Source organism: Malaclemys terrapin, chromosome 1 (genome assembly GCF_027887155.1).
Source record: "Malaclemys terrapin pileata isolate rMalTer1 chromosome 1, rMalTer1.hap1, whole genome shotgun sequence".
NCBI lineage: Eukaryota > Metazoa > Chordata > Testudines > Emydidae > Malaclemys > Malaclemys terrapin.
In genome coordinates, this window is record NC_071505.1 from 46,221,129 (window position 1) to 46,509,486 (window position 288,358).

The following is a 288,358-nucleotide window of genomic DNA, read 5'->3' on the forward strand; positions in this document are numbered from 1 at the left end:
AGTTCTCAGTGCAGTCACAGGCTGCACTATCTCCTTTGAGCTTTATGTGTCTCTGATCTTATCTTGCAGTATTTGTAATTCTCCTGTCTTGACTGAATCTCTTAGCTGCGGTGGTGTATTTGTTTAGCTCCCTCAGTTATAATCTTATGTCAGGTCCAACTTTCAAAATGATTTAACCCACACTTCTCTGACTTTGGATTATCCTGATACAAAGCTGACAGTTCTTGTTCTTCATTGGAGAAACTGGAGTTCATGGAGGGAGATGAGGCACTGGAAAGGTTTCTGGCCTTTTTGGTGTTTGTGCTTAATGTGTACCTCCTTTTTGATCTAGTCTTATAGATATAGATATAGATATATATAGTTTCATACTCCGTTTTCCAAAACTGTATGTTTCACCAGGACTATGTGTGCGTTTCCACATCAGAGCCTTAGCCTAGCGCTCCCCCTCCTCCACCACCCTGGTAAAAAACCCCTATTTCAAACTGGTAATTTGGATAAGAATGATTATTTTAGGATTAAACTTTCTATGCTTGATCTCTGGGAGCAAATGGTTTCTCTTTCCCTCCCAATTAAAGCTTGGAGAACTGAAGTTTGAGTTATTATCATACATGAAAGCAGTTTTAAGTAGGTAGTGCTGCACTGTGCACATGTGGGGAACAGGGAAGATAGGTCCCAGCTGGTGATACTCCTTCCCTCTCCAGGGCCCATCTGACCCAGCGCAATGCAGGGAGACCTCCCTTCTGGCGACCTGATCAAACCTTCGGACCACTACCCCTTCGTGCTTCTCCACGTGGGCACCAATGATACTGCCAAGAATGACCTTGAGCGGGTCACTGCAGACTATGTGGCGCTGGAAAGAAGGATAAAGAAGTTTGAGGTGCAAGTCATGTTCTCGTCCATCCTCCCTGTTGAAGGAAAAAGCCCACGTAGGGACCAGTGAATTGTGGAGGTAAATGCGTGGTTATGCAGGAAGTGTCAGAGACAGGGCTTTGGATTCTTCGACCATGGGATGTTGTTCCAGGAAGGATTGCTAGGAAGAGATGGGATCCACCTAACGAAGAGAGGGAAGAGCATCTTTGTAGGCAAGCTTGCTAACTTAGTGAGGAGGGCATTAAACTAGGTTCGCTGGGGGATGGAGACCTAAGCCCTGAGGTAAGTGGGGAAGTGGGATACCGGGAGGAAACACAAGGAGGAGGGTGAAACGGGAGGCCTCCTGATTGATACTGAGAAAGTAGGTCAATCGGCTAGTTATCTTAGGTTCCTGTACACGAACGAAAGAAGCCCGGGAAACAAGCAGGAAGAATTGGAGGTCCTGTCACAGTCAAGGAACTATGATGTGATAGGAATAACAGAGACTTGGTGGGGTAACTCACATGACTGGGGCACTGTCATGGCTGGGTATAAACTGTTCAGTAAGGACAGGTGGGGGAGAAAAGGTAGAGGAGTTGCACTGTATGTAAGAGAGCAGTATGATTGTTCCGAGCTCCAGTATGAAACTGGAAAAAAGCCTGTTTAGAGACTTTGGGTTAAGTTTAGAGGCTAGAGCAACAAGGGTGGTGTTGTGGTGGGCATCTGCTATAGACCACCAGACGAGGAGGATGAGGTCAAGGAGGCTTTCTTCGGACAACCAGCAGAAGTTTCCAGATCACAGCCCCTGGTTCTCATGGGGGACTTCAATCACCCTGACATCTAGGGCTGGCCTTACCTCAAGTGCCAGACTATGGGCGGGCACCATTAGGCCCAGAGTTTCAAAGTTTTGGCCCAAGCAAGGGAGCATGGGGGCATCATTTGAGCTTCCCGCCTCAGGTGCCAAAATATTGTGGACTGGCCCTGCTGACATCTGCTGGGAGAGCAATACAGCAGTGCACAGACAATCCAGGAAGTTTTTGGAGAGTGTTGGGGACAACTTCTTGGTACAAGTGCTGGAGGAACTAACACAAACAAAATTGGTAGGGGAAGAAGAAGTGGGTGGCAACCTGGGCAGCACTGACCATGAGATGGTTGAGTTCAGGATCCGGACAAAAGGAATAAAGGCGAGCAGCAGAATACAGACCCTGGACTTCAGAAAAGCAGACTTTGACTCCCTCAGGGAACTGACAGGCAGGATCCCCTGGGTGGCTAATATGAGGGTGGGATGGGATCCCCACCCCAGGGTGCAGCTTGGGACCGGGATGCAGCCTAGGACTGTGCCTCCTGAACTCTCCCCAGCCTGGGCTGTCTATCACAATGCCTTGCTAGTGACCAGCAGCAACCTCTCTAGGAACTGTGATCACTCAGCACAATTGCATGTGGAGTCCCACACCCAGCATGAATGCTCCCAGAGCCACTCATGAATCAGACAGAGAAAGGCATCAGCCAAATCTCCCCAGTTCCCAGCACTGTACCCCAGGAATATGTCATCTTGCACTGCTCAAAATGGGAAGTGCAAATGTATTAATTGGTTCACCACTTCATCAATGGAAAGTGGACATACACCAGCCTTTGCACACCTGAACAGATTTGCCACAAACTCACTGGTACAGATAAACAATTAAACAAATTTATTGACTATAAAAGATAGATTTTAAGTGATATTAAGTGATAGGCAACAAGTCAGATTTAGTTACCAAAATAAAATAAAATATAAGCACGCAGTCTAAACTCTCAACCCTATTAGACTGGGCAACATCTAAATTAAGCAGTTTTTCTCACCCCACTCGATATTGCAGTCCTTAATATACAGGTTTGTTCCTTAAACCTGGGCCAATCTCCTCTGTTGGAGTCTTGTCATCTTCTCAGTGTCTAAGGGCTTGTCTACACTTACATTTTATAGCGCTCTAACTTGCTGGCTCAGGGGTCTGAAAAATCACCCCCCTGAGTGCAACAAGTCTGAGCGCTTTAAAACACTAGTGTAAACAGGCTCCCAGTGCTCGGAGCTAATCCCCTCGTGGAGGTGGATTACCAGGAGCACTGGGAGAGCTCTCTCCCATCACTCATGCGTGCCCACACTCGCACTTCAAAGCGCTGCTGCGGGAGTATTCCCACAACAACGCTTTGATGTTTCCACTGCAGCCATGCTCTTCATTGCTTGCAGTGAAGGTGGGGGCAAGAGAAGGGCCCAGTATGTGTCTACTGTTTTATACCCTCAGTCCATGTGCTTGGGGAGCACAAGTCCGGTCATGTCTGGGGGGCATTGCTGAGTCTCTCCAAGCAAAGTTGAGCAATTTCCCTGGTGTGGCCTCATGCAGGTGAGTCATTGCACTCCCAAGTAGCTCCCTTGCTGGACAATGGCTGTTGATGGGTTGTTTGACACCCCGCCCAGGCATTGGTTACTTTCCTTGCTGTTGCCTCTGGGGAGCTATCATCTGGTTGATTCCCCAATTTACAGCATGTTTTAGTGACCACCATACAACACAATTCTCTTAACTTCATATGCATTAATGATACACATATATGGATAGAGAAATGACTTTTAGCAGATCATAACCTTTCCCCTGATACCTTACAAGGCATGCTTTATATGTTATATATATTATATGAAAATGAGGAATATGGGGGTTACAGTATGTTTCCCCAAGGTATAGAATGTCACAGAGGAGGAAAGGAGAGCTGGCTTTATTTTATTGAGGGCGCAGGAACAAACCATCCCAATGTGCAGAAAGAATAGCAAATAAGGCAGGCGACCAACTTGGCTTAACAGTTAAATCTTCAGTGAGCTTAAACACAAAAAGGAAGCTTACAAGAAGTGGAAACTTGGACAGATGACTAGGGAGGAGTATAAAAATATTGCTCAAGCATGCAGGGGTGTAATCAAGAAGACCAAAGCACAATTGGAGTTGCAGCTAGCAAGAGATGTAAAGGGTAACAAGAAGGGTTTCTACAGGTATGATAGCAACAAGAAGTCCAGGTTAAGGACTATTTAGAAAAGCTGGAGATGCACAAGTTCATGGGGCCAGATGCAATGCATCCAAGAGTGCTGAGAGAGTTGGCTGATGTGTTTGCAGAGCCATTGGCCATTATCTTTGAAAACTTGTGGCAATCGGGGGAGGTCGCAGACAACTGAAAAAAGGCAAATATAGTGCCCATATTTTAAAAAGGGAAGAAGGAGAATCCGGGTCAGCCTCAGTTCTGTCCCCGGAAAAATCATGGAGCAGGTCCTCAAGGAATCAATTTTGAAGCACTTGGAGGAGAGGAAGGTGATAAGGAACAGTCAGCTTGGATTCACCAAGGGCAAGTCATGCCTGACCAACCTGATTGCCTTCTATGAGATAACTGGCTCTGTGGATATGGGGAAAGCAGTGAATGTGTGATATACCTTGACTTTAGCAAACCTTTTGATACAATCGCCCAAAGTATTCTTACCAGCAAGTTAAAGAAGTATGGATTGGATGAATGGACTATAAAGTGGATAGAAAGCTGGCAAATCGTCGGGCTCAACGGGTAGTGATCAATGGCTCGATGTCTAGTTGGCAGCCAGTATCAAGCAGAGTGCCCCAGGGGTTGGTCCTGGGGCCGGTTTTGTTCAACAACTTCATTAATGATCTGGATGCTGGGATGGATTGCACCCTCAGCAAGTTCGCGGATGACACTAAGCTGTGGGGAGAGGGAGATGTGCTGGAGGGTAGGGATAGGGTCCAGAGTGACCTAGACAAATTGGAGGATTGGGTCAAAAGAAATCTGAGGAGGTTCAACAAGGACAAGTGCAGAATCCTGCACTTAAGACAGAAGAATCCCATGCACTGCTAAAATACTTTTGTCAGACTGCTTCAGGAAGCTGGGCTCTGATCTGGGCAGGGCAGAACCCCCTGGAAAAGTTTCACCTCAGTTGTGAAGTGCTCCCGTGGGCACCTGTGCTCCAGTCTAGCTTCAGATTCTGATAGGACTGTCAAAGCCAAGTCCTCAGACAAAAAGGAGCATCACTGATCTGTGAACAGCAGGGGAAGATCCCACTGGGGATTCCCGGTAAAAAGAGGTCCAAGTATCCTCACCACTCCTGACTGAAGGAGACTCTTAAGAGCCAAGCTGGACACCACAGGAGTTCTGAAGGAACATGGTACTGGGACACCAGCAGCACAGTCTCAGGATTCAAATCAGCTGCCTCTGGTGCTGAAGCCAGAGCATCGGGGCTACCTCTGTATTAAGTGCTTCAATGCCAGCTATTATCGTACCACTTCCATCAGTTCTAATCTCTTCAATGCTGCTCATTTGATGGCGAGTGTGTCAGTACCAGGCATGTCAGCACCACTGACCTGGATCCTTTCTACTTTCACATCAAGATTCATGGCACCATCCCTATTTGCTTTCAATGTTCCAGCGTGGCCCTATTGGAAACCCTAAGGTCACACTTCCAGACTGGCTTGTGGCTCTCGGTCTACAAGCTGCATACTTCCATATCTACTTCCTGTTTGTTGTGTGGATGGATCTAAGATTTCAGGTGGGGCAGAACAACTATCAACACGGAGTCCTGGCTTTTGGTCTCTCTACAGCTCTGAGGGTGTCCACCAATGTTCTAGCAGTTGTTGCTAGAGCTGGGCAAGAAACAGTTTTTCTGTCCCATGAAAATTTTTGAGATTGACATTTTTCCCCATCCTGAATTGGGATGAAAAGTTGAAATCTTAAAAATTTTTGCAAACCAACCCCCCCACCCCCAAAGCATAAGCATCAAGGTCTGATGCCGCTTTTGGCAGAGCTGTGCTGCAATCTTTGTTTAAGTAGACTCCATGCACCTACCCTTGTTACAGGTCACTGCTTGTTAGTCACCAAGTGTGGACTGTATATGGACAAGCACTCAAATAAGAAAGAAAAATTACTTACCTTACAGTAGCTGGAGTTCTTTGAGGTGTGCTGTCTGTGTGTATTCCATGATCCACCCTCCTATTCACTACTATGGGGTCCTACAACATCTGGATTCTGCTGTGATGAAGGAACTGAATAGCGATTGGGCCTGTTCCATCCTTTATGCCCTCATTACTGGAGCATGCGGAGACTCCCTGTGCATGCCTGGCTCCAAGAAGCACTGACAAACTGTGATCTCTAGCACATGGGGTGCAAGTGCACCAAGAACGGAATATATGTGGACAACATGTCTCAAAGAACCAGTAAGGTAAGTAACTCCCCCCCCACCCCATTCTGTCCTTATGGAAATCTCTCCTAATCCAGTGTATTTTAATTGAGTCAAAAGGTCTCTCTCTAAATGTTGGTAAATTATACAGCTGAATCAGAGGTTTGTATCTGGACACAGTCAACAAATTTAGTGGCAGGAGCATTCTAAGATTTTTGCTTTTGACTGAAAGAAGGACACCCTTACAGATGTAGCTCTAAAAGAGAGAGAGAGCATATCTCAGTGAGCAATTCCAACATCTGCAATTGTGTTTCTTTAGTTCAGCTGATTATAATTTAAGCAGTGAGCTCAGTGTTCTGTGTTCATTCTGTCTGTGTATATACCTCCTTCTTCAGCCTCAATCTCTGGATGAGGGTAATTTATAAACTCTGAATGTAAATGAAGAGATGTTCAGCTAGTGATGCCAACTGGCTGTTACCATCCCCTTAAAAATGCTCTTTCTAGTTCTCTTGCTGGAGTTTCCATTGTTTCTTCTATTCCCAAATAGCACAAAAATGCCCAAATTCCCTTATTTTTAAGTTAATGTAAAAGTTTAAAGACAGGACTCAAATTGTAACAATTATAGCTTAGCATGCCATATAAAACCTTTAGATCACAAAAAGAATCATAAACCTTCACAAATGATTACAGTTTGATTAAACTAAAGCACAACTGCTCTGCAGCACCATCTGGTGACACTGAGAGGTACATTTAGAACCAAGCATTCAAAATTTAAAGCTATGCAAATAACTGATTTTTCAGTTCCTTTGTAATACCAAAAACTCAGGGAAAAAATAGTTTTGGGTCCACCCAAAATGAAAGTTAAAAATTTTTGGCAAACCAAAAAGTTGAAAACATTAATTTGATCTGAAACAAAACATTTTGTTTTCATTTAAACATTTTTCAAAACAAAATTGTTTAGATTTTTGTTTGTTTGACCAAAACAGTTACGTGAAATCAACTGTTTTCATGAATTGTTTTGGTTGACCTGTATCTGCATTTTTTTTTTGGGAGGGGGGGGGAAGTTTTGGCCAAAAAATTTCACCCAGCTCTAGTCACAGTAACTATTGGCAGTCCAAAAGAATATTTAAAAAAGGATTTTGTGTCCAGGGAAAACTAGAAATGTTGTTAATAAACTTTTGAAGGGTATGAGTTGGGATACACAACACTTCCCTTAGTGGTGATATAGGGATTGTTCTTTTTGCCCTTATCAGAGAGAACATCTTCATTTAAAAGGGCTTGGAAAGTTCAACACCGTTTTCAGAGACATTTTTATACATCTACATTTAGCTTAGCAACCATAAGATATAAAACCCACAAGGAAATAGACAGTAGAATTGTCTTTTTAACAAACCAAACAAAGCCAGATAGTGGAATTGTACACAGTCTTAATTTTATTGACATGCTGTACATCATGTTGTCTACTTTGGTAATAAATAGAATAAAAAATTTAATGCATTTTGTTTGGTAGGCAGTGTTCACTTAGTAGAAGCAGCAGAACATTTCTGTTGCAACTATCATGACTTGTTACATAAGCAGTTTGAGTTAAGAGAGTTTTTATTTAAATAGAAGCTTAACATACTTGTCTTGCCAGAACCCTTCCATGCATCCCAATAAAGGTAACTTTGGATGCTAGTGGAGATGTCTCTGGGATACTGTCATTTTTTTTCCAGTTTTACTATAACATGCAATAAAAAGGACTAGTGGCATAAAAAGGAGATGTTTCAAATATAAAAATTCTTTTTATACAAATATATTTTTCTTTATAGTGCATAATCACTCTTAAAATACGGCATTCTCATAATAAATGTTTGCAACAATATTAAAATAAATAAAATATTCTAGAGAAAAGTTCGGTTGCATCTGAAAACTGCAAAACAGAAGCATATAAAAACTGATTCCATTATTAAAGTCTACTTCAAGGTTTTTGTTCTTTATACAAACTATGATAAAAAGCATGTAAAGGTGTCTGACCTAAACACACAGAATATTACTCTTCAGCTGTTGGAAGTCTTGCCATTTACTACAAGGGGACTGCCCATATTAACATGGACTCCACCCAATTAGTGTTTGCAAGGCTGGGCCAATAGTCTCCTAGATTCTAAAAGGAAATATTAACTCCCATGATCATCTTTTAACTGCTGAGAAATGAGCAGCTTGCAAGTCAACATCCCCTTTTTCCTTCATTCTCACCTGATGCTTGGAGCTGTGCAGTGTTATGAAAGGGCATTTGCCTTTTCTGCAGTGCTGAGATAGAGTAAGTGCCTGAAGAATGAGTAGGAGGAAATATTCTGAGTGGGTCACTGGTGCTTTCTCAACCCCTTTTCAGGGAGTAAGTGAACCTAAAACTATCATTGTACATTTTTGATTTTAGTGTTTTCCATTCAAGCTTGATTTTTTTTTAAACATTCTTCCTCTGCCACCTTCCCCTCCTCCCAAACACACGTCAGCAAAAGTTTTGAAAATTTGATGAAATGATTAAGTTGGTCTAAACGGGTTCCTACCTCTGCCCATCATCTACTTTTGTTCCACAGTAAAGCAGCTTTTACAAGGAAGCCCGCTTACCAGAACAAGTGGTAAATCTTCAATGCCTCACACACAATTTGACCATTGAAAGGCAGCCATTTCCATAAATGTCATTTAATGCCTCCTGAAAGTTTGAATCTGTGCTTGTTCCTGCATTTTCAGTGGTGTTGGTCACGCTTCTCCCGTTTTTGAGGTACAGTACTGTATTCCCCCAAACTCCACCAGTTAACTCCTAAGAGGAAGCGTTTCCACCCATTCTCACAGCCTGGTCTCTTGCACTTCTTCCTCTGTCTCTTCCTGCAAGGCACTGATTTTGGGTCTAGACTTGCGCTTGCTTGAATTCCTGCGGTGTAGTGGGAATATCTTCAGGCGATCGGAGTAGCTGATAGCCTGCCTGAAGGAATTCTTTTCATTTAGCAGCTTCTGGATCGACTCGTATTGCCGCACTTTATTCTCTTCTATTACCTAATGAAACATGTTCAATCAATTAGACCTATATCAATAGTGCTGATAGAATTCAGTTAACTAAATAAACTAGCGGGGTAGCACAGACTGATAGGAGGGAAAACTTCAAGGACTTACATTGGGAAAAGAGCAAAAAAGCTGTCTTTACATAGTTTGAAATGTGAAATGACTGACAAATTTTCATTACAAACCAAAAGAGGAGTTTTAAAATTATGGTGTTTAGGAAATGTTCCTGGTGCTCAGTTTCAAAAATGGTCCTTTTTTCTCTCTATCTCTTTAGCTCATCTTAACTATGAAAGGTTTGACCTTAATCTCCCAATATGTTTTGTTTTATTGGCATTGCTGAAAGGTGTCTTCTTGTATTTTGGAGGGGGCTGGAGGAATCCAGGTGCAGTTCATGAGGGAATTACAAAGAGTTATATTATAAAGAGCTTCATAATATAATAAATCCACTCCAAGGTAGGCAAGGAAGGGGTTAACCAGGGGCTTATTAAAGCAGGGATATATAAAAAAGCACTGAAAGGTTGGTGGAAGGGAACCAAGGGGGAGGGCTTTCCTGCCTCAAACTCAAGTTGCGTTTACACTCCGGAGACTATACCGGAATAGCTATGTCAGTGTAGCTATGTCAGCATAACCTTTAGTATAGACACAGCCTATACCCATGGAAGGAGTTTTTCCATCAGTATAGGAACACCATCTCCCCAAATGAAGTTAGCTGTGTCGATGCACCCATTCTTTTGTTGACATAGCTGTGTGTACACCGGTGTTAGGCTGCATCTTTCACACCCCTGACCAATGTAGCTATATCAATCTCACTTTCAGATGTAGATCAAGCCTCAGGCTAGGAAGCAAGCAGGAACTGACCCTCTTGCTATGCTGTTTAAAAGAAACTATGTAAGTTAAGGATTGTTTGCCATTCTCCTATCCTTTGTTTGCTTTTTTTTCTGGGGTATTTTGGACTTGCCTGAAGAAAGCTCCAGTCCCTTTATGGGCTTGTCTACGCATAAGCCACTACAGTGACACACCAGCATGTTCTCCTGTTGGCAAAGGTACTCCTAGGTCGAAAAGAGAATTCTCCCATTGAGTAGCACTGTCTACACTGGGGCTTAGGTTGGTTTAACTGCATCACATGATGGGTGGATTTTTCACACCTCTGAGCAACCAGTCTAATTTCCTGCCATTGTCACCCCAATGAGGGGCAGGACACTGGGATGAAGTGCATGGGGGTGTTAGCACAGCACAGAGTCAGGGCCAGCCCCTATGTGAGAGTGTGTTTAATGCTCCCAATTGCTTTAATCCAGCCCCAGAGGTGGGAAGAGGGAAAATGTGAACAGGCATGTAGCTGGGAGCAGACTGGTGTTAGGCCTGGGTCTAGGGGGCAAAGAGCTCTGCTACCTGATCTTGCAATGGAGAGCTTTGGGGGAAGGAAGGAAGAGGGGTACATGGAGACTTGCAAGGAGTGATGAAGGGAAGGTACAGCAGACTGAGGGGACCTGGAATATACCTGGGTTATCAGGAGTATGGAGGGGGATAGGGAAAAGCACCACATTTTACCCATGTTGTGCTTTAAAAGGTTAAAAACATCCAATTATAAAACTTTGAGCCTAAACATACTTTGTGTGGATAAAACCTCTCTCTCTCCTCTGTCCAATATCCCATCTTCTCCCACCCCGCTTGTATGGACTTGATAGAGTATATTTCCATTACAGGGCAAGACCAGGGGGAAAAGATATGGCTAGGTATATGGTGTACATTGCATGGGTGATAGTGGTACTTGGGGAATTGACTGGATCCCTTATCTTTTCATTTCCAGACATTCTCATTTTTTAAATTAAATAGTTCTTAAATGTTTGGAAAGAATGTATATTTTCTGGGTGTTAGCAGAACTCCACTGAAATACACTTTAACTGTGTGTTAGAAGATTTTTGTCTGTGAATTAAAATGTATAACTAGAAAGGACCTTAATGAATCAGGCTCCACGATGGTCTATGCAAAGAACTCCATATTTTACATGACTGTACAGTCCAGTATACAGTATAACAATAGTGGTTCAAAAGGGGTATATTTCATGTATTGCATAGTCCACTTCCATTTCAGATTATACTCTTGCTATCCAACTGCATAGTAATGCAACTCTCAAACTGCTTTACATTAAAGAGAAAGCCATGCACTTGACAAAATGTATATGGAGGAAAACATTATGAGATATATTGTAGCAAAAGAAATATTAAAGCATCCCTTTTCTCAGAGAGCCAGGAAAGTATACAGGAAAATATCTGATTTTAAGAGCCACTTCTCAGCTTTCACACACAGTTCATCCCGTTTTCTTTACTAGCCATTGTTATCTACTGAAAAACATAACTACAATCAATACTGGCATTTCCTTAACAAATGATTAAGAGTTTTTAACACAGAAAGGAAATTTCAGGTTGTTGCTAGAGAGAAACACAACAGTCTAACCATCTTAGGCAGGATACTTCTGTTGCAGTTCTCTAGTTACTCTTCTGCTATATGTCCTCAGATTAATTAAAAACAGATACAGACACCTGCATATTTGTTGTAATAATGTACAATAAGATGACAATTCTTAGGCACTTCCAGCCAATTAGAATAAAGAAGGCACCAGGTATTTGAACTGACCCCGGGCAGCAGATATGGCTAATCTAACCATAGAAGAGTTACCTAAAATACTGTGCAAAGCCCATATCTGTCAATTATAAGGAAATCACTTTAAAAAGATACAGCACTCACCAAAAATTGCTGACATTCCAACATTGCTTCTAGCCTGTGTTCTGAGAGTATTACTGTACAGTTTGCAAATGCATGCTTGAGTGTTTTTCTAATCACCTGGAAGGTTCTGAAAGATAAAACAGGTTTGGCATGTAGAATGTTATACAGAAATTGGCACATTTTAGGAAGTTATCAACTTACAGCCTTTTAATACTGAGCTGCACAATGTAAAGATTTCCGAATGACACACACATAAAGTTACACTCCTGCTACAGTAAATTGCAATTATAAAATTTAAGTTGTAATTAAAATTATTTGACACATTTTTATAATTCTACACTGTATATAGAAATTTATGATGTCCCTTTTAGTAAATGTGCTATCCAGTATTATCATTATTTTGGGGTAATTCCCCTATTTCTCTGGTTTGGCTAGAGATGAATTGAACTAGTTCATATTCTACCAAACACAGCAGTGGAGTTTAGTTAGGCTGTGATTTTCACCATTCAGTGTATTAACAAGTGTGTATCTTGTGCTATCATAAAGTGCCACACTCAGGATATGTCTCCACTGCCATACGTCTGGCCCATGCCAACTAACTCAGGCTTGCGCAGCTCGAGCTGCAGGTTGTTTAATTGCAGTGTAGATGTCCGCTTGGGCTGGAATCCAGTGTCTAGGGCCCTGTGAGGTGGGAGGGTCCTAGAGCGTGGGCTAAAATAATAAGAGTGGTGGTGTTAGCTCTAAACATTGTTTGTATTCACACACGCTGACAATTACTGACTTATTTGAGGCTCTGGCACCTTGAAAAGGCATCAGAATTAACAAATGTCTTCCAGTCTGTAATCTTTCAATGGCCTGCGGTTTTTCTCATTCCATATTGTCCAGTGGACAATAGCTAAGGTATTACTATCTCTACAAGGTGCGGTCTCTCAGACTTGCAGTTCCTAAGAATTACATCCAAAAATGAGTGCCATTATAGGAGACACTACCAGGGAGAGGCACTAGCAATTGAGAAATGGTTTCAAAACAACTGAAACAATTGGTACTTGATTAAATATATTACAAGAAAGAAGTATTTTGCACATGCAGTCGCTGCTTTTTATAGGCTGAAAATATTTTTATTTCAAACCAGTAAAAGACACTGTTATAGCAGTCAAGTGGCTGTACAGTGAATGAATTCATCATAGGAATTCTCTCTCTCTTTTTTTTTTTTTTTATCCCTCGCACTAGCCTCAGTGAAAAATTAACCAAATATTACAGTTTTTGCTCTGGTAGGGAGATTGTTTAAAAAGTTTCAGACAAAAGATAGTGTTTTTATTGCTGAGTTATAAAGCTCTAAAATAAGAGTTCGTTCCAGGCAACTGTCTCATTTCCTTGTGCTCCCTCTAAGCTGTTCGTTAGATCCACCTCTTCACTACAGCCTTACACTTATATTGTGAACTCTCTGGGGCAGAGATTGTCTTTGTTATATGTTGGTAGAGTAACTAGCTTAATGGGGCCTTGCCCTCCTGGTGCTACTGTACTGGAAATAATAATTAGTAATCATAATAACATGCTCTTGTGTATTGAGCACAGGGCTAACAGCCCGGAATTCCTGGGTTTCTAATCCTAGTTCTGACTAGCTTTGTGGCCTCAGTCAATTCCCTTAACCCCTTTGGGTCAAACTGAGACTTCATATAGTTAATGAAGTTGTAGTCATGCATTAGGGATGAATTTGGCCCTCTGTGTTAGTTTCCCCACACATAACATAAGTACCTACCTCCCAGATGTGGTGTTTGTTTGAAGTAAGTTGTAAATATTTTTACTAAGGGGTAAATTGTGACTTGAATTGTACACCCACACAAGGGAGTAAGAACCCAGGGGAGTACCTAGACCCTCTGACTGTGTAGGAGTAAGTGGGGATACTTGCCTGCTTACTCTCTCCTGGGAACAGCTAGGCAGAGAAAAGTAGGGAATGGCACTCTTCTTTCTACCATGCACACTCTGGCAGAGTAGCTGAGCCCAATGCAGGGGTAGTAATGTACCACTGGTACAGCTCACCTGTAAATTACTAATCTTCCTGGACCAAAGAGAAAGCAGGGGCAGGACCATGTGTAAGGCACAATGATTCCCAAGGTAGCTACTGGGATGGTACAGTTTATGTACCATCCCTTGCTCAGGGCTGTACCTTAAGTTGCAATCTAGCCCTAAAATGAACTAGAAATATGACAAAATAACTTTCTCTGCTGTTCTGCCTCACTGACTTCCCTACCTCACACTGGAATATAGTAAAAAATCAGAAAAACTTACATAGGATCAAGATGAGCACTTGGTTCATCAAGCAGCAGGATTTTAGCTTTACTGAGAACTGATCTGGCGAGACACATCAATTGTTTGTGCCCATGGCTGAGGACATAACCACCATCTAGAAGAACAAAATCAAGCTGGCCTGGAAAATGCTCTATTACAGACTTCAGTCCAACCTGCAGGAGATAAAAATCAAAGGAGAAAGCTGTATGACAGAAATTGGTACTGCTGGTTCTTTGTTACAGCAACCCATCCTTTTAACCCCTCTGCTTTTTGATTCTGAGACTGAGCAGAAAATGTGAATTGAAGGAATGAGAATCTTTGGTATAAAATTATTCAAAACAAAGAGTTGGAAGAAGTGAAAGATCATGCATTTTTGATTCAGACTGAACAGTGGGGTGTGTGTCAGAACATTGAGTGTTAAAGTTGTTTGCTTATAAGACATAATGAGATTTGGTGTTTTGACCAAAACATTCTGCGTCTAAAAGGAAAGCAATTCATGTTATTCAGTGGTGATGTGCGTCACCAGTAATGCTGAGGGAAGATGTTTCCAAAAGCAGCCGGGGCTCCTTAGTTACTAGGAGTAGAAATCTCACACAGCGCACTACACCAGCAGAGAAAATAACACAGGTCTCCAAAGCAGTTGTAACCATGGCTTTGAGACTATTTTCATCCACTTCTTCCTTTGTCTGAAAGATGACAAGAACACCACACACTTTAGCATGTTTCCCCAAAATGCCTAGACTCACTACAATCTTTGGCCTGCACAATCTTTCACTGGCATCGTCAGAGAAACTTTTACCTTACCAACTGCTTTTGTGAATTTCAAAACTCAGAAATATGCATTATTGTATTGCTATAAGTTATGCAACAACTTAACTTACAGTAAAACTGAAAATAGTAGTTATAAAGGGCAAAACTGGTTTTGTAATTTTGCAACTCATTTTCATTCTGTATCATAAGGCAGGAAGAATTCCAAATCCACTTCCTTTTCATCTAATACAGGAGCTCTAGCAAAGAAGAATTCCTGAGCCTAGATGATGAAGTTCTGAAGAATTCAGTTTGGTTTTTGGTTTGATTTGGTTTTTTTCAGCAGCATACCAGCTGTGTGCAGGTCACTGCTCACTTCTTCACTCCTCAGCTATCTGCTCATTCACTGAGCCAACTGATACAAGTAGAAAGGATGCTTTCATTCTAAAACAATGTCTGTGCTGGTCACGGGGCCAAATTCTGTTCTGATGTACATTCTTTGCAACCCTTCTGATTCTGACTGAGAGCAAAATTTGGCCTAGGGAGTCTACATGTCACTATAACATGATGATGCTGAAATATTGTGCCAGCATAGTCCACACACCACCTGGGTGTGGTGTAGTGTCACTGAGACCACTTAGAGATTAATGAGTCTGCTACAGCCTTAGCAAACAAACAAGTGGCTTTTAGTTTATGCAGTAGAGGCTCATGCATTTAGCTCCAAAGATCCCAGGTTCAATCCCGCCCACAGACAACCAGAGTCTATTGGTGTTACATCAGCACCACAATAAAATGTTCAATATAGTCATTCCATACTTTGACCTTGAACCACAAAAGTACTTACGCCCCTAAATCCAGGTTTATGTGCCTAAATGTCAGTTTCAGGCTTCAGTGCAATTCACAAAAATCCAGCTGAACCCAGGGGGTGCCTACGTTTTTGCAGTATAGTTCCTAGACAAATATATTTCTGCCTCTGGGCATGCGCACTACTGCCTCCCTCTAGGCATCTGAGCATTTTTCTCCTGCCTAAACCACAGAGTAATTTACAAACCAGGGGAAGATAGGTGCTTGGCCGTCTTACTCACAGGCAGAGCCAGAGCTGCTAGGTGTGCTCGGAGGCTGGCTACTGCATCAGGTCCTCAGGTGAGTTCACACAAAACAGCTTGGGGGTGGGTGAAGGTTGCAGCAGGGGGACTTGATCCTGGTCACCTACATCCTGGGTTAATGCTCTAAAAGCCAGGCTGTGGAGTCATTCTCATGCTTGTGTGCTCTCTCTCTCTCTCTCTCTCTCTCTGGCTGAAATGACTCTAATTATTTATCCAGAATGCAACAGCTTCAACAGGAGAGATTGAGGGAGACCTACATCAAAATATCCCATAGGCTGATGACTAAGCCATGCACCTGAGAAGTGGCACATCCAGTTCAAATCCCTTCTCCTCATCAGATGAAGGGGGGGCCTTGAACTTAGGGTCTCCTACAACCAAGATCAGTACCCTAGCCACTGGGCTAAAAGTTATGAGGAAACTTTCCATCCCAACTTCTTGGGGCAATGCCTTAGATGCCTAATACTAAAGAGGGTTCACAGCTGAGAATTGCTAGCCAATTTAGTACCTCCATGCAACCTAGACTTAGATGACTATCTCTGAGACAGGGGCAGGGTTTAGCACACATCTCCCAATTGCTAGCTTAATTGGCTCCCCACTTGCATGCTGGGTTTTGTGGATTTCATTCTAAAGTGCCTCTCTCTCCTCCTGTACTGTATAGGGAGCCGAGGCACTTAACTCAGGCTTTGCAAATTGCAGTGAGTTCTAGTGGCAAAAGTTAAGCATTGCAACACTCAGCATCACAACGCCAAAGTACCACTGTGAATCTAGGCCCTTGATCTTAAACCTGAGTTGCAAAGAAAGTTTAAAAGTGATGTTGACTTCAGCAGTAGCTGCTGAATGTCCTCACTGCACCCTGCAGCAGCTAAAGTGGAGCAGAAGCATTTAACACAGGAACAAGTAAAAATTAACTTTCTTTTTATGTTGTCCTCTCCAAGTCACATCAGCTGTTTGTAGCATTCTCTAACAAACCAGCTTTCAAGAGAGCACAGAGTCCATACGCAATCAGATCAGGCCTATTTTTTAAAAATGCATAGGATGATTCTGTAACATTTCTGTTTCACTGCTCTTCGTTTTACATTTTTCAGTTTATTATTTTATATGCTAAAAAACTGAGAAGGGCAGGTTTTTTTTTTTCTTAAAGGGAATTTCCTGACTCCTTGTGTTATGTCCCAGAATGGCCGCTGCTCCCTAACAATGCACTTTCAAATAAAAATTCTTCTTGGTGTTGTAAATAAGACCTAGCTCTTTAAAAATCTCCTTTTTAGTTTATACCTGGAGAGGAAATTCCCAACCAAAAAACACCACTAGAATTTGCTTGTCTATTCAGCAGTGGGAGCAGTGTCCCATGCCTGGGACTCGCAGGCTCCTAGAAGACTAAGTGAGGAGAGCCCAGATCGCTCTTCCCTCTCAGCTACGCCTGTTTGAAAATGTTATGTCAAATTTTAGTGACTGGAAAATTGTTTTTTGACCAAACTAACATTTTCACAGAAAGTGTCTGCATGTTTCAATAAATATATAAAATAATTTTTAAACGTGTCTTTTTCCATTTGGAAACCAAAATTTTCACTCAAAAATAAATATTAGTTTTTGGATAAAAATTCAATTTTTCTATTGAAAGGTTTGACATAAGTGAGACCCTCCCCCATCATTTTAGTCAAAATTTTCCACAGGGAGATAAAATAATTCTGATCAGCTCTAGTCTGAACCTGCAGCCACTAACCAACTCCCACTTCTCATCCCTGAAACTTCCACCACAGTCTGTCTAGGGGGATGGGAGAGAACAATTATGGTGCTCTCTTCCCTGGAATGTAAAGAAAGAACCTCCTGCTGTGGACTCTGTGAGCAGGGAGAGAGATCCAGCCAAGCCCTGGATGCAGGAAGCAGACTGTGCCCCACTACCCAAGTTGCCAGAAGTCCAGGAGACAAAAAGGGGAAGAGAATTTTTCTGGTGCTGGTTGGCTGTCTCTCTTGTCCATTCCATGGGGTGAGTGGTGCAGGGGAGACAGTGGCCAGGTGGGGTGTTTGAAGGAGGTCATGATTGAGCAGAGCTGACTGGGAAGAAACAAAATGGGGACTGATAATGAATGGGGAAGAAGGTAGCAAGAGCCAGAGGCAGGGATAAACTGTTGGAAAGGGGTATGTAATGGGGTGTACAAAATCTTCAGGGCTTTACAGGAGCACTCCCTTGGACACAAGGCTCTCCGCCCCCAATTGTTTAGCATGGAAAGAAACCCCAGAGAAGGCATAGGAACAGATTAATGCCCTGGATCTGAACTGAGGAAGCTTTGGGAATAAAGGCCCCATTTGTGAGCCCCAGAGTCTGATCAGGACTAGCAGATAAATGGAGCTCCTGAAAAGTGAACTAGCAGAAGTTCATTGCTGAATCTGCACTAATGGGAACAGGTGATACTCATCACTTGATCAGGAGCTCATGGGAAGAGCTGGCTTTCTCTTTGAAGGGGAGATAGTGAGAGCCAGGACCTAACTCTTCACTGCCTTGTATCCTGTCATCACTAAGGTTAAGATTTTGTCATGGGGTGTTTTTATTAAAAGTCACAGACAGGTCCTGGCCAATAAACAAATCACCAAAGCCTGAAGCCCTGCTGTGAGGTGGCTGACAGCCCGAGCCCTGCCGGGGGAGAGGGCTGAAGTCATGGAGGCTCATCTAAACGCACAAAATCCGTGACCTCCGTGACGGTCTCATAGCCTTAGTCATCACTTATACCTGTGCAAAGTGAAGTGTGAAGTGCTATCAGAGCTATCTTACAACCACTCTGAATAGCATTAAATGACACCTAAGCAGGACTGTGGGGAAGCAGGTTCAAAAATCTCATCAGAGAAGGACCTCCTTATGTTCCAAAAGTGATTGGTGTGTGTCCAGCTTATTTCTGGGCTGTATGTTCCTTTGGGTTTGTAGGTAATTATGCTGCTGGTTACACAAAAGTTGAGAATGACCAGAGAGGTTGGCGACTATTGCCTGGATCCTGAAGCTGGCACCTTTTGAACTAAATCTACACAATGATGTGTGGCCCTCCTCAAGAGAGAGACTCCTAATGTTTGACACAGACTCTTGGAGGTTGCCATGGAAACAAGGGAAGGAGAGACTAGTGGTGATAAAGGTGGAAAAAGACTGTTGGGATTGCCAATGCTGTACCATAAATTAATTATCCAGTCAGATATTCAGATACCAGACAGTGAAAGGTAAGTGCAAAGGTTGTGGTTTGTTTTGTTTTTTGTTCTATCGTCTTGAAATATTGGCACTCCTTACCATGATCTGTACATTATTTATATTTTTATATTTTAATAACAGTTGGCTCTGAGCATATTTTGATTTCTATAGTACTGTTATTTTTGCCCATAAATAAAACTATAGTCATCTGGGGTCCAATCCTGCAAGAATTTATGCATGAACACAAATACAAGCACTGTTCATATGCATATATTTAAACATGTACAAGTGTTTTCAGGATAGAGTCTCTGGTTTGCATAGTACAAGCTTATCTTTAGTTGAGGAAACTTTGTACTAACTTTTCCATTAAAAACATGGGTTTATGTATCCTGGGGAGCTTGAAGGAACATTACCAAATCATCAATGTAGCAAGAAAACCATCAATTTCTACCGGTTTGGTAAAATCGAATCTAAAGCTCCACTATGTTTTCTCCATTCCCATGGGACTTCTGGGTTTGTTAATCCTATCCCAGAATGCATCTTTCCATGATATAAGTTGCTGCATGTGTTGGAAGGAGTGATGGCACAAAATGCTGCATTCTGAGTTGTCTTTAGTAAGCCAAGAAGTGCTAGGGAATTGCAATTGCTGAAAAACATTTTTGATAAATGTAAGGACTGGGAATGGCTGAGCCATTACAAACATTGAATCTATCTCCCCTTGTAAGTATTCTCACACTTCTTATCAAACTGTCTGTACTGGGCTTGCTTGATTATCACTTCAAAAGTTTTTTTTCTCTTACTTAATTGGCCTCTCAGAGTTGGTAAGACAACTCCCATCTGTTCATGCTCTCTGTATGTGTGTATATATATATATCTCCTCGATATATATTCCACTCTATATGCATCCGAAGAAGTGGGCTGTAGTCCACGAAAGCTTATGCTCTAATAAATTTGTTAGTCTCTAAGGTGCCACAAGTACTCCTGTTCTTTTTGATAAAGATTAATTAAAACATATTACTGTGCTGAATGCCCGTCTTGGCTTCTTATCCCCAAAGAAGCCCTGCTAGTTGGGATATGAGGCACCTATTAGGTTGCTTTTCATTTCAACTTTATAGTTCATCTTTAAAGATTCTGATTGAAAATTATGTCTTCTAGTGACATTTTCATATGACCAGAAAAACACCCGAATGATAAATGGTGCAATGAATGTTCTAAACAAACTTCCTCATCTGTGTTTCTTGCTGGGTCATCCAGCAGAGCCATATCCTGAAACCTCACCTATGCTAAATAATAGATCAGAGCACTCAGACTGTGTTCCATGCAAGTTTTATTAATGTTTTCCTCTACTTGGCTCTGCCAAAAGCAGATTTGTTGGGTAATAAGCAAGGTATTAACCTTTCTCTGTTTTGTTTCTAAGACACTATGTAATGTAACACAATACAACCACTTGAGCTACATTTTGTTTAATTACAGTTGTGGTTGAGTCAGACACTGAACAGTAACAGGTAGACTTAATGCCCACAGACAGTTCTGAACTGCATACAGACAGTCCCAAGTCTGAGTATTTTTAGGGGGTTGGGAGGACAAAATAAGAGATTTGGATTATAATGAAAAAATCATAAAATATCAGGGTTGGACAGGACCTCAGGAGGTCATCTAGTCCAACCCCCTGCTCAAAGCAGGACCAATTCCCAACTAAATCATCCCAGGCAGGGCTTTGTCAAGCCTGACCTTAAAAACCTCTAAGGAAGGAGATTCCACCACCTCCCGAGGTAACCCATTCCAGTGCTTTGAGAGAAGCATTGGAGAAGGTGAGTGAGTGAAAAACCCAAAATCTGTTTAGCATCTCCTTACTGGGGCTGAGCTTTGAAGAATCGAGCATTGCTGAGGGTATAGGCAATTTACACTTTGGCTGCAGCTGACTTTCTAGGGGATGTGGTCACTGTTAAAAAGATACATCACCTGCTCAGTACTTAAATTCCAGTTTACAAAGGGTGGGCTATATGGTGTCAATTATCTGCCTACAATATGTCTGTGCAAAGAACTTCCTTTGAAGTCCACAGACTGATGGCAGGCTATGGCCTGGTGATGTAAAGCTGGTGGTTTAAGGAACAAGAAGCAAGGGTTATTATATAAATTTCTAAATCTCTCTTCAATCTGGCAGTGAAAGAACAATTATTAGAAAGACCATCTGCAAAACTGTCTTAGGCCTGGTCTACATATAAAATTTAGATCAACCTAGCTGCATTGCTCAAAGGTGTGAAAAATTCATGCCCCTGAATACCATAGTTAAGCCAATCTAACTCATGGTATAGATGCAGTTAGGTCGATAGAAGAATTATTCTATCCTCCTAGCTATCACCACTTGGAGAGATGGATTAACTATAGTGATTGGGGGGAAAAAAATTCCGTCACTGTAGGAAGCATCTACGCTGTAGCACTTCGGTGGTATAACTGTGCTGCGATACTACCCATAGTGTAGACATGGCCTTGATAAGACCTGTCAAATAGAAGCACCTAATACTTGCCATTTAAACCTGTAATTGTTTGGTTTATACTTATCCCATTTAGACTGTAAACTCTTCTGGGCAGGGACAATGTTTTTTGTTTGAGCACCGTGTTATGTATGATGCTACATAAATAATAATTGTATAGTTATTGAGCCAAATTCCTTCCTACTATAACTCCCTTTATTACAAGGGAGTTACACAAATAGTATTGATGAACAACACAAATAATATTGAACAGCTTTACCTCATCTGCAACTTTCCATAATTCTTCATCACTCCATTGTCCATAAGGATCCAAGTTTTTCCGAAAAGACCCAGAAAATATAAACACTTTCTGTGGGAGAACAAAATAAATAAGAAATCATTTTAAAACTGCATAGCATACCAAAAGTGTAGATGGTGGGGAAAAAATTGTCAGAAAATGCTGTTTTCATTAAACCAATTTTTTTTCACAAAATGGTTTTGACAAATTCATTTTGGAAAGAAAAAAGTTTTGAAAATGTCAAAATATCCCATTTTGACATTTTTTGAACAAAACATTTTTTCATTTCAAAATGACTTTGTATTTTGAAATTGACTTCATTATATATTTTAAAACATTACTTAAAATGCTTCTTCAAGTCCAGATCAATTCAAAATATTCTTTTTCAGAATTTAAGTGCCCCCCAAAATTCAATGTCCAGATTTTCGATAATTTTTTTTTCAAAATCTTGAGTTTTCCTATGAAACAGAAAATCCATTTACTGACCAGCTGTAACCAAAAGTTACCCAAGCTTCATAACACTTCCTTATGTATCACCGCAATCCAGTGTAACCTTAACAGCAGTTCTGGGCCTCAGTTTAGTTCCAGTGATACTCAGCACATAGCAAAGTCTGAGTCATGAGAGGAATAGCAATAATCCATTTATACAGGAGTCTTGCACAACTGACGCTTTCTTCTGCTCTTTTGTGTGCCTGTCAGGGAGGGGTGTGTAGAGAGGCTAGAGATTTCTTAATCTTGAGAATGATCTTTCTCCCACTGAAGTCTGTAGGAGTTTTGCCTTTAACGTCAATGTGATCAGAAGCAGTTCCCTTTCTTATTTTTACAGGTATAAGTGAACATCTCTTAGGCCAGGTCTACACCCAAAAGTCAAGCTGACGCAGTTACATTGCTCAAGGGTGTGAAAAGTCCACCACCAGTGTAGACAGCGCTAGTCAATAGAAAAATTCTTCTGCCGACTTATCTACTGCCTCTCAGGGAGGTGGATTAATTATGCTGATGGGAGAACCACTTCCATCACTGTAGTGACGCTATAGTACAGTTTGTAGTTTGGAAAGTGATGGCACAGCTGAAATTAAATATTTGCTTAATCTCTTTTTACATTATAAGGGTGTATTAGATTCTGACAGAAATCAAATACTGTATTTCAAATGGCACTGAGATTGCACAACTATTCCTAATGAGATGAAACTAATGTGACACCTGCTGTGTCACTTGATACACCTTATTGCCTATAGCAGACAGAATTCACTGTCTATGAATGTCACAGTATCTTAGTGGGAAATATTATAATGGTTGTGCCTCCTTTCCCTGTGCACACTGAACAAATATTAGTTGTAGATAAAGCTGAGAGCCAATTATTGTCTCTTCATCCCTTTTGTCTTCCTATTGGAAATGTTTATTTAAAAGAAACATATTTTGAAATGAAAGTGATTACAACTGTTTAATTTCTTGCAGAAACTGACTTTTAGCCTTAGTGTGTCTTTTGATGCTTCTAAAAGTGGGACACTGATAACATTAGCTAAAAGCAGGTCTGGCTAGGGGAATACACAGGATTCCCCACATAGTTTGACCAAACAAGCACAATCATAACCTGAGGTGTACCTGGGATTCCAGTCCTCGGGATACCCTAGAAATGAATTGCTATATGATGCCTTTGGTCAAATTCCAAAGTGGTTTTGATATGTGTTCAAATAGCCTTAATTCAAAGAGTTCAGATATAAATTGGTGCTATTCAGGGCTCCAGAAATGAGAAGCCGGTGCTGAGTCCCACTCTGGTCTCACTAGAGATGCTTAAATGAGGTTCCTGCACTGCTGGTCAGTGCAAAAGAGGATTCTGTCTGGAGGGCAAAGAGTATAAATGTGCTCCCCAAGTCCCTGGGTAAGCTGGTAGAACAATGTCCTCCAACTGAGCTGGGCTTCCAGTTCCCTCTTGCTCAGCTAAAGTGATGCCCCCTTTACCTCTCCCTCATAACTCCAGGCAGCAGGGACCCGTAAAGGGGTCACAGTTCTTGGTGGTGATGAGCATATTTGCATCAGGATTAGATTCTTATGACTATTGGGCACTGTGGAGCTAATAGCAGTGAGAAAACTGTGTCTGGTATGGCTTCAGACACCCTTCATTTGCCATATAGTTAACTACTAAAGTAGCTATTTTAGTCCTGCAGCAGTGAAGAAAAGTTAACTGAACAAACCAGTTTTTAGAAAAGGTTCATAACACCTAACTAGCATTCCTTCCCAAGTGCAACACACACAAAGTACAGTATCTTCTTGTTCGGAAACTGCTGCTTTTCCTGTTAATGCTGCTTTCAAAAAATCTTTGCCTTAAAGTATGGCACCTAAAAAAGTGCATTTTATTCCCAAACAAGGTGCGGCAGCTTCCTGCACAGTTCAGCAAGACGTTTCCGTCTTTCTAGCTCCTTCATATCTATACAGGGCTCACTTGTGTAAATATTGTGCAGTGCGGAGTCCAATTACAAAGAAGCCACTGTAAATGTTAGATGTTTCAAGGGAACAAATGGCTAGTGAAATATAGGGAGTTGTGTGCTGGTTATGAGTGCACCAAAAAAACCTGGCAAATGGGGAACTGGATGTCTCGGGGGATTGGTAATAGATATGAAACCTTCTGCATCTTGAGAGCAGTTCAAAATCACCCTAGATGAACACTGACAAGGTGATGATATGATCTACAGTTTATAGTCAGAACTGGCATCCTACAATAGGCAAGTGTCAAGGTAAAATAGTGCAGAAATACAGTAGTAAGTAGGTGTGGTGGTAATTGCCACCAAATACTGTAACTGACCCCTCAAAAGAACATCACTGAGTGCTATCATACGAAAGTCCCCTCTAGATGTCTGGTAGTGTGCTAGGGGTACCACAGATTTGGAGTTGAATGCTGTGTAGGAGACAGAAGTGCTAGGCCCTTCAGAGGCTACCCACAGATGTGAGTAATTATTTTTGCAGGACTGCTGGAAACTAAAAGGTGCAAATACCCTAGCTATGGTTACTTAATGACAGCAGTTCCTAAAGCAGACTCTAGCGGCAGGCCAGTTCAAGGTATAAGGGTAAGAGTCTTGTTGGAATCCCAGCAGCACGATTCCCCAAGGTGTCCCATGAGCAGCTGCCCCCACACCACCTGTTTGCAGGCCACTGTGCTGTGGCAACATGCTGCTTCTCTGCCCAGCTCTCTGCTTTCAGTCCCAGCTCTTAAGCTGCCTTCTGCCTGCCCTTAGTTCTGCTGCCAACTCCCAAGCTCTCACACAGTCTGTCTCTCAGCCCAGCCTGGTCCCTTCTGACTCCAGAATACTTTCTTCTCTGTACTCTGGGGATTAGATTCTGGCTGGATATTGACTTGGCTAACACAGCTCCTTACACTGGCTAAATCCTTTCTCCCTAGCTCAGTAATGAACCAGTGGGTTCATTACAATGTGAAATTTGAAAATGGGAGGCAATTAAATAGGCATTTGTGTACATAGCTACCATTATTACCCATGCAGTTACATGTAGAAATATAGACCTATAACTGCATGTATGTTTTCTAGCAGGAATCTCATGTCACCCAGCCAGAAAGTGTGCTCCTTAGTTAGTAATTACATGTAGTGCAAAATGGAGTTTACACCTAAAACCTCTTGCATAACAATTTCCTATACATGATAGACAGGAGCAACCCTCCTCCTTCATCTACACTCTGTTCTAGAATATGGAGGGGGAAATACTGTCTATAAGGGATCTCAGGCTCTTTCCAAGTTTCCCACATATCCCAACAAAGGCAGACAGATTGGTTTGATTGGCCCAATGAGGGGAACCATTTGTTATAGGAGAGAATCAAAGCACCCTGCACAGCTCTTGGAATCCTGATTTTGAGACCTTAAAAATGTCCCTTTTGGACTGGGACATGAATGGGTTTAACAAGTTCTGCCATGTTTCCCTCAACCTATTTCCTTCCCGCAAGTGACACTGTCCCTTGTCACAGGCCAGCCAATAAGTTTGTGCTGGCCTAGATGATGTTCACTAAATTTATTTCATTAATAAGTGGTAAGAGTCAAGTACTTGCATGTATATTTGCATTCATGAAGAGTTATAATCAGAATATAAATTGTATTCTTGTATCTTCTGAGTTTTAACTTTGAGACTGGGAAAGAAAAGAGATTTTTTCCCTGTAAAGTTTGGCATTATTGTGCATATTGATATTACATGAAATACTAAGTTGGGGAAATATCTCCTAGCATAAAGAATGAAACTTTAAAAATTCCTGATATATCCACCACCAATACCTGAAAAAAAATTAGGTCAGGAATTAGCTGTCGGAATCAATTACCTGACAAACCATACTTGCACTGCCATTAAGATTCTGGAAAATAGTGTCCTGGTATAAATAACGTGTGTAAAATATTGCAAGGCCTAGTGAATGTTTGACCTAGTAATCTCGAGTTTGGTACATTATTCTTCTGGTTATTTATTGGGGCACTGACAATTTGAATTCATTTAAATTCACTCTTCTGATATAGTATCCTTTAAATTGTGTACTCTGGTGTGTGTGTGTGTGTGTGTTTTTTCTTTTACCCTTAAAGATATTTATAAGGATATTTCTGCCAATGTGTAGGTGAGCCAAGAAGAATACCTCTAAACTTCTTCAGGCCCACCACTCCTCCACCCTGCCCTTTCTCTCTGTACATGCTCTAGCCAACTGCCTCTTCAGTAGAGCTGGTCAGAACATTTTTGCCAAAATCAAATTGTGGGAAAATGTTTCTTCCGAGCATACTGATATTGACAAAACTTTCATCAGGTAGGCTGACCGCTAGACTCCCTGGTGGTTAGGTACTGGCCTAGAATGGGGAAGACCCAGGTTCCAGGACCTGCTCTTCATGATTTTGAGTGATCTGGGATGGAAATCCTGCTCTGAATCAAGCAAAGCAGGGACTTGAAGATGGGACTACCCCAGGCCAGGGCCCTCTATCTACACATATGCACACCCTTTGTGAAAACATTTGAAGGATTTAGTTTTCATTCCAACGTGGAACGAAAACTAACTTTGAAAGTTGCTGCGCAATGGAATCGTAAGCTCTACTCATCCATTCTGCTTCCAGCTTTGCTGCTGCTCCTGGCAAACTCTCTCACACTCTCACAGGTTTTGGAATTGAGGAAGAGCATGCTTCATTGTAAAACAGTGACAGTGACTACACATAAAGTGCAGTCACTGGAAGAAAGTAAGCAAACTGAAAGAGAAATGTTTTTCTCTTTCAATCATCTTCGAGGTTATCATCATGGGAGCAGGTAAAACATTTTCAGATGGAAATGTGATTTTTTCAAATTGACGGTGTCCCTTTAATCTCCATATGAAAAGGTTTAAATGTTCTGGTTTCACAGGCATCTGTGAATGCTTTCATCAGTTTTAAAATATTTACAACAGAGAATTGGAAGATAAAAGCACTGAAAACTGTAGGGCTTTCTGCAAGCTTTTCAGGACCTAGTCCTGCAAGGTGCTGAGCAACCCCTGAAGATACTAACTGCCCTCATCTCCCATGGATCTCATCAGGAATTGAAGGTGCTAAGTACCTTGCAAGATTGAACCCTCAGAGCAGGAAACAATCTCTATGCTGCCTTCAGTAAGCATGTGGAGCCTTTCCTGATCTCTATAGGAGTTCTGCACATGGATCTAAGGCAGCAGATGGCCCACTGTATTGTAATGCTGATTTCCCTGGATCCACTGCAAGATTTCAGACTTTGCAAAACCCTTGCTATGGGGATCTATGGGGAGTTGCACTTTTCAGCTTTCTGCATTTTACAGAGGCTACTTGGAACCCTGTATAACAGCCCTGCCTATGAACTCTGAAAGGAAATGGTCTCAGGAATATAAAGAGAGATACGGAAGGAAGTAGGTTGAATAGTATAAAGTCAAACCACCATTTGAGCTGGAAACTGGTAAACGTCACTTTTCCTTCTTAACTCCTATAAAATGAAGTGGGGGGCGGGGATGTAAGAACAAAAGGTATCATCACTTTTCATTAGCTTGCAGTCCCAGAGAGTATATTTAACCTATTCTCCATGTCTGATTTCTTTTAATATATATTGGGCATTTAAATCTGTAAAATTGTATGTGATATACTGTACCACACTGCCAAAAGGCCTGAAATAGGACATCATGATCACATTTGATGTGATCAAGGAAATATCAGAATAAGAGCCTCACTCTCTACATATCATTCAGTGATGCCCTTCCCTTGCCTATATTCCTTCATTTTGTTCTCAGGCTCCTCTTCATTTTATTCTAATGAGAAACAGGCCCCAACCTCACAGTACGCTCAGATCCAAACTGGCTCAATTTCTGAGGCCATTTCTTAATTTAACTTCATCATATACCTTGAGGTGTAACTTCTATGAATGACAGTGCACAAGCTAACTTACTTACATCGAGACTGGACCTGGCTGCCCACTCTTGTTGAATGCACAGGCCTGTAAATCATTGGGATGTAACTGTTGCTGGAGGTGGGCTAGTAAGCCTGCCCTGAATAATGAGGTGGGTCTCTGTATCTGGGACCAGATATCCCAAGTTACTGCTTCACATTAAAGTTTTCAAACAATATTCTAGAAGGGTATAAACGCCCAGGGCAAAAGCCAACTAATAACTGATGAGGGATAAGAAGAAACTTCCCCTCTGGGCAGCTATTCCATCCTGTCCCCTGTTTGGTTTCTTGCGTCTTCCACTGTAGCATCTACACCTCTACCCCGATATAACGCTGTCCTCGGGAGCAAAAAAAATCTTAATGTGTTATAGGTGAAACTGTGTTACATTGAACTTGCTTTGATCCACCAGAGTGCTGCTTTACTGCGTTATTTCTGAATTTGTGTTATATTGGGTTGCATTATATTGGGGTAGAGGTGTATTATTAGCCACTGTTAGAGAGGGGGAGCCTGATTAGATGGATCACTAGTGTGATTCACTGCAGGAACCCTCATCTGTAGAAAGGGCAACCATTGGCAATCATCTGTAGAAAGGCATGCCACAGGGCAACTGAGGCCTTCCATTATCATAGAATATCAAGGTTGGAAGGAACTTCAGGAGGTTATCTAGTCCAACCCCCTGCTCAAAGCAGGACCAATCCCCAACTAAATCCCCAAATTGCCCCCTCAGGAATTGAACTCACAACCCTGTTGTTTAGCAGGCCAATGCGCAAACCACTGAGCTATCCCTCCCCCCAATTTTAAGAAATGGCAAAGATGGGGGATGGTAGGAAAAGGGAAGGTTGTCATGGGGTGATTGGTAGTGTAGAAAAAATCAGCCCTTCCAATGTTCTTACATTGTTCAAACAGCCCTCTCTAGGACTTTGAATATCTGTGGGTTGTTGTAGGCCAGATTCCAGGAAGGGGATAAACAACCCCCTGAGATGAAGGATAGAGAACAAAAGTCTCTTTATTCTCTTGGTGGAAGAGGCTGCGTGGTATATGTAATGTTTTTCCCCCTACAGGGAGGGTGCTGGTGGAGAGCTAATCTCACTCTGTAGTTGGGCATTTCTGAGGATTAATGTGCAGTTTTATAGCAAGTGCTCAGTGTTTGACTGTGGGGCTTGAGGACAGGAGCCCCAAGTGCAGTACAGACCTGGTAGGGGCCTGGCAGCCCGGCCCACAGGCCATGCAACTTTATTTAAGAGGTTAAAGATAATGTTTTTTTGGCACTGGGTTCTCTTTAAATGTCCACATTAAAAGCACTTTAAAACTGGACTACATGCATAACTTTTAACAACTAGCCCATGTTTTTGGCTAGTGGAGGAGCAGGTTATACAACTAATGGCATCTCAGTCTATTGTATTTTGCTAACAGCTGCAGAATCAAGTTTGTTTTTACATTAGTGCTTCTATTATTTATTTGGGTATTTGGCTACTGTCACTGAAAGGCTTTTATTAATAATACTTTGCACTGTGATTACCATAACCACCGAGGCTACTTAAGTGTACCCACCTTCACTATTACCTTGTCCCCTACCTCTGTGTGTCTTTAGCCATATGTTATGTCTTGTGCGCTCTCTGGAGCAGGGAATGTCTGTTTTACTTGTTTGTACAGTGCCTAGCACAATGAACGCCTGATACCTGCTTGGAGCCTGTAAGTGCTACCAAAAGATATGGATAATAATAATAGTCCCTTTCATCCACAGATCTTGTGCCCTTTTACGGAGGAATAAACATTATTATTGTATTTGACAGATGGAGAAACAATGGAACTCAGAGGTTATGTTCCTTGCACAAGCTTATATAGTTGGAGCAAAGCTGGAAGTAGGATCCAGGCCTCCTGATGCTAAATTCTTTGTCCTACCCCCTAAAGAATACTGCACTCCTTTACCTTTCGGTGGGGATGGGAGTGAGGTTTGGGGTGGGTGATAGGGATTTTTTTAGGGAGGGGATTTTCGGGTGGGTGATAAAGATTTTTTTGGGGGAAAGCATGAAATAAACTGCCATTTACTCAGTTTCTAACACCTTCCTTTGGTTCATCTTTATCTGTTGCCAATTTAGACATGCTACCTCAGAGCTGGTGTATTTTTTGTTATAAATTTGCATACCCTTGACTGACCCTGTGCTTCACTAGGAGCATATGAGCAGAACTCCTCTGGTTGGCATTCACTTTTTTACTTTTTTCATTTTTTTTTTTTACTTGTTTCACCTATTTCCACTAGAAAGGATTTGTTGGTATAGTTATATTGGCAAACTGTTCTAGGGGAGATGCAGCTTACAGTAGCAAATGAATTTTTGCTGGTAAAGCTTATACTATCTCCTAAATGAAAGACATTTTATGCTGGTATAACTGCATCTACACTAGGGCATTTGCTGGCATAGTTGTATTGGTTAGATATTTGATTCTTCCTCCCCACCCTCCCACTCCTAACTAACATAGCTATGTTGGTAAACCGTTAAAATGGAGACTAGGCCGGAGACAAGGGAAAATAAGGGAGCTTACAAGATGAAACAGTCAAACAAGGGGAGGTGAAGAAACAAAGCGATGAAGGGGGGAGAGAACAGGAGATAAGTCAGCTAACCAGAGGGCAGCTTACCAGCAGAGTCTGGGATCAGTAGGCAGAGTATGACCAACCAGGCTGTCAACAAAGCACAGACAGGAAAAGAATCTGACTAGGAAGTTATGCATAAGAACATAAGAACATAAGAAAGGCCGTACCGGGTCAGACCAACGGTCCATCTAGCCCAGTATCCTGTCTACTGACAGTGGCCAATGCCAGGTGCCCCAGAGGGAGTGAACCTAACAGGCAGGGCTGGCTCTAGGATTTTTGCCGCCCAAAGCAAAAACAATTTTGGCCACCTGGTTCTTTAATTACCCCAGCCCCACCTCAACTCCGCCCCTTCCCCAAATCCCCAGCCCTGCCTCCTCCCCCCAGGCTCTCAAGCCTAGGTGGGGGGGGGGAGAAGCGGCGCCGCGGCCACTCGGAGTCTCCCCCTCCCTCCCAGGTTTGAGAGCCTGGGAGGGAGGGGGAGACTCCGAGTGGCCGCAGTGCGGGCGCCGCTTCTCCCCCTCCCTCCCAGGCTCTCAGCTGGGAGGGGGAGCAGCGGCGCGCAAAACGGCCGCTCAGGATCTCCCCCTCCCTCCCAGGTTTGAGAGCCTGGGAGGGAGGGGGAGACCCCGAGCCGCCGCGGTGCGCGAAATAGCTGATTCACGCGCCGCTGCTCCCCCTCCCTCCCAGGTTTGAGAGCCTGGGAGGGAGGGCGAGTAGCGGCGCACGAATCAGCTGTTTCGCGCGCCGTGGCAGCAGCAGCGGAGGTGAGCTAGGGTGGCCCGGGCACATTTTTAGGGGCGGCATTCTGGCGCCAGCCATGCCGCCCCTAAAAATGTGCCGCCCCAAGCACCAGCTTGTTTTGCTGGTGCCTAGAGCCGGCCCTGCTAACAGGCAATGATCAAGTAATGTCTCTCCTGCCATCCATCTCCATCCTCTGACAGACAGAGGCTAGGGACACCATTCCTTACCCGTCCTGGCTAATAGCCATTAATGGACTTAACCACCATGAATTTATCCAGTTCTCTTTTAAACTCTGTTATAGTCCTAACCTTCACAACCTTCTCAGGTAAGGAGTTCCACAGGTTGACTGTGCGCTGCGTGAAGAAGAACTTCCTTTTATTTGTTTTAAACCTGCTGCCTATTAATTTCATTTGATGACCCCTAGTTCTTGTATTATGGGAATAAGTAAATAACTTTTCCTTATCCACTTTCTCCACGTCACTCATGATTTTATATACCTCTATCATATCCCCCCTTAGTCTCCTCTTTTCCAAGCTGAAAAGTCCTAGTCTCTTTAATCTCTCCTTGTATGGGACCCGTTCCAAACCCTTAATCATTTTAGTTGCCCTTTTCTGAACCTTTTACAGTGCCAGTATATCTTTTTTGAGACAAGGAGACCACATCTGTACTCAGTATTCGAGATGAGGGCGTACCATCGATTTATATAAGGGCAATAATATATTCTCAGTCTTATTCTCTATCCCCTTTTTAATGATTCCTAACATCCTGTTTGCTTTTTTGACTGCCTCTGCACACTGCGTGGACATTTTCAGAGAATGCAATGCAATATGGTTCTTGGTTCCATCTGGGGAAGGGTGTAGCTTAGCAGCAGGAAAAGGCTACTTTGTATTTTTCTTAAAGAAAAGTATGAACTCTAATGCTGAAATATTTATATTGGGAGGGGGAGCAGAATCACAAAGAATGTCAGAATCTGAAAAAAGACGAGAAGTAGAAAAAAATGTTGTGCCTCCATTTTGTGTTGGCAAAATCTAAGCCATTCCTGATGCTCACCAGAATGAGCATTTCAGCTATTTTTTCCCCATAACCACAGAGAAGACAATGCTACATATGCTCAGCACTCATTAGCAACCCATCAACAGGAGTCAAATTCTTCTCTCTGTTATACTGAGGCAAATCGGGAGTCATTCCACTCACTTGAATGCAATTAGTCCAGTTTTATTTCAGTGTAATGGAGAGCAGATTTTGGCCCATGTACCCAAATGAAGAAAGGAAATAAAGTTAGAGCCCTGGGTTGTATTAGTCTAAATAGCCAGGAATGAACTCCTTATTTTAAAAATGAGTAACCTGACAGAGTCCTTTTTAATGAAAGAGTTTGTGAAGATCCCTCAATCTTTACAGCTATTTGAAAGTATTTCACCTGTTCACTTGCTAACCAGCAAATGCTGATGTAATACTATGGCTATGTCTACACTGCATACCACTTGCGGTGGCATGTAGGGTACGTGTAGCTACACACCACAGTGAAAAGCCAGCTGCATCCATACTGCGATGTGTAGCTACATGTGTCAGGGAAAGACTTTGGTAGCAGGGAAAAGCTCCAACAGCAGGGATCTGCTAGAACCTTTCCCGCTGCCTCCCTCCTGCCAGAGCTTTTCCCTACTGCCAGAGCCTTTCTCTGTGATGGGGAAAGGCTCTGGCAGTAGGGAGGCAGCAGGACACTACACTTCCAAAAATAGCAGTGTATATCGGGGAGGCACTGCTGGGTGTGTAATGCGTCATGTAGGGTACATACACTGAAGTTTTGGCATGTCTTTACTCTACTCATCTAAGCTGAGCCTCACCATCTACACTGCTATTTATACCGGTGCTAGGGAGGCATGCAGCGTATGCATTCTACACACTGCCATAAAGAGTGTTCAGTGTAGACATACCCTAAGTCTCTGCGATAGTCACAGCCTGTCACTTGAGTGGCAGAAATACTGGTCCACAATGGGGTCCAGCTTACTCTAGTGGTTAATGCTGGTGGTGGAAAGTCTGCTAGGGGACAAGGCTGTGGTGGTAGGAAGCTGCTGCAACCTCTCTGTGCTGGGGAGAAATAATGGCCCAGTGAAGGCTAAAGAGTGGGTGGTGCTGGCTAAAAAGTGAACCAAACTGGTTGGCTAAGGACTGCACTGATTCAGTATCTGGAGGCAGTGAAGCTCCTATGGAGTCCTCAGGAAGAATTATAGCTTCCCCATCATGGACGTGCGTGATATTGAAAACACTACCTATCCTCCACTCAGTGAATCCCCCTTCTGGTGTAGAAGGCTTAGCTGTAACTTGGCCTATTGTAGTTCTCTGCCTTCTGATATTGTGTATATCTATCTACTGGTAAGATTGTAGTCTATTGCTAATTTAATTATACTGCGTCACTCAAATGATTGGCTAAGGATTGAAGATAAATCCTGTATGTAAGTGAAAACTCATGCAGCATAAAGCTTTCAAAACACATAAAAATGCCAATACAAGAAGTTCTGAGTCAACATTTTTGGAGAGGGCTAACAATTTTCATCAATAAACTAAAAAGCATGATGTTGAATCTGTCATAGTTCTCTCTCCTCCTGTTACAATGGCCAACCACTACACTTTATTTTTAGTTCTACTACATAATATTTTACTTACTCTAGATAACTTACTCCAAATAATGTTCATTTCCCAGTCATGTAGCATACTAATATAACCAGAGAGGAAGGATGGTGCTAGCCTGAGACTCAGGAGACACAGGTTCAATTCCTTGCTCCTCCACAGACTTGCTGTGTGACCTTGGGCAGGTTGCTTAGGCCCAGATTCTCAAAGGTATTTAGGCTCCTAACTTCAATTGATTTCAGTAAAAGTTAGGAGCCTAAATACCTTTGGGAATCTAGGTCCTAGTATCTCTTTGCCCCAGTTCCCCATCTGTAAAGTGTTAGTACTTTCTATCTCACACGGATGTTGTGAGGATAAATGCATTATGATAGTCGAGGGCTCAGATAGTATGAGAATTGCTGCTATATAAGTACCATAGATCAGTAGTTCTCAACCAGGGGTACGCAGAGGTCTTCCAGCCAGTACATCAACTCATCTAGATATTTGCCTAGTTTTACAACAGGCTACATAAAAAGCACTAGTGAAGTCAGTACAAACTAAAATTTCATACAGACAATGACTTGTTTATACTGCTTTATATGCCATATACTGAAATGTAAGTACAATAGTTGTATGTCAATTGATTTACTTTATAAGTATATGGTAAAAATGAGAACTTAAGCAATTTTTCAGTAATAATGTGCTGTGACACTTTTGTATTTTTATGTCTGATTTGTAAGCAAGTAATTTTTAAATGAGGTGAATCTTGGGGTACGCAAGACGAATCAGACTCCTGCAAGGGGTACAGTAGTCTGGAAAGGTTGAGAACCACTGCTATAGATGGATATAAGCCAGCCCTCAATCTAACAATCAACTGAGCCCAGGCCACTAAAGTGAGAAGAAAGTTAATGGCAGTATGGCTACCAATTTGTAAAGGGAAATGTGCAAGAACTATAATTCAAATTCATTAAAATGTAATATAGAGGCTTTAAAAGACAATAGGTGACATCACCATGTCTAGGGTTACCATACGTTCGGATTTTCCTGGACATGTCCAGCTTTTTGGTCCTCAAATCCCCATCCGGGAGGAATTTCCAAAAAGCCGGACATGTCCAGGAAAATAGGGAGGCATGGTAAAGGGACCGCCTCCTCCCCAGGCTCCAACTTTCCGGGACCAGGCGGCGGCTGTTCATTCTCCCCACCTGGGCAGCCGGACTCGGGCGCAGCCGCTGCTGCAGCTCCCACTGCCGCAGCTCCCACTGCCACGGGTGGAAGCGGCCAAGCATGTGGCACTCGGCGGCTGCGGCTCTGGCGCCCAGGGCGTGAACCCCCTGAGCCCGGGCCTGCTGCGGGGACCCAGCTGGTGCAATCCCGTGGGCGGCCCCAGAGTGGGGGCAGCAGGCCCCAGCCCCCCGTCCTGCTCGGGTCCCACAGGGGAACAAACGGGGCTGCCGATGCCTCCGCCCCAGGGCCGCCCTCAGGATTGCACCAGCTGGGCAGCCAGCCCAGATGCAACTGGCCAGAGGCTGGGCGCAGCGTGCGCGCTGCTGGGTCCTGTCCCCACAGCAGGCCCGGGCTCAGGGGGTTCACGCCCCGGGCGCCAGAGCCGCAACCGCCAAGCAGCACGTGCTTGGCCGCTTCCTCCCCCCACAGGAGTGGGAGCTGCAGCAGCGGCTGCTCCCAAGTCCGGCTGCCCAGGTGGGGAGAATGAACAGCCGCCGCCTGGCCCCGCGGGCCTCCCCCCTACTATCCCTCCAGGTACCGCGCCCGAGTCCTGCCTGCTTGGGGCCAGGCCGGACTCACACTCACCCTGGCCCCGCGCTCCCCTGCATCTCCCGGGCCTCCTTCCAGCGCTTGCAGAGGGAGGAGGAATGGTGGTGGGGGGTTGTTAGTTTTTTTTGCTCTGCCGCCATTTTTTTTTTTTTTTTTGCTCTGCACCCTTCCCCCCCCCATTTTTCCCCCCCCCCCGATATTTGACCTGAGTGATCTGGTCACCCTAGAGGGCAGAGTTGGGGTGGGGACTTTGGGGAAGGGGTGGAGTTGGGGCGGCGAAGGGGCGGGGCTGGGGCCCTGTGGAGTGTCCTCTTTTTGCAGTATTGAAATATGGTAACCCTAACCATGTCAAATCAGATGGTTTCCCTTTTCTACAAGTGGCACTAATGCATTTTGGAACAATGAGGGGCTTAAGCAGGCAGTGAAGCTGTGATGCTTTGTGTTTCCTGCATGTACTCTACTTTTCCCTTTGTAAGAATTGCAATAAGAGTTGCAGCAAGCTGTTGGTGAAAGGCAGAGCCCTGTTACAGAAGAGAGCTACACATTGCTCTTTCACGGAATCTACACTTTTGTTCTTGGTTTTGATTTTCAGTTAAAAACAACTAACGCTAGGCTCAACATATCTGTTTGCTGTTTGCATATGGAAAAATAACCAGGTAAGACACTGGGGAAAATCTTACTTAAAACCTTGTCACTTCATTGGTCATTACCTGTGGTATAACTCCAAATGCCTTTCTCCACTGCTGCACAGTGATTGTGTTCCAAGAGACGCCATCAATTTGCATATCTCCTTCTGTATTCAGCAGCCTTAAAAAGGCAAAGAGCAAAGTGCTTTTCCCCGACCCAGTTCTTCCCAAAAGACCCACCTGCAATGTTAAATAATTCAAAGTGAATGGAGACTCCTTGCTTAATATTGTACATGCATTAACCACAAAGCAAGGATACAGCACAACTGAAGGACTATCCCATACAGAACTTAGAAGGATAGGATGTGTATTACCATTGTTTTTGGGAAAGGTAAAGGACCTCAGCAGAGATATGAAACACTGAGACAGATTCTGCTCTTACTTTTGTGTAACCTCATTTAGCTACCCAAGGAGAGAATCTGCCCTCCTGCGTTTAGCCAAAGAGCACAAATGTACTTATCCATTACCCTTATTTATTACCCATCCTCCCTACAGCCCTCCTCCTTCCATTTTGTAGTGGATCCCCCTTCAGAAAAGACCTTAAAATTCAAACAAATGAAAACAAGCATGTATTGTATTTCAGCAATGTTGTTAAGATGGGCCTAACTCTGATCTTACACTGGGGTAACTTGATTGACTTTGATGACTTTGCTCCTCATTGATCAGTGAGATCAGACTGGCACTATGTTACAGTTGCAATACGTGTTCTGGTTTCTCCATAACTTAGCAGGGCTGACAAAATACTGCAGATGACACAACATCAATTAAAGAAGGAACTTCTAAATGCATGACCATCAGACTTGTGCAAAACAATCTCTTCCTTATTAAGGCTGGATTCTGCAGGAAGGGCCACAACGAGGCCCTCATTTTCTTTAAACCGGGTGCACTTCTTTCTGTGACATTATGCCACAGCAGAAGGATCTGATACTTCCTAAAAACAGTGCATTTCCCACACAGTGGAATTGAAGATTACCTCTTCTTATCCCCTATACTTAGAATAGGCAATACCTGTGGGAACAGTTGGCAAATGTTGACACACTAATGGCTTTTACTGTAGTGTATTTTCTCACAGCGAATGCTGTGCAATCTGAGCCTGGGCTGTTTTGGCAGATGGGAACAAGACAATTTTGGAAGTGAAGTGGTGGAAATTTCCTGCTGTTCAGGGCCCTCCCTGTAAAGTGAACAACACAGCATCAGACCTGACTCTGAGGGAGGAGTGAGGGCTAAGGACCCGCTGCTACCATCGAGTTAAAAAGCATGGTAGATACTTGGCCTCTCTTATCTTCTATCTCTCATGCTTGTTTCTATTATCCTCAATAGGGGGATCTTACAAGGATCTAGCTGCAAGGTAAAATACTGTGGTGCACTTAAAGCTCATTCTGCTTCTAGAGACATTACCAGTTCTAGTGGTAGTCACCATTTCAAGTAAAGGGAAACCTCTGAAACTGGAATAAACTTCTTAGGCGCACTGCTGTAAAAGGGATCCTTGTTTTAATTGCAATGCAGCTTTATGCCCGTCTCTCTACTGCACATACAAAATCTTTCCTTTTCATTATCCTTTGGCATCAATCATTTTCCAGGTAGTAAGTGAAGTGAAATTTAATCCACCACCCATACTTTAGGTATCATACAGAGCACATCTTATCCAGAGGGAGAGTGGTTTAGAGGACGACACTAAAGTAAGTCAGACTCCTGAGTTCCAATCTTTGGCTCCTCTACATGCTCAATTGGTGTAAATCAGTATAGTTCCATTAAAGTCAATGGAGCTATGGCAGCTTACAGCAGGTAGAGATCTGTCTCACTGTGTGGTCTTAGGAACATCATTTAACCTCTCTGTTTCTGTTTCCTCAGCTATGAAATAGGGCTAAACCTGCCTACATCTTCCTCACTGGGGCCTTGATTCAGGAAAGTACTTACTGGACTTCAATGGGACTTTCCTGAAAAGGGATGCTTTCCTGAATCTGGGCTCAGTGGGCTGTGAAGGTGAGTTAATGTTTGTACGGCCCTTTGAAGACAGCTTTACACATCAGATGAGTGGTTCGGAGCTCACATTCCTCTGAATTCTAGAGCTAGTGATGCATTACTGTTGGCACATCATCCTGTATTCTTCTGTGCTTTATGTGGGTCAGTCTGCCCCCAAAATCTCTCTTTATTAGCAAACTTCCCTCCAGCCAGGGAGAAGCACAAACAGAGAAAGCAGCCAAATTCGTGTGCAGGAATAGAACTTGGTGAACTATTACTTAGGTATGTAATCAATACTCTCTACTTTCACACCCCAAAAAAGTCCTTACCTTCACTGAGCTGTAACCACTCTTAGGATTTCTAGCAGCTCTGAGCTATTTTGTCCCCTCTATTTTCTACCTATATCTAATAACTTCACAGTTAAGTTCTTATTAAAAACAAATGGAAACCTCATTCCTTTTTTAGGTGATTTAGATAATTACCCTGTGTTGGTGCAGCTATTTCCTGTTTTTGTTTATTAGAAATTTACCAGAGTCAGCCAACAATTTAGTAATTCAATTGTCTCATAAAGGGACTTTTGGGGATAAACTTAACTGAAGTCAGTTCAAACAAGACAAAACAATATCTCACCCTCTGTCCAGGATTTATTGAAAAAGAAATGTTTTCTAATACAGCAGCTCCTCCATCAATATACTTCGCTGTGAGATTCTTGACAGTCATTTGGCCTCCGGATGGCCAGGGCTTCTCTTCCTTTGCATGCTTGTTTTCAATTATGAGGACCCCTGTAAGCTGGTCATCCTTTGGTGGCTTAGTGTTTTTTGTTTCTTCTTTTGGCATGTCAATGAATTTAAATATTCGGCTTACAGACCGCATCTGGGAACAATAGCAACAAAAAAACAGCACTGAGGTTGTTCTGAATACCTCAGCCGAACAGTAATTCCCATAATAAAGCTTGGGTTTTTTGTGGTAGGATATAACGTGAATTAATGTTTAAAGCAAGGGGACCTTTTGTGGAGAGCCCTGGTTCTGCTCCTGATTGTGCTTGTGGCACTGGCCAAATCTCATGACATGTCCATGCTTCAGTTTCCTCAACTGTAACTTGGGTAAAGTAATACTTTGTACCTTTTCTAAAGATTCTGAGAATCCTGGATGAGAATCTACATGTAAGAACAGAGTATAATTACTGACACAGTAATTTCGGAGTCTTAAACTCCCGCCTCTCCTGCGGGGGGGCTCTTGACCTGACGAGTGACTTCGCTTGACTAATGCTGGATCACCTAACAATGAGACACCTTTTCCTACAGAATGTGGGGAATTTTAAAGCTCCACAACTCTAACATCAGGTACAACAGAAAGTTCATTAGACATTTACATTTATTAAAAATCTTTGAGCATTTATATGTATTTGAGAAACTGTCCATACCTTTGTACAACTATACATTGTACAAATTGGGTGGGAAGTTTTACGGCACTTAATTTTATGCCTGTATCTGTACATACTATGCTTCCCTATAGATGGGGGCAAATCTCATGGTTCAGGGAGCTTAGACAAGGCTGAATTATGCTGGCTGTCAGTGGCTTGTTGAGCTAGCACTCCCTTCCTGCATCACAATACAGCATTAAATTTAAAAATAAATAAATCTTCAGTCCTTATGGTTGCAAAGAGAACCTTCAGAAAGTTAACTGATGAAGAGCTATTTACCTAACTCTGCAAGCTGCTTGAAACAATTACTCTGACAGAAATGTTTTTAAGAGGATGTGAACACTGAAAGCTACTGACAACAATTTACATGTCACTCCTGTGATTTATTTCACTGCTGGTCAAAGCATGCAAGAAGGAGAGGGATGATCATATTTAAAAGATTTGCACAAACCATGAGTGGCATTTCATTTTGGTGATGCACGTGGGCAGAGATTGGGAGAGAACCATCATGAACTTCCTCCAGTCTGACCTTGTCTTCAGGAAGAGCCCTTCTTATGCACTTGACACTACTGTTTGATTAGGTGTACGGCAGTAAAAGTGCTACAGCCTGATGAAGGATGTTGGAACTAGATTCATTACACTGATCTAGAGAACCTTATGTTCTTACTCCACTGCAGTTTTCCTTTAAATGTCCTTTAAATACTTCAGTTGTTATCCAAATATTTACTTAAATATAACTCATTATGTTATAGCAGATGCTGCTAGTGCCTGATGTATTAAGGTTAGAATTCCAGCTTCTATTGTAATCTCTCTTTTTTTCACTTGCTTGTAATTTTCTTTCATACATTTTGAGACTGAAATAATCCAGCTGACCTCAGCTCTAAGGTGTGTCTCTTTTTTTAAGGTTAAAATCAAATATGTTGAGTCATGTGTGTATGCCTGACAATAATACTTTCCTTGTAGACTGGGAGCTGAAATTCTGTGCTTTGATTAAATGAGAAACTGAAGCTAGAAAAATCAGTCTTGGCTATCTTGTTTATATCTCATTGAGGTTCAAAATACAAGCCAAGTTTAAAGGAAGTTTGTTCAGTAGCTTTAATGTTATGTGTGTTTAAAGTTGGCATTTTACTTTTGCATGTTAAGATACGGCACATTTTTAAAATGTATTATGCCTTTGTTAAAGCCACCTGAAGCAGAGCATGTAAGCTGCAGACAGCTGTAGAATTCCAGTTGGAAGAATTTACAAGCTTTGAGGATGAATTCAATGCATCTTGTTACTCCACAGGGCAAAGAGCTTCACATCAGGGAACACCCCATACAATGAGTGAAGCACTGCTGAATTAACAGTGTTTTCTGTTAGGACCAGGTGTTTGGAAGCCTACGGATTTAGCATAAAGAGCTCTTGAAAAATTGAGGTCTGGATCCTAGTTTAAACACCACCATTCTCATGGTGACATGAAAGGGAGAATAGGAAGAATTTGATTCTTTACCAAAATTCTTTGTATCTTCTCACAAATCCAATCCCTCCTGTCATGCCAGTGGCACCAACTCTGATAATTCTGGAACGGGGGCAAATTCTTGTCCCCACCCCATGTTTTTCCCAGAGGTACCCTGAGTCTCCCTCAGCCAGGGACACTCCCCTCTCTCTTACCAACCAGGGCTGGCCTTACTATGAGGCGAACTGAGGTGGCCGCCTCAGGTGCCAGACTGTGGGGGGGCACCACTAGGACCCAGAGTGTAGAAAACTGTGTCTGCTGCTGGTGCATATGTATTCTCTCTGCTCTAGATGCCTGGAGATGGTGGAGTGCTGTGCTGGAGGAAGGAGGGAACAAGAGACATAACAGGCAGGCAGGAGAAAAGGTGAGAGGGAATAACAGAAAGCAGCAGGAGCTGCAGGGAGAGAGAGGAGGAGGAGCCTCTGATGTACCTCTCTAGCACCCCCAGGAGCCTGGACTGATTAACATCAGCTTCTCAGGGAGCTTCCTGTTTCCTGCTGCTTCCCTGAACCCACTTGAGGAGAACAGGCAGTCAACTGAAGTACTAGGAGCCAGTTGGGCCCTTAAGATGCTGATATTTTCCCTCACTCCGGCCCTGCTATCAGCCTGCTTATTTGTCCCCTTCAGTTGAGTGTTCAGAGCCACTATAGCTGGCACAGAACAGCAGTCATGAGTGAAAGAAGAAAACACCTCTCTGGGGCAGCATTCAGAAAAAGAAAGAAAGCAAAGGAAGCTTTTCTATCTAAGCAGGAAGGAGCTCTCCTGAGATACATAAACACAAATGTTCACAGTGAGCCTTCTAGCCCCAGTGAGGATGTGAGTGATGAGGAGATGCCTGATCTTCCAATTAGTCAGGGTGCAGGTGATCTGGTAGCTACTGCAGCATCCATATCTCCATCTCAAATGGATGTAACCAGGAACATTCCTGAAGAAAAGTGTAGATCTGAGAAGAGTGTGGTGGAGGCGCAAGAAACAGCTGCTGCTGAGGTTAGTTCCTTAAGTCTAGATGATCCAGGACGGTGGACCCACTTGAGCAGTAGCCTGAGGGACTTCCTTGTACTGCATGGGCCACAGCAAGTGAAATACTTCATGTTCCCCAAAGACAATGAAAATAGAAGTTTCCATCCAACACATTACTGGCGTGAAATCCCCAATGGTGACAAAGTGGAGAGGCCATGGCTTATGTACTCAAAAACCCAGAATGCTACACACTATTTTTGTTGCAAACTCTTCCAGTCTAATGTTCCAGCCACATTGGGTTCTACAGGAACAAAGAACTGGAAAAATCTGGCTAGAAATCTGGCATGCCATGAGAAGGCAGCAAATCACCAGAGAGCATTCCATAGGTGGAACGAGCTTGAAATGAGACTAAAAGTTAAAGGCCACCATAGCTGATCAGCATCAAGAGAAGATAGCATCAGAGCCTCTTTACTGGCAAAATATTCTGAAAAGGCTCGTTGCCATTGTGAGAATGCTTGCTACCCAAAACCTAGCACTGTGTGGCACTTCAGATCAGCTGTATGTGCCAAACAATGGAAACTTCCTTAAAATTGTGGAGCTGATGGCTGAGTTTGATGCTGTACTCCAGGAGCATCTAAGAAGAGTCACCACTCAAGAAATGTACACAAACCACTACCTTGGAAAAACAATTCAAAATTAGATCATACAGTTACTGGCAACAAAAGTCAAACAGAAGATTGTGGCAGATCTGAAGTCAGCAAGATATTACTCTGTTATTCTGGACTGCACACCTGACATCAGCCATACGGAACAAATGATTTTAATGGTCCGTTTTGTAACAACAACAGAACCTAATGAAAATGTCCCTGCAATGGTGACTGTCAGAGAGCATTTTCTAGAATTTATTGACATTGATGACACTACAGGAGGTGGTATGACAAATGTGCTTTTTAAAAAGCTGAAAGATACAGGAATTGCAATAGCTGACATGAGAGGTCAGGGCTACGATAATGGTGCCCACCTGAGAGGAAACCACAGAGGAGTGCAGACATGGATCCGAGAGTTAAACCTTCGAGCTTTTTTTGGCCCATGCAGGGCCGGCTCCAGGGTTTCTGCCACCCCAAGTGGCAAAAACAAACTAACACACAAACAAACAAACAAAACGCCAATTGGCAGCAGCTCAATCGCGCCATTCCATTCTTCGGCAGAAGTTTGGCGGCGGGTTCTTCACTCCCTCTCTTCCTCTTCGGCAACACTTCGGCGGCAGCTCAAAGAGGAAGAGAGGGACTGAGGGAATTCCCACCGAAGACCCGGACGGGCCACCCCAATAGCAGACGGAGTGCCACCCCTTTGTATTGGCCGCCCCAAGCATCTGTTTCCTTAGCTGGTGCCTGGAGCCAGCCCTGGTCCTATGCAGTTCTCATTCATTGAACTTGGTGGTCAGTGGTGCAGCATCAGCTTCTAGTGAGGCTGCTGAATTTTTTAATGTAATTCAAAGCATCTATGTATTTTTCTCTGCATCAACTCATCGATGGCAAATTTTGAAGCAACATCTGGGAACATCCTCTCTGACACTGAAACCACTGAGTGCCACACGATGGGAAAGTTGAGTGGAGGTGATAAAGCCTATCAAACATCAAATTGGGAAGATAGATGATACCATAGTTGCCATTATGGAGGATAATGCTATGACAGGAATTGTTCGTGGGAGAACAGTGGAAGAGGGAAATGGAATCACCAGAAACATACATACCTTCAAATTTTTGTGTGGCTTAGTGTTGTGGCATGACATACTGTTTGAAATAAATGCTGTAAGCAAGAGACACCAAGGTGTTGACCTTGATATATCTGGAGCAATGGAACAACTGGACAAAGCAAAGTCATACCTACAGTCTTACCGGTCAGATGAGGGATTTCAAAATGTTCTGAAGAATGCACAGAAGTTGGCAGAGGAACTTCACACTGAAGCTATTTTCCCACCCATTCAAGAATACAAGAAGACATTTTGATTACGAGGCATGGGAAAATCCCATAAGAGACCCTAAACAACAATTCAAAGTTGAATTCTTTAACCAGGTGCTAGATTGTGCAATACAGTCAGTTGAAGAACGTTTCATGCAGCTCAAGGAACACAGCAGTATATTTGGGATGTTGTATGATATTTCAAAACTCCTCACTATACCTGAAGAAGACCTACACCAGCAATGCAGGGCACTAGAGACAGTGTTAACACATGATTACATGAGCTATATTGATGCGAGTGATTTAGGTGATGAACTGAAAGCCCTTTCAAGATACATTTCAGCAGGATCAACTCCAAAGGCTGTTCTGGAATATATGTGCACAAATAAGATGACCACCCTCTTTCCAACTGCTTCTGTTGCTCTGCGCATACTTCTAACACTTCCTGTAACAGTTGTCAGTGGGCAATGCAGCTTCTCCAAGCGGAAGTTAATAAAAACACATCTACGCTCCGTCTCAATAGCGCATGAGCTGGCCCAGACTGTGGACCTTTAGGAAGAAGGCACAATTGAGACCTTTCAAAGTTTTGGCCCAAGCGAGGGGGCATAGGGGCATCATTTGAGCTCCCCGCTTCAGGTGCCAAAATGTTGTGGGCCGGCCTTGTTACGAACACAGTGTTTCAGCTGGTGCTGTCAGGAGTCAAGTTCTCAGTGGACTCCCCTGTGCTCCTCTGTATAGGAACAGACTCTCCATATGCCAGGTCGAGCCACCATTGAGTCAGCGAGCCCTCCATCTGGACAGAGGGGCAGCGAGGCCCAATTTGCGTGGCACTGCAACGATGCAGCTGGAGTGATGCTCCAAACTGCTACAACAGCAGCCAGACTGATTTTAGTATGGGACCACTTTTTATAAGTGGTTGGCCAGGTCCTTCTCCTCCTTCCCCCAGCTCTGTAGCCTATGGAACTTTGTGCAGTACAAATTCCTCCCCACCAATGGACACCGCTGTAGAGTTCCCAGCCACAACATTATCATGAAACAAATTTTAAGGGTGATAAATGTATTAAGCCATCGCTTAATTAAAAAGAGACATTCTCAGATACCATTGTACAACAAGATATGCTATATATCAGCTGGATACTGTTGGTAAGGCATTCTGACCACACACAGAAATCATGCAAGTGCCAGGGCCACCCAGAGGGGGGGCAAGTGGGGCAATTTGTCCTGGGCCCCGCAGGGGCCCACGAGCCCTGAGCCAGTGGCAGTCTGGATCTTCGGCATTTTTCGGCAGCGGGGGGTCCTTCAGTGCTGCCGAGGACGCAGAGCGACTGAAGGGCCCCCCACTGCCAAAATGCCCCGCAAGCCCTGGCCCAGTGGTAGTCCGGGTCTTCGGCAGCATTTCAGCGGCGGGTTTTTCAGTGCTGCCGAAGACACGGAGCGACTGAAGGGCACCCCCCCCCCCCCCCCCCCGCTGCTGAAATGCCGCCGGGTGACTACAAGTGCTGCAGCTCCCCCACTTTGCCCCAGGCCCCCTGAATCCTCTGGGCGGCCCTGGCAAGTGCAAATTACTGTTACATATCACAGGCTGAATAGATAATCAATGTAGTGCTCCAAATTCATTTACTGAAAGAAAAAACTGAAGAGACCTACTAGGTAACATTCTGAAATCTACTTTGTGCTTGAAATAAAGGCACCTGGGTTAGATCTTCTAGGTCCCATGCATGCTGGGCAGTCTCTTTTTCTCTACATTTGTCAACCAAAGTTGTTTGTACAACTGAGAAAAGTGAATGAATTGAATTTGACATTCAATTTACTGATCATTCATAGCTCTTCTCTCTGAAGCGAAACTACACTAATTTAGATTGATATCAAAAGATATAATTCCTTCTAATCTGTCAACCTGAGAGAGACAGACAAAAGTTGCAAATCTGAGAGAAAGATGTCAATACGATGCCCATAAAAGGAGGTCCCTGGCACTTATTGTAAGTGTGATGTGAGGGAATCAATCTATAAACTTGCCCATAAGAACTGAGTCCCCATAACTATCCAGGAGATAGTGGCTAAGCCATCCTACTGTCACATACTAATGAAAATCTGCTGGAAAGCCTAAAGAGAGATAATTTCATCTCTCTGAGACTCTTACTGGAAGATTTATCATCTACACCATATGTGCAGATATTTTACACAATTTAATATTTTAAAAATATTCAGAATATGGCTTGGCTGTGTCTGTCACTTGTATTATGATTTAAACCTGGACACACTGGTGTATAAATATCAATAACATTTTACAAAAATAATCATCCTTCCTTTTCATCCAGAAGCTTTACCTCAATCATTATGAGTGACTGAATGTGTGTAGCAGCAGGCTCCTTGTCTGTAATCTCAGTCAGCAATTTGCCTGCTGTTTTTGAATTCCCAAACTTTTGCTTCAGAAAAATACAGTACATTTAATTCTTAATGCTAAAAAAATATTCAGAGCATAATATGCTATTTTTAGTCTTGCCTGATTGATTTTTTTTATTGAGATTTTAATAACATTTACTCTTTCATTCTCTCTCTAATTTAGCTTGGCTCTCTGAAACTCTTCTTAATGTCAGAATTAATAATACTTGTGTACTGTCAACTCCCAGAAAATGGAAAGACTAATTGATAAAAGAATTAATCTCAAAATGCCTATATGCTTTCCTGCTAGGAAGAGGGACGATACCCAGCCCGAAGCAGAAATGCATGGTATTCAGTCGTGATGTTGCAATGTATCATCCCCTGGAAAACATGCTGTCTGAGGTCATATGGAGTGTGACCAGGAAACACAATGAAACATTGGTTCAACAGCTTAATACTGTGCAGAAAAACCCATTGAACTTCTTCAGTCAGGGTGTGGGTAGCTAGGCACAATAACTTTTCTCAGGTTTCAAACCCTTTGCTGTCCTTAAATCTTGTGGGCACCAAAGGGATAGTTGCTTAGGTTTCCAGTGTGTGTCTGGAGCCACTGGTAATGCTTTTAATTGCAGGAATGGAATGTTTCAGACTAGTTAATGCTGAACTTGGACTTAAACATGTGCTCCTTCTCATACAGGGTTGTAAAGGAAAAATGTCAAGCTTGACAGATATTCCCTGATTCTGTCCCCTTTTATAGTGCCCCCACTTATTACTTGTGCACCCTGATGCATATGTGGCACAAAGAGTCCTGATGGCACTTGGACTGTGGTATGATGGGATGCATCTTAGTACATAAGCTCATGAGAGGTATTGACTTGGCAATCCTGTTAAATCAAGTTGCCTGTTTACTCCAGAGTAGTAGCAGGGCAAGCATCAACCCTGCTATGGGACGGGACGGGGAAACTTGCTCTAACAACAACAGGTCTATTTCTTTCTTTGTGTCCCATGAATCTCTGGGCAGCTCTGAGTCTGCCAATTAGGTGAGCTTATGAGGTGTGAACTGGAACTCAGACACACCCAAAATCCATTAAGTGGGAGCAACTTTTGAATCCAGACCAGCTCAGTAAGGATTAACCTGGCGACCTACAGGATAAAGAATCTAATAGCTCACAAGCAATGTGGTAGTAAATGCTAATGTAATACCTTCAAGAATGAGGCTCCTTTTCTAGAAAGATACATTAATACATTAAGTTTCAGCCTTTTGGTGTCTAAAAGGCAGGGTCTTCTACTTTCTGGATCTCCCTCATACTCAAAATCTCCCTCATACTGCTCTGTCTCTTCAAACACACTCTACAATTAAATGCCCCACACAGTTCTTAGATCTCCCTTCTTTTCATCCTGGAGCATCATTACAGACATGGGGAGCAGTTCAGTGTCATCATTTATTTCTGTCCATGGTTTGTTCCTCCATTAAGCCCAGCCTGGACATGTCCCTGCGTAAGTTGTCCTGCCATCTAGTCAGTAGTCAGCCTGTAGGTCAGATGGATTGTGGTTGTGTTTACATTATTTTCCTTAGCATCTGTCTTGTCTTCTGCAATGCCCAACCATTGTAATCTGCATTGTAAGCAGCTGAGCTGCTAAAAGCTGGTGGAACAAGTGCTATCAAAGCATTAGGAAAAAATATACAAGTAGGTATGGGAGTAAGAGGAGGTACCAGATGACTGGCTAAAGGCAACAGTTGTACCAATCCTGAAGAAAGGAGATCTTGCTGGTGTGACTAATTACAGAGATATATGCTTATTGCAAGTACCAGGGGGGCAGGGAGACATGACAAAAGCAATTGTCCATAGATTAAGGCCAGTTTCAGAGGGAGTTGTAGGTGAGGCACAGTGTGGCTGTAGGCCAGGCCAAAGCTGCATTGATCAGATATCTATGCTCTGACAGTTGATTAAGGTAGTGGGAGGAGTAGCAAGAAGGAAATTAATGATGCATGCTGTTTTCAGTGACTTCTTGAAAGTATTTGATTCGGTTTGGAATGAAGCATTATTAAAAGGAGCAAAATCATATGGAGTTCCAGAAAAGATAACTGCAATTATAAAAGCAATGTGTGAAGACTCCTGCAATATAGTCAAAATTGGTGGAAAATTAAGCAACTGGTTCAAATCAAAGTTTGGTGTAAGACAAGATGGCATAGAATCACTGTTTTTCATCATGTTCTTAAACTGGACATTAAGAACAATAGATGGGTTGGAGAGTGTGACACTGGATGATGTATAGGTAAACTCCTTTGGTTACACAGATGACATTGTACAACTGGTGGACACATTTGAATTAATGATGATACTCTTCAGTACCTTGGACAAGTGGTGTAGTTGACTTGGACTTACAATAAATGCCAAGAAGATGAAGTGGTTGCATCTTGAAAAAAGTAGCTTAAAGCATTGAAATGCAGCAGTGAATTCAGAATCTTATGTGCATCGAGGAAGCTTAATCAGTGCCAATGGTTCCAGCAAGGATGAGGTTAAAAGGAGATGTGCCTTAGCCACAAGTGCTGCACAGAAATTAACAAAATTATGGACTGATAAAAACATAATGTTTGGCACCAAAGTGAAAATTTATCAAACTAGTGTACTAATAGTATTACTTTCTATGGTCTGGAAGCAGCTGCATTCAATGAAACAGACATCAGAAGGCTGGAGGCAGCAGAGATGAGCGTTCTTTGAAAGACAACAGGTGTAAAGTGGATTTTAAGACAAATGAAGTTAGGAGAGTAGGATGTGATGTCAAGGCATGGGATTGGCGACAATCAAAAATTATTCCCATTAACAGAAATATAATAAAACATCCAAATTTAAATACAAAATTTTGCAACAGAAAAAATCATTAGCAGGATCCTCACACTAACTTAAGAAGGGTTTACATATATATTTTCATCCATATGGATTTTCATGAGAACTCACACCAACACCTCTCACATACACAGCACAGTCCTCTTCCATTTCAGTTATAGGAGTAACTGGTGGTGGAAGGCATCTGCTATCCTCTATGTGATCCGCCCAGAAAGGGAGGTAGGAGATGTTTTCCAGTGTGTCACACAATGATTTGTTTCAGGATTCCTGGTTCAGAAAACAGAGTGTGATCTTCTTGAATGAAACCTGGCTCTGTCTTTCATAGTGCTGGATGGAATTTTTCAGCCAAAACTCTTTTTGGCAAAATATGCAGATTTGGCAACACCAAAACATTCTGCAAATTTGTGTTGATTTCACCAGACTGTTCATTGTGGGAGGGCAAGAATCAGAAGAAACCAAAATATTTAGTTCTGACATTTTGAGTTATTCTGGGTTGGCTGATGGCATATTGGGCTGCATTAGTAGGAGCATTGCCAGCTGATCAAGGGACATGATTATTCCCCTCTATTCGGCACTCGTGGAGTATTGCATCCAGTTTTGGGCCCTCTGCCTCTACAGAAGGGATGTGGACAAATTGGAGAGAGTCCAGCGGAGGGCAAGGAAAATGATTGGGGGCTTGGGCACATGACTTTCAAGGAGAGGTTGAGGGAACTGGGGTTATTTAGTCTGCAGAAGAGAAGAATGAGGGGGGATTTGATAGCAGCCTTCAACTACCTGAAGAGGGGTTCCAAAGAGGATGGAACCCCCCCTTTGGGCTGTTCTCTGTGGTGGCAGAACAAGGAGCAATGGTCTCAAGTTGCAGTGGGGGAGGTCTTGGGTATTAGGAAAAACTATTTCACTAGGAGGGTGGTGAAGCACTGGAATGGGTTCACTAGGGAGGTGGTGGAATCTCCATCCTTAGAGGTTTTTAAGGCCCGGCTTGACAAAGTCCTGGCTGGGATGATTTAGTTGGGGATTGGTCCTGCTTTGAGCAGGGGGTTGGACTAGATGACCTCCTGAGGTCTCTTCCAACCCTAATCATCTATGATTCTATGAAACAAATTTTAGTTTTAAAATCTCCTTGAATTTTATTTCAAATAAATCCAAAATGTTTACAAATGGTCCAAATTAAAATGAAAGGTTTTAATTTTGTTGAAATGAAACACTTCATTAGACCCCAAACCATTTTTTTAAATGTGTTGATTCACCAAAAATTTCAAATAACTTTATGGTCCAACCTGAAATGGATTTTTTTTTTTTCATTTTTCAAAATTTTCCAATAAACCACTAAATCCATTATACAGATATCTCCAGTCTTGGGTACTATGTCTCGCTCTTCCTTGTGCAACTTCAGTGTTACCTAATCTGTGAAATAGGTGAGTTATAGTTGCCTTCCTCTGCTAATGCATATGAAGGCTTGGATAATAAGGGTTGTGATATGCACAGAAATATTAACAGCAATCAGTGGAAAAGCTGGTTATGGTCTCCTGCCTTATACTTTAGTGAATATTGCCCTACTTCAGAAGGGTGGAGTGGTGGGAGGAGGGGAGAGGTGGAGTAGTTTTCCCTTTCCCTCAGAGGTGGGAAGATGCAATGCAGCCTGCCAAAAGCCATTGATGTGATACACATGACACTTGGCAGACCTGAGTCTAGAGCAGTGGTGGGCAACCTGCGGCCTGCACCCTGTCAGGGTAATCTGCTGGCAGGCCGCCAGACAGTTTGTTTACATTTGCAAAGCTGCCTGCAGCTCGGTGACCGTGGTTTGCCGTTCCCAGCCAATGGGAGCTGCAGGAAGCAGCAGCCGGAACGCTTATAGTGAGAGATTGAGCGGCTTGAGTCTATTTAGCTTAACAAAGAGAAGGTTAACGGCTGATTTGATTTCAGTCTATAAAATCTACATGAGGAACAAATATTTGATAATGGGCTCTTCATTCTAGCACAGAGAGGTATAACATGATTCAATGACTAGAAGCTGAAGATAGAGAAATTCAGACTGAAAATAAGGCATACATTTTTAATAGCAAGGGTGATTAACCATGGGAACAATTTACCAAGTCATGTGGTGGATTTGCCATCAATGACAATTTTACAATCAAAATTGGATATTTTTAAAGGATATGCTCTAGTTTAAAAGGAATTATTTTGGGGAAGTTCTATGGCCTGTGTTATCCGGGAAGTCAGACTAGATGATCACAGTGATCCCTTCTGGCCTTGGAATCTGTGAGGAAGATGATTTATAATCTCTTACTTTAATCATTCCTTGATGTACAGGGTGGAGCAACATGACACTTTGCAAGTGGGTTATTAGTATCTCCCTTGGGGGTGTTTTAATATTTCCTTAGGAAAGTGATCTTGGCATGCAATAGTGAATGCATGACAAATTATTGTTTCTAATAAAAGGAACTGCCACTTTCCAGTTCAAGCACTGCTACTACAAGATACACATAAATGAAGGAGGAGGTTGTAAAGCATTAAAACATTCCTCTGGGACTAGCTCAGGCCTTATCTGCAAAGGCAGCACTCAGTGGAAAACAGATTTTCTGTTTCCTTGTGGAGGAAAAAACAAAAATCAGCTCAGTTAAAAATATCACAGGAGTGGCTAGTAGGGTAAGAAAAAGAGCCAAAATCCAGTAAAAAGATACTGACAGAAATGTCCAAAGTCTGCAGAGAAACCTAATTAACTGATATTAATAAATGAAACAATAGAAGACTATTAGGTTGACCAAATGTTATAAAAAGTGGTAAAGCAGATAAAGCCTTGAGACAGCGTAAAGAGAATTGTAAAGACCATTAAGGTCATTAGCAGCTGAAGCCAAGCAAGGTGACCTGGAACTTACGATCTTTTATTGGAATGGCTGGGGAAACACCCCCATGAGAAATATTAAAAATCTGCTATGAAACCCTCAATTTGGCCCAGCTTAGATATTAGTGTTGCCAAAGGATTAAAGGAGACTGCGGAAAAGCAGATGACAACATCAGTTCAAATTCTAGCCAATGGATACCATAGATTCCAGCAGATATATACAAGCTAGGGTATTAATGGATATTAACCATGTCCTTACTAGAGCTTTACTGACTGATTATACCCTCTTGTTCTAATTATTCAGAATATGAATTGCCTAAAGAGGAAAGACCTATAGTGTTGTCAGCTGTACCTAATCTGTGGACAGTCTAATATTTAATAAGCTGTTAAGCAGCAAAGAACAAACAGGTAAATTCCATGGGCATTCCCAAGAAAGTTCTGATGAGAGGCAAAAGTGTCTGGAGTCTGAAAGAAGACCATAAGTTGAGGGATATCAAGTAGCAATGTATCAAGGAAAAGAATGAAGAAATCCAACATGATCGCATATGAAAGTTATGCAATGTGTCCTGCCCTACATAAGGGCTACATTTTTATCTAGAGCAAACTCTTCCTTTCTGGAAGAGAAGGTACAGAGACTTGAACAGTAGTTGCTGCAAAAGATAATGGATCAGAGAGTTACATGGGAGAAAAAGGGGAGGAACTGTGCACTGAGAAAATATATTAAGAATGGAAGGGAAACATTATGGGAGAGATTCAGTTTAACAAGAGATATTCTGCTCTTGAGGAAGAGAAGGGACCAGAGTGGACTGATAATTGGCCAAAAGAGGATAACAGACCTGATCAAGCAGCACGCATTGAAAAGAGCGGCCAGAAAGAAAAAGAAAATAAATCTTTATCAATTGTTAGGACCCTGGGCTGAGACATCTGTGCTCTAGATAAGAGAGAGAGGTTGGTATGCTGCTTCTTGTGTGCTAAGACTAATACAATCATAATAAGGGTGCTAAATAATCTGAATAATGGTGTCAGATCAATGGTCTATCTAGCGCAATATCCTGTCTTCAGTGGCCAGTAACAGATCAGTCAAAAGAAGTGAACAGAACAGGTAATTTTGAGTGATTCATCCCTTGTTTGTCCAGTCCCAGCTTCTGGCAGTTGAAGATGTATGGACACTGGACATAGGGTTGTGTCCCTGACTATCTTGACGATAGCCATTGATGGACCTGTCCTCCATGAACTTATTTAATTTTTTTAACTCAATTATACTTTTGGCCTTCACAACATCCCCTGGCAATGAATTCCACAGGTTACTGAAAATTCAATTTTTCAATGGGGGAGGGAACAACTTATTTGTGACCTGCTCTATCTAGTTCACTTGTTGACTGTCGCATTTCCATAGGAAAAATCCAAAGATCTGAAGTTAAGAATGATTTTTTTAAAAAGAAAATGAAAAATCAGACTCCACTCTAACACTGACACTGTTTTTGCTTTTAAAATTTGACCCAAGTTTAGGTGTACGACATGTATTTTTCCTATGGAACTTCCCTAATTCTTCACAATTGTATGCACTGTTCAATCAATGCATACACATGCTCATATGACTTTTTCCCTGTTCTCCCACCCATCTGTTTGTTTCATCCACCATGGTGGCCAGGATGGTGCTTTCAGGAAGAACACCAACGCATTGTAGTTTCCTCAGGAAGTCGGTGGTGTCTCGAAGATAGCTGGGAGTGCTGGTAGCGTAGGGTCCATCCTGGCCACCATGGATGTAGAAGCACTTTACACCAATATTCCACATGAGGATGGACTACAAGCCGTCAGGAACAGTATCCCTGATGAGGCCACAGCACGTCTGGTGGCTGAGCTTTGTGACTTTGTCCTCACCCATAACCACTTCAGATCTGGGGACAACTTATACCTTCAAGTCAGTGGCACTGCTATGGGTACCCGCATGGCCCCACAGAATGCCAACATTTTTATGGCTGACTTAGAACAATGCTTCCTCAGCTCTCATCCCCTAGTGCCCCTCCTCTACTTGCGCTACATTGATGACATCTTCATCATATGGGCCCACGGAAAGGAGGCCCTTGAAGAATTCCACCTGGACTTCAACAATTTCCACCCGACCATCAACCTCAGCCTGGACCAGTCCACACAAGAGATCCACTTCCTGGACACTACAGTGCAAATAAGTGATGGTCACATAAACACCACCCTATACCGGAAACCTACTGACCGCTATACGTACCTACATGCCTCGAGCTTCCATCCAAGACACATCACACGATCCATTGTCTACAGCCAAGCCCTAAGATACAACTGAATTTGCTCCAACCCCTCAGACAGAGACAAACACCTACAAGATCTTTATCAAGCATTCGTAAAACTACAATACCCACCTGGAGAAGTGAGGAAACAGATTGACAGAGCAAGACGGGTACCCAGAAATCACCTACTACAGGACAGGCCCAACAAAGACAATAACAGAACACCATTGGCCATCATATACAGCCCCCAGCTAAAACCTCTCCAGCGCATTATCCACGATCTGCAACCTATCCTGGAAAATGATCCTTCACTCTCACAAACCTTGGGAGGCAGGCCAGTCCTCGCTTACAGAGAACCCCCCAACCTGAAGCAAATACTCACCAACAACTACACACCACACCACAGAAACACCAACCCAGGAACCAATCCCTGTAGCAAACCTCGTTGCCTACTCTGTCCCCATATCTACTCTGGCGACATCATCAGAGGACCCAACCACAGCAGCCACACCATCAAGGGCTCATTCACCTGCACATCCACTAATGTTATATATGCCATCATGTGCCAGCAATGCCCCTCTGCCATGTACATTGGCCAAACTGGAGAGTCCCTCCGCAAAAGAATAAATGGACACAAATCGGACATCAGGAATGGTAACATACATAAGCCAGTAAGTGAACAGTTCAATCTCCCTGGTCATTCTATTACAGATTTAAAAGTCACTATCATTGAACAAAAAAACTTCAGAAACAGACTTCAAAGAGAAATAGCAGAACTAAAATTCATTTGCAAATTTAACACCATTAATCTGGGCTTGAATAGGGACTGGGAGTGGCTGGCTCATTACAGAAGCAGCTTTTCCTCTCCTGGAATTGACACCTCCTCATCTATTATTGGGAGTGGACTACATCCACCCTGATTGAATTGGCCCTGTCAACACCGGTTCTCCACTTGTGAAGTAACTCCCTGCTCTCCATGTGTCAGTATATAATGCCTGCATCTGTAACTTTCACTCTATGCATCTGAAGAAGTGAGGTTTTTACCCACGAAAGCTTATGCCCAAATAAATCAGTTAGTCTTTAAGGTGCCACCAGACTCCTTGTTGTTTTTACTGAAAGGTGTAGTGTGTGAAGAGGACTTTTGTGCAGATTTTTTTTCTGCATAGAAGAGCCTCACTGTGTCTCCTGGAGTTAAGAAGAAGTTTACAAATAGGACAGGGGATGAATACAATAGAAATATTTTTGAGAGATTGCTGCTACCACATTCATGCCTTAACATAAAACAAGGGGATGTTTTGGTGAACACCAGCCCAGCCCAAAAAGTTGCCTTTTTATGTATCTTACTGTTATGGTAAACAAGCTGTTGTCATAGAGGTTGTATCAATATTTTTAAGAGTTTTGAAGGTGGCGGTATTGTTACTTTTACTGGTTTCACAAGGTTCTTGTGCAATAAGAATACATACCTTTCAAGGAGACATGCTGGTCTGATGTAGTAGAGAGCAGAATTACCATAAAGTCATTGGTGGATGGGGAGAAATATACACTTCTTCAAGTACATTATGTTTCTAGATGACCACAAGTCATCAATGTTGCAGAGGGACTATATGTTGTAGATGGTTAATTCCTAGCTTTTTGGCTCTTAAGGGCTAGCTTCAGAATGGGGGTGGCTGAACTGACTTGTTAAAAATAACAAACTGGCAAATCTTTATCCCCAACACCAACCATTCCCATCCTTTATAACAAACAACTGAATGCAAATGAACCAAGATTTGGTGACCTAGAAATCTAGTCAGGACCCACCTGTTTCCCACGCTCCTGCTGAAATGGTTTTAACTGATCAAAGGGTTGGAGAAAGTGGGACTAGGTTATGTTGCTCGCAGGCTTTATTTAATAAGATACTATTGGTGTAATTGTTGTTTAGGTGCCTAGGATGTTGTTGTTAAAGTAGGATGTTTTAAAATCATGTAGTGCACATGGTTCAAGGTAGATGCAATTAACACAGTTTTAAATTAAACAGTGAAAGAGTCTGATAACTTCCCTACCTCCTTTTCACTCTTCTAAGTTTCTAGTCAGAAGTGAAAAGGCTGGAAATTGCATGAGCAAACGTACTCTTTTAGGAGTTTTCAACCTACTTTGTCATCTTCAAAAATTTATTCCCAGTATGAATTGCCCACTTCACCTTGAATGGTCTCTTACAACTTGTATTAACTCCTTCATGCTAAACAATCTGTTTCACCTTGTATTGAGCTGGGACACTCTGACTACTGTTCCCAGACCTGAAGAAGAGCTCTGTGTAAGCTCGAAAGCTTGTTTCTCTCACCAACAGAAGTTGGTCCAGTAAAAAATATTACTTCTCCCACCTTGTCTCTCAAAAAGTTTAGGTAGTTGTGAGTGAACATTGCGTCAAACATTCTACTCCCCATAAAAAACCCCACAAGTGACCCTAAATAAATAAATTAAAAATAACAATTACTCTGAAACAAATCAACCTTTAAAAGAGGTAAATTAATGGAAGTCAAAAACAAACCCCCTACCGCGGTCTTCAGTGTTTATGTAGCAAAAAGGAAGAAGTGCCAAACACTCCAGGAAGTTCACTAGGGCCTTCACAATTGCTATTAATTTTTTTGGAAGTTGCTTGGATGCCCCACCGATGGGTGGCAGTATAGCTTCCTAAAATAGACTGAGCATTAAGCATTGGATAACCCCTGGTCCTTGCAAAACAAATCCAATCCTTTTTGACATTCTCCCCTCACTACTTCAAATCTATCTGGCTTTGGTTTTTAAAGTCCCACGTGAAATTATTTGCTGTCCCCATATATAATTCCAGTGGACTTTTTATCTCAGAATCACCACACAAATTTGTCTCTGTAGTGAAAAAGTGTGACTGTTACTGGCAGAGCTGTGAGTGGAGGTTTTTGGTGTATCTGCCTTGCAGCCACAATTCAAAAACAAACTAGTAAACAATAAAACAAGACAATTCTTCAGACAAGTAGTAATAATAATAATAATCATAATAAAAACAAGCTGCTTTCTATACTTACCAGACTGTCCACATCTATGCTTGAGTTTACTGCCCATTGTAAGGTGCCCATGATATTCATGGCTAAAGTTAGAATAATGCCAGCTTTGCTTTGCCCTTCACCTGCAGGCGGGGGGAAAAAACTGTCTATAAATATGATTACATGCAAATAAAAAGCCAATGGCTAGAAGAGAAAATGGGTATGTATATCTTAAAATGTGAATGTCCAGTAAAAGTGTGTGTGGTTTTTTTTTTTTTTCTGCTGCTGCTGCTGCTGTTCAAAGAGGAAGCATATTTTAGCAATTAAAGCAAAGGACTGGGAGTTGGGATTCTGAGTTCTACTCCTGACATTGATACTAGGCTTGCTGTTTGTCAGAAGCTGGGAATGGGCGGCAGGGGATGGGATCACTTGATGATTACCTGTTCTGTTCATTCCCTCTGGGTCACCTGGCATTGGCCACTGTCAGAAGACAGGATACTGGGCTAGACGGACCTTTGGTCTGACCCAGTATGGCCATTCTTATATTCTTATGGATCTGCTCTTGTTTTGATGGATGTTAATGGGGAATTTTAGCACTGAATTAAATTGGGAACAGGTTCAGGCCCTATGTGACCTTAATTACTTGCCCTCAAGTTTTTCATTCTAGACTCTATGAATCTATAAAATGCCTCATCTGTCAAATCTAGATGTCAAAAGAATTAATTATGGAGAGATTTGTGACTAGAGTTCCATTTTAATGCTACCACCACCAAGATAATTCAATCTGCTTAGTCCACAGGCTGAAGATTGGGTTTTCATCTGTTGGCCAAATTTAGAACGAATTTTTCTTACTATTTACTGAGAGTTGGTGGTATGACTTTTTGTGGATTGCTTGTTTGATTGCCTTTAATATCAATAGGGTTTAGCTGCCTCTCAGCAAATTCACAGAGACTGTCATATAGTACATATAGTCATATAGTATAGAGTACTATAATCCCTCCATGGTTCTGTTTTGAATCTGACATGCCATTGTATACAGGGCTTAAGATGTCAAATTGGATAAAAGTTTTTGGTTATACTACAGCTACCTTCCTCTGGTTTATCCATTGCTTCAAAAAACAACCTCCTGTACATTTTTTTATAGACTCCTTCCCTTTATCAAAGTAATTATAAATCTGAAGAATAAAAAGGAACATGGTCCTTTTGAAATCTGACCACTTTCAGAAAACAAATTCAAAGTAGTTTCAGGTACTGCACCTGCCATTCTGTCTGCCTGCCCATATCTCTATATATATACACATAATCAAACTTTCATATTTATTAAAATTGTGTTTGTTTTCCTGAGTAATATGAACTTGACTATATACAAAGTGCTTACACAAGATAAACAAACAAGGGGGAAGAGTGAAGATTGCTTCCCCATGATTTTTCCCTGTAACTTTTCAGTTAGTCCCTTGAAATATTAGTTTCAAGTAAAGTGGGTAAACATTTTCAGACAGTGATTCTTTTTTAAGTTGATAATGTCATTTTAAAGGTGTAAAAGGAGGTAGAACATTATGATACAAATCTGTGTAACTTCTAAGAGAAAAACAGATAAAATGAAAAAAAAAATCTGGGCAGATGAAATTTGGATATCTGAACTCTGCCTTTGCTGAATGTATTAATGCAGCTAAATTAGCACAATGTTATTGAATTTGAGAATTAAATTATTCAAATACACAACTGCAAAACTTCATCCAAATCCAAATGTGTTGGCTGAAATCCAGCTGCACACTAATGATTATAGATGGTGCAAAGTGGTGGTCTGGGGTTAACTCCACCTTAATGACGTTTGTTGTCTTGGAGTTGATGATCATAAAGTGCTTTGAGCTCCTTAGCTGAAAAGGGCAATGTTTAAGTGCAAAGTATAGTTTGTGCCAAACTATCTGAAAGTAGTCTGCTGTAGACTTCTGCAGAACGCTGCCACATTAGTGCAAAAATGATTCTTCTAAATTCCTTCTCTCCTGAGTTTGTGTCAAGCTTCTAGTAATCACAGTGCTAGAAAACTGTACATGTAATATACAATACTTGGCAGTAGAACTTCAAATAAATTTACAAAGAGAGACTTCCTGTCTGACACAGCTCATAACCTTGGCACTCCCCATTCTGGATAGTCTGGATCAATTTAAAACTCTATATCTAGAAGAATATTTAATTAATGTTTTTAGTCTCTAATGTTTTGTTTTTCTCAATTTTAAAATATAACAAATACTGAAATATAATGGTACAGGTAGTTGAGGGCCTATCTTGCTGTCATTTGATGTCAGTGGAAGTATTGCCATTGACCCCAATAAGAATGGGATTAGGCATCAAACATTTCATATCTTGTGTTGTCCTAGAGAAAAAAATGTGGCCACATACTGTGGATAACATTTTGCTAATTTAGGTCAGAGTGTAACACTTTTTGCAGTATAGCATCACAATGAAATTGTCCATGTACTTTGGTCACCTTTAAAGTTAACATCTTCCAAGAATTACTGTGCAATGGTATCTGTAATATCAGGGTTTTCCCTTATTTTCAGAATAGGAAATGCCACCTGATTTTGCATCTCACAGGTGGCATTCTGCACCCCATAAGACAGGACCCTAACTGTGATATCTCTTACTGTTACCACTATTGTGGGAACAGCTGCTGGTAAATCTTGACTCTTTAATGGTAACCTCTGTGTAAATGATTATAGTCAAAGAAATTAAATGGACTGACGGTGTTGATTTTCCCTCTCCCAATATTTATTAATGTTATTTTGAAAGCATTTGGACAAGTAAAAATCAAGCAACAATTGCCTTGCAAATTATTGGGTTCTTACAAATGTGTTAATTAGCACAATGTGGATGTTATTAACTAAATGAGAAATCCAGCTAAATACTCAATCAATTCTATACTCAGTATTTAGGACCATTCTGTTTGTTATTTTTAAACTATACCTTTCATGAAAATTCTCAATACAAAATGCAGAATAGAGAACTGAGGAGTATTCTTGGAGTGAATGTAAGGCTATAGTTCTGTGGAAGGGCTCTGCAAATAGCCACCATAAGAGGCACGTATTTTTTCATGCCCTTTTTTATGTTAACTGTTTAAAAAAAATCACAGTTTCAACCTGGAGAAGGGTCTATCCCTTCTCTCCAATCCATGCACACATTTGGTTCCCATGCTAAAGTCCTGAAATCTATTGTGGCAAAGGATGCATTAGCATTCTAAGCACATCTTTTGTCTGAAAGCTGTTGCTGATTCAGTAGAATTAGAGCTATGCAATGCAATTGTTTGGGAGTTTTTTTTATGGTTTTCTCCCTAAAATCCGGTAAAACTCATGCTTTCATGTGCAATCTGCTTTGATTTTTCTGACTTGAATTCAAAGATCAATGTAAAATTTGGGAGAGGGGGACAAATGCACGTGAACAAGAACCAAAATATACATATAACAATAACAGCATATTACATATATTAAAAACTCCTGTGTTTTACACAGGGCTCAGTAATTTTAACATGCAAAGAGAGACCAAAGCAGACGGGGTTTGAGACATTCTGTTTCTGAAGAAATACATTATATTTAACTAAGATTTTTGCTATGGCTTCATTTAGATGTTTGCTTTCCATCTTGAACTGTACAGGTACTATGCTGGTCAACGGCCGCCAACTTCTATCCAACAGTGGGAGCATTTCAGCAATGAGTGAGATGGTGAGAGCATATACCATACATAGTTTTATAATTAGTTTAAGTTGTGAGCATTTCAGGGATTCTGGATGGCAGGTGCTAAACTGTACTCTGAGTAGATTGAGCACTAGGCTGAGAGTCAGGAAACATGGGTTCTGTTTCTGACTTGCTGGGTGACCTTATCCAGTTCACCGAATCTTTCTGTTTCTCATATGGGAACAGTAATGTTACCTAGTTATGCTAAAGGTATGAGCTCTACAGTTGAAGAGCACCATGTAAGTGTACATTTATTGGTATGGGGGTGCACAGTTGCATTAACATAGAGAATTTTTTTAATAGTTACAGTACTGAGTAGGACATTTTTGGTTCACTTTAACATGTTTTTTCCTCACTGGATATTACTTTCAAATTAACTCTTTCAGCCAATTCTGTAAAACATGAGATTTTAGATAATATTAATTACCTCATTTCTAGTTTAACTGATAACTCACAATATTTTGATAGAATAACAATAAATTTGCTATTTTAATGCTTTGTTTTCAGCCTATACAATCCTGCAATAGTTTCTAAATCTGGCCCCTAAAACAGAAGCAAAGCTTTCATTTTAATCTCTCAGTAAAGTTACTGTACCTGTAGTCACAATAGAGATGAATGTCACAGCAATGAAGAAGATGACAAAAATAAGCTCTATTCTCATCTGGAACCAGCGCAGTGTGGACAGGTATAGGAACCAGTTCGCTGTGTGTAAGTTCAGTGCTTTGTGAAATAAGGTTTCAAAATATGGCTGTCGCCCAAAAGCTCTTAGTGTCCATAGCCCCTTTAAGCTTGTAACAAGATGTGTGAAAATTGGACTCCGGGCTGCAAAATATTTAGATGAAAAACACTATAAACACTCATCCTTCAGTACCTTTCAGAACAGAAATGAGCAAAAAGCCCAACCCCACTCAACAATATAACTATCTTCATTTGTTTAAATTATATGTATCTTATTTTTCTTTCACAAATACCATCAACATACTCCTAGGACATGATATATGGTAACAGTGGTCTATAAATGTGATGAAATTCCATTCAATGTATAAGCTATGAGCGAACATTTTATTTGTTTGCAGCTAGTATAATTACTTGTAGAAACCCCTGCTATTGTGAGATATCACATGGAGGAAACCCAACAAAAATTAATTCCTTAATGTTCTGAGAACTAAGCAAGGCAAGGTTTTTAACAAATAGAAAAGGCCTCATCACTCTGAATTGCAGAGTATTGACAAACCTTTAATAGAAGTTTTGCAACACATCAAAAGTATAATGATCCCTTTGAAATTCACAACTCGGGCCTGTCTCTAACCAAAAGCAAAGGTAATCATCAATATCTGACATTCATGACTGAGATGCTAAGGAGTTGAAGGTCTGTCCTGAAGCCACAGCATTGTCTGAATAAATGATCAAGCAAACCCTTGCTTCTAAAATAGAGTTGTCATTACATGTTCTAAATATGTTTCCGCATAAAGAGCCTATCCCTGAGAAGTGCTGAGCACCGACAAAGCCAGATCTCAAATTTTCAAGTGCATCTAATCTTTTTAAAACACTATTTCAGGTCATTATTTATTTTCAGCTTCACTGGTGATGCCCAACTTTAAATCTGTTTTCTTCGTTACTCTTTGGCAGGAGGGAACTCCTTATTTGCTGGCTGAGTAATAGCATTGGCTTTCAGGGGAGATGAATGTTCTGCTCCTGCAGACAATGGAATCTTGTACCAGAGAAGGCAAAGAAAAGGTGAAAGGGTAAATTGCTTCTCCATTTATTTGTTGTGGGTTTCAGTACCTACAAATTTGGCTGCTTGTACAGTGACCCAAGAATCTGTTAATGCCAGCTAGCAAAGGGGCACACACGGGGTGCAAGGAGATTACAGGTGTCTCCTGAGTCTGGTATGAACATTCTAGTTCACCAAAGAGTGTCATGTAAGGTCTCTAATAAAAGCTTATGTCATACTCATCTTCATAATCATTGCAAAATGTTTGTATGGATGATATTTAAGGAGTTATGTGTCTGTACCAGAAATGAGTGTCCTTAAAGTCTGTGTCACCAATAGAGGTGAAGAAACAAGTTTTCTCTAACACAAGAAATGTTTCTCTCTCCGTTTCTGATGTAACCTAATAAAATAGATATTCCATTTACACACAAAGTCAAATATTAATGAAGAGATGTGAAATCAACAGGGGAGGGGCACACAGGGGGAAAAAACAAGCCACAGAGGGTTATCTTGAGTAAGGACAAGGACATTTGTGGGTATTTCTAGGAGGCAAGGCAGACACTCCTGTACTGTTTTACTGAGGGGACAAGCTATGAGAATGGCTTGTGTCTTGGGGGGAAAAGATCTCAACAATCCTTGCTGAAAAATGCTGACTTTGGGATAAGCTCGAATTATCAAGACAAGGAAATAATTTTAGTTTAGTCTAAGATTTAGGTTGTGTGTTATGGTTTTATTTGATATGTAACCAATTGTTTCCAATACCTTGTCTTGCTAACACTTTGAATCTCTGTTATTTAATAATAAACTTACTCTTGTTTTAACTATAAATATATTGATATGCTATGGCATAAATCAAAGTGTTGGCCCTGAGTTGAATCTAACAAGCTTGTGTGTTCTGTTCCTTTGGGGACAGCACATCTGGTATTTCTGTGAGTAGCCAGTGACAGGGGGATACTTGGAAGGGTCTCAGGAGCTGGGGTGCATCTGTTATCTACCTACAGAACAAAGGCAAGGCTGGTGTAACCCAGATGAGAATACTTGCGGGGATAACAGGCTGGTTGTGATGAGGAGCTATTGCTCAGCTGTCGCAAGCAAGTTTCTCTAGCTCTAGAGGCAACAAGGTGACTCACGGCACTGGGTACCCCAAGAAGCATCACACATACCTTCAGATTCCAGTTGTTTCAGCTGCTGAGAAGTGTGAAGAAAATATGCCCTTAACATAATAAAGGCTCCTATCACAGGCACTGATGCCAGGAAGATGTAGGGCTGTAAAATTGAGACTACTATTATGGCGCCAGTCACAATCAGTATTAACTGTAGGATGAAAGAAAAAATAGTATTGATGAAATACATTTTCATTTTACAGATTAGAGATTGGTGATGAGTCACCCCTTGAGGCCTATGTACCATTCAACTTCATTACTTCAATCAAGTAAATCCGTGGCCTCTAGATACTGCAAGAGCTGCTTTGCAAAAAAGGTGATAACTTTCACCTCTAAATCACTGGTTGAATCCAGGCCCCCTCAGTAAGTGACTGAAAACTGTTGAGTTTTGAAATAGTAGTCTCAAATCATTTTCTAGCAGACAAATATTCATACCACCATAAAAACCTCCTGACAACTGGCAATCTTAGCAGAAGGTGAGGATTGAATGGCCATGGACACTGAATTAACTTTCACACTGGAAAGAAACTTGCACAGTTGCTGCTCTTGGTGTCTGTGACTATAAGAGAGGACTTCAGTTTCCAATGATCTCAGTCTGGTGTCTTTCACAAACACTATATTAACATACATTTTTCTAAGGAAAAATTTCCTATCCTTCACTTTTTTTTTATTTTAGCATTCATTTTAAAAAATCGTCATCTGGAATCTAAGCAATGTAATAGGAGCACTAAGGTTTATGGACAAACACCTACTATAGCAGCTGCAATGGTAAACAATGAGATACTTCACTGTATTTTACATTTGTTTTAAGAGGTGAATCTTTGGGCTGATGCAGCATGGGTTATAATTTTGCAGGCTGTGTTGCACTGGTTTGTGGTAATGCAAGAGTGGGTTTGTGTTTGCTCATCATTTCATAATGCAGAATGTAACAACCATTGTAACCTTAAGAGGATAATGAATCATTTATCTGAAATTCAGTCAAATTATGTAACTCCCAAATTAAAGACTCCACATGGAATCATAGTCCTGTGATGACCCTGCTTTAACACAGGTTCCTATCATTCTCTTGAATTCTGCAGAGGTTACAAATCTGTGCTACAGTGTCCTTACTGTTGCTGTGCCATTTTTGTATCTGATCTTGCCTGCATGAGTAATAGAAGTAGAAATGAGAGACACGCCTAGATCCTCAAAGGTATTTAGCTGCCTAACTCCCACTGGGAGTTGCTTTTCAGGATCTGAGCCACAGTCCCCAGAGGAAATGGCTTCATGGATCATAGTCGTTGAAGCAAATTGTTAATGGAAAATGGAAAACTAAGAAGAAAACTAAAAGGGGACTTTTAGGCATACAATGGGAAAAGTAATGTCCAAGAACAAACAGTGTGAAATCACAACTCTGCTCGGGATATCTTGTTTGCAGCCTCTGAGAGAGGAGCACCCTCTTAGTCTGAACATGTGTGCTTCCTGCCTGAAACATCCTAATGTATAAAATGGAGTTGTATATCTAAGTGGAACTTCCACAGTGAGCCATATCACACATAGCTTAATAAGTCCCCTTGTATTTTCATAAGTTCAATTCTTAATAGTGCAGATCTAGAAGTATAATTTTAAAAATGTACATGCTTTCAAGTAGTTTTGTGAAGTCATTATAATTCATAGATTCATAGATTCATAGATTATAGGACTGGAAGGGACCTCGAGAGGTCATCGAGTCCAGTCCCCTGCCCGCATGGCAGGACCAAATACTGCCTAGACCATCCCTAATAGACATTTATCTAACCTACTCTTAAATATCTCCAGAGACGGAGATTCCACAACCTCCCTAGGCAATTTGTTCCAGTGTTTAACCACGCTGACAGTTAGGAACTTTTTCCTAATGTCCAATCTAGACCTCCCTTGCTGCAGTTTAAACCCATTGTTTCTGGTTCTATCCTTAGAGGCTAAGGTGAACAAGTTCTCTCCCTCCTCCTTATGACACCCTTTTATATACCTGAAAACTGCTATCATGTCCCCTCTCAGTCTTCTCTTTTCCAAACTATGAATGAAAATGAATAACATTATACTAAAGCCTAATCCCTACTATGTTATACACATGTAAAGAGGTTTGCTATTTGAAATCCTAATACTGCTTATCTGGTTTGATCTTGGACTGACTGCTTCAGCAAGAGATATAAGTTACATTTCATAACTGACTCTTTAGTTATGAGAACCTCCTTTGAGTGCTCTGTGTAGGTGCTTCTTTTCCCTTCTAACTAGCCATTTCTTGTCTAGAATATAAGCAGGGTTTCCCCTTCACAGACTGTAATTCAACCTCTCTTTAACCTATAATTTAAACTCAGAAAACGGAATTTCTGTCCCATGGAAAATTTCAAGGTTTCAAGAAAGTTTGTATCTCAATATGGGATGAAAAGTAAAAACCACATTTTTATAGGACAGAAATTCTGAAAAATTCTATTTCAGGAGAAATGGAATTTTTCTGCTTCCTGGCTGCCTGCCTGGAAAGCTCTTGTCAATTTCATTTTCTGCCTACAGTATATTGATTTTTATTTTTTCAAAATTGAAACTGTCCCATGGAAAACTGTTGATTTTTGTGAAAAGGGCATTTTCCACTGGAAAAGCATTCCGATGGAAATTTCCCAACCAGTTCTACTAGGTACATGAATTGAATTAACCAGAACATTTAAGACAGTAAACCGGTCTCCTTATCAAAATCGAAGCCTCGCCATTATACATCAGAGCTTCAATGGCCTGAGCATGAACCCTTAGATTGCTTCTAAAGTCAAGTATCCAAAGTTGTAATACACAACTCCTGGGCTACATCAAAATCTGGCTGCATATTTCTCTCATTTCAATATAGTTTTTAATAGTGTTGCTTCTTGACTTGTCAAAATACTATAATTCAAGAAGTTTCATATATTCTTACTGAACATAAGCCTTGCCATACTGGATCTGCCCAATGGTCTATCCGGTCCAGTATCCTGTCTCTGACAGTCCCTAGTACCAGTTGCTTCAGAGGAAGTAGCCTTGTAGTATGCAGTTATGGAACAACCTCGCCACAGGCAATGTTTCCACCAAATCCACAATAATTAGCAGATGGCTTGTGCCCTGAAGCATGAGGAATTTATATCCTTTCCAAAACCATTTTTAAAAAGTATTTACTACCATAGCTCTAGAGATATTTATCCATCTAAATGTCCAATTGTTTCCTGAATCCTGCTAAGATCATGGCCTACAGCTAAATAGAAGGGGGGGGGGGGAATCTAAGAAGCTAAATGTATGTTGAATTCTAATTTTTTGCTTAGTTCTTTTTATTTAATATGATATGTTATCCATGCTGTGTGACTGCAGGGGAAGACTAAATAAACAAATATATCTAGAACTCTGATTTTACAAACCTGAATGAAGTCAAATATTGTAAGTGGCAGTAGGTCATCCAGTATGGCTGTATCTTTAGAGAATCTGTTAAGTATTCCACCTACAGATAGAAAAACAGAAATAAAGCAACAGGTAAAGGGCTCATTGTTACATGAATATGTTCTACAGATGTCAGCTTTAACTAACGCAATAGGTTTTCTGCATATGGAATATGTTAACTGAGATGATGTTTTTAAAGTTTTTGCGCTAAACTCAGCCTTGGTCTAAGTGCTATTCCATTTTTGTTAATGGAGTTACATCTGCTTACACCAGGACTGAATTTAGCCCTACAGCTTTTATTTTAGTTAGTGAAGTCCCAGGAAAATGCAGAATAGGCTAGTGCAATAGAAGATGCATGCTTAGATGGGATGGGGGAAGAGAGACAAAGGCAGACAGGCTGTACCACTCATGCAATAGATTTTACAATAGATATGGATAGTCTGTGCATTAGCATGGTATTTGATTTCAAAATATCAGCTTCCTGACTTCCAAGAAGACTTAATGTGCATAAAGATATCAGAAAGTAAGAAGAGAATTAGTAATAAGAAGGACTTATATGAAATGGAGACTCATTTTGGTGCATTTCTATTTACTAGTGTCTCCTGCTATCTACTCTTAAGTATAGTCTAGTAAATGAGGATAGGACAGGAATTTCATACACAGATGACAGTGGCACTTACTGCATTAGTTATGTAACAAAATCTCCAGCAACTTTAGGGACAGATTTTGATACCCTTACTCATGCTGAGTAGCATCTTATTCCATCTACTTCAGTGGGACTACCTTGAGTAAGGCATTACTTAGTGTGAGTAAGGGTATCTGAATCTGACCTTCAGTGACTTACTGTAGAGCTGACTGTGTATCTTATACTAGGTTTCAGAGTAGCAGCCGTGTTAGTCTGTATCCGCAAAAAGAACAGGAGTACTTGTGGTACCTTAGAGACTAACAAATTTATTAGAGCATAAGCTTTCGTGGGCTTATGCTCTAATAAATTTGTTAGTCTCTAAGGTGCCACAAGTACTCCTGTTCTTTTATCTTATACTACAGTTGTATCCAAAGTGAACTCAGCTCTGGTCTGTTTTTCTGTCTTTTTTACACTGTTATAAAACCTGAAGGAGATATTTCAAAACCAAAGCAGATATCTAAAATGTGTGGTACTTTAAATGCAGTCAAGATTTTCTACAAGATTCATACATTACTTTTGACGTAGCAACATTTAAAATTGAACTGAGGTGGTAGAGAAAACAATGGTGCCCTTTAAACAGAATGAAGCACTCTTTAATTAAAATCAAAGGCATAAATCATTGTCAATCAGTTTCTATCTTGACTACCTGCTTTCAAAGAGTTGACGACTGACATAGGTGCCTGAAGAACTGCGTGCAGCATCTTCTGATGAAGACTTTTAGAAACTGTTATAAGAGTGTGCACCAGGGGTAAACCTCTGAAGAGTCCCAAGGCAAGCAGGGTATCTGCCACTCCCACGTAAATATAAAAGACATAGTAGTTGCTAGTGTCGGTGACAATCACTGTAGCGCTGTTGGACACATCAGAGCTGGCATTTTTTGGCTGTGTTATATTTGCCGCATTTGCAGCACTTCTATGAAATGCAATTAAAAAAAATACAGTAAGTTCAAAAGCATCTTAGTTCCTTTTACTATCACTATTACACGAGTAGTATCTACAAGCTCCATTTGTCCTAAATCCATATGGGTGATTTTTCTTTCTTGAACATCAACCTGCATGTACAAAACACAACTAATTTGTGACTCCATAGGCTATTGAGCCTAAATTCTCATCCCTGTATTCAGCTAACAATGTGCTAAATGGCTTATTTATCACTTCTCAGATACTGTAGCTTTTGATAAGCACTCATGTATCTTCTAAAATCTGTTTCATGCACATGCACTGTAGATGATTTGATAAGGAAATAGGAACTAAGCCATTAATACACCTCTACCCCGATACAACGCGACCCAATATAACACGAATTCGGATATAACGCGGTAAAGCAGTGCTCCGGGGGGCGGAGCTGCGCACTCCGATGGATCAAAGCAAGTTCACTATAACGCAGTTTCACCTATAACGCAGTAAGATTTTTTGGCTCCCGAGGACAGCGTTATATCGAGGTAGAGGTGTATATGCTTAGGAGCCCTCTTCTTTGATTTCCCCTCTATATTATTATGAAAAACTGATTATATTGGTAATATCTTCTGAACAAGGTACCTTATTAGGAGTTATTTAATAAAAACTAATCTACCCAATTAGTAGTAAATTCATCCTTTTCTAAAAACAAAAAATCTTTTAATTGAGAATTGAGCCAAACTAAATTACTAAACAAAGAAAATGATTCATCTGTATCATAACCACATAGGGTGAGGCCAAAAGCACTTCAGTGAATTAGTATAAGAGTAACCTTATTAAACAGAATGTTGGGAATTATTAGGAAAGGGATCGATAATAAGACAGAAAATATCATATTGCCTCTATATAAATCCATGGTACACCCATACCTTGAATACTGCGTACAGATGTGGTCACCCCATCTTAAAAAAGATATATAGGAATTGGCAAAGGTTCAGAAAAGGGAAACAATTATTAGGGGTATGGAATGGCTGCCATATGAGGAGCGATTAATAAGATTGGGACTTTTCAGCTTGGAAAAGAGACAACTAAGGAGCGGATATAATAGAGGTCTATAAAATCATGACTGGTGTGGAGAAAATAAATAAGGAAGTGTTATTAACTCCTTGTAACACAAGAACTAGGTGTCACCAAATGAAATTAATAAGCAGCAGGTTTAAAACAAACAAAAGGAAGTATTTCTTCACACAACGCACAGTCAACCTGTGGAACTCTTTGCCAGAGGATGTTGTGAAGGCCAAGACTATAACAATGTTCAAAAAAGAACTAGATAAATTCATGGAGGATAGGTTCATCAATGGCTATTAGCTAGGATGGGCAGGGGTGGTGTCCCTAGCCTCTGTTTGCTAGAGACTGGTAATAAGCGACAGGGGATGGATCACTTGATGATTACCTGTTCTGTTCATTCCCTCTGGGGCACTTTGCATTGGCCACTATTGGAAGACAGGATAATGGGCTAGATGGACCTTTGGTCTGACCCAGTATGGCTGTTCTTATATGTTTTTGACTAGCCTTAGGATCTTCATGAACAGATATCAAGAGTCTTTTTTATTTTTTTTACAAAAAGCAGCAGCAGAGAGAGAATCCCCAAGCCCATAATAATGCAGTCAATACTTACTCTTTGAGAAACCACAACCCAAATAAAGAAGCCGCCATCTGCAATCAATGAACATACGGTTATTTTTTTCTGTTACATTATGTTCTTTTACTCCCTTTTCTTCTTTCCATAACTATGGTAATTGTTTATTGCACCATTCTTTGTACAGAGAACATTATAAATGGATGAAATTCAAACTTCCTTGAAGCAAACACCTTGCCACTTCTCTTCCTCCTTCCACAGGGAACCCTTCAGTGCACCTCCCAAGGAGAACTACATTTATACATACACTTTATAAGCATTCAAGTACCAAAGCACCTTTTACATTTGTTGGCATTGTAGGATTAACACCGATTTGCTAAAATGCATTCTTGGTGACAAGGGACACTTACTGTATGTTTGGAAGTTTATTTTGTTTTAAATATTATTACATTTTGTTAACAACTGAAACAATGAGACTGCTTCCCAGTAGATATGAAATATGTGTCAAGACTTAAAGTGACAGTAAAGAATTCAACACATCACTAATTTTATTTAACTCCTTTGTCTGACACTGTTACTTTTCAGGAATATACCCCTTGAGCTCAATCCGTCCCTCTTCCTCCAGTTCAGTTCAGCTGTAATTTCTGTCCAATCCTTTGCTACCAGAATTACTGTAGTATTGTCATTCTCTCTGACCAATCTCTTTGTCTGATCTGAGTGTTCCTCAGCACGTCTCCTATCCTTCAGCTGCTAGTTTTAAATAACGCTTCAACACACTGTTAATTTGCTGTGCCAGCAATCAAGTTCCACTTTGTTTAAAATGGAACTCAACCCTTCTGTATAGGCTCTCCTGGCCCCATGACATCCCTCAGTGTCTAATAAATATAAAGCTTCCTCTTTATACCGAATTCTTATCTATCCACTGCGACCCAGCGAAGCCTCCTGTTGAGTTAATCTGATGATACTGGAAGCATTTCAGAAAAAACTACTGGATAGATCTTATACTTAAACCTTATTCCTAGTAAGATCCTAGGTCATCTCTCTTATATCTCCCCACATCACTGCTATCAAGATATTCCTTACCACAGATTGCACACCAATACTTATTAGAAATTTGTTTTAGATGTCTCATGAGATCTGCCATCTTTGCACCAGCTAGATAAATTACCGAAGAGCTGTCACAGTAACCTAGTAATCAAAATCTCCCCCTGTCCTCCTATGTCTCACAGCCCGTCTCCACCTTGGGTGCCTCCCAGTACATGACCAGTGTTCTCATCTGAGGGATGCAGACAGCCAATTCTGAGGTGGGCCTGCTTTACAGAATCCTTACATGCTGTTTCTGTGAGTATCCACTTCTTCCTCTGCATGCTCTACCAGTTCACCAACTCTGGCCTCAAGATACTGTAGTTGGGCATTAAGGACCATGAGCTTCTTGCAAATGTGCACACATACAACACTTGGCCACAAGGTAAGTTCTTGTACATTTTCCTTGTAATAATGCCCTGGCTGGGTCATGAATCTGGTACCTCTAGATCTAGAATAGCTCATTCTACTAGGTTTAAGGCAGCATCTATAGCAGTGGTGGGCGGCCTGCGGGCTGCATGCAGCCCGTCAGGGTAATCTGCTGGCAGGCCGCAATTGTTTACATTGACCGTCCGCAGTCACAGCTGCCTGCAGCTTCCAGTGGCCACGGTTCCCCGTTCCCGGTCAATGGGAGCTGCGGTAAGCGGTGTGGTCTGCAGCTGAGCAGGGGTTGGAGGGTCTCGGGTGTGTTGGACTTGAGTTCCAAATTCCTTGTGTGAATTGGGATTATGGACTCTTCTACAGCCTTGCACTAACTCATTGTCTTTGATAAACAATAGTAAACCAAAAAAGTAATATCCCAACACCACTCATCAGCAATTAAGCCAGCAGCCAACAAAAATGCATATGCAAAAATGTTGACACTAAATACTTCTATATTTGAAACAAAAAAATGCTCAATCTGAACAAACATAACATGATTTTACAAGCAGAATAGTCTTACCTCAATTAAAAAGATTACTACACACAAAATTAGCACAAAAGTCAAGCTTTTGTGGGTGGTCATGTATCTGTAATATGTATTCCAAGTAGTAACAGCACTCATGCTTTCTGCATCATCAATAAAACATTCCTGCCAAGATAATAAATAAGAACATGGTTAGAATGACCACCTCTACCCATAAGAACTATTGATATGTGATAACAATCCCTCCTGCACTGATTCATTTTAAGTGACAGAAATGCAGCATTCAGCTTGACTGGAGAAGAGGGATGGTAATTGTGGGCAGGAGTGACATTTTTCAGGTGAAACCTTTTACTGAAAAATGAATATTCAGGTTAACCAAAACATTTCACAAATTCATACAGAATTTGCTGAATTGTTTCTGCTGAAAAAGAAGAAGAAAAAATAAAGAAAATTCTAAATTTTTCATTTTGACTTTCCCATTTGAAATCCATTTAGAATGTTATATCCATATTGATTTTTTTTAAAGGTTAAAAAAAATCAAAAGAAACAAAACATTTTGTTTGACCTGAAACAATTTAATTTTTTTTTTTTTTTTTTTTTTTTTTTTTTTTTTTAGTTTGGTCACCAAACCAAAAATCAGTTATTCACACAGTGCAAAATAATTGTTGAGTTACCTCTTGCATAAAGACACCACTTAAAAATCACTTGAGCTGTTGATACAGCCTGATAATAACAATGCTCAGATCAACACACCATTGCTAAAAACATAGCTTAATTATGTCTTAATTTCTTCAAACATTACCTACACATGAGCTTTCAAAGAAATTCAACAATACAGAAACTTTGAGGAACCTCTGTTCTACTAAGATCACTCAGGCAAAAGAAAAGGTGAGAAATGCTAAATTTTAAATAATAACGAGCTTTAAGCATTTCTTCATTGTATACAGCACATAGCTGTATCCATGAGTAGGGCTCCTAGGCACTATGGTAACAATAATAATAATAAAAGTACAAAATTTTCATTCAGAAAGTGACCTAGAAAACATCAGTTGTCCTCCAAAGAACAACTTTGCCAAACTTGGAAATGAAATTCATTCATTAAAAAGTGAAATAGAGATATTTTAGACCTGTTTTAAGTGCAAATCTCATCGTGTTTTAACTACAAAGTTATTACCAGAAACTCCATTATACTATAACTAATCCAGCATAATCTTCTCTCCAGTGTCTGCATCACCATGTGAAATTTGTTCATTTTTTTTTATAAATCAAACACTATCAACTTGTAGCCTAATCAGCTGCAATATTGAATAGCTACATTCAATGTGTGTAACTATTCCAGTTGGTTTAATTTATTCCATGAGTTAATGTTTCAAATGTCTATTCTTGATTCTTAGTTTAAAAACCACACAAACTTTAGTTTCAAATTTGATTTCCACATAATTACTCTTACAAGTCGGTAACTGTAAGGGAATAGATGGTTTTCAAAAATTGTACATGACTTGTTATAAAATCTGAAAAGTAGACAGGAGCTATTCTTGAGGGTCTGATGCAGTGATATTGCAATAAAAGAGTCCTCCTAGAGTCAGTCTTTCAGATTATATATAAGTTCTTTAACTAAATTTCAAACTGGTATTTGAGACAGAAAAATAAAGGACACTCTACAGAGCAGTACCACATAATTCATTACAAGGAAGGTGGAAAACATAGAAGGACTGTAGTGCTCAATGCTATCAGCAAAGTATTCCATCTAAAAAGAAGGGCAATACAAATCAGCACATACCTTCAGATCTTCTTCATTAATCTCATCACTTATGTCCAAGACGCTGTCTTTAGACAAGCGCCTAGCATAGATGTCTCTCTCGGGAGACAGGTTAGACTGGGGGACCATCGACATTTTACGTACAGATGTACTCCCCTTTTTGTAAAAGCTTTGTCCCTGGCTAATTGAGGTACGGGTCATCAAGTTCAGCACAGACTGCCTCCTCTGTCCATGGAACATGGGCCCTGTGGTCAGTAAATTGCTCCGAGGCAGAATGGCCTCACCCTGTTCAGAATCGGGCACCAGAGACAACCTTCTTTCTGGTGGCTCACTATAACCTTCTTCTATCCCATTGGCCTGTGCTGGGGCTTTCTGTATTATCGAAAACTTTCTGCTAGCATTAAGTGGATTAATAATGATGGAGTTCTTTCTTTTTTCATTGAAATCAGTAGTTTGTTTAAAAGATTGCTTCTTGGATTCATTTCGGGAACCCACTCCATCTCCATCAATGGAAAACCGTCGGAGAGCTTCATTCAGAATTGAGTTTCTTCTCTCTGGACTGAACTGATCAAAAGAATCAAATCCCATCAGCTTTGAGCTGAAGTCAGGCCGCTGAGCCTGAAGTTCAGAAAATGTTCCATAGAAATAGCTGGTCCCTTCATGTAAAATTAATATTTTGTCAGCTGTCCTTAAATGTTCCAGTTTTGAAGTCACCAGGATTCTAGTTTTATTTGCCATCAACTTGCAAACACAGCTACAAAAAACAAAAGAATTATATACATTTTAAAACCAGGGCAATTATTCAATATTTCCTCTCCGTGCTTTCATATTACTTTCATCACTTCCATTCTTATTCCATTTGCTTTTATAGGGCAGAGAAGTGTGTGGAACACACAATTAGTGTTCGTCTGGGTTACCAGGGGGGTGAGCAGAAGAATGGACGCTGGCCTCTAGTTAGGCTGGCACAGCTGAGCTGCTTGTAAGTTCCCCACTTGCAGCCATGCAAAACTTTCATACACCACACAGATGTAACTGGGAAACTTCATGGAGAGCAGGGGATTATTGTATAATTGACCTATGGGGGGGGTCCTTTAGGTACATATGTGCTTGCCCAGTCTGCTGTCAATCTCACCTTTCCAGATAGTCAGTGGGTCCTTTTGTGTGACCAGCCTGTTGGGGTTTACACAAAAAAGGACAAAATACTATTTTCTATGAACATCAACACCCATGAAACAGTTGATAACTATTTAAACTATTAAAGATAATATGCCACGAGCACTTGTCATGTGTGCACACACTCACTATTATATTGTATGTGTAATTTGAGAGAGAGAGAGAGAGAGAGAGAGAATATATAACTGTATCTGGGGATGAATAAGCTATAGGAGTTACAATATGTCCAATTACTGTATGGGCAGGTTTAATGAGTATACGATGCCTGCTAGCCAAAAGGTGATATATTGTCACATGGCTTTGGATTCAGCATCCAAAATGATTCCTAAAAACTATGTATCATTTTGACCACTTCTATATTTTGGTCATATTTATATAAATTCTGTGACAAATAGATGAGGGAGTGTTTTCTTTCTTGGATTTGTGCTTTGCATTGTGCTGCTTGACAGAACATCCAGAAACAAACCTTGGAAAAAATACAGTACCTTTCAAATATTTCTTTTTCTGTTAAAATATCTAAATAGCCAAAAGGAGAATCCAGGAGATACAAATCAGCATCTTTGTACACTGCTCTAAACAGAGGAAATGGAAATGAAATTAGCTTTCATTACTATCTACCAGTTCAATTTAAGTTTAATTTATAACGCATGCTTTTAAAATTGAATCTCATAAGAGCTGTAATTAATAGACATAAGAATCTAGACTGCTTATTTACAGGGAATCAGTGTTCAGAATTAAATAGGTTTATAATTCACCTTTTAATAAAGCCTTTCTTTATAGCAGGGTAGTTTGCACAGTAAAGTAATTTTCATGGAATTTCATGTAATCAAAAGAAACTGCACAACCACCTTTACTGTGTCTTTTACTTTGGGTCTTTTAAAGACCTGTTTAAGGCCTACTCTTGCAAGCGCTGTGCGTGTAGGATGCTTGCTCAGTTTAACAGGAATTATGGACCTGTTCCAAAGTCCACTGATATCAAGCTCTTTCTCTGTAGAAGGCTTACAGAATTATGGGACCATAGGGCTCAATCTTGTAAAGTGCTTTATAGTAAATGGACTGCAAGGTCCAGTATGAGAATCTTAGGTCCCAATCCTGCAAACAGCAGCTTAACATCAGTAGGACTACTCACATGCTTGATCTTCACCAGTGCCTAAGTATTTGCAGGGTCAGAATCTTAGACTGTAATGATCCTGAGCTGGACACTGGAGCCCAACCCTGCCCCCACTAAAGTGAACAAGAGTTTTGCCATTGACGTCAATGGGAGCAGGAGCAGGCCCTTTGTCTTATTGTGTGATTGTAAAACATGATGCTATAAATTAGTACAAAGAAATAATTAAGAAAACCCTGAAAATTGGATTTTACTTCCATTTAAAGTACTTAAAAATCTTTTAACATTTGTTTCTAAACAGTTATCTTGAACAAACATAATATGAAAAACATATAGCCACTAAAAACATGAATAGTATATTCTGCCAATAGTATAGGTAATTTTACTGAAAGACCTTCTATTATGATTGAATTCACTTATTGTACATTTTGATGTAGTGACTGCACAGTAATCATATTTTCTTGACATTTTCAACTGTTGGCAAGTTTATAACTTACTTCCTACGTTAATGGTAGAGTTCAGCTCAGCGCTATATATTGGATGTTGCCTATACTGTCTTTGTGACTTTTTTAATTTTAAAAATATAATTATACAGCTGAAGACTAATGCCTATTGGCAAGCTGATCACACAACAGTAGATTGATAAAGTCAATCATATGACATTCCAGGAATTGACCAGAGTTCCTTTGGACGTTTATAAACATGGCTGTACACAAAGTTTGGGAAGGTATTTAATCAGTCTGATAGTTTTTATGGAAATCTGAATGGTTTATACTTCAGTTCAGCATTCCGCAAACTTTCGAAAGATGAGGCATGCTCCCTTCAGGAAAGTTGAATTAGCCATGCCCTCTGCCTACTTGCAACTCTGCCAAGTGTTCTAAAGGCCTCCACGTCTTAATATATGTATCTTTCACCTCACCCGCACTGGAGCATGCCCAGTGTTTGAGAAATGCTGGTCTATGTCTTCATAATATGATCTTACTTCTGCCTTGTGTGTTTTGAGCATTGGTATACTTTAAATTTCAACATTGTTACCTGATTGTTAACCAATCATCACTGACACCCACTGAAATGAATGGGGCAGTTCACATGTCAAAACTATTGTTTCAGGCTCTGCAAACCCAGGCAGACATCACTGCATTTGGTTACACTGCTTCATATTTTGAAGGTGTTTTTCTTCACAACTACACCAGCTAGAGACTTCTTTTAAGAAAAGCTCAGATTCCGGAGAATAATTGAGAGAATTCAGTCTGCTTCCCCTTCCCCTGTATGCAGTGTTGTTGTAGCCATGTTGGTTCCAGGATATTAGAGAGACAAGGTGGGTGAGGTAATTAGTTGGTCCAATAAAATATATTACCTCACCCACCTTGTAGCCCCATCCCCTGGTTATTCCTTTGCAGCTTCCCCCAAGGGTGCATTGACTAGTTTGGGTGGTTTAATTCTTTTATACCAAATATGATATTTCTTTGAGCTTAATCCTTAATTGTTATTTAATAGATGTCCATCTTAAATAAGGGGGGAAATAAGCAAACCATACGTATCTTTAAAAACAAAATTCTTCCTCAACAATTTTATTGGGAGGGTTGTCTCTCGATTGAATAAATGTTTAGAACACAGCCCTAGGGACAGCATGAGAGACACTGAAGTCCTAGGAAGCACAGCCACTGTGCAACACCTTATGAGGGATCACTCTGCTGGCTTGTGTGGAGAGGAGGTAAGGTCTTTGCTTTGTCTCCTTTGAAGTGGTTTGCATCGCAGAGCCACTTCCAGGGATCAGGCCTTGTGCTCTGAGTGCTGAGAATGCAATTGTGGCTATCCCTCTTATGCACACATGCAAACGCCAGCCACAATTCAGTACAAAATCATAGCTTTGTGGAAAACTGTCTAGCAGATTTTCCTAAAATATTATTGAACTCTTACGTGCCAGGTGGTTTCAGACCAAAACCTCAGATCGAACCATTTTGGAGAAATGTGGGTCTAGATCCAGATCTGGAGATGAACATCTCTGACTCAGGCTCTTCTCTAACTGTTTGCTACCTTTTTAAGTATTATATTGTGCTGTTTTGCTCTGTTAGGTTTCAGTGACATGGCTTTTATTACATTGATTCTAAATAACTGTTTAAGTCTGACTGTTTTTAACCTGTCTCCCTCTCCCTTCTGAGAGCCTTTTACAGTACAGTACCTAGCCTGAAGCTAGAAGGTTAATGAAGAGCTGCTTTGAAGAAAATGCTAATTTTGCGTTCTAAATCAGCTATCATATTACTGAATAGACCATGTACATCCTCTCCTAGAAAGCAAATACTCCTCTTCTGACACACCCCGGTCTGCTTGGGAGTGGGAGCTTTTATCACAATCCCAGATGATATAGCCATGTGGTGGTATCATGCCACTAGAACAGTCCAATTCCCTGGTTATTTATTTTGTAATGCTCATGCATTTTTAGCAGCTGGCCTTTAACCGTTTGTTTGATTTGTTTCCTTCCTGATGAAATAACTTAATTGATTTAAAGAATGATTAAAGTAAACTTATGACTTAACTCATATGACTGAATTTGAGTCTACTGCTGTGTGATCAGCTTGCCTGTGTCCATTAGTCTGCTGCTATAGTATATATATATAAGTATATATATATATATATATATATACATACTTTTGAAAGTATCCACTAATTTTGAATGGCCAAACTGAGAAACGTAGGGCCTGTTTAATCAGAAGTTCTGGCCACCCACAGCTCTCATTAACTTTAACTAGACTTTTGGGTGCTCAGCAGCTCTGAACATTAGGCCTTGCACCTGTGATAAAATTCACCCAACCCAGGCATCTAAAATCATTCACCATTGTTTTGACAATGTGTGCTTTAACCATTCAGTGCCTCAGTTTCCCTCTTTGGAAAATGGAGACAATATCTGACCACCAGGGCCGGCTCTGGCTTTTTTGCCCAGCTGGCTTCTCCCAGCGCGGCAGGGGAGGGCGCCGAGCAATCCGCTAGGGGGAGAGCGGCAAGCCCGCCGCGGCTCTGCTCTCCCCGCCGGCCAGAGCGCCGGGAGGAGGGCGGAGAGCCCCCAGCGGCCAGAGCTCCGGGAGCAGGGCAGAGAGCCCGGCTGGGGCTCTCCGCTCTCCCCAGCGGCCAGAGCACCGGGAGGAGGGCGGAGAGCCCGGCTGGGGCTCTCCTCTCTCCCCGGCGGCCAGAGCGCCGGGGGGAAGCCGGAGAGCCCCCGGCGGCCAGAGTGCCGGGAGAAGGGCGGGGAGCCCAGCCAAGGCTCTCCGCTCTCCCCGGCGGCCAGAGCACTGGGGGGAAGGTGGCGAGCCCGGCCGGGGCTCTCCGCTCTCCCCGGCGGCCAGAGTGCCGGGAGCAGGGCGGAGAGCCCGCCGCGGCTCTCTGCTCTCCCCGGCGACCAGAGTGCCAAGGGGAGGGCGGAGAGCCCCCGGCGGCAGGAGCGCCGCGGGGAGGGCGGCGAGCCCAGTCGCGGCCCCGCTCTCGGGCCGGAGCACCCCGCCGCGCCGCCCCCCTCCAGGCACCGCCCCAAGCATATGCTTGGTGGGCTGGTACCTGGAGCCGGCCCTGCTGACAACCTCTGAGAGCATTATGATTCTCAATTATTTAATGTGTAAAGCTCTTTGCAACCCTCTGGTGACAGTTGCTGAAATATTTCGTATTTCTATTTGCACATGACAAGCATTTCTCTGGTGCTCAGACAATCAACATTTCATGCTGTGAACTTTAAACTGGCAGTTTCAGTTAGCTATGGAAACTTTCATCTTTTGCTGAACTTCTGGGTATTTCTGAACTAAATTAATGAACATATAGATGTATCTTAAATGCCTGTATTTTCACAGGACAAAAATCTGATCTCTGGTGTTAAAATGCAGCTCTCACTGGAGTTATGCACATATATCTGTATGGCAGAATTAGGTCCACATTTCATTAAACTGTTCATACTGTGTTTCCCAAATGTGACATGTCAGCCATTCAGATGATAAAATATTCACCTAGCTAGTGAGATTCTTGCCCGTTGACCTCCACTCAGGGTGATTCCGCCTTCCCCTAATACTGTATAGTCTTTCTCAGGAAACTTTGAAATCTCCTGTTAAAAGATTTTAAAAATTAGATGTGTATTTTCCATATTCAAATGACACAAGTTGCAAATTAACCAAAAGCAAATGCATATAGAGAGTTTAGATGGAGATAACTGTAAAATCACACAAATTTGTTTGCTTATTTCATTGTTTCCTTATTCAGAAATGAGTAATTAAAATGTAAACATTTATTTATCTCAGGGCTCACCAAAAGCTGATCAAGTCTTATGAACAAATATTCGTCTTAAACATTAGTTCCCAGAAGTAAAGAATGGACCTTTTACATACTCTAATTCTAAACCTCTAACCACTTATGTACATTTCCTACCTGAGAGAAGAGTGACAAATGTGTGTTTGCAGTTATAGTTAGAGAGGATCATGAACCAAACTTTGGATCTGAATACCACAAAATTCAGGGAAGTCCATACCCACAGTGGTTCCAATACCCTAGATCCACAAAGCCCTTGTCTTTGGGGAGGTTGCAATGGGTTTGGGATCCAAACTTTACAGCTTGGGCCATCTCTTATTTAAGTGAATTGATGAATGGTCAGTGGTAAAAACACAAAATCAACAAATATAAAACGGGATTAATTCCCTCTCATGATTGGCAGGGATGAGGGAAGGAGTAGAGATCTATTTGTGTCTCCCTGATCCTATGCTGTCCGGCTCAAGAGTTGGAGCAGTTGAGAAGCCTAACACTGGGGAGAACCCTGCACCCATCAGTAGTTGATGCCACCTCCATTAGCTTTACACCACTGGAAAGTTCTCCTCTGCAAGGGGAATTCTCCACTGGCCACCTATGGCCAGAATCTTGAGTGGAACACATGGGAGAATCTGGACACAGGAGACTGCTTTTTCTTTAGTACAAAACTGAAACCTTTGTGCGGCATTTTCTTTCTGTTTTATGCCATTATTATTTCTGAACCATGAAAGCTGATGAGTATTGCATTCTGAATGAGTGGGACTAGGGTGGTGGTTGTGGTTGTTGTTGTTTTAAAGTTTTTCTTCATTCAGAAACTTGGCTTGACCTTTTCCTTATGAGGACAATGAGGGGGAGGAGAAGGTGAAAGATTAAGTCTTATTGTGGTACCCGCCTGAATATTTATTATATTGACTGATTAAATCAACCAGCATGTGACTTCTTACTTCAGCAATGGGATCAACTAGGGAAAATCAATCTCCAGTTCATACACTTGCAACCCAAAAACTATCCCTTGTTAAGAGAGACTGGGTTACTCCCCAAAATTCAGACCTGGATTTCAAAAACCCCAGATTTCAGGGTTGTTTAGATCCAGTGTTCTGGCTTAAGCCCACCTCTAGATATTAATTTTGTGCCAGGAGTTTCAGCTCTCCCTTTACAATGTGCCTTTGATCACCTTACCTGTGATTGTGACCATTCATCATTCTACTCTGAACAATTTCTAACATTCCAAACCGCTGAGACATCTCCAACAGGCATGAAAATAAATAAATAAAATAACAAGCCAGGAAAGTATTTCCTTCTTCCTCCCTTGCAAATTAACACCGGCCCGGGGATAGAATGAACAATACTGTTCAGTCCTGGTTCAGGGACAGATTAAATGCCCTGCATCTCACAGCCTAGAAATTGGGTGTCTGGTACCTCAGGAAAGGGGAGACTCCCAGTTTTTCAATTCAATAATAGCCTTCCCTTCCCACCATAGAAGTTTTGGAAATATCTGACCTTAAAAATCAAGATACTTATATATAGAAAAAGCTATTTTGGGTAATAGAATGTTCTGAAGTTGAGGCAGTGCAGCCTAGTGGATAGAGCTGGACTGGGACTCAGGAGACCTGGATTCTATCCCTAGCTCTACTGTTGCCCTCTTGGGCGACCTTGGGCAAGTCACTTCACCTCCCTGTGCCTCCTTCCCCCATCTGTAAAATGGGGATAGTGATACTGACCACCTCCTGGGAAGCACTCTGAGATCTGCTGATGAAAAGCACTATACAAGAGAGAGGTATTATTATTTCCCTCCCTCATGGAGACTTGTACCGTCAAACTCCTGTAAACAATATGGATGCTTGAGTTTACAGGCAGAGAGATGTGAAAAATAGCACCACCATCTTTTAAGAACGTTTCCAAACTTGTCAAAAATAGTATATCTGTAATGTATGAGGTATTTAGGGTGCCATGATATACAGGTTTTATAGGCACTCATTTGGGATGACCTGCATAGCTCAACCAGGGCTTCACTGGCCATGCATGAATACTGCATCCATCCCTTGCTCTTACAGATAAAACCTTTGTCTCTCCACTATGCCATTAGATATTTGTGTATTTATATATCTAGATATTTGAGCTGATTTCCCGCCCCCCCCCACCAGTTCCTACTGGTTCCATTCGAAAATACAGTTACTGGAGACCAGCCAGAGAACTGTGGCATCTATTGGAACTTCCATTACACACTATGGGTGAAAGTCTGGCCCCACTGCATTGTAAACCCGGGTCCGTGAGACCCAGGCTTGTGGACTCAAGATACATCCACACTGGGTCATCTGACTCGGGGTCATGGGCTCATGCAGCGAGGTTAAAAATTGCAGTGTAGATGTCCAGGCTTGCGCTGAAACCTGGGCTCTGCTGGGAGGACAGGGGGGTGTTAGAGCCTGAGATTCATCCCAAGCCTCAACTCCACCCTGCTATTTTTAGCCTCACTGTCCAAGAACCATGAGCCTTCCCTCAAGTCCCCACCCTCGCCCTGCCTCTTCCCACCCCTGCTCCGCCTCTACCCCACGCCCATTCCACCCCCTTCCCCAACTCCCCATCCCACCTCTTCCTCGCCTCCTCCCATGAACGCGCTGTGTCCCCGCTCCTCCCCCCCTCCTGGAACACCGCCAAACAGCTGTTTGGTGGTGGGCAGAAGTGCTGGGAGGGAGGGAGAGGAGCAGGAACATGGCACGCTCAAGGGAGGAAGCGGGGAAGAGGCGGGGTGAGCTTGGCTGCCGGTGGGTGCAGAGCACCCACTAATTTTTCCCCGTGGGTGTTCCAGCCCCGGAGCACCCATGCAGTCGGCGCCTATGTCCACATTGCATTGTAAACACGGGCTTACAATTGCTAAACTTGGGTCTCACAGCTGTGCTAACACATCCAATCGTCACTACGCAGACCTTCTAACTCAGGTGTGCATCTTGAGCTGTGTGCACGCTGCAAAATGACAGTGCTGGGACCAGAGTCTCAGGGGGACTTGGGCTCTGACCCAGCCCACCAGCATATCCTAGGACCAGAGTCCAGAGTGCTCGCTGATGCAACTCAGACGGATTTGTGTAGGGACAGAAGGCAGGCTTGGGCTCAAACCTGAATCAAAGCCCAAACTCAGTGTGCAGTGTAGACATACCCACTGAAGTTAATGGCAAAACTACCATTGACTTAAATGGTGTCAGGATTTCATACTGTTTGTGCATAAAATATGGTACCATTTTGTGCCATTGCCAAAATATTTTGTGCCATTAGAGATTTTCTGACAGACACCTATTGTGTTACACTGTCAAAGAAATCTTCCCTTCAATTCAGCACAGAAGATTATAGCACAGAGTAGACAGGGGGCTCTACTCTGGGAGTGTCACAGATAACAAGTGTTTTATTAATTTGATTCCAAAGGAGTCAGCAGAATATTTCATGTTTTGTCTAAATCGATCCTAGTTACTCAACTTTTCCATTTAGAGGTAGCTACCAATGGCAAATACAAACCAAAAAATCAAAATAAATGTGACACACATTAATTGTTTGGAACATGCATTAGCCACTGCAAAAACATATAGTATTGGGCCATATTCATCCTTGGGTGTAACTTTACTGAAGAAAGTGGAGTCAAATCAGGGGTGAATTTAACCTGTTGATGCTGAACAACATATAAATGTATAATAATTATGGAGCATCCACTTCTACTGGATACATTCATTTTTGGATGTTCAAATTGATAAACCTGCAGCCTGATCATTCAGAAGTACAGAGCCCCTACAGTTCCCAGTGACTTCAGTTACATCTGTGGGTGATTAAGGGAGGAGAGGAGAATGGTCTGCACTTTGGGTTGCCAACTTTCGGACCCCCTAAAATAAAACAACCGTGCAAATGATAGAACAGAGCAGAGATCTCAGCCATCCACACTGTCTGCTCTTTGTAGTTCATCCTCACTTCCTTCTTCTCTCTCTAATACTCTTGACTTCCTTCTTCTCTGCTCCTTTCACTCTCCCCTTCTCTACACCCCCCACCCCCAGATCTCTTCACTTTCTCTTCTCTCTTGCCCTTGCTCTCTCTTTATTCTCACTAATACCCCATACTCTCACTTCTCTATCCACTCTCCCCAATTTCCTTTGTGTTCTCTTCTCCACACTCTGCCTTCCCTCTCCCCCGCCCCCACCCAATTCTCCTTCTCTTCTTCCCCCTCCTTCCTCTTGGAAGTGGTCTTCCTCTCTCTCTCTCTCTCTCTCTCTGCCATCTGTTTTCTGCACAGCAAGCCTCAAGAGCATTCCCAACAACTACAAAGATCATAGTGCAGGTCCCATTGTGTGAAAAGCCCTAGGGAATCTGTAAGTACATTTGAGCTGAAACAGAAGCAAAGGATTTCAAGAAGGAGCTGGAACACCATTCCACTCAATTTAATCATTTTCCTCTTTAGTTATAAGCAAAATACACTCCCTTGCCTGTTTGCTCACTCACATGATGACTTCTGTATTTCCAGCAAGAACATAAACCTTTCATATCTCACAGAAATAGAGATGTGGCCCAAACAAACTCCTAGATTTAATACCCCTTACTTTTGTATCTCCGTTGGAACTGAGCAACTGAAGCCCATCTCTAAGCAGATGGACTTGCAGTGGATTTGAAACTATAATGACACTTCTTATTAGGCAGAGAATATACACAATAGGCCAAATCCTCCACTGTGGCCAAGGACTGCTCAGCACAACTCAGCAGGATCTATCCACCGGTGGATGTGAAGGAGTAAGGGATAACATTCCTCTGGGGTCAGAGCCCTGGAGCTGGCCTGGCTGCCTGATTAGTTCACCCCCTGTATCTGAGGAAAGAGATGGAATTACTTAGCTGCCCTTATAAAAGAGGGCAGCAACAATGAGGGGGAGGGGAGGGACTGTGGAAGTGCCTGGGTGCTGTGTCCAGTGTACTGACAGTGGCACGACTACTGAAAGGAACTGCTTCAGAAAACCAGATAGACAAGAGGGGAGACTACTGGGGAGCCATGGAGGGCTGAGGCAAGAGCCAGGTAAACTTGCTGTGGGAATTAGTGGTATGAGAGGTTGGGGACGGGACTGCTGCGCTCACACAGACTTTGTACATTTGAACACAGACTTTGAAGTAAGAGTCTGAGGGAGGTGGGACTGTGTTTGTTAAGAGGCTCAGTTAAAGAAACTGCTCCAGCTGAAAATGGTTTCCCTGGATTCCTTGAGAAACATAGACAAGGGGTAGTGCAGGGAGTGAGCTGACTCAGTAGAGTAAAGCTCGGTCCAACAGGAGGAGGGTGCTATAAAATAGGCCTAATCTATTCCAGTGAGTTTAAGACACGTTTGCAGTCTTTCAAGCCTGGGTCATTCTGCACCAGTCTGCTTCCCTGGTGTAAATTGGCTACTCTAACTTGAACTGCATGCCAATGGCCTGAAGGTCCCGGAAGGTCAGTGGAGGATCCCCTTATGCAGGTGAGCTCTCTATGGGTTGGATCCACTGGGCTGAGGATAGCTTTGTACTAGTGGCGTGGCAGAAAGCTGCTCCAACACAGGGGAGGATCTTGTTTCGTAAGTGTGGGTGAGGAGAAACACTGACTCAAAAGACAGGAATATACCCAGTTCGTAAAGTTTATCTCAAGGTTGTGATAACCTATGAAAGTTTGAGCATAAAACACTTGCTTAGCAATAAAATAAATCTGAGAGCTCCACTTTGTAGTATTCCATGCTGATATTATTTGGTTAAATGCTTTTTGTACTTTAGTCAGTCTTCCCCACCCTCCTTCCTTGTGTAAGGTACGAGTTTCTGAGCAGACTATCTTGGATGCTGTCCTATCTTCTCTGTCACTTCTTGAATCAGACTTAATTCCCTTAACCTGACTGTACTGTCTATAAATTGAACATACCCACCATTTCTTGCTTTAAAAATCTTCTGCCAAAGGAAAAGTTCATTAGGGAATGGGTGAGTTTTGCCAGCATTTGCTTGAGTTTTGGGTGGACCTGAAACTCCAACTAAATGTCATGAACTCTTGTGAAACAGAACACCTGCGTTTGGATTGTGAACTTTCTGTGAATGATTTTATACCAATCTAATGAGCCACAGCAGCAGGACTTCGGGAGCACAAGAGGCTTTTTTATTTGAATAAGAGAGCAATTTTTTTAAGTGACTGGTGACTTTGGGTGCCCAATTTGAGACACCTTAAAAGGACCTGATTTTCACTAGGGAAATGCTCAGGACTTTCTAAAAATCAGGCCCCTTTAACATGTCCCAAGTTGGACACACACAAATTTGAAGCATTCAAAATTATTAGTTACTAAGTTTATAGCAGAAATGCTGAGAAGCTGACATTAGCCTGAATGGTGAGGTTTCATTCTAGAATTGAACAGCCCCAAAATTTGGGGTTTGTTCAGATCCATTTAATTTTAAAGACTGCTTATAATTTAATGACCAGGGGAAAAGTGCAGTTTTGTGCTTTCTGCAAAATCAACAAGCTGTAATTGCAAATGTATATAACAAGGCTGAAATAAAATAAAATGGGGGAAGGGAGTGGAAGAAGTTAAAAGTTAACAGATTTTAAGGTCAGAAGGGTCATAAAATCTCACCCAGTAAATTCTATATCAAGCTTAAAACTTGTTTGAGCTAGAGCATTTATTTTTAGAAGGATATTCAGTCTTGATTTAAAGACACCAAGTGAAGGAGAATCCACCACACCTATAGATGGCTTGTTCCAATTGTTAATTATCCTCACTGTTAAAATATGTGCCTTATTTCTATCCTGAATTTGTCTAGCTTCATCTTCCAACTACTGTATCATCTTATGCCTTTTTGTTTGCTTGTTTTGCTAGATTAAAGAGCCATCTACTATTAGAAATCTCTTCCCCATGTAGATACTTGTAGATTGTGAACAAACCACTTCTTCATCTTCTCTTGGTTTATCTAAACCAGTGGTCCCCAAATGTTTTATGTTGCACCCCCGCCTTACCTGTAATGTAATCTTTCTGGGCCCCACTGGGGCTGGGAAGAGGGCCAGAGACTGGGAGCAGCAGCTGGGGCCACAGCTGGGAGTGGGGCCACAGCTGGGAGCGGCCCAGGGAAGGGAGGCTGGCCTGGGCCCCACCGCACCCTCCCAAAAGTTCCTCTGTGCCCCCATAAGGGAGCATATCCCACAGTTTGGGGACCACTGATCTAAATAGATAGTTTCTTAACTCTCTCATTGTAAGGCATGTCTTCCAGACTTTGAATAATTCTTGTAGCCCTCTTCTGAACCCTTTCCAGCTTATGAACATCCTTTTTGAAGTATGCACACCAGAACTGGACACACTAATGCAGAGTACAGAGGTAATACCAGCCTCCCAACTCCTACTCAGTAGTCTTCTGTTGATATTCCAGGTACATATTTTATTTATTTATGTATTTTAATGTTCTGTGCACTAATATTCTGCCATGGGTAATCTTAACTGTTCAGAATATGCAGCATATGACCCACTTGTAGATTATTTATATTCAAGGAAAATTCTGCAAGATGAAGCAGAAATTCTGGTAGATGTGTCCTCTGCTGCAAGAATTCTGCCAACCTCAAGATGAAGGAGGATATGTGATCGGATGCATTTTGCTGTTCCTCTAAAATTTGAACTTGCAGCCCTCTATAGCACATCCTACTCACTGCAGCATATGAACTAGCCAACTAGTGGCTGAATCTTAACCCTAGTCAGCGGATCCCATACCCTTAGGAATGTGGTGCACAGGCTAGCATGTTTGTTTGCGCTCTCTCCTAGCATTTCTTTAAGCTCCAAGGAACAAAACATGCCGATTGCACATGAGGAATGGAGAAGATGCTCCTTATGCAAGTGTGCTGACTAGATGATCACAACAATCCCTTCTGGCTTGGAAACTGACTCTGATACCCTATCAGCCTCCATCCTCTGTGACCCAATCCAATGAAAGGTAGGATCTGTCTTTCTATTATTTGATTTCACATGAAACACAATCTTCGTTTGTATGCACTGTTAAACATTATCTTTGTGGCCAGCTAAGTGCTCTCAAACCAGGTAGTTTATTTACTTTAAGGGTGTCAGCCTCTTAGGAGCTAAGAAGGTTGCAATTTGTGATTATGGCTTTGGGTGACGCATTCACCACCTGTGCGGAGACAGAGTGGATTGACATCATGGCAAAAAAAATATCTTCATTCTCTTTCAAATAGTTTAAAACTAAAAATTGAAGAGTGATGGTAAGACCAGTATGGGCTCCGGAATTGATGAGTTATTACACTCTCTTTTTAAAAGTGATAAGTTGATTGTTGGTTTTTTAACAGGGAAAATGACAGGTGACATTCCTACTGTCTTGACTCTGAGAACTCCATCTCTTTCTCAGGTTCATTTTATTTTTCTTACCAAAGTAAGAACTAATGAACTTTAAATGTAGGGACTCTCACTTCAAAGGTCCTAAGGCTTTAACTCTACCAGTTTAACATGTGTTAAAAGCACACCGCCTTGTCTACCCTAGGCTGTTAACATTTGTTATCTAAGACTTCCACATCCTACAAGGCCCAACTGTTCCTTGATGAGCCTTCATTAGAACTAGTGAACTTCATCTGGCCACCTGTGTCATGGCTGGTTAGCTGGTGAGCTCTGAAAGGATCACAAATAATTTTAAATCTCTAAGTAACTGGTAATCATTTATCATTGTTTCATTAGTTAAAGGAAAACATTCTTTTGAGCCCCTGTAGGAAGCTACTAGTTACAGTTATACTCATTTCACAGAAGAACTATTCTGCACTAGCATTGCCCCGATGCTGTCCTCCCTAAAGTGGAAGGGGAAATACTGAGGTAATCGGCATATCCTCCCTCACTTGAGATATGCTGGTGTAGGGGAGAGCATACTTCAGGGCCTACTCTTGCTTGGAAGGATTAGATTTTTATCAGTAAATGTGGTTAAAAGTCGATTTCACTGTACACACACAAACCCACCAAAAAAAATATTTCCATCAAGGATAATCAAAGTTTACAGACAGGGAAAGTAAGAAAAATGCTGACTGAGAACTTATTAGAGTTTGATTTAAGGATATTTACTTTGTATATTTTGACATGGGATATTGACAGTTTGTGTTTTAATGCTTACAAAGCTTTAACTTTTTGAATCTCAACATTTACTGTCATTAAATAATTGTCTGATCCTGCCCCATAATTTCCTGCAACTGTGAAAATTTAAATAGATAAAAATACAAACTTAAAAATAAACATCTACATTATCAGTTGAAATTATTTAAAAAAAAAAATGTGCCAAGCCTAAATAAATGGCATTTTCTCCACTGAATTAGCACCGAGCATAGAATTATCGAGCATTGTGCTGCCAGAGATGTCACCAGTCCCTGCACCTGTAAAGGTGTAGGGCTGTGGCAGCTGTGATCCGTTCCATAAATCCCCCAGCACACTACTAGGGATGTGCTGTGAGGAGTCGGGGCCAGCCTGCACTAGAAACCAGACCCCTATTGAGGAGGGACAATGCTAGCTGGAAAAGCTTTCTTCTTGATTGACTCAAACTTCCACGGCCCAAAGGCATTACTTTTTATTTAAGGTCATTTAGAAATCAGGCCATAGGAAGCATTTGGAACTCCCAGTTTAAAAGCTGAACTGAGGTTTGGGTTTTTGTATTTTAATAGGCTTCAAAAAACCCCAAGTACCCCAGTCAGGTGGAAGTCAAGCCCCTGGCAACTGGTCCCATGAGCAACTGACACATCCCACTATTAAATATAAAAATCACATACTTTCGTTCTAATTCCATGAATGGTGGTGCTTTGAACTACCTTAATCTTATCAAACAATCCCCAAACTACTACAAATAACTTTAAGACATAAGCATACAAAAGTAAAGCAAATATCTTAGGAATACTGATAGGCAATGCCCCTTGCACAGTTTTCTTAAGCTCCGCTAGCCCTAGTTTATGCACCAATTTTATCACAAAATTATCTTAATCTGTACAGAACCAGCCTAAATAAATGTTGGCCTGTATTTTGCATGATTCTGCAATAGTGTAATTCCTACCCAACTTCTTTATTTATTTTATTTGTACAATGGTAGCACCTGGGGGCCTCATTCACGGACCAGTATCCTGTATGCTAGAGGCTATACAAACATACATTGCCAAATTATCAGGCCAGTCTATTCAGTCAGAGTTCTTTAGAATAGATAGTCTACTTTTCTAGGGTTCTGGATTCTTATGGCCTTATAGGAGCTCACTGGAAAAAATAAAGTCAAGTCACTTTTTTCTCATTGCTTTTCTATAACTTTAATTGAAAGCTTTCCAAGAGTTTTAGAGTAGGGGCTATGTTTTATGATAGATGTGTACTCTTTGGGAACACAAACAGCAAATAATAAAGTAGCAGGAATACTTTTTTTTTTTTTTTTTTAAGAAACAATCTAAATACTCATTTGTTCTATCAAGAAACACTCTTGTGCAACAGGTACTACCAGATGGAACGTCTTTTACTTCATAAGCACTAATTCAGAATCTAACAAACAAAATGCTATCCTATACAGTGAACATTTTATTCTTGGACAGGCTAAAATATTGGAAAGCTATGTGAACTATTTGCTTGCATTTTCCATCTATGCATAATTACTTTCGAGATAAAGTTACCGCACACGTTTTCAGTAATTCCTCAAATGGTTGTAAACGATAAATTCTTAGAAAACAGGTTAAATGCCAGTCAAAAGAGATATGAAGAGTAAATGTAGTACTGGCTTTTTCTTAAAATGTTCATGCTCAGAGATTTTTTACTTTAATTTTGATCTGTCCTAATAATTAGGGTCAATATTTTTTAAATCTTTTTTAAAATAAGATAAAATAATGCCAAAGCAATTTCTGTTGTTCTATGAAAAATCAAACCTATGTTTTTAAAACAAAGACCTGAATCCAACAAGGTGCTGAGCACCTTGTGTTCCCATTGAAATCATTAAGTGCCATGCACTAGCAGGTGCCAAGGGCCAAATTTTGCACTTACAATACTATTTACTTAAATGAAATGATCTGAGACATAAATTAGTGCATGTTTAGGTGATGGGGGCGAGGAGAGAGAAGAAAAAGGACTCTATTTAGCAGTCACTTCACTTTCCTTTTGGAACAAGCTGGTGTGGATCTTAAATGTGCACTCCATCATGCTACTTTCTTTAGAGGTCTGGACATGATGGAGAAAGGAGAGGGATCATTCCACCGCTACATTGCTTGTTGGAGCTGGAACAAGTTGTACTGTTCCAGTCTTCTGGATCAAATACAGGAAATGGCTTTTTTCCTCAAGAGTGTTGTGTCAATGAGAACATGAATTTGGGGTAAAATCTCATTTATCTGTAATTGAGGGCTAGATTTGGGGCTTGTCTACATGGCAAGTTAGCGAGCACTCCAGAGTGTGAATTTACAGCACACCAGTAACTTACTCACCGTGTGGACACTGCTACAGTGCTTTGAAAATCCTGGTGTATGGCTTAGCATACTGATGCTTCAAAGTACAGTATGCTAAGCTGCAGTCTGGGACTTTCACTGCGCTGTGGCAGTGTCCACACAGTGAGTTAGTGCATGGACAGCAGGTGTGCTGTAGATTCACACCCTGCCTTGCTGTATGCTATCTTCCCATGCAGACAAGCCTTCAGACTGGCCCTTCTGCAGATGTGCAGCGAGGAGATGAGTTTTCCTCCACCACCACCTCCAACCCCTTTTGCATAGCCTATGTAACAGCCAGAAACAATTGCAGCCCTTTCCCTCAGTCAGATGGACTATTTAGTCATTCATTTTTAATTTTCTCTACAGTGTTTCCTCAGAAACTTTATAGAAACTAGAAAGACTGAAGAGGTGATTGATGAGACTAGGACACTGTGTGAGGGAATAGTTCTTGCTGGATTTCTCCCTGGTCATAGTGTAATGCTAGTTTGTTCAGAGTCCACATGGTCCCAAAGCTTCCTCCTGCCATTATGAAAATATCTGTTCATTCTTTTTTACTCTCAAGGCAGTGTCTTGAACTACTGACAGGAACTATTTAATAACACCTTTTCTAATGCTAGCTGGCTGCTCACCTTACTGGCACTAGCGCCAGAGGCTTAAAGACCTAAAAGATATGGGTTAGATTCAACAGTTGGCACCCATGGGATGGAGAGCAGTCAACAATCATGAGGCTGACCAGTATTGTTAACCTTCCCATCATTCTATGAATTTCCTGTCTTATTGCAGGGGATGCACAGCATGACCCTTAGAGCGAAAACAAAATTTGGAATGGCTGCAACAGGTTGGTTCTTGGATCTGTGTTGTTGACAACAGCTATAAGGCTGGACTCATGCAGCAGTCTGTGGCAGAAGGCCAAGCATGGAACAAAGCCAGGACCTCTTCTTCAGAAAGTCTTAATAAATTTCCTGTCAAACTGCTAATCAAAACTCAGGCTGTTCTTTGAGTATCCGTGGCATATACAGTAAGGCCTTAAACATATTTAAAAAATTACTTTATTATTTAATTGTACCCTGCATAGAGATAAAGTACAGTAACCTCCTTTTATCTTAAAACAAACCATCTATTGTTTTCTTGCTTGACTGGATCTAAAAGAAAATAACTTTCACTGTATGACCTAAAGAAAGACTTTGCTAAGCTAGTTTAAATATCTGTTGTCTTCAATATATAGATCAAAACAAGAGCCCTGTCTTGTGACAAGGCTGGGTGAGTGAGAAGATCTTAGAAGCTGGGTGGAATAAATACAGACAAGTTCTAGTGCAATACATCTTTACAAAATACACTTTTGTGTTTCACTGTGTGATAAAAACACTTGTCTGGAACCATGATCTGACAGCAGCAAGAAACATACAGTGCACATGGAGCCCACCTCAATGCATCAATTACGAACTGGATGTTAAATAGGAGCTTGATCCTGCGTAGTTTACACTGAATACTGAGCTTTTTTGAAAATCTGGCCACGAGTGTCAAGAAGAGTCCTGGGTGCTGAGGCCTTTAAAATCTGGCCCACAACTCTCCATTGAAATCAATGGCAGTTTTGGTGTGGAAAAATAGCAAAACTGAGCACTTCATGCAGACATTTTTCCCAATAAATAGTTTTATAAGAGTTAAAAAAAATAGTAAAGCTGATTTTTAAAAATGTTGTTGTTTAAAAATTTTGATGAACATAATTTTTTGCCAAAACAAAAATTGGATCTAACTTTTTCAGGTTTTTTGCTTAAATATTTTCTATTTTCAGCTGAGGAAAAAATAGTTTTTATGGTTTGGGTTTTTTCAATTAAATCCCCATTTATTATTTCTTTTATTTATTTATTTTGAGGAAAATGTCAATTTTTCATGGAGATTTCTGTTTCTATGAAAACTTTTCACTGAAAAAAGATTTTTGAATGAAAATTTTTGACCATCTCTAAACAGCGCTGGGAGAACTCACCTGAGCCAACCTTGCTGGGTCCTGTTTGTGTAGGTTATGCGTACCAGAACCTGCAAAGGCTGGTCACAGGGACTCCACAGTTGGTTTGCTTGGTGTTTCACAAAACTCATGTGGTGTCCCTCCCCGGAAACTCCCTGCTAATAGACTAAGCCCATAAGTAGCAGTATCACTCTTTCTAATTTTGAGTAGCTCTGAGATTCTAGACCTTTCCTGGGATCTTTCATACAGTTGAAGAGGCTCGCCTATTACCATACTCATCATCCTGAAGCATTTTTTCTCATTCAATAAACAGCTGTCCTGGAATTTCTGGCTATCCCTAATCATATGTAAAGGTTGTTAATTCCATTTTCTATAAAGACATTTTGGTAATTAGATCTATTCTGAAAAAATAAACAAATTTAAAATATGATTTTAACCACCAAAGTAGGTAGAAACTTTGGTAAGAAGCATCAGACCTTACTGTGAATGTTTTTATAACAGGCTTACTCTGTGGGCTTACAGTTTCATATGCAGCCGGGGAAATGATTCACAAATATTTTTTTCAAATTCAAATAGCTTCTCATATTTTCCCCTTTCTGTTTGCTTCTATTAATGCAAACACATTCACATGAATGTTTCAGAATGGTTATTCTTAGTCTGAAAGCAAGGATTCGTGTGTTAAGGACCTGATCCAGTGCCACTGAAGTCAATAGGAAGCACTGGTTGAAGGAATCAGGCCTAATAAAGTGATTTGCTTTTCATGCCAAAAGTGCTTTCACTGCTTATAAAGTTTGTCATCCAGTCAAGGAACAGAAATATTTCTATCTCAAATCACGAGCAGCAAATTAGACTAAGATATAGTTGAAGTAAATATTTTCCTCCTCCCTTCTCAGGAATTAGTGTCACATTGCTACCACCATCATCCTTTCTGAGAGGATGAAAAACCATGAAGAACACTCTTCTCTGGATATGCTGTCCTTCCCTACATCACCCTTCCCTGAACAATAGTCTGTGCCACATCCCCTGTTCTCAGAAGGGCTCCCTAACCTGAGTCACAATATGCAAAGAGACTGCATTTTCTGAGCAACAGATCACCAGAGTCTGCCTCTAGCAAAGGACTGGGTTGTGATGACGAAGCTACACCATTAGTGCCCATGGTAGAGCTGGCTCCTGGTATCTGCATAGGCCCTGAACAGTACACATGATGACTCCTTTGCTTTGATAGTTATTACTTCATTTGTAATTCCCTTTACAGGTCATTAGTTTCCTTGGTCATTGTGTGCACTAACACAACAACCTTGGCACAGAGGCTGTTATGGGCTTGTGCACATGCAACTGCCCACAATTACTAGTTTTGTCTGTGCAATAACTGTTGTGAATGCCAACTGGTGACAGAAAACGGGGGACTGGCACAGGGTTCATGAATACTTATACTAATAGAGCTGAAATTTCTTCCCCCTGGGGGAAAAAAACTTAGTTTTCATTGAAATCTTGCACAGGAAATTTTGATGTTTCCTGCTGAAAATGAGAGTTATAGTACCTCACAGGAATTGTAGTTTGATCCTTGTGTCCTCATTCTCCTCTGTGGACAAGTACCCCAGCTGCACAACATCTCCCATAATACAACAGAGAGTCTCCCCTTTTTGGTGAGGGGAAACTATGCAACTTGGAGTTTCTGACTGTGTTGCTCTGTGGGAGATGTTGTCCAGCTGGGGATCCTGGCACATAGGGGAGAATGGGGAAACAAAGAGCAAACTACAATTCCCATTGTTGGCCACAATTTTTTGTTTTTTGGAAAATATTTAGACAAAAAATTTATTTTCCATAGAAAGCAGATACTTTTTGCCAAAAAAAAGTCATCTAGCCTAAAACTCACTTTTCTGTCAAAGAATATTTTGATGGAAAATTTGCAACCAGGCCTTCACATAAACCCTTTGTGTGAATGTGGCAAGAGAAAACTAAACTGAAGTCTGAACTCACTCTATCAAACTATATAGTGGCCTAACTTTTCTAGCAGTGATGTCTCAAGGAAGGCCAGACTCAATTGCCAAAAAGGGCAAGGTTTAAAACAGGAGGGGAACCTTTTCTCTATCAGGCACCACTAGCCCACAGAAAAAAATCAGTTGCGGGCCACACACAGACCTGCAGAGGGGCGTGGAGGGTCAGGGCTTCCCCCTGCAGCAGGGCAGCCAACACTCACGGCTCCAGCCCCACGGGGGGGAGGGGGTGCGGAGGCTTGGAGTTTCCCCTGGGCTCCAGAGTGAGGCCAGAAATAAGGGATTCAGGGTGCGGGAGGGGACTCCGGGTTGGGGCAGGGGGTTGGAGTGTGGAAGGAGATGAGGACTCCAGTGTGGGCTCTGGGATGGGTCTGGGAATGATGGGATTAGGGTGCAGGAAGGGGCTCCAGGCTGGAGCCAAGGGGTTTGGAGTGCAGAGGGGGGGACTGGGGCAGGGGGTTGGGGTGAGGGAGGGGGTTCTGACCTGGGGCAGGAGATGCAGGCTCCCACTAGGTGGCACTTACCTCAGGCGGCTCCCAGTCGGTGGCACAGTGGGGCTAAGGCAGGCTCCATGCCTGCTCTGGCTCCATGCTGCTCCCAGAAGCAACTGCCATGTCCGGCCCCTAGGCCAGAGGGCTCTGCACTGTGCCCCTGTAGCTCCCATTGGTCATGGCTGGGGGCAGGGCCAGCGCACGGAACTTCCCTCAGTTCCCTGATTGCCGCTTCGCCTAGGGGCCACACGGACATGCCAGCCGCTTCTGGGAGCTGCGTGGAGCCGACCAGACTTTTAACGTCTTGGCAACCCCAGCTTCCCCTGCAGCGCTCCACGGCTCCAGCCCTATGGGGAGCACCCAGGCTCAGGGCTTCCAGCCCGTGGCGTGTAGACTTGCCATGGGCCAGATGAAATGAAGCAGCGAGTAGGATCCGGCCTGCAGGTTCCCCATCCCCTGGTTTAAACAGGGCTGGCTCCAGGCACCAGTGGAGGAAGCACGTGCCTGGAGCAGCATTCCGTCCATTCTTGGGGCAGCGCAGTCCGGGCAGCTTTTTTTTTTTGCTTGGGATGGCAAAAATGGTAGAGCCAGTCCTGCGTTTAAAATATCCTAAAATTCTCTAATCCTGGTGGCTTAGCTCCTCCTAACTCCAACGCTAGTCCCACCCTCTCCAACAGAACCCAAGGCCCCGTGTCTTTAATCATAATCACTCCTTTGGCATTGTAATTTCACAATTTAGCTGGAATAAAAACAATACCATGTGACTAGAGAACCCAATGGTTAAATTTGTCTGCATGATGAGTTATCTGAGCAATTACAAATAACTTACAAACATAAAGCTAAAAAACTGACCTCTTCTAGCTGACAGCAAGTAATTTGTGAGAGTCATTGGCTAAATTGATCACAATAAATAGTACATTCAGTTGCAGTCATTTGAGAGGGCTGGGCAGAGATCATTTGAAGGCATCTTCCCCTTTTTCTCCCCTTTCTATTTGCCCTGGAGGGGGTCTCTGCTCCAGTAATCCCATTTGCCTTTGGTATGCTAGAAACAGCAACTTAATTGTGATTCTTGTGACATGACAATGGTGCTTGTGACAGCAGTGAGAGAGAGCGCCTGTGTGAGAGGATGTGTACCTCCCATCCACTGACTAGCTAAAGAAGGGTTAATTCCTGCTCTCCAAGTAATGCAACTTTCCACCTTCTGTGAAGAGACTGCCTTGAGTGAAGCCATGAGGGGAGAGCAGTTGGCTCAACTGGAGGGAACTGTCCTATCCAAAGGTGTAAAAAGAGGAGTCAGTGATGCATTAACCTATGAGGTACCTCCTCTTCTTGAACAAAGGCACACCCTGACTGTAAGAAGCCCTTGCTGAGTTTTCTGAATTGACCATGGCTGCAGGATATCTTGCTTAGTTCAACTCCATACTCTGGATTGTTGGGTCCCCCACCTGGTTTGAGTCATGTGACCTATCATAGATCATAAGAGAATTTTTATTTTAAGACTGACCTCTTCTAGCTGACAGGCCTTGATGACACTCTTATATCTGTATTCATCATAGGACACACCAAAGATGATGTTTTCTTTGATTGTTCCAGGCATGATCCAGGAAACTTGTGGAGAAAAGGAAATCCTTCCACTGTGCTTGATTTTACCTTCTGAAGGCTCCAACTCTCCCATTATCAACATCAAGAGAGAAGTCTGAAAATAATTAACAGTTAATGTATCAGAACAGATCTACACAACTGTAACAGATGCTCAGCATATGTGAGTCATCTTAATAAATAGCTTGTACTCTATTATGATGTATTCATCTTGTGCAGAGGGTCCATATAAGCACCTATCCAGCACCAAAGCTGTATTTAGTGGAGGCTTTGGTGGTGCATAGGCAGGGCCGGCTCTAGGATTTTTGCCGCCCAAAGCAAAAACAATTTTGGCCGCCCCCCTCCCCTTTATTTAATTACCCCACCCCGGCCCCACCTCAACGCCGCCCCTTCCCCAAATCCCCAGCCCAGCCTCCTCACCCCAAGCTCTCAAGCCTAGGAGAGAGGGAGGAGGAGAAGCGGCGCCCGCGCCACGGCCACTCGGAGTCTCCCCCCCCCTCCCAGGTTTGAGAGTCTGGGAGGGAGGGGGAGACCCCGAGCCGCTGCGGCGCGCGAAACAGCTGATTCGCGCGCCGCTGCTCCCCCTCCCTCCCAGGCTTGAGAGCCTGGGAGGGAGGGCGAGTAGCGGCGCACGAATCAGCTGTTTCGCGTGCCGTGGCAGCAGCAGCGGAGGTGAGCTAGGGCGGCCGGGGCACATTTTTAGGGGCGGCATTCTGGCGCCGGCCATGCCGCCCCTAAAAATGTGCCGCCCCAAGCACCAGCTTGTTTTGCTGGTGCCTAGAGCCGGCCCTGTGCATAGGGCCCTGTAAAGGCTTCTAAACTGGGATGAATTTCATTCTCAGTAAATGAGGACAGTAGTGTATAATGCCGTGTAGGTATTCTAGGGTAGCAGCTGGGAATTCTGCATTCTGATCAGCTGGCAAACTGAACTGAGCAGATATTCTGGCTAAGAAACAAAGATCAAAACAGCTTAGACCAGTGCAGTAAAACTAACGGTGTCATATAAGAGAGGCATTTTTTTCATATTTACTTTACCAGTGAGACAGTTTCATTTGGGCATACACATAACAGTTTGCACGAGCAATTGAGGTAGCTGCTTGATGTCTTGCTTAGTTAAGCTCCACATCCTGTGTTGTTGGGTCCCTCACCAGACTTGAGTCAAGTGATGGTCGCACAGGCACATTTTAGATTCAGGCCTGCAGTGATTTAAATAAATGAATATGTGGGGTGTGTGTGTCTGTCTGTCTGTCTGAGAGAGAGAGGGAGGAGGTTATTATTCAATTTTGACATCACCAGTTATTTTGTTTAATTTTTTCCTCTATCCCACAACACAATGCAAAATGTGTTGCTTTTCATTGGTGGTGGCTGTCACATGCAGGCTCAGAAATCTTTCTATCTATGTAGCCTTGAAAAGTGTAACTTCTTTGTGCATGTTTAATTATTCACATAGGCAACTCAGTTTGATCTGACTTTTCCTCTGTAACTGTTAACTCAGCCACATGAATTCGTGACATAAGTATGGCTAGTGTTTCGTATTTCTCTTCATAAAATAATTGATTGTAATTTCAATACTGACATGTTATAATTTCAAAGTTAATCAGTAGCTAGTAGTAACCTTGCCTACACTGTGTTGGCTACCTGATCAAAGAACAGAATTGAGAAATACAAGGAAATATATGTTACAAGAGGCACTCTAATGGTATTCTTATCACTAATAAATAATCAGCATAGCTGGGACTTGGTGGCCAAAAACTCCATAAATCTTCTTAAGTCACAATTTTATGGCGTGAAGTTCAGAGGAAGTTTGACAGACAGTAAAATATTCCTGGAGAATCTTGTGTGGTATATCATTCCCCTGTCCCAGAGGCTCAGTTCTCCAAATGCCTGCTTCACCAGGTTAAACACTAGGTCCAGTATTTTATAGGATTAAGCATTTAGTGTGTTTCACACATCTAGCATCTACCTGTTTGCTTTATTCCTATGTCTCTAATATAACTTTTAATTTGCTCAAACTAAAGTGTCTGCTGGTAAAACACTCCTAAAAAGTTGTCATGCTTCTGCGGTTTTCCAAGTCCAGAAAAATGCCTTTTGCAGATACCAATTATAAACAAAAATAACATCGTATATTCTATTTCTGTGGTTCGTGGGTTTTGGTTATACATTGATGAGCCAATAATAACTTTAGCCAAAAGAAGGACAATAAGGATTAAATGTTTTGGGGGGAAAAGCTTTCCTTTTCCTAAATTCTTGTATATTAGATTATTGTTTTAAGTAACTCAAGGAAATGGATTCTCCAGATGAACACTATCATTGAGGGTAATTATCCACTGGAACAATTTACTAAGGGTTGTGGCAGATTCTTCATCAGTAGTAATTTTTAAATCAAGATTGAATGTTTTTTTCGAAAAGATATATATTCTAGTTCAAACAGGGATTATTTCAGGAAAGTTCTATCACCTGTGTTATGCAGGAGGTAAGACTAGATGATCACAGTGATCCCTTCTGGCCTCAGAATCTATGAAACCATATTTTATTTAAATTGTTAGTTTAAGATTATAAATACTGGATCAAGGGGAATAACCACATTAGGCTAAAAGTGACTGGAATAACATGTCAAAATTGTTCTTCTGTTAGTTTCTGATTAAAATGTTGTGTCCCTGCTTCACATACAGTCAAAAACATTAGCAGTAACTTTTTCATACTTGTATCTTATTATGCCCAGTCTACAATGCAATTCCCACTGGTATCAATACTTAAAAATAATGCTTGAGATTGAAGCTGATGGGAATTTTTCCATTGACTTCAATGGACCAAGTGAATATAATAAAACCAGTGAATATAATAAAAGAAAATCAAGATTGGATCAAAAACAATTAGCTAACCAGCTTCTGACTTAGGAACACAATATTTGAGGTTGTATTTACTTGTATACGGCCTATATATACTCTAGTATATTGCCCTAGCACTAAAAATACAATAGAAGTCCTTTGGCCGTTCCATTCAAACTAGAGGCTTTGACATAGCTTAGGCAGAAGGCATAGCATGGGAAGAAGATAATCAGGTATATTGCAGTAAATTAATACCATATTATAGTAAAAACAACAACAATTTAACCATATTATAAAACACTTTTGCCAAACAATATTTTATATTTTATCACTGAGGTAGAAATTGGAATACCTTGCCTGCCCCAGTAGATCCAGAAACAGTTAACAGCTCTCCTTTCTCAATTTTAAAGTTGATATCTTTAAGAACAGGAGTGCCATGAAGTGGAAAGTTACTAAAGAGGAGATTATTATCATTGCTGGAAACTTTTCTGCTCCCCTGCTTTGCTTTTACAAATATCTCCCCAATTCCCTGCAAAAACATTAGACAGGCAATAAACAGAAGACAGACATATGCAGATACATATACAATACTGTCGAGCTGTATTTTTTTTTTAATCCAGGTAAGAAAAGTATGCACTTACTCTAACATTTGTTTTCTTAGATCTACATGATTTCATTATTACATTTTTAAAATAATAAATTTATTAATGATCTTTACAATAAACTTGGCTTTTTACTAAAGTTGGGGGATAAGTGCAGGCACCTTTAACTTTGCTGTTTTTCCAGCGTCAATACAGCTTTGGAGACTGATTCTGCTCCCATGATGGTGTCAATTGGGAATAACCAGTGAGATGCTGCCAAAATGCAAACAAAGTGCTTCCTCCAAAATGTCCATCTTGGCGTAATTTGACATTTAAATGTGATTTTCCCAAGGTAGTGCACTTTCTCACCCATCACATGCCCCAGAAAGCAGTCTTCCCTAATGAGTGTGGGCAGCCAATGGAGAGAGCAAGTTTTCCCTAACTAAGGGATTGGTCATCAGACAATCCTAAACTAGGGCAGGGGCCCTGGGATTAGAACAGATGATCCAGAAAAAGGTTGTGGGGGGTTATTTTTGTTTTGTTTTATCCCAGGGGTAGGCAACCTATGGCACGCGTGCCAAAGGCGGCACACAAGCTGATTTTCAGTGGCACTTATGCTGCCCGGGTCCTGGCCACCGGTCTGGGGGGCTTTGCATTTTAATTTAATTTTAAATGAAGCTTCTTAAACATTTTAAAAATCTTATTTACTTTACATACAACAATAGTTTAGTTATATATTATAGACTTATAGAAAAAGACCTTCTAAAAACATTAAAATGTATTACTGGCACGCGAAACCTTAAATTAGAGTGAATAAATGAAGACTCGGCACACCACTTCTGAAAGGTTGCCGACCCCTGTAATTTATTTTATGTAATTAATGGGAAAAAAATCTGAAATTAAAAAATATTTCTAGTAATTTTATTTTGTTTGGTTTAAGTTCTAACCTCATCCCAGAAGGCTGTTACTTTTTCCAGCTCAACACCAGTTGTTGTTAAATTATACTCCAGAGTTTTATATTCTTCTTTTTGCAAGAAATCCTGTAAATGCAATGACAATAGATTACAGCAAAGAGCATTAGACTAAACCATCACACACAAACAGATAATACGCAGCACAGTTAACCAGTGCATTTATATCAACTTCAGCAGCATTAGCTGGTATTCAGTCTTATCATTGTATTTTTGTGTTCTAGTGCAAGGGAGATGAATATGTTTTGTGTGTAGTGTGTTTCCTTATCTGTTGGAAGCACAAAGAAGTTGCTTGTGAAGATGGAGATTCTGTCACCACCAGTGGAAACGTACTGTATGGGCATCAGAATCTGATTAAGAGTGATTATAAAAACTTGGTATATCCTTGGTTTTAAGGGCTTACATTGGGCAATGTCATGCAACCAGTCAAAATCCTTGTTAAACAAATAGTTAGAAATATTGGTAAGCAAAGAAACAAACCACTTATCTGTTCTTTCTCTCTTACCCCATGACCGCAAAAAAATTGAGTTAATTAGCAAGGTATACCAACAAGGAAAGTTATATAACAGATCTTTGCTACTGCAGCTTTATGGTTCTATAATTAAAATGGTAGAAGTCAGAGAAGGCAAAAATTAAGGCTTCTTCAGCAGCATTGCACTAATATTATTTTATGGCATACACTTAACAGACAAAATAGGAATAGAAATAGTGCATGTGTGTAATTTGGTTAAGCTAATGTTGCTGTAGGAAAATTAACTTTTGCATTCCCTGGCTTTACTAAAGAATTATTAAAATTGTAAAGTTCATATAATACAGTTATTCTATTTAAGTTCCATTTTCCTTTTTTAAAGGGGAGAGCTAAAGGCTCCTCTACCCCCCAATGCCTTCTTTAAGGTCCTGGGGCCAAATTTTGCCAGCTTAGGCTCTGATCGAGTATGGTATTTAAGCACATACAGAATGAGACAACACATATGCATGAAGTTACTCACATGAGTGAGTATTTGTGGGACTAGAGTCTTAGGCACCTACATTTATTCTTTAGGTAGTACCTATATGGTGATTTAGGCAAGGACAGCTTCACTCCCTGTCAGCCAGACAGATAGGGTTGCCAACTGTCTAATCACACAAACCCAAACACCCTTGCCGCACCCCCTGCCCTGCTTCTGTCCAGAGGCCCCATCCCTGCCCCCCTTCTCTGAGGCCCCGCCCCACTCGCTCAATCCCCCCTCCCTCCGTCGCTCGGTCTCCTCCACCCTCACTCATTTTCATCGGGCTATGGCAGGGGGTTGGAGTGCAGGAGGGGGTGCAGACTCTGGGCTGAGGGGTGGGGCCGAGGGATTCGGAGTGTGGGAGGGGGCTCTGAGCTGAGCCTGGTGCAGGGGGTTGGGGTTCAGGAGGAGGTGCAGCATGCAAGCTCTGGGAGGGAGTTTGGGTGCTCGAGCGGGCTCAAGGCTGGGGCAAGGGATTGGGGTGCAGGATCTGGGAGGGAGTTTGGGTGAAGGAGGGGGCTGGGATAGGGGGTTGGAGTGAAGGAGGGTGCAGGCTCCAGTCGGGAGGTGCTTACCTCAGGCGGCTCCCAGGCAGCGGCACAGTGGAGCTAAGGTGGGCTCCCTACCAGCACTTGCCCCACGCCGGTCCCAGAAGTGGCTGGCATGTCCCTACGGCCCCTGGGGGGGAGCTCTGCACGCTGCCCGCGCCCACAAATGCTGCCCCCACAGCTCCCATTGGCCACAGTTTGCAGCCAATGAGAGCTGCAGAGTCGGAGCTGGGGATGGGGGCAGCACACGGGGCTGCCTGTCCCCTCCCCCCCTCCCCCAAGGGGCCACAGGGATGTGCCAGCCACTTTCTGGAGCAGCATGGAGTCAGGGCAGGCAGGGAGCCTGCCTTAGCCCCACTGTGCCACCAGACTTTCATCGCCTAAAATCTCCAAGTTTGGCTTCAGGAGCCTCCGGGAGATAGGGCCTGATTCCAGGGGGCAACCCTACAGACAGACCTTTAAACCCTTCCTGCCCTGGTCAAGTATGGAGTTTGTTCTTCCTGTCATAGATCTGGATCTCAAACACTCCAGTTTAGATTTGACCCTTTGCAAAGTGCAGAGATCAGACCACCATGAAATCCAGATCAGAATCTCTCCTGTCCAACCCTCTTTTGTCCCTGGTCCTCTCTTTCTCCCATTCCCCTGCTCAACCCAAACAAACAAAAAAGCCAGTTTAGGACTGTTCTAATTCCATATTATGATTCAGGTCTATCTATAAGTACTAGCTCACATTCTTATCACATTAATTATAAAAATGTATTGTATTAAATAACTTTAACAAAAAAAATTGAGAGAGCTGATGAGATTTGGACAAAAAACAATATAAGAATTCCAAGAGAGATCAGAAACTGCATTTTAAAATGATCCATCCCATAAGACCCCATCTTGAATTCACTGCATACATCCAAAATTATTGTTGAAATCAGTGGGTGTTTGAGGTATGCAACAATCGTAGGACTGCCCTTTGTCATGTTTAAATTCTGCTGAAAGATTTATTCAATAGGCAAGAGGCAATAACTTGGAAGTGCTTCCCGTTTAAACAGTGTGGTTCTGAGTGTGGTTCTGAGGTGACTTTAGATCAGAAAATCTTTTTTTATATATTGACTGGGGAACTATATGCAAAATGCTAAGACTTACAACATTTAATGAAGTGCCATAAAAGCAATTCATGTTATATGATGAAAGTACATCAATGCTGTGTGCTTTTGATGATGGACTGACAAAATAAGGTACTATAAAGGATTAGGTTTTGTATCTGGAAGGATATTCGTTTATGTACCGTACCTGTATTTTATTGATTGCTCCAAGAGAGTCATACCATGTTTGCACAGCCCAGGGGAATTGCCTGGTGATTGTCATTCGAAGAACAATGCAGAATGAGATGGTGGTAAATATTTGTCGGAGGATAATTCCATGCTCCAGCGCATAGGGAAGCACAGCCAAAAACACCACAAAAAAACCTGAGAAGAAGAAGGCTGAACTGTTGAAATATCTCACATATGCAGCTTTTCGGGTCAGTTTCAGTTCAGCTCTGTCAAAAAAAAAAAAAAAAAGAAGTGTAAAGATTCATTGCTCATAGTGACAGAAAGGTGGGTGAAAAATTTAGTGATTTCTTTCCAAGACTACTGAAGAAGTGACCCAGTTCCTACTATTAGTGTGAAAGCTTAAGGGAAGGGAAGTAGATACACTTGTGCAACTCCCACTGGCATTTCTCAGGGCATAATTTTGCCGACTAAGTCTATATTCTGTCTTCATATAAAATACTCTAACATCTAGCATAACAGAGTTTAAAATGGACAGGGCATATAAATTTTTTTTCTGGGGATGTGGGTATATTCAAATGTATCTTTCTGTAACTCAGAAACAGGATTCTCCTGTTGCCCTGATCTATTAGTAACTGTTGGAACCATACCGAATGCTGCAGATTAATTAATACTGAGTGGTAGGTGTGTCTCACTAGACTATGCCCTGAATATAAAGAGGTGAAGTAGTCCTCTGGTAGAATGAGCGCGTGAGATGGACAGGTCCTGGCAGAAAAAATCCTAAAGCAGCAAGCCAAGGCTAGGAGTCATGTAGTGTTATTTTGGCATTACCTTTTTGTTAATAAAACTAGACTGTGGGAAAGGTGAGGTAAGCTAGAAACAAGTGTATATCTTTTTTTTGGAGATGGATAGGGACTCAAGCCCTTCACTCCCAGTGATGCTTGCTATTTCTATAAACACTTTCTCTCTGGCAATGATATACCATGCAAATAACCATGTCTGTCCATCAGAAATTTATGTTCAGAAAATCTCCTGTTCTTGCAACTGCACCTTTACCATTTCTACTTCTTTCCAGGATATCTCAACCCAAGTATGTGTGCTCTCAAATACTTCCAGAGAAAAGAAGCCTGCATGTTAATCAACTGCCGTGTCCAAAGTTTGATGTACAAGCATTATAGGAAAAATGTAAATATGTTTTCATTGAAAACATGGCAGTAGGATTCAGAAAACATTTCAAGAAACCAGCATCTGATTAAGAAGTCAATGGACGTGTCACAAGAGAAGTGAGTGCAATGTAGGCAAATGAGAGCCGTGTTGTAGATGAGCGATCTGCAGTGCCGGCTGGACAGGAGATTTTTTTCTGGAAATGTATGCTTTCCGAGTAATTGATCTATTATGAGAAGCTGGTGTTGGATATTTAAGCATAAAGCAAGTCTGCAAATCTTAGCAAAATATTTGCTTGTGGTGTTTTTAACACAAGCCTGGTCAAAGTCATAGGTGAATACAGACAAAAAGTTGGATATTGAACCCAACAATACAAACTACTCTCTTTTGTCTTGGGCCTAGCTCTGAAATCTTTACTGAGTTAGATCACGCTTGCTGCTTTGGGAATGCAGGTAAACTCACAAAAATAGGCTCAATTCCTTTCCCTCTGACAACATGTGGACCAAACAGCACCATCCCCTGTTCCCTCAGACTCCTAAAATCATGTACAGCTATGGTTAGATTCACAAAGAAACATGGGAATACTCAGCGTTATCATGCCTAACTTTTAGGCGCCTAAAAAATCACCGGAATTCACAAAGCTGGGATTAGATGCCTAGACTCCCTATACAATGAACAGGGAGAGACAGGTGCCTTAGAATGGGATTCACAAAAGCCAGCATTCCAGGCACCTCCCTGCCTAAACTAGCCAATGGAGGTGCCAAACTAAGAGGTGTGTGCTAAGCCCCACTCATCTCTTGGAGGAGACTGCTGCAGGAAGGCACCTCCCTCTGCTTGGGATTCTCAGCTGCCAGCCCTCTCTTGGCATTAGGTGCCTATGCTGTTTTTGCAAGAAGCAGTGTGGCGGGGAGGGCGGATCTCTCATAACTTTTAGCCAGTGGTTAGAGTTCTCATCTGTGATGTGGGAGACCCGCAGTTCAAGCCCCTCCTCCACCTGGGGGGAGAAGAATTTGAACAGGGATCTGTCACCTCTCAGGTGAGTTCACTGGGCTATGGGATATTCTGATGCTGGTCTCCCTCACTCTCTCCTGTTGAAGGGTGCACTGTGGCTCAATAATGAGAGAGAGAAAGGAAGAATGCTCTCAGGGCAAGGCTACAGAGTCACTCACGTGGAAGGGGTAAGAGACACAGGGCCAGTCCTAATCACTGTACTAAAAGTTATGCGGGAGGTTTGGTAGGCGAGCTCTCAGCTCACTTACTGGATCAGGTCCCACAGGCAAGTTAAGCAAAGAAGCACCTATCTTCCCCTAGTTTCTGCATCATTCTGGGGCTTATGTGTCCAGACGCCTGGCCTGGGGCTGCAGTGTGCATGCTCACAGGCAGAAACATAGGATCCTATGGAAATTTTACTGCAAAAATGTAGGCACTGAGTGAGTTTAGGTGCCTACAGGGTTCAGCAGCATCTGAGAGGGGATTATGAATCCCAGTGGAGCCTGATTCTGAGATTTAGGCACCTAAAATAGAAGTTGGGCACCAAAATCATTTTGTGACTTTAGCCCCTAATCTCTACAAATTAGGAGCCTGCAGTTTTGAGCAGCGTGGCTGGGCAGGGATAGAGAGTGGCTGAAATAAGTCACTTACCAAGGTGTTATCCCCTACAAAGCCACAAGATTATTCCCACAAAGATAGTTGTCAGAAATCTCTCACGTGGCATCTTACTCCCCTGTCAAATTTGCCCCGAGGGGGCCTTGGGCCAGGCATGCTTGAGAAATCAAAAGAAGCATAACTCTTAAAGGAGTCATGTTACCACAGTTGATGGGCAGGGAGGTCCAAAACCTAATAGAGAGGGGCTCGGTCCCTGAGCTAATGTTCTGAAAAGGGTAGGGTTTCTCTACAACTCGTTGCCAGCAAGGAGCATCATACCCCTATCTGCTCTGAAGTGGGAAAAGCTTGACCAGGATGATTTGGAGGAAATTCAGGGACTTTCCCAGTCTTCCAGCCTTTCTCTGGCAGGAGAGTGGGATTTGGCCCTCTGTCTTTATTGAGATAAAATTCTTACTGAGGACAGGGATTGGGCCCATTATCTTCATGTGGATTTAACAGCAACAGGGAGCTGAGGCTACTCCCTTCTAGATAAGTTAGGTTTTGTACATCTTTCTTAGTCATGGCATCCATAGAAAATGGAAAATTTAGATCAACTGATATGCTGCTTTAGAGAACTGCCAGCAGAAGAGACCCTTTTATAAAAGTTTTTAGCAAACATAAGTTTGTCAAGTACAGCAACAATACAGAGAGTCAAAGAATTGAGAGGAAAAGAGGGAAGGGGGAGGGAGAGAAGAGAAGCACCAGGGATTAAAGTTAAAAGAAGGAAACTAAATCCCTAGGAAAAACCTGAATTTGGAGGTGGGATGCGGGAAGGAAGTGTATAACACAAAAAGCACTGCTTTGTTGGTGTGTAGAAAAAAAACCCACTAGGACTATGTGAAACACATTAGAGAACAACAGTTTCTTATCTCCTTGTGCTAAACTGCAAGGAGCTTTCTGATAGCAGTGCCATAAAATGATAGAAATAGGCACCCTTTATCCCACTATTTCAACCTTAGATGTCTGAGTTTAATCATTCAGTGAATATACGTCATCAGATGTTTCTCGTCACTGGAGCTCCCAGGATGTTTAGTAATAGGAATTCTGTGTCTCTAGAAGCTCACTAACCTTTTAAAATCCAAAATGGTTTGGAACAAGCTTGCCTGGGAGACTGTGTTTTCACATCCTATTGAAACAGTTGTAAACAGCGTAGATGCCCAAATTGCCTTGTTTTAAATGAGAGAGGACTGCTCAAAAGATGGTGGTGATGATTTTTTTTTTTCCTATGAGGGCACCTGAATTTTTGGAATTCACTTCCTCTCTTGCTCTGCCAGACCCCAGATTTTTTTTTTTTTTAAGTTGTCTGGACATCTTGATTTGTTACAGAGGCTGTGCCACTTCTCTGGCATTTCAGGGATGTGTAGAGGTGTTGGTCAGATGCCTGTTGTGGAGGGGATTTACCATTAGTATGAGCTCATCTGTGCCTTTAAGGCACAGCCTGTGTTGGTGGCAGTGAAGAGCCATATCATTCTGGCAGAGTGTGCCTGCGCTACACACTTTCAGGGTAGCTAGCACTGTTGGCTGGTGTGTAGATGAACAGGGTCAAGGCCCCATTTGCTGCTCTGTGGGGTGGCCCAAGAGGGAAGAAAGTGTATGTGAGGTAAGATGATTTCATGACATTTCTGCCATTTCTTCTTAAAGAAATGTCATACATAACTTAACACGAGTTATTAAACCAACAGGGTTCTACAGATTTGTGCAACATTCAGTTGTAGGGATATAGGTCTCTGTTCATTTCTTTAGTACTTACAAGGTTTGGCCCAAATCTCACAAGAACAACTCATGAGTTTTTGGCTCTATGAGATCTAAGACCTAGCCTTGATTCAGCCTGGAATCTGAACCTCAGCCAACCCTAATTCAGATCTGGATCCAAACTCAGCCTCTCAGCCCATATTAAATCAAATAGATTACAGGTACCATCATTTTCAAGGACTTCTCTGCACTGAAAGAAACAAGCACTGCACTTTTTATGGGTTACCTTTTAAAAGGCAAAACATAAGCAGCTGAACAATAAGGACATGTTTGGGTAATAATATTATTTCATTCCCTTTATTTACATGAAATAGGGTCCTTACATTTCTTCTGTTCTTTTTTGTTATTTTCCCAGCCACACACCTGAAGCTTAATTCCTATTCTTTCTGTGGGACTAGATGCACTACTCTGATAGGTTTGATGCAAGAGTAAGCCACTGGACTGCATGTGTTATGTCCCTTCCTCCTCCCCATGCCCGATCTGTGCTGGTTATGAATCTGTTACAGCTCTCCTGTAGGGAGCCTGGCTCTGTGGTTCAAACTGTAGTGATTTATACTTTCAGCTCTGGAAGTTAAAATGGGCAGCACAAAGATTTCCCAGATTATCACACTTATAAATTCAGTATGGCCATGTAAAGCAGGAGTACTTCTAATTCTTGAACATGACATGACCCCAACAGCCTTGTATTACAAGATTTGAAGGGGTCTTTAATGAAGTCCATGCAAAATAGATACAGAGGATTCATACCTCTGCTTCAGAACTGGAAGAAAGCCCTGAATAATCATAAACACACACACACACACACCATTTTTTTTGTAGGGTGAGGAATAGGTTAGCTAGAAACAAATACAGATGCTAGGATTGTCTTTACCTGTACCTGTTAAATTGTAATATTGAATGTCAGAGTTACAAATAGCTAAGCAGTTGGGTCTTCTGATTATTTTTCCACAACCATCAAAGTTTTAGAGATGAAAAAAAAGTTGTTTCCAAGCCCAGAAAGGGAGTTTTTATCTGCATTCCTTTTATAATACATGAAACACCGCTAGTTGCTTTATACAGCAAGATGGAAATAACAGACCAATGGACCATCTCCACTCATGCCCTGTCATTAAGGGTTGCTTATATCAAATGCTTTGGAGAAAGCAAAAAACAGGTCACAAAACTTCCATAACACACTTGATAAATTGGGGAAAAATGAAACCACAATGAGGGAATGTTCCTCCCACTCCCTGCTGATGGCCCGTTTATGAAGGATGAATATTTATGTGTCTTGTTTCCTAACTAATGTAACCACGGATGCTATTCATAGGCATCTAAGAATTTTAATCTTTTTTTAACCTTATAGAAATGAGACTGACAAATGAATACACTTACTCTCGAAGGCTTTCAATCATTTTTTCCATTGCATCTTCCCAACAATAAGCTTTAACTGACTGTATATTCTCAGTGATTTCTGAGGTGATCACAAGTCTCTCATTTGTCTTTCCTGCCCTCCTGTCTCTGTAAAATAATAAGGCATTAAATAATAATAGTGAACAATACTGTGCATTAAAAGACTAATAATGCATTATGAAGAAAACAAACTCTAGGAAGTATGACTCACATAATTGATAGTGAGTCTTTTAATATTTTATAAAATTTCTCACTACTTTCCTCATATTAAAAACTTAATTTTTAATATTTACACATTCAATGTTAATAAATAAGACCCTGACCCTACATTCTTTGTACCCTCCAAATTCTGATTAAGAGGCAAGTGATGTTCACAAGGAATGCAGGGTCATGCCTTTTCTGCCATTTTATGGGGCAAATTGTGCTCATTTTACTCATATGTGACATATCAGTGGGAATTCCAGTGTAAGGTGAGTAAGGTTTGGCTTTGTTTATGTTCACAATAGTATCTCTTTATCTTTAGAATTCGATTTTATTTTTAAACATTTTCATTAAGAAAAAGGGACTAAATTCAGCCCTGGATGAACTCCACTGTCTTCAAGGAGGAACCTCCATTGACTTTGGGGATGAATTTTGGCGCAACAAACTTTACTAAAGTCATTTTTGTATCTTATGTTCTGTATTCTGGTGTGTGTCCCCGCTCTCCCACTCTCCAGTTTGCTTTTTAATCTGTTTTCCTTCTATTATTTCCCTCTGACTTCCTCTATTTTTCTTTCAATTTTATTTATTTCATGAAGAGGCAAAAAAAAGTTGAGATCTTGCTTTGCAAGGCGATGGCTATAAACACAGTTGCAAAGCAACCAACCAAAACCTATATAAATACCGAGATTTGGAAACAGGACCAGATTTTTTGCTTATTTACTCACCATGGAGCCCCATTGATTTCAGTCAGTAATATTCCCCATATGTGAAATAATCTTACAAATGAATTGTAAGACTACCAATTAATTATTAATGTATTAGTCAATTAAAGAAACACATCAGCATTAGCCCAATAATATTTTTCTACTTTTCTCCAAGTGCTTCTATTGTGTTTTCTTTACTTCAGATATCTTTTTTTGTAATCCTGTCCTCAGAAGAGCAGACTCTAATGGAGTAACATTTTTAAGTGAGGACCATAAATCTCATAAAGCAATATGCCTTGTGAAAACATACAATTATTTAGAACATCTTTAAAATTTTGTCACCTGTACTTCATCATCATTCGTCCTAACCAGGCTTGGGAAAGGGCCACGATTATCAGAAAGCCAAATCCACAAAATGCTGAGGGCCCTAACATCTCCAACAGCAGTCCCATCAGTAGCACCACTTGTAAAGGTGCAATCCATACAAAATGAGCCAGTGCTAGCCCCTGCAAAAATCCACAGCAAAAATACTCAGACAATATGAAAGAGAGAGGAGCTATTGAGGTGATACTCTGAACAATTTTCACAAAGAATAGGAAAAGAATTTCCAGTAGTAAAACCAGTTTAGAGAGGAGATTTTGTGGTTCTGAGCACATAGCAATGTGGGTGTTAATTACACTGAGGACATACCAATGCATATATACATTCCACACATGAGCTTTGTTTTTTTCAAGGGACAAAGTTCAGTCCACAATTCTCCTCGAAGCTATATAAATACAAGGTGAAATCCTGGCCCCATATAGGCCTGTAGGAGTTTTGCCATTGACTTCAAAGGGACCAGGATTCCTCCCTGCTCCCTCCCCTGTATGTTTTCAATCACTGCCAGATGAGACAAGATATATGAAAGAACCTATGAATAATTATTTAAATTATTATGGAAAGTAATTTATTTTGTTGAAAGAGTGACCAAGACTGTATATGCAATTAATTCAAAACAACCTGCTCCCTATATGGTCATCTCCCTCATTTGTTTTTCCTGGGATGGATTTAGGGCCAACTCCTGTAGTCCTGAGAGCCAAATAATGTCACAGATAATGCACACCCTAAGAAACCAAAAACCTCACAAGCGTTAGGCAATAATGGCTGGTACATGCAGAGAGGGAGTAAGGGAGATGTACAAGCAGTGTAGAATTCCCCTTTGTGGGTTGGCAGCTCTATGATTTTGGGAGCAGGGGCATGCGGGTGGGAGCAGTTGACAGGGGGGAGATGGCTGATGCCTGAAGCATTCTAGCCCTAGAGACTAATAGCTATTTGCCATCCAAGATGTATGGTGAGGGTAAAAGTCAGTATCATACTAGCATTTGTATGACAACATAGGTCCTGAGGGATCCATGCTAGCTATCAAGGGGTTTGAAGAGGGATGCACAAGGTAATATTTGTACAAGTACAAGTACAAACAAAGGGTTTGTACTTGTATCCATAACCACAATAGCTGATTGTCTCCTGAGTATCACATGAGTAGTTCTACTCTTCCTGTCTTCCTCACAGCTCAGCCTTATGCTAGCTGCTGGTGGAAGTGGCATGTCTCTCCTCCCAATAGGATGGTCAAACAGACACTCTGTGACTTGAAATTCATGTATTTTCTAGGGCCTTCCATCAACTGAGCAACATACAGTACTGTACAATCCACATGCAACTCCTAGCTCCTTAGTTTTCCAGGTTTACGCTGCTATCTCGCTGTCTTGGGTACAGGAGATGGGCAAAGATGTGGTCTGAATCAGCCTCTCCCTGACTACACACCCACACATCATGTAAGTGGGAATGCAGTTTGGGATTTTCTTAAGATGAGCACAGCTCACCAGAGTTGGCCATTTATTGCCATTGCTTGACTGCAGCCATGGCGATGCTAACGCTTCTAGAACTGTTTTAAGTTTTGCCGTCACTCACTTTTGTTTCTGTGATACAACAAATACAGGAGCTTAAACAAGCAGTGACATACCTCATCAAATTTGTTCAGATTGTTGGAAAGGAGACTAATGAGTTGTCCAGTGCTTATTTTATCTAGGACTCTGCTTGATAGTTTTAATGTCTGCAAAATAATACAAAACAGTAGATGAATTGCCTTGTAACTTACTTGAATAAAAGAGAACAAATAGAAATAAAAATACTAGTAATTAACAGCCAGTGAAACAGTAATACAATGTTTCATTTGTTATCTTTGTTACAAAGAAAAACACTTATTAAATCCCTTTTGTTTATGTCACTAAAGTTTAATGTATTCATTATATTACTTTGCAAATATTGACTTTTTTTTAACCTAGCTTTTACTTTATTGCATATTTCTATATGTAAGGCAAGACTAAATTACACATGCATGCTGAGTGTTTCTGTGTATGGTCCCAAATCCTCTACAGTGAACATCTTCACAAGAATTTCTTGACAGACATGGTGAAATTTGCAGGAGCAGTAGCAACTCCATAGTTAAAGTTGGGTTCTATTTTGCACTTAACATGGGATTTCAACTTCTTTGTTTGTATATAAAATCCACACCTGACCTGTCCCAAAATTTCAGCACAAAATCTCTGAGTAAAGCTTGAAACTTCTGAGTATTTTCCCATAAATCTATTAATAGGTTTCTAATTTATAATTAGTTAACAATTAATATTTTAAAGTTCATATTCTGAGTCTTATGGTTTTTCAGCCCCATGTAGCTTAAAAATAACAACTGTAGAAAGTCAAAAAGGGGTGTGGGGGTGTGTGTGAGGTAAGAATGTGGGAATTGGTCTGGAGTTATATAATTGCTTTAACTACAAGAAGAAAACAATTATTACCACTATTCATCACATAACTACATCTTTATGCTAAACAGTTAGCTAATGGAGAACAAGATTTACTTAGCTACTTCTTCTCTTTGACAAGGTATGCAGAAGGCTTTTTGAATAGTTTAGGGGAGGAATATAACACACCTTTTGATATATGGCCCCAGTAATGTTCCTGGAATCCAAAACTGATGATTGACAGTTGATGCATGAGTAATGGCTTTTACTAGTCCAAGAGCTTTTGTATTGCATCAGAGAAGAAGATTTTCAACAAAATAGCAGCTATTTTGTTGAAGAGCAAGATTTCCATTGTTCAGGAGATTTGCTCAACAGTTTCACAAAGCAAAAACTACTGTGCTGAAGATTCTGTTCTTCATTAAACCAGTGGCCCACTTTGGCTAGCAGATCAAGTGTATGAGTATGTTTGGGGACCCTGGAAGCATAGAGCCTAAGACTATGTCTACACTGGCACTTCTGTCAGTAAAACTTATGTTGCTCAGAGGTGTGAAAAAAACACCCCTCTGCGTGACATAAGTTACACCGACAAAAGAACCGGTGTGGACAGTGCCAAGTCAGCAGGAGACAACTTTCCTGTTGACATAGCTACCGCCATTCATTGGGAGTAGTTTAATTATGTTGATGGCAGAGCGGTCTCCTATCGGCATAGAGTGGCTACACGAGCGATCTTACAGCGGCACAGCTGCATAGGTACAACTGTGTTGCTGTAACCTCGATAGTGTAGACGTGGCCTAAGACTACCACTGGATGTGATCTGAAAAGTATATCCTCGCAGCTTGTTTTGATAGTTTTTTATCTAGGGATAATTGTTTCTGCACTGATTTGATCATAATGGGGGATGTGGTCTTTTGTTATGTAAGTACATTATCATACAGCTGTCAAATTGTGACTGTGCACAAGATATTCTTGGCTGAAGGTAATTTTGAATAGGTAAGGAGAATCATCAGGATTTTACAACAGGAATGAGCTAGGATCTAAAAACTATTCCAGCACAATCCCTCTTCCACACACATACATTTCCATCAGCAATGCGCTGTATTAGCTCAAAATCTGCCTGTTTTCAGTATGTAGCATATGAATAACTCATGCATTTGGCTAAATATAGCTGTGTTTGGTAAAAATCACAGTCCTTTTGAGATTTTCACATTTTCAAAACACAGAGCACATGAACATCTGTTACTAGACACTTTTCAGAGGAAGGAAGACTCTTGGTAGACCAATCATTTTAGAGCACCAGCTTCTAGATAATATAATGCATATATGGGCACCATAAAAAAATCAGCATTTGCCAACCATTATTACATATCACTATCTGAGAAATCACAGGGGATTTCCCCATATTTAATATATAACATAACAGTGATGAGTGTGTGATATCTGTTGGCAAATATTTACTTTTTAATGGTAACCACTGAATGCTTCCAATTCTGTAGATCAAGAGTATCAATTTGAGGGCAGATTTGAGCCATTTAAAAGGAAACCTTCAAAATGACAGCCAATAAATAACTGGGATGCATACTGTAGGGTAGCTTTTCCTTGTGCTTTATGTTCACTTTATTACTCAAACCCAATCCCTCCTATAGTTTGTTGCCTAAATCTTCCCCTCTTCTAACCCTCTTCTGAAAATGTTCTTGTGCCAGCAACATACACTAAATGCAATAATTTTGCTTTCTTATTCATTCAAGTAAAAGTGAAAAAGCTACCTTTTTGTAAATTAAACTAAACATGGCTATTCTCATTTGCATTCCTATATGATGAAGGCCAAATATAGCAGGGTGCAGAAGCAGAGTCCTCACAATGAAGAGAAGGCACAAGCCTATGCCCAGATAGTAAGCTATGGATCGCTCATGAGAGTTGGTAGGATCATAGGAGGCTATTATTCTTCCCAGTAAAAGAGGTTGCACAGCTTTGGTGACTTCCTGCAGGAGAAGACAAGAGAAAGCATTTGTAGTTAATTTCTTTTTTCAGAACAGACAACTTTTTAATTTCAAGCTGTATCAACCATTCATGCTTGCTCGCTTCACAGTGCAAATTAAAAGAAGATACAATAGCCATAAAGTGCTTGATTCACCATGGCTTTACTCCAGTTTTATGAGTTTTATGTTCTTGTAACTCCACTGAAGTCAATGGAGTTATGTCAACATAAAATTGTATTAATGCAATAGTGCAGGGGTTCTCAAACTGGGGGTTGGGACCCCTCAGGGGGTCGGGAGGTTATTACATGGGGGGTCACGAGCTGTCAGCCTCCACCCCAAACCCCGCTTTGCTGCCAGCATTTATAATGGTGTTAAATATATAAAACCGTGTTTTTAATTTATAAGGGGGGTCACACTCAGCAGCTTGCTATGTGAAAGGGGTCACCAGTACAAAAGTTTGAGAACCACTGCAATAGTGAAACCAGTCCATAGACTTTAAGAATATCTACTGCTCTTGAGAGATGTAGATGTTATAGTGCTTAAATTAGCAATAGGTTTCTAGATTTACTTTTCAAACTCATAGTGGAAAGATTTTATTCTCAAAATGTGTCTTCCTCATAAAGAGAAGAAAAACTGAAGAGAAACAATATAGCAATTAGTCCATTCAGCCTTTCCTGTGTGTGCTAGGTAAATTTAGCTCAGTCATGCCTGTGCTGGGTTTTTTGTTTGTTTGTTTTGTTTTGTTTTGTTTTTGAGGCCCTAATTTTAGCCTTCTGAACAACTGAGTTAATGACTCAGCACATTTGAATCCAGAACCACTTTAGATGCTGGTTCTTCACTCTAACCATTGGGCACCAATCTACCTTGTGTATCACTGGACCAAATAAGGCACAGCCAGATTCAGAATATGTCCTAAAGCAAATGTTAGCAGCAGAAATAGGATGAAACATAAGGGAAAGGATAGGAAATAATGAAAAGAGCATGAAATACAAATACTCTGGTATACCTATGTGGATATTCAGCGACCACTATATTTATCTTGGGCCTGAGATTACCTTTGCCTCTCATCTCTCCTTATCCCCCATTACTGCTGTCATTAAATCCTGCTGGTGTTTGCTCTGTGCCATCAGACTAGGTCTGTTTTCCCCCATTTCCTCTGTCCAGGTGTTGCTCAGTTTCTCGTTTTTGACCACTACGACCTCTTCCTCTCCACACACTCTACCTCTCACCCCACCCAAAATACAGATGCAAAAATCACCTGAGTTCCTTGATATGACTTTCTCCTTTATATTCTGTGTAAACCACAGAAGGGTTATGAAATATGAATGAGCTCAGTTGTTTGTTTAATTGTTAGTGCTAAGAACTTTGTGTGTGTGTGTGTCCCCTTCTCTCTTCCTGTCGTGTTTGTTTCTCTCCCAGCAAAGAGAGTGAGAGTGTCAAATACTAAACAAATAGAGAGTTCCAAAACTCTCTTTGTATAGATGTGTGATACACTGTAAATGTTCCTAAGTGGTGCCCCCAAGCTACTGAGTGCTAGGGATAGTCACCATGCAGAAAGAGAGGAAGACATAAGCTACCGGAGCTCAGTTGTAACTCAGGGTTTTCAGTGATAAATAGGTCAGGACTTTCCCCTTTGCTTTTTCTTTTCCTCGCTACACTCTTTAAATTATTTTTGGTTATCAAGATAACAGCATTAACTGCTTTTACATCATGTGCTACAATCTCATCTGAATAGAAAACGTAGTTGACTATTTCAACACAGGAAATGAAAGTTTATACCCTGAATAGACCACCTTTGTTAAGTACTACCTTTGCTGGATTAAATATAATTGTGTCAACACAAATACTGTAAACTTGAGTCCTGGTTTGACAAAGACAATAGTGTTCTTAGTAGGCAGAAGGAGGAGTGTTTACAAAACACACACACACAACATTAGGCAGCTGTGTTAAGACCATCTGCATCTATGAGCAGCAAATCACAACTTCATACATCTCATAAAAATGTAAAACAAGGACATGGGCAGTGCTTTCAAGGACATGGGCAGTGCTTTGTTTCACATTCCCTGAGATTCCAAGGTAAGTTTTATACAACTGTCTTAAGTATCATGTGCTCTGGTATTTATAATTTATTCCATTTATGCGTCAGCGGAAATACCATGCTCTGCTACTTTGTTTGTTGTCTATATAGAGATATCAAATACATTTTCAGCTAATTGAAGCAAGGTGATTTACCGGTTTACAGGAACATACAAAGAATAATGACTGGCAATGTGCCACATTATTTGCTATATCATGTTGGCAGGGGAGGTGGGAAGAAATTATTATTGTTTTCCAAGAGAGATCATATATGTGAGAGACTTATATTTAATACACACAGAGAAAGGCAAATTTAGGTATTTTTCATATTGTTCTGTCTTGTAATTCTGACAAGTTAACAGGTAACAAACATTAATATAACTTTAAACTAACTAGAATGTCATGCCTATCTGGTATGAGATATGTGAACCTGTGTGGGAACCAATAGGACTATTTAAAAAGAATATTCACCTACTGAGTCACTCTGAATTCTGCAGACATTAATCATAGAAATGTAGTGCTGGAGGCAACCTGGATATTTCATCAAGTCCAGCCCACTAAAGTTTAGGCAGAACCATGTCAACCTAGACCATCTCTGACAGGTGTTTATCCAAACTGTTCTTAAAAGCCTCCAATGATGGGGATTCCAAAACCTTCCTTGGAAGCCTATTCCAGAACTTCACTGCCCTTATAGTTAAAAGCTTTTCCTAATATCTGATCTAAACTTCCCTTCCTGCAAATTAAGCCAATTCTTTCTTGTCCTACCTTCAGTGGACATGGAGAATAATTGACCATGGTCCTCTTTATAACAGCCGTTAGCATATTTGTAGACTGTCAGGTCCCACCTCAGTCTTCTTTTCTCAAGAACAAACATGCCTTGTGTTTTTAAACTTTCCTCATAACCAGGTTTTCTAAACTTTTTATCATTTTTCTTGCTCTCTTTTGGATTATCTCCAATTTGTCCACATCTTTCCTAAAGTGTGGCACCCAGAATTGGACACAGTACTCCAGCAAAGGCTAGAATTCTAATCCTGCCCTTCAAAGTGCTTGCAACCCCTCCATGTTTGGTGTCATCTGCAAATTTTATAAGCATACTCTCCATTCCATTATTCAGGTAATTAATGAAAATATTGAATAGTACTGAACCCAAGACTGATCCCTAGGCACACACTGGATACTCCCTCCCAGCTTGACAGAGAACCATTGAGAACTACTCTTTGAGTATGGTCTTTCAACAAGCTGTGCACCCACTTTATAGTAATTTAACCTAGACAACATTTCCCTAGTTTGTTTATGAGCATGTCATATGCGACTATATCAAAAGCCATACTAAAAATCAAGATATATCATGGCTACTGCTTCCCCCTCTATTCACTAGGCCAGTAATCCTGTCAAAAAAGAAAATTAGGTTGGTTTGGCATGATTTGTTGTTTACAAATCCCTGCTGACTATTCCTTATTATCCTATTAGGTGCTTACTTGTTATAGTATCTTTCCAGGTATTAAAGTTAGTCTGACTGGTATATAATTTCCTGGGTCATCTTTGTTCTTTTTAAAGGTCAGTACAATGTTTGCCATTCTCCATTCCACAGGAACTTCACCTGTCCTCCATAAGTTCTCAAAGATAACTGGTATGGTTCTGAGATTGCTTCAACTCGTTTCTTAAGTACATTAGGAGGAATTTCATCAGGCCCTGCTGATTTGAATATATCCAACTTACCTAAATATTCTTTAGTATGTTCTTTCCAGATTTTGCCTTACATTCCTTCCCCCTAGTTGTTAATATTAATTGCGTTGAATATCTGGTAACCATTAACCTTTTTAGTGAAGACTGAAGCAAAATAGGTATTGAACACCTCAGCCTTCTTGAGTAGCACCCAACCCCATTTTTGCATGTTTCCATAGAGTAGCTCAGCAGTGGACACACAAATGGTCAGCTATAAAATTACACAACAGGAGAATTTCAGGAATATTCATTCTGTTACCTACATTTTAAGTGTTATAGTGTAAATGACAGCAGTAACAATTACCCAGGTATGGCTATATTGATTTATATTGCACCAAACTGCATTAGAAGTTAAAAAACCCAAACAAGTACTTTGAGAGCAAGGAGGGGGAAAGTTAAAACTGTTTCTGCATTTGTTTTACAGTTAATTTGCCTGAATGGACACTAACCAATATACTGTTATGCAAGTATGCTTGAAAGAGAGTATTGTACAGAGGTATTACAACTATGCGCACAACTAAGTGGTTAACTGGCTAGTAAATTGCTTGCAAGAAGTGTGGGGTTTTTTTTCTTTAAAGAGACGTCTAATGGTGGAGGAATATGAATGTTTAGGGCAGCAGGGAAGCAGATACACTGAACAAACTAGGAACAGTTTGATGCGCCTAACACAACAATTTTTGAAAGTGAATTATAGCATCCTAGGATGCCAGAATGCAAGTGTCTGCCCTTCAGTAACATCATTACCTAAGGTGCATGAGGTGTGTGTGTGTGAGAGAGAGAAATTATTAGATCTACTGAGAGCAGAACTGTGGTGCTGGTTGCAACAGGTGCTATACGAATAGCAGGAATTCAAAAGGAAAGCAAAGGTAAAACCCATATTCAGAGAGAGGCTGCAGAAGGGTATGGGACTGAATAAGATTTCTAATGGTGACCAACAAGTGCAACATGAAGGCACACACCCACATGCACCATTGGCTTAAGGCTCTGTTCCCACTTAAATCAATGGCAAAGCTCCCAGTGGGAGCAGGGCTTGAAAAGAAAATGTACAGCTTTGACAGAGGGATTTTCTCTTAGTGTTTGCCATAAAAACCAAGAGCTTTATCTCTTTGTCGGGTACTTGTCGTGAAAGGTACAGAATTTGCCTCCAGTGTGCTATGTTTCACACACATCCTTAATCTGATGGTCAGTGATTTCTTAAGCAAACAAGAATGTGGAGAATATGTACGATCAAGCTGTGAGTCAGCTTTGAAAGCCCACTGTTGTTCTGCCCACATCTACTTTCAAATTCTGCTTCATTGAATATGTTTCCATGGGGAAATTACCTTTCACATAAACACAGTCCCACCACCCCTCCACACACACAAATACAGGTACTTGCTCTTTCCAATTCTAAAGTCTGAGACACCCCCGCCCCCACCTCAATGCCACCAAATATCTAATAATGCACACACAACTAATTGAATCAGATTTGTTTTCCTGAAGCTTAACTTCAGTGGACACTGGGCTACACATCTGCAGCCACCTAGTCATCTGTCATTTGGAAGAAGAATTAAATATGAGACGTTGTCTAATTTTGTATATGTACAGTGAGTATGCAGATATAATAACCTGGATTGGGAGAGTTTCACAATAGTATACAGCACAATTTTACAGGGTTTTTGTTTTGGAATTTTTACAAAGCCTGAAGTCCTCACTCAGACTCCAGTGGGAATTGTGTTCATGAGACTCAACATCTGGCCCTATTCCAATGCTCCAATTGTCAGCCTTCGTTTTTCAGCAATCACTTTAAAAGTATCTTTTGGCCTGTATCAGATAGCTAGTTTCTAATCCATTTAATATTTTGAACATTGTTTTTGTATAGTGTTAACTTTTTAAACACAATGTCGTGAGGAATAAAGAGCTCTAATATGCAGCAGCCAGTGTCAGTTTATACTATTTTCTTGTTAATTTCTTTATGCAGAAAAAGTTAGGGCCAGAACCTTAGACTGAATGTTTGGCTGTAGGTGTGATTTCCCTTGTTTTTGTGAGTTTGAGCCAGACTCTTACAGAATCATTGCTACACACTAGCAAACCTTGACCTGTATACATGTTACAAAGGACTCATTGAACTGTCAGTTTTTCTGTATGTCTTTTCCCCATCATTGCTAATTACAAGATATTTTGTATAAACAGAGACTTCTCTTTCCTAATCAGTCTTCAAAGCTAATCCTTCTGCCACTGAATGATATTACAGTCCAGTGCTTGTGACACAAAAAAGGTTTCCTTGTTGGTGAATTATGAGGTCACAAAGAGGGATGGATTAAGGTTAACTGGCTCCCACAAATACCGACCTCAAAACCCTCAAAGATTCAAGATTTAAAGATAGCCCATTACTCCCTGCCCTATCTTCATTCCCACACCAAGAAATTCTAACTCCCTGCCTGAAAAGCTAATAGTATGTTAGGAACCATTAGGAAAAGGACAGATAAGTCACAAAAAATCATAATGCCACTATATAAATGCATGGTACACCCACACCTGAAAACTGTGAGCAGTTCTGGTTGCCCCATATCAAAAATGATATATTAGAATTGGAAAAGGTATAGAGAAGGGGAAAAAATGATTGGGGCACAGAATAGCTTCCACATGAGGAGAGATTAAAAAGACTGGGACTGTTCAACTTGGAAAAGAGATGACAGGGGAGGATACAATAGATGTCTATAAAATCATTAATGATGTGGAGAAAGTGAATAAGGAAGTGCTATTTACCCATTCTCATAACACAAGAACTGGGGTCACCTGATGAAATTAATAGGCAGCAGGTTTAAAACAAACAAAAGGAAGTATTTCTTCACACAACACACGGTTAACCTGTGGAACTCTTTGACAAATGATGTTGTGAAGGCCAAGACTATAACTGGGTTCAGAAAAGAACTAGATGCATTCATGGAGGATAGGTCCATCAATGGCTATTAGCCGATATGGTCAGGGATACAACCCCATGCTGTGGGTGTCCCTAAGCCTCTGTCTGCCAGATGCTGGCTCTGGATGACAGAGGATGGATCGTTCGATAATTGCCCTGTTTGGTTCATCTGGCATTTGCCACTATCAGAAGACAGGATAATGGACTAGATGGACAATTGGTCTGACACAGTATGGCCATTCTTATGTTCTTTTGAACCTGCCTGCTCCCCTCCTTTTGCACAGTCCCAAATCATCCCCCTCTTCACCTCTAAGGGAGTTGAGGGGTAGAAGTATCCCAGGCAATATCTCTTGAGAAGCTGATAAAATTCCATGAGTGCATTTGGGCATTCTGATGATTTTGTGGTGGGAATATATGAAATGAGGTTGGTGTGGATGTTAATCTTGCCTGGATTGGTGATTTCCCTGATTCTTAGTGATTATACATAGAGAAAATGCATTTGAGCAACCTGTTCTCAAAGATGCTTGATTAATTTTCTGTGGGAATACCAGTTCACGCAGACACCCAGATACCAGAGTGAAGCAGAAGCCAATGCAGGCTATCGAGCACAGATACACTATGCCCTCCAAGTAGATGAGCAGCCACAATCTGCACTAGCTGAATCTTCTCAGTATCCCCAAGTGGGCCAGAGTAAAATAATCAAATCCAGAGATAAAGAAGTAATAGAAAACTGTAATAAGGCGTGAATCCAAGAGAAATGTGTGCAACGTCAGCATGTAAATTAGTTGTCCTGCTGAATGTCACCAGGCCTGAATTTGAGTGTGTCTGTGTGGGCGTTCAAATTCAACAAAAACCTGTGTACTTCTGTTTCTTTTAGTATAGTGGCATTGAACATCACATTTTTAAAACTATTAACTTACAGTACTATGGCTCCCTCATTTTTGTTCCTCCTCTTTTTCACTTCCATTTCATCGGCACAATTTTCCTTCTAAAGTATGTTATGTTACTTTTCCTCAAACCCTTTGCCTTTTCCAGTGCACATTTCCCTCAGACTATCTTCTCCTCTCTCCTTCCTTCAATGTTCTATTCTCTCCTTCACTTCCTCATCTTCATTATTATTATATATTTGTATATTACAGTAGCACCTTCTCCAGTCAAGAATCTGGGTCCAACTGTGCTAGGCACTGGATAGATAAACAACAAAGAAGATGCTCCCTGTCCCAGAGAGCTCACAGTCTAATTTAGTCTTTGCCTGTCTGTACACACAAAGAGAGAGGGAGAATTGGTTGAATCCTGAGCTCCTATTTTCCTGCTTTGCATATCTTCACCAATGCAAAATAGTCAGAAAGCTACCTTAAAGAGGTAACCAAGGGAAAACAGAAGAGTATTCTGGTGGTGTATAGCAGGTAACTTCTTCAGGCAGCTCTAAACTTCCCCATGAATGGAGTGTAGGACAGGACAAGAGGAAGCAGAGTACATATCTCTCCAACCAGATCCTTGTTGGGGTAGCTTCTGACTGCAGACAGTGTAATTTAGAGGAGCCCTGAGGCTGTTCGAAATTATGCCAGGCACTATTTCAGATACTAGCCCACTGAAAGGTGGTTTAGGAGCCACTCTTCCCTGACACCTTTCCTCATCTGAGGATTGAGCCCAATATTTCTGTTAATGAATGGAGATATCCCATCTCCTAGAACTGGAAGGGACCTTGAAAGGTCATCGAGTCCAGCCCCCTGCCTTCACTAGCAGGACCAAGTACTGATTTTGCCCCAGATCCCTAAGATTCCCCCTCAAGGATTGCACTCACAACCTTGGGTGTAGCAGGCCAATGCTCAAACCACTGAACCATTCCTCCCTGTCTATCCAGAAATTGTGTCTGTCTGTCTATAGCTAGGAAAACAGAGACTTTTTGTATATGCAGTTAGAGAATTTTGATAAATCTGGTTTAAAAATGAAAAAGATCCTTTAACTCTTACATTCTTAACCTGAAAACTCCATAGAAGTGATTATTCAGCATCTAGTCTTTTATTTTAAAAATGTAACCCAACATGACAGAGTTCTTAAAATACTAAACTACACATGGCTGATGTGAATAGTCCAAAATATCCATTCAGTGCTCATAGACTCATAGACTTTAAGGTCAGAAGGGACCATTATGATCATCTAGTCTGACCTCCTGCACAACGCAGGCCACAGAATCTCACCCACCCACTCCTGTAACAAACCCCTAACCTATGCTTGAGTTATTGAAGTCCTCAAATCGTGGTTTAAAGACTGCTGTTGTGCATAAGAAGGGTTACCTTTAATTAATAAGAACATACGGTATGTAGTTGGTTCCACATGTTTTTGTTTTTTGTTGTTTTTTTTAAATGTGGTGGTTATTAAATAGTTTTTAAAAAGGAAGCAACAGGATTAACCAATAGAGGTAGGAGTGACGATTACATGAATGTAGGAGTGATGGAAGCCCTTTGCATTATGTGTCATTTCCTCCTCCTTAATTCTTTGAATGACAAGTCTAAATAACAAATCTTTTTCAGTAGTTTTGAAGCCAACACTTAGTTTTGATTTGTTTTTGTTTTTTTCCCCCAGATTAAACAGAATGCTAAATTTTACAACTTCCCGCTTCTTCATTGTATTGTCCTTTTAGACTTCCTGACTCCATTTTTTGTCTAATGATGCCCAGAGCTACAATCAATCAGCTGTATGAAATACCACTGTGTTTTTACTGACAAATTTGTCAGTAAATTGTAAATATGCACACATAGCCTCAGAACTTGTTAGCTGTAATGATGTCAATCAAGATTTGGCTTCAAAACTACTGAAAAAGATTTGTTATTTAGACTTGTCATTCAAAGAATTAAGAAGACGGAAATGACACATAATGCAAAGAGCTTCCATCACTCCTACATTCATGTAATCGGAAGCCATTATCTAAAACATCGCACCATTATACACATCCTTTGGGCCAAATATTACTTTCTGATGCACTAGCAGACATGCAAAAGAATGATGCCAATAGAGTCATTCCACATTTACACCAGTGTAATAGAAAGAATAATGTTACTCTTTTTTTCTTTCAACAGGGTAATGATACTATTGCAACATCAGCAATAAACCTGTTGCATTTGTTTGATCACAACGCTACCCTGACCTTAACCACAATACACCATAGAAACTAACAATCAGTTTTATACAATCTATTGGTAAAAATCCATAGTCTAAAGTGAAATTAAAATAAAATGCTGATTATGTGAATTGAACTCCTTTTCATGTAAATGGGAGATGCTCATGCAAATCACTGGTAGCATGCAATAATTTATTTTATATTGATAAAAATATCTTAATTCCAAAGGATATTAAAGAACTTTACTACTTCATAGACTAGATGTTAAAACCAAGGTCCTGATACATTTTTGGGGTTTAAGGCACCAAGAGCCAATTGTGAAACTCCACAAGCTATGTATACTCTGCCTCCCCAGTATCTGTAGCACCTGTGCCCTTGTAATCTTTACACACGTCACAGAGAAGAAAATGTAGTTCTTAGTATGATTCCTCAGTAATTTAGCAATCACCAGAATTGCTACCAACATTCAGAGTTTACTCAAAACAAGAACAAATCTTACCCCTAAATATAACATTATTCCATAAAACATAAATTTCCAGAAAAAGCACCGTCGAAGAGCGTTAATAAGTTTGGGTTTTTTCTTTGAAGTTGCCAACTCCCTGTCCCATTGTCTGAAAAGGAACCAAAAAACAAGACCATTAAGTTGTGTGAGCAAATATGTGAGTCTACAGCTCTAACATAGTTCAATTCACTCAAGTATATCCAAGGAGATTTAGCTAAGGTGGCTGATGAAACAAAGCCTTGCAGAGACCCCAAAGATCTGACCCTCATTGACTTGATAGCTCAATAAAAGTTCAAATCTAGTTCACCCACATATTTGGCAGATTTATATACTCAGCCATACATCACCCTGTAGGGAGTTAATTCATGAAAAGGTCACGTTGTATGTTTTAAAGAAACCTGCTGTACTTCTTAAGACCAATACACAAATAATATGCAAATAAAAGTTTTGGAGCTCCTCCAGTTCCTAGCAAGAAGAAAACAAAGAGAAGCTATTCTAAAATGTGACTTTTTAAAAATGGACTGATTAGTTTTTGTCACCACTGAAGAGACTTTTTGATGGTAGCCTCCTAGTGTACAGTATATCTTCCGTCAGAAGCAGAAAGACAAGTTTACTATTTATACAAATTATTTATTTGATAATTGTAAATTAATACTTTTAATCTTTGGCAAATAAATAAAGATAATGTGCATTCAAATGGAAAGATTAAGGAACTGGACACTTCCTGTATAAATTGTACCTTGTATCAATATTTATTAAGCATCATCAGAGTGCTCAGTACAGTACCAAATGGCAGAAGACAGTGACTAGTGATTTTGGGTGCCCAATTAAAGACATCTTAAGGGGTCTGATTTTCAGCAGGCAGATGCTCAGCACTATGTTATTTTTGAAAATGGACCCCACCACCACCACCACCAACTGCATTTTTAATCTAAATGGACAGCTTTAGCAATGCATATCCAATCTGTCCTGGATGATGGGGAAATATATAATGGATCTTTTAAAAAAAATAGTATGTGCAAGAGCTAGTAAATTAATCCCAGATCAATGGAAGTTAGGAGCCTACCCTTAGAGGACCTGGACCTTAAAGCCCTACCTTAGCTTCTCATTTAGGACCCATTCCTGCAAGCACCCCTTAGGCGAAACTGATGCCAGGGCCAGCACAAGGTCTATACACTACTTAAGACCCACATAATCCTTATTTTGAGTGAGGCGTTTTGCAGGCCCTCTATATGTGGGTGAATTTCACTCAATGCACAAAACTCCCATTTGACTCAATAGGGATTCCATGGGTGGAGGGCCTGTAGCACAGGCCACCTGGGTATGTTAACACTGATAGAAGAGTACATTTTAAGAAGGGATTTCAACAAAGAGAAGGTGGCTGTCTTTTATGCTAAAGGTGAGAAGGGATTTTCAGGGGTAAGTCAAAGCATGAAAGAGAGCATAAAGACGAAAATAGGGGAAGAATACAAAGAGAGCTGTGAGGAGAGAGGCACTGTCACAGTGAAGAAATGGGAGCAGGGATGTAGGCAGGAGTGAAGTAATGCAAAGGTCTTGCAGGAAAGAATGAGATGCCGGAACATGATACAGGAAGTCAGTAGATTTTTAGCTGTGGTAGCGAGTGGTGGAGGCCAAGGTGGTAATCAGGAAGGCCAGGGCAGAGGAGGCTGCCTAAGAGAAATAAGGAAACAACCAGCATTTTAGCCCTGGAGACTTAAAGGAAAGGATGGAATTTTTTTAGGGGTATAGGACAAAAAAACAAACAATAAGATGTGGTGATGACCTGGATATGGCAGGGAGGAAGGAGGTAGGGGTGTTGAACTGACACTGAGGTTATGAGCCTGGTGACAGACACAAAGTGACCCATTTTTTGGAAGCTACTACATAGCTTCAAAATTTTCTGAACTGAGCCATATTCCATTTACTGTCTGAAATCTGACCAGAGCTTAAAAACATCTGAAAACTCTATTGTTCCAGTGTCTCTGCTGTCAAGTTTCAATAAATTAATTAAGTTAACTAAGCTGATACCTCCACCATTTCTATCTCACTCTTCCAGACGTAGTTGCTGCCTTCCAGATCATGAGATAATGCTAACAAAATACATACTTTGTCATACCTTTCCAATTTTTCAGAAAGATTATCCGCCGAATCCGCAGAAGCGATTTGATATATGTCTGATAGTTCCAGACGTTGTCTATAACCCTTCTTCAGAACTGGTTTTGTCCATCTAAGCAGAAAGAAAATAATAACAACTATCAGTTTCTAAGGTTAATTCTGGAGTTGGTTTAGCTATTAAAGCACAATCCAGCATTGCACAGATAAGTCACTATACAACATATTATATAATAAACTATGAAACTATATTGTATTTACCAAGAATGATGTAGCTACTGAAAACATCTGGTACATATATATAGATAACATTAACAAACAGTTTCAGAGTTCTTACATTTGACCATTTGGGTCATGATCCCACTGGCTTTCTTACATACAAACTCTCATTATAGTCAGTAGGAGTTAACGGAGTAGAGGATTGGGCCCTTTGTGTTATATTTCCAGTAATTTATAGTCTCCATTATCATGACTATTAAATTACAAAATAATGTTATAGGTGAGATAGAAGTTATATTCATATAAGCAAGAAAATTCTAAATTACAGCATTAATTGCATGCAGAGCTGCTTGCATTGCATGTTACACAAGACCTTTTGAAGGCCTCTAAGTATAATGCGTGTGCTGAAGATATTTTTTCATCCCTAACTTCCATTTATTTTTGTCACTATGAAGTTAATACAAAACTTAAAGAGCACGTTCTTAGAGCAATAGACTGGTTTAACATTAATGGAGCTGTATTATTAATGAAAGTTACAATGCCAAATATCTATGCTTTCAGGGAATAACTTTGGTTAACAATTTTTGGACACTATCAGCTTGAGAATGATTTGGGAACTCATCTTACTGTATTGATGTCAGTTGCAACATTTCCACTGACTTCAAACAGAGCAGAAAGAGGCCCTTAAATTGCTGATCCATAGGGGAAATTCTTTATAAACCCTTGTCTGATCTATTCAGTATCTGAAATGCCTGCTACTCACTACGTGTGTTATAGAACACTATTCCCAAGTAACCCTGTTCATAATTTTATGTCATCATCTGTTAATAAGGTCATCTGAAGACACACAAGTAAAACAAAATACAATTAGCAAATGAATTTAAGATTTACTAAAAGTGATGGTATATTTTACAGATACCCAAGGTAACATGGAAAATATGCTTGGCTATCATTGTTAACTATGATACATTTTCTTCAAAATAATTGCATAGCTAATATGGAAAGAAACAGATTGTGAATGATCACTGTCTATGTGTATAAATGTGTGTCGCATAGACAAACATATGACTTAGGAATATGATAAAAATTGTGATCTAACAAACATAGATTTCAAAATAGTTACCATCTAAGAGCAAAAGACCTGCATAATTTATTGCCAAGAAAAGACAGTCTGTAACTAAGGATCAAACAAATCTTCAGGCAAAAAATAAGGAATGTTTTAAAGTGGTTACTTAGAGTTGCTTATTGGAGATGAGTCTTGGTGTAGATTTAACTGTGTGTTTGTGTACATTATATTAAAAAAATGGACCAGATTCTCAGCTACACTAAGGCCCCATTACATTGTCAGCATAAAGAGGCCCTAAAATGGATGAAAATGTAATACAGAACAGTGTACAAGGGCCTCGGTGTAAATGAGAGTCAGGCTCATAGTGCATGTGTGTATGTGACTGTATGAAAGTACATGTGTAAACACAATCTAATCTATCATTTTAAAAGGCAATTAATCATATGAAACATAAATCAATAATCCTAGTTATTCAGTACATAAAGCACTTGGGGAAATTAAATATTTCCCAAGTGGACATTTATATCTAGCTTAAACACCACAGAGAATGTGCTTTCAGTAATAAAAGGATTGTTTTTTATTGCTGCAACAACAGAAATGTACAGTTCCAGATAAATTGTTTGGTCTCAGCTCAGTCCTTAACTGCAGTTTACATGAAAAGGCAGACACTGTTCATATGTCACAGTAAAGCCAACTGTCAGACTCTGTTCTGAAGAACCATAGGAAAAAGCGTATGTGTTCATGAACTTTTTGCTACTGGAGTTAGTGGTCAATGACTTCAGAAATTGATTTCTAATTCATTTTAATATGTTCTGTACTTAAAATAAGCTTGAAAACTGTAATAAGCAAACCCTACCTTACCTATTTTGAGACAAGGGGGGAAATGATTTACAGTTTCATAGTCCATATATATTGCATTATTTCTTTTCACACATTTTCCTTTATTTGTATTTTTTATTAGAATCGAACTGACCAGTTTGCCACAGACTGAAGAAACAAAATTGATTGTAGTTGGAGCGAGCAGAGTGACTGTTATAGAAAAACAGCATGATATAACACAGGTCTACTGTACCCATGAAAATGTGGCTTGAGTTGCTGATCAACTACAATTCTCCCTCATCCTTAACTGTGTGTATTTCACGCACCCAAATTAGTTTGTAAGTGCATAGGTCCCTCCTTAAAGACTAGTTTGACTCAACCCTGTGGGCATAAGTGGAATCTCCACCCATTGGAGCAGCTGCACTCAACCTGGATTCACCTTATGGGCAGGCAAAGCAGTACTAACATCACCTTCCTCCAGGGATTCCACTGAAGGTGCTTCTCTCAACAGCAACCAAGATTGTAGAAGACTCTGGTGGTGGAAGCAGTGCCAGGACATGCTGGCTCACGGCTGGTCCACATTTAAAATTTAGGTCAACATAACTACATAACTCAAGGGTGTGAAAAATCCATACCTCTGAACACTGTAGCTATGCCAACCTAATCCCAGGTGTAGATACAGCTTCTGTCAATCTAACTACCGTTGCTTGGAGATGTGGTGTTCCTACAGGAATCGAAAAGCTTCAGGCTGTCTCGACACTACAGGGTTATGCCACTTAGCTACAAAGCTGTAGCTATGCCGGTATAACCCCCATAGTATAGCACCCCATGGCCTCAGTGCATCTCCTGGATGCTCTAGCCCTGTCCCCTCCCCAGCCAGCTCTGTTCAATTTGTGGGCTGCTGCATCAACTAGCTTCAGACTGCTGTGCGTAGTGGTGTTAAGAGGCAGCTTGCAATTATGCTTGTCCCTCAAGGTGGGTTTTCAAAAACTCCTTGGGTTTTGCTGTCAGGAAGCAAATCCTGCTTGTATGTGTTTTAAAAGCACCATGCACATCCATAAATAACCCATAATAATAATAATTTGGGGGGGGGCAGATTCACCAGATTTTTGCACTGGTCTGGTGATGCTAAATTATGCTAGCCAGTTAAGCCAGTTTTATAGATGATTTGCAACACCAAAGCAGCACAATGGAGCCAGAGCAACCCTTAATTTGTGAGATAACAACATTAATTCCTAATTTCTGGTTCTCATTTCTGTTGTCAGTGAGAAATAATTTTTGAAACAAAGAAAGCAAGGAGGAAGGGAAACAGATTGGCCTTAAAGCATTATACTGTATTAGCAAATGCCACCGGATTACTGGCTGGCATTTAATGAACTCTTTCACAGAGAAACCTGTAGTGCTGTCAGTCTTGCAACTAACTAGGGATGTTATTATGGGCACACATACATGAAACCCAGCTGGAGACAAGTTTCAAGGGTGAACTGTAGGTAAGAAAAAAAGAAGGAAAACAAGTTCCACCTCTTCTATTGACAGCCTGGTAACAAAATACACACCATAAGGATACAAGACACAAGATACCATGTACGTGACACATTGTTTTAACTTTTCTTTTGTTTGTTTTCTAACTAACCTTTTTCTTTAACATTCCCTCCCTTTAGCACTCTACAATACATCTCTTATTGTAGCTATTTGCTCTTCCGGTTTGCTCAACCTTATCCCACATGAGAAAATGCAAACCTATTGGATGAACTTCTCTGCCCTGCTAGAGAGTACTACCTTTTCTCTGTTAGCTGATGTTGTCTTCTCAACATGGCCAAATCCTGGCCCTGCTTAAAGCTGCTTCCTACCCCTCTGAAGTCACAAGTAGCCTCAAAGTTGGTTTAACCAGCAATGTGGGTTTTTCCCCAGAATAGAGGAATCCCTGGTATGGACAAAACATATCTGGCCCACCCCCTCCCCAGCCCTTATGTAGACATGCAGGTGTAGAAGCAGGCATGGCCAAAGAACTACTTTGCTGTAGCCAAAATGTGGAAATTCAGCTGTGGCCCCTGCTGCAAGGTGTGCAGAGGAGCTGCCCTGCAGGAATTCTGACTTACTCTGACATCATTTCAACAGGTGCTGTGTACACTACTACACACTTGGTCAGCTCTATTGACTGTTACAAAGGAGATCCTGGCTCTGCTGTCATCCTGTTTAGATAGCTGACAAAAGGGGACTTTTTGTAAACTTTCATAGAGTTAGAAGAGACCTTAGGAGACCACCTAGTCTAACCCCCTGCTCAAAGCAGGGCCAATCCCCAGACAGATTTTTTCCCCCAAATCCCTAAGCGGCCCTCTCAAGGACTGAACTCACAACACTGGGTTTAACAGACCAATGCTCAAACCACTGAGCTATCCCTCCCCCCTTCAGCTCAGAGCTGACTGGACAGCTGAGACCAAGTAACCAACACACAATTCTGAGCTCCCACCACATGCCAGCAACAGACCAGCATGCATGGACAGGTTGGACTGACCCAAAGCAGGGAGGGGATTGCACTGGCATGGGGCAGAGGGTCTGTGTGTATTTAGCTATGCAAGGGGAGATGTATGCTGTAAGAGGGGCAAGGGAATGTGTGTAACCCCTGCTAGAGATCCTTGACCTAGGGGTATTCCTGCTTTCCCAGGGTTAGATAAAAGTGTTCTATTGTTAAGTGTGGTGCTTATTAAATATAATAAAATAAAAAATAATTAATGGAGATATCCCATCTCTTAGAACTGACCTTGAAGGTCATTGCGTCCAGTCCCCTGCCTTTACTAGCAGGACCAAGTACTGATTTTGCCCCAGATCCCCAAGTGGCCCCCTTAAGGATTAAACTCACAACCCTGGGTTTAGCAGGCCAATTGCTCAAACCACTGAGCTATCCCTCCCCCCTTATTCTAGGAGTTAACGCTGGTCTCCCTAGGAAGGAAGGTTGATGTTTGTGACGAGGCCTATGGCTGAGACCTGGAATCCTTTCCCCAACCCTGGGAGCTTGACTTTGTGCTTGAATCAACATGGCTAGTAGAGGGAAGTGCATATCTCACACCCACTTTACACCTGTGATGGCAGCTTCATTCCAGGTGTGAAATTTAACCTTCAGGGAATGGCAGGCAGTGCATAGCCAGGTGAGGACAGCTTTAAAGCATGGCTGGAGAACCTTCAGAGCATCCACAATGCAACAATTTATCACCAGCAGCACTACCACTTCCTGGAAATGCATTGTGCAGTCTCAGGTCTCCCAAATGCAGGGTTTGTAGGTGTCTTGTTTCATTCCTCCGTTCTGTGAGCTTTCCACCACAATGGGACCAACACCCCATGTATTTCTCTAGCTGAATCAAACCTCTAACATTATTCTCCACTTACCATAATTTTAAAACATTCTATATGAAATCAGACATTAGGATAGAAAATGCTTATACAACATGTTGCATTAATTTTGTATGGCTGAGATATATTTCTTTGCAGCTCTGAAGGAGCATGATTAAAATATGAGAAAAAAATTGAACAAATATTCTGAACATTATATTTATTGCTTCAAAGAGTTGGAGATAAATGTGGATCTTATTAATTTATATGCTTTCTTTGCAGATCACTAAAACTGAAGAATTAAATTTCTCTCTTAATGAACATTTGTGTTTGCTGTCAAGTGTTATTTAACATGGAAAACATTTAGCTGCAATATCATTGACTATGCCACTAACTGTGAATAGCACTGTTTGTAGAATAATCAATGTTCTGTTGAAACCCCAGGGTCCCAATAGCTAATCTTAATGAGAATTACTCAATGGAAAATCTTGGACAAGATTTACATTTTTTATGACCATTTTCAAATATGTGACATTTATTCTGGCTATTGCCCAGGATTCGCCACTGAGTAATATGATCTAGAAGTGGCTTCTGGAATCCTGCCTTTTTAGCAGAATTTTGATTTTTCCTTTGCATAGTGCTTTTTACAGCTAGTAAGATGGTCAATACTACTTCATGTTTTTGAGGTATTATAACTATGAATCCCAGTCTATATGTGAAAACCAAAATAGGGCACATTCTAGGAACAAAGATACACATGTGGTGTGCCATATAAGGGTAAAAGATATTAAATGCATTAAAGTCTGTCATTATTTGATTTGGATAGGTAAATGTGAAGCTTGTCATAAGCTACAGAGATACATCCACTGAACTTTCAATTACAGAGTGGATCCATGAAAGAACACAATGTCAGCTATTAGTTGTAAACAGGTCTAGCAATAATATTTAGTTGCTAAAGCACGTAGCAATGGAAAAGCTGGCTCAAGAGAAGGCTCTTTTGTTTTTAGATATTAATTAATTCTGAGTCAATGAACTAACCTCACTTCACGCTGTCTTTTACCTGGGAAATATGGTTTGTACCCCAAAATATCTGTCCCTTTTTTAAAAAAAATTACCATTTGTTTCAATGTTATTTTGAATATATTTTTTAAAGTATTAGGTTAGTTTTCTAAAATTATTTGAAATAGTTCAATAGTAAGATGTCTTTAGATTTTAAAATTAACTTTAGAGAAATCTGTTAAGTTCTGTATAAGTCAGAAGATGAACAATAGCAATAAAATGACTAGACATGTTGTATAGGTCAGAAAGGGCCAAATCTTATTTCTATTTTTCACAGAAATAGTCTCAATGAGTTCAGCTGGAGTCCTCGGGTGACTAAGGTGAGCAAGATTTAATCCTGAATCTTGTATCTATCAGGACTAGAATCAGAATTAATTATCAGATCTACAGTAATGGTCTTTCTACTGGCAGACTAAAATATCTGCTCAGTTTTCAACAGTTAAGAAAGAGGACCTGGACAGCTAAGAGGCGAAACCAACAGCTTTGCAAATTTAGGACAACCACAAGTAGTGTGAAATCATTTTGCAAAAGATTGCACAGTTTGCAAATACAATCACTTTGGTAGTCACAGGTTTGTTCATTAAAGTCTGGCCATTTCGTGTCTTGGCAGAGACCTCAAAATATCCATTCTTTCGAATATCGCCCAGCAAGAACATTTTGCCACTAAAACCATGAGTTTCCCTGGGTTTGACACACTCATTGTCCATCTACACCTTTATGGGCACATTACGTACTGAGGTCCAGTGTAGTTTTCACATGCTATTCAAAAAGTTGTGGAATAAAAGCATTTCATCAGAGAGAACTTTTCCAAATCTACAGTTTATTCCAGCACCACTGACTTATTTGTGAACAGAACTAAATATCTTATTGAACAATTGACAGGGCCGTTAACTGGGATTAATGAAGAAATAAACATCCATGGGTAAATTGACATCTTCTCAAATTCTTCTCCCATGCAAGAGAAATTACTATTCCCATTGAAGTGAAAATATGTCAAACGTGGGTATTCAAGAGAGCAAGAATTCCTATATGTATCTTTTGTATGGAACTTGATTGTAATAGCTTGTTTCAGGTACATTCTGAATTAACTTTCCCACACATGAAGTATGATTTGGTGGTTGAAGTACTGGTCTGGGACTCAGGAGGTCTGGATTCATTTCCTCCTCTGCCACAGACTTCCTGTGTGATGTTGGGAAAATCACTTAATCTCTCTGTGCCTCAGTTACCCATCTGTAAAATGAGAAAAATACTTCCTTTTCCCCACCCCTTGCCTGTATTGTCTATTTACACTGTAAGCTCTTCAAGGTGGAGACTGTCTCTTACTACATCTTTGTACAGTGCCTAGCACACGAGGTCCTTGATCTTTATTAGAGCTTCTAGAGGCTACTATAATATAAATAATAAGATGGCTTTCACTGTCAATTTTTAGTAATTAAAAATACTTCAAGGATTTAACTGCATTGCCCTCCTTCCTGATAAAATAGAATAAGTGTAAAAAATGGATAAGTTCTTAAATATTTCAAATATTTATTCTGGTTTAAATGTACATACCCATTACAAGTTTTTGTCCTATCACAGAGCTAAGAGCCTTTTGGCATCTTTCAGAAAACTCAGACACATGTTGATTTGGGCAGTTGTATTTTGGATGGATGAAATAGCCATATAGGAAGAGGTTCCATTAGTTGCTGTGGAACTAGTACTTTTGGCTGTTAACTGAAACATTGGTGGTTCAGACTTACCCAGGGATGGACTTTAAACATGTTAGCAGAGGGAGAATTGCACTGGGATTGAAATGACAGGATTTGTAATATGGAGATCAGAGTACTAGTCCAGGTTATACAACAGATTTCCTCTTCCACACTGGAGACATTTCTTGCACCCAAATTTTAAAAAGTGGACTCAAATTTTGAATGCCAATCCTCAAAACCTTAGGGGCTGATTTTCAGAGATGCTCAACACCCACAGCTGTCACCGAATTCAAATCGGATTTATCAGTGCTCAGCACCTTTGAAAGTCAGGCCCTATATGCTAAAAGTTGGACACCAAAAAACTGATGTGTCCAAAGCTAGGGGCCACTTCTGCAAATGTGGGCATTAATCTCTATGTATCATTTACCTCAGCTACAAAATAATGATACTTATTATATTTATATAAATATAATATTTTTCCAATTTCACAGGGACATGGTGACAACTAATGAACATATGTAAAGTACTTTGAAATCCTTGGCTGGAAGGTGCTGTCAGTGTGCAAAGCGGGCATTTGCTTAACTTCACACACTAAGTAGTCCTCGTGAAGACAATGGGATTACTTTGTCTAAGGCTACATCTACATTGAAAATTAATGTGTAATTGTGGTGCAAGTTGGCATACCCACACTAGCTTTGATCTAACTGGCAATGCAGGCTGGTCAACCCAGCAGATACCCATTTGGGATCCTGGGTGTGTACTTGGGTTGCTAGCCTGCACCAGGTTCCATGCTGACACATCTTCATTGCTGCTGTTTCCCATGCTAGCTAAATTAAAGCCAGAACAGGTATGCTTACTTGCACTGCAATTACACCTTAATTTGTGGTGTAGACATATCCTAAGTCTTTCCTGGATCAGGGTCTATTTTTTGAGTCAAGATTCATTCAAGGTCAGAAGGAACCAATGATGATCATCTAATCTGACCTCCTGTATAACACCAGCCATAGAACTTCCCCAAAATAATCTCTAGAGCAGATATTTTAGAAAAACATCCAGTCTTGATTTGGAAATTGTCAGTGCTGGAGAATCCACTATCACCCTTGGTAAATTGTTCCAATGGTTAATTACTCTGAATGTTAAAGATTTACACCTCATTTCCACTGTGAATTTGTCTAGATGAGAAGTTTCCAAAGCACAGACTAGTGTCTTGTCATGAGGGGTAGAAAGGAAGAAATATATTCTGGAGCTATGGTAGAAATAGAAGTAGCACAATTATAACTTGTGTAAATCATAGAATCATAAGACTGGAAGGGACCTTGAGAGGTCATCTAGTCCAGTCCTCTGCACTCATGGCAGGACTAAGTATTATCTAGATCATTCCTGACAGGTGTTTGTCTAACTTGCTCTTAAAAATCTCCAATGATGGAGATTCCGCAACCTCACTAGGCAATTTATTCCAGTGCTTAACCACCCTGACAGCTAAGTTTTTCCTAATGTACAACCTAAACCTCCCTTGCTGCAATTTAAGACCATTGCTTCTTGTCCTATCCTCAGCAGTTAAGAAGAACAATTCTTCTCCCTCCTCCTTGTAACAACCTTTTACGTACTTGAAAACTGATATAATATCCCCCCTCAGTCTTCTCTTTTCCAGACTAAACATACCCAATTTTTTCAATCTTCCCTCATAGGTCATGTTTTCTAGACCTTTAATCACTTTTGTTACTCTTCTCTGGACTCTCTCCAATTTGTCCACATCCTTCCTGGAATGTGATACCCAGAACTGGACACAGTACTCCAGTTGAGGCCTAATCAGCGCAGAGTAGAGCAGAAGAATTATTTCTCGTGTCTTGCTTACAACACTCCTGCTAATACATCCCAGAAGGATGTTTGCTTTTTTTGCAAGTGTTACACTTTTTGACTCATAATTATCATGTGGTCCACTATGACCCCCAGATCCCTTTCCACAATACTCCTTCCTAGGCAGTCATTTCCCATTTTGTATGTGTGCAACTGATGGTTTCTTCCTAAATGGACCGCTTTACATTTGTCCTTATTGAATTTCATCCTATTTACTTCAGACCATTTCTCCAGTTTGTCCAGATTATTTTGAATTTTAATACTATCCTCCAAAGCACTGGCAACCCCTCCTAGCTTGGTATCGTCTTCAAACTTTATAAGTGAACTCTCTATGCCATTATCTAAATAACTGATGAAGATATTGAACAGAACTGGACCAAAACTTATCCCTGCGGGACCCCACTCATTATGCCCTTCCAGCATAACGTGGAATGTTTTCCACGTAAAATGTTTTCCTAGTAAAAGTTGTTGTTACTTACCTTGTTTACTTTTCATTTCTTCAGTATGAAAAATGTAATTTTCTAAATCAAAACTTGCTTCTTTATTCATAGTTATAAATGATTCAGAAAATAGCTAATTTTTAAATTATGAACTTTTATAGTCTATACAATCAAACCTCTCTTTCTCTTTTTGCAAGCCTGGATCATTTTCTTTAATAGTCATACAAAAAGAGAGTATTCCCTTGTTAAAAGTCCATATGTGACATTGCTCCTTTATAAAACTTGTTATTGTCTGAACTTCTTTTTGGGGCAGGGATTGGAAACATTTTTAAAGAAAATGTACAAATACAGTATTGAAATGTATCTACCTTAACTACATTAGTTACAAACTAAGACCCAAATTCCACACTCAGCTATGCTCACATAACTCCCAAGCAGGACAGATGCATCTAAGCAAAGAATCTGGCCATAGGTTTGTAGAAAGTAATCTATTATTTAATGTTTCATATGCTGTCATCAGATAGCTGAGAACCACTATGATGAATCATATGTTTATCACTGAGAATCTCCTGGTGGATATCTTCTCTGCAAATTTTGCCACAATTATTTCAAATGGTCCTATAGTGACCTTCAGTCTATTACATTACATTACATCCAGATTGGCATTTTACAAATACAAAGCTTTGAAAGAAGCATAACCCAGTAGACACGTTTTAAGTGAAGATTTCTTAAACTACATGGAGATAGATTATGAGACAATGTTAAATAATTGTTGTTAATAGGAAAAGTAACTTTTTCTTCCACATCACTTTATAAACAAAGGAAGGACTGACTCCTTGATTTTATTTCAGCTGCTCTGTTCATGCTACATTAGAACATTAGTACTTGAGAGCACCACACCTGGTCCATGAGATAGCATTTAAGCCAGATGCTTACAGTTAAGCACATTCTTAAGTGCTTTCTAAATGAGGCTGCTTTCTTGAACTGGGGCTGCTCTTGTTATGCAGATACAATTACACACCAAAATGAAATTCTACAATTTTAGAAAAACTCAACCAAATTCAACTTTTTTATCACAACTTTATGGGATGAACCAGTTTATTGAGTCTACAAGTGTCTACCTAATGCTATGCAAGAATATTGTTCTGGTTTTGTAAAGTTAGTATTTCTTAGAGTATTCACATAGTATTTCTTAAATTTTGTTCACTTCTTATAACTTGACAATTTCACTTGTTGCTGTATGGCAGCTTGCTTTCTAGCAACTAGAGTAGCATAATTTTTCCCCCCCCTGAAATTTATCTTGACCCTATGAGACAGATACTCTATTTGGGTACCTGAACAGTGAAGGCATGTATTTTCAAATAAACTAATACATTTTCATAGATTAAAAAATATGTTGGCTTTTGAACAGACAAATATTTAACAAAAAAGAACTATGTATTCTGGCACCCTTCCAAAAGAAAAATTTTGATGCAACTCTTAACATTCATCAGTTTTCACATCTAACTAGTTTTAATCTATTGATATATCAGATAAAATATTCCAAAAGTATTGACTCCTAAAATAGATTATACATTATGAGAAGGAGTAGAGGAATCACTCGTAATGTAAATGTCCTGGACATCAAATACACAGAAAACTTTGTAGTACCAGAAATTTATTATTTTATCAGGTTCATTCACTGTGGAGGTATGCCCATATTCTACAATGGGGGGGGAGGGGTTGTGTTTATCCATAGGAAGTTTATTTTCACTGGGTTGATTTTTCTTCTGTCAAATTAATTATTATTATAAAATGGTTTAAATGTTGATGACAGGAGAAGGAAACATTTTGAGTATATATTTAGTACATCTCTTTAAAACAGAGTAATAAGTATGTTATTTTAGTTGCCTCTTGGTTTATATTTATTTCAGTTTCACAACAGGCCTGATCCAAAGCCCACTGAAGTCAATAGAAAGATTCCCCTTGACTTTAAGTATCTTGGGTCTTATCCAAAGCCCATTAAGTACGTGCTTCACATTAAGCATGTATTTAAGCCCTAGTTTAGACCATGGACATTTTGCCCTAAGCAGGGATCAGAAATAAATTATTTTCTTTTCTTGCATTGTATTAATTGAGGCATAAGCATCGAGATTCTAAGATACTGTATTTACTCTGCGAGGTACCCTAGAAATAACTAAGATGAAAACAAAATAGAGCCTGGACTAGTCTCCCAAAAAGCATTTTAAAAGAGGCATAGTTATCCTGAAATCTAGTCATTTTAAAAAAAGTAAGCTAAAAGTTGTCTGAGGTACCACACCTACCAGAATCCTCCTACCATTCATAATCACATTTTCGATTTTATAAACGGATTTTTCACCCCTATTGCTGCGTGTAGGACCCCCACAAACGGCAAGGAAAACTACCTCGCTGCGTGAAATTGGGTGTACCCAGTATGCTCTCAGATGCCCAAAGTTGGGGAAATATAGAGAAGGATTTTTGTCTTTCTAATCTCTCTCTAGTATAACATCAGGTGTTACTTGTAACAGCTCCAGGTAAAAGGATTTCAAATGTGTGATTTCTATGTTGTCCCACTGTGTGTGGTGGGTGAGGGGGACGAAAAAGAATCCCTTGTACACACAAGAAGAAGAGAAAAGGGACTAGGGACTTTCGTCCCCATAGGACACGTCTCAGTCGGAAGCGAGATTTATGTCTAAGGTGTCCCTAAGATCACTTTTAAAAAAACGTGCTTGCAAAGCAAATTTCCCCGAAGTTCTCACACCTTGGAGTTAAATGTACAACAGCCAGGCTCAGAAGTAGAGCAATTTACCAAAGGTTGCGCACATAATCTACCATAAAGGAATTTACCCAGTATGGATGTGATCATTTATGACACTTGCACAGCCGCCCCTTGTGTTCAAAACACGGGCACGAGGTGCCAGGGAAGACCACGGCGCGAAGATCCTCCTGGAATAAACCAGGAGAGCGCGGCTCTCTTTGCAAAACATTCCGGGGCTAATGGGCGCAAGGCAACGTGCCCGAAGGAGACTCGGCTGAGGGTCCCGGGCTCCAGACGGGGCAGCCCTGCGCTCGCGCGCAGTCACTACCCGCTGCCAGTCCCCCGGGGCCCTCCGAGGCGCGCGGCGGACACAATCTGGAGGCTGAGGGTGCAGAGCGCCGGGGGACCCAGCCTAGCCACACCTCGCATGCCGCCGCCCGCTGCAGGGTCATTCCCCTCGCCCCCGTCCCCAGCCCCGGCTCTTACCTGAAGAAAAGCTTGGAGAAGACGTTGGCCTTCTCCAGAGGGGACCGCTGCATGGTGCCCGGGCCGCCTGCCGGGCGGCGCTAGGCGCAGAGAGCTGCAGCGGCGCTAGCTAATTGCTAAACTCTCCCGCGTCCGCTCCGCTCCTGCGGCTCCCCCACCTTATGCACCCTGCCCGCGCTGATGTCATTGCCTCCCTGCTTCCCCTGCCCCTCTCCCCGCCTCTGCTGTGCCCACGGGGCCTGCCCTCCGACCCCCTCCCCCGCGCCCCGCTGGCCTCGCCCCTCGGGGGCAGTCACCAAAGGAATCCACCGCTGCGGGAGCAACCCGCCTGCTCCCTCCAGGTGCGCGCTCCGCGCCCGGCCGGCTGCCAGGACCCCCGGCCCCGAGTCCTCAGCGCAGCGTATCAGGCGCTGAGTGCGAGGAGCCCCGCACCCCCGGGTGCCGCCTCGCTGCGTCTCGGGCACTGGGAGAGGAATAGCGACGCCTCTCGGGCTTACTCGCCCCACACACTTGTGCTTAGGGGCTGTGTCAAGCAGGGTGGGCTCCAGAGCCCCCTGGGGTCGGTCTCCTCCAGGTGACCCCCCACCCCACCCCTAGCAGTTCGCTGGAATCAGGCAGAACCCCCGCCCCCCCCAAACGAAATCTTCCTTCTGCTGGGAAAGTGCCCCCCCCCCCAACCTTAGCGCTTTCTGGATTGTGCCCGGGGTCTTATTCCCTGCCCCCAGGTTGCAGTCTTTGCCTGGTACTGTGTAACACTGTTCACTCCAGAGTTCTGATCCCAGGGATTGCTACACCCCATCCCCACCCCTAGCTGTGCTGGGAACTCAGATGCCAAGCACAACACATTACTGCCCTAAAAGAACTGGCAGGGGTTCACCGGGACACCTGCTATGCAGGGCTGGCTTTAGGAAGTGCGGGGCCCAATTCAACATTTTCCACGGCCGCAGCAGGGATGACTAAATATATATATATATATAAAAGCATTTCATTTCTTAGCAACCAGTTCCCTATAAAAAGTTCTGATTTAAGGGATGTGCCACAGTATGTATTTTTGGTACCAATAGGGTTACCATACATCCGTATTTTCCCAGGAGGAATTTTTAAATTGTAAAAATTCCTCCCGGACGGTGATTTAAGAACCAAAAAGCCTGACATGTCTGGGAAAATACAGATGTATGTTAACCCTACCTAAAGTTCTTTTTTAAAAAGATGGGCCTGAACTAGAAATGAGCTCCGTTTCACATGTGTGGGTCCCCACCACTCCCTGGGGATGTGCTAGGGTGACCAGATGTCCCAATTTTATAGGGACAGTCCCGATTTTGGGGTCTTTTTCTTATGTAGGATCCTATTACCCCCACCCCCCTCCCAATTTTTCACACTTGCTGTCTGGTCACCCGGTGTGCACATGTGTGGGTCCCAGCTGCTCCCTGCCCCCCTTCCCCCCCCCCCCACTGAAGCAGGTGTGCAGGGTTACTGCCCTGGGAACTGCAGGGCACCACTGGACATGGGGCTGGCTGGAGGCAGGGCAGGGGCTGACTGGAGGTAGGATCTGGCTGCAGGCAGGGCAAGGGGTGTGGGGCTGGCTGGAGATAGGGGTGGGCTGGCTGGCTTCAGACAGGGCCGCAGAGGGGTGCGGCATGGGTCGGCAGGGCTGGAAACAGAGGGACTGGCTGGCTTCAGGCAGGGGGTTGCGGCAGGGGTTGGCTGGAGACAGGGCAGGAGGTGCAGGGCTGGCTACAGGCAGGGCAGGGGGTGCAGGGCTGGTGTGGGCAGGGCAGGTGCGGGCAGGGGGGTATCGGGCTGGCTGGCTTCGGGCAGGGCCACAGGGGGGTGCGGCAGGGGTTGGCTGGACACAGGGCCAGGGGTGCAGCAGGGGCTGGCTGTGGGCAGGGGGTGCGGGGCTGGCTGCGGGCAGCGGCAGGGCAGGGGGTGCAGGGCTGGCTGGAGATAGGGGCTGGCTGCGGGCAGGGCAGGGGGTGTGGGTACAGCCCACCCTGTACGGTAAGTGCCCCCTTCTCCTCCCTCCTCCTCCACCGGGGTAGCAGCAGCAGCCCGGGTTGAGGGCTATTTAAAGGGCCCGGGGCTCCCCTGCTTCCGCCGCCCCGGCCTTTTAAATAGCCACAGGAGCCCTAGGGAAGCGGTGGGACTCCAGAGGCTATTTAAAGGGCCAGGGCGGTAGAACCAACAGGAGCCCCAGACTTTTTAAATAGCCTCCAGAGCCCCGCAGCCCTACCCCAGGGCTCCAGCAGTGGGGTTCTGGTGGCAATTTAAAGGGCCTGGGTGTGGCTTAGTGCACATCCTTCTCCTCAGCATTTCCCATTGACTAGCTTAGGAAGGCCCCTGCCTAGCATGCTGTTATTTGTGGGTCACATTTTTAGGGATCTCTCTCCCCATTTGTCATTTAGGGAGCCTAGGTGCCTAACTTGGCTTTGCGGATTAGTGTTGTTCCTGTGAGTGGTGGATTTTTGTTTTGTTTTGTTTTAACCCACTAGGTGCCTAAAAGTTAAGTGTCGTGGCACTCAGAGTTGCAACACTTAAGTCTCTTTGTGGTTCCCTCCCTAATTCTCTTTGGGTTATTTCTGTTCTTTCTGGTTACACCCTCTTCCAATTTAATATCTGTGAATTTCACTGACATGCTCTTTATTTATTTCCATTTTTAGAAATGACATATAAGTCCCAATCTGACACCAACAATTTTATCCACTAATTTTATGCACTTCCAGCTGGTTTTACTACATTTTGCTCAAAAAACGTAGTAAAAGATAAAGTCCCTGATCCAAAGATCTTATCTTGGGGGGGGGGGGGTCATCCAGCAAAGCTTTAACATAATGCAACAGACTAGCTACAAATGGAACTTAGAGGCAAAATAGCACATCTATATGATATGGGGACATGTATGATATGGGGACCCCTCAGCAGGGCAGAAACTGCAAGAAGAAGACAGCTGGGGAGTCCCCCAAACTGAGGGACCGTATAGAGCATTGTTGCAACCAAGATCCTGTAGTGGCAACAAATCTTGTATAAAGAGGGTCAAATAAGGTGTCTAAGTCAAGGTTATGGTTTGTTCGTTATGATTATGCTATCTGGATCCATGTATCATTTTTGTATTTAAAGTTATAAGTATTGGCCCTATACTGTCTGTATTTCAAACTTGTGCTATGCTTCTGGGTGACACACCAGACAATTTGGTGTCAGCACTGCCTAACCTGCTTGATGGGCCCATTAAGGACCATCCGCTATACAATTGACCCATTGAGAGAAGGCAGATACACCTTGTGACTCAGCAAGGTATGCAGGGACATGCCTATGAACAAAACTCTGAGGTTTTTCTATGCCATGTGCTGGACAGTTTGTTTTTGGAACAAAGAAAGCAAGAGATAAAAGGCTGCTACATCTCCTCCATCTTGTCTTCAATCCTGCTTCTTGCCTCTGGAGGGACCTTGCTACAAACTGAAGCTCTGAATAAAGAACTGAATGACCCATCCCAGCTGTGGATGTTCTCCAGAGACTTGATTTGAACCTGCAGTTTATTCCATCACTACTACAAGCCTGAACCAAGAACTTTGCCGTTACTGTATGTAATTGATTCCATTTAACCAATTTTAGCTCTCATTTATATCTTTTTCCTTTTATGAATAAACCTTTAGATTCTAAAGGATTGGCAACAGCGTGATTTGTGGGTAAGATCTGATTTGTATATTGACCTGGGTCTAGGGCTTGGTCCTTTGGGATCAGGAGAACCTTTTCTCTTTTACTGGGGTATTGGTTTTCATAACCATTCATCCCCATAATGAGTGGCCCTGGTGGTAATACTGAGAAACTGGAGTGTCTAAGGGAATTACTTGTATGACTCCTGGTTAGCCAGTGGGGTAAAACCAAAGTCCTCTCTGTTTGGCTGGTTTGGTTTGCCTTGGTGTGCAAAGGAACCCCGGCCTTGGGCTGTAACTGCCCTGCTCTGAGCAATTTGTCCTAAATTGGCACTCTCAAAAGTGTCCTACCAAAGCCAGTATCATTACAGGCTACCAGGCCAGATATTGATTAATGCCAGTTTTGGTTGTTTTTGTGTCCTGGATATGTCCACTAAGAAATGAGATGAGAATACCAACTTGTATTATATTAGCCAATAAACAGACATCAGAGGGCAGGAAGTTTTGGTAATTCATGACCAGAGCTAGAGTTGATCTCAAGATGAGAAATTCTGATCAGTCCTTGGAACTTTGAAATACCTTAAGTGAAATCCTGGCCCTACTGAAGTCAATGGCAAAAATCCCTGGCCAGCAACTACACTCTCACAGATCTCTGGGGGAATACTAGCATTAAATTCCTTCTATAAGCACTGAATAGCAAGACTGGCATCTTTTATATAGAATTATTATTGTAAATAGTGAATGAATATTAATGCCATACTTCACAACCTGTTGTCTGAGTTCACCTTAAGGATGCAGTAGTTCAAAAAAGGGTTAGCTTGTTATGCAGACCCTGATTTTATAACATGGATTTCACAGGAGGATGACAATATTGGACTGACATGCCTCTAAAACTGCATGGAGCTTTGACTATGGCATTCACAGTTCAGACCTGAAAAGAGCATTGTCATGCATACTCCTCACTCTGTTTTGCACTTTATTAGTTGCACTTGGCCAAAAATTTGTGGGTTTTGGTTTTTTCCATTCCTCCCTCTCCACCCCCACGCTCCCCGCTGACATCTTAGTGACTAAAAATTAGACTAGTCAATTTCTTGTTTGTTTCCAGTAAGCTTTTCTTTTGGGTTGTCATGCACTAACAATGCTGTTGTGGCTGCCAAAAACAACACTTGTGGTCACTGATTTATCATTGTTTATAATACAGAACCTAATACAAACAGAAGGATTTTCTTTAAGTCTCACCCTGCTGGCTTTTCAAACACCTAAATCTAGGACTTAAACTTAGTTGATGTCCCTTTAAAAAATATATATATAAAAAAATGGCCCTTGGCTACACTGGTAGGGAAGAGAGTATGGGGAGCCTCTTTCCATCCCACCCAGCACACAAGCATCAGGGCAGATACTCCCTACAGTTCATGAGAGAGTACTAGGAGAGAAGGTTAGCGAAGCATGATGTCTCACACCATAAGTCTGATCCAAAGTCCCCTGAAGTCAATGGGAATGATCCCAAGGGTTATGATCTGTGGGTTTGGGAATATGTCCAGGTGTTGAACTATGCCTCTATCAGTAATCAATGCAAGCTATGGGCACATCCTGCTCCTGTTTCTTAGCTTGCAGTGGTTCTAAAGAAGAAGATGCACCAACCAACATCTTCCTTTCTTCATTGCTTTGCACAGGGCTGCATGTTACCCTATACTTTATTTACAGACGATAGAGTTGACCCCCTACCCTGGTTGACACATTAGAGGTTTGTCTGTTTCAGAACTGTGCAGATGCCATTGTGGAAGCAAATTGCAGTCTCACTGTTCCTTGGGAAATATTCTTGGAAAAATGTTCTCTTTTTTTAATGTTGTGGTGCTTGAAAAGATGCTGAAAATAGTAAAGCAATAACAATAAACAGTCTTTGTTATGGTTCTGTAAATTATATTTCCATTTCTTAATAGTCAAAAGACCAGAGAGACACTACCAAATGACTTACACTCATTTTCTTTTTTATATCCTTAAAGTGTTCTCTACTTGTAGGTAAATTAGCTCTTAATATGCAATTTTATTTTGTTCATTAATCATGACTGACTTAACATCATGGTTGACATAGTTAACTTCCTAATATCTACTCCTTTACCAACAAGCTTAATTAAAATACATTGTAAATGAAAATAAACCTCCAATGATATTGGTTTAACAAGGTTAAGCATTCACAAATATTTACTGGAACAACATACCTATACAAGTCAATATCCACAAGAAGGATGGTTTTGGTGGTTTTTTTGTTTTTGTTTTTTATTGTGTTAAATTAATTTAGTTCTTGCAGAAGATGCCAGCTGATTAATGGGACAAATTCAGTCATTGCTGAAATAAGTAGGCACAACTCCATTGTTCTCTGGTGCTGTAATTGTTTATTCCAACCATGAATTTGGCCCTTGAACTATGGCAGGCGTTCTCAAACGTCATTGCACCGTGACCCCAACAAAAATTACTTTAGGAGGGGGGACCGAAACCTGAGCCTGCCCAAACCCCACTGCCCCGAGAGGGGCGGGCCTGTGACGTTATTGACAAACTATAACCGTATAGATAATTGTTGCAACCACTGTTATATATTTGCTGCAAATATTATACAAAGGTTGTCATGTGAGGTGTATATAAAGAGGTTATGATTTGCTGGTTATGATTATGCTGTCTGTATGTGTGTATCATTTTTGTAGTTGAAGTTATGAATATTGGCTATGTACTTGTATCTCAATGTATTTTGATTCAAGTAGCCTCAGTGAAGCATTTGGTCAGCTTCTTGAGAAAGAACTATTCTCAGTAAGTGCCCAATCAAGAAACACTTAACTGACCATGAACTTTGGGAGACGCCAATCCACATCTGAGCTTTCCTGGGAACGTTCAAACTAACGTGTAAACAATGACATTGGCCTGCAAACTGAGTCAAGCATGGACATGTTACTTGCCCTTGTGACTTCAGACTATCTTGCTGCTGTGATTTTCCACAGTAAAAACAAAGGCGTGTCCTTCCACGGGAAGAGACTATAAAAGGCAGCTGAATCTCCTCCATCTTGTCTTCAATCCTGCTTCTTGCCTCTGGAGGGACTTGCTACAAACTGAAGCTCTGAATAAAGGACTGAATGACTCATCCCAGCTGTGGATGTTCTCCAGAGACTTGATTTGAACCTGCAGTTTATTCCATCACTGCTACAATCCTGAACCAAGAACTTAGCTGTTACTATATGTAATTGATTCCATTTAACCAATTTTAGCTCTCATTTATATCTTTTTCCTTTTATGAATAAATCTTTAGATTCTAAAGGATTGGCAACAGTGTCATTTTGGGTAAGATTTGTTTTGTATATGGAGGTTGGTCTGGGGTTGGGTCCTTTGGGATTGGGAGAACCTTTTCTCTTTTACTGGGGTATGGATTTTCATAACCATTCATTCCCATAATGAGTGGCACTGGTGATGATACTGGGAAACTGGAGTGTCTAAGGGAATTGCTTGTATGACTTCTGGATAGCCAGTGGGGTAAAACTAAAGTCCGCTCTGTCTGGCTGGTTTGGTGTGCCTTAAAGGTGAGAAACCCCAACCTTGGGCTGTAACTGCCCTGCTCTAAGCAATTTGTCCTGAATTGATACTCTCAGTTGTATCCCACCAGAGGCAGCATCATTACAGAGCCAAAGCCTGAGCCCCACCGCTCCAGGCAGGAGGGCTGTAAGAGGGCCAGACTCACCCCTGCGGCGCCTCCTGCTGGTCGTCCAGGGAATTAGCTCACCAGCCTCTGCAGGCCAGTGATCCACCTTGTCCTCTGCACTGGCCCCCTGTGTCCCTCCCAGGACCCTGGTGCCCTTTTATCTGGGGTGCTGCCCCCTGGTAGTACACCCCTCAGTACTAGGGTCTCCCCTCCCTGGGGAACCCCCACCCACTATCCCTACCTCACCTCAGAATGAGGCCACTGCCAGTCACCAACTAGCCCCTGCTTTCTGGGACAGACTACAGTATAGGCCACTCATCACAGGTAAGGTTGGGTTTGGACCTGCTGCCTTGGCCTACTCCTGGGCTGCCCTCTGCAACCCCCAGTACCCCTTGGCCTAATACTAGGCCACAGCCTGGGGCTTTCCAGGCTAGAGTTCCCCAGCTCCTCAGCCTGTCCCCAACCCTGCTCCACTCAGGTATACCATCTCTAGCTTACTGCAGCCAGGCCCTTCTCTTTCTGCACACAGAGAGAGATTGCTGAGCAGCTGGCTGCCCTGGCCTTTATAGGGCCAGCAGAGTCTATTTGGGGCGTGGCCCCAGCTGCAGCCACTTCCCCCAATCAGCTCAGCCTACAAGTTGCTTTCCCCAGCCCTAGCCCCAGCCCGGACTGTTTGAAACCCTTCAGGCAGGAGTGGGGTAACCACCCCGCTACAGGGCCAAAGTTCAAGACTCCAGCTACAAGCCGGGGGCCTGCAACCTCAGCTCCACTGCCCAGGGCTGAAATATCAGGTTTTGGCTTCGGCCCTGGACAGTGGGGCTCAGGCTTCAGCCCCAGGCCCCAGCAAGTCTAAGCCAGCCCTGGAAACCCCATTCAAAGCGGATTGCGACCCATTTTGGGGTCCTGACCCACACTTTGAAAACTGCTGGACTAAGGTCCTTGATCTTTGTATTGCTGCCCTTGCCACACTCACTCTGTGAACAAACTTCCCCACAGATCATCACTGATGTCTGACTACATCAATATAATATTTTATCTCTATCAGTTCTGGAAAAATCATCTAGTACTTCAATGGTAGTAAGGGATGTTCTACTGACTCACATTCTCAAACCCCTTTGGTAATCTGACTACAGTTGATTGACTTGCATGAGTTTAAAAGCGGACTCTAAACTTTGAGTCACATGTTTCCAAAGGTCTCCAATTTCCTGTGTGCAACTTTGCACCCACAATTATTGGCTCACATAAATTATAATGGGCATTATTTAGATGTTTAACTACCTGACTGAACCTGTAGACAAGTCAGACAGTCAGATGCTGCCATTTGCCACTATAGTTAATTACACCTGCAAAATTGTGGCTAAAACTTGGAGGCTATGTTTGAGCCCCTTTAAAAACTTGGCCTTCTGGGTTGCTGAGCAATAAATATGACCTTGCTTAGGGTTTTATTCATGGATTAGTATGAGGGAGTGTGCTAAGACAGATAATTCTCATTGATACTGATGGGTAATTCTCCTATCTACCAGTAAGACAGTAGACTCTTTGACAGAATGGCAGGGTTTTCTATTGATCCATCTTGCTAGCATGTGTTGGACCCATACATGGAATGCTGACTCATTTCTTGTTGACTTACTGTGGCAGGACAGTTTCTAACCTACCTTGGATATGAGGGCACAGTAGCAGGCCCTGGAGTCTGGAAAGGGGGGAAAAAATAGGCTGAGGACTTGTCTACACAGGAAAGTTGCACCAGTAAGGTCACCTGTGACTTTGCATTGGTTTACCTAAATCCATGCAACCCCGCTTATTTCAGTTTAAACCAGGCTTATTGCTGTTTAGCTCATGCTGATTACTAATCAGTTGAAACTAAGGGCTTGTTTTTACTAACTGACCCAAGTTAAGCAATTCCAGCTACGTGAGACGCTCTCCAGTTGACTTCCCTTACTCTTCTTGGAGAGGTGGAGTACCGACATCTTAGAGAGGTGGAGTACTGCTCTGCCATTGATTTTAGTGATTTTCTAGACCCGCTAGAGCAGGGATGGGCAAACTTTTTGGTCCGAGGACCACATCTGGGTATGGAAATTGTATGGCGGGCTATGAATGGTCACAAAATTGGGGGCTGAGGTGTGGGAGGGGATGAGAGCTCTGGCTGGGGATGTGGGCTCTGGGGTGGGGCCAGAAATGAGGAGTTCAGGGTGCAGGGGGAGCTCCAACTGGGGGTGCGAGCTCTGGGGTGGGGCTGGCAAGGAGGGGTTGGGGTGCAGGAGTTTGCTCTGGGATGGGATGGAGAGGTTTGGAGGATGGGAGGGGGATCAAGGCTGGGGCAGGGGGTTGGGGCACAGGAAGGGGACAGGGGTACAGGATCTGGGCAGCGCTTACCTCAAGCGGCTCCCAGAAGCAGCAGCAGCATGTTCCCCCTCCGACTCCTACGCGGAGGTATGGCCATTTGGCTTTGCACACTGCCCTGTCCATAGGCGCTGCTCCTGCAGCTCCCCACCATCAACCTCAGCCTGGACCAGTCTGCCCAAGAAATCCACTTCCTAGACACTGCAGTGCAAATAAATGATGGTCTCATAAACACCACCCTATACCGGAAACCCACTGATGGCTATACTTACCTAAATGCTTCCAGCTTTCATCCAGACCACATCACACAATCCATTGTCTACAGCCAAGCTCTAAGATACAACTGCATTTGCTCCAATCCCTCAGACAGAGACAAACATCTACAAGATCTCTATCAAGAGTTCTTAAAACTACAATACCCACCTGGTGAAGTGAAGAAAGAGATTGACAGAGCCAGAAGGGTACCCAGAAGTCACCTACTACAGGACAGGCCCAACAAAGAAAATAACAGAATGCCACTAGCTGTCACCTACGGCCCCAAACTAAAACCTCTCCAGTGCATCATCAAGGATCTACAACCTATCCTGAAGGACAATCCCTCACTCTCAAAGATCTTGGGAGACAAGCCAGTCCTCGCTTACAGACTGCCCCCCAACCTGAAGCAACTACTTACTAGCAACTACACACCACACAACAAAAACACTAACCCAGGAACCAAGCTGTGCAACAAACCCCGGTGCCAACTCTATCCACATATCTATTCAAGGGACACCAACATAGGACCTAACCACATCAGCCACACCATCAGGGGCTTGTTCACCTGCACATCTACCAATGTGATATATGACATCATGTGCCAGCAATGCTCCTCTGCCATGTACATTGGCCAAACTGAATAGTGTCTACGCAAAAGAATAAATGGACACAAACTGACATCAAGAATTATAACATTCAAAAACCAGTAGGAGAACACTTCTATCTCCCTGGACACTCAATAACAGACTTAAAAGTGGCAATTCTTCAACAAAAAACTTCAGAAACAGACTCCAACAAGAAACTGCAGAACTGGAATTAATTTGCAAACTGGACACTATCAAATTAGGCCTGAATAAAGACTGGGAGTGGATGGGTCACTACAATAACTCATTTTCACCTGCTGATACTCACACCTTCTTGTCAACTGTTTGAAATGCGCCACCTTGATTACATTGAACTCATTGGCACTACAAAAGTGATTTTTCCTCCCTTCTTGTCAACTATTGAGAATAGCCCACTTCCACCTTAATTGAATTGGCTCATTAGCACTGACCCCCCACTTGGTAAGGCAACTCCCACCTTTTCATATGCTGCGTATTTATACCTCTCTACTGTATTTTCCACTCCATGCATCTGATGAAGCGGGTTTTAGCCCATGAAAGCTTATGCCCAAATAAATTTGTTAGTCTCTAAGGCAGGGGCCTCAAACATGCAGCCCATGGGCTGCATGCAGCCCGCGGGGTTCTTTCATGCGGCCCGCCAAACTCCCCGTGCCCCCCCCGCCTACCCCATGTCGCCGCGAGCCCCACGCTGCTCCCTGAAGCAGCTGAACTACTGTATGTCCCTGCAGCCCCAGGCAGGGGGGTGGGAGGCAAATAGAGGGCTCTGTGCTCTTGCAGTTCCCATTGGCCGGGAACTGGGAACTGCGGCCAATGGGAGATTTGGGGGAGGTACCTGGAGGAGCAGCAAGAGCAGCACATGGTGCTGTTCCCCACCCCCCCCAGGGACTCCGGCTGCTTCCTGGAGTGGAGCGGAGCGGGGCCGGGGACAGGGCAGGCAGGCATGGAGCCTGCCCTGGCCGCGGTGCATGGCGCTGCCACTCCGGATCCACTCTAGGTAAGCAGTGCCGGGCCGGAGCCCGTACGCCACACCCCTTCTGCACCCCAACCCCCTCCCCGGAGCCCCCTGCCGCACCCCTCACTCCTCCTGCACCCCAACCCCCTGCCTGGAGCCCCCTGCCACACACTGCAGCCCAATCCCCTGCTGAACCCCTCACCCCTCCCGCACCCAGGGCCGGATCCAGGGTTTTTGCCGCCCCAAACAGCAAAAAGAAGAAGGGGGGGGGGGGGGAAGCCGCAATCACAATCTGCAGCACTTTGCCTCTACCACCACTGCTTCAGTCTTCGGCGGCAATTTGGTGGCTGGTCCTTCACTCCGAGAGGGCGTGAGGGACCCGCCGCCGAATTGCCACCGAAGAGCTGGACGTGCCACCCCTCTCTGTTGGCCACCCCAAGCACCTGCTTGCTGCATTGGTGCCTGGAGCTGGCCCTGCCCATACCCCAACTCCCTGCCCTGAGCCCCCTGCCGCACCCTGCACACCTCCTGCACTCCCTGCCCTGAGCCTCCTCTGCACCCCTCACCCCTCCTGCACCCCACACCCCAATTCCCTGCTGTATCCTGCACACCTGCACCCCCTGGGGGCAGGGAGGGGGCAGAGTTGGGGTGAGGACTTAAGGGAAGGGGTTGGATTGGGGGCGGGGAAGTGGTGGGAAGAGGCGGGGCAGAGGCAGGGCCTCATGGAAGGGGTGGAGTGGGGGCAGGGCCAGGGGCAGCAAGTGGGGAGTGTCAGTGATGTGGCCCTTGGGCCAATGCACTAGTCCTCATGAGGCCCTCGGTGTCATCTGAGTTTCAGACCCCTGCACTAAGGTGCTATAAGAACTCCTCATTGTTTTTACCTCGCCTGGTCTCTTTATACCACCAGCGAGCACAAAAGGGTCTTAGTCACAGTCTGGTCTAGATTGTGTGATCAATATTCTTTTTCTATCATAATATTTACATTTAAAAAAATTGAGTTCACACAATCAATATTGAAACTGAAAGCAGTGGCCTATAATTCAAAAAGTGAATATACCAGTTCTTGGCATTTATGCTCCTTATTAGACAGAATATTGGGGAAAGAAGGATAAGAAAGGAAATAAAAGGTTGGAGTGGGGTGGGTAAGAAGGAAGATTGGAAGTAGTAGGATCTGACAGAAGGTGGAGCAATGAGGTGAGGAGTGGTTATACTACAGCAGGGGTTCTCAAACCGGGGGTCGGGACACCTCAGGGGGTCATGAGGTTATTATATGGAGGGTTTCAGAGTAGCAGCCGTGTTAGTCTGTATCTGCAAAAAGAACAGGAGTACTTGTGGCACCTTAGAGACTAACAAATTTATTAGAGCATAAGCTTTCGTGGACTACAGCCCACTATGCTCTAATAAATTTGTTAGTCTCTAAGGTGCCACAAGTACTCCTGTTCTTTTTATATGGAGGGTTGCGAGCTGTCAGCCTCCACCACAAACCCCGCTTTGCATCCAGCATTTATAATGGTGTTAAATATATTTAAAAGTGTTTTTAATTTATAAGTGGGGGGGTCGCACTCAAAGTCTTGCCATATGAAAGGGGTCACCAGTACAAAAGTTTGAGAACCACTGTACTACAGGGAGAAAGCTGCTGTACTACAGGGAGAGACCTACTGATTTGAGAGGTTTGGATCCTTAGTAAATAAAACTATTTTTCTGGTAGCTGTTGCAGAAAAAGAGATGGGGGGAGCTAGTGATTTTTAGGGGAATTCTTAAAACTCCTTTGAAGTCCACAATAAAGATAAGAGGAATTGAAGGCCTGGGAATCCTACTCCGACTGGCACATGAGTTTTCTATTCCCAACAGTAGCTTTATTTAACTTCTTCCTTATATTGTCATTTAGTAATCCTAGAACAATGATTTTATTGAGGCTAAAAGGGCAAAAATCCAAGAGTGAGATCTCCTGTGACTCACCGAAAGACAGATTCACGCTGTCTCAAATAGCTGAGAAACAGAGTATTGAACCACCTACTTCATATGAAAGTGTTTAATTATTTACAAACTATTTAAAAGATTCTCTTGAGCCCAATTTTTTAGAACGTGTATATAGAGATTGGCATCTTCTGTATTTAAGCATTACTGCAAACAGTGATATAATACTAGTGCTATTGTGTGAATTCACACAATGCTTCTTGTGGATCCTATCCATTTTCTTTTGCAAATCAGATATAATTCTGGTTGGGAGCCCGTGATAATTCTGGTTTTTCATAGATTCATAGATTCATAGATTATAGGACTGGAAGGGACCTCGAGAGGTCATCGAGTCCAGTCCCCTGCCCGCATGGCAGGACCAAATACTGTCTAGACCATCCCTGATAGACATTTATCTAACCTACTCTTAAATATCTCCAGAGACGGAGATTCCACAACCTCCCTAGGCAATTTGTTCCAGTGTTTAACCACCCTGACAGTTAGGAACTTTTTCCTAATGTCCAACCTAGACCTCCCTTGCTGCAGTTTAAACCCATTGTTTCTGGTTCTATCCTTAGAGGCTAAGGTGAACAAGTTCTCTCCCTCCTCCTTATGACACCCTATTAGATACCTGAAAACTGCTATCATGTCCCCTCTCAGTCTTCTCTTTTCCAAACTAAACAAACCCAGTTCTTTCAGCCTTCCTTCATAGGTCATGTTCTCAAGACCTTTAATCATTCTTGTTGCTCTTCTTTGGACCCTTTCCAATTTCTCCACATCTTTTTTAAAATGCGGCGCCCAGAACTGGACACAATACTCCAGCTGAGGCCTAACCAGAGCAGAGTAGAGCGGAAGAAGGACTTCTCGTGTCTTGCTCACAACACACCTGTTAATGCATCCCAGAATCATGTTTGCTTTTTTTGCAACAGCATCACACTGTTGACTCATATTTAGCTTGTGGTCCACTATAACCCCTAGATCCCTTTCTGCCGTACTCCTTCCTAGACAGTCTTTTCCCATTCTGTATGTGTGAAATTGATTTTTCCTTCCTAAGTGGAGCACTTTGCATTTGTCTTTGTTAAACTTCATCCTGTTTACCTCAGCCCATTTCTCCAATTTGTCCAGATCATTTTGAATTATGACCCTGTCCTCCAAAGTAGTTGCAATCCCTCCCAGTTTGGTATCATCCGCAAACTTAATAAGCGTACTTTCTATGCCAATATCTAAGTCGTTGATGAAGATATTGAACAGAGCCGGTCCCAAAACAGACCCCTGCGGAACCCCACTCGTTACGCCTTTCCAGCAGGATTGGGAACCATTAATAACAACTCTCTGAGTACGGTTATCCAGCCAGTTATGCACCCACCTTATAGTAGCCCCATCTAATTTGTATTTGCCTAGTTTATCGATAAGAATATCATGCGAGACCGTATCAAATGCCTTACTAAAGTCTAGGTATACCACATCCACCGCTTCACCCTTATCCACAAGGCTCGTTATCCTATCAAAGAAAGCTATCAGATTGGTTTGACATGATTTGTTCTTCACAAATCCATGCTGGCTGTTCCCTATCACCTTACCACCTTCCAAGTGTTTGCAGATGATTTCCTTAATTACTTGCTCCATTATCTTCCCTGGCACAGAAGTTAAACTAACTGGTCTGTAGTTACCTGGGTTGTTTTTATTTCCCTTTTTATAGATGGGCACTATATTTGCCCTTTTCCAGTCTTCTGGAATCTCTCCTGTCTCCCATGACTTTCCAAAGATAATAGCTAGAGGCTCAGATACCTCCTCTATTAGCTCCTTGAGTATTCTAGGATGCATTTCATCAGGCCCGGGTGACTTGCAGGCATCTAACTTTTCTAAGTGATTTTTAACTTGTTCTTTTTTTATTTTATTCGCTAAACCTACCCCCTTCCCATTAGCATTCACTATGTTAGGCATTCCTTCAGACTTCTCGGTGAAGACCGAAACAAAGAAGTCATTAAGCATCTCTGCCATTTCCAAGTTTCCTGTTACTGTTTCTCCCTCTTCACTAAGCAGTGGGCCTACCCTGTCTTTGGTCTTCCTCTTGCTTCTAATGTATTGATAAAAAGTCTTCTTGTTTCCTTTTATTCCCGTAGCTAGTTTGAGCTCATTTTGTGCCTTTGCCTTTCTAATCTTGCCCCTGCATTCCTGTGTTGTTTGCCTATATTCATCCTTTGTAATCTGTCCTAGTTTCCATTTTTTATATGACTCCTTTTTATTTTTTAGATCGTGCAAGATCTCGTGGTTAAGCCAAGGTGGTCTTTTGCCACATTTTCTATCTTTCCTAACCAGCGGAATAGCTTGCTTTTGGGCCCTTAATAGCGTCCCTTTGAAAAACTGCCAACTCTCCTCAGTTGTTTTTCCCCTCAGTCTTGATTCCCATGGGACCTTACCCATCAGCTCTCTGAGCTTCCCAAAATCTGCCTTCCTGAAATCCATTGTCTCTATTTTGCTGTTCTCCCTTCTACCCTTCCTTAGAATTGCAAACTCTATGATTTCATGATCACTTTCACCCAGGCTGCCTTCTACTTTCACATTCTCAACGAGTTCCTCCCTATTTGTTAAAATCAAGTCTAGAACAGCTTCCCCCCTAGTAGCTTTTTCAACCTTCTGAAATAAAAAGTTGTCTCCAATGCAGTCCAAGAATTTGTTGGATAGTCTGTGCCCGGTTGTGTTATTTTCCCAACATATATCCGGATAGTTGAAGTCCCCCATCACCACCAAATCTTGGGCTTTGGATGATTTTGTTAGTTGCTTGAAAAAAGCCTCATCCACCTCTTCCACCTGGTTAGGTGGCCTGTAGTAGACTCCTAGCATGACATCTCCCTTGTTTTTTGCCCCTTTAAGCCTAACCCAGAGACTCTCAACACTTCCGTCTCCTATGTCCATCTCTACCTGAGTCCAAGTGTGTACATTTTTAATATATAAGGCAACACCTCCTCCCTTTTTCCCCTGTCTATCCTTCCTGAGCAAGCTGTACCCATCCACACCAACATTCCAATCATGTGTATTATCCCACCAAGTTTCAGTGATGCCAACAATGTCATAGTTGTATTTATTTATTAGCACTTCCAGTTCTTCCTGCTTATTCCCCATACTTCTCGCATTTGTATATAGGCATCTAAGATACTGGTTTGATCTTTCCTCCCAGTTTTGTCCTGACTCTCCTTTCTCTCTGCCAATATAGCCCACACTCCCTCTCGTTTCCGACCCATCTCCCCGGTCTCCATGTTCCCCACTTACCTGTGGGCTTTGCTCACCTGTCCCCGTCGAACCTAGTTTAAAGCCCTCCTCACTAGGTTAGCCAGTCTGTGTCCGAATAGGGTCTTTCCTCTCCTCGAAAGGTGAATGCCATCTCTGCCTAGCAGTCCTTCCTCGAATAGCATCCCGTGGTCTAGGAAGCCAAAGCCCTCCTGGCGACACCATCTTCGCAGCCAGGCATTCACCTCCATGATGCATCTGTCTCTGCCTGGGCCCCTACCTTTGACAGGAAGAATTGAAGAGAATACCACCTGCGCTCCAAACTCCTTCACCCGTACTCCCAGAGCCCTGTAGTCACTCTTGATCCGCTCAATGTCACACCGCGCAGTATCATTTGTGCCCACATGGATGAGTAGCATGGGGTAGTAGTCAGAGGGCTGGATAATCCTCGACAATGCCTCCGTAACGTCTCGGATACGGGCCCCCGGCAGGCAGCATACCTCCCGAGATGAGATGTCAGGGCGACAGATGGGCGCCTCCGTCCCCCTCAGCAGAGAGTCTCCGACCACCACTACCCTACGTTTCCTATTCGCAGTGGTGGCAGCAGACTTTCCAGCCTTAGGGGTACGAGGCTTCTCCTCCTTTACTGTAGGGAGTGATTCCTTCTTTCCTGTGTCAAGAACAGCATAACGGTTACCTATAACCACGGCAGGAGGGTTCGGAGCAAGGGTGGAGCACTGCCTGCTGCCAGAAGTAACCAGCTGCCAGTGTCCACCCTGAGCCATCTCCTCCTCCACCAGTGGTGTATCAGCAGTCCTGCGTACTGGGACAGCTACCTCAGCTGTCTCCACATGGACACTGTCGAGGAATTGCTCATGGATACGGATGCTCCTCAACCTAGCCACCTCCTCCTGTAGCTCTCCCACCTGCTGCCTGAGAGATTCCACCAGCAGGCACCTCTCACATTGGATGGTCCCCCCAGCCTGGATATCAGTAAGTGGAAATTGCAAGTTACAGTCTTTGCAAAACCACACCAGGATCTGGGTAGAGGCATCCATGCTTAGGCACTCTGTCTGGCTACAGGCACAGGTGGAGGAGACAGTAGCAGTGCTGGCACAGGTGTTGCGGGTCTTCCTAACCATCGTAAGGCTCCCTCTGTCAAACTCCCGTCTGCAGCCCCCTGTCAGCCCAAAAGGGTGCTGTATTGCTCCTCCTTCACCTGGAGAACTCCCTTGCGAAACTCCCTGTTAGCAGCCCCTGTTCGCAAAGCCCATGATGAAACAATTGGGAGCCCATGATGAAACAATTCTACACAAGTCCTTAAATTTAATAAGCTGAATGGATGCTGTGTGAAGCAGACATTCCTTTTATTTAGAGAAAATTATTATGGAATAAACATAATAGCAAGTCATTAAAGTCTGAAAATAGACATGATTCCTGGGTTAGCTCAGAACTTCTTTGTGCACTGGGGGACAAAGGTACTAATGCAAGGAGCAATGAAAGTGCCGCTGGGTGGGAGCAGCCACCTGGCACTCCTGAAATCCCAGGAATAGAGGGTATCCCACAACCCATAATCACAAGAGAGGATATGAGCAACTGATTCCTCTAAAGACATCTAAGGGTATATCTACACTGCAATGTAAATCCAGGATTAATGAGACTTGTGTCTGCAGACCCAGGGTTTGTAAGCGAATGGCTTGAGTGTCAGCACTCATTGGTGACCCTAGGGTTACAATTTTTGGACCCAGGACTTCAATATCCACTCTGTATTGGGAAAATCTGAATTAAACTGCCATATCCCAAGCTTCTCAGTGCCTTCCCCACTCTGGTTTGTGGTGGCCACTCTGGTTTGTGGTGTAGTGTAGGAAAACTTGACTGTCCACCCTCCATGTAACAGGAAGCTGTCACATCCTGCCAAGCTGTCTTTTTGGGTCTGCATGCTCCTGGCAACTGGAGCCAGCAACATGGAGTCACCATTTGAAGAGCTTCTCTTGCTTGTGCTTTCATTCTAGTGGCATTTCTGACCTACTGAAGGCACCTGATGGAGGAGGAAGACAACACAGACATGGAAGATTAAACTGACTGCTGCTTATGACTCTTGTAGAGTGGCTGATGCCTTCTGTGTAGGCTGGCCCTTCTGGAGCAGGGCTACAAGAGCAGACTTGTGGGAATTAGATCATCCTGTGAGCCTGGGATAACCTGCAGTGGATCCAGAACTTTTGCATGAAGAAATCTACATTTCTGGAGCTTTGTGAGCAGCTTGTCCTGACCCTCCAGCATCACAATATGCATGAGGTCCATGGCTAATCAGTTGGGTGTTGGAGGTTTCTGAGGCTATCAGGCAGGTGATTTTTTTTTTTTTTTTTACCCAAAGGTGGTGGTGTATAAACAATATCCCTGAAGTAACTGCTGGTTTTGAGAGAATGGTGCCCAAGCTGTGCCAGTGCCATTGGTGGGACTCATGTCATAGTTTTCCCTCCTCAAGGAGCACGTGAGTGCGTAAACTGCAAAGGGTACTACTCCATGACTTACGAGGAGAGGCTGAGGGAACTGCGGTTATTGAGTCTGCAGAAGAGAAGAGTGAGGGAGGATTTGATAGCAGCTTTCAATTACCTGAAGGAGGGTTCCAAAGAGGATGGAGCTAGGCTATTCTCAGTGGTGGCAGATGACAGAACAAGAAGCAATGGTCTCAAGTTGCAGTGGGGGAGGTCTAGGTTGGATATTAGGAAACACTATTTCACTAGGAGGGTGGTGAAGCACTGGAATGGGTTACCTAGGGAGGTGGTGGAATCTTCATCCTTAGAGATTTTTAAGACTCGGCTTGACAAAGCCTTGGCTGGGATGATTTAGTTGGTGTTGGTTAGGGGATTGGACTAGATGACCTCTTGAGGTCTCCTCCAACCCTAATATTCTATGATTCTATTCTATGATTCCATTGTTATGTAAACTCTTGTGGACCACAGAGGCTGATTTATGCCAACGTAGGCTGCACTGTAAAAGTTCATGATGCTAGGGTTTTCTGCTGACTGGGAGTCTATGGAGAGGCTGGCACACTATTCCCACCAAATGACACTGTCATAAATGGAGTTACTGTCCCTACTCTTGTTCTGGGGGAACACACTTACGCCCTTTCGCTTTGGTTTAGGAAACTGTAGGTTCTGGTAAAATAAGGTTTAATTACACTCAGCAGATGTAGAATGGTGGTTGTATGTGCGTTTGGCAGATTACAATGCAGAGGGACTTCACTTATGATTGACATGACTACCTATGCAATGGGTTGGGGGTATGGGGAAAGAACAGTAGATTTACAGTATGGCTTGATGTAGATAAATGTATTGAGAAACAATCCCAGTTGTCTCTTGTGTTTATCTTTACTATGATGGTAACAAAACTTCTTAATAAAAGCCTTTATTTGTGAACATGTATGAGCATAACAGTTCTACCAGGTGCAGCTGGCAGCAACAAGGGCTGGGTTCAATAGCTAGGGGTCCCTCTTAATACTACAAAGCAGTACTGGTGTGAGCCCCCACCCAGCAATCTGGGAAAATTTACCACCAGCCTGGGTGCCTCTAAGAGGTAATACTTCCTACTCACAACCCTGAGTCTGTGTATAAAAACAAGAACTTTCATTAAAAGAGAAAGGGAACCAAGCATTAGTTTGGGAAAGCACCATAGCCATATTCAAAAACATGCAACCATAAGCCAACCTGCCCCCACAGTATGTTGGGCAGTGTCCTTTGCTTCAGTTTCTCACCTTGCAGGGTGAAAGTCTGACAAACCACTGCCCCTTTAGCACATCACTCTCCTCTCCCTCCACTGCACCCCACTCACAGTTGGATGTCCTTGGTTAGCAAAGACCCTGAGTTCACAGGCGCATTTGTGTAGGTTCACCTCCCACCTCTGAGGACGAGGAACATTGAGCAATGCCTCTGCTGCTGCCTCTGCCACTAACTCACACAGCTGCTGCCATTCACTTTGCCATCACCATCCACTGTGGCTGTCGCTCTCACTGCCCGCTGCAGCCACCATTCATTCTGACACCACTGGGTGCTGCTACTGCCATTCACTCTGCCATCATCCTTCACTCTGGGGCTGTTGCTGCCACTCTCTGCAGTGCCACTTTCTGAGGTTCCACCACTTAACCCAGCTCTCTGATTTCAGTGGGTAATGGGGAAACTCACATTTAAGTGCAGGCTGGGCAGTCTCTGTCACTGCAACCCAGTCCCACAGCTGTGCTAAGGCTCAGCAGCTAGACCTGGTTCTCACTGATTTCAGTTCTAACGATCACTTAACAAAACTCAGACTTTCAATTGAGTTTAATCAGCTCTGTCATTAAACAGTGGGGATGGGGAGGGTCAAATGGTATCTAGGACTATTAGGGCTGGTCCACACTAACCCCCCAGTTCAAACTAAGATACGCAACTTCAGCTACGTGAATAACGTAGCTGAAGTCGAAGTACCTTAGTTCAAACTACAAGATACATACCGCGGGTCCAGATGCGGCAGGCAGGCTCCCCCGTCAACTCCACGTACTCCTCTCGCGGAGCAGGAGTACCGGTGTCGACGGCGAGCACTTCCGGGATCGATTTATCACATCTAGACAAGACGCGATAAATCAATCCCAGAAGATCGATTGCTTACCGCCGAACCCGGAGGTAAGTATAGACGTACCCTTTGGCAGAGCCCATACTGTCCCCCCCTTCTCTCCCTTTTCCCTGGACATTGGCATCCCTGCTTTGCAAGTACGCTGTCGTTGAGGGTGACTTCCTCGATCAGGGCATGCTAAGCCCAGTTCTGTTGCCCTTTACTCACACAGTAAGGATGATAACATTTCATTACCCCTGCATTCAATACAAAAGTGATTTGTATCTCAACACCAGACAAAATTAATCACTTTGGCAACACAACTCTGTCTGCTGAATCTCTAGGCAGAGTATGTGTGTTTATGCAGACAGATGTGGTCTGACCCTGAAGTCTTCCTCCCCTGGCTCATCAATAGATGGCAAGGGAGAGCTCATTCAGACCCTGCTTATGTTAGGAAAAAAAAACATATTAAACTATTGGCAGGCAGGCCAGCTGCCATTAGCACATCAAAACACCAGTAATAAACCAACATAAAAACCACTAATCGAACAAAGTGCACAAACCAAACACTAAATAGTGAAACCAGTGCCTACACATAAACCCCTTACTGTTGTGTCCTCTTGCCCCTGTTCTATTTCCTCTTCTTTCTATGTTTAGCATGCACTTAGCTGCCACTGCAGTAGGGTGGAGGTATTCTCCTGGAGTGGGCATTTGCATGGCTACACCGCCATTCTCCCCTCCCTCCCTCCCCACCCACCCCCACTTCTGAACTACATACAAAATTCTGGCCATACTGTGGACATTAATTTTGTCACCCATGGACTACGTTTAACTTTACTTACCCTCCACCCCCTTCAGTTTATGGGCTGCTTGTCACATTGTGGCATAGCCAATTTGTTCAGCGTGGTGTACTAAAAGGCAATATTGGGTTCTTAACACCTTGGCACATCTTTGCAAGAATGTGTGAGTTGCTAGGAAAACATTAATTATAATTTTAATTACAAATGATTGTTTCACTGTTGTGTGCACTTCCTAGTTTCCATTTTGAATTCCACATGGCGGTGGTGGGGTGTCTGAGATGCTATTAGTGGATACATGCTGATGCACACTGTTTGTAATAACTTTTGCATTGGGTTATAAACCAGAAATCCCTCCCATTCCTATATTAATAAAAACAACCATGAAGCCAAACGCTTATGCTCCAGGGCTACATCTGCCTCTTCTGTTTCTGCTACTGGCTCCATAGCAGGCTGCTCCTCTGAGTACAGACCTAGGATATGTTGCAGCTGCTCTGGTGGCTTGATTCAAGGTGAAATCCCTTACCACATGTAATATTACTGACCAAATTCTCAGGCCAGGATCTGCTCCCAAAGTCCATAGGCTGTTTCTTTTGTCTTTTTAGGTGAAAGAGAAGGATATGGAGAGATACCTTGGAGTCCACCAGTCCCCCTTTGAAAGGTTTTTTTTCTCCTGCTGATAATAGCTCACCTTAACTGATCACTCTCATTATAGTATGTATGGCAACACCCATTTTTTCATGTTCTCTGTGTATATATATTTTTTCATATATCTCTGTGTATTTTCCACTGAATGCATCCAATGAAGTGGGTTTTAGCCTACAAAAGCTTATTTTCAAATAAATTTGTTAATCTCTAAGGTGCCACAAGTACTCCTTGTTCTTTTTGCTGATATAGACTAACACGGCTACCTCTCTGAAATCATTTTCCAGAGGCTTAACCCTAGATAAAATCTCCTGATGAAAGAGGTTCCATACTGTTATTTGCTAAGATGAAGATCTATTTGTAGGGTTACCATACGTCCGGATTTTCCCGGACATGTCCGGCTTTTGGGGGCTCAAATCCCCGTCCGGGGGGAAATCCCCCAAAGCCGGGCATGTCCGGGAAAATCGGGAGGCTCGGGCGGGGCCTCTTTGTGCGGGGCCGGGGGCATGGTGCCCGGCCGGGAGCCGGGCCGGGGGCCAGGCCGGGCCAGGGTCGCAGTGCCGGGCCGGTCCGGGCCCACGGGGCCGGGCCCGCGGGGCTGGGAGCCGGGCCGGGCCCGCGGGGCTGGGAGCCGAGCTGGGCCCGCGGGGCTGGGAGCCGAGCCGGGCCTGCGGGGCTGGGAGCCGAGCCGGGCCCGCGGGGCTGGGAGCCGGGCCGGGGTCGGGGAGCCGGGAGCCGGGCCGGGGTCGGGGAGCCGGGAGCCGGGCCGCGGGGCTGGGAGCCGGGCCGCGGGGCTGGGAGCCGGGCCGGGGTCGGGGAGCCGGGAGCCGGGCCGCGGGGCTGGGAGCCGGGCCGGGGTCGGGGAGCCGGGAGCCGGGCCGGGGTCGGGGAGCCGGGCCGGGGTCGGGGTCGGGGAGCCGGGAGCCGGGCCGCGGGGCTGGGAGCCGGGGGGTGCGCCGGGGGTGGTCGGCCAGGGCCCGAGCCGACCCAGGCTGGAGCCGCCGGGGGCCAGCCTGGGCCGCGCCTCCTTCTCCCTCCCCCCCCTTCCCTTACCTTACCTTACCTTACCTTACCTTACCTGCTTCAGGCTTCAAGCAGGGGAGGGGGCGGAGACTTTGGGAGGGGGCGGAGTTGGGGCGGGGGCGTGGGCGGGGCTGGGGGCGGGGCCGGGCCCCCCGGGAGTGTCCTCCATTAGGAGGCACAAAATATGGTAACCCTATCTATTTGTTCCTGCCCACTTTCCTTGCCAAAGAACGGCCACTTGACAAGTGATGACACCTGGCTAGAGCCATGAGCTTGTCCTTTGTTTCTGAGAAACTGGTTTATCCAGATTTGCCTGGTAAGCATATTTCAGATCTTATTTCATCTTATGTTTATAACTTTACATATAATGTGGCTACACACATTTCACCATGATATCTCACATGGCCAATTTTGTACAGAGATTTTTCTGATAGTGTGTAGAGGGCGAATACAGTGATACATTTGGTCACACTTGGCTGACCAGGATATCGTGCATCACTGGGGGCTCAGTGCTGGGGGCAGTACTCAGAACCCAGTCAAACTTCTTGTAAAACGGGCACAATGATGGTGAGTTCCCAGAGAAGAGATTCTCATCCCTGCTTTGTGGTGGTCGTTCTTGAGCTGCTTAATCTGCTCCCTGCACTGGTCCAGTGAATTCCCAACGCTGCCAGCTTCTTTGCTGTTTCCTGGTATGCATAATCATTCCTGGGACTCTTCCTAAAGTCTAACTGTTTGCTTGCCTCACACCTGAGATTAACCAAAATCTGACTGTGCTTCCGTGACCAACTAGCTGCACGCTTGACAAAGGAGTCCTTTGTGTTTGTGGTCATTTCAAACACAGGAGAACTGCTTGCATTTCAGCAGTTGGCATAAAGTAGAGGGGTTGAACATTGAACAACTGTACTTGAACCAGGGATGTTGCTTCCATTTCCTGGGAGTTGATTGGCCAGTCTTGGGATAGAAAGAACAATGGACACTGTCCCATGGAATTATGAGACAGCATTGGTGGACTGTCAGGACGCGAGTTTGTAGGGCTCAGGGCCAAGCTGCATCCACACTGCAAAATGATAGCATTTGGGTCTGAGCCCTCCCCAGTCGGATCCTGGGGCCTGAGTCCGACAGAGTTGCATGTAGATGGAAGGGGGTCTGGGCTCAAGACTGAGCGTAGGCTTATGATGAAGTGTAGCCATGCCCTCAGGTCCTAGGGTTGTTGTGGATGGACTGTTCCAGCTGAAGAAGGGAGGCAGGATGGAAGGAATGTGGGTTCACTGTGCTGCATGCAGCTCTACTAACATCCTCAGCCCATTTTCGGAGAACAGACTGAGGTTCACGGTATCAGGTTGGGGGCCTACTATTAGCCAGACTTGAGAAAACAGTGATGTTCTTTTTATGAGTGCTATAGCAGAGCAACAAAGGGGTTTAGTGACTTTCACGGTGGATTCTGTCATGGCCAGCATGAGAAGTGGTGTCATTTTTTTTTTAATAGTACAGCAGCTGCCAGCAGAATACTATGAATTGCTGAACTTAATTAAAAACCTTTCACTTCAGACACAATGGAAAATTTATACATGGTGAGAAATGTGTCTCACCGTGTGAACTTGCAGAACACTATGCTAAGCCAAACAGGTGTGGCTGTATTTTAAATGGTTAATATTTTTCAGATCAAAAGTTGGACCTACTCTAAATTTGTTATCGTGTAAATGTGAGGGTCAGGTGGATAGTAAATATCCTATATTTTATTAGCAATATCTACCGTTCACTCACTGTGAATGAAAATAAATAATCACTTTTTCTGTGGTGCCCTCAAAAATGTTTCATGGCGTATCAGTAGCAATAAAGGACTATATCACCACTCCCAGAGCTATAGGGGCTGGCATCCTCATGATATTGGTGCACTAATAAAAATGTTTTCACATGAGAAGGCCTTGTAAAAATGGTACTTAAATCAAAACAGCCAGCAAGCCCAGTGTCATGACTCTGCAGGTCTTGAACCAGGGACCTGAGTCAACTCCACATCCCTTCCAGTGGCTTTCTACTAACCAACTGAGTAGGAGAAGCTATGAAACCTGAAGTTATATCAGGGAGGGTTTATCTGGGCCTGATTGGGGCAAACTGTGAACTCTGATTGGTCAGGGCTCCTATTTAGACCCAAAGAGAGGCATGGGAAGTTATCTGCACAACTGGGCTCTACCTTGCTGCTACATTGGACTCTGACTCCTGCTTCCCTGCATTGTTCCTGACCTTTGGCTTGACTCTCTGACTCTGATTCTGGCTCTGACTCTTGGCTTGACTCCCAACTCTAACTCCTGCTCCAACCATAGTCCTAGCAGTTTATGTCTCAGCCCTGACAATCAGTCAATTTCTGTTCCATTCAAAATATGTGGGGAGGAATTAATGTTTCCAAACTACAACAGGATTATATCAGTGGGGGAAAGTTTTCAAGCTTCTAAGAAGGTGTTAACAAACAATGGAGAGTCGGAATAAAGGGTGACTGTTAAACTTTCTGGGCATTAAAAAATGAAAGAGTCAAGCAGTTTTGAAAAAGCTTATTAATGGAGACTGAGATCTAAAAGGTCCCTTTGTGAGTTTTTTTTTTTTATTATTATTATTTTTGTGTAACAAGTGTTTCTGTAGTTAACTAAGTGGCTACAGTAAATGGCCATAGAATGTGAATTGCTCAGTATTACCTTTAAGTGGTGCAAGTGTCCAAATATGCACATTGGCTTTTCTGAGTACTTAAGCAATCTTTGGTAAAATTTTAATATAATGTTTGAAAAAACAATCTTTTTAGAGAAGTTCAAATATCCTATATTTGGGTTTCAGTAAGTTTGTGCTTTGAGAAATGCAAAATATTTGAATATGCCATGACTTCCGTTTTTATTTCTGTTGCGTTTATAAAAAAGTAAATATAGGAATCTGATCTCAGTCTAATTTTTGTCATGGTCTAATTTTTATTGGTATTATAGATGCCTTACTTCTCGTGAAGAGCTAGCTTTATCCACATGATCAGTTACCATTTATTCTCAGATAGACAAGAGAATCAATAAAAGCTGAAATATTTGATTTTTTTTTTTTTTTTTTGCTGAAATTAGCAACAGTGAAGACTTCAGGTAGGGACAAATCAGACATGCTGTGGGTGTATTTATGCAATATCTCTATTTTAAAAAGCATTCTTAATAGAATGACTTAAAAGGCCAGATTTTCCTCTGTCAATAAAAAAGGGTACAACTTGCACTCTCTACATCTGGGCAGGAAGCAGCATCTAAGGGGACAATACACTGGGGAAAACAGATGATGGTATTACTACAGGTTCCCACTCTGGTGCCAGATGAAGTGATTTAAACCCAAAATCCTTTCTCCTTAGTTCATTTTGCCAAATATCTTCAAATTTAACTTGTGTTTTCCATGCTGAATAGTATGTATTTTGATTTTTCTCTGAAACAAACACGGGGAAGTGTAGTTTACTTCTCCCTGTGACAGCTCTAAAGGAACCATTTGAACTATTCAGACACATTGAAAGGTTCTACATTAAGTAGAACCATTCAAGGAAAAGACCTACTGTGGGCTTCATTTTGGACAATACAATGCATATTTGCTTGGTTGACCAGCCTGGTCATCAGGCAGAGACAATGAAAGCACATCTACATAAAGGGCAAGCAAATCCATCAAACTAGCAAATGGGGAAAACACCAAATAATAGCCCTTCTTTTCACAAGTGCTCCATATTCAGAGTCTTAAGGCGAAATCCTCCTTTCAGATCAATGTGGAGGAGGCTGAGAGCCATAGCTCTAATGGTGACTTATCTTTTCTGAGAAAAAAATGTCCCTTCAGCTGCTCTATTGCTCCAAATCAGTCTTTGTACCAGTTAAAAGACTAGGCCAGACTCAGCATAGAGTCTGTGTTGGCGAATGCATCATGGATCATTGATCTCAATGGTGGAAAATCTGCTAGAAAACATGTGTGGTGGACCAAAGTGACCATAACCTCATTTGCATCAAGAGGATCTGGATAAGCTTTGTTTCAACCAACTGGTGTGTGGTCTAGCCAGCAAGATGATGTGGCCAGGGAGTCCATTGATTCAGAACATCCTTTACATAGTCTGTGCTGGCGTAGACCACGACTGCCGTGACAGAAACCTTGTGGCAGGATAGCAGTGGTTTAAAACATTTTCTCGACCTCAGCACGGAGAAGTGTAGTTTACTTCTCCCTGTGACAGCTCTAAAGGAACCATTTGAACTATTCAGACACATTGAAAGGTTCTACATTAAGTAGAACCATTCAAGGAAAAGACCTACTGTGGGCTTCATTTTGGACAATACAATGAAACCTCTGCTCGATGTATAGCAGAGGTCACAAAAGCAAACAAGGTGTATTAAGAGAGAGTATACTAATGAAAATTATTTAATGCCACTTAAAAATTGGGATGCCTTTACTGCGTATACAGTGTTCAGTTTTGGTCACACTTTCTTAGAAACCATACAGCAGCAATGGAGAAACCAGAGAATGGCAGCAAAATTATTAGATGCTGGAAAGACATCCCTTTGAGGAAAGTGTGACACTGAGGCCAATTTGTAGTTCACTAATATGTGTCAGCAATTCTGTCAGCCCTGTTATCATGATATATACCCAAAAGGTGGCATGTCAGATATCACTGGAAAACTAATAACACACTGATCATTAACGTTCTTGGGTAATGAATGTACAGGATGTGTACAAAGAATTATGGATATGTCTTAGAATTACATTCTTAATTGTGTTTGGCAAGCAATGCATAAGCCCAGTCTGCTCTAGACAATGGGATGCATATTTGCTTGGTTGACCAGCCTGGTCATCAGGCAGAGACAATGAAAGCACATCTACATAAAGGGCAAGCAAATCCATCAAATTAGCAAATGGGAAAATAATCTCTTGAGGAGTCAGAACATCAAATGATAAGTAGTTGAATCAACTGATTGTATACAATATTACTGTATTATAATAACAACAAAGAGTCTGGTGGCACCTTAAAGACTAACAGATTTATTTGGGCATAAGCTTTCGTGAGTAAAAACCTCACTTCTTCGGATGCATCCGAAGAAGTGAGGTTTTTACTCACGAAAGCTTATGCCCAAATAAATCTGTTAGTCTTTAAGGTACCACCAGACTCTTTGTTGTTTTTGTAGATACAGACTAACACGGCTACCCCCTGATACTTGTATTATAATAGTGTATCAAGTAAGCTCTTTTATGAAAGCTAATGACACTGCTGATTACTATCACTGTAAAATGCAGTATTAACCCTATATGAGGAACTATGAATACTCACTGATGTTATATTTTTAAGTCTGTTACCAAACATCGAGAGTTAGTAAACAGGTTTTCTCCCAGACAGGAGGGAAGGTAGCTATCAACCTGTCTTCAATGAAATTAAGCAAGGTGTGACTAGAAACAATGGAAGCCCCATTTATATCTGAATCATCAGGGGGATGGGAAGTTCACAGGGAAGGAAGAACAGCATGAGGTCTAGGAACAAAACAGTGAGTTTGTGAAGTTATAAGAAGAGGGAAGAAACCATCTTGGGATCCATCACTAGGAAGACAGAAGGGCCAGAGTTCTTGCAAGCTGAGAAAGATGGGTCTTTCATTGAATTGCACTGAAGTCTCAGAACTGAATATAGGTGAGAAACCTGCATAGGCAAAGATCTTTCACCTAAGAATACAACGGAAACCAGCAGCTCCTACTCCTGTGGAAAGTCCTGACTGAGAAAGTCCTGACTGGACAAAAAATAATTGGTGAGGGAAACCATCTTAAACAAAGACTGTGCCTTGCTAGATTAAGTTTTATACAGTTAGAAGTGTGTTTTCACTTTTGTTTGATTGTAACCATCTCTACCTTTATTTCTGTTATTTGGCGTCACTTAACCTATGGCCTGTTGTTAATAAACTTGTTTCCTTTTCATCTAAACCAACCCAGTGGTGCGTTTAAACTGAAGAAACTGCTAACTTCATTTAATGTGGCAAGCTCTTTTCTGTTAAAGGAGGAAATGACCTTATTTCTCTGAGTGATCCAGGAGTGGGCTGGACACTTCAGGGCAATTGGTTTGGGGAAAATTCGGGGCTGGAAGTATGTTAGGGTCAGCTTGCCAAGTGTAACCAAAGCTGCTGTTGTGGGGGCTGTTGTGTTGTAGCATGCTGCTAGGGTCAGAAGCATTGAAATAAGGCTGCACAGTACATAGAGGCTCAGGATACAACATGCTTGTCTGCTGGCTGTTGGTGTCCAGGCTATGACCCACAGCAGAGCATTTAAGGCACCTAGGGTTACAGGGCAGGCAGTGACACAACCCCTTACTGATCTGGATTGCACTTCAGACGTGACAGATGACAAGATTAGGACTGTGGAGTATAGGAAGGAGTCAGAAAAGAGGAAACATGATAGACATATGTGAAATAATGTGTGGGACAGACCAAACAAATCAGGTGCTTCTATTTTCCCTTTCACTTAATAAAAGAAGAAGAAGGCAGGCAGTGAAACAAAAAGCCAAAATATTTTGAACACATCAAAGGAAATACTTTTGTTATACTATACATAAGTAAACTGTAGAACTCATTACCACAAGACAATATTGATCTTAGCAGGATTTGAAATAGATAGACATGTACATAAGAATAAAATAATAAATGCATTTACATCACCCATTCATTAGGGTTACTCAATCCCTCTTTTTCAAGACTCAGGGAAATAATCAATTGCCTGATGTTAGGAAGAAACTTCTTGCATAGACAGATTATTATGAAATTGCTTATTATTGGGGTTTACACCTTTCACTTAGTATCACCTTTCACTTAGCAGATACAGTAGAACCTCAGAGTTACAAACACCTCGGGAATGGAGGTTGTTTGTAACTCTGAAATGTTCATAACTCTGAACAAAACATTATGGTTGTTCTTTCAAAAGTTTACAACTGAACATTGGCGTAATACAGCTTTGAAACTTTACTATGCAAAAGAAAAATGCCACTTTTAACCATCTTAATTTAAATGAAAAAAGCACAAACACAGTTTCCTTGCCTTGTCAAATCATTTTTTTTTAAACCTTTATTAGTAGTTTACGTTTAACACAGTACTGTATGGTATTTGCTCTGTGTGTGTGTGTGTGTGTGTGTGTGTGTACCCAAAACAGTCAGGAAAAGAAGTTTGATTCCATCAAGTCAACATACCCCTATTCACAAACAAACCAGGAGTACTTGTGGCACCTTAGAGACTAACAAATTTATTAGAGCATAAGCTTTCGTGGACTACAGCCCACTTCTTCGGATGCATACAGAGTGGAATAAATATTGAGGAGATATATATATATACACACATACAGAGAGCCATTACAAACATTGAATCTATCTCCCCTTGTAAGTATTCTCACACTTCTTATCAAACTGTCTGTACTGGGCTATCTTGATTATCACTTCAAAAGGTTTTTTTCTCTTACTTAATTGGTCTCTCAGAATTGGTAAGACAACTCCCACCTGTTTATGCTCTCTGTATGTGTGTGTGTATATATATATATATATCCTCAATATTTATTCCACTCTGTATGCATCCGAAGAAGTGGGCTGTAGTCCACGAAAGCTTATGCTCTAATAAATTTGTTAGTCTCTATGGTGCCACAAGTACTCCTGTTCTTTTTGCGGATACAGACTAACACGGCTGCTACTCTGAAACCTACCCCTATTCAGTCATCAGTATATCTCTACTCCAAATCCTTCCACTCTGGTTGAAAAGTAAGAGACAATCCCTAAGGATCAACAATTAGTACCTAAATATCACCACAAAGATGTGGTCACTAAGAAAATGGTGGAACTACAAATATGTACAGCCACCCATACACTATATTCTTGAAATTAGAGATGGAAAAGACTTCTTAGATCATCTAATCCACAATTTTATTATTATTTAATTATTAATTATTATTATATTATATATTATTACTTAACATTTATATTGTGATGGCACCTAGAGGCCAATCACCTCAGGGCTCCATTGTGCTAGGGCTCTGCTGTACAAACATATAGAAAATGACAGTCCCAGCCCCCAAAGAGTTTATGATCTAACAATGAGCTGTAACAAGTAGATGAGACAAATAAGTGGGTCATGGTGGGGCGGAGGAGACAGGGTAACAAAAATAATAGGATGTCTGCAATTTTTAGCCAATCAGGAGCAGGCATCACAACTTGCCATGTGCCTAGCCTCTGTTAGTGCCCTATGATACATGTTCTAATACTTTGTCCAGCTTAGCTACAGCTGAGAGAAATATTTATATCTTCTATTATATCTGCTTGTGGAAAGCACAAATTAAATACTAAGAAGAACACTAAGGCCTGATCTACACTACAAAGCTAGGTTGACACAAGCTACCTTGAATTGACCTAGTTCTGCATGTGTCTACACTTAAATTTATCTCCCACTGATGTAGGTACCCTGTTACAGCAATGCAGTAATACTACCTCCCCCAGTGGCATTGAGCCACGGGTGCTGAGGTTAACACAGCATGAGTCTAGACAGTACATTACTTATGTCAACCCTAACAGTCTTCCGGCAGCTGTCCCACAATGCCCAATATTGACAGCTCTGGTCACAAGTTTGAATTCCATGGCCTGGGGGTAATGCAGATCAGAAGCCCATTCCGTCCCTTTTAAAGCCCTGTGAATTTTTTATATGACTTTTCCTGATTGTCCAGCTTTGTGAGCAGACCTAGCAGTGCTCCAATGTTGTGTGCAACTTCCCAGCTGACCGTGCCAGGGACTAGCAGCAGTGCTATATGAAAGCAAAGGAATTGTGGCAGGCATACCAGAAGGCCAGGCAGGCGAACACTCAGTTGTGGGCTGAACCGAAGACATGCTGCTTTTACAAAGTGCTGCGTGCCATACTTGGCAACAAACCTGCAGACCACCATGGATAGCTCTGAGGAGCCTGAGACACAGGCCCTGGTGAGAACAGTGAGAAGAAGGAGGTGGAGGAAGAAGAGGAGGAGGATAAGCCCAGACGTGTTGGAACTCCACTGCAGTCCATTATGTCTTGGCAGTCAAGTACAGGTGAGCTTGAGGCAGCGGAAGGAACCGCTGGTAAGTGTGTAAATGTTTTTCTCCATTACAATGATGTAGTGATGGCGTGCCAACTTAACAGGACACAACTATCGACTCTTCATTAATTTACTCTTACTGGAAAAGGTAGCAGTACAACAAAGAGAGATAGTGTTGCTATCTGCTTTTCATTCCCCTATAGATTTAGGCACTGGGAGCCATATTGAGCTATTTGTTTATGTACACAGGGATGTCCCTTGAACAGGGCCAGCTCTGGCTTTTTGGCCCCCCCAAGCAAAAAAAAAAAAACCTGCAGCGCGGTCAGAGTGCAGAGCGCGGGTGCAGGGGGACCGGCTGGGGTGGGGCGGGGGGAGGGAGTGGGCGAGAGAGAGAAAGAAGGGGGCAGCCAGGGCTACAGCAGGGGCACTGCCACATGGCCCCTCCCGCTGTGCCGCCTCCTGCCGCCTGCCGCGAGGGCTCCGCTCCGGTCGGCGGGGAGGGAAGGAAGAGGATTGCCCTGCCGGGAGCTCTGGTTCTCCGCGCCGCCACCCCCTACAGGGCAGCCGGAGCGGAACAACAACAACAAAAAAGCGGCCTGCCACCCTAGGATTGGGCGGAATGCCGCCTCGAACAATCTGCCGCCCCAAGCACCAGCTTGCTCAGCTGGTGCCTGGAGCCGGCCCTGCCCTTGAATCCTCCTGAGAGAGCTCAATGAAACTTTCATGCAGGTTCTCTGCAATCCTCTCCTGAAGATTTCTAAGGATGACTGCCTTGTTTCTTCCTCCATGGTAGAGTGCTTCCCTCCGCCAGTCAGTGATACCTTCAGCATTGCAGGAAACAGGCTAGCAGCATCCAGGCCCAGCAGCAGCTGTGCTCTCTGTGCCTATGTTACCATCAGGAGTGAGATATCAGCTAAAATTGCCATGGCCTGTGGAAAATGGTGCCGGTATTCAATGCAGTTGCCCTATACTCATAGTTTCATGCAACCAAGCAATTCCCTCCCCATTTCCCTACCCATGGAGGGCCATACTCACCGTGGCTGGTGCTGTGCACAAGCACTCCGATATCAGAAGAGTCAAGAATCATGTCTTGTTTAAAGCTTATGGGGAGCAAGGGAAGGGAGTTCTGAATCTTAACTTTTGCTTTCTGTTGTGACAACACTGACAATGGTACCTCTGTGTGTTTTATCTGCAACTGCTGCCATGGCACCCTGGAGAGGTTCCCCCTCCACACCCACGGAACATCTGAGCCAGAGAAGGAGGAGAAAGAAGGGAACTTGGACTGACACATTCAATGAGATCCTGCAAGCCAGCACTGCATCAGACCATGAGCAAAGGGCCTGGAGGATGAACACAGCAAACAGCCTCGAGAAGGAAAAAGGAGACAGGGAAAAGGCCCAGGAGTCCCAGCAGGAAGAGGAGAGGGAGATACACCAGGACATAGTGGTGCTTCTCTGGCAGCAAACACAGATGCTGCAGACTCTGGTGGAGCTACAGATTCAACAATCATGGGCTTGCCTCCCTTTTTTAGTCCATGAAGAACTCCATTACAGCACCTCCCTACACCCCCGCCCCTTAACATTCCACAGAGCATCCAGGGCTGCATCCATACCCCAACCACTCCACCCCAGGGAACGTTAAGGACAACCACATCTTCACATACACTGACCTGTGGAAACCACCATTGCTGTATGTGTAAGTAAAATGGACATGAATGTTATTCCCCCTTGATAAGTTCTGTTTCATGAATTTATTACCTTTTTAATGTATTTGCTTTTAAATTGCACAGATTTTTCTTTGCACTGGTTTCGTTACAGAAAAAAATCGATTTGGAAAATAATTCAGCTTTATTAATTCACAACATAAGCTGCAGAGTGTCTGAAAACACCCATTTACTTGTTCTGTACAGCAGGATACAGCTATTAGGATCAGTGACCCAGTCTAATAATCATAAATATACAGCAAGCACTGCAAAATTAATAGGTGTGTTGATAGTGCTATATTCATAGATGTGCACCAACCACTACACAATCAGTAACAGGCCCCAAAACTTCAGGGCCAGGTAAAGCACAGTTCACCACAACGCTTTAATGTGGCTCACTGTTAAAGTGCTCTTTCAAAGCCTCACTGAGCCGTATAGCTCCACGCTGAGCTTTTCTAATAGCTTTGTGTCTGGCTTTTCAAACTTGTCAGACAGGTGCTCCACTTCCACCCTCACAGCAACTTTTCCCCCTTTGCTTCACAGATATGCTGCAGGTCACAGCAGCCAGCGATAACAATTGGGATGATTTTTTCACTGAGACCCAGTCTTATGAGTAAACAATGCCAGAATCCTTTCAGTCTACAAAAAGAACATTCAGCTGTCATTCTGCACCTGCTGACATGGTAGTTGAATCTTTCTTGGGTGCTGTCGAGGTGGCCAGTGTACAGCCTCATGAGCAAGGAGAAGGCTGGGTCTCCAGGATCACTACTGGCATTTCAACATCACCAATGGTAATCGGCCAATTGGGAAAGAAAGTCGCTGCTTGCAGCTTTCTGAACAGTCCTGTGTTCTTAAAGATGTAAGCATCATGCGCCTTTCCTAACCAGCAAACACTGATGTCAGTGAAGCATTCCCAGTGATCCACCAATGCTTGCATAACCATAGAAAATTAACCCTTTCTATTGACGTACTCTGTGACAAGGTGGGCTGGTGCCAAAACAGGGATATGCGTGCCATCTATTGCTCTATTGCAGTTTGGAAACCTCATTGTTGCAAATCCATCCATTATGTTCTGCACATTGCTGAGAGTCACAGTCATGCTTAGCAGGAGACGATTAATGGCTCTGCACACTTGCATGACAGTAGCCCCCATGTGGATTTTCCCTCTCAAAATAATTTCCCACTGACTGGTAACAAAATGTCATTGCAAGTTTCCACAGTGTGATCATCCCTTCCTTCTCCCTCTGGCAGGGCAGCTCTCATTCTGGTGTCCCTGTGCTGGAGGGCTGGGGCAAGCTTAGCACACAGATCTAAAAATCTGGTCTTGCACATCCAAAAGTTTTGCAGCATCTGCTTGTCATCCCAAGCCTGCATTACAATGAGACCCCACCAGTCAGTGCTTGTCTTTTGGATCCGGAAACAGTGCTCCACCATCGGCAGCTCCTCCATACATGCCATCAACAACCTTGATTTGGTTCTTGCTATGTCCCACAGTAATCTGTCCCCCAAGAAATCATCATGTTCCCTGCTGATTTGGTTCTTGGCTCTGCAAATAGCGGGGGATGGTTTATCCTTTGCTTACAATGCTAATGACAATAGTGCAGATCTGTGCAGACTCCATGCTTCTGTCAGAGATGGTGGATAGTGAGGAGGATCATGCAGGTTTGTGAGATTTTTAAAAAAGATGCAAAAATGATGGGATTTTAGATGACATTATGAGATGGAGACAGTTGCACACTGGAAAGTTGGCTCGCAGTCATCCCTGCACAACTCGTTTCTACCCAACCATGCAGGGCCAAAACTTTCCAAGAGCCAGTGCACTGGGCAGTGGTGGGTTGCATACTGGAATACCTATTAATGGTGCACTGCACTCTACATCAACACAAGGTCTCCTGGTGAGTATGCACAGCGCTGATGCAAGAAGCCAAGTATACACACGCACAAGTGATATAATAGTTGCAGCATCTTTATGCTGATGTAACTTGCGTCAACCAAAGTTTGTAGTGTAGACACGGCTCAAGTCTATACACTCAGGATAACATACTCTCTGTATCCAGTGAACTTGAGTTGAACTTGTTATAAGTTTCATGCTTCATGTTTCAGCAGGCGGAAATATCAAAAGAACCACCTTGTAGTATAAAGAGAGTAAAAAACTAAAATAGATACATTCTATCCATCTCCAGGGATGGCTTCCAATGACAGACCCCTGAACACATGTTAATCAGGGACAGAAAGATGAGCCAAACAGTCAAAAAGACTATTTAAAAAAAAAAAGTCTTCCCGAAAGCTATCGATTTCAGATGGGGGGCTGGAGCTAGAACTCTAGCAACTGAACTATGAGGATGTATCACTGAGGTCTTGTGCATGGCCACATCAAGAGAGTTACTTCCAGCACAGACTTGGAGTGACTCCTGCTTGATATGCAGCTTGGCTGCAAATATTTTTTTACCTAGAACGGGCCCTTAGATCCTGTTTGATGCAGATCTTTTTAGTAATAAAAGAAAGAGAGCAGAGAAATACAAACAATAGGCTCTATAACCAAAATAAATGTTTCTCAAGACTTACAGTGCAGTTCAGCCATAGTTTATGGGCCTGATCCAAAATCCATTCAAATCAATTGAAATCTTTCCCCTTAATTTAATTGGACATTGAATCAAGTCCTAAATGAGTAGGTGCTAAATATACAGAGTGTCATATATTGCTGGTGACTTCAGTTTTCAAAAGTGATTTTCATGCACAACTAAAATTAAACTTCTTAATGTCGCCATCATCATCAAATGGACAGATCTCCTTTCTCTAATTAAGTACACATAATATTCTATTTTCATTATACCAGTACTATTCTCGTTAATTCTAAGACTCGAGCTTGGGTTCACAATGGCCTCTTATTCCTTCTAGAAGCATTAATATAATATCTCCTGTGCAAAAAATTAAGCCTTCTCTTTCTTTCTTGGGTTTTCTGGAAATGAAGATTACTAATTTAATCTTTTAGCACCACCTGTTGTGTATTTCTGGAAACACTATAAACAAATGTTCACAGGATTTAAAACTTACCACTTCCCAAAAGTACAATGATTACTACAACTTTTTGATAAATCATTTGATTTCAGCAATCAGATGCCTAGACCACTTAATCAGAGCATGAGAACTAGTCTAATGGGAAGCAGCCTTTCCCAAGGCTCCTCCACTTAAATAACATAACAAGACGAAGGGTTTGTCTGCACTACCGCTTAAGTCGATGTAAGTTACGTCATTCAGGGGTGTGAAAAAACCATCCCCCTCAGTGACGTAACTTACATCAACTTAACACAGTGTCTACACAACGCTATGTCGGCGGGAGATGCTCTCCCACCGACATAGCTTTTGCCTCTCATTGAGGTGGATAATTATGTTGATGGGAGAGTGTGCTCCCATCAACATAGCACGTCTTCACCAGATGCGCTAAATCGATGCTGCTGCATTGATCGCAATGGCACCAATTTAGTGTGGTAGTGAAGACAAGCCCTAAATCTGTCAGCTGTTCAGAGAGAAGATTCAGACTAAAGGTTAGATTCTGCGTCTCTGATTCAAGTGTATAGCATCATTTAAATCAATGGGAGCTGCTATGCTCAGCATATCTATGAATTAGGCTACTTATTTAGATGCCAAAATATGGATTTAGGCGTTTCACATTAGGATCTCAAATTTATTGCTTCTTGTTCTTTTCCAGTGAGTTCTGAAGACACAAAATTATTCTCTATATAGTAAGAGATATTTATATTCATAGATTCATGGAACATTATGCTACTTCATAGAATTTTTTTTAGTGTTGCTATATTTCAGGTCTAATTCTCCACTCATTACACCAGTTTTACACTGGTGTATCTCCATTGGCTTTGCTGGAGTTACACCAACGTAAAGCTGGTTAACGAGGTAGAGAATAATGCATTTTCTTACGATGTGAACTAATTTATAACTCTAGGAAAGATGGTGCCAAACCTACTGAACGGGTAAAAATGCTACATAATCTCTTCATCTACATTTACAAAGCACCTATCACCCAACTGGAATGTAGATATTTATGGATTATAATTATAAATCCATGAACGTCATGGAATACCAAACATGGTCCTTAAACAATCACTTATGCATCTGCCACACCCAACCCCCCCGTGAGGCATTGTTTAGCCAAGTTATGCACAGTTAGTTTCTTTAATCATTCCTCACAAATTACTCCCTTTAGCCCTTGAAATGTTTTGTAGCTTTTCTCAGAATTCCATTCTATTTGTCTACATCTGTCTTCTATTGAAATGCCTAGAACTGAATGAGCTAGTCACACAGCAGCCTAATGTAATTAATATTGAAAATCAGAACGAAATGTCCCCCCAGACATGTTGAATAAAAAAAGTGTGATAGCAGTCTCAGCACACTTTCTGTTGACTGCATTTAAGTGAACTAAGTTATAAGGAAATACACTACAAAAACACCCTGAATTTGGACCACCTGCAATTCCGTGATAACAGATATATAAGGGAGATTGAGAAGTTTTTATTCAGCAATGAAGGGCTATTAAACTAGAAAGTGGATGGTGGCAGCAAGCCCAATTACAATGACTCTCCTAGGAACTAGTGTGTTACAGAAAGATTCTGCCATTTAGGTCTCAGATGCTCCTAACAGTTCTCAGTTATAATATTTACCTATTTGGTTTTAGACATCAGAGCTGGATACTGTGTTCTCTGGGCCACACACTGCCTGAAATATATGGGGGAATGGATGGCAGCAAATCTCAGGCCAAATAAGATGGAGGTAATTCTGATGTAAGGGGAAACATGTAAGGATGGAAGGTGTTGTGAGTACACCTTCATTTGATGCCTTGAGGTCATTTTCGCTTTGTTGCAATTCCTTGACTTTCTGGTGAAAACTGTGGCCTGAAGTGCCTTTTTCTATCTGTGGTTGATCAGGAACCTATGTTTGCCACAGAATCTCAAACTTTGTAACCTCAAAGCTACATTACAACAATGTGCTTTGCTCAGTGGCCTAGAGCAGAGTTATTTGCAGGCCACCAAGGCAGGTGAAACAAAAGATTAATGCATTTGTATGCACTAACAACAGGGTCTGAATAACAAGGAAACATTAAAAAAAACAGTAATGGTATTTACATAATAAAACTAGGAACAATACATACAGGAAAACATGCAAAATTAATATGAATTAAATGAAAATACAAACATCTTTAACACAGTCTGATCTCAAAGGTAATCAGGAATTAATGCAGGTTCTAAAAATGGCTTATTTTTGTACTATAAATATTTAGGGCTGAGTGGCTGACTTCACCAAACTAGTTCTCTTGCAATCGTAAAGCCTGCTAGAAAGGTCATGTTGATTCTTTACAAAATTAGGTTCGTTTGGAGATAGTTGCAGTCTGTTTATTCTTTCCAAGAACACATGTAGTTTTGTTTAGGCTCTGTAGTTATGGCATTTGAGCATTTTTCATTTTCTGAAAACACATCCTATATTTCCAGCTCACAGTTTCTTTGGTATAGGAATACATTGTACTCCAAAAAGAAAACAATGCATTTCTAGGCTGCTCAGATGTTTTGCAATATCCTTGCACCTTCTCAATACTCTGTACAGTAGTTTCCAAGGAATTATTTGACTTTCATGTTAGTCAGACAGCAAAGTTGCACTAAAGCTCCATTTTCCTCCAAAGACACCCTCCCACATGGAAAACAGCAATCAGATGCTTCTGCAACAACTTTTCCACTTCCTCTGGATGACATAGAGAACCCTCAGCAGGGCTGGAGATCTATCAGGGGAGAAAGGGTGGGCAGGTTGTAGAAGGATAGATTGGGATGGAGGGAGAGAAAAGGACACTTGCATCATTCCCCCAGTGTCCAATGAAGCTCAGAAAGGAAATGCAATATGTCCTGAAGCCATATTACCCACAATATAATAGATTATGTTTGGTAACTAGGAAATTATGCCAATCTAGATATTTTTTATTTCTTTTATCTCAAACCAAGGGATATTTAAGGTGAATAATCACCTTACCTCTATGTGTGTGTGTTTGTTTGTTTGTTTTTTGTACACACTATGAGCCAGATCCTATAAGGCCTGGTCTACACTACACACTTAGGTTGCTGGAAGTCGTCTTAAGTCAGCCTAATGATGTATACTACCAGGGTCACTTCCACCGACCTAAGTCACTTGTAAAGTTGACTTTTGTACTCCATCTCCACAAGAGGCAGAGTGCTTAATTCAACATAAAGATAGTGTAGACACTGTGTTGTGTAATTTGAATTAGTTGGCCTCCAGGAGGTGTCCCACAGTGCTCTGCTGTGACCACTCTGGAGAGCATTTTCAACTCCACTGCATGGCAGCCAGGTGCACAGGAAACAGCCCCTCCCTGGTAAAGCTGCAGGAAATGTTGAATTTTCATTTCCTGATTGATCAGCGTGGAGAGCTTGCCAGCACACCTGATCATGGAGACTCAATGCCCCAAACACGCTGCACCCTGGTGTACTCGGGAGGTGGTGGATCTTATTACTGTGTGGGGAGAAGAATCTGTGCAGGCACAGCTGCAATCCAGCAGAAGAAAGGCTGACATCTATCCAAAGACTGTGTGGGGTATGCGGGAGAAGGGCTACGCCAGGGACACACAGCAGTGCCATGTGAAAATAAAGGAACTTCGGCAAGCATACCACTAGAAGACAAGGGAGGTGAATGGTCATTCTGATTCTGCCCCATAGACATGCTACTTTTACGATGAACTTCACGTAATTCTTGATGGCGACCCCATCATTACTCCCAGGAGTCTGAGTCCCGGGCCAGTTCAGGCAACAATGAGTAGGACTTTGTTGATAAGGAAGAGGAGGAGGAGAATGAGAGACAGGTGAGCAGTGGATCCATTCTCCCCAACCGCCAGGACCTGTTTTTAACCCTGGAGCCCCGCTGTTTGCAGGACCAAGTGGTGGCCAAGCTTGATGCTAGGGAAGGCACCTCTGGTGAGTATACATTTCCAGTCAAACTGTAGGGGTTACATTTTATTATGTTATATGTTTAATCAGAACAAAAAATAATATGCAGTGGGTATCTGCTTGCCGGTGACTGCTCCACCTATGCTGAGGGTGATCCCCAAAAAAGACTGTTTATGTGCACAGGAATGGCCTGGGAATCCTACACTGAGATCTCTAGGAAACTTTTGTGGAGGTACTCTGCAATTCTTTGCAGAAGGTTTCTGTGGAGGGCTGCCTTGTTTCTTCCACCATGGTAGGACACATTCCCTCGTCACTCCAGTATTAACTCTGCTGGCATAATTGTGGCACACAATATAGCAGTATAAGGACCAGGTCTGTACCCAGACGCTTACAGCATCTGCTCCCTTGCTGCCTCTGGTAACCTCAGGAGACTGATATCATTGAGGATCACCTAGGGAAATGGGGGAAATTTTCAATACAAGTACTCAAACCCGCAAACAATAGAACAAGTGATCCACCCCAGTATAGTGAAATCTGGGTCCCATAACCACATTTTGCTGTGGTTGGAAAGCCATCTTTTACGGGCAGTGTTAAGAAAAGGAGGGGAGGGCTTACCGTGTCTTCCACACGTACCCCCAGGCCACCTTGGGGAAAAAATATATTTAGGAGGCTTAATGCTGGTGCCTCTTCTCAAGCACCGACCATGTTGCTAGGGGGAGGGGAACTCTGCTAACTGTGCTAACTGCCTAACTGTGCTCCCAATGCGGGTTTGCCAAAAGTTGCAACACAAGACCTGTCACCCATGCCTTGGAGTCATGCTCACCATGGCTGGAGCAGCAAACCAACTCATGGAATAGCTAGGGATTCTGATTACATTGTAGCTTGCAGTGAAATGTAATAAGGGTTTATTTTTTTAAAATATCAATCTTGCACAAGAAACGATGTATGCATGACAATGGTTGCCTTGTGCTTTGTATGCCTCACAGCAGAAAGTTTGTCCTTTGACGCATCCTCCACACTGGGAGAGAGACTTTTTCAAATTAGAACACAGAAAAAGAGGATTCAGGAGGACATGTTCCGCAAGATAATGAACACCTCTGGGACAACTGAGATGGAGCTCAGATCATGGAGGATTTCACTCTCCGAGAAACTAGACATGGACATGTAAAACAGGAGATGCTGCAGATTATGAAGGACCAATCAGACATGTTGAGGCATGTGGTTGAACTTCAGGAAAGGCAGCTTGATGCTAGACTCCCTTTGAAGCCTTTGCAGAACTGCCTGCCAGCATCACCCTATTCACAATCCTCCTCCCACAAACATTTCATGAGGTGGGGGTGAGGAGGTACAGTATCCCTTCCATTCAACCCCAGGGGAGGGTACAAAGAACAGAAGACGCCCCTTCCAAGATCTTTGACGGTTAGGAGTGCAGTGCGTCTGTAAACAAGCTGACTTTGTTTCTCTCCTCCCAGTGTTATCCCTTTTGCCGAAGGTTACCTTAATTTTATTTTCCTTCTGTGTCTTTGTGTATGCATAATAAAAGAAACCATTTTGAGAAACAAAAATGCCTTTTATTTACTCCAGACATGAGGGGGTGGGGTGGCGGGGTGGGGGTGGGGGGCTTACAGGGGAACTAAGGTAATGTTGTGGATGGTTTGGGAAGGCACAACAAAGTGTCCCACATTACTGTGGCTCATTGCTGAAATAGGATTTCAAAGCCTCATGGAGACACAGAGCCTCTTGCTGGGCTCTTTTTATGGCCCTGGAATCTGGCTGCTCAAAATGAGCAGCCAAATTATCTGCCTCGATGCCCCAGCCAAGTGGAAACTTTTCTCCCTTTGTTTCACAGATATTATGGAGCACACAGCAGGCAGCAATAACAATGGGGATATTGCTTTCACTGAGGTCTAACCTAGTAAGCAAACAGTGCCAGTGACCTTTTCAATGTCCAAAGGCACATTCCACCACCATGCTGCACTTGCTCAGCTTATTGCTGAACCGCTCCTTTTACTGCTGTCCAGGTGGCCAGTGTACGGCTTCATGAGCCATGGGAGCAAGGGGTAGGCTGGATCTCCCAGATCACGATTAGCATTTCAACATCATCAGTGGTTATTTTGTGATCTGGAAAGAAAGTCCCTGCTTGCAGCTTTCTGAACAGACCTGTGTTCCTAAAGATGTGCACCTTTCCTGACCATCCCACACAGATGTCGGTGCCCCTGTGACCCACCAGTGTTTGCAACACTACTGAAAAGTATCCCTTTTGGTTTATGTACTCTTTGCCAAGGTGGTCTGGTACCCAGGATAGGGATATGCATGCCATATGTCATCCCACTGCAGCTAGGGAACCTCATTGCAGGAGAACCATCCACTATGTCCATCCACTATGCCCAGAGTCACTACCCTTCTTAGCAGAAGTCTATTAATGGCCCTGCACACTTGGATCACAACAGCTCCCACAGTGGATTTACCAACTTTGAATTGATTTCCCACTGACAGGCAACAGTCTGGCATTGCAGGCTTCCATAGAGCAATCGCCACTCGCTTCTCCACTGTCAAAACAGCTCTCATTTTGGTATTGCTGTGCTTCAGGACTGGGGAAAGCTCTGCACAAAAAGTGGAAAATGGCCTTCCACATTCAAAAGTTCTGCAGCCACTGCTCAACATCCCATAGCTGCACAATGATGCGGTCCCACCAGTGAGTTCTTGTTTCCAGGGACCAGAAATGATGCTCAGCCATGTTCAGCCAATGCGCAACTGCCACCAGCAACTGGGAATTGTTTCGCTCTATGGCTTGCAGCAGGGCTGCTTGTGTGACATCGCAATGTTCTGCGCAGTGGGTCCTGTTTCAGCTCTGGAAATATTGCAGGACAAGGCATGAGGCAGGTGTTTGTAATGCTGACAACACAAGAGTGCACAGCTGAGCAGAGTCCATGCTTCTTGAGCTATGGCATATGCGTGGCTAAGCCAGGCTTTTGAAAAAAGGCATGAAAAAACATGGGTTGTTTGCCATTGAGATTAGGGAAGGGAGGGAGGCTGAAGCCATGTTCCCATATCACCTGTGACAAAGTTTTTGTCCCATGAGGCATTGCAAGCCCTTCCCAAAATCCCTTGTGGCTAGTTGCAGTGTGGGATAGCTACTCATGGTGCACTGCTCTGTGCATCGATGCAAGTGCTGCTAGTAAGGCTGCACTCTGCCAACACAATGAGCGTGGTTTGAACACCCACGATCGACATAACTAATTTGGAGGGTAGATGTCGATTTACATAAAGTCAACTTAAGTTTGTAGTGTAGACATGCCATAAGATTAATAAGAGTTTGCAGGTCGTTCTTTGTTTCAATCTCATACAGGAGCACTAACAGATTTTCACGGGGAAAGCTGTTGAAATGATGAAGATTCTGAGATTTTTACAGTTGTTGTTATTATTACTGACTGTACTTTTTAGTACCACCTAGAGACTACAACTCAGCCAGGGTCCCGTTGTGCTAGGCACTGAGCAACCATACAGAAATTGATAGTCCCTGCACTAAAAGGTTTAGAGTGTAAAGGGGCTTTCAAATATATTTAAACTATTAATTTCCTTGAATTTGTCAATAATTAGAAAATGGAGCCCTGTTTTTAGTTTTAAAATGTTAAAAAGATCACTGATGTATGTAAAGTACAGCATTTTATTTTATAGGTGCCCCTATATCCATAGCTAGTCCTGATTTCCACTAGTCAGCTCTTGTTACAAAGAAATAACTAATCTGCAGTTATAAAATATAAATACAATGACGTTTGGTTTTCTTCCTTTTGGTATTCCCTTCTCCTCCCCACCCCCCAACCTCTGTACAAGCAAAACAATTGAGATGGCTGGTCTAAGCTAATGGAGATTCTTGTTCTCTGTAGATGAACATTTATTTAAAGACATGTACAACAGACTATTATTCTAATCCCAGAAGAAAGTTCTATTTGTCCCCCAGGGATTTCCAGGTTCAATGCAGTCCACTTAGGTCTCCCTGAGTGTGAAAACCTTCACAATTTATTGGAAAACATCTCTCCCAATGGCTGATCTTTCTGTTATGTGGTTGTAATCATGCAACAGCAGTGAGAATAATATCAAGAAGTGCATACCATCGTGAGAATATTGGGCCAGGCAAATATCCTTTAATATCCATTCCCATCATCCATCAATGTCTCTTAAAAATGGCTGGCAGGGTGAACAAAATGTGGAAATACCATAAGTTGCTCTTTATGAATAATGAGTATGATGAATTATGATAGTTCATTCTGACTAAAGACAGATAATTGTGAACATCAAATTGCAAGTACAGTAGAACCTCAGAGTTACAGACACCTCAGGAATGGAGGGTGTGCATAACTCTGAACAAGACATTACAGACTTCAGCCCCGGATGGTTGGGGCTGCAGCTGCAGGGTGGAGGGAGCCAGGGCTCAGGGCTTTAGACCTGGGGGGAGCGCTGGGGCTCAGGGCTTCAGCCCTGTGGCTCCGCTCCCGCTTTCAGCCTCGCGGGGGGGCACCATGGCTTGAAGCTTCAGCTCCGCAGCTCCATTCCCAGCTTCTGCCCCGCGGGGGGTGCTGGGGCTCAGGGGTCCCCATGGCTCCGCTCCCGGTTTCAGCCGGGGGGGACGCCGGGGCTCAGGACTTTAGCTACAGGGGGAGCGCTGGGGCTGAAACCGGCACTCCCCGTGTAGCTAAAGTCCTGAGCCCCGGCACCCCCAGTGGGGCTGAAGCCAAGAACGGAGCCAGGGGGCTGGAGCCCCAGCACACCCCTGCAGAGCTGAAGCTGGAAAGGGAGTTGAAGCCCTGAGCTCCAGTGCTCCCCCTGGATCTAAAGCCCTGAGCCCTGCTGCTTCTGAGGGTCAGACGTCCTGAGCCCCCACCCGGAGCCCTGACCTCTCTCACCATGCGGCTGCAGCCCTAACCCCGCCGCCGCTCCGTGGCTGAAGCCCTGAGCGCCCGAGGCAATACAGTATTTGCTGCAGGGTTTTTTTGTTTTTGTTTTGTCTCCACTGCTGCCTGATTACTTCAGAGTCCACATGGTGTCCAGTTGACCGGTAAATCCGTAACTCTGGTGTTCGTATCTTTGTGATTCTAATGTATGGAAATGAAAGTTATTTTATTATCTCTTGAGATAAAGGTTCTCAGGGCACTTGTGTGAAACTATTGACCACCTATGGACCACAAATTCTACAGTCCTACTTGACCAAATTCCTATTGAATTCTGTGAGTGTCTGCCTTGATTTAAGGATCTCAGTATTTGGTCCTATATCACCAGCACATAAACCTGTGGCACACAACCTACACACCTGATCCTGTTCTGACCAGTCAACAGCAGTACAAACAATGAGTTTAATACAATTAGGACTGGGCCCTAACTTGGATAATAGGAAGAAGTAAATAGCAAAACCATCTTTACAGAGGCAAAATTCATATTGCAGCAAATGGGAGTTTTGTGTCAGAAAGGACTACAGGATAGGGCCCAATACCACAGAAAGGACTGAAATAAAATATAACTGACAGGTACTCCAGAGTTAAACCTGAAATCTTCACCATGTGCTTTGTAAACATGCTAGTAAATATCAATTAAAAAACTATTAAACAAAACAAAATATTTTCCAGAAGTAAATATGTTGAAATATATCTGTTTTCTTCCTGAGCGTAACATGCTTAATTATGTGGTTAGCCCTCTAGCCTTTCCTGTATTTATTATTTTTTACAAAGACCAATGCAATCACATAGAAGGAAAAGCTTGTAGATGCACTTTTCAGTGTCTTCAAAAGAAGGGGTGGGTGGGCTCAGGAATCAGGAAATCTTTAAAAATTCCATTTACTATTTATAAAATCCTGGAAACCTCAACATGCCTTTGAAGCACATGGAAAAAAATGAAATAATTTCATACATCGTAAATTCTTTAAAAAAAATAAAGCTGATATTAATCTTCATAGTTTTCATCTTTCAGAAACATTTTTAGTATACAGTATTTTCAGTATTGCTTGTTAGATGGTTTTGTGTCTTTTATTGTGTTTTTAATCTGAATAATAAATTACAAGATGAACAAATATTGTAAAATTAATTATTTTAGTGCCTGTACATTTTAGGTCAAAACTATTTTCATGCTCCCAACAAGTTTTCTCAGGCAAGTGCTGAAGTTTGCAAGATAGATCTCCAACTCTTTTTATTCTGTGGCCTATTTTGTATGAGAGACAACTGTCATTACCCACTTCGTCACCATAATCTCCTACTGTTTAAGTCACAAAATGCTTCATTCTATATTCTACCAGGCAGTGCACTAAGGACCACTGGTAAGCCATGGGCATCGGTTTAAGAATTTCTGCATGATAATGTCAATTAATTAGTATGCATTTTCATATCAGTGAATATACCAACAATTAACTTACAGCAAACATTTCCAGTTCTACAGTATATAAAGTAGTGAGCGCTTTGGGGAATGAATTGTATCTTTATATATGTTTGAACCATGTTTACCACAATGGGATCCTGATCCTGACTGGCACTCTGGATGCTGCAGTAAGATAAACAATAAATAATAATATAATAATAATACTTATACATTGTATAATTGTAATATTTATTTAAAGAATGACCCATAATTAAAACAATAGAACCATATGGAAATTAATATATCCAATAACTGATATCCATATAATGTTGAATATAGAAAAATAGAGGGATACACAGGATAGCCCTTTTTGTGATTAAAAATGTTGAAGGTCTGTTGAGATTAATTTGATCTCGTGAAAGTTGTAATGCATGTTTTCAATGAAATAATATTAATTGTAATAGCTCATTACAATTCTATAGTGATTTTCATTTGAAAATCTCTAAGTGCTTTACAAATGTTAACAAATTAGGCCTTACAATGCTTTTGTGAGGTAGGTAAGAGCTATATAGGAATCACTTTGCACATCACACTGAAACACAGCCTCCTCTGAAATGGACATCAGCTGTTTAACAGCACTTAACAGCACCAAATATAACTTACTACGTTGTAAAGAAAATATCCTTTTAAAATGTATTTGTAGTAGGCTATGATGTATTGAAAGACTGGTTATCTTACTGATTTTTCTGAAGGATAGTATAATTTAAAACTAAAGCTTAATAGTATAAAATGTATGTGTAACGTTTCCCTCTGGTGTTATCTGGACCGGTGATCTGCTAGGCCACTCCAATCCTTGGACTCTGGGAGTCAGCCTTACCCTGCTCTGCTGTGAGAACCTCCACTCCTGGGCTGTTAACGCACAGCCTCTGGCATGTAAGCTGCTCCCAGCTACTTGCAAGCAAATTACACTAGTCAATATCTCTGGTCCCAGACACAACCCTAGGAACCTCCGTCTTGCAGTGTCCAGTTATGCCCGCTGGATGCTGCAAGCTTATATAAGTTCGTCAATTTAACAAAGAAATTGATATGTACCAGGGTTGTTCTCCCAAGGAGACTTTCTGACACGCTTCGAACCAAACAAACTGCTTCAGGTAGAATAAACAAACAGATTTATTAACTACAAAGATAGAATCATAGAATCATAGAATATCAGAGTTGGAAGGGACCTCATGAGGTCATCTAGCCCAACCCCCTGCTCAAAGCAGGACCAATTCCCAGCTAAATCATCCCAGCCAGGGCTTTGTCAAGCCGGACCTTAAAAACCTCCAAGGAAGGAGACTCCACCACCTCCCTAGGTAACGCATTCCAGTGTTTCACCACCCTCCTAGTGAAATAGTTTTTCCTGATATCCAACCTGGACCTCCCCCACTGCAGCTTGAGACCATTGCTCCTTGTTCTGTCATCTGCCACCACTGAGAACAGCCGAGCTCCATCCTCTTTGGAACCCCCCTTCAGGTAGTTGAAGGCTGCTATCAAATCCCCCCTCATTCTTCTCTTCTGGAGACTAAACAATCCCAGTTCTCTCAGCCTCTCCTCATAAGTCATGTGCTCCAGACCCCTAATCATTTTTGTTGCCCTCCGCTGGACTCTTTCCAATTTTTCCACATCCTTCTTGTAGTGTGGGGACCAAAACTGGACACAGTATTCCAGATGAGGCCTCACCAATGTCGAATAAAGGGGAACGATCACGTTCCTCGATCTGCTGGCAATGCCCCTACTTATACAGCCCAAAATGCCGTTAGCCTTCTTGGCAACAAGAGCACACTGTTGACTCATATCCAGCTTCTCGTCCACTGTGACCCCTAGGTCCTTTTCAGCAGAACTGCTACCTAGCCATTCGGTCCCTAGTCTGTAGCAGTGCATGGGATTCTTCCGTCCTAAGTGCAGGACTCTGCACTTGTCCTTGTTGAACCTCATCAGGTTTTTTTCTGCCCAATCCTCTAATTTGTCTAGGTCCCTCTGTATCCGATCCCTACCCTCTAGTGTATCTACCATGCCTCCTAGTTTAGTGTCATCTGCAAACTTGCTGAGAGTGCAGTCCACACCATCCTCCAGATCATTAATAAAGATATTAAACAAAACCGGCCCCAGGACCGACCCTTGGGGCACTCCACTTGAAACCGGCTGCCAACTAGACATGGAGCCATTGATCACTACCCGTTGAGCCCGACGATCTAGCCAGCTTTCTATCCACCTTACAGTCCATTCATCCAGCCCATACTTCTTTAACTTGGTGGCAAGAATACTGTGGGAGACAGTATCAAAAGCTTTGCTAAAGTCAAGAAATAACACATCCACTGCTTTCCCCTCATCCACAGAGCCAGTTATCTCATCATAGAAGGCAATTAGGTTAGTCAGGCACGACTTCCCCTTCGTGAATCCATGCTGACTGTTCCTGATCACTTTCCTCTCCTCTAAATGTTTCATAATTGATTCCTTGAGGACCTGCTCCATGATTTTTCCAGGGACTGAGGTGAGGCTGACTGGCCTGTAGTTCCCCGGATCCTCCTTCTTCCCTTTTTTAAAGATGGGCACTACATTAGCCTTTTTCCAGTCGTCTGGGACCTCCCCCGATCGCCATGAGTTTTCAAAAATAATGGCTAATGGCTCTGCAATCTCACCCGCCAACTCCTTTAGCACCCTCGGATGCAGCGCATCCGGCCCCATGGACTTGTGCACGTCCAGTTTTTCTAAATAGTCCCGAACCACTTCTTTCTCCACAGAGGGTTGGCCACCTTCTCCCCATGCTGTACTGCCCAGTGCAGCAATCTGGGAGCTGACCTTGTGCGTGAAGACAGAGGCAAAAAAATCATTGAGTACATTAGCTTTTTCCACATCCTTGGTCACTAGGTTGCCTCCCTCATTCAGTAAGGGGCCCACACTTTCCTTGATTTTCTTCTTGTTGCTAACATACCTGAAGAAACCCTTCTTGTTACTCTTAACATCTCTTGCTAACTGCAACTCCAAGTGTGATTTGGCCTTCCTGATTTCACTCCTGCACGCCTGAGCAATATTTTTATACTCCTCCCTGGTCATTTGTCCAATCTTCCACTCCTTATAAGCCTCTTTTTTGCGTTTAAGATCAGCAAGGATTACACTGTTTAGCCAAGCTGGTCGCCTGCCATATTTACTATTCTTTCTACACATCGGGATGGTTTGTTCCTGCAACCTCAATAAGGATTCTTTAAAATACAGCCAGCTCTCCTGGACCCCTTTGCCCTTCATGTTATTCTCCCAGGGGATCCTGCCCATCTGTTCCCTGAGGGAGTCAAAGTCTGCTTTTCTGAAGTCCAGGGTCCGTATTCTGCTGCTCTCCTTTCTTCCTTGTGTCAGGATCCTGAACTCGACCATCTCATGGTCACTGCCTCCCAGGTTCCCATCCACTTTTGCTTCCCCTACTAGTTCTTCCCTGTTTGTGAGCAGCAGGTCAAGAAAAGCTTTGCCCCTAGTTGGTTCCTCCAGCACTTGCACCAGGAAATTGTCCCCTACACTTTCCAAAAATTTCCTGGATTGCCTGTGCACCGCTGTATTGCTCTCCCAGCAGATATCAGGGTGATTAAAGTCTCCCATGAGAACCAGGGCCTGTGATCTAGCAACTTCTGCTAGTTGCCAGAAGAAAGCCTCGTCCACCTCGTCCCCCTGGTCTGGTGGTCTATAGCAGACTCCAACCACGACATCACCCTTGTTGCTCACACTTCTCAACTTTATCCAGAGACTCTCAGGTTTTTCTGCAGTATCATACCGGAGCTCTGAGCAGTCATACTCCTCTCTTACATACAACGCAACTCCCCCACCTTTTCTGCCCTGCCTGTCCTTCCTGAACAGTTTATATCCATCCATGACAGTACTCCAGTCATGTGAGTTATCCCACCAAGTCTCTGTTATTCCAATCACATCATAGTTCCCTGACTGTGCCAGGACTTCCAGTTCTCCCTGCTTGTTTCCCAGGCTTCTTGCATTTGTGTATAGGCACTTAAGATAACTCAACGATCGTCCCTCTTTCTCAGCATGAGACAGGAGTCCTCCCCTGTTGCGCTCTCCTGCTTGTGCTTCCTCCCAGGATCCCATTTCCCCACTTACCTCAGGGCTTTGGTCTCCTTCCCCCGGTGAACCTAGTTTAAAGCCCTCCTCACTAGGTTAGCCAGCCTGCTGGCGAAGATGCTCTTCCCTCTCTTCGTTAGGTGGAGCCCGTCTCTGCCTAGCACTCCTTCTTCTTGGAAGACCATCCCATGGTCGAAGAATCCAAAGCCTTCTCTCCGACACCACCTGCGTAGCCATTCATTGACTTCCACGATTCGACGGTCTCTACCCCGGCCTTTTCCTTGCACAGGGAGGATGGACGAGAACACCACTTGCGCCTCAAACTCCTTTATCCTTCTTCCAAGAGCCACGTAGTCTGCAGTGATCCGCTCAAGGTCATTCTTGGCAGTATCATTGGTGCCCACGTGGAGAAGCAGGAAGGGGTAGCGATCAGAGGGCTTGATGAGTCTCGGCAGTCTCTCCGTCACATCGTGTATCCTAGCTCCTGGCAAGCAGCAGACCTCTCGGTTTTCCCGGTCAGGGCGGCAGATAGATTTTAAGTGATTATAAGTCAAAGCATAACAAATCAGATTTGGTCAAATGAAATAAAAGCAAAACGCATTCTAAGCTGATCTTAACACTTTCAAAGTCCTTACAAACTTAGATGGTTCTCACCACAGGCTGGCTGCTCTTCAGCCAGACTCTCCCCTTTGATCAGCACTTCAGTTACTTGGTAATGGTGGTGTCTGTAGATGTAGGTGGAAGAGACAGGAAGAACATGCAAACGTCTCTTCCTTTTATCATGTCCTTTCTTCCCTCTTGGCGTTGCCCCCCCCCCCCCTCTTTTTCAGAGTCAGGTGAGCATTACTGAGTCTCTCCAAGCAAAGTTGAGCAAATCCCCTGGTGTGGCCTCATGCAGGTGAGTCATTGAATTGTAGGTCTCTTGCTGGACAATGGTTGTTGATGGGTTGATTGACACCCCACCCGGGCATTGGTTACTTTCCTTGATGTTCCCTCTGGGGAGCTACTATCTGACTGTTTTCCCCAACTTACAGCATGTTTTAGTGACAACCATACTACACAATTGTTATACTTCATATGCTTTAATAATATACATATATGGATAGAGAAATGACTTTTAGCAGATTATAACCTTTCCCCTGATACCTTACAAGGCATGCTTTATACGTAAGATCATGATTATATGAAAATGAGGAATATGGGGGTTACAGCACGCTTCCCCAAGGTATAGAATGTCACAGTATGCAAGCGCGCCTACCTTACCACACAATCAATAGAAGGCTGGAGATTATCATCAATTCTTATACTAGGTAGGTAAATAGTATACTGGCTAACAAGGGTCAGGCTGGAGACTCTTGCCTACATTCTCGGGGTATTACTGATCGCCATATTTGGGGTCGGGAAGGAATTTTCCTCCAGGGTAGATTGGCTGAGGCCCTGGAGGTTTTTCGCCTTCCTCCGCAGCATGGGACAGGGATTGCTAGCAGGAGGGTTCTCTGCCAATTGAAGTCACTAAAACACAGGATTTGGGGACTTCATCAGCAGAGTCAAGGGAAGGGTAGGGACAGTTTTGTGGCCTGCAGCATGCAGGGGGTCAGACCAGATGATCATAATGGTCCCTTCTGACCTTAAAGTCTATGAGTCTATGAGGTCTGACAGGACTGACTAATAAAAAAGGAATAGTTACGTAGAAACACAACCATATCATCATCTAGTTGTAATGCTCATAAGGTCCAAATTCTGCCCTCGGTATACACATATAACTCCCATTGACTTCAAAGGACTCATTTCACGATTGTATCTTATGTGGTCGTTTTGACTAGTGCAAAATGCTATCCTATCAGAATGGTAGCAGTTTACACCCACTTGGTTCTGATGTAACTGACTACATAAGGTGCAGGGCACCATTGAATTGGGCCCCTAAGCATTTGATTTTCAGAGGTGCGACAGGCCTACAGCTCCAACTGAAACCCAGTAAATGCTGAGTCCTCAGAACTTCTGAAAATCAAGTCCTTAGATGTTTTAAGGTGGGCATGGAAAACCTGGGGCACACATAATCAATTACCAATTTTAAAAATGTGGCTATCATTTTGGGATAAACTGCTGCAGAATGATGGGAAAGTAATGTTTTTCATTTGGCTTAAGTATTGTCTGGCCAGTTTTGTGCAAATATTTGCAACCCATTAAAATAGCAGAAACAGTATTGCAGTCCAGAGGGGCAGAGAAAAAAGATTAAGATCTCTTGAGATGACTGTAAATTATCTTCTTTATCTATATAGTTACATGTAATGCTTTATATAGAAAGAAGATAATTTACAGTCATCTCAAGAGATCTTAATCTTTTTCCTCTGCCTCTCTAGGCTGCAATACTATTTCTAGTTATCCATCGCAACCCAATTAAAATGGATTTCTATTGCTCATTTTACTCCTCTTTGGCTCTGAATTTTTAAAAATAACCAGTATGTTAAGTCCTTTCCAGGTCCATGTAAACATAAGTTAGCAGCTCTCACACTTTAAAAGGTGCATTGATTTGACCTGATTTTAATCAAAGCACTGAGTGAGCCTTCTGGATACATTTGTTGTTTCTTTCTTTTACACTGTTTATCTTGTAGAAAAAAAAGTATATAAACACAACTCCCACTTCTCGTTACCAGAACAAAGCATCAAAGCTATGTTTTGCAGGGACCTCACCATGAGTCAAAGGAATATATTCAGTGAAGAGGGCAGAAAAGGAGACATAAATAAATTAAACAGGAAATGTGTGTTTGTATGTATCTTTTTTTGTGTCTGTGAATGTAACTGTCTGTCTCTCTGAGTGTCAGTCACTGATGTGAACGAGCAGAAAAAAGAGTTTGGTTTATTAGGAGAGTGGAAAGAAAAAGTAAGTGGTGTCCTCTTTCAAGGGCAGGCCATTCTCCTGCATTGTACAGGAATCTCCATCATCTAGTCATCTCTTATCCTCCTGCTAAAGGATAGTTGCCTCCTACATCTTCAGCTTTGCAAGAATTAAGCACTAGCTTTAAAGCCAATGAAGAGGTATACTTTTTCATATTTGGAAGTGATTTGGTGTGGTATAATGATGGTCTGCTTTTCAGTCTCTCTGTAATACTTTCTGTCCCTGAACAGCAATAGCAGGAAAATCCTGCTCCGCTCCTACAGTTCGAGGATGGAGCATCATCTGTGGGGATGGTGCAGGGAAGTCTGGTTAGCATGCAAGAGATGTTAGGGACAGAAGGATACTTGTTACAGATGAAATTTTGGGAGAATTTGACAACTAAACTCTAACAAGTCTATACTGAACACATGCTGTCTGGGATGTTTCAAAGGCTCATAACTTGCCAAATTTGGCTAATTTTTCATGGGCACCGCACTTCCCTGCCACCAGGGCGACCTCCCAAATTTCAAGTTCCTGCTCCAAAGCATGGAAGCTTTAGAGCTTTCTAAAACAATTCTTACTCACAATTCTTTAACTTGGGCAAAATATTTTTCCTGAACTCATTCTTGGAAATGGTTGAACCATTTCCATGCTCAACCCCTCCCCCCCCCCCCCCCAAATTACACACCTGGCAAGGAAAATTTCAGCCCAAACAGTTATCTTTTGGCAAACTGATAAGTAATTTTAAAAAAAGGTCTTAGAATGGGAAGTATTGGGCAATTATAACTATCGGCATGACTGCTCATATTGCCTGTAACACACATGAGAACGTAAGTAAGGCCCTACCAAATTCACAATCCACTTTGGTCAATTTCATGGTCATAGGATTTAATAAATCATAAATTTCATTATTTCAGCTATTTAAATCTGAAATTTCACAGTGTGGTAATTTTAGGGGTCCTCACCCAAAAAGAAGTTGGGGGGGGTCACAAGGTTATTGTAGGGCAGGTTGCGGTACTGATACCATTAGTTCTGCGCTGCTGCTGGCAGTGGCACCACCTTCAGAGCTAGGCAGCTGGAGAGTGGCAGTTGTTGGCTGGGAGCCCAGCTCAGAAAGCAAAGCCGCTGCCAGTAGCAGCACAGAAGTAAGGATGGCATGGCATGGTGCTGCCACCTTACTTCTGTGCTGCTGCCTGGGCCCTCAGTCAGCAGCCGCCGCTCTTCAGCCATCCAGCTCTGAATGAAGGCAGCAATGCAGAAGGCATGGTATTGTATTGCCACCCTTACTTCTGTGTTGCTGCTGGCAGGGCACTGCCTTCAGAGCTGGGTGCCCAGCCAGCAGCCACTGCTCTCCAGCTGACCAAGTCTGAAGGCAGTGCAGAAGTAAGGGCGGCAATATCAGGACCCCCCTAAAATAACCTTGTGACCCCCCCCTGCAACTCCCTTTTGGGTCAGGACCCCCAATTTGAGAAATGCTGGTCTCCCCCATGAAATCTGTATAGTACAGGATCAGGGCTGGCTCCAGCATTTCTGCTGCCCCAAGTGGTGAAAAAAAAAAAAGCTGCGATCAGTGGCACTTCGGCGGCAGCTCTACCGCACCGCTTCATTCTTCAGTGGCAATTCGGCAGCGGGTCCTTCCCTCCGAGAGGAACTGAGGGACCCGCTGCCAAATTGCTGCTGAAGAGCCGGACGTGCTGCCCCTTTCCGTTGGCTGCCCCAAGCACCTGCTTGCTGCGCTGGTGCCTGGAGTCGGCCCTGTACAGGGTAAAAGCACACAAAAGACCAGATTTAACAGGGCGGAGGGGAGAAAGACCAAATTTCTTGGTCCATGACATGTTTTTCATGGCCATGAATTTGGTAGGGCCCTAAACATAAGCATGAAATTGTATCCCCGATCATCTTGGCTAATAGCTATTGATTAACCTGTCCTCCATGAACTTATCTAATTCTTCTTTGAACTCAGTTTACTTTTGGCCTTCACAACATCCCCTGACCATGAGTTCCACAGTTTGATGGTGCGCTGTGTGAAGGACTTCCTTTTGTTTGTTTTAAACCTGCTGCCTATTAGTTTCATGAGGCATAGGTGCCAACTCCGTGGGTGCTCCAGCTCTTGAGCACCCACAGAAAAAAATTAGTGGGTGCTTAGCACCCATCGGCAGCTAGCTCCTCCCCCTCCCCCACAGTGCCTCCTGCCTGCCAGCGGACCTGCCGATCAACTCCTTCCCCCTCCCCTCCAGTGCTTCCCATCCACCCCGGATCAGCTGTTCCGTGGCATGCAGGATGTGCTGGAAGAAGGTGGTGGTGCGGGGACTGGCCACGCTTGGGGGAAGGGGCAGAACTGTGCAGGAAGAGGTGGGGTGGGAGGAAGGGGTAGAGTGGGGGCAGGGCCTGGGCCAAAGCACAGGTTGAGCCCCCCCAAAGCAAGGAGGAAGCTGGCACCTGTGTCAAGAGGAGCTCCCTGGTTCTTGCATTATGGGAAGGGGTAGTAACATTTCCTTCATGCCAGTTGTGATTCTGTAGACCTCTACCATATCCTCCCTTAGGCATCTCTTTTCTAAACTGAACAGTTTAGTTTCTTTAATCTCTCCTAATATGGAAGAGCTTATTCTTACCTCGTCATCATTTTCGTTATCCTTCTCTGTGCTTTTCGCAATTCTAATAAATTTTTTTTGAGATGGGGCAACCAGAACTGCACACAGTATTCAAGGTAGGAACCATCCAGGGATTTATATAGTGGCATTATGATATTTACTGTCTTAATTATCTGTCCGTTTCCTAAAGGTTCCTAACATTAACAAAGTAATGCACACAACTATAATATTTATTACCTGTACCTATTTTGACAGATTAATAACAGTTGCTGGCTTTTAGAATTCACTAGCAATAAAAAATTACATTTGATCTTATCTTCATGCTGTAGATGAAGTAAGAAACTAAGTAGCAGGTGGGGCCACATTTTATGACTCACCAAGTGCATTTGGCCTTTGGCCCACAGGTAGTGCACACTTCTACTAGATTTAGGGCCAAATTCTTCACTCCTTACCCAGCCAAATCTCACATTGACATCAAATAGTGGTTTTCCTTGGGAAAGGAATGTGGGACTGAGTTCCTAATTTGTTTAGTAAACAGAGATTTATTTGTGAATTTAGTGATGGTAAAAGGAGATCATAATGGTGACTCCTAGGCACGCCTTTATATGCTTCTGTGGTGTTACTTCAAAGTTTTCCATCCAGGACAACCCTTGTTCTGAGAGCAGAAGAAATCACTGGACTATGGGATATACTTAGTCCCATTCTGTAAGTAACAGCCATCACGTTTCCGGGGGGTGTCTCATCTGTCCCAGAGGCACTAGCAGAAAACACCAGTTCCTACTGAAATTAATGGGACCTTGCTCAGGGGCCCAGAGAGGGCCCTTCCTGCTCCAGACGGGGATTTATGCTGCCTTAAGAAAAATTAAAAACTCAAGCCCTGAAATGACCCATAAACTGGCAACTGCCTGCGGCGTCCCACGGCCCTGCCTGCAGGGTCCCTCCGCCTCGCCTGCAGGCTTCCTCCCACAGCCCGGTCTCCCTGTCCCGCCTGCAGGCTCCCTCGTCCCTCTGTCCCGCCTGCGGGGTCCCTCCCCCAGCCCGGCCCCGGGGACCCGCGGCGTGGTTCGCGGAGCGACGCCCGGGCAGGGGTGGAGAACACGCTCTCTCACACTCCCCCGGACCCCGCCGAGAGCCACGTGACCCGCAGCAGCTTCCCACGTGAGATGGTTTCCCACTCTAGCGGCGGGGAATGGAAACGAGGCTGGGGTGGGGGCTCCGCGTGCGCAGTGCGGGCGCGCGGCCGGCGGCAGCAGAGGCCATGCCGGGGGTTTCCCGCTCGCTGGCGGTGGCCGGGGGAGGCGAGAGCAGCGACAGCGACGAGGACCGCTGGGTCATCGGGTTCGTGCAGGACGAGCCGCAGGTGGGGGCGGCCGCGGGCTCCCGCCGCTCTGCCCAGTGGGTGCTGGGGCGTGGCTGGGTTGCGGGGCGGTCGGGAGCGCTTCCCTGTTTGGCCTGCGTGCGCGGCGCTCATCAGTTGGGCCTGGGGTTGCCAACTTCCCCACTGCAGAAAACTGAACCCCGTTCGCCTGCCCGCCCCTTCCCTGCTCACTCCACCCCCCTCCCTTCCTCGCTTGCTCGCCACCATTTTCACTGGGCTGGGGCAGGTGTGGGAGCGGGGTGAGGTCTCTGGCTGGGGATGCAGGCTCTGGGGTAGGGCCAGGGATGGGGGTGGCACTTACCTCAGGGGGCTCCTGGAAGCGGCCCATGTGGCCCTGCAGTCTCCTAGGCCAGGGGTGGGCAACTTTTTAGCCCAAGGGTCACAGCTGGGAATTGATATTGTATGGCGGGCCATGAATGCTCACAAAATTGGAGTTCGAGTGCGGGAGGGGGTGAGGGCTCTAGGGTGGGGTGAGAAATGAGGTCAGGGTGTGTCTAGGGGGGCTCCGGCTGGGGCAGGGGTTGGGGTGTGGGAAGGGATACAGACTCTGACTGGGGTGCGGGCTCTGGGGTGGGGCTGGGGATGAGGGGTTTGGGGTCCAGGAGGTGCTCTGGGATGGGGCGGGGGGGTTGGGACGTAGCAAGAGGCTCAGCGGTACAGGCTCCGAGCGGCGCTTACCTCAAGCGGCTCCCGGAAGCAGTGGCATGTCCCTTTTCCGGCTCCTACACAGAGGCGCGACTAGGCAGCTCTGCATACTGCCCCATCTGCAGGCACTGCCCCTGTAGCTCCCATTGGCGCGCTGGAGAGGGCCATTGGAGTGCATAGGAGCCAGAGCGGGGTTATGCCACGGCTTCCAGAAGCTACCTGAAGTGGCCCCCAATCCTGCGCCCCAGCTGGAGCACCAGAGCAGGGCCATGCCATTGCTTCCGGGAGCCACATGGTGCGGACCTTGGCCCTGCGCCCTGACTGGAGCACAGGAGCGGGGCAAGCCCCAGATCCCGCTCCCCAGTGGGAGCTTGCGGGCCATCTTAAATGGCTTGTAGTTTGCCCACCCCTACCCTAGGTGCAGGGTTGGCCAGGGGGCTCTGTATGCCATCCTCGCCTTCAGGCGTTGCCTCTGCGGCTCCTATGGACTGTGGTTCCCAGCCAAGTGGACCTGCGGAGGTGGCGCTCAGGGCGGGGACAGCATGTAGAGTGTCCCTGGCTCCCCTGCGCCAAGGGGCCACAGGGACATGCAGGCCGCTTCCAAGAGCTGTGCAGAGTCAGGGCAGATAGGGAGCCTGTCTTAGGCCCGCTGCACTGCTGACCAGACTTTTAACAGCCCAGTCAGCATTGCTGGGCATTGCTGACTGGAGCTGTTAGGGTCCCTTTTTGACTGGGCATTCTGGTAGAAAACCGGACGCCTGGCAACCTAGTGAGCTGCACCGCTGCTGCACACGTGGTTCGCTGGGTACAATGCGGGCCTTGCTTCGCTATAGAGTCCTCCCGTGGTACCAGCACTGGGAGCACCCCATAGCAGCTGTGGCGTCCCATGCGTGGCCTGTGCTGACCCAGCAAAGCCCATAAGTCATCCACCCTCTGGATCACAGCCATCTGTCAATAGGGATGTGGCTGAGGATTTTCTCCCCTTCTCCACCCTTTTCCCCCCCCCCACATTTCTGCCTTGTTTGTACATTATTTGTACGTGGTTTTGGAAGTGCAGCATGCTGTACAGCTAAGTGTTAAATAATCTCACAGCCTTATCCTGAACCCACACAAAAGTTTCCATTTGAATTAGTGACTGTGGGAAGTTTTAAGATAATACAAAAAAATCTTATTTCTGTTTTAAGAGTATTAGGTATTCGTAAGAAATATAACTTCTCCTAACTTCTTATTTCTAATTTTGTTTTTATTTAAATAAAGTGTAATTGTTTATGTACCAAAATGATTTTAGGAGCAGCCAGGACATATCACTGTATTGACAAACGTGAATTTATAATGATGGGGAAGAAAAATTCCACTCAATTGAATCAGTTTTGCCTTGGAGTTTCACCACAGTTGAACTGAATATTATAGTGCTGGGGTCTTGGAGGCTTCTGGCTGCTCCTAGCAAATTGGTATTTTTAAGATTCCTGTGTTTTACAGGATTCAGACTTAAAGTTCAAATCTATTCTGAAAAGGGACTTTGTCACATTAACTTCAGTGGGGCATCTGCTTAAGGACTTTGAATAGGCATGGAAATAAGCACCTGCCTAAATGCTTTGCTGAATTGGGACCATTTTAAGGATTCAGTAAATATTTTGAATGAACAAAATTGCTAATCTGTGGGCTATTGATGTAAGTTTCTGTTGTTTAGACCAGTGGTTCTCAAACTTGGGCGGCCGCTTGTTCAGGAAAAGCCCCTGGCAGGCCGGGCCGGTTTGTTTACCTGCCGCGTCCGCCTGTTCGGCTGATCGTGGCTCCCACTGGCCACGGTTTACCGCTCCAAGCCAATGGGCCACCCTTCCTGCAGCCCCCATTGGCCTGGAGCAGCGAACCGCGGCCAGTGGGAACCGCGATCGGCTGAACCTGCAAACGCGCCAGGTAAACAAACTGGCCCGACCCGCTAGGGGCTTTTCCTGAACAAGCGGCCGCCCAAGTTTGAGAACCACTGGTTTAGACTTTGCAATATGGGTGACCAGTTTAATGGTTTGCTTTTTGTGCCCTGATTACTATAGCTGAGAGGTGGAGTGAGCTATTGATTAAATATTGTGAATGCACATCATGCACTTAAGTTTTTTTCACTATCACTGGCTACATGGACGCTTCTCATGTTGCTGTGTAATAAAGAGGCTTCAACACTAGTGGGTTGAAAATGTGTGTTTAGCCTCATCAGACGGACCAACTCGGAAGCTTTTTTGTTGAGTCCCTCACCCATCCGTCTTGCTCTACTAACAGTATCAGATCTGACACGCCCTTTGTCACATTCTTTCACTACTGCCTATGTGCTTTCTTCTGTACCATTCCTTATGCACAGAACACCTTTCCTGAACTAGCTCACAGAGCCACTACTTTCTCAGCAATTAAGTCCTTTCTGAAGACCCTCTGAAGACCTTTGATACTAAGTATAACTGAAAATTTTATGACTAATAATGGCAACATCAGGGAACCATTGAAAATATTGCTGATGTTTAATTCACGTGGGGGTGGATAAAAATCAATGCTTTTTTGAAAAAATTAAAAACTGATTTTTTTTATTTTGTTTTTTAAATTATAAGTTTTTTCTTGCTTAAAAATGAACCTGTTTAAATTGAAATCTGATTTGAATACAAAATATAAGGCCTAAACTTATCTCTTAAAACATTTGAATTAAAAATAGAGGCTTATGGATTCAGTGCATTTATCAAAAACTTAGAGTTAAAGGCTGCTTTTCTATGAAAGAAAGAAATTGGGAAAAAATCCAACTCTTGAGGTCAAGCTTCATAAATATGGTGTGATAGATTATGTATTGAATGAAGGGCTTGTTTTATTTGATACAAATTTGTATATGATATTTTGTGTATTTAATTAAATTATAATTACCATCCTAATGCAACTTCACATAAATCATGAGCAAAAAGTTAATTATCTAGTAGATAAGCAATATATCACTTATACATTTTAGTATTCTAGACAATGTTAATGATCTGAAAATATCAAGCTCTTTTTTTTGTAAATCAATATATTTTAGTAGTTATATCAACCAATAAGAAGGTGCCTTTCTTTAGAAAATAACTGCAGTACAAATGGAAAACTTGATTAAAATCAATGATTGAAATCTAGGCTTTCCTCTTGGTAGTTTAAATCAGTCCACCCTGATTTTCATAGAAAAAATTTTTATATTGTAGCTTTAAAGATGTGGTTGCAAAGTGCCTTATGTTCTTAATGAGATCAGATGGGTGAGGTAATATCTTTTATTGGATCAACTTCTGTGCTATTAATGTAAGAGTGTACATTTCCAAACTCAAATGTTGGGATTGAGGATATAGAGTAGGAGTAATGCCTAGTGAGACCACTACTTAAATACTATGTGTTGTTTTGGTGTCTGCACTTCTAGTAAGGATGTTGAATATTGGAGATGTTTCAGAAAAGAGTTTAAAGATTTAAGACGTGGAAACATGAGGGACTTAATAAACTAAATTGATTGTGTTTTGGGAAGTGAAAGTTAAAAGGTGGCTTGATCAGTGTATAAATACTGACAAGGGGGAGAAGAGCTCTAATAGAAGGCTCTTTAGGCTACCAGACAGACTTTGGCTGGAATTTGAAACTGGAAATTGGATGCAAACTTTTGACTAGTATGGTAACCTTTCACTGAACAGTTTAACAGGGATGTGCTAGATTCTTCATCTTCTGCAGTCTTTAAATCAAGATTGGATGTCCTTCTAAAGATATACTCTAGTTTACCACTGTTTAGTGAGCTTATTCCAGGTATTACTGCGTGAATTATCCATAGGCTTTGCAGCATTTGATTTCTTTTTAATAATTTCAACGGATAAGATCAGTGTTTATTTTTAAGCATTCTTTTTTCTGTGTTTATCTATTTAAATGTTCAGTTGTTGGGAATTACCTATTTGAAAATTTTGATTATTATTAGAAATATTTTTCGTTGGTTTGTGTATACGGTGAAATCAGCATTTACCAATAAATATCTACTCCTTCCAGGCCTAATTATCAGGTCAGGCTATGTTTCTTTAAGGAATAATGAATGTTAGAAAACTAGGACATGCGGAGTTTAGGTGACACTTACCACATGCTGTGACTGGAAACAAACAATAACGAAATATTCATGGTTCCACCCCACCCCAGTATTCTGCCAGCACTTCCAGTAATAGATTTGTGGTCAAAAAGTGCTTTAATTATATCTATGCAACCACATTAGCCTTGGATTCTGTTGTGTATGCAAGTGTAACTGACAGCATAAGGCTAGGCTTGCATGAGTGTGACAGGGTGTACGAGCCCCACACTGCTGAGACAATGGTAAAGGGGTTGCTCTGGACACAGGAAGCCATGCCCCCCTCACCTCTGCTGGGTAGGGAGGGCTCAAAAGGCAGCACTCAACTCAATTTGGGCTGACTGAGCAGGAGAGCAGATGGGTCTACAGTCTCCTGCAGAGAAGCCACTGAGGTTCCCAAAGGCTGGGACCAGGCCTTATGGTCAAGCCACCACAGACTTTTCAGGCACAGGGGCTGTGGACGCTGAACCGCCACAGACAAGAACCCCAAAGGGGACCTCAAGACAGACCAGCAGATGATCTGAAGCCGGGGTAGGAAGTGGCCCAGGGACTAGGCATGGGACCCCTGTCTCCTAGCTTGTGCAATGTAAATGTGATTGCAGAGCCATTGTCCATTATTTTTGAAAACTCATGGCAACCGGGGGAGGACCCAGACGACTGGAAAAAGGCTTATGTAGTGCCCATCTTTAAAAAAGGGAAGAAGGAGGATCCGGGGAACTACAGGCCAGTCAGCCTCACCTCGGTCCCTGGAAAAATCGTGGAGCAGGTCCTCAAGGAATCAATTCTGAAGCACTTAGAGGAGGGGAAAGTGATCAGGAACAGTCAGCATGGATTCACCAAGGGCAAGTCATGCCTGACTAACCTAATTGCCTTTTATGAGGAGATAACTGGGTCTGTGGATGAGGGGAAAGCAGTGGATGTGTTATTCCTTGACTTTAGCAAAGCTTTTGATACGGTCTCCCACAGTATTCTTGCCAGCAAGTTAAAGAAGTATGGGCTTGATGAATGGACTACAAGGTGGATAGAAAACTGGCTAGATTGTCGGGATCAACGGGTAGTGATCAATGGTTCCATGTCTAGTTGGCAGCCGGTTTCAAGCGGAGTGCTCCAAGGGTTGGTCCTGGGGCCAGTTTTGTTCAATATCTTCATTAATGATCTGGAGGATGGCGTGGACTGCACCCTCAGCAAGTTTGCAGATGACACTAAACTGGGAGGAGTGGTAGATACGCTGGAGGGTAGGGATAGGATACAGAGGGACCTAGACAAATCAGAGGATTGGGCCAAAAGAAACCTGATGAGGTTCAACAAAGACAAGTGCAGAGTCCAGCACTTAGGACGGAAGAATCCCATTCACTGTTAGACTAGGGACCGAATGGCTAGTCTGTTTCAGTTCTGCAGAAAAGGACCTAGAAGTTCCAATGGACGAGAAGCTGGATATGAGTCAACAGTGTGCCCTTGTTGCAAGAAGGCTAATGGCATTTTGGGCTGTATAAGTGGGGGCATTACCAGCAGATCGAGGGATGTGATCATTCCCCTCTATTCAACATTGGTGAGGCCTCATCTGGAGTACTGTGTCCAGTTTTGGGCCCCACACTACAAGAAGGATGTGGAAAAATTGGAAAGAGTCCAGCAGAGGGCAACAAAAATGATTAGGGGGCTGGAGCACATGAGTTATGAGGAGAGGTTGAGGGAACTGGGATTGTTTAGTCTGCAGAAGAGAAGAATGAGGTGGGATTTGATAGCTGCTTTCAACTACCTGAAAGGGGGTTCCAAAAAGGATGGATCTAGACTGTTCTCAGTGGTACCAGATGACATTACAAGGAGTAATGGTCTCAAATTGCAGTGGGGGAGGTTTAGGTTGGATATTAGGAAAAACCTTTTCACTAGGAGGGTGGTGAAGCACTGGAATGGGTTACCTAGGGAGGTGGTGGAATCTCCTTCCTTGGAGGTTTTTAAGGTCAGGCTTGACAAAGCCCTGGCTGGGATGATTTAGTTGGGAATTGGTCCTGCTTTGAGCAGGGGGTTAGAGTAGATGACCTCCTGAGGTCCCTTCCAACCCTGATATTCTGTGAATCTATGATTCTAAATTGTTTCTTTGGACTCTGGGTTGGAACCCAGTGGAGCAGGGAAGGCCTGAGTTCCCCTATCCTTGGCTGCTGACTCTCGCCATTGAGTGACGTAGCTGCTGAATCCTGCCGCTGGGCGACACAGTCAGGAGTATTGTCACTAGGCGGTATTGCCAGTCTTGGACTCAAAGTCCCTTTTGAGAATGGATAGCCTTGCTATAGGAACTATCAATTCTGTTGTGCAAGCAAGAAAATAAATCTACCTCTCCACAAGCTGTGTTGGTTCATAAAAATCTCATTTTTAAATTCTGTACGCCAGTTTGGTGGAATGTGCTAGGAGAGTAGATCTATTGAGTAAAGAAGTGCCATTTTTACAGGCATACATGTTTCACTGTAGAACTGTATGTAAATTATTTTCCTTTCTGTGCTGTCACTTTCTCTTGCGTTGTCCTTATCAGTAAATTATAGTAGAACTTAAACAGATCCTGACAATTATTCGGACCAAGATAAAGGAAAGAAAACAATGATTTTTCTTCTACTTCCTTCCCCACTGTGCCTTCAACAGCATGTTGAAAATTGAGTAGAAAAAATGTTTATTATGAAGTAACCTGGCTCTGATTTTATTTTCTTGCCTATTTAGCAATTTAGTAAAACATTACAGTTAGAAGACAAGGATGAAACATTAAAGAAAGCTTTGAGTTCTGGGGATGTGTCCATGATTGAAGAACTTTTAAATTCAGGTGAGAAAAGTGGATTGTAAACTTACATTTTCCCAAATTCAGTAAATTTAAGTTAATTTGAAGACCTTCTAAATTTCTCATTTCAAAGGAGTATGGCTAAGCCTGTGTATGTGTAATCAAACATTTGTAAAACAGTATAGACTCTATATTTATTCAAAATGTAATTACAGAATCACTATCTCCTTATGAGTGGGTCACCATCCAGCATTGCCACAAAGTCATTAGTTTGCCAGGAATAACATTGTGTACCATAGCTCCGATGTTCAGGGTTCTTGATTCATTGGTAAGGTTTTCTTTCAGATGGAATATACTAAGCATGCTGTATAGTATCCTCTACCTCCTTACATTTTGTTCTCTTAATATTTTTTAAAAAGAGAATACTAGGTTTGCAAACAATGTATTGTAAATTTGCAAGGGAGGAGGGTTAAATTGAGGGTGGGAATTCAGTGGTTCTTGCTTTTCAGCTTTTTTTATACCTATCCTGGTTGGAAATTGCACACACACTCACTCACCAGCATGATTGTGCCTGTGGTCAGGACTGGCTCTAGGCACCAGCAAACCTAGCACGTGCTTGGAGCGGCACAATTTCAGGGGCAGCATTCCAGACACCTTTTTTTACCTTGGGGTGGCAAAAAACCCAGAGCTGGCCCTGCCTATGGTCTGCTTCTTGGGCTGTCCTGGCAACAGTAGTTTCAGATTGCTAGATTGTCTGATTCTAAGAGGTCTAAATCTTGAATCAACTTGTGTGATATTTTTCACTCTTACAAATTTTGCTTAAAAATACTAGTTTGATTTTAAAATGGCTTCCTCACTTAGAAAACATTTCCATTAACCCAGTATTTGGACATGGCATCCTTTATTGCAGTATCCAGGGCAGTTAGAGTGGTCAGTCATGAGCTACACAGATAAATTAACCTGCCTCATTGTGATCTTCAGAAAATTGTGTTTCAACAGAAAACTGGAGTATAGTAGCAAGGAGTATCTGTTCTGAGAAAATTAGTTTAATTTCTGGAAAATTGTAGCTTGTTGGCAAACTCAAGGGTTTTTTTTCAGATATTAAACTGGGTGATGTATCTTACTCTTTTGAAAATAAAAACTGCCAATTTCTTGACCACAGTATGGCATTCATTTTAAGTAAAACACTATTATGGCAAAATTGGTTGTTTAAAAGGAGGAAGCAAATTAACATCACTTTGAATGAAATGTTTGTGACGTCATACTTTGTGTCAAAGCTTTCTTTGTTGATAGGTGGAGCTGATTGTGAGTGGTGCCTATATAGTTAGGGTTGCCTAATGATTTACATTATAAGCCTCTGTTTCTAATGGCTTATAACTTTGGCAGACTTTAACAATTCAGTCTGAAATTTTTGATGTTGCTGTCTGCCACAGGCTGAATTCTTTTTTGAAGTTTTTAGCAAAAATGGTATGGCTGTTTCTGAGAATGGGTTCAATGGGAGGTGAGGAAGTAGTCTGGACAATGTTAAATTTGTTCCTCAGTTTCTTTGAAGAGCTATAGTATAGGAACAGTAACTCAGTTTGGTGAGGAGTTGGTTCTGGGATCAAAGAGGTAACTTTGTTGATCCAACTAGATTTGCTCAGTAGAACTTGTTAGAGGCATATTCGCAAGATGCAGCCTGAGGAGGGAAGTGGGGGAATGACAGCTTTGAGCCAAATTCTGGGCCATTGCAGTCCATGTCATAAACTAGAGCAGCCCATGAGAAATTACATATAATCTAAATGTTAATTTTGCCTCAGAAGTAAATTTGGCAACGTGATAGAGAATCCATCCAAAGGTTTTTGGAGGTGTTGCTGTAACATAGGGGTGAAGGGGACTCTGTGGCTATCACATTGTCATAGTGTAGGGTAAAGTTTTGTGTTGGCGGGGGAAATGAGTAGATAAGCGAACAGGCAATCTAATAGATCTTTATCTTTTATGTAAAGTACATTTTTTCATTTTGATGCAGTTGACTGCATAGATGCTACAGAGAAAGTTGCCTTCGAAATGTATGTAAATAGGGTGAATAAAAAAGTGTGTAAATACAGTGGACACACCCAACTTAGGGTATTAGATAGAATTAGTTCTGTGTCTTCTGTCCTCAGAACAGTTCTTGGGGCTATACTTGATTCCTTGGGTATTGCAAAGAAGAAAAAAGGTCTTAAAGACGATGGTAGCATCTTTTGAGAACTTCAAAATTAGGCTTTTATCATCACAATTTATTTCAAATCAGTTTCTTTTCATGAGACTTAGACTACAGACTTGAGTGGTCTTTATAATTCCTATTTGCCTTCTTGCCCCATTTTCTCTCACATCCACAAAGATGGAAAAAATTGATTGCTCTGCCACCTCTGCAGTGGCCAATAAGGCTAAATTCTCAGAGTTCATGAAGTTTTTAATACTCTCTTCTGTACTTCAACAGTGAAGACCTACTGAGTCCAAAAATTCTTGTTAAACTTGGGCTAGATCTTGGTGTTTCTGCATTGCTGCTGAGAGAGAAATTATGTTCAGAAATAGTAATTAACATCTGAGAGCCACACTGCACATTGACAGAGTATGCAGGGATATGATTGTTTGAGGACTGTTGCTCTCCCAGACAAATAAGACCAGTGACTTGCATCTTTGAATTCTTACAGGACAAATTAACTGAGTCTGAATATGAACAGATTGTGTGCTAAAGTTTATTTTAGGAATGGGCCAAACAAATCTGTCTGTACATCCTTTTGATTTTCATAGGTGTCAAGTAACTTGAATCTCTTGAAGATAAGAGTCCGTACGTGGAACTTGACCTTAGTGCTTCAAGCATTACCTCATTCACCTTTTGAACTTCAGGTCTCATTTTCTGTCTACAAAAGTAGCTTTCCTGTTGATAGTAACATAAGTTATCAGAATTTTTGACAAAATGCTACTAGAGGAGCCGTATACTCTACTGTTAACAGAGATAAAGAAGGTACTTTTATGCCAAGTGTTGCCTCTGGAGGTGAATCACAGATCTTTATCTTTATATTGCTAGAATCCAGCTAGTTAAAGAAAAACCTCTGGCACAACCTGGACATAATAAGCACTAAAAACAATTGCATTAAAAGGGCAAAGGAAAGGTTTTGTTTTGTACCTGAGTTGCAAGATGGATGAGAAATTGTGTACATAAAGCATAAAAAGTGGGATGTCATTATTTTCCATAAGAAGGATCCCTGGAGTACACAGCAGTCTAGGGAGAGGGGCTATTGAGGCCAAGTGAATTAAAGCCTACAGCATTTTCTAGGGCAAGGGTGGCCAACCTGTGGCTCCGGAGCCATGTGCGGCTCTTCAGAAGTTAATATATGGCTCCTTGTATAGGCACCGATTCCGGGGCTGGAGCTATAGGCGCCAACTTTCCAGTGTGCTTGGGGCGGGGGCTCACTGCTCAACCCCTGGCTCTGCCACAGGCCCTGCCCCCACTCCACCCCTTTCTGCGCCCTCCCCTGAGCCTGCCATGCCCTCCTCCCTCCCCCCCCAGAGCCTCCTGCACACCACGAAACAGCTGATCGGGAGGTGCAAAGAGGGAGTGGGAGGTGCTGATTGGCGGGGCTGCCAGTGGGTGGGAGGCGCTGGGAGTGGGGTGGGGGAGCTGATCGGGGGGGTTGCTGACGTATTATGGTGGCTCTTTGGCAATGTACATTGGGAAATTTTGGCTCCTTCTCAGGCTCAGGTTGGCCACCCCTGTTCTAGGGAGTGGCCATTAAAGTTGTCCTTCAGGAGGCACACAGCAGCAGGAGCAGCTGTGAGGTGCTATGGAGGGCCCACCTTTCCTTCTTTAGGAGTCAGTAGCTATAACTCTCTCTGCTGTTTTGTATGGTTAAAAGATTGACTTGTGAGTAACTTTGTGGAGGATAACATGATAAAAGTTTGCTAATGAGTAGGGGTTAATTATACCTAAGCATTTAATAGCTATATTAAATCAGGGCTAGAGAAAAGAGGAGGATATGGGTCTAAAAATGAATATTAAAGGAGAAAATATTGCAGAAGTCACAGGCTCCATATGATGTGTACTAATCTCTTCTCCCTCTGCTTCTTGCATGCCATTCTCCATTCTTCCCTCCCCCCCATTATTGTTTATATAGCTTGTAAAATATATATTGTTATATATATTGTTTATATAGCTTGTAAAACCTTTTGTGAAGGATTAGTTTGATTCTTTGTAAGGTTCCTTGCACAGTATTGAATGCTGTAAAACAAATATCATCATCATTGGCTGTTAAATACCCTTCTTATCATAGCAGTATATAGGACAGACAAACCACGTGACCAAGCTATTTTAATATATAAAGCAGCAACATGGTCAGACCTGCACTACTCAGCAGAGACAGCATTTGGCTGAAGATTAGGACATGCTGTAGTTCCCAGTAAAACCAAGAGTTGAGTCTAAAGGGACTTAAGTCCCTGCAGAGGGATGAGGGACTTCATGTCATTTTCTACCAGGAAAATGTAGACTTTACCTTACCAAATTATTTGGAACCAATATAGCTGACTATCCCTGAATACATACTCGAATGGCTTACCCAAACTGCCACTGATGCTATCACGGCAACACTTGTTATTTTTAGGCACTAACTCAAGCAGAACTAGCATGTGAATGTCTACTTGCACTGAGAATTACATCTCCCAGCTGCTGTGTAGACATACCTTCTGAGTTAAAAGTGCTGCCAAGATCTAAACATGCTTTTTGTTAATAGTGTACAGTATCTTGAAATCAATCCTCATTTTTCATTCCTGGTGCCACCTTGTACCTCTCGTCCTCTTTCCTTTCTGTCTCTGATAGGAGTATGAAACAATTTGCCGTCAAGATTACAAGATTCACTGTTGTTATCCTTTTAATAGTATACGTCGAACATCTTGGCTCTTCATAATCTAGGTCTAATTCAGCATTCACATTAGATCTCAATCCCAGCCATACGTCCTTACTTTTCCTAATGGGTTCCTGTGACTGTTGTAGGCTTCCGAACTGGCTTCACTTTCTTTGACTTGTGTAATTCCATACAGCAATTGTCCATTTTTTTGTTTCTTTTTCTGGGAGTCCCCACCCCAATCTGGAAATGGTCTGTTCCTCATGCAGCTGTTAGATACTAGTAGCTTTGTCCCAAGATGTCTGTTAGGAGTTTTTCTCTTCTCTCTCCAGTCTTTAGCTACCTTAATGGCAAATCAAAGCTTCCTTGCAGTGGCTGTACAGTACGGTGTACCATGAGGTGGCTCATTCAAAGTGGTATAAGTTTCTGCATCCCTGACAGATCTGTCTTGTGCCCCAGTGACAGTCCCTTGTTTCTGTGCCACCTTTCACCATTTCCAGAAAGGGAAAGACCCCTACACAAGAGGACATGGCCTTCCTTGGCCAGGCACTGACCTGGTAGTACCTCTCTCACTTAAAAAAGCCAGGCTACAGACGTGAAGAGGTTGATAGTCCCTGGTATTATTTCTTAACACTTCCCTAATTAGGTAATTTAATTCTGCTTTTTGAGATGGTGGTGAGGGAAGACTGACCAGCTGTGTCCCTTCCTTCTTATGCCACCCTACAATACAAGTTTCAGCACTGGGGTTTGAGCATTTCCACTCCCTTCCTAATTCTTCTTGGGGTTTGAAAATTACTTTTTGAGGAATTCTTTTCTTGCATCTTATTTTTAAAATATTTTTCTGAGGCACTTTTAAATCTTTTGTTGATCATCTTATATTATGTATGTCTTGAGAGCTTCTCCTGGACAGTTGCAGGGCCTGACTGGAATGTTAAGAAGGTAGCATTTCAGTTTGTCAGGACCTGATCTGTAGTAGCCAGATACAGGGCCTGGCTTGTGCTTTGCCCAGCTCCCCTCCAGGGTCAAAATCTTAAATAGGGAAGTAACACGAGTCTTATGCTAAGAAGCAAAGATTGAACAGTCAGAAACTTGCATAAATGATGGTTTTAGAGAAGCAGAATTACAGTTGGGTAATATTTTTCTCTTGTGCATGGGAAATGATTAGTCTAGAACAATGGTTCCCAAACTTTAACAACCTGTGAACCCCTTTCACTAAAATGTCAAGTCTTGTGAACCTCCTCCTAAAAATGAACATTTCCAGGCATTTTCTCCCTTACCTCAGCATAAATTATAAAAGCAGTGATCTTGGAAATATAAACTTTGTTTTTATGACATGCTTATTACACACTATTAATTTTTATATATTAAATATTTTGTTTAAAAATATTTATTAAGTATTTTTATTACATTATGAAAATGGCAACACTCTTCCAAGATCTCACTTTTGTAGCTTGTATCACTTTTGATTAAGCCTGTTATAAGACATGGCTCCTATCAGAGGCTCCAGTAGAAAAAAGGGGTACAGGGGCAAAGCCCCCGTGCACCCCAGGGCCTGGGAGGCACTGCCTGAAAAGTGAGGGGGTCCATGGGGGCCGCCGGAAAAAAAGGGAGGGACCCGTGGGGGGGGGCGTGCCAACACGGCGGCACGTGACCCTCGTTGCCCCCCCATACTGGTGCCTCTGGCTCCTATGTTTCATCAAGGAGTATCAGATGTGAAACAGCATGAAGGTGTTAAAGAAGCCAACTCAGAGTTCCTCCTACACAAGCATTCAGGTCTTGAACAGTCCAGGCAAACAGTGCACGTTTCAACAAAGCTTAAACTTGTTCTTCATAATAACTTCAAAACAATGCTAGCAGCCTATTTAATTTTAAAAATAGCAAAAAATATCCACCTCAGTTTCTATTTCGTATAAGGAGTCTTGAAGTTTAAATCTCCTTAGTGTGATAGATATGCTTGCTTTGATCTGCTTAGCTCTTGAAAGTCCTCAAGGCTCAGGGCTGCTGGCCCCATGCTGCCCGGGGTCCCTTTGGACAGCTCTGTCCGCCATTAGGGAATTTTTTCCCAAGAACCCCCTGTAACATTTCGTGAACCCCAGTTTGGGAACCACTGGTCTAGAACTACATCTGGGTGTTGTGGTTAAGTCTTGTTTTTTCTTCTAGAGACATTTAATAAGGTAGTACTAAATACTAAGGTAGCTTATGCTAAAGCAAAAGCAGACAGAGGTCAGAGGGGGCTGGTGTAGGGGAATTCTAAATCACGAAAACCCCAGCAACCAGCTAGGGTGGAATTACTTGCTCCTCTCACTGTTGCTAGACACAGCCTACTTCCTGTTTGGTCATCTCCCACACCAAGTCCAATTGATGAAGCAAAACCAAAAGTCGTGGTCTTTTTTTTTTTTTTAATCAGTGGGAATCACTGCATTATTTAAATGGAGAAGATAAATCTGGGCACAGCTATAATAATGAACAACTTTGCTGCAGTTGTGTGTTGCTAGCCTTTCTAAAATCTTTTTGTCTCTGGGATCATGTTTGAAATGTTATGGTGGTTTGGTTTTGTTGGGTTAAGGATCAGGCTTCTTGATATTCAGTTGTGGAATTTGTTTCCAGCGTTCCAAGCAGAGAGGGAGTCTTTTAATTGATCAGAGAAAATAAAAGTATGGAACAAAGCATTTTCTCTCCCTAGGAATAGATATAAACACATTAGAGAAAACAGTTAAATATTTACATTTACTGTGTGTATTGGAGTTCCAGTTATAAAATACATATTTACCTTTGTGAATTTTTTAACGTTTTGACAGGTGTGAACGTAGAATCTAGTTTTCAGTTTGGATGGACTCCCCTGATGTATGCTGCTAGTGTTGCTAATGTGGAATTAGTTCGTATCCTACTGGACAGAGGTGCTAATGCAAGCTTTGATAAGGGTAAGATACTTGTGAATCAAATTAGAAGTTACAGTTGTTTCTGACTAGTACACTTTATCCTACTTATGTCATCTCTTAAATATTCAGGAAAAAAGAAAGGGTCACAGTCAAGTAGACTAGGTCCTAAACTTGGCTTCATAATCTGGAGAGTGTAATCAAGATTGTAGAAAATTTTTAAAATAGTCTACCACACCATCACTCACAAAATTTTGTGTTTAATTTTGTTTAAACAAATCTTAATGTATTGTGTTCCCCTCAACTAATTCTACAGTAAACACAAGTTAAATTATATTGCTAGAACTGTGCTGACCTCAGTTACTGCTTTTTTGCTTATACCCTGTAAGAAATGGAGGGGTGGGGAAAAATATTTTGCTGAAATTACAGGACACTGTTGTGTAATATACATATTTAATAAATGAATTAAATTATTTAATTATGGCAATATCCAGAGCCACCTATTAGGATTGGGCCCTTGTTGTGTTAAATGCTTTACAAATATTTTGAAGACAGGGTCTCCTCCCCAAAGAGCTCTGTAGTTTAACTTCTAGTAGAAATGCTCTCCTCTCCCTTCTAAAGATAATGATCCTACAATTTATATCAATCAATTTCTCCCACTTTCCATCTGGCCGCATAGGTCAGAATGTCTCCTCTCAGTTGCTTGCAAGTCCCACAGGAGTAGTGATCATCTGTAAATAAATGTGCATTCATTGTTTTCACTTTTCTAAAAATGCAGGAAAGTATTCCAGTAACATTAAGGTTGTCAAATTTTAACTCCATGAAAGGGGAACAGTTTTTATACATCTTGTCAGTTTCAAAGAGAGAGCTCAATGTACAGTAATTTCAAATACTACATTTGTCTGTGAGTTCCTCTGTCAACTTTTGTGGTTTCGTAATCACATTTTTGTACTTTAATGTGTTTTTTCCCCCTTCTCTCTTGCTATATAGAAGACTGACCCAAGTGAAGGGATACCGACTTGATTATACAGGGGAAGCTGTCTATACACACAGCACTGTCAAGTGTACAAAGTAATCTATTTAAAAAAATAGAGAGGATATAATATCTTTTTTATAGTAATTATAGCTATTTCTTGCAGTGAAAGCAGATAGTTTGACAGAAGTGTGACATTTAAGATGATGGTTTCTCTTCAACATTGCAATGTTTTTCAATATAGCTCTGCTGTGTAAATTTGGGCCTTGCCACATACTACAAAGGGCCTTAATTACAGACCTGCACTTTATCAAAGTTGGTTAGTGCTTCCTTCGGTGCCTTTTAGAAAGCAGCAGCAGAGGGAATGGGGAAAGAAAAATAGAGCAGAAAAGATGGATCAGTGGAGAGCAACAGTTAAAGAAAAACTGCTCAAAAAGTCTCACTCTGTATTACCGTTATTGACTAAATAGAAATATTGTATAAAAATTGTACAGTACAGGTAACTGTCTAAACATCTAAAAATTGAATAATTAGTGGTACGTAATATAAGGTTTCTAAATTAATTTTGGAGACAAATTAATTTTGAGTAATCTGAAATTTAGATGATCACGGTTTACATAATCTGGATATATAGATAGTTATCGATATACAAAATTTTCCCAAGTATATAGAAAAAATTGATAACTATTGTATACTCAGTGCTGGTCCTTTCTAAGAAACAGGCTCTAATCTGTTTTTAAGTGGCTTTGTTTACTAGTCAATATGAAATCTTACAAAACAGCACATTTTCTTACCTTGATGGAAGTCAGATTTAAGACATTTCTACATCGTAGACGACAGCAACGTGTTGCACACTTAAATATTTTTTTTTCTTGGCAGTAATGTATTTCAGCTATTATATCGTTGAAGAAAGTTTTCAAAAGTATCCTCTGTGTGCTTTCTATCTTGTTTTAAACTGAACTTCCTCTTTTAGGTAATTGAACTCAGATGAATTTCAGTGAACTGCAGTAGAATGTCACTTGAATTGGAGTTAGTGGGCAGATAATGGCAATCACATGCACTAACAGATGGTTGTGAGTGTTTGTTTTTTGTAAAGAGGGTAATATATGGTCCGGGCTTTAAAAGGAAATAATTATAAAATGCAATTTGGAAAAGCTGCTCTAGCAATCATGTAGTTACATCATTTCAGTAAATAAACTAGTGTTATCCTGACCACAGGAATTTGTTTTTTTAAAAAAGCTTATTTTTACACTATAGAATACAATAGCTTAATGAATTTTACCAAAAATTCTGCTTAACTTGGTATATGTTTTGATTAAAACAGATTTTTTTCTGTTGGCCAGATCCTGCTTTGTGCCAACTTCTCTGTGCCATTCTGGTAGTGCAAAGAGGACTTAAGTTTACATGGAGCAATTTCCATATGACACCAAGTGGCATAACTGTCTCTACACCACTAACTACTGCATTTCTGTGGGTGTAAGGGATGTGGTTGGGCATGGCAGGAACTTACTCATACTGTAGGGCAGTGGTCTCCAAAGTGGGGTGCACGCACCCACCCCAGGGGGTGCGCAAGATGATCCCTTGGGGGGCGTGGGAGGAGGAGTGCCGCCGAGGGGGGGGGAAGGGTGGCCGGAGGAGGGAGGGAACGAGCGAGCGGGGAAGCTGTCCCCACCCCAGGCATGCAGGGCCACCCCGGAACGCAGGGGCTTTAGGGGCTGCAGGGCCCTGGCCTGCAGCTCTGAAGCTCCTTTTGGAATGCGGCACTGAGTCCTCCAGCCCGTGGAGGAGCAAGGGCAGCCGCACAGCCAGCGGCCAGAGAGAAGCGGCGATTTCCCCTTCAAAGTGCCGCATCTCTCCAGCCGGCTTTGAAGGGGAAAGCGCCACTTCTCTCTGGCCGCTGGCTGTGCAGCTGCCCCTGCTCCTCCACGGGCCGGAAGACTCAGGGCCGCATTCCAAAAGGGGCGTAGAGCTGCAGGCCAGGGCCCCAGGGTCCCGGGGCCCCTAAAGCCCCTGCATTCTGGGTGGCCCTGCGGGGGGAGGCAGCTCCTATGGGGGCTGTGCCGCGCTATGCAGAGCCACCTACACACCCCCTGTACCAAACAGGAGCTGCCCCAGGTAAGTGCTCTGCACCTCCTGCCTGCCCCAGCCCTGAGCCTCGTCCCGCACCCCCACCCTGAGCATCCTCCCGCACCCTAGCTCCCTCCCAGACCCTACACCCCCAGCCCTGAGCCCCCTCCCTAACCCAGACCTTCGAATCGCTGTATCACAAAGTGTTAAACCAAGATTTTCAGAAATAATGAAGCATATTCAATCACATTGCTCTCACTAAAAATATTAACAATTTTTTTTGTGAGAGCAAAAAGGTTTTTTGTACCGTTAATAAATAAAATACAATACACAATTTTAAAAATATTGTTTGTTTTATCTTTATCTCATCCTTTTTTAATTTCTATTTTTTGTATGTTTTATAATGTATATAATATATAAGTACAGTAATACATGTATATAATTTATACATAAATAAATATACATATATTGAGGGTGCATGCTCAAAATTTTTTTACTGATAGGGGTGCGCGATCAAAAAAGTTTGGAGACCACTGCTTTAGGGCATCATCTAGCCGCTAACTAATGGGGGTTAGGAAGAAACGTCTTCTGTTGCAAGATTATTCCATAGTTTTCCACTTTAGAGTTTTTATATCTTCTGAAGTATCTGCCAGTGGCCACCATTAGGGACAGGGTATTGGACTTAGATGGACTACTAGTCTGATCCAGTATAGCAGTTCCTATATTTCTGGTTATGCCATTTTGTACTGCTCTAAAGAGTTTCTCTTTCCTTGGTATTAAGTCGATAATTATTTGTAAAGGTGCAATAATGTTTTCTTCTCCTTTAATACTTTTATTTGTTGCCTAGACAAACTACTTGTTTTAGATCAGTAGTGTCAAAACGAGATCTACATGATATGTTTATATGGCTTATAGTGTTGGTAAAAAAAAAAAAGTATCTTTTGCAAAAAATGTGGAAAAATAACTTTCATTCTCTTTGAAACCATCATGAACTTTGTTTTTTGATGAAATCTCATTTCACTGAGGAAAAACGCTTTCACTTTTTTGGCTCTCTCCTTTGCTCTCTTACTGGCAAAAGTCTTTTCCTCACCAAAAAGAGACACAATTTTGAAACTCTTAATCAAAAAGGAAACATTTTGCCCCAAAATAAAAATTTTCATTTTGGCCAAAAGGCTATGGGAAGGAGACACCAAAATCTTTGTGATTGAAAAATATGTCAACCAGCTGTACTTGCCTGTCTGGCACATTCAGATTCTTCAGACCCTAAAATACTAACGTCTTTTGTATACAAAAGCCAAAAATGGCATGATGATTGAACCTGGTGATATTCTAAACAAAAAGAGCTCTTAGCCATGCTTGTAGATGTTTCCATTGCTAAATACTGACTCAGCAGACATTTTAGGCGTCAAAGTGACGTTTGGGATTATTATGTGTGGGCGGTTTGTGTTGATTTGTGTGTGTGTGTGTGTGGGGGGGAGGTTGTAGTGGTAGATTTGTATGGGTGGCAGTTGGGCCCAAGTAATCCAACATCTGTGCAGTCTTGTTCATAGAACCAATGAAATTGCTGCATGCAAATTAGCTGTAGAGTAAGGGAGGTGATTTGTTTCGTTATCTCTGATCTTACAGTGGCCTAAGACACTTGGCATGGCATAGATACATGCATTACTGTAGCTGTACACTGCACAGGTGTAATTTGTAAAGTCAAAATGGCTGAGAACTTAAAAATTGAATGGTAACAGACCATGAAACCCAGGGATGGTAGAATCTGGTGATACTTTGAGAGCTATTTTTGTTCAATCATCCATCACTTCATGCTGACTCGGCAGATATTTTAGGCGATTGACACGAAGAGTGACTTTCTTGGAATCTTATCATATAGATTGTAGCCCTAGTGGTTGCAAAGGTAACCATCCAATGCTGAACTGAATATAAATCTTTTTGAGCTTGTAGAAAGTTCAAAAAGAACTTCCACAACTTCTATTCATTAATTGGTTGTTAAGTAGAAAGGCCAATGATGGTAATAAATGTTAAAATTTGCTCTTATTGCTGATCTTAGTAGCATTACAGTGGTGCCCAAGGGGTGTGTATGTGGGAATACGGATATGCATAGGGAAGAAGGAAGCTAGATATCAGACAGAAGAGAATGGGGAAGAGAAGCAAATGGCAGAGATCCTGAAGTAAGCATATTTTCCATGACTAAAGCTCATAGATGTAATGGTAATATAAACAATAATTTTCCCACTGAGTAATGCTGAATGTGACTGACAAGTACTGAATACATTTATTATATCTAAGTTTAATTACTGTATAAAGGTCTTATTTTACCTTTCATCTTAGTGCAAACCTGTCATTGATGTCAGTGGGGAGTGGTGTGTGAATTGAGGGTATTATGCATGATATCTCTAGACTACGTGTAGACTACCCTTAGTACGAAATCATATTTACCCATTGTCTCACTTTTGCTTTTATAAGTTTTTTACATGAAAAATGCAGAACTCTGAAAATTATTTCTGGCATTATGCTAAAGGAGTGAAACCCACATCTTCCCCATCATGGTTTGTCTTTAGTAAGTTGAGATGCTTTCTTATATTTAGGGCCCTACCAAATTCACGGTCCGTTTTGGTCAATTTCACGGTCATAAGATTTTAAAAATAATAAATGTCATGATTTCAGCTATTTAAATCTGAAATTGCACAGTGTTGTAATTGTAGAGGTCCTGACCCAAAAAGGAGTTGTGGGGGGATTGCGGTACTGCTACCCTTACTTCTGCGCTGCTGCTGGCGGCGGCGCTGCCTTCAGAGCTGGGCAGCTGGAGAGCGGTGGTAGCTGGCATAGTAGAAGTATGGATGGCATAGTATGGTATTGCCACTGTTACTTCTGTGTTGCTGCAGAGCTGGGCCCTCAGTCAACAGCCACCACGCTCCAGCCACCCAGCCCCCCTAAAATAACCTTGTGATTCCCCCATCAACTCCCTTTTGGGTCAGGATCTCCAGTTTGAGAAATGTGGTCTCTCCCATGAAATCTGTATAATATAGGGTAAAAGCACATAAAAGACCGGATTTCATGGTCCATGGTACATTTTTTCATGGCCATGAATTTGGTAGGGCCCTACTTATATTCTTCACAAGTCAGTCCCTTGCCCCTACCCCTAATAATAATTTTGCAATCTTCTGAAATCTTTCAGTTATTCTATCTTTCAGGTAATGAGGTACCTAGAACTGAACGTAGTATTCCATGTGTAGTGGCACCTAAAACTGATGTGTTCTTTGATCGGACATGATAGCTGTGTTTGAGTCACAAAAGCGCTTTGGCCTTTTTTGCAGTCACATTGCACTGACACGTACCTAATTTTATACCGACCATCACTCCAAGCTCTCTTTCAGCAGTATTGCTCTTCAGGTTTCTCCTTCTTTTTGAATATTTGTATTTCAGAATGTTTTTTCCAGATTTATTAACTAAATTTAGAATCAGCATGTTAATAAAATTCAGTTTTTAGCTTTTGAATGATAAATAAATACCCAAAACTAATCTGTCCAATACACCTGTAAATACCAAACCCCCACCCCCCAATTGATAGGTTTATCATTGCCCTTTGTTTAAGTCCTTCTGCCATCTTTCAGTCAATGTGTCAGTGTTGGTATCCGATTTATATACGTTTTGGATAAGATTTTGTCAGCCACTGTATCACATGCTTTACTAAAATCAATATATTAATCAACTGCATTATCTTTCTGCTCATGGAAGTTGAAAAATGACTTGTTGGAAACTTCATTTTGTGTAGTTACTTTGTTTCAAAATGCATTCTTTGTTTCAAAATTCTGTGCTTTCTATAGCAGTGGTTCTCAACCTTTTCAGACTCCCTTTTCAGGAGTCAGATTTCTCTTGGGTACCCCTCAAGTTTCACCTCACTTAAAAACTACTTACTTACAAAATCAGATATAAAAATACAAAAATGTCACAGCACATATTACTGAAAAAACGCTTACTTTCTCATTTTGTCTGTATGAAATTTTTGTTTGTACTGACTTCACTAGTGCTTTTTATGTAGCCTGTTGTAAAACTAGGCAAGTATCTAGATGAGTTGATGTAACACCTGGAAGACCTCTGTACCCCCAGGAATACACATACCCATGGTTGAGAACCACTGTTCTGTAGAAGACAATTGTTACTTTCCTTATCCTTAAATTCACCTATATGTCCTAAAAGTGTTCAGTTCTTTGAAAATAAGACCACTTAATATGCCTGATTATTTTTTAAGCTTGGTCCTGGATTTTTCCTACTCTTCAATTACTATCTCATTGTCTTCCTCAGTGGCTTCTCCTTCCTCTTCTTGGGTGATTTCATCTGTCTTAATGGCTTCATTTACCTTCACTGAGTGGAATATTCCCAAATCTTTCTGTCGTTTCCAAAGACCAAATACTTGATTTTATCAAACTTGAGAATCTGTCTGAACTATTGTAAAGATGTAATAATGTTAAAAACCCTCTGCTTCAGATTGTTACACGGAGTACACTATTTGTTGACATCACAATCCTCCAATTGTAATTTTCAATTCAGATCAGTATACTGTATTGATGGCTGCATGTACTGCACGTGCTTCAGAGGAGCAGATTTTGAAGACCGTGGAACTACTTCTGTCAAGGAATGCCAATCCCAGTATTGTTTGCCGGTAAAATATTTAATTTGTTAGTCTTAAACTGTTAATGGAGATATCATTAAAGACCACATGTGTAAAACTCAAGGAGCAGGCATGGGGAAGGATCAGGTTCTGGGAACCTCCTTGCCCTAATAGGAGCAGTCTTGAAGTGAGGAAACTATTAGACTCTTTCTCCATCTCACCTGAATGATTTTCTTCTACGATTTGGGGAGGCAACAAAAGAAGTAGTGAGAGGTATGGGCCATCTCTGCCATTCCTTACACCAGTGATTCTCAAAGCCAGGCCGCCGCTTGTGCAGGGAAAGCCCCTGGTGATCTGAGCTGGTTTGTTTACCTGCTGCGTTGGCAGGTTTGGCTGATCGCGGCTCCTACTGGCCGCGGTTCGCCGCTCCAGGCCAATGGGGGCTGTGGGAAGGGCAGCCAGGATGTCCCTCGGCCCGCGCCGCTTCCTGCAGCTCCCATTGGCCTGGAGTGGTGAACCGCGGCCTGTGGGAGCCATGATCGGCCGAACCTGCTGACGCGGCAGGTAAACAAACTGGGCCGGACCGCTAGGGGCTTTCCCTGCACAAGCGGCGGCCCAACTTTGAGAAGCACTGCCTTTCACCATTACTTGAGACATTATAGTATTTTTTTTTTCTTGGTGTCTCAGTGATGTGATATTGCTGAAAATAGAGACACAAGGTGGGTGACGTAATATCTTTTATTGGAGCAACTTCTGTTGGTTAAGGAGACAAGCTTTCCAGCTACACAGAGCTGACCCAAAGAAGAGCTCCAATAAAAGATATTACCTCACCCTCCTTGTCTCGCGAATATCCCGTGACCAACATGGCTATAACAACATTGCTGATAATGTTGCTATTTCTCTGTTGTCTGACATATGCTGTTACTCTATTTCTATGCGTTATTGTTCACTTGGGTTGTTGTGGGCAATAGACATGCTGGCTTTGTCATGCAACAATATTGACCAGAGTGAGTCATGAAAAAAATCTCATCAGTTAATTGAGTGTATGCAACTATTTAAATTCTTTTACATGGTAATATAAATTGAGGATAAAGAAAATTACAAATTTGTTATACTATGGGTTTTGCATTCATATCATGTTTAATAATAAAATTAACTGAAAAAGTAACCTATTGCTGGCCCTTCTCTATCTTACGTTGTGTAAGGATGAGACAGTAAATGAAAAGTGAGTTCAAATTAATTTCCCCTCTCTGTTTTCAAGCTTTGTACGCCTGGGGATTTATTCTAATTCTCTATATTAGTCTTTCTCATAGGCATCTGCATTTTGTAAAGAAAAACTACATTTTTTTATAATAACACGGACAACAACATCCTTTTAAAGTTGTAATGTCAAGCACTCATGTTAGGAAATGCCAGAATTAAGGTTGCAATTTGGCCCCTTTGTAGGTATGTATGTATTATGATACATTATTGCATGATCATATCATATTTTTTCCATTGGACCCCATCCTCATTCGGTGCACAAGATGGATCTGCTCTCAGCATGAATCAAGGTTTTGTAGTGGAAGAGTCTGTGTCTATAAGGCCTTTGCCTCATTTGTTGTAGAAGTTGGAAGGTATGTAGTGAATGAGGCAGGAAGAGGACAGTTTCAAGATTAAGGGTAGATGAATGCTGCCTTGAAGAATTGGATTCTATCCTTGCCTCTACCACAGAGTTCCTATGTGATGCCAGACCAAACTTTTCACAGGTAGTCACTAATTTATGTGTTCTTTGAGTAGTGTCCCTATGGATGCTCCATTCTAGGTGCACATGCATCCCATGTGTCTCACATTGAAGATTTTAGGTAGCAGTGCCAGTTCAGCCATGCATTCACCACATGCAGCCTTGTGTTCTGCAGTGTAGCTATATAGAGCTAGGCAGGCAAACCACCCTCTCTGTTCCTTCTCAACCGCCTCAGCAGTGTCCAAATAGAGCTAACCTCAACTATATTTTTCTCTTATCTACTAGTTAGTGTTAACTTATGCGCACGCACACACATACATATATATAGTTTTTAGTGTAAGGACCATTGTCCTTTCATGTGTCTTTTTTTCTCCCCTCAGGGGAACTTAAACACTGGGAGGGTACACGTGGTTTTAAGTGCTGCCTTTCATGCCAGAGACGATCCTGGTGAATAACAGGCACTCCCAGTGTATCCATTGCCTTGGGGAGTCATATGTTGCCCAAAAGTGTAATTTCTTCCTGGCATTAAAATCTAGAGTCAGAAAGAACTGGGAACTTAAGCTTTGTCTTGCTTGGACCGGCTTCTGACTCTTGCCAGGGGACCCCCCTTACAACAGTCTCTGAGCAAGTTAATTGCCTCAACCTCCTCAGTGCAGCACTCCCCTAGAGCATTGAAGAGTAAATTTCTGGAATCCTCTCAAAAGGACTCTAGGAAGTGGGCTTCAAGCCCTTGAAATAGAGAATCTACCTCAAAGAGGCAGTCTTTGGCACCTACCCCCTCCTACCACTGGCATCTACCGGTCTCCAGCTTGGTACCCACAAGGCTGTAGGTTCCTCAGGTACCATGAGCACCAGAAAGTCCAAGGACTCTAAGGGTTCCAGCTCTGGAAGATCGGTACCATCTGGAGATCAGAGTGGTAGGGAGAAGAAAACCAGTTATTCTAAACCAGTATCGAAAGAGTCTACCAGGCCCCTCATTTGGCACTGCAAAAGACCAGACCAACACCTACTGATCACTTATTGGAGCACACAAAACCTTCGGTACCATCAGTTGCCTCTCCCTCAGTTACTTCTGCCCAGGCAGCCTCCTCAATATCAATCAGTAATGCAAGAGTTTCGATTCTCTCAGGATCTGGCAGTAGCAAAGACACCTGAATCTCCTTTATTCAATATCATCTTCTCAGTACTGAGGATTTCTTGATCTCTGGACATTGCCCCAGTTTCAAGGGAGTCTCCGCCTATCTCAACAAGTGCCCCACCCATACCAAGTGATGATGACGAGGAAGTTCTTTGAGTGCTTGCTCATGTCCGTTCCACAATAGGTGCGTAAGTGCCACGGGCATCATTGCCGGAGATTTTTCCCTCAGTGGTATCTATCAGGCTAACTCTAGCGACCTCTGGTGCCACGTGCTCATGTGCTGGTATAAGGGGCACCACTGGCCACACACCCTCTCAGTTCCTCCTTATTGCCTGTGACAGTTGCTGGAACAACCTCTCTTGCTTCTTCTCAGTGGTTTTTGGAGTCTATCTCAAACTAGCAAGCCGTACTGGGGAGATACAACTAAGTCTGTGGGACTCCTTAGCCAAGTTCAAAGACGCTCTGCCTCAGGACTCAAGGTAGGAATTCTCGGCCCACTTGGATGAGGGTCAGAATATGGCCAGGACCTCACTCCAGGCGGCACTGGATGCACCCGACGCAGCAGCCAGGACGATAGCCTGTGCTGTCACCATGAGGCAAAGCTCTTGGCTTCAGTCCTCAAGACTTATTCAACAACCTATTCTAGCCAGCAAGCTAAAGAAATATGGGCTGGATGAATGGACTATAAGGTGGATAGAAAGCTGGCTAGATCATCAGGCTCAACAGGTAGTGATCAATGGCTCCATGTCTAGTTGGCAGCTGGTATTAAGCGGAGTGCCCCAAGGGTCAGTCCTGGGGCCAGTTTTGTTCAATATCTTCATTAATGATCTGGAGGATGGCGTGGATTGCACCCTCAGCAAGTTTGCAGATGACCTTAACTGGGAGGAGTGGTAGATACGCTGGAAGGTAGGGATAGGATACAGAGGGACCTAGACAAATTAGAGGATTGGGCCAAAAGAAGTCTGATGAGGTTCAACAAGGACAAGTGCAGAGTTCTGCACTTAGGACGGAAGAATCCCATGCTCTGCTACAGACTAGGGACCGAGTGGCTAGGCAGCAGTTCTGCAGAAAAGGACCTAAAGGTTACAGTGGACGAGAAGCTGGATATGAGTCAACAGTGTGCCCTTGTTGCCAAGAAGGCTAATGACATTTTGGGTTGTATAAGTAGGAGCATTGCCAGCAGATCGAGGGACATGATCATTCCCCTCTTTTCGGCATTGGTGAGGCCTCATCTGGAGTACTGTGTCCAGTTTTGGGTACCACAGGACAAGAAAGATGTGGAAAAATTGGGAAGAGTCCAGTGAAGGGCATCAAAAATGATTAGGGGACTGGAGCCCATGACTTAAGAGGAAAGGCTGAGGGAACTGGGATTATTTAGTCTGCAATAGAGAAGAATGAGGGGGGGATTTGATCGTTGCTTTCAACTACCTGAAAGGGGGTTCCAAAGAGGATGGATCTAGACTGTTCTCAGTGATGACAGAACCCAAAGAGTAATGGTCTCAAGTTGCAATGGGGGAAGTTTAGGTTGGATATTAGGAAAAACTTCTTCACTAGGAGGGTGGTGAAGCACTGGAATGGGTTACTTAGGGAGGTAGTGGAATCTCCTTCCTTGGAGGTTTTTAAGGTCAGGCTTGACAAAGCCCTGGCTGGGATGATTTAGTTGGGGATTGGTCCTGCTTTGAGCAGGCGGTTGTACTAGATGACCTCCTGAGGTCCCTTCCAACCCTGATATTCTATGATTCTATGACTTCCTCATGAGGTTCAGCAGGTTATTCAGGACCTCCCTTTTGAAAGCTCCTCATTATTCTCAGAACAGACAGACACAAGACTTCATGGCCTGAAGGACTCAAGGGCCCTGGGTCACTATGCTCTGTCGGCTTAGAGGAAGCACTTCAGGTCCCAACAGCTATCACACTTCTCAGCTCCAGGTCTGAGACAGAAACCCTATAAAAGGAAAAGGAGAGGTTACAAGCCATGTCAACTGCTTTCTTCCACCTCAACCTCCCAGCTGTGATCACACAGGTACTCCGGTGGGCCCAGGCAGGCCTTTTGAAGGTACACCCGAGGCACTATACCAGTTCCCACCTCAGATCCGGCCTCCCTTTTATTTTTGGACCGTCTGGCCCACTTCAGCCCAGTGTGGTCCTGCATAATATCGGACCGCTGGGTGCCAAATACAGTGACAGTCGGCTATACCTTTCAGTTTTCGTCCACCCCTCTTGCCCACCCCTCATCCACGTCCCTCTTCAGGGACCCTTCTCACCAGCAACTCCTCACCCAGAAGGTGCAGTGCATCCTACGGATGGGTGCCATAGCGAAGGTTCCGTAAGACTTGAGAGGGAATTGGTTTTACTCCCAATATTTCTTAATCTCGAAGGCCAAGAGGGGCCTTTGGCCCATTCTGGAACTTCATGTTCTCAACGGAGATCTCAAGAAACTGAGGTTCCGCATGGTCTCTCTGGCCTCCATCATTCCCTCACTGGATCCAGTGGACTGGTACACCTCCCTCAACTTAAAAGACGTCTTTCACATTTCTCTCTTCCATGGCCACAGAAGATTTCTCAGGTGTATTGTAAACAAAACCCACTACCAATTCACTGCTCTTCTCTTCGGCCTGTCTGTCTTCGGCCTGGTTTTTCACAAAGTGCATGGTGGTGGTAGTGGCCTTCCTCAGATGGCAAGGAGGGTGGAGCTTGGCTGCTGGTGGGTGGGAGCACCTACTAATTTTTCCCTGTGGGTGCTCCAGCCCATAGTCGGCGCCTATGCCTTAATGACTGGTTGATCAATTATCCAAAAGAGACCCATAAGAGACTCAGTGTGTGAATTCATTGATTCATTTACTCTCTCTCTCCTCACGCACACAGACATTCTGTAGATGCCCATTAGTAGCAACATATTGGTGCCCTTTGCAATGTTGCTCCTAAGCGGCTGGTGCTGTTCTGGGAGTGTCGTCTAACCAAAGACAGCCTGCTTTTTCTGATACTGTAAAATAGTACACCAAAGGCAGTGCACCCATTGCTGCCCAATATCTCTTCCCTTGCAGAGCCAGGGGCAAAAGCCGTGACCTCACCCCTTCCCCATCCCAATCAAGCCAAAGCTCCATGTCCCCTCCTCTTACCATAAGCAAGGTGCCTCTGGCTTCTGCCCCCCAGGGGCACTGGTGTGGGCGGATGGCTGAGGTTCCTTGGTGTTAACCCTCACTGGTGGCAGGTGCAGCACATTCCCCTTGGCCCTGGGACTGCCACCATGTCAGCACAGCCTGCAGGGCCAGGTTCTCCTGCAGCAGGTGGGAGAGCACCCCCTCCAGCTGGGGAGAGATGAGAGGACAGAGAAGGAGACAGAACCTATTACCCCAGTCAGACCAAGAGTTTAGCCCCAGAGAACCCTGGGGCAGATGGGTGAGGGGGATGATAGCAATACCAGTTTGGTCTAAGGTGGAGGACATTGATGACAGATGGCTCATGGAGAGGTGGAGGGGGTTAGGTAGGCTGTGGCATATGAAGTGTGTTTTGGAAGGGGTGGGGCAGCTATGTTGCAGGATGGAGGAACCCCAAGGTTTGGGGAATGGGGCAGGGGAATCTTGGGTTTGGCAGGGGAGCCCCCCAGTCAGCAAAATGGCTGAGCGAGCCCAGCTGCCAGGGAAAGACTGAGGATGCTCCCACTGGCAGCTTTCATGCTCCACCTTGGTGAGGGATGGATGTGTGGGGAGGGCACCATGCACAGCCTGCAATAGGAGTGGGGGGTGGCTCCTAGCATGGATAGTGGAGGGGAGAAGGGGACTGGTCAGTGTCCTGGGAAGGGGGTCCCCGACCCCCAATGCAAAACAGCACACCCACACCCTGCCACCTGCTGCCAAGATGGAGGACAGCTCAGTGCATGGGGGGGTGTCCCTGGTATCCCTTACTGCAAAATAACACACACCCCACCTGCCTGCAAGCCAGATGCCGAGGAAGGGAGGAGGAAACCTTCCAGTTGTGCCTCTGCTGCTCCGCCCCCTCTCGCCCCCCCACCAAATCCCTCTCTTCGAGACCCTCCCTCCTACACATGCTTTCCTTGCAGGCTCTGTCAGGCAGGGCAAGTGGACAGGGCTGTGTGTCCTGGAGCTATGCCGAAGGGCCAAAGTTGACAGGGGAGTGGAAAGATGCAGTCTGGGGGAGCCACACCCCTACATGTTCCCCCCAATCTCCACCCCTGGTTGTGACATCACAACATCACTCTTATGCTGCGGCTGTGTTGCTATTACTGAGTGGACAATTTATGGTGCGGAAAGTGTTCTCGGGAAATGTTGCTCATAAGTGGCAGTTGCTTTTAAAAGGTGTTGCTGAAAACAAGCATCTACTGTGTGTCTGCCTGTCTATATCTCATTCAGCAGAATGACTGGCCGAGTATTCTACAATTGGTTAATAACATAGTAAAAGGGTCCTGATTGGTTAATAACTTAGATTGGTTAATAATTAAACCACACAGTATTTTAATATCATGCTGCAGGAGATACATTAAAGACCCATCTGCGTGTCACTGCTTTAGGTTAATGTTTGATGGCAGTTGAATAGGAGTTTTAAAAGGTAGTAGTACTCTTCCACGCTTTGCCCACAAACTAAGCTCTGCTTACTTTTAGATGCCATTCACAGAGGATTGTGCTGATGTGCAAAATATGATCACTGGGCACCTTTGGCTTGGCTCCACCTAAGTAGGGTTTGGATGCTCTGCTGGGCTTTGTTAATCTCATAGTGCCACCCACTTGTGCGAAAATGAGATGTCACCCTCAGCAGATTATATAAAAGACCTTCATAATAAAATCCTCCTTTTTCTTATATGCCTTGATCAGCAGTGAAATAACTAAATGCCAGTATTAACTATCTTTGGGCATCTGAGCTAACACCTAAGTGAGATGAACAGAGACAGTTTATGCCTCTCTCAAAACTACTGTTTTGGCCTCTCCAAATTCAGGCAGACATCTCTTCATTGGCTACATTTGGCTTATACTTTTGCCTTTTTTTTGAGACTTTAAAAAAAAAAATCTTAGACTCTGGAGTACAAGATGGCAGGTCAGGAGCAGGTATGCCTTCCCTCCCCTCCTTTTTCCCCTTAACTTGAGCCCTTAGTCTTGATGATCTGATCATGCAAGGCCATGGAAATCTAAAGAAGCTAGACTTCACAAATGTTTTGGAGCTAAAAGCAATTCTCATCTTGTTAAAGCCTCTTCTCCCTATGTAAGCTGTATTAAAAAAAAGCATGATCCAGGTTTCAATGGAGAATGCTATTGCACTATTATATCAATTGACCACAAAATGTATCAGGAAGCATTCCAGCTCTGGAAATAGCATGGTCTTCATACAACTCATCTTTGCTATTTGTCTTTCTTGTGGATGATGAACTATGATAAGTGTCCAATATAAATGTTCCCAGGAAGGGTTCTTTCACTCAAAGGAATCATCTCAATCTCTGAGCTGAATAAATATCAAATGTCACTAATTCTGCTCCAGGAAGGGAAGGTTTTTATTCCCCAAATGATGCCTTTTTATTGCAGTGGAGCAAGAGTCTCAAGGCTTTCTCTCTAATAAAAAGGGGTACAAAATGCACACTGTATTTCAGTTCAGTGTTGCCTTTTAGATTGGAATAAGTGGTTGCCACATACTGATATGCACTGGGTATTCATTATTAGCCTTATCGGGTTTTCTGATCAAGGAATGCACTTTGGAAATTGTCGTGAAACTAATTTTAATATGCTAGTTACTTTCTAGCTTGACCTGAAAGGCAGTATATAAGCTCCTTCTATTAATGACTTGTTTGTGATACTATCCAACCTCACCTTTGTTATTTGCACGGCAAGACTGCATATTTTAAAAGCCAGTTCTTAGATACTGAATTATAAAGCATATCAATACTTAGAAGTAGTGCTGGATGGACAAAAATATCCGTCTGGAGTATCTCGTTTGGTGTTGTGTATAGGTGCTATTCATTAAAAAATATATTCCTAGGTGCTCTGCCCCTCCAAAAAAAGCAAAGCAAAACAAAACTCTTCAATTAACCTAAAGTTAAGCTTGTATCTGTAAGTTTTTCAAAAAGGAAGAAAGGCCTTGACACATAGTAGATGTTTTTTTTAAAAACAAACATTGAAAACTTGCAAAAACAACGAGGAGTCCTTGTGGCACCTTAGAGACTAATAAATTTATTTAGACATAAGCTTTTGTGGGCTAAAAATTCCAATTTAAATTTACACTTAATCCAAAAGCAAACATTAGAAAGTGTGGAAATGCATAGTCCAAGTCTCTCAAACCATCTTAACATTGCCTTCATTCCATCTTAACCTTCCACCTTGTGCATCTGTTGCACTGTGCATGTAAAATGGAAAGACATTTTGATGGCGTTTTTGGAGGGTTTAAGATGACATCTGAGGTTTATTAAATTCACTTTCTTGTCATAGTTGGCCTTTGGAATCAAGGAATATAGCTTTAATTGTGTACATGTATCTAATATGCTGTCACGCTTCCCCATGACTCGTAGACTATCTACTGTTGGTGTAGTCCCAGTTGTGATAACAATATCTTCTGTATCTTTCAGTACAATACAATTGTTACATTTGAAACTCCATTTACTTTCAAGAATTACCTTGAACACTGTCACTTCTTGTGTAGAAATAGAAACCTTGTCACCTCTTCTTCAGTCTCCAGTACCACTCCAGATTTTTGGATAATGTTCCAGGCTGCAGATAGGCAGTCCTGACATCTTTTCTGCCATCAGCTGTTCTCTCTCCCCAAAATAGCGCCAAGTATGAACTATGATCTTGAAAGATCTCCACCATGGGTGCAACCCAGTGCAGGACCATTTATGGAATGACTGCATTTGAAGAGCTCTAGAGCCACCTGAACAGTAGTCATTCTCTAGTAGCAACTCCCTGCTTCTGTTTGGTGTTTCTTACTGGATCCTGACACAGTGGTGCCCTCAAGCAGCTCCTGCAGGGATCAGAGGAACAACTGTGGATCATGTGGCCACCACTCCAATCCTGCCTTTACCAATTTTCAGTGGCTCATCTCATCAGTGCAGGAGTGCAGGAAGCTAAATGAGAGGGCACCAAAATGCCCTGCGGAGCCAACACATTGAAATCCTTGCAGAATTCCTTCCCTTCCTCTCTCAAACACTGGCCTCCTAGGAGGAGAGACTCACTGGTTCCGGAAAGCGGAAAGATGGATCACAATCACAGGATTACTTGTTGGTTTGGCCAAGATATGTCATGGTTGTATACAGCTTTAATTTGTCTTTTTCTTCTCTTATAAAAGATAGATTTCTTAAAATAAAAATGTTTTGATTGACTGGTTACTTGTGTGTGTTATGGTAAAATGGGTCTTATGAAAGGATTTGAACAAGAATACAAAATAGAATGTGTAGTAATATGGTAAACCAAGTCTGGGGAGTACGTTCTGCAAGTTTGGGGGAAAAGTTGAGACAGATAAACATACGGATAGCAAAATATCTGACAAGCAACTCTTCCCTGATGGAAATTATGCCTTTAGCGGAATCAGAAATTCCATATGTCCTCTCATGGACTCAAATCCAAAAGTTTTAATGGAGATCCTGTGAGTACATACTTCCACCTCAAGACTTTCCAGGAGAAGAATCTTTCCAGTTGGAGAAGCTTTAAGATACCCACTGGGCAGAAAGATGATAATTTATTTGCTCCTTGTTAGATTATGGCTGTCCAAAAGCCAAAGTCATTTATTTTTGGCCAGGAAATATTATTGGTTCAGAGACTTGTATTTAACTATACCCATCTCAAGTCTTGCAACTGGCTGTTTCAAAAGATGGGTACCAGAAAGTTTTTATTTAAAGTTTTCAGTTCTTATGGCAAGTGTCTGAAATTATTTTCCTTGGAAAAGTGACTATAAAAATGGAACTACTTAAATTTCTTCAATGAAACAGAAGTTCATGTAGGTATAATACTTAGATTGTCCAAGTATTGTTAGTAGTGCTGTCGATTAATCGCAGTTAACTCACGCGATTAACTAAAAAAGATTAATCTCACTGTTAAACAATAGAATACTAATTGAAATTTATTAAATATTTTGGATGTTTTTCTACATTTTAAAATATATTGATTTCTGTTACAGCATTGAATACAAAATGTACAGTGCTCACTTTATATTTTATTACAAATATTTGCACTGTAAAAATGATAAACAAGAAATAGTATTTTTCAATTCACCTCATACAAGTACTGTAGTGCAATCACTTTATCATGAAAGTGTAACTTACAAATGTAGATTTTTTTTGTTATATAACTGCACTCAAAAACAAAACACTGTAAAACCTTAGAGCCTACAAGTCCACTCAGTCCTACTTCTTGTTCAGCCAATCGCTAAGACAAACAAGTTTGTTTACATTTACAGGAGATACTGCTGCCTGCTTTTTATTTACAGTGTCACCTGAAAGTGAGAACAGGCGTTCGCATGGCACTTTTGTAGCTGGCGTTGCAAGGCATTTACGTGCCAGATATGCTAAACATTTGTATGCCCCTTCATGCTTCGGCCACCATTCCAGAGGACATGATTCCATGCTGATGACACTCGTTTAAAAAAAATGCGTTAATTAAATTTTTGACTGAACTCCTTGGGGGGAGAATTATATGTCTCTGTAGTGAGGCGGCCTGGCTCCCGACGGCACCTGAGAGAGAGGAGCCTGAACAGGCACCCAAGTGGGCGGAGCCACCGCCACCTGTTCCCGCCCCCCGGAAGTCAAGGGGCGGGACAGGAAGTATAAAAGCCAGGCCCCAGCACTCAGTTGGGGCCCAGCGGCCGGAGAGGACAGACGTGCCGGTGCGAGCTCCGGCTAGACCGAGCCTCCCCAGAGCCAGGTACCCGGACGCCGGCGGACCGAGCCTTCCCAGAGCCAGGTACCCCGACGCGGATGGACCGAGCCTCCCCAGAGCCAGATACCCGGGCGCTGACCGACCGGACCTCCCCAGAGCCAGGTACCCCGAAGTGGATTGGCCGAGCCTTCCCCGAGCAAGGTACCCCGAGGGGGGGCCCGAGCGCCCCCCTGACCCGAGACCGGAGGAGCAGCCTGACCCAGACCACCCTCTGCGAGCTGAGGAACCCATGGTGTGGGACCCCGCTGCTGAGCCCAGCGATGAGCAGGTACCAATGGAGGGGGAGATGGAAAGTAGCCCGGGGGTAGCTGACCCCAGTCTGGCTACAACAGAGGACGAGCAAATGTCGGTGTGTTGCGGTCAGGACTCCACCGACACAGCGGCAGACTGACTGCCGCTCTTAGGGCCCCGGGCTGGGACACATTGGAGTGGGTGGGCCTGTGTCCCCCCTGCCACCCCACTTACGGGTGGCAGCCTCCAGCGCTCAGGCCTCATACCTGAACTATTGTTTGTTGCCCCGCCCTGACTAAGGGCTTGGGGCGTCCTGAGTTTGCTAGTGCTCAGCTCCTGATACACAGACCTGAGCCCCCCCCGGAACTATTGTTTGTTGCCCCGCCCTGACTAAGGGCTTGGGCTTCCTGAGTTGTTAGTGCTCAGCGCCTGATCCACGGACCTGAGTCCCCTGAACTATTGTTTGTTGCCCCGCCCTGACTAAGGGCTTGGGCCTACTGACTCTGTTAGTGCTCAGCCTGCAGGAAGGTTCTGAGCCCCTTGGACTATTGTCTGCTGCCCCGCCCTGATTGAGGGCCAGGCCTTAGCTACTGATGTTGTTAGCTCTCAGCCTGCAGGAAGGTTCTGAGCCCCCTTGGACCCTTGTGTGTTGCCCGCCCTGAGCTAGCGTGTGGGCTTGACTGACTTTGTAATTCCCAGCTCCGGCGGTGAGAACCGGAGCCCGGACCAGGGTTGCTGCCTAGCCCTGACGGAGGGCGGTAGCCCACTGCAGAGGCCGTATACCTTTTGGCTTAGCCCCTGCCGGAGGGGCGGAACCCCGAGACTCTCAAAACCCGAGACCTGATTCGGACCGTGTAGTGAGGCGGCCTGGCTCCCGACGGCCCCTGAGAGGGCACGACCCCTGCACCGGACTATTACAGTCTCCTGTTCTCTTTTACCTGCATTCTGCCATATATTTCATGTTAGAGCAGCCTCGGATGATGACCCAGCACATGTTCATTTTAAGAACACTTTCATAGCAGATTTGACAAAGTGCAAATAAGGTACCAATGTGAGATTTCTAAGGATAGCTACAGCACTCGACCTAAGGTTTAAGAATCTGAAGTTCTGTCCAAAATCTGAGAGGGATGAGGAGTGGAGCATGCTTTCAGAAGTCTTAAAAGAGCAACACTCCAATGCAGAAACTACAGAACCCGAACCACCAAAAAAGAAAATCAACCTTCTGCTTGTGGCATCTGACTCAGATGATGAAAATGAACGTGCGTTGGTCCGCTCTGCTTTGGATCATTATCGACCAAAACATTGACACACGTCATCAGCATGGATACACGTCCTTGGGAATGGTGGTTGAAGCAAGAAGGGACATATGAATCTTTAATGTATCTGGCATGTAAATATCTTGCGACACCGACTACAACAGTGCCATGCGAACACCTGTTGTCACTTTCAGGTGATGTAAACAAAAGCAGGCAGCATTATCTCCTGCAAATTGTAACCAAACTGATTTGTCTGAGCAATTGGCTGAAGTAGTACTGAGTGGACTTGTAGGCTCTAAAGTTTGACATTGTTTTATTTTTGAATGCAGTCATTTTTTGTACATAATTCAACATTTGTAAGTGCAACTTTCATGATAAAGAGATTGCACTACAGTACTTGTACTAGGTGAATTTAAAAATACTGTTTTGTTTTTTACAGTGCAGATATTTGTAATCAAAAATAAATATAAAGTGAGCACTGTACACTTTGTATTCTGTGTTGTAATTGATATCAATATATTTGAAAATGTTGAAAACATCCAAAATATGTATATAAATGGTATTCTATTACTGTTTAACAACACAATTAATTGCAATTAATTTTTTAATTGCTTGACAGCCCTAATTGTTAGGTTCCTTTTTTTGTACCTGAACCTGCTTTTAATAAAAAAGATGCTTCTTAATCAACTAATCTGCTTTCCATGTGTATTCAGAATCATAACTGTTAATTTTACTGACTAAAATAAGTTTTACTAATGTTTGGTTTTGTCAGCACTGGAGAACCAGTACAATTCTAGAAGAGTGAACAAAATTATGTTCATTCTTGTGCATGATCAACTGAGTTGTTGAGATATCTCTGCCTGCAGAATCTTCTTGTTGACATGTGAGCCAGAAAGAAACTCTGTTTTATCTTCAGGTCCATATTGAGTTTACAAGTCTAACTGTTTAAAAACTTATTTTTAAACTGAACTGTTTTCATCTGAATCAGAGATGACAAACACTGAACTCCATGAATCACTTATTACCAAGTCGCACTCTGAATAGAACCACACTTCAAACATCTCCCAACTCTACTTCAAAGGGTTACTTTTTAACCTGACCTTGGTATATGATTATGGGAGGAAGATGAGAGAACCTTTTTGGATAGCAATGTTTTGGTGTTCCATATTGGTTGAAGACTGGGGAGGAAGAGTCTCTTTAGGTGTCTAAAAAAAGAAGAACAGGAGTACTTGTGGCACCTTAGAGACTAACAAATTTATTAGAGCATAAGCTTTCGTGGACTACAGCCCACTTCTTCGGATGCGGATACAGACTAACACGGCTGTTACTCTGAAACTTGTCTTTAGGTGTCTAAGATGTCTTTAGGTAAATTGACTGCTTGTACATGATAGAAGCTGAGTGAAGTGAGATGTAATGAAGAGATCAGAAACCTAGTTGCAGGAAAGAACTAGAGTGATGAAATACCAATTAATATCAAATGAAGAAGAGAAGAAATAATAAAGGGAAGAGGAAGGACTACTGAAAAATCTAAAACAGAGAATAAAACCCTTGACGGAAGATGAAAGGAGGAATTCTGTAAAGAAACAAAATAATCCAGTAAAAACCCCAGTATTTAAAATAGAAGAACTAATCTGAGAGACCTGAAAAGAGAGACCCAAATAGGAGATAAGAAAAAAATGTTAAGGAAAAGATTGAGAAGGAAGAACAAACTGCTGTAGTTTTATGTAGAAATTCTTGACAAAATGTGGCTCTGAAAATTTTAGGTATGTGGCAAATATTATCGAGACAAATTTATCTAGCATTTTCTTGTATCTGATGGTTTTAAATCTCAAAGAAAAAATGCATTTTCAGTTTTTGCTGTGCATGTATAACTCATTCTTTAGTTATCCTTTTTGTGAGATTGCAAAAATTTTTTTCCTTTTGCTAGCATTTTCCTGAACAAGGTATTGTTTCTTTAATCATATACTGAATTCATTAATATAATATTGAACCATGAGTCAGTGTGTTGAAGAGACTTGTTTTTGTTAATAACTCTCACTTGAGGATGCCAGCTTAAGTATAGAGAACCTAATGGTTACACAGAAGTGAGTTAGATATGAGCCACATGACATCCAAAATGCACACGTTTACCCTGATAATGTCCATCAGTATCTATTTGAAAAAGGAACAAAATACCAACCAATTCACGTGGTTTAACATCCAAAATCTCCTAGAATTTTAAAGTAAGTTCTTTGGGGTAGGGACCCTCTTTGTTCTGTGTTTGTATAGTGCCTAGAACACCAGGGTCTTGGCCCATGACTGAGGTTCCTGCTTGCTACTGCTGTACAAATAATTTATAATTATAATAAAGTTAATTGTGACATTTGAAAATATAAAACTCTAGGGCAAATACTAAATTAAAATAGCCAGCGGTGTAACTTAAGTCATTATGTATTTTATCTTCTTGAAGGTTGAGGTCCTAATACTTGAGTGCAGCCTATAGTTGTGTACATAAATTTGAATGTGTACCTATATGCACCCACAAAGTGAGTTTGACATCGAACTAACCAGTATCTAGGCACAAATGTATGCAGATTTAGAAACAATTTTGAGAATGTCTAAAAATGTTCTGGTTTGAAAGTTTGTTCTTAAATGTGATGTTTCTTTGGGGGAGTGCAGTGATGAGGCGGTGGTAGGGAGAAGCTTTCATTTAAAAGTTGCTCAATTCGCCAGGTGTTTTTTCAGGTTGCTTGGTTAATGTGCACATTTTGAAGAAATTGCATAACACTCTGATTTTAGCAGGAAATATTTATTGCTCCTGATAAGATAGCAGCAAGTCTGCACTACCATATAATAATTTCCGAGGCCTTGACATTATCATTGTGTGATCGTTAACTTAGTCAAATGGCAAATAGCACACAGTTCAGTAAAGGTAAATAGCCTGGGAAAAGTGTTACATTTTTTAATCTGGTCATAAATTTAACCATAAATAGCACTGTAGCAGAGAGGTACAGCAATTAAAGTTTAATATTGTATTTCACTAAAGATCTTTGATCTACTGAAGTCAGCTGATTTTTACATTATATTTAAATAATGACCATTTTAGGATTCCTTATTATAGAGGTATGAACCTAGGACAAAGTGACAAACATTTTATTTAGATAATTTCTGCAGCACCTCTTGGGCGCATCAGTGCAATACAAATAAAGATTAAATACTAAAAATTGGACGGAAAATACATCCACTCAAATACCATACACAAGTAGTGTCCCCAAGCCCAAAATAATTTTGAACTAGGAAAAAAAACCCAAAAGCAGTGTGGAAATATATAAACAAAAAAGAGGGAGCCCAAGAAGATCAGTCAGGCAAATGGGATGTGGAGAGGGTCTTTAAATGTAGCTAGTGAGATTGGCTTTGCTGGCTTCCACTGTGAAACAGTTTTGCACTTTGAGAATGAATATTCAAGGGACCTGTCTCATACTGACTGAACCATGACCTGCTCCCATTTATCATAATTTCTGGGCAGGGTGATAAGAGTGGATGGCCTGATTTTTTTTACAGGAGGTAGTTTTCTCCAGCTCCCATTGAAGTCAAGGAATGGAAATGGTGGATAGTGGTGATATTAGAGGGAAAATAGATAAATCTAATTTTAAATAAAATTAATTAAAATCACTTAAAATTGCACCTTATAGTGAAAAACAAACAATAGAAAGCATGTACCTGGTCTCTTCCCATTCTTACCAAAAAAGCCAAGATTATTGTTTTTTAACATAATATGTGCTGAATGCCTTGGGGTAGAACCCAGTTAGCTGTGATCATGGCAGTATACAAAAATAAATGAATAGTTGTACCAAAACCTATTCAGACACAATTTAAACAGCATTCTGGCACTCATAAAATATTGCTTGTTCTATTTGAAAACTAATAACTTGCTAGTCAATAATATGGTGAAATGTATGTGGCAACATTATATGTAAGTTATGAATTCCTCCTTTATGATAGCACAGGTTCAAACCCACACAGCCCTGACTAGGCAAAAATTGTTAAACAGTTCTAAACAAAAAATGTGTTTTCCTCAATTTACATATAAGTAGTAAACAGTCCTTGAGACAGCAAGAGGGGGAAATGGCAAGAGACAAGGCAAATCTGCGTTTCAGCATACACAGGGGAGAAGAAAGAGCATGGAGCCACCTTCACCACCAGTTTTACTGTTTGAATAGAATCCATTTCAAAGGCTGACTGGACTATAAAAGTGAGGGGACAAAAACACCCCAAGGTGTAATTCCCTCTCTCTTTCACTAAGAAGACATAAGGGTCAGCCCTTTGATTTTAGGGGTGATCATGACCTGATAATTTGGTCAGCAATGTTGCTGGGAACCTGTGATAAGGATTTTACCTTGAACCAAGTCTAGCTTGTTAAGTATTCGCTACTAGAAAGCATTTTATCTTTTTCTCTTGTAACCATTTTTGCCTTTAATGCCTTATTTTTGTACTCACTTAACCTATCTTTTTGTAGTTAAATAAACTTCTTATTTTTAATCAAAACTAATCCAGTATTGTGTTTAAACTGAACAGTTTGGGTAACTCTAGTTAAAATATAGCAAACCGTCGAATATTGATCCCTTACAAGAGAGAGCTGGACAGTGCAGAACACATGTTTTGGGGAAAATTTGAGACTTGGAGTTTGTTGGGGGCCACCCTGCCAGTAGTAACCATGGCTGGTGGAAGCCAGAGTATGACTGGTCTGTTGCTGACAGGCTGTTAGGGTCAGAGCTGCTGTGCCAGGGCTGTAGCTATACACAGACATTCAAGGTGTGAGGCTGTTTGTGAGTGGCCCAGGTTGGGTGCTACAACAGAAAAGCATTGTGAGGCACTCAGGGTTAGGGGCCAGGCAGTGACACAACCTCTCTCTGGTCTGGATTGTACCCCAGAAAGTGATATCATGCTAATGTCAGGTTTTTGGGCCATGTCGTATATAGTGCCGTAATGACATTGTGCAGGATCACTTTTTACTCAGCTAGAGTCTCTCCAACAATACTAGCTGCTTCAAAGGGAATGAACAGAATAGAGCAATCATCAAATGATCCATCCCCTGTCGTCCAGTCCCAGCATCTGGCAGTCAGAGGCCTAGGAACATCTAGAGCATGGGTTTGCATCCCTGACCATCTTGACTAATAGCCATTGATGGACCTATCCTCCATGACCTTATCTAATTCTTTTTTAAATCCATTTGTAGTTTTCACCTTCATAGCATCTCCTGGCAACGCATTCCACAGGTTGACTGCATTGTGTCAGAATGCGGGTGTGAAGCATTTATGTTGAAAACACAAAATGTGAAGTAGTCAGTATTTTTGTGGAGAAGACTTTTCCTTTGTGTCCCAGTTCATTGCTGTGTGTACCACCCCTCCCTATGAAGATCCCTATACACCTATATGCGCCGCGCTCCCCCCCCCCCTTCTCAGCATAGGCCACTATGCATCTGACAAATTCATGCCCATCTTACACATAAAAATAAATGATGGAGACAGAGGTAGGGCATCGTGTGTGCCTATTCATATCCACACACCCCTTTCCAACCTCCTTTGTTAATTTTTTATTTCCTGGACCCTTGCATGCAACACACCACATGCTTCCATCCATCTCCCAGTCTTATGAAATCCTCTTCCACGGAAATAGTTTGAAATTTCTACACATTTTTTTTTAAAATAGTATGTAGACATTTTCAAGTGCTTACAAGTGGGAGGGCAGAGAAATGCCGGGGGGCGGGGGGACGGCACGTGGAAGGAAACAGAGGATGGAAGATAAGGAGTAGGCTCAGGTTTATAAGGAGACATGCAGGGAGCTAGAATAACAGGCTGCGTGTGTTGGGGGGCGGGGCTATAGCTGTGCTGAGGAACCTAGAATTGAGGCCAGGTCTGCCAGCCATAGAAAGGACCTCCTTAGAAGAGTTATAATGTCCATTTCTTTAGCAAGCTTTGCTGCAAGACTTTCTCTTTCCTTCCCATCTTGTTCCAGCAGTAGTCAGGGAAACCATCGTCTTCTAGCAAATGATTCCTATGAGCAGAGCTTATAGTTCCATTAGGAAAGCATTTTCTTTAGCTGACAGTCCTGCTTTGGATTACCGGAGCTTTTCTCAGTATTTTACCAGGCTGCTTCTTGTGAACCTGAACTTGGCTGTACAACAAAGGTAGTAGACAGGAGGTTTCTTTAGCACGAGGGTGATAAGCTGGCCGTAGGCTATAGTTAAGGAATGGAGCAACGGAATCTGTGTGGCCAGGGTCTTTTGGTCTCCTTCCTGAAGTACAGCAGGCCATCCAATATTTGACATTTGTAGGTCCATCCTTTTCAGAAAAAAATGGACAATAGGCTGCATAGCTTGAAAGATTCCAGGGCAGTACTGAAATTGCTTGGAATTTACACACCAGCGACAGAGGAAGTGATTCTGGCCTCAGCAGACTGTCAGATATCAGTGTTTTATTCCTCGGCCCCAAGACCTGCTGAGAAAAAGGAGGAATTACAGGAGGCAACCACTGCACTCCTCATCTACAACCACAAGTTTCTCTCAACCGGCAGTCCAGTCTAAATATGCTTTTGGATAGATATGTCAAGGGTGGCATACCAGTACTTATAGACCAATTTATTCCTGTGCATATTTTTCTGATCATCTGTCCCATTTTCTTTGTGCTTAGACTCGCATCGCATCGGATTGCTGGGTCCCTAAGCATGTTGGATCTGAGATATTCTCTTCAATTTCAGCATTCCACCCTCCTATGAGTAATAGATTGCTTTTTTCCAACCCCATAACTATTTGATTTCTAAAAAGGTTGGACAGGTTATATGCTTAGGTGTGAGAACCTGTTTCCCCATAGGATCTCAAACTCACACTAACAAAATTAATGGGGCCTCCCTTTGAACGTCTCATGGATTGCTCCCTACTCCACCTCTCTATGAAAGTGGCATTTCTGGTTGCAATGATCTCAGCAAGGAAAGTGGGTGAATTGAGATCCCAGTTTTCAGAGCCTCCTAATACACTTTTCCATAAGGATAAAGCTTACCTCTACCTGCACCCAAAATTCTTGACAGAGGTGGTTTCCAATTTCCACATTAATGAGGCTATTTATTTGCCAGTATTTTTCCTGAAGCCTTACACACATATAGATGAGCAGAAGCTTCATTTGTTTTATGTGAGGAGAGCTTTAGCCTTCTACTTGGACCAGAGCAGGCCCTTTAGATCCTCAACACACTTATTTGTTAGAGTTGTGGACAGGGTGAAAGGTAAACCAGCTTCCTCTCTCAATCTCCACCTGCATTCACTTGTGCTACCAACCCACCCTCCTTCTGCTCTTTATTGGAGTCTATCTGCTAAGAAGGTTCCGGATGAAAAAGATTGAGATCTAAGCTTAAGAACTTTCTCTGAACTTTAGAACTATTTCTTTTTTCAGGACACCTGGTTACATTTTTTTTAGTTGCAGTCTTGCCTTCCACTGCTTTTCAGGGTATAATTATTCAGAAACCATCCAATCCAGATATGAAACTTCCCTTTCCAAAGTCCTTACACTCTTTAAATAATATTACATACATTTCAGGACTACCATCCTAAGTGTGGATTTCCCTTTGAACTTATTCTTCCTTCCACAGGAAAATGTATCTAGAAGTGGGAGGTGAGAGGGTGGTTCTTAGAGTAGTAGTGCCTGAAAATATTTGGTGTGCATGCGCATGCACCCAAGACCAGAAGATTCTTCATTAGCAGTGTCTGATAGTTTATACTTGTGCTGCCTCATGCTCAAAACAGAGAGCATAAGATGTGGGATGGGCCAACCACCTCCTCAGTTCCTCTCTACTGCTCGTGGTCCAATACTTAACTCCTCAGTGTCCGCAGCTTTGCTAGCGTTCCTGTCTTCCTAATCAGGTTTTTGCTGTAAATCGTTTACCTTATTTTGTATAGTTAACTAGTTTTAGTGTGTAGTTTAGTTCAGTGGTCCAGGGTCCCCTGGAGAGCTGTGAGCAGGTTTCAGGGGGCTGCCAAAATAAACCAAAGAGCAGGGCCAGCATTAGACTCGCTGGGCCCAGGGCCAAAGCTGAAGCCCAAGCAACTGAGCTTTGCAGGGCACCAGGCAATTGCCTGCTTGCTACCACCTAATGCCGGCCCTGGCTTTTAATCTACGGATATGCAAAAAAACAGTTGTTGTGGCCCAGGTGGGCTGTGAAGTTTTTTTTATAGACCTGTTGGGGGGGCTCAGAGAGAAAAAGGTTGAAAACCCGTGGTTTAGATGGTGTTTTGGGGATTAGAAGTTCTGTGCTATCCACCTAGTATGCCCAGGATACCTAGCTTCAAGTCCTGTATGGCCTACCCCCAGGTCTTCCCAGCTAGTGATCCCCATGATTCTTGCTTATATTGCCTCAGGGTGTTTCTTACTTACTCTTTTCAGGTATGAGATTTGCATTCTTTTCCAGCTTGAACACAACAATCCTGTGAATTCTGACTCTGAAGACATCTGATGGAGCTCTGCATAAGGTCCCATTCTGACTCTGGGCATTCTGACCCACCTTCTCCCCCAGACCTGGTGCTCCCTAGCCCCAGATCGTTAGAGCCCAGGCCTAACCACTCTAGCACAGTAGTGGGCAATCTGCAGCCCGTCAGGGTAATCTGCTGGCGGGCTACCAGACAGTTTGTTTACATTTGCACGGCTGCCCGCCGCTCCCACTGGCCGTGGTTCACCGTTCCCGGACAATGAAAACTGTGGGAAACGGTGGCCAGCACATCCCTGCAGCCTGCACCGTTTCACGCAGCTCCCATTGGCTGGGAACGTCGAACTGTGGCCACTGGAAGATGCGGGCGGTTGTGCAAATGTAAACAAACTGGCAGCCTGCCAGCAGATTACCCTAACGGGTGCAGGTTGCCCACCACCACTGCTCTAGCAGGAAGAGATGAGAGGAAGGTAAAAACAAACACCCTCAAAAAGCAAGAGAAATCCACCTCTGCCCACCAAGCCCTCTAAGGAAGAGAACTGCCTCTCTAACCCCCTCAAATCTGGTGGGACTCCGCATTCTGGTATGGGGTGGCTGGAGTTCACTGGGAGCAGGGTTCTGTACTATTGGTCCTGAATTTCAAGAACAGTCCAAACTGCTTCCTGTGCATGGAATGGGACTGATCTTAGCACTAGCAAGGGAGAGAAAAGAGATTGCTAACTGCACTGGCAGTACCACACGGCAAGAAGGAGGACTTGGCAGGACTGTGTTTACCATCTGACCCAAGTCTGCACTATTGGCCCCACCTAGAGACAGGAGTCCCTCTCACTTTCCATCTGCTAGACCTCATTATACCATCCTATATGTCCTCGCAGTTTATCCTGATTTGGTATTGCCAATACTTTTGGAACCAATGATTCCCAGAGAGATGCCCACACCAGTAGTGTGCTATTCACCAGTTCTGTCGACCAGACATAGCATCAAGCTGCCTATGCTGACCATGCACTATTTACTAGTCCTATTTACCAACTGTGACATCTTGAGACGTGCAGTACCAATGTCTCCATCTGTAGAATCTGAGACTCTTACTCCTGCTGCAAGTTTGAGGCTTAGGTAGCAGCTTCTTCAAGTATCACGAGATGTGAGATTAGCCCCAACAGGTGTTCTAGAGTCTCCTGGACATCCTATCACACTTGTAAAACATACTGTCAGGTTCAAGACCAGTGGTACTCTCCTCCATGGGCATCACCTTGACTGCTGTATTGGGGTGCTTGGGACCCTTACTTCAGACCTCCTAACTTCCAGGGATCTGACCAGGAATTCGGACAGAGATCACCTCTCAGGAAACCTCATTCCCCTCAGGAGCTCTGTGAAGAGGAGGAACAGCCCAAGTAATCAGGCCCATTCAATCCACCTGTGGTTTTCTCTTAATCTCTCAATGAGGCAATGGCACCAGCCTCACCATCGCTATTGGATGACTGCCGACAATTTCAGAACCTCCTAAAGAGGGACATGGAGGCTGTCCAGATTCTCCTGGAGGAAGTTCAGGACCCTACACACAATCACCTGGACATCCTCCAGACCAGGGATTCTCAAACTTCATTGCACCGTGACCCCCTTCTGACAACAAAAATTACTACACAACTCCAGGAGAGGGGACTGAAGCCTGAGACCGCCCAAGACCTGCTGCCTGAGGCAGAGGGGCAAAGCCCAAGGGCTTCAGACCCAGGTGAGGAGCCTGTAACCCGAGCCCCACCGCCCAGGGCAGAAGCCGAAGCCCGAGCCTTGCTGCCCAGGGCTGAAGCCCTCGGACTTTGGCTTTGACCCTGGGCAGTAGGGTTTGGGCTTCGCTCCCGGGCGGTGGGGCTCGGACTTTGGCTTCTGCCACAAGCTCCAGCAAGTCTTATGCCAGCCCTGGTGACCCCATTAAAATGGGGTTGTGGCCCACTTTGGGGTCCCTACCCACAGTTTGAGAACCGCTGCTCCAGACTATAGGACATAGCACGTGGTACTTCCTATCAACAAGACTGTACTGGTACCAGCCAAGATGGTTTGGCACACTCCAGCTACCTGCATCCTGACTCCAAAAGGGATGGAGAAAAGGTACTTTGTTCATTTTTTGGCATCCTTGTAGGAAGGACTGGACCTGGGCTGATGAAGTCTGTTGTGTTCAGTGTCTCTTCTACCAGCATACAGTTTTGTATAGAGAATTATTAGGCACTGAAGTGTAAATATGACTTTATTAATTATAATAAATTGCCTCAGTTCACTAACAAGCTTCCAGAGGAACTCGGGTCTTAATTTCAGGCTATCCTCGATGAAGGAAAGCTGATAGCCAGGTCATCCCTCTAGGCATTGTTAGATGCAGCAGATACTGCATTGTGTTCTATGGGGACTTCAGTTGTCATGAGGCAAGCTTCATTGCTTCACTCCCCTGGGTTTCCCAAGGAAGTTCAAGCTACTATGGAGGACCTTGTTATCTTCAGACTGATTCTTGCCTGCATATTTATACCTGCCTCTGGAAATTTCCATTACATGCATCTGACGAAGTGGGTATTCACCCACGAAAGCTTATGCTCCAATACATCTGTTAATCTATAAGGTGCCACAGGACTCTGTTAATTTTATATAGACATTCACTCCACAGGAGGTTTCTGTGCTTTACAGTGGGCCTGGAACATTGAGTCTTGATTTAAAAAATCTCCATTGCTGGAAGTTTTAAAATCAAGATTGGGTGTTTTTCTAAAAGATAAGATCTCTGATTTATTTATTTATTTATTTATTTATTTATTTATTTATTTTTGCAGGGGAGGTTCTATGGCATATGTTATAAATGAGATCAGACTTGATGATCACAGTGGTCCCTCTGGCCTTGGAAACTATGATTCCCCTTTCTGCTGCTCAGTGGTAGAAAGAATCTCAGAGATTTCCTAAAAGACTTTGTCCTTTCCTGATAGAAAGCCAGTGGTCTATGAACATCCAGAAAATGGAGATGTCAGGTTTTGGTTAGAAAACAGGTAGATGTAGTGGTTTGATTCAGATGGAAATCGGAGAGAACCTTTGGGATGATCTTGTCTCTTCCTGGGCTGTACAACACTAGTTGCTTGTAGTTTAGTCTCATCTGGCTGGGGAGGGAGCCCCTCCTTGCCTGCTTACACCACAGTTTTCTATATACACAAATACATAAACTCATAACCAGTCTGTATACATGTCAATGACCATTAAGTTTAGAAGATTACCAGCCACATATCAATGGCCATTAACTTTAGAACATTACAAGCTTTCATAAAAGACCTTAACATATTTTTATAGCATAACAACATTGTATACAGCTGGTTCAACTGCTCATTCTTTGGGGTTCAGACACCCTGGGGGTGTTTGGACCCTGATTATCACAGTGGATTCTGAAGTGCTGATCGTACCAGATTAAGGTCCTGATTAGGAGTTGCTGTCAATACTGAAGCTAAGGTTCTGATGTGATCCTTCAAAAATCTCATGGTCGTAGGGTGAGTGATGACTGAGCAGTTTTCTATGGAGGACAGAAAGCATTAGTTGCTGCTAGATGTTCCTGCAGTGGGCTAATGGATAAACCCAATAACTTCAGGAACAGGAGCTACTCCAAGATGTAGGGATCTCAGAGTCCTTTGTAGATACAGGACGATGCTGCACTAGGTGGAGAAATGCTTCCACTTGCCAGCATGACATTTTCTTGTAGAAACCTTTCTGATGTTTTCATTCATAGATGCATTCTTGTCTCACAGACTCTTGAGATGGATTTTGGGTTGCATTCTGCTTTGTTATGAACAAATGGAAATTCCTCTCCCTCAAAGTGTGAAGGTCCATTCGACCAGAGCACAGGCTATCTCTATGGCTTCTCTACAGGGTGTACCACTAATAGAAATCTGTAGAGCAGCTACAACGGGCTCTGTATGCATCTTTGGTAGATATTACTCCCTTGTGTAAGCTGCTTCTGCAGATGCATCCTTTGGTGAAGCAGTCTTGTGGACTGTGATACAGCATAGCTTCTTACACCCTCCTTCTCTGTGAATACTGCTTGTGAGTCACCCAAAGTGAATACTCAAATGGACCATCACTCAAAGAAGAAAAAAGGTACTTACAGTATGGTAACTGGAGTTCTTCGAATCCATTGATTCCCTATGAGTATTCCATTACCCACCCTCCTTCCTATCTGCTCAGATGCTTCCTAGATTAATTGTGGTAGAGTAGGAACAAGAGGAGATTGGTCCCTGTGCTGTCCTGTAGGCCATTAGTTCAGAGCATGAGGAGGCACAGGTATGGACTAATAGACACTGCTAGTCTCTGGCGCATGGAGCACATGCACACCCTCCAGTGAATATCCACTGGAACTCCACATTTCAAAGAACTCCAGTTACTGTAGGGTAAGTAACCTTTATTTTCCTCTCACTGTTTTCTGCAGAAATTTTTTCTTGAACTAAAAGGATGGATAGAAATTTCATGCTAGCTGAACATACGAAGCAGAACATACCAAAGACAGGAATATTCATTTGCTAAGAATGGCAGATCTCCCTGTCTGAAAATATCCCTCTTAGTTGTGTTAACTGTTTTAAATATTTAGATGGTTACTGCTAGTGTATCCTGATTAAACTGGATGATATAGTGGTAGTTAAATATGTTAAAGGAATTTTGTCTTTAAAATAAAAAATTTATAAGTTTTTAGTATAAAACCTAAGTATAAGTTTCTTCTTCTTTTTGTCAAACACAGAGATATAGACATTAAAAGTGGAAGAAGTTTTCTGTAATTCTAGCTTTCAAAGCAAACAAAAGAATTTGTTTCTTCCAGTTTGGATGTTGCATAGTAATTCTGGCATCGGAGCTCTGAAGCTGAATGTTCTGAAGTTAGGATTTTGCAGACAGTTGTATCATCTATGTGGTAAAAGTTTGTTATTTTTATACAAGTTCCAATGTTTTAAATATTTGCAGGAGTTGCATTGTGCCCAATCTAGCTTCAGTTAATAATTAAAATTATTTATATGACAGAGCAGACCATGCTTGTACCACACAGAACAGATTTTCTTTTTAAATGTATTTGGGAAACAGGGACACCTTTGAATCGGAGTTGGTTATGCCAAATAGTTAAAACCATAGAGCAGATATGGAATTCTTCAGAGTAAATCCTAATTGTACAAATAATCCGAATAACTATCATTGTGCATCTTATATCAGTTCTAAAAATATAAAATTAAGACTTTTAAAACTATTAATAGATCATAGTTCAGCCTGAAAGGGAAACTATAAGCATCTTGGTTTTGGAATCATATAAATACAGGCTTTTGTTTTCACTGTGCTTGACTGAGTCTTCTGCATGATCTTTTGATAATAGATCTGAGTTTCTGTATGCAGATGCTTTGGTCACCCTCTAGTGGATGTAAACATGAACTGAGCAGACTGCTTTTTAAAAGTTACTTGTTATTAGGGCTCTGTATCTGTCATGGAGGTTGCGGAAGTCACAGATTCCGTGAGTTTCCATGACCTCCATGACTTCTGGAATGGCCAGTGTGGCTGACCCGAGGGCCGTCTAAGCAGCTGGCTTCAGGGCTCTGTACGCATCTTTGCTAGATATTACTCCCTTGTGCAAGCTGCTTCTGCAGATGCATCCTTTGGTGAAGCAGTCTTGTGGTCTGTGATACAGCATAGCTCCTTACACCCTCCGCCTCCTCTGTGAATACTGCTTGTGAGTCACCTGAAGTGAATACTCATACGGACCACCACTCGAAGAAGAAAAAAAGGGTACTTACAGTATGGTAACTGGAGTTCTTCGAATCCATTGATTCCCTATGAGTATTCCATTACCCACACTGGCTGCTGCTGGAGCTGCTCTGCAGCCAGCCGCTCGGGCAGCCCTGCAGCCAGCCGCAGTGGTCGCTGCTGGAGCTGCCCCGTAGCCAGTCGCACAAGCCACTGCTCGGGCAGCTGGCCCTGGAGACCACCTAAGCAGTGGCCGGTGTGGCTGGCCCTGGGGACCACCCAAGCAGCAGTCTTGGGGGCGGCCAAACCACCGCAGCTCGGTGGCCTCCAGCTGGAGTAGCGACGGGGGCGGCCCTGGGGGGGCTGGAGCAGCCGCTGCTCGCGGCCCCCAGCAGCTTGTGCCGCTCCCTCCCCCCCCAGAGCAGCAGCCCCCAGGAGAACCCCTGAGTAGTGGCTCCCCAGTCCCACCCCCCCAGAGCAGCAACCCCACAGCTAAGAGAGGTCATGGGCTGTGAATTTTTGTTGCCCGTGACTTGTCCATGACTTCTATTAAAAATATCCATGACTAAATCATAACCTTACTCATTATTCTTATTCGAGTGCTTGCTTATGCCCATTCCAATGTAGGTGTGCGCGCGCCGCGTGCACCACCACCGTAAAGTTTTCCCCGCAGTGGTATCTGTCGGTTCGGCTCTGGTGCCCCCTGGAGATGTGCCCTCATGACACAGTATATAGGGACTTGCTGCCCCCTCAGTTCCTTCTTACCACCTGTGATCATCACAGGAATTTTGATCATTTCTTGCTTTGCAAGTGTTGTCACTCAGTAGACTTTTCTGTAAATAAATTGTAAATAGTTTATTAGAATTAAGTTAGCATGTAGTTAAATAGTGTAGTGTAGTAAGTAGTGTTCCCCACCTTGTGAGGCTAGCCCACCCAGGGCACTGGGGTATGCCTTGGTCTCGGGGTTTCAAACAGTGTGCAGCGTGCCACAAACATGGTGAGTGACCTGCACAATAGTTGCCTTAAGTGCCTGGGAGAGACCCATGTGCAAGAAAGGTGCTGAATCTGTGGGAGCTTCAAACCCAGGACAAAAAGGGACAGGGACATTAGACTTAAGTTCCTCCTTATGGAGGCAACACTTCATCCCCACTTCAGAGCTGCAGGTGGAATCGGCACTGAGTACTTCAGTGTCAATCAGGAGCGCCCCCGTGTCTCTTGAGAGGTGCAGTGCTGGTCGTACTCCCCGGCACCCGAAAGGACTCCGCGCCGACAGTCCGAGACTTACGGTACCGTCATACAACCACAGTGCACGGAAAGTTGACGCTGGTACTGGACCCTCGGCACCACTCTTCATCGCCAGTGCTGAATTAAAAACAAAGACAGACAGATTGGGGACGCTCCCCGACCCCAAGACCCTCAAATCATAGGGTCACAGAGTGAGAGTGACCCATGTCAGGCCACTCTGAAGCACCAACAGGGCATGCGGCACCGTCGACTCCAGCCTTGGGAGTCGTTGAGTCCAGTACTGGTGTACTCCCCGCCCAAGGAGAGCCACCATGGTGTAACAGCCATGGTTTTACCATCTACATCAGAGGCTTTTGAGGCAGCGAGGGACTTTCTTTCCCTCCCTATGCCACCATCCCCTGTTGGTCGTGAACTGTCAGTGCCAGTTCCGATACCACAGGTCGCCTCGGCACCAAGGCAGGTGCCGACGAATGGCAAGCCAGCAATGATGGCGTGGGACTGCTCTCCTCCTTTGCGGCACCACAGCACCATGGTCACCCAGGAATGAGTCTTCTGACTTTGGTTGAGAGACAGAATCCTATGCCTCGCACAGGAACAGGTATTGCTCCAACCGGAAACGCCCGGTGCCAGACATGGGACAAGATATCGTGCTGGCAGCATGGCCACCAGCACAATAGCAAATTCCACTGCAGTGATCAATTTGGAACCCATGGGCGTTCCAGCTGATTCAGGATTCCCATTTGAGGCACTCCTACTTGGCAGCATCTGAGGTGTGAGCTCCCCCACCATTTCCCTCAGAACAGGGATCGGTTCCCAGTGCTGAGCTGGGTAACGAGAGGCAGGATACACCTTCACGGGACCCACCTGCAGCAGAGGAAGCCGGCACAAGCCTCGTCGTCTTCCTGCCCCGATGAGCTTGTAGTGGGGACTGCCATGGCGCCCACCTAGGACAATTATAGGGCACACCAAGAACTTCTACAGATGTTAGCCCAGAACCTGGGCATGCAAGCAGAAGACATTTCTGAATCCTCCCACACCCTAGTGGACATACTAGTGGCCTCAGAGCCATCGCAGGTGGCCTTGCCCTTGAACGATACCATCCTAGAGCCAATAAAAGCACTCTGTCAGACCCCTGCATGCCTCCAGTGCACTGCTAAACAGATAGAGAAGAAATACTTTGTTCTCCGAAAGGGGAATGGGTTTCTTCTTCGAGTGATTACTCCTGTGTATTCCACAGTAGGTGTGCATGCTTGCCACGTGCACCACTGCCGGAAGTTTTTCCCTTATCAGTACCCATAGTGGGGGAGCACCACTGCGACCCCTAGAGTGGCGCCTCTATAGCGCAGTTTAAGGGGAGCTGCGCACTCCCCCCACCCTCAGTTCCTTCTTGCCACCAGTGAAGGTAGTCGGAACTTGCGCTCCAGCTTCGCTGCAGCCTTCTCTTCTCTAGCGGTACCGTTCGTCAGATAGTTTCTTCGGTATTAGCCTGGACTTGGGGCATGTCCTGCGCTCCAGGCTTCAAGTCGTGCGATTCCTGTCGCCGCTCTATGACCAGGAGCGATCCCCTCACTGAGTATCTTCGCTGCCTGGGCGAGACTCATATTAGCAACTGTTGCGAAATCTATAGGTCATTCAAACCAAGGACTAAAAAGGAGAGGGACTTCAGACTTAGAGTTCTCCTAATGGAGTCGGTGTTGGCTCCGACCCCAGTGCGCAGATCGGACTCGGCACCGGCCGCTGCTTCGTCGGTACGTAGCGAGGCCCCTTCAAGCAGCAGGCGCTGCTCTCCCGCCAGAAAGCAGGGGAAGAGCTTGGCCTCACAGTGCTTCCACGATAAGGACAAGGGGGAGGCTGGTCCTGCGTTGGGCAGCCCTCGGTCCCCCCCGGGCTTAAGACCTCCGACTCGAGTGGAGCGGAGCAGCCCGGTGCAGTCGACCCAGACATCCCCGGTACGGATGCCGTCGACGCCGAGGGCAGTGCAGGCAGCAAAGGACATTGTCTTTGCCCGTGCTGAGCTCGCAGCCGAGTACGACCCCCAGGTCTCGGGGTAAGTCACCGTTAGGGGACCGCCCGGCCTCTTTGGTGAGCAGTGGCTCTTGCTCCGAAGATCGCTCTCCGCACTGCTCGACTCACAGCGGCCGCTCTTCAAGCGACTCCCGGCCGCCGTCGACGCCTCCCAGGCCCTCTGACCCGCCTCCGAGATGGGAACCATGGGCCCCTTCTACCCCGCCTGTCAGTGAGCGCAGGCACCGGGAGAGGCGCCGGGAACGTTCCCCAGCCCGGCATGAATAACGGAGCAGATCTCGCGATAGGCGTCGTCGTTCGCGCTCTAGCTCCTGCTCGAACAGGTGCCGCGCCAGAGGCTCTCAGCGTCAAGGTACCGAGCTTCGTACCGCCGTTACGGCTACTGAAGCAGCTCGCCAAGGGGGGTACTGTTCCTCGTCTTCGAGGTCCAGATCGTGAGGGAGGCACCGTTCCCATTGCTCCCGCAGCACCAAACGCTCCTCGGCCACCTCGGCCTCAGTGCCCCCCTTCCCGTCTTCGGGCCGTGCTGCCCAGCCAGGACTCGTCGTGCCACCAAGTGCCCAGCAAGGCTCAGGCTATGGTACCCTGTGGCAGGGACAATGGTGCCAGTGGGCTCTGTGGGAGCAGGTACCGGCCCAGCCTGGGGCCTGTTCAGTTGCCGGAGCGTCCCAGGCGCCATTGGCCTTGTCGGGCTGCCCACGGGACGAGTCGACGGGCCAAGACTCGGCAGACCCGCGTCCAGACTCCGACCTGGGTCTCGACGCCCCAGCACCGACCGAAGTGCCTGACTCTGCGTGTGCCGCGTCTCCGGCACTGGACGACGCAATTGTGGCACCTCCGCCCTTGGTCCCGCAGGAGGACTTCAAGGCGTACCAGGACTTGCTGAAGCGAGTGGCATCCAGCCTTCAGCTACAAGCTGAGGAGATGGAGGGACCGTCGGACTCCCTCTTCAACATTTTATCTCCCTCGGCACCGGGCCATGTGGCCCTGCCACTACACCGAGTTGTTGCCAACATCACCAGTTCTGTGTGGCAAACTCCCGCCTCCTTGGCTTCGATCTCCAAGAAGGCCGAGAGAAAGTACTTTGCGCCGGCGAAAGGTCACGAGTACCTTTATTCGCACCTGGCGCCTAACTCACTTGTGGTGGAATTGGTGAACCACAGGGAGCGCCAAGGCCAACCCGCGCCCACCCCTAAGAATAAGGATGCCAGGAGACTCGACTCCTTTGGCAGAAAGATTTATTCATCAGCTAGTTTTCAGCTGAGGGTAGCCAACCACCAGGCCTTACTCAGCAGATATGACTTTAACTTGTGGGAGTCCTTGCCTAAGTTCGAGCCTCTGCTCCTGGACAAGGATAGGAAGGAATTTAAGGCTCTGGTGGAAGAGGGGTCGTGGGCGGCTAAAGCGGCCCTGCAGGCAGCGTCGGATGCGGCTGATATGGCGGCTCGCTCCATGGCTTCCGCAATTTCCATGCGCCGGGCGTCATGGCTCCTGTTATAGGGTCTGTCAATGGAGGCCCAATCTCTGATGCAGGACCTCCCCTTCAATGGCAAGGCACTCTTTGCGGACCAGACGGACATCAGGCTGCATGGGATGAAAGACTCCTGCACCACCCTGCAAACTTTGGTCCTCTACGTCCCTCCTGCGAAGGACAAGGCCAAATCGATCCCAGCGGCTCAACCTGCCAGGAGCAGATACGAGCCCCCGTATAAAAGGCCTAGAGACCAGAAACTCCGGTCTTAGAGTCAGTCCCACTCTACCCAACAGCCTGGTTCCCCTAAGGGCAGGAGGCAAGGGAAGTGGCAGTTTTGACTATCCACAGGGAGGCACTGGGCTGTTGCTAGGGGGACCCCGCGACCAATAAAGTTTGTGTTCTGCAACCAATTGTCTGCCTTCCTCGGGGCCTGGTCCCGCATAACATTGGACCAATGGGTCCTTAGTACCATTTCCAGGGGATACGTGTTGCAATTCACTTCTCCCCCGCCATGCCACCCGCCCACCATCATGGGCCTGAGGGACCCTGAGCACGCCTGCCTCCTGGACCAGGAGGTGGATCGGCTACTCAGCCTCGGGGCGGTGGAATGTGTCCCGACACAGTTCCAGGGCAAGGGTTTTTACTCCCACTATTTCCTCATTCCCAAGGCGAAAGGGGGTCTCAGACCCATCCTGGACCTGCACGGCCTGAACAGGTTCCTAACCCGTTCCAAGTTCCGCATGGTGTCCCTGGCTTCTATCACCCCCTCTCTAGATCCGTGGGACTGGTACACTGCCCTGGACCTCCAGGACACTTATTTCCACGTCCATATTTTCGAGGGGCACAGACGCTTCCTCAGATTCATGGTGGGGATGAGGCACTACCAGTGTGTGGTCCTCCCCTTTGGCCTGTCTACAGCCCCCAACGTGTTCACAAAGTGCATGGCAGTGGTGGCGGCCTTCCTCAGGAAACAAGAGGTACAAATCTTTCCTTACCTGGACGACTGGCTCCTCAAGGGCGAGTCTCGTTCAGAGGTGGAGTTCCACGTGCGGCTACTCCTGGCCACCTGCAAAAACCTAGGCCTGGTCATGAATGAGACCAAATCTACCCTAGTGTCGGTCCAGCACATAGAGTTCATTTGGGCTCTCCTAGACTCCTCCAAAGTTACAGCCTCTCTTCCCCTGGACAGATTCGAGACACTAAAGGCTCTCATCGCCTCAGTCTCCACATTCCCAGTGACCACGGCCAGGGCGTGTCTCCGGCTCCTGGGCCACATGGCGGCATTTACATACGTGGTCCGCCATGCCAGACTCTGGATCAGGCCCCTCCAACTCTGGCTATCCTCCCAATACTCCCAAGCCCGGGACAGCCTGGACAAGGTCCTCACAATCCCGTCCCTGGTGCTGGCTTCTCTTCAGTGGTGGTCCCTCCCGAGTAATGTGCTACAAGGGGTTCCCTTCAGGGAGACCAGCCCATCTATAGACCTGATGTCCAATGCTTCGGACCTAGGCTGGGGAGCCCACATGGGAAACGTGCGGACCCAGGGGATGTGGTCGACCCCGGACTTGTCCCTGCACATAAATGTCAGGGAACTAAGGGCAATACGTCTGGCGTGTACGGCATTTCTCTCGCACCTCCGCAGCAGGGTGGTCAGAGTACTCACGGACAACACCACTGCCATGTACTATATCAACAAGCAAGGCAGGACTCGCTCCCTAGCCCTCTGCAGGGAAGCCCTGGCCTTATGGGAGTTCTGTATAGCCCACGATATCTCACTGCAGGTAGCTTACCTTCCGGGTATCCGCAATACGCAAGCGGATCACCTCAGCAGGATCTTCTCCCCACAGTACGAGTGGTCGCTCCACTCGGAGGTTGCCCACTGGGTCTTCCTGGAGTGGGGAGTTCCCCGGTCGACCTGTTCGCAGACCGCCGCTGCCCATGGTTCTGCTCCAGGGACGGGGTGGGGAAGGACATGATCTCAGACGTGTTCCTCATGAGCTGGTTGGGCCAGCTCCTCTATGCCTTCCCCCCGCTTCCCCTCATACCCAATGTCCTGAAGAAAGTGAAAGTGGACAAGGCAAGGGTCATTCTCATAGCCCCAGCGTGGCCCCGCCAGCATTGGTACGGGCCCCTCTTACGCCTCTTGGCAGCCCCCCCGAGGGTGCTACCGCTCCGCCCAGACCTCCTCTCCCAGGAAGGGGGGCGCCTCCTCCATCCCAACCTAGCCGCGCTCCACCTGACAGCGTGGCTGCTCCATGGCTAAACGAGGAGGAGAACAGGTGCTTGGAGCAGGTTAGGCTAGTCCTCCTGGAAAGCAGGAAGCCGTCCAAGCGCCGGATGTACGTGGCAAAGTGGTCTAGATTTGCCAGGTGTGTGGGCAAGCAGCAAGTTTCCCCCTCTGCTGCTCCTCTCCAGTTCGTCCTGGACTACCTTTTGTCCCTTAGGACTCAAGGTCTGGCACCAGCCTTGGTCAGGGTACACCTCGCAGCCATATCGGCTTTTCACCCACCGGTGCAAGGGCACTCGGTCTTCTCTCACCCTATGACCTCCTGCTTCCTGAAGGGCCTAGTCCATTCGTTCCCATATGCTAGACCCCCGGTACCCCAATGGGACCTCAACCTGGTCTTGTCACGTCTCATGGGGCCCCCCTTCGAGCCGCTAGTCACATGTTCTTGGTTGCACCTCACATGGAAGGTGGCCTTCTTTGTGGCTATCATGTCTGCCCGACGTGTCTCGGAGCTCAGGGCCCTAACCTCAGAACCCCCCATACGGTTTTCCATAGGGACAAGATCCAGCTTCGCCCACATCCGGCATTCCTCCCGAAGGTGGTTTCCACCTTCCATATGGAGCAGAGTATCTTCTTTCCCGTGCTCTTCCCTAAGCCCAACTCCTCTAACGAGGAACGCCGTCTCCACATGCTAGATGTGCATAGAGCGTTGGCTTTTTATCTGGATTGGACTAAGCCGTTCCGGAAATCCTCTCAACTCTTTGTTGCCTTGGCCAAGCGGGCAAGAGGGCAACCTATCTCGACCCAGCGGCTCTCCCGCTGGATCAGGGCGGCCTCGTGGGCCTCAGTTCACACGTTTACTTCGCATTATGCAATCGTCTCCCACTCTAGGGATGATGCAAGGTTCGGCAGGGCGGTACTTCGTCCCGAACCATCGTGAACTCCTACCCACCTCCAACAGATACTGCTTGGAATCACCTACTGTGGAATACACAGGAGCAATCACTCGAAGAAGAAAGAACAGTTACCTATTCCGTAACTGGCATTTTTCGAGATGTGTTGCTTCTGTCTATTCCACACCCCGCCCTCCTTCCCCTCTGTCGGAGTTGTCTGGCAAGAAGGAACCGAGGGTGGGGGGAGAGCGCAGCTCCCCTTTATAGTGCACTATAGAGGCGCTACTCCAGGGGTTGCAGTGGTGCTCCCCCACTACAGGTACTGCTAAGGGAAAAACTTCCGGTACCAGTGCACGTGGCGAGCACACACACCTACTGTGGAATAGACAGGAGCAATACATCTCGAAGAACGCCAGTTATGGAACAGGTAACTGTCCTTTTTGTATGCTCACCCCGCACCAGACTCTCTGGTCGTTTCGGTGGCAAATGAGAGGGAGACAGGAACAACAAGAGCCAACTCCTAGGGCCAAGGATGTCAAAAACTTGATCTGTTTGGCAGAAACGTACACTCAACAGGCAGCCTCCAGCTAAGAATTGCCAACCATCGGGCCCTCTTGGGCTGTTATGACTTTAACTCCTGATTAGCCATGACAATGTTCAAGGAACTCCTGCCTCCGGAATCCAGGGGTGAATTCTCCTTGTGATGCTGTATGGATTCTGGGGGACACTTGAGGATATTATGAATATTAATACTGTAAAATTGCAATGAGTTATGCCATATAGGCCATGTAAGGTATCTGCAAAAATGTTATAATTTGCCAGATACGATTATCTCATTTATGTATTTGTTTCACCTTTTGAGCCACTAGCAAACATGCTCCTTGCTCTGCCTTCCTGGTTGCCATCACCTCGGCTAGAAGGGTCTCAAAGATACATGCCCTTATGTCTGAACCACCATACACAGTCCTCTTCAAGGACAAGGTACAGCAGTGGCTATACCTATCCTTTCTTCCAAAGGTGGTCTCCCAAATTCACAGTAAACCGGACATTTTTCTCCCGGTCTTCTATCCTAAGCCACATGACAGCAGGGAGGAATAGAAGCTCCACTTGCTGGAAGTGAAATGTGCGCTTGCTTTCTATAGAGAACCAAACCCTTTAGAAAGACCACCCAACTGTTCATAGTCATCACAGACAGGATGAAAGGCAGTCCAGTCTCGGCCCAGAGACTCTCATCATGGATCACGTTCTGTATCCACTGGTTATGATCTGGCAAAGGCCTCAGCTCCTTGGGTGACAGCCCACTCTACAAGAGTGCAAGCATCTTCGGCAGCATTCGTGGTGCAAGTTCCAATCCAGGATATCTGCAGAGCGGCGACCTGGTTGTCAATCCACACATTTGAAGCAAATGCTTCAAACTACGCCATCACCCAACAAGCTAGAGATGATGCGGCCTTTGTCCAAGTGGTGCTACAGTCAGTATGTCAGTGAACTCTGGACCCTCCACCTGATCAACTGGTTTGGCGTCACCTACATTGGAATAAGAAGAACAGGAGTACTTGTGGCACCTTAGAGACTAACAAATTTATTAGAGCATAAGCTTTCGTGGACTACAGCCCACTTCTTCGGATGAAACTTTACATTGGAATAGACATGAGCAAGCACTCGAAGTGCTAACCTTTCTGTAACTGTTGTACTTCGAGATGTGTTGCTCGTGTCCATTCCAAAACCTGCCTTCCTACCCCTCTGTCAGAGTTGCCAGTAAGATGGAACTGAGGGGGCGGCAGGTCCCTATATACCACACCATGAGGGCACGACTCCAGGAGGCACCAGAGCCCACCTGATGGATGCCTTTGAGGGAAAAGCTTTCCAACCATGGTGCACACCTACATTGAAATGGACATGAGCAACACATCTTGAAAAATAACAGTTACGGTATTTGTTTGTTTTTCATTACTGCAGTGCATAGGAGCCCTAATTAGGACCCAATTATGCTAGGTGTTGTAAAACCAAACAAAAAGATGGCCCCTGCCCCAAAGACCTTGCAGTCTAATTTCCTAATTTTAAAATTGCATTAAATCTTATTGTGAAAATGAACTATTTGTAGTAGTTATTTTTAATAGATCCTCGCTCTCAGATCACTTGGCTTCTGGAGTGTTGGCTTTTGGGAGTGATTACTAGCTTGGTTAGCTGTGAATTTTGTCTCTAGGTAAAACAATTAAATGCCCAGCTTGGGTTTAACAATACTGAACTTTTTCTCTTGATTTTCTGCTCACTGGCATTTCAGGAAACCACCTCTGCTGTTCTACACAGTTGCAATCACTGAAGACCCTTAAACTATAATTTTGCATTTCCTGTGAGGATTACTGTAGTTTGGAATTCACTGTTTACCTTTGTCCAGTATAACTTGAATCTGTTAACTTAGAGAGTGTGCTGCAAAACCATGTTTTTAGATGGGATGTGGGGAGGGCTGTGGTGTGTGAGGGGAAAGGGATTCTTACTGTGTTCTCTGCAGAAGGGCTGGGACAATGGGGAGAATCTACTTTTTTATATTTTCTATTTGTTGTATCCATTTTTGTAGGCTATATCTTGAATATTTTTATAGGAATATAGAGTTTGGGATAGGTGCCTCTTTGTACACTTCAAATCAAAACAACTGCAAATCCCTGTGATTGTCAGAGAACTGCTGCCTGAGCCATCTCATTTTCCATGGCCCTAAGGCTGTCTCATGACTTCCTGAGCACTCCTGGAACCAGAAGAGACTAAAAATATGTCTGCTATCCATCCAGAACAATTGATAAGGGCAGTAAACTGACCATCGTGATTCAGAGTCTCATAGACTTTAAGGTCCGAAGGGACCATAGTGATCATCTAATCTGACCTGTACATTGCAGGCCACAGAACCTCACCCACCCACTCCTGAAATAGACCTCTAACTGCTGGCTGAGTCACTGATCTCCTCAAAACATGGTTTAAAGACGTCAAGTGACAGAGAATTCACCATTTACAGTAGTTTAAACCTGTAAGTGACCCAGGCCCCATGCTGCAGAGGAAGGTGAAAAACCCCACAGTCTCTGCCAATCTGAGCCAGGGGAAAATTCCTTCCTGAATCCAAATATGGCAATCAGTAGAACCTGAGCATGTGGGTAAGACCCACCAGGCAGATACCTGGGAAAGAATTCTGTGTAATAACTCAGAGCCCTCCCCTTGTTGTATCCGATCTCTGGTGTTGGGGATTTTTGCATCTGGCAGTCGCCGATGGGCCATCTGCCATTGTAGGTAATCTTATCATACCATCCCCTCCATAAACTTATCAAACTCAGACTTGAAGCCAATTAGATTTTTTGCCCCCATTTGTCCCCTTGAAAGGCTGTTCCAGGACTTCACTTCTCTGATGATTAGAAACCTTTGCCTAATTTAGAGCCTAAACTTGTTGATGTCCAGTTTATATCCATTTGTTCTTGTTTCCACATTGGCACTTACCTTAAATAACTCCTCTCCCTTCCCGGTGTTTATTCCTCTGATGAATTTACGGAGAGCAATTATATCTCCCCTCAGCCTTTTTGTTAAGCTAAACAAGCCAAGCTCTTGAGTCTCCTCTCATAAGGTAAGTTTTCCATTTATCAGATCATTCTAGTAGCCGTTCTCTGCACCTGTTCCAGTTTGAATTCATCTTTCTTAAACATGGGAGACCAGAATTGCACACAATATTCTAGATGAAGTTTCATCAGTGTCTTGTTTAATGCCTCTACTGAAAATACCTCGCCTGATGCATCCTAGGACTGCATTCACCTTTTTTCACAGCCATATCACATTGACAGCTCATAGTCATCCTGTGATCAACAAATACACCCAGGTCTTTCTCCTCCTCTGTTGTTTCCAACTGATAGGTTCCCAATTTATAGCAAAAATTCTTGGTGTTAGTCCCTAATTGCTTGACTTTGCACTTTGCACTATTACATTTTATCCTGTTTCTGTTATTCCAGTTTACAAGGTCATCCAGATTTTCTTGTATGATATTCCGGTCCACCTCCATATTGGCAATACCTCTCACTTCGTATCATTCACAGATTTTATTAGCCACTCTCACTTTTTGTGCCAAGGTCATTAATAAATAAGATTAAATAAGATTGGTCCCAAGACCAATCCCTGAAGAACTCCACTAGTAACCTTCCTTCACCCTGACAGTTCACCTTTCAGTGTGACTCGTTGTAGTCTCCCCTTTAGCCAGTTCTTTATCCACCTTTCCTATTTCCCCCTTCCCCAATTCACAGAGATACCCCTGGAAGGGACAGAATATTTGTATATGTCCTTGTTCACCACACCACCAACTGGAAAGACTGATTGCTCCTCCGTAGAGGCTGAGTGACAGTCCCTTTTAGATGTGGCCCCAGCAAGCCCATGTCTCTCCAAAGTCACATTCCATCATGGTAGAATTATTTGTAAATGCTCCTCTTGCCCACAGGCAAAATACATAGTAGAAGAAGCTGATGGCTCCTCCTTAGTCAAGGCAGATGTCCATTTTGGGTCCCCCTGCCTTGAATTCCACAAGCCCCTTCAGTAATCTTCCTTAAATTTCCTTTTTCATGGCTTTCCTGAGCTACAAGCAGGGTGACTTCTCCAACAGTTCAACCTCCATTAAATCCTCTTTATTCTGCCTTCTGATAGCAGAAAGCTGGATCCATTGCACCCAAGTTTGCACCTTCCTGGGAAGACTGCTTTAAAAGGTCTATTTAGGTCTGTCAGTTCCGTGGTCGATGTCTCAGTCACGCAGTCGGTAAATAGCTGGGTAAAGATGTGTGGCCGCCCCCTGGAGGAAAAGGGCTCACCCCTAAGTTGCTGGTAGTACTGTTGCTGTAATGCGCTCGGGGAAATCCAGCTTGGCAGCTTCGATGATATTGAATTTGGTGGCCATATCCTCCTACAGGGCTTAATACATGGCTTGTGCTACTTTTGTTAGAAATGGAGCTAAACTGGCAACCAGATCATATTTGAAGGTGATCAGATAGGCCTCAGGAGTCACCTAGTCCCATTTTAGGCAGGGATGACTTGGCAACTTGTGCAGTGTCTCTGCAACAGCTGCTCATGGAACTTTCTGTTCCCTGTGGCTTTTTCAGAAACTGCTGCAAATAAACTTGGGTGATTACTCATGTCATATACTGAACTTTACTGGAGAATAGGTTACCTACTGCTTTTTGTTTTGTGGGGTTGTCTGAGTTAATTGATTCACACAAGTTTCAAGGCAAGAATATTGTTGAAAGAAGGAAAGGCAGAAACAGAAATAAGTGTAATTAATGCATGCAAAGATTTGGTCATAGTGTAAACATCTGAAAGATTTTTTTTAAAAATCAGTGCTCAGTTGAACTTCTTTTACAGTATTAGTAGAGGAAAGAGGTTTACATCCTTCCACCAGAGAGATTAATCAGATAAATTCTCACTGATATGAGAAGGAAGGTATTGGGGGATTGAAGCTCTGTATCACTGGAGAGGTGGTGTCCATTTTTACTTCCATAATGTCTCCAGATGTTACTAGAGCTTTTTGGAAGCTTATTCATAGTCTGTTAGTGGAATTACAGTGTTCTGTTTTAAAACATTTCTTCTGTTTTTGTAAGGTTCTTCTGGTTTGAAAGAGATTAGCACAGTGGGACCCCATGGGTCATTGGGTGCTATTCCAATACACACAATACATAAAACTAAAGAGAAATACTAGAACTGGTGATATCTTTTAACATGCAATAAACTTTTAAAGTGCAACCACTGTAAATATTCCCCCTCTAACTCCAAGGGAAAGTTAGATTCTGATATCACACATCTGCATGAGCCAGAGCCCTAGGCATGATCCTATACTGCCTGTGCATTAAATCAGCTGTTTTCTTCCTACTGCTAAGTCCCGTCCCCCCCACTTTCAAGGGAAAGCATGAAAGGCCTTTTCTAGCTATCTTCCTCTTTTTATAAGACTCTCGTGCCTTTCTCCCTTTCCTAGTCTCTACTTCAGTGTGCCATAATTTTCTCACCAGTTTTTATCTATCTGCCTATTTTTCAGTTCCTAGTTCATCTTTCATCTCTGGATGCTTTTCAGCCTCAGATTATGCAGTCCTCTCCTTATGTGGATGTTCTGGAGAGCAGGTTTCTCTCTCAATCGTGTATTTTGCTTATGAAAAATAGCAGGGAAAGATGAACAATGCCATACTTTGCTGTAACTAGCATATGGTAAAAGAGAGACAAAGCTCAGTCTCTCACAGTCCATTCAAACAGAATTGTACAGCCTCTTTGCTGTATACTTGCTTTTCAGGGTCCCTCTAGTGTTCAGTATTATAGTTAATACCTGTAGGTACTATAGGAAAAGCCCCCTCCCAAGGGTTTACATTTCCTCCTAAGAAAAGAATTGAAAGGTCTGTTGCCAGCAGACTGTGGGTGCCCTGTCACAGAACAATGTAATGCAAAGAATGGATAATTCTCGTGAAGACAAAATGTTGCATTTTAATACATTTTAAATATTACTTACCATCCCTAGTAGGAGCGGTGGCTCCTAACTCAAAACTACTTTTTATTTAAAGCAATCAGAATTTGAAAGCTTTTCCTCAGAGATATTTCTCATTATACAATTGTATGATCCCTTACTGTACATCTCACTGTTGGTTGGTTTTATTTATTTCTATAGTGCTCAAAAGAATACTAGGCACTCTAGACCTGTGGTAAGGAATCTCTGCCCTGAAGAGCTTATAGCCAATAGAGACACTGACAAAGGAGGTGGGAGGGATATAACCTGAGACTTGGTTGCCTTTTCCAATCATAGAATCATAGAATCATAGAATATCAGAGTTGGAAGGGACCTCAAGAGGTCATCTAGTCCAACCCCCTGCTCAAAGCAGGACCAATTCCCAGCTAAATCATCCCAGCCAGGGCTTTGTCAAGCCGGGCCTTAAAAACCTCCAAGGAAGGAGACTCCACCACCTCCCTAGGTAACGCATTCCAGTGTTTCACCACCCTCCTAGTGAAATAGTTTTTCCTGATATCCAACCTGGACCTCCCCCACTGCAACTTGAGACCATTGCTCCTTGTTCTGTCATCTGCCACCACTGAGAACAGCCGAGCTCCATCCTCTTTGGAACCCCCCTTCAGGTAGTTGAAGGCTGCTATCAAATCCCCCCTCATTCTTCTCTTCTGGAGACTAAACAATCCCAGTTCTCTCAGCCTCTCCTCATAAGTCATGTGCTCCAGACCCCTAATCATTTTTGTTGCCCTCCGCTGGACTCTTTCCAATTTTTCCACATCCTTCTTGTAGTGTGGGGACCAAAACTGGACACAGTATTCCAGATGAGGCCTCACCAATGTCGAATAAAGGGGAACGATCACGTTCCTCGATCTGCTGGCAATGCCCCTACTTATACAGCCCAAAATGCCGTTAGCCTTCTTGGCAACAAGAGCACACTGTTGACTCATATCCAGCTTCTTATCCACTGTGACCCCTAGGTCCTTTTCAGCGGAACTGCTACCTAGCCATTCGGTCCCTAGTCTGTAGCAGTGCATGGGATTCTTCCGTCCCAAGTGCAGGACTCTGCACTTGTCCTTGTTGAACCTCATCAGGTTTTTTTCTGCCCAATCCTCTAATTTGTCTAGGTCCCTCTGTATCCGATCCCTACCCTCTAGTGTATCTACCACGCCTCCTAGTTTAGTGTCATCTGCAAACTTGCTGAGAGTGCAGTCCACACCATCCTCCAGATCATTAATAAAGATATTAAACAAAACCGGCCCCAGGACCGACCCTTGGGGCACTCCACTTGAAACCGGCTGCCAACTAGACATGGAGCCATTGATCACTACCCGTTGAGCCCGACGATCTAGCCAGCTTTCTATCCACCTTACAGTCCATTCATCCAGCCCATACTTCTTTAACTTGGTGGCAAGAATACTGTGGGAGACAGTATCAAAAGCTTTGCTAAAGTCAAGAAATAACACATCCACTGCTTTCCCCTCATCCACAGAGCCAGTTATCTCATCATAGAAGGCAATTAGGTTAGTCAGGCACGACTTCCCCTTCGTGAATCCATGCTGACTGTTCCTGATCACTTTCCTCTCCTCTAAATGTTTCATAATTGATTCCTTGAGGACCTGCTCCATGATTTTTCCAGGGATGTTTTCTTCTGTTTTGTATTTTAATCCTTACCTATTTTCATCCCCACTGCCATCTTCATTCAGCACTTTCCATTCCTTTCCTGTTTTGAAACACACTTTTTCTCCAGCCCAGTCCCCAAGCCAATTCAGGAGTGATATTGACATGCATGCGAGATACTTGAATCTGTCCAGGTCAGCAGGCGGTCCTATCACCAGGTCTTCTGGGGTGTAGAAATAAAGGGTAGATTTAGGGGAGAGAACAGTCTCAGAGGACTTTCCATGCAGCATTGCCAAGAGGTAAAAGTGTGTAGGAGAACAGCATCAAAACACAGTTTTGGAATAATGAATAGAAATAAAGGTCAAAGACTAAAGATGTTCAGATATTTTACCATGTGTTTAGCTTGTTGGATGTTAAAATATATTTGTGTACTACTGTTCTTAGAGAACCATTTAGTAAGAGTGACATATTCCTGGATTTTTGAATTGTATATCACTTTCACTAGAGGGTTCTATTCAGACATTTGTTGTGTAATATGCATATTCTCCAGCCCAGCATCTCCCCCAGTGCTCATACATCTGGACTGTAACTCTCCACGGTGCCGCTCCCAGAGGCGTTCCAGAGTTTCACCACTGCTTGTCCTAGCCATGCTCTCCTGCTCCTGCTAGCCACTAAATTCTCTGCCTCCTTGGCAGGAGACAGTTGGCAGATTTAGCTGCTCCTGCTTTCATTTGCTCCCCTGTTTTTCTCTCCTGTTTTCAGGCAGTGGTGAGCAGATGAACTGGATCTTTTTAACCCTTTTTACTCCTCCCTAGGTAGAATATCAACAGTTGGGTGGTTAATCAACCTGGAAGCTGCCTCTGTAGAGTCTCTCTGCCAGCTCCTCTGCCTCCCTCCCAGGCATGATAGAACAGCCAAGGAAGCATCAGACCAAGTCCAAAAAAAATGCTCTGTTTGCGAGGCAGCCTTTCAGGCTCCACCCACCCAACTGACCCTAACTCCATTAGGACTCGAATCTGAGTTGGACTGGCATGTGGAGTCCTATCTGCTGAGTAGCCATGTCTCCAACACAGGACAATCAGAGCTGGAGCCACAGAACAGAGCAGGGAGATGATCAAAGGACAAGAAGGATCTCATTCAGCTGGCCGAGGGGTAAGTCCCCGGGTCCAGGACTTTAAAAAGAACAAGGCTGCAGGGCTACAGGTCCGTCCCCCCACCCCCATCTTAAAATGGCTCCTAAATGCCCTGGGAAAAGAAGCAGGGCTCATAAGCAGACCCTCTCCCTCCCTGTTTGAGCTGGAGGAGTTGGGCAGTGAACCCTTTTCGCCTGCTTTAGGGGACTGGGACCCTGCAGGGGAGGAATCAGACAGAGAGCTCTCTGGCACTGTGAAAGGCAAGCTGTAAAAACCTCATCAGCGCCACAACAGGGTTCCTGTGCCCATGAGATGGGCTACAAGAACAAAGACACGGCATAATGCCAAATTTCTAATCTCAGTAGCCTTCTTTTCATTGGGTCTGCAGGATTCTTGATCTTCAGATTCCTCAGAGCTATCAGGCTGACCAAGCTGCTGATCAGGCTAATCTTCGCAAAATGGGATCTACAACTGGTTTTGAAAGGTCTAAGAGATTATTCTTTTGAGACCCTGACTTCAGTGATGGCCTTCTACTGGTCCATAAAAACTTGTTTTCTGGTCTCTATCACATCTGCTAGATGGGTATCAGAACCAGTGATGTTACCTGTGCAAGAACCTTGTCATATATTCCACAATGGCAATGTGGTGCTGAAAACACCAGTCTTTTCTTCCTAAAGTAATTTTTCCCTTCCATACGTCCCAAGAAATTGTCCTTCCTTCATTCTGTCCGAATCTGCGACATCCGACAGAATAGAAGTGGCACATCTTAATGTCAGGAGAGTGCTGAAAATCTACATCATGCACACAGAATCCACAGTGCGGTCAGGTTCCCTGTTTGTGTCCTTCCTGCCTAAATGTCCAGGTCTCAGAGTTTCTAAAATCATCCATCGCTAGATGGATTAGGCTCTATATTGTTGAAGCCTACAAGGCACGAGAAATCCCTGCTCTGTAGTTTCTGTGATCCCTCTATGCGATTTAAATGTCACTGTTGCTTTGCAGGTGTATTTATGTATTCAAATTAGGGAGGCATCAGTTGCAGCTCCAGAGTTAATGTTGAGTTTAGTTTTGCACTTAAGGCAGGGATTCATGTTCTTGATTACACATGAAAAAATAGTGCAGGGATCGGCAACCTTTGGCACGCAGCTCACCAGGGTAAGCACCCTGGCAGGCCGGGCCGGTTTGTTTACCTGCCACGTCCACAGGTTCGGCTGATCACGGTTTGCCATCCCAGGCCAATGGTGGCGGCGGCCAGCACAACCCTCAGCTCACGCCGCTTCCCGCCGCCCCCATTGGCCTGGGACAGCAAACCGTGGCCAGTAGGAGCCGTGATCGGCCGAACCTGCGGACGTGGCAGATAAACAAACCGGCCCGGCCTGCCAGGGTGCTTACCCTGGCAAGCTGCATGCCAAAGGTTGCCGATCCCTGAAATAGTGTGTTCTCCCCCAAGATACAGCACTTATTCTTTAAGTAGAGAACTAGTTTTCTGAGACTTTATAGTAAATCCATTAATTTAGTTTGAGTTAAAATTATTGTGACGTGTTGGACCCCCCATCCAGGATGCCAGCTGATGTACTGGGGTTTAGCTGAGCCTCTCCTGCTCCACCAGCCTGGATTCCCTCTCCCTGTTTTGCTGAATTAGGCTCTCCAGCCTCTTGCAACACACACACAGAGGTAGGGCCATACCCAGCTACAGACACAGACTGAAATCAGCTCTGTGTGAAAAGGCTTACCCAGCACTCAAGTGCACACCCTTTTTGGGAGATAAACCCCAAAGTATGTTGTTTTGCACTGTATAGAAAGATCTGCACAGCGCAAACTCATAAAATTTCACCCTCTTCCTCAATTTGAAGAGAGATATGCATGACTTCTTGCCTCCTCCTGTTAGAAATTACATAAACTGGGTTTAATAATAAACAAAACAAATTGTATTAACTATAAAGGGCAGTTTTTAAGTGATTAAAGAGATAGCAAACCGAATAAAGCAGATTACTGGGCAAATAAAACAAACCACAAAAACTAAGCTTGATTTACTAAAGAAATAGGTTCCAAAATGTAATTTCTTACCCTAAATGTTGAATTTAGGCACGATGCAGGGTTTCTGTAGCTCAGAGTTATTTTCTTAGACCGGATCCCTGTCTCAGTCTGGACTCATCCCTGCCTTTCCCTTTAGGTTGGTTTCTTTGTCCCTTTAGGTACTGTCAGCCGTCTCTCTTCTTGGGTAGGCAATGGAGGAGAGGCCCATTTGCCCTCATCACCACCCTTAAATAAGATTTACATAAGGCGGGAATCTTTTGTTTCCCAAACTTGACCCCCCCTCTCCTTTTAGTGGAAAGTTACAAGAAGTCCAAGATGATGTTTAGTATCAGATGACAAGACCACCTGACTTACTAGTATCACAGCTACATCCCAAGACTCCTCCCAGGAAGGAGAGAGATTAGTATCTTCACAGTCTTGTTGTTTCTTCTGAATGGCCCATCAAATCTGATGGCCTGTTGTCTGGTGGGTGTCTTCCAAATATACACCCAGTTTTAATTGCTACATAGTCCATATTCCTAACTTTAGATACAGAAATGATACATGCATACAAATTGGATAATCACATTCAGTAAATCATAACCTTTTCAATAACTCACATGACCCATCTTTCATAAAACATATCTTAGTTATGTCATATCCATATTATAAGCATATTTCCATATGGAGTGTAACATCACTATTATTTTTGTTTTTATTTATCTTAATAATTGGAATAATGCTAACTTTTCAAACTTTCCATGTAGTTAAATCTCACTGAAATATTTTGCGTAGGCTACTTTGAAGAATTACTTTGTGGATTAATTGTTGGGTTTTTGTAGTTTTTCTTCATAACTGAAAATTTCTCTTTCAGAGAATTTCTTGAAGACTTGTTTTTTTTTTCAAAATGGCTGCCATCTCCTATTGTTTTTAATGGAACTGAGGCCACAGGCTGCAACTGCACCTATTTACCTACTTTTCAGTGTTGCACTTTGACTCCAGACCACATGGCGGTGCTACCATCTGCCCTGTAGTGACAACATGACTTTTTTTTTTAGCAGCAGATTTTCATCTAATCTGTTACAAACACGATAATGCTTTAATCACAAGGTTATTGCATGGTGTTACTAAAGGGAAGAGTTAAGGTTGTTTGGGTGTTCTAACTGCTTCCATTCTTTTGCATGTTTGTATTTCCTATAAGTTTAGCCTTAATTCTGAATTTCCTTGGTTTATAATAGTTGCTTTTGGGATAGTTACAACATCTTTATAATGTACAGTAACTCCTCACTTAAAGTCATCCCAGCTAACGTTGTTACATTGCTGATCAATTAGAGAACATGCTCGTTTAAAGTTGCGCAATGCTCCCTTATAACATTGTTTGGCAGCCGCCTGCTTTGTCCACTGCTTGCAGAAAGAGCAGCCCATTGGAGCTAGCTGGTGGAGCTTGGAACCAGGGTGGACCGGCAGCCCCCCATCAGCTCCCCACTCCCCTAAGTTCCCTGTGTGGCAACTGCCCAGCAGACTATCAATTGCAGTTCAGCTGTCCCTCCCTCCACTGCCATGTGCTGCTCCTGCCCTCTGCCTCTGAGCTGCTCCCGGGAGCCTCCTGCTTGCTGTGTAGGAGGCGGAAAAGAGGGGGGCTAATGTCAGGGTGTCCCCCTCCCCCCACTCCTGCCCCCACTCCTGCATCTCATCTCCACAGATCTGCGGGGGGGGGGGGAGACGGACACGACAGGGCTCAGAACAGAGGGAGCTTGCTGGCAGCAACTACTGTCTCAACTTCCTGATCTACTTAAAAAGGCAATGAACTTAAGAGTGGAGTCAGCATACATAAAGAGGCAATGTGTATCTCTCTCGCTCTCTCACACACACACAAACACACACACACACACACACACACACACACACACACACACAATATCTGTCTCTGTGTCTCTCTGACATGCTGTCTCCCCTCCCTCCATTCCTGCTGCCTTGTAGAGTGTGAAGCTACATTAACAACAATGTGTTAATCCTTGAGGGCTCAACTGACAGCTGCAGTCCACAGGGCCCTGGGCTGGAACCCGGAGTAGAGGGCGGGCCCGGGTTCCCCCCAAACCTCCCAATTGACCTGGACTGTGGGTTCTTCCAGAGGGGAAGGTCTCTGGGCTGTTCCCCAACCCACATGGTGAATCTCTGAGGCAAGAAAATCCGCCAATAAGCGCAGGACCCACCAAGATAGAGGAGAAACTTTGTCACAAAATATATATAAAATATATATATATAGTCTTTTGTCTGTCGAAAAAAATTTCCCTGGAACCTAACCCTCCCCCCCCCCCCCCATTTACATTAATTCTCATGGGGAAATTGGATTCGCTTAACATCGTTTTGCTTAAAGTAGCATTTTTCAGGAACATAACTACAACGTTAAGCGAGGAGTTACTGTATTATACTCAAATTGCTGATACATACTAGCAATTTTGAGTATCTTTTTGTCTAGGAATATAATACTGATTTTCTACTTACTGATATTTGTACTTCTGATTGCAGTACAATAGACGCTTGACAGGATAGGTGTTAATTGGGAATATAGGCCCGATTCTTTACATCATTTCAGTATGTGCTTAAAGTTAAGCATCTGCTTAAGGCCAATTGACTCTAATAGGATTTAAGATTGCATTTAAAGTTTAAGCTCATGCTTGAGTGTTCTGCTGAATCTTTGCTGAGTCAATGCCATACTGCTGATACCTTAGCTAACGTTTGGTATTTTAACAAAAATTCCTCTCTTTTCCAAGGAAACAAATGACTCCGCTAATGTATGCAGCTCGAGAAGGACACCGTCAAGTTGTTGCTCTTCTTGTTGCTTCTGGATCACAAATAAATGCCCAGGATGAAAATGGTTATACAGTAAGCAAGCTACTTGTATATACTGTATGTGATACTGAATTGGGTGTTTACTTTTCACATTTACTACTTGTTCCTCAGAAATACCCTTCACTCTAGTGCGCCACCTTGCCAAATTTTTCTGGAACTGACTCCGTCTGGCACCATTCAACAACTTTTTCTGAATCAGAAGAGATTGTTCCTTAACATGGCACTTGCAGTAGCGGCTTTGACTTTTTTTTTTTCTTTCCTTATTTAACCTTATCTCTCACCTATCTGTCATCTGTTGCCATCAGGGGCGTGAGCAAGGGGGGGAAGCAGGGGCACGCTTCCCCCCAGTAATCTCTCCGCCACCACCCACAGCTTCTGCCCTGTCCTCCCCCCTGGGATTCCCTCCCCTGAGCCCATCCTCCCCTCTTTCTGCCAGGGTGGGAGTTGGGCTGAGCGCAGCTGAAGGGACATGCCTCAGAAAGGCACTGCAGCTAGCGCTCCCACTGAGCCCCACTAGATGACGCCCAGAGCAGGGAAGCAAAGCTGGCAGCCCAGCTCTGCCAGAGGGTGCGCGGGGAAGCCGGCTGATACCCGTCCCTTCCTTGCCTGCAGCCTCCAGTAAGTGTTTGGGGCCCACCTGGGATGCCGAAGAAGGGAGCTCAGGACAAAGGTGGGCAGAGGCAGTGGAAACGGGGGGGTTCTGTGGGGATGGGTAGGGTGCCTGGGGAGGTGGTGAGGGAGGAAGGGGAGCCTGGGGACATTGGATGGGGTGCTGATGTTTAAAGTGCCCCCTGTGATGTTCCCTGATGTTATCTGGACCGGTCATCTGCTAGGTCACTCCAATCTTCGACTCTGGGAGCCAGCCTTACCCTGCTCTGCTGTGAGAACCTCCACTCCTGGGCTGTTCATGCACAGCCTCTAGCGTGTAAGCTTCTCCCAGCTACATGAGTGAGCACTTTTGGCCAGCCGCTGCTTGGATTGTGCAACCGAATGACACTAGCGTATATCTGCGGTCCCAGACATAACCCTTGCAGTGTCCAGTTATGCTCGCTGGACACTGCAGGCTTACATGAGTTTGTCAATTTAACAAAGAAATTGATATATACCAGGCTTGTTATCCCAAGGGGAGTCTCTGACACGCTTCAGACCAAACGTACTGCTTCAGGTAGCATAAACAAACAGATTTATTAACTACAAAAGATAGATTTTAAGTCAAAGCACAAGAAGTCAGATTTGGTCAAATGAAATAAAAGCAAAACACATTCTAAGCTGATCTTAACATTTTCAGTGCCCTTACAAACTTAGATGCGTCTCATCAGAGGCTGGCTGGTTGCCCTTCAGCCAGGCTCTCCCCTTTCATCAGCGCTTCAGTTGCTTGGTGGTGGTGTCTGTAGATGGAGGTGGAAGAGAGAGAGAGCATGGCAAACATCTCTCCCTTTTATCATGTCCTTTCTTCCCTCTTGGCTTTGCCCCCCCCTTCAGAGTCAGGTGGGCATTACCACATCATAGTCCCAAACTGACCAAGGAAAGTGTGTGTGGGGGGGGGTGACTCACTCGAGAGTCCAGCAGATCCTTTGTTGCTGCCTAGGCCAGTGTCCTTTGTTCCTGTGAGGCTGGGCTGGGTTTGTGCCATACATGCCGTGATGAGGTATGAACTGCCTCTTTGCTCCTGGAGAGTTTTTGCCTGGGTTTGTTTTAAGCCTCGAGAACACATTTTCAGCCTCAAAACTATATACATGAAACAACCTATAGCATTACTATAACAACAATGCTCAGTGCATCATGAGCCTTCTGAAGACACCCGACATGACAAATTTTGCATTGGATACCACACAATCATTTTGTAAGGATGAACATGGGGGTACAGGGTGTTCACCTGGTGTACAGAGCATCGCACATCCCCAAAAATAGTCACATTTAAATCCCTGCACATGCCCCTGGTTGCCATAGCATCTGAGTCCCTTTTATATTTGGAGTCGTGGTAGCCCAAAGCTTTGAGAATTGCTCAGAATGGAATTTCAGAATTTCACAGGTATCTTATTGCTTCCTTATTTGCCATTATGTTCCTGTATTTAAAATAATCTGCAAACTGTAAGGTATGGGGTAATTTTGCTATTAATGTTTAAATAAACCAAAATTGTAGAATTTAGAACAAACTAAGACAGTCTATTAAATACACTTGTAGTCCGATGATGTGGCAAAGGGGAGGGAACACCTTCCCATGTGTGAAAGATGAGTGAGTGAGAAAGGGCAGAGTTAGAACTGACTTTGCATATGCGTTGAGAACTTTTGTCATTCATATTTAAATCTGCACTTTAACTTTGAATTAATTTTTAAAACATTTGACAAAATATTTTACATGTTGTCCATTTTTAGTGAATTGTATTCTGTCTGGTCATCTTCCAATCAATAATTAACTTAGTGTAACAAAATGAGATTGTGCAGCGTCATCATAATTAGCTGGTGGAGTTACTCTTCCATGTTTACGTTTCACACAAGTTACCCTATTTTGTTTTACTGAGATAATCTCTTTTTTGTCTTGTTTTTTTAAACTTATTCTACCAAGTGAAACAAAATGTTTTATATATAGGCACTGACATGGGCATCCCACCAAGGACATAAAAATGTAGTCTTGAAGTTGCTTGAACTTGGAGCTGATAAAACTCTACAAACCAAAGATGGAAAGACAGCAGGAGAGATTGCAAAAAGCAGTAAACATTCAGAGGTATTGTTCTCCACTAAGGTCTCATTCTGTTTTTCCTGAAATGTTCATGTTCTCACTGGTTGCACAGCTTCCCAGACCAATGTTAATGTAGGCCCTTAAACATGTATTACAGCATATATTTAACAAATATTTATTAATATTATTCAGTGCTATACTGTAGGTGTTCATGATGTTTTAAAAGTTACTACACATGCATTATGTTGCAAAGTTAATGTTGCTGTGGGAACTTTAACTTAAGAATTTCTCTGCTTATGTGTATTTAAATTTCCAGCATAATTCCTTGCTTAGAGTTATTATTTTAATACGCGTTGTATCAAAAATGTATTCACTGACAGTTTTTCTGATCAACTCTTTGAGAAATAGTTGGTTGAATTCAACCAAGATAACTTTGAAATAGATTACATTGTATAGTATTTAGCTACATTTCATTTGGGAGAGTTCTACAGAAATTCAAATAGAAAAACATTTTAAATTGCTTAAATATGAAAAAGTAGCTGCAGGCTTTAGGTAGTATAGTAAATATCAGCAGCTTCAATCATTAGTGCTCAAGGGAGAAGTCTGTCTAAAAAGGTTGAATCATCTCCTGTGGCCCTAAGAGCAGCAACAGAGGGTATGTCTACACAGGGAGCCTCCCAAGCCAGGTCGATATCTCTCGAGAGTTGTGAACTACACTATTCAGCACAGAGCTCGGTGGAATCTGCAACTCCATAGCTGTGATATTTAGCATTTTTCCAAGACTGCATATTTGCAGAAATCAGCATTATTAAAGTGAAATTCACTATTTTTCTGCACCCAGGCATCTATTTTCAGCATCTCTCTCCAGCTTTCCCCACCAGGGGGAGTTCATTGGATTAGAGTGAGTCTTCCCTGCCCTGTTCCTGGGAGCCAGGCAGCAGAGGGACAAGGAGCCAGAGCTGGAATCTAATGACAGTTAGGAAGCGGAGAAAAGAACCAGTATTGCAGACTAGGAGCCTAGGCTGCCTGGAAAACAGTGGAGCAGTCAAGGCCTGGTGATTTGGAGAGATTAGCCATTGGAAACCAGCTACAAACTACTTTTCATGGCACACATTGGCAAGGAGGCTTTGAGTCAGGCTGCCTGAAAAGTGTGGCAAAAAATCCATTGAGAATAATCACTGACAAATTTTACATCACTAGGAGCTTGTGTTTGTGAGGAGGTGAGGGGAATGAGAACAAAGAGTATTCAATAAAGAGACAATAAATTAACATTGCATTCTTGTAGTGGAATTTGGTCTAATTATATGATGGAGTACATGGGCTTGTCAGTCTGATCCAAAGAAATGGGAGGAAGATACACATGATTATCTTTTCCCACCAGAATTTGAGATGAGAATGAGATGAATCTCTGTTGCTCTTTGGCTTCGATCCCTCAACAAAGGAATAGAAAAAAATATGAAGTAGAGCAGATCTTCAGTAGGAACTATTGAAAAAATGTTTTGGCCAAGTTGAAGGATGCCTTTCTCTGACCATCCCTTAAAGAGGATTATTCAGTCTGAATGTGAGGAGCCAGCGAAGAAAAAACACCTTGGATAGGAAATGTCTAAATGTTACCATTTTTTACAAAGGATATGCAGCTCACAAAGATTGGCACACTAGTAACAACCCTCACCAAAGACATTTAAGGAGATGCTGACTTCCTGAGGAACAGACATATACAGTGGGTTCCCTAAGAGAATTATGAAACTTTTGCGGTGGCTCTTCAGGCTTCAGTCTCTTCCTCATCCTTCATTAGGATTATAGTCATCTAGGTAAATCATGTCAATGAACTTGATGAAGAGCAAAGAGCTCCTTTCCTTCTGATGTGACCATAAAAAAACAGAAATAAATTTATTTTTAAAGTGGGGAAATCACTGATCAGGATGTCAGACCTTCTTTGTACATCATAAAAAAAGCATAAAATGGGCACAGACTGAATATTTGTTCCTACACTGCAACTCACCTTTGAAGGAATGCGCTAATAATCATGTGTTTGATAGCTTTTCCCTGATGACTTTGTCAGGCTTTTTGATTTTATGCTAGCTTTGCCCTTTCTTTCTGAAATCATAGTTTTGTTGATAGTTCAGGAAGAGTACTTGGATCATTGTCCCTGAAGGCAGACTTTAGAGTGACATGTCCCCTGAATGTCAACTTTAGTGCTGTCACTGGGGCCAGAGGTATAGACTGAGCTATCTAGTGGAGATTGTTTATATGGTTTTACCATGAGAGAATGAATCAGCAGACAAAAAAAAAGTCATTTTTCGTTGATCAATTAGATATAAAGAACACCCAAGAACAAAATCCATTGTTTTTAGCTTGGAATGTTTATAATACTGGTATCTATGTGTGTGCTAATACAGTATATCCATACATTTCTAGGATACAGGAATAAAGTACAGGTGCATACACAATCTGGTTCTTGGGAGTGAAGAACTTCTAAGTCTTCAAACCAAAAATAAATATTCAGTTAATTTTAGTTAATATATGACCTCTTTCATCCTTTTATTGTTTTTATTTATCTTCACACTGTACATAATGTTGCTTCACTCTATACTGATGGCTCTTGTTCAGTATTCCATTGAAATATGATTAGCTTAGCAACATTCACTCTTGGAGATTTAAGTTCTTCTTCGAGTGCTTGCTCATATCCATTCCATTAGGTGTGCGCGCGCCGCGTGCACGATCGTCGGAAGATTTTCTACCCTAGCAACACCGTCGGGTCAGCTGTGGAGCCCCCTAGAGTGGCGCCTCCATGGCGCTGAATATATACCCCAGCCGACCCGGCGCCCCCTCAGTTCCTTCTTACCGCCCCTGACGGTCGTTGGAACTGTGGAGCTCGGCATAGCTGTCCTCCACTCTCCCTAGCTTAGTTAGTTATTCGCAGTTGTAGTTATAGTTATAGTTCTAGTGTTTATAGTTATAGTTTTTAAAGTTGTTCTAGTTGTTATAGTAGTCCAGGGGATTAAGGGGGTCGTCTCCCCCTTTCTTCCCCGGCCGCGGGCCCGGGCTCATGCCCAACGCTCCCGGCTTCAAGCAGTGCGCCTCCTGCGCTAAGCCTATGCCCACGAGCGACCCGCACGACTCCTGTCTGAAGTGCCTGGGAGAGTCCCACCAAACAGATAAGTGCAAGATCTGTAAGGCCTTCAGACCAAGGACCAAGAAAGAACGGGACTTTCGGCTCCGGCAACTCCTGATGGAGGCGGCACTTAGTCCGGACACTCCCTCTACAAGCCAAGCCCCGGCACCTAGCGCCTCGGTGCGCAGTGCCCCGGCAGCACCGGCCATGCCGACCACGCGAGTGGTGTCGGACAAGCCGCCCCGGCACCGGACCTCGTCGGCACCGCAACAAGTGCCTCGACACCGGTCATTATCCCCGGGGCATAAAAAAGCCCATAAGACAGGGGCCTCTGTGCCGAAGACGCCGGCTCCCCCAGTGCCGGGGGTAGAGCCGAGTCTGCCGGTGGAGCACCGAAAACAGGTGCCTCCAGCACTGTCGACTCCGGCGCCGAGGCCGTTGAGTCCGGTGCAGATAGCGTCTCCACCGAGACCGGCGGTGATACAACTCCCGTCGACTCCAGAGACCTTCACGGCGGCGAGAGACTTGATAGCTCTCACGGAGCCGGCACCGCCTCAACCACCGGCACCGACGGCACCGTTGACTCGCCCGGTCCAGTCGAGGGGGAAACCTGCCTTGATGCGCCCTCCATCGCAAGGGCTGGAACCTCGGCACCGGTCCAGGTCCCGAAGCAGGTCCCCACGCCGCTCGCAGTCCCGGCACCGAATATCACCTCGGCACCGGTCGTACTCGCAGCCAATATCTTCGTCACGGCACCGCTCTACGTCTCGGCACCGCTATGATCGTCGGCACCGATCAACGTCGAGACGTAGTTCTCGGCACCGCCACGGTCGACGCTCGACGTCGAGAGGCCGCTCCCGGCACCGGGCATACTCCAGGTCTTCGTCGAGGTCCAGATCCAGCTCCCGGCACCGACGAGGTCATCGGCACCGATCGCGGTCCCGGCACCGTTCGCCGGCACCGCGTAGAGATAGATCATCTCCGGACCGGCACCGTGCGGCACCGCAGCTTACGGGAATCGTTCCGTCTCTCTCGGCACCGCCATGGCCATCAAGATCGGTGTCTCGCTCCTCCGAAGACCTGTCGAGATCGGCATACCCCCCTCAAGGGCAAGCCGAGGAACGGGACTTGGGCCATTGGCAGGAGATGACAGAGGACCATTCTCATGGCCCATCTCACTGGTCGTTTTGGACCCCGTGGACGTACCACCAGGAGCAAGGGGCTCCAATACCCTCGACCTCTCGCTCGGGTCACTCCGTTAGAAGGGCCCCGGAGTCTACCATCTCTCGGCCTCCGCCAGGGGGCATGGAGGCTTCCGTGTCCACGCCACCCGACACCATGGACCCAAGCACAGGTGATGCTCCGGCCCAGGAGCAGGGGGACCAGGACCCTCCCTTGGATCCTGTACCACCGGAGGCATCTTCCTCTTCCTCTCCGGATGAGGCAGTGGCGGGCACATCATGTACAGGTCCTCCTCCGCTAGATCTTCGGGCTCACCAGGATCTCCTGCGTAGGATGGCCCGTAATATGGACCTGCAAGCGGAGGAGATAGTGGAGGTGCAGGACCCTATCGTGAACATCCTCGGAGCGGATGCCCCATCGAGGGTGGCGTTACCCCTGATCCGCACGATACAGGCCAATGCAGATACGATATGGCAAACTCCTGCCTCTATCCCACCCACAGCGAGAGGGGTGGAAAGGAAATACTTTGTCCCGTCTAAGGACTACGGGTACTTGTATACCCACCCCCAACCGTGTTCACTGGTGGTGGCATCAGTGAACGCAAGAGAGCGCCACGGTCAGCAGGCTGCAGCGCCTAAATCAAAGGAGGCTAAGCGACTCGATTTGTTTGGCCGTAAAGTTTACTCAGCCGGAGGGCTGCAACTTAGAGCGGCGAACCAGCAGGCGCTCCTGAGCCGCTACAACTTTAACTCCTGGAACTCTATGGGGAAGTTTAAGGAGTTGGTTCCCCAAGAGTCCAGGGAAGAGTTTGGAGCCATGGTAGAGGAGGGTAAGAAGGTGGCTCGGACCTCCTTGCAGGCCTCCTTGGACATAGCGGACTCGGCTGCGAGGACCCTGGCTTCGGGTATCGCTATGCGAAGGATCTCCTGGCTTCAGGTTTCGGGTTTGCCTCCTGAGCTGCAGCAAACCCTACAGGATCTGCCCTTTGAGGGACATGGATTGTTCTCAGACAAGACGGACTCTCGCCTGCAGAGTCTCAAGGACTCGAGAACAATCATGCGCTCCCTGGGGATGCATGTTGCGGGCCCTCAGCGCAGACCATTTAGGCCACAGCCTCAGCGCTTCTAACCCCCCCCCCCCCCCCGCCTCGTCAGAGACAGGACTCGACCCGGAGGCGAGGGCGAGGTGGTAGGAGAAGGTGGTCCGGCCCTCAACCAGGCCAGAACCAGGGGCCACCTAGACCACCTTCAGGCCCCAGGCAGAACTTTTGAAGGTGCGGTCGAGGACGGCGCCCCAGTCATCCCCCAGGATCCAGCCCCCTCCTTCCGGGATCGACTCTCCCACTTCCACCGTGCTTGGTCCCTTATAACTTCGGACCGTTGGGTCCTCCGCACGGTGGAGAGGGGATACGCTATCCAGTTTTCTTCTATCCCCCCCTCCCACCCCCCTTCCCCGTCCCTCTTCAGGGACCCTTCTCACGAGCAACTTCTTATACAGGAGGTTTCTACGCTCCTGGCCCTGGGGGCCATAGAGAAGGTTCCGATAGAGTTAAGGGGCAGGGGATTTTATTCCCGTTACTTCCTGATCCCCAAGTCCAAAGGAGGTCTGCGGCCCATCTTGGACTTGCGCGGACTCAACAAATTCGTAGTAAAGTTGAAGTTCCGCATGGTCTCTTTGGGGGCCATTATCCCTTCCCTCGATCCTGGAGACTGGTTCGCCGCCCTCGACATGAAAGACGCATACTTTCACATCACAATTTACCCACCTCACAGACGCTTCCTCCGATTCGTGGTAAACACGGTGCACTACCAATTTGCAGTCCTTCCCTTCGGCCTATCCTCGGCCCCAAGAGCGTTCACGAAATGTATGGCTGTTGTGGCAGCGTACCTTCGTCGACAAGGGATACAGGTGTTCCCGTACCTAGACGACTGGCTGGTACGCGGTCGCACCAAGGAGCAAGTTCAAGCTCACGTCCACATAATACTGCACACATTCAACGAGTTGGGCATCCTACTCAACAAGGACAAATCCACTCTAGAACCTACCCAGAGAATAGAATTCATCGGCGCAGTTCTAGACTCCAGACGTGCACAAGCCATCCTGCCAGACAACCGCTTTGGCACCATCAAGAACCTCATTCAAGGGCTCAAGGCCTTCCCAACTACCACGGTGAGGTCGTGCCTCACCCTGCTGGGTCACATGGCTTCCTGCACGTACGTAACCAGGCATGCCAGACTTCGGCTTCGCCCACTTCAAACCTGGGTGTCATCAATATACCGCCCACATCGGGACAGCCTGAACATGGTGGTCACGGTCCCGAACTCGGTCCTGACCTCCCTCACCTGGTGGCTAGATCACAATGTGGTCTGCGAGGGGATGCCTTTTCACACCCCACAACCCTCTCTGCACCTGGTCACAGACGCTTCATCTCTGGGTTGGGGCGCCCATCTCAACGAACACCATACCCAGGGCCTGTGGACTGCACCCCAGTTAGCCCTGCATATCAATGTTCGGGAACTGATGGCGGTACGACTGGCGTGCCAAGCATTTCTCAATCTCCTACGTGGCCGTTGTGTGTTAGTTCTCATCGACAACAACACGGCCATGTTTTACATCAACAAGCAAGGAGGAGCACGTTCGTCAATTCTATGCCAAGAGGCCATTCGTCTGTGGGACTTCTGCATCGCCCACTCAATCCATCTCACGGCATCGTTCCTCCCTGGAGTCCAGAACACTCTAGCAGACCGACTCAGCAGGTCCTTCCGGACGCACAAGTGGTCTATCCGTCCGGACATCATACATTCCATCTTCCAGAAGTGGGGATTTCCCCAGATAGACCTGTTTGCATCTCGAGACAACAGGAAGTGCCACGTGTTCTGCTCCCTACAAGGTCGAGCTCCGGGCTCCCTCTCGGATGCGTTTCTCCTTCCTTGGAAAGACCAACTGTTTTATGCCTTTCCTCCGTTTCCTCTGGTCCACAAGGTACTGCTCAAATTGCGCAGAGACCAGGCACAGGTAATTCTGATCGCTCCAGCGTGGCCGAGACAACATTGGTATACCACACTGTTGGAACTCACGGTTCAGACACCGATCCCGCTTCCATTATGTCCGGATCTCATCTCTCAGGACCACGGCCGGCTGCGTCACCCCGACCTGCAATCACTCCACCTCACAGCGTGGCTGCTCCATGGTTCACCCAGGCAGAGCAGCAATGCTCGCACTCTGTCCAACAGATTCTGCTGAGCAGTAGGAAGCCCTCAACACGCACCACGTACCTGGCCAAGTGGAAGCGGTTCTCCTGTTGGTGCGAACAACGAGCCACGTCCCCGTTGCAGGCACCCATTCCTCTCATTTTGGAATATCTCCTCTCCCTAAAACAGCAGGGGTTGGCGATATCTTCAATTAGAGTTCACCTGGCCGCTATATCGGCTTTTCACCCAGGGGAACTCGCGTCCTCGGTATTCTCTAACCCGATGGTCGTTAGATTCCTCAAGGGCTTAGACCGGATGTACCCACAACAACGTCAGCCCATCCCGACGTGGGACCTCAACCTGGTTCCCTCCAAGCTCACAGGTCCTCCATTCGAGCCACTGGCCACCTGTTCACTTCTGTACCTATCATGGAAGACAGCCTTCCTCGTAGCCATCACCTCAGCAAGGCGCGTTTCTGAACTCAGGGCGCTTACATCTGAGCCCCCTTACACAGTTTTTCATAAGGATAAAGTGCAGCTTCGTCCACATCCTGCCTTTCTCCCTAAGGTGGTTTCTCCTTTTCATATCAACCAGGATATATTTCTCCCGGTCTTTTATCCCAAACCACATGCCACTCGCCAGGATCAACGTTTGCATTCCCTGGACGTACGAAGGGCCCTGGCCTTCTATATTGACCGCACAAAGCACTTTAGAAAGACGACGCAACTCTTCGTTGCAGTGGCCGACCGAATGAAAGGCTCACCGGTCTCCTCACAACGCCTATCCTCCTGGATTACGTCTTGCATCCGGACTTGCTATGACCTGGCAGGTGTCTCAGCACCGCACCTCACCGCTCACTCCACGAGGGCCCAAGCCTCCTCGACTGCTTTCCTGGCACATGTTCCGATACAGGACATTTGTAGAGCGGCGGTTTGGTCATCAGTCCACACGTTTACAGCTCACTATGCACTAGTGCAGCAGTCCAGGGACGATGCTGCATTCGGGTCAGCGGTTTTGCACACAGCAATGTCTCACTCCGACCCCAACACCTAAGTTGGGCTTGGGAGTCACCTAATGGAATGGATATGAGCAAGCACTCGAAGAAGAAAAGACGGTTACTCACCGTTGTAACTGTTGTTCTTCGAGATGTGTTGCTCATATCCATTCCAAACCCGCCCCCCGTCCCCACTGTCGGAGTAGCCGGCAAGAAGGAACTGAGGGGGCGCCGGGTCGGCTGGGGTATATATTCAGCGCCATGGAGGCGCCACTCTAGGGGGCTCCACAGCCGACCCGACGGTGTTGCTAGGGTAGAAAATCTTCCGACGATCGTGCACGCGGCGCGCGCACACCTAATGGAATGGATATGAGCAACACATCTCGAAGAACAACAGTTACAACGGTGAGTAACCGTCTTTTCCATGGGCTCATCTCTATCATAGATGTTTGCCTTTTGGAAGAATGAGATGACTTATCTGGGGAGAATAATTCAAGTAATAGGCCATGAAATAATTTTCCCACCTTTTTTACAATTTAAATTTTCATTGTGCATTGAATTATTCTTGTGTTTATTTAATTAAATAGGACACTACTATACTTCTCTTTTCCTAAATTGAATATTAACTAAATGGTTTTCATACTTTTTTTCAGCTTTTTAATTTACTTTCTTTGACTGCAAATCCCTTGCAAGGAAAGTTCCAGAACCAGTTTAAAGACGAGGCTATCCACAGACTCTTGAAAGCGGTCCCTGATGCAGTTAGAGATCATAGAGTTAGGTAAAGAAGGGAAAAAACTAATGCTATTTTAGTTCATTTTAGGTTTAATATTATGAATGCTTTTGGGGTGTGCACATGATTAGCATTAATGCAGAACAGTTTACAGTGTCTATTTTTGGAAATTTTTTTACAATCACATCTAATGTAATAATTTTTTAAAATGAGAAACTGAAACCCCGTTATGAAACACTGAAACCCATCTTAAATTTTGTATTTCCTAACATTTAGGTTCCTTACTGTACAAACTCAATATTGCATTACGTAGTTTGGATGCTTCCAAGTTTTTAACAGAGGCCACTGGTACAGTATATACACAATAAACTTTATCTATATCATCAGTGGATAATGTGACCCTATTGTTGCCTTCTCCATCAGATAATTTCTGACAAGGTTAAGGACTTCTGTTGAGAATGACAAATGCTTTAAAAATTGAGGTTTCTTCTGACTAGAAGCACCCCACATACACTCTATGATATTTTAGAAAAGAAGATATTTTAGAGCATGGCAGGGACTTCTGGCTCTTAAATGCATCTGTTCTTCCCCTGGCCAAGGTGGGAGATTTTTTATTAAGTGTCCCTCCAGGGATTTGAGTATTCTTTTCACATCCCACACTCAACTTCCTGACAAACAGTTGCTATATAAGGCATTGATTGAGAGGATTTTTACTTAGTTATATTATGTGTATATTTATTCTTAATCAAATATATGAATAAAATATAACTGAGTGGAAAATCCTCTCCCTCATCTCATCATGAGATAAAAGGAAAATGGGAAACTTAGGAAGAAAGGCCAAGTCGTCTGCCTCATTGGCCTTGCATATACCAAATTACAAGGCCATTCTGTTGAAATACAGTTATGCTGTTTGGGAGAATTTATCCCTTTTAGAGGCATGAGCACAGGAGGCACAGGAAATCTTGTGATTAAGGTACCGGACTTTGTCTAAACTAGGAAAATTTGCACTGGTGGAACTATACCAATGTGGTTATATCAGTACAAAACTAATATAGATATGCTATACTAATGCAACGCACAGCTTTCATTGTGCAATTTACCCTAGTAATTTACTAAATTGCACAAGTGAAAGGGCCATCTCACTCCATTGCAGCACATCAACACTGAGGGTTTGTATCCATGTAGTTACACCAGTGCAAAAACCTAGTTTAGATAGGGCCTGAAGGCCTGGGTTCTATTCCCATCCCTTTCACAGAATTTGTGTGATTTTTTTTTTTTTTTTTTTTTTTTAAGCAAGTCAATCATAGCCTCATTTTCGGAGGTACTGAGCAACTGGAGTTTCTATTGGCTTCAGCTGCAGTTATGGGTGATCAATATCTCTAAAAATCAAGTCTCTAATGCAGTGGTGGGCAACCTGCGGCCTGTGGGCCACACATGGCCCATCTTGGTAATCCACTGATGGGCCGCCAGATAGTTTGTTTACATTTGCATAACCGCCCACAGCTCCCAGTCGCCACGGTTCGCCATTCCTGGCCAATCGGAGCTGTGGGAAGCAGCAGCCAGGCCCGCGCCACTTCCCACAGCTCCCGATAGCCAGGAACAGCGAACCGCGGCCACTGGGAGCTGCAGGCAGCCATGCAAGTGTAAACAAAAGGGTCTGGCTGGCCACCAGCGGTTTATTTTGATAGGCCGCAGGTTGCCGATCACAGA

At 43.3% G+C, this 288,358-nt stretch overlaps 2 protein-coding genes across 3 annotated transcripts in view; one reads left to right on the forward strand and one right to left on the reverse strand.

Moving 5' to 3' along the window:
* Positions 1 to 7,450: 7,450 nt before the first annotated feature.
* Positions 7,451 to 143,891, reverse strand: CFTR (CF transmembrane conductance regulator). 2 transcript variants are annotated; one of them, XM_054023592.1, is made up of 27 exons: positions 143,781 to 143,891; positions 130,066 to 130,176; positions 127,947 to 128,058; positions 117,411 to 117,626; positions 114,870 to 114,959; positions 113,213 to 113,376; positions 111,948 to 112,073; positions 106,036 to 106,282; positions 103,191 to 103,283; positions 102,015 to 102,191; positions 98,740 to 98,931; positions 81,071 to 81,165; positions 76,459 to 76,545; positions 74,822 to 75,554; positions 73,078 to 73,206; positions 71,091 to 71,128; positions 69,163 to 69,428; positions 67,813 to 67,892; positions 64,421 to 64,571; positions 62,138 to 62,365; positions 57,858 to 57,958; positions 39,272 to 39,514; positions 36,704 to 36,859; positions 21,866 to 21,955; positions 14,090 to 14,262; positions 11,822 to 11,927; positions 7,451 to 9,070 (listed from the first exon to the last, which is right to left on the reverse strand). In XM_054023592.1, exons 1-27 carry the CDS (start codon positions 143,831 to 143,833, stop codon positions 8,864 to 8,866), a joined length of 4,464 nt encoding a protein of 1,487 aa, XP_053879567.1. In that variant the 5' UTR covers positions 143,834 to 143,891; the 3' UTR covers positions 7,451 to 8,863. The 2 variants fall into 2 exon arrangements, with proteins under 2 accessions (XP_053879567.1, XP_053879577.1); XM_054023602.1 differs by lacking the exon at positions 76,459 to 76,545.
* Positions 143,892 to 202,388: 58,497 nt separating this feature from the next.
* Positions 202,389 to 288,358, forward strand: part of ASZ1 (ankyrin repeat, SAM and basic leucine zipper domain containing 1) — a 104,238-nt gene continuing 18,268 nt past the window's right edge. The window contains exons 1-7 of the mRNA XM_054016184.1: positions 202,389 to 202,490; positions 209,944 to 210,043; positions 217,659 to 217,781; positions 225,334 to 225,445; positions 274,678 to 274,789; positions 277,347 to 277,481; positions 286,572 to 286,696. Of these exons, the coding sequence (XP_053872159.1) occupies positions 202,389 to 202,490; positions 209,944 to 210,043; positions 217,659 to 217,781; positions 225,334 to 225,445; positions 274,678 to 274,789; positions 277,347 to 277,481; positions 286,572 to 286,696 (809 nt within the window). The remainder of the gene's footprint in view (positions 202,491 to 209,943; positions 210,044 to 217,658; positions 217,782 to 225,333; positions 225,446 to 274,677; positions 274,790 to 277,346; positions 277,482 to 286,571; positions 286,697 to 288,358) is intronic.

Excerpts from the sequence above, each read along its gene's own strand:
- CFTR (XM_054023592.1), bottom strand. The coding sequence starts at position 143,833 with ATGCAGCGGTCCCCTCTGGAGAAGGCCAACGTCTTCTCCAAGCTTTTC. Across the intron at positions 67,893-69,162 it reads CGTCAACTCTTTGAAAGCAG|GTGGAATACTTAACAGATTC; the intron begins GTAGTCAAGATA and ends TTCTATCTGTAG. Across the intron at positions 64,572-67,812 it reads CAATATTTGACTTCATTCAG|TTAATACTGATTGTGACTGG; the intron begins GTTTGTAAAATC and ends TTCATCCTACAG.